This window comes from Platalea leucorodia, assembly GCF_965183815.1.
Source record: "Platalea leucorodia genome assembly, chromosome: 8".
Taxonomy (NCBI): domain Eukaryota; kingdom Metazoa; phylum Chordata; class Aves; order Pelecaniformes; family Threskiornithidae; genus Platalea; species Platalea leucorodia.
The window spans coordinates 5,305,567-5,550,424 of record NC_138830.1 but is presented as its reverse complement, the minus strand read 5'-3'; the positions used below and the strand labels follow the sequence as shown (position 1 = coordinate 5,550,424).

Here is a 244,858-nt window from a genome sequence, read left to right as displayed (position 1 = left end):
CATCCCCACAGCATCAGGTACACTTGGGAACCTGATTCGGTGTTGTTTCTCTTTGGATATTTTGTGCTTTCTGGAGTCTCACTTACGCTGACCTGCTAGACGGCTGGGACATGAGATTTTGTAAGACTAGTTGTACATTCATGTTATTTCTAGCATGTTGTTTATTATCTGGTCTTCAAAAGGAATCTCCTTTTCAAACAGTCTCACGGAAGTTTCTGTATTTAAAAATAGCAGCCGTAAAGAGCTTGCATTCTCCTTTTGGCTTTTCTTCTTATATATTGCATGATTCAAGAAAAAGCTTGAGCATATAGGGAGGAAGTGACACAGACATATTGCTCATGATGAGAGCACTAAGCAAATGGAAAACAGAAAACAGAAATTTGGCAGAAGTAGTAGGGAAGATTAAAGTACATCTGGAGTAGAGCTGTGTTATTCCAAGGGGTAAAATAACCAAAACAATTGGAAATCAAAATACATTATTGGATATTTTAGCATTCAAATACCCGTAATGAGCAGAATGAATTTGCCGAATTTTGGTAAAACAATATTTTATTATGGTGAACTTTCTACAGGGACTCAGGTAAACTTCCTGGTTGCTTAAAATTAACTTGTTTTATCTATAAAGTGCCTCACAGAATGGAGAAGGCTGCTGCAACAAAGCAACATGGCTTTTGAGTTCACATAGTACCTGTAGAATAAACGTGCTGCTAGGAAGCTGATGTTTTTCTCCAGTTTCAGATAGCAGAAATGTCCAAATCTGAAGGTTACAGTTAGGTAAAATAATTCCTGACCTCCTGCCTTTAAGAGTGGTGGATTAAAAATGCAATTCCTAATCAAATCAAGTATGCATATATATTTACCTAAGGTCTTCACTTCTCAGATGAGGAGCATACTATGTAATGCATATTATGTATATAAAACAAAGACTTGAATTCCTACAGGCAGGTTTCTGGGTGACATACTGGTTCTATTAAAGTCAACATCTGATTATTGAATATCGTATACTCAAGATTTCACTTTTACTTTCTTTTGACTTCACAATTTAAGATGTGATTACTTTGTTTTGACTTGACTTACAACCTAATGCATGACTAATGCTGATACACAGGATGAAACTTCCTGTTAGAGTAAATCCCAAGACACTCTAGTAATTTTATTGTCAATTTGGACTCACACCAATGTTACAGTGGAGAATTTTTTCATCTTTATTTCCACAGTAAAAGTAAGAGGCCCCAGCTGAAATATGACAGCCAGACTGCATTTTGGAGCAGTTTAGGTCCAGAGCCAGACCTGTATTCTGCAGTCTGAATCTTTTTCTAATTAAAATACACTTGATCTGCTGTTACAGTGCTGAAGAGCTTTTGAGGTCAGACTCTCACTTTTTTACTTTTGCGGGGTATTTTGAGTAAAGAAGGTTGTCTCTGTTTTGGGACGCATAAATGAAGTTTGGTTCATAGATTATAGTAACCATAGACTAGATCACATTGTAAGTTTCATACTCCACTTTGATTTGTTCATCCTAAAAACCTGAAATTTTTACTGCATTTATCACAATGGTATTTGGAGACATATCAGGTTTCAAAGTGGGCTTACTGAACTTCTGTCTTTTTTCCCCTCAAGTCAGTGTAAACTGTCTTTTAGGGCTCTGTTCATGTGTTTCAGTGTAAATTTTGAAACTAGTTCAAGAAGCAGGTTTTATATGATTTTCTGAAGACACGAAGTCTCAAGATCAATCAGGATTACCCATCCTCTTTGGACACATCACTTACATCCAAATATTCCAATATTTCTCTATAAATATCAAAGGCATACGGCCTGTTCTGAAACAAAGTAAATTTTTTTAAATGGAAAATAGATTTCCATTCCAGGGAATTATGGTATCTAGGATATTTTGCTTCAAAACAGTTTCCTTATTTGAAAGGAACAGCTAAACCCCTGACTTTAACTAGCTTCACACTGCTAGCAATGTACTTTCTACAACTCACTTCAAAACCATGCAGATCATAGAATCGTAGAATCATTTAGGTTGGAAAAGCCCTTTAAGATCATGAAGTCCAACCACTAACCTAACGCTGCCAAGTCCACCACTAGACCATGTCCCTCAGCACCACATCTCCCCATCTTTTAAATACCTTCAGGGATGGGGACTCAACCACTTCCCTGGGCAGCCTGTGCCAGGGCCTGACCACCCTTTCGGTGAAGAAATTTTTCCTAATATCCAATCTAAACTTCCCCTGGCGCAGCTCGAGGCCGTTTCCTCTCGTCCTATCACTTGTTACTGGGGAGAAGAGACCGACCCCCACCTCGCTACAACCTCCTTTCAGGTAGCTGTAGAGAGCGATAAGGTCTCCCCTCAGCCTCCCCTTCTCCAGACTAAACAACCCCAGCTCCCTCAGCCGCTCCTCATAAGACTTGTGCTCCAGACCCTTCACCACCTTCATTGCCCTTCTCTGGACATGCTCCAGCACCTCGATGGCCTTCTTGTAGTGAGGGGCCCAAAGCTGAACACAGCACTTGAGGTGCAGCCTCACCAGTGCTGAGTACAAGGGGACGATCACTTCCCTAGTCCTGCTGGCCACGCTATTTCTGATAAAAGGATGCTGTTGGCCTTGGCCACCTGGGCACACTGCTGGCTCATATTCAGCTGGCTGTTGACCAGCACCTTTTCCACCAGGTCCTTTTCCACCAGGCAGCTCTCCAGCCACTCTTCCGCAAGCCTGTAGCGTTGCATTGGGGTTGTTATGACCTAAGTGCAGGACCCGGAACTTGGCCTTGTTGAACCTCATACAGTTGGCCTCGGCCCATCGATCCAGCCTGTCCAGGTCCCTCTGCAGGGCCTTCCTGCCCTCCAGCAGATCAACACTTCCACCCAACTTGGTGTCCTCTGCAAACTTACTGAGGGTGCACTCAAACCCCTCATCCACATCATTGATGAAGATACTAAACAGAACTGGCCCCAATACTGAGCCCTGGGGAACACCACTTGTGACTGGCCGCCCACTCAATTTAGCTCCATTCACCACAACTCTTTGGTCCCGGCCATCCAGCCAGTTTTTTACCCAGTGAAGCATACACCCGCCCAAGCTGTGAGCAGCCAGTTTCTCCAGGAGAATGCTGTGGGAAACCGTGTCAAAGGCTTTACTGAAGTCCGGGTGGACAACATCCACAGCCTTTCCCTCATCCACTAAGTGGGTCACCTTGTCATAGAAGGAGGTGACATAGAAGGAGGTATATCGTGTTAGCTCATTTGTGTGGGTGATGCAACACACTCTTGCAAACTTCAAGTTTTGCAGAGGCTGGATGACACTCCATAATGCCACTTGGGGAAACCAGTTGTCCCAGAAGAGCAGGATTTGGTTTAAACTTGATGTTTGGCATATTAACTACCTTCTCAGGCAAGCTAGTACTCCCACAAGATTCCTGCTTGGTGAATATTGGCCTATAAACTTCATGGGATAGTAGAGTGCTCTGGGTGACCTGCATGTGCATGTATGGAAGCTACAGCATCCACCAGGTTGTTATGCTGGGTGCTGGCGGGCGACCAAAACACAACCAGGCACACCTTGTTGCAGAGAGTGAGTAGGCTGCCCTAAACACCCCTTCATCTCTGGCTTCTCAGTTCAGATCCTGAGAGAACACCTAGAATAAGTTGCTTCGAAAGCTAACCTGGAACATTAACATTTCCTGGGTCTAATAGGCAAGTTGCTTTTATGGCTATTACAGGTTTTGTCACTCTGCACCATCTATTAAGTTCTCACTGTCACAAAAGTACCCCTCTTTCTCCTTCTGCTGCCGCAGGGTCAAAGGAGCTTGTCTCTTCCATTTTGTTAGCCTAACCCTATCATCCCTTCTTTTCCCAAAGTGCCAGCACCCTCTTTCTCACAGTAATCGATTAACATAGGTAAACAACTTCCTTGGTGTCGGCAGCTGAAAGGTGTTGGTGCTTCTGGTTTAGCACAGGAAGAAAATGGAAGACATGCAAGAAATGGCACTCAAGTTAAATGAGGAGCAGTAAAGAAGCAAGCGTGTAGATGTCATTTGCCTTCTAAATGGCACATGCAGAGTATCCTCTGATGATAAACCTACAAGTGGCATATGCCCAGTATTTTTAGTTAGTACAGGATTTCTTCTGGCAATAATAAACACTATTCAAGGTGCCAAAGCTGTTACCACTAGGCACAACTTCTCTATGCAAACATGTAAAAAACTGCAGTGTGTTCCAGTTGGTTGGTGCTTACCCAGGTATTATGCCAAGACTGCAAAGCTGCAGGCTAATGATAATAGTTGGGGATTTTTTTCACTTACAAAGGAAATTGTGCAATTAAGCATATGTATAGCAGTTCTATATAATAGGAAACGTCACCCAAGAGATCTGGTTGTAGGTCTTGAAATCACTGGAGATCTTTTTAGTACTGCATAGGCCCCAAATCCTCTATTTATGAAACAGATCCAGAACATGCATCCAAGCTTTCTATCCTGTTTCCGTGCCATAGTGCTTTGTCGGGACACAATTTAAATTCCTTTGAACTCAAATTCTCCTTGACTACAAGAAACATTGACTGGGATCCTGCCTTTAAAAACAGCAAAGTAAATGAGCCTCTACGCTCAATCACAAATAGGCCTTTGTTATCTGAGCTGCTTTTAACATAAAGATCTCCTCCGTGAAAAAAGAACACCCTATTTGTCAAAGCTCTTTTCTGAGATGGAGGGATAAATCTTGTCAGAGTCCTCAGCAAGGCAGCGTACAGATAAAACTTACTTGAGAGATGGCAGATGGAGGTTACAGTCTTCTTTGAATCAGGGAAAGAAAGAATTCAACCATGGCTTCTGCGCACTACGTTAATATCCTAACCACTGGGCTTCTCACTGTTTTGGATACCATCTTGAAAAGTCTTGATGTCATCCCAAGCCAGATGGGGGTTGTACTGTAAATCTCCAGTTTTTGTAGGCTGGGGGAGAGTTTCTCTGTCAAATAATAAGCTGCTTTTACTGAAACAACCAGTTAGGACGGTGCTCCTGCCAATTTAAGTTACTTGCACTTGAAGACTGAGTCTGGAAAAAATTTTTTGTTGTACTTTGGTTATACTGCTTCTCTGCCCAATATCTTATAAATACCTTCTGCCTTGAAGTTTATGCGGACTTTACTTTGAGGCCATATTGACCGCTGAGATCAGGACCCTGATGTTGAACCAAAGTTGGAAAAGGGATTACAAAATACAGGGTATGACCACTTCATTTTGGACATGATAAACTTGCATTAAAGAGCTTTTAACTAGTGTATCATCTCCGGCACTAGAGCCCACTTAGTCAAGGCCAATAATGCTGATACAACTGAAAAGAAAAGGATGATGGGGGAGACAAAAAGAAGAGGCAAACAGGCTAATTGATGATACCCAGCTCATTAGTAAGCTTTTTAAAAGGAGGAAACACACTAAAAGAATCCTTACGCCAAGTTCCCTGGTGTGTCTTATTTTCCGTGTCCTAGAACGCAGCTGCCTTCTGGACAAAGACCATGTTATGCCATATTATATGTTTCTGATGCATATTCATCAGCAAGAAGCTTATCCAAGCTTTTTTAGGAAGCTCCATTTGGATTGAGAGGTGCATGACCTGTAACTTCATCTTTTCAAGACAATAAGCACCACACAAGTAAATGACTCAAGTATATTTGTGGCAGTATTTGCAGAAACGAATCCAACAAATCCTTCCTGGGTTCTTAGTAACCTCTCAGATGCTGAATAATAACTGCCTTGAAGTGAGTACATAATCCTTTTGGGGGGTTTTCAATGAAATATCACTTCATGTTTCAAGATGTGGCAGTGATATGGAAGCCTCTGTATGCAAACCAACTGCACCAATTATTTTGTGCTGATGAGAAATTGTTTTACTTTTTAATGAGACAAGAAACACTGACTACAGTACAATCCTGTTATACATTAAAAAGGAGCAGCCAATTTTAGCACCTTGTAACAAGAATATATAGTGACAGAAATATTTCTTACAAGTACAGCCTGATGGTAAAACGCTGAGATGTTCTGGCTCTCAATTAGCACCGTACAGTTCTACCTTCTGTAGGTATGTGCGCTGTCATGATGGGTTGGTTGCTCTTAAAACTACTCGGGCGTGGTTCCAATGTTCATTTTTTACATTGTGTTTATCCATTACAGTATATGGGTGGCAGTGACATGTGAACTCAGCAAAAGCAGAGCATGCCTAGTCGCTGCCAAAGGAACTACTCTGATCCATCTGGCGCTTCTCTCTGACACGAGGTTTTTGCCAGTAATTCTGTTTGCTGCCATTCAGGCATCCGAGCTGGGAACCAGTTTGAGATTCGTCCTTCCTCTCCTTTCTTCTCTCCTTGTTCAATGATCTTTAACTATGACTTCTTTACATTTCTGTTCTATTTACCCCCTGTGATTCCCCAACAGCAACAGCATGCGTTCTGCTTTAGATTACTGCTGTAAGGAACCTTCACTCGGGCCCAGGGACCTTGTATATTGTTCCTGTGGGCTACAGAAGACACAGGAGTTACCCAGATGTCCTTCTGTCACAAAATCCAGTTCAGAGAGAAAACGGAAAGGTTGGACCAGGTGATCTTCCGAGGTCCCTTCCACCCTGGGCTGTTGGGTGATGCGTTCAGCGCCCGCGGTGCAGGGGATGCTGCGGGCTTCCAGCGTCTGTCCGCAAGATGGCACCAGCTTACTGATGCTGGTGAAAACGTCCCCTGGCTTCCCCGGCTCTCCGTTGCGACAGAGGCTGGCGATAGCCCTGTCTGACTCGGAGAGGGAGTGGCTGAACGGAACTAGGTGTGCTTCGGCTTCATCTTTGTCTCCCTTTTGTCTGACAAAACTAAGTCCTGGGAGAGCAAAAACAGTTTGGTTTAGATTTCAGACCTAATAAATTGAAAAGTTCCCCGGAAGCTAACTATGAGAGTGAACTAAACACCAAATATTCAAACTTCCTGAACGAAAGTCCTGGTCAGAGTTCCCTAAGGCAGCATACTTCTTTCATGGGGATACATGCAAGTGCTGGGTCCTGAAAAAGTCTCCTAGATCTTTGTGAGATCAACCTATCCACCCTTTGTATTCCAGGAGACCTCTGTGGAAAGCCATTTGCTCTCATCAACCCATCCCTGGGTTCCTCGTTCTCTCCTGTGCCACAGGTTTCTTACAGAGCTAGAGCTGAATGGATTCTGCTCACTAGGCGGGTTGTGTCTGCCCTGTAGGACAGCTACTTGGTGTCGTCCGTTTTCTGTTCCTCTCTCCTCACACCTACTGCACTGTGCAGTTCCAGGTGCACGAGGAACATGTTCAGCTCTTGGAAAAGAATCTGCAAGATGCTGTAATATCTTATTGCTTCTATTCTGCACTGCTCTGATCCGTTTCTGACAACCTCAGTAAAATAATCTAGTTTAAAAAGTACATCTGGTTGCTACTGGCTTGAGCTGGCTTGTGGGTTTGGAGATGAATTAATCAGTGTACTGTCACCAAGGCATACTGTCTTCAGAGTGTGACCATTTGGTACACATGTAAATAAAACAGGATTTTTGTTTATTACCATCTTTTACCATCTTACCATCTTTTTTGTTTATTACCATCTTTTCATTATCTGCATTGGGCAGGTTCTGGCATTTTACACGGGCAGTTTGACTGAAGAGGTTAGCTACTTGGAGTAACGGCATTTCATCCTCCACAAAGTAGTAAATGCTATATTGACACACTTCCACTTCACTTGAGAGTAGACTCTGTCCAAGAAAAATAAAAGCTAGTTGGGGCTACCTGTTCACATGTGTCTCAGTGTTACTTCAGAGCCAAAAAAGAGCAGTGAATAGGAAATAGAAAAAAAAATCTTTCCCCAATCGGTGGAGATTTCATCATAGAGTTCAAAGATGCTCACTATGTCACTAAATAAGAAACTGTAACTGTATGTTAGTGTTCATCTAAACTTTCCATCAGCTGATACACTTCCATGTATTAGTTACATGCCCTTTACTATTTAAAAAAAAGAGAGAGCATTATATGGTACTATACTTGTGCCTAGGGCACTGGCATGGGCCTCAAGATAACTATGTCCTACCTCTGCTTCTGCTTGACTTTGGACACATTAGGTATCGCCTTTTCCTTCTCTGTGAATTAGGGATGGTCATTTGCTTCTTCCCATGTGTTGTTTATTTAGACTATAAAAATTTAATCTCTTACTGTATGTTTTTTCACAACTGATTTTGCCTCAGTGAGTATCCCTAGGTATTAATATAATGGAAAAAATATTTGACTGTTATGATTTTTTACTGATTATTTTTTCTTTCTGTCTACAAATTGCTGATAACATTCAGGAAAACTTTTCCAGAACTTTAAGGCAGCCTTTGCCAGAGGTTTGTAAAGGGTTTTGAGATCTGCAGGATGAACATGCTAAAGAAGTGCCAAGTGAGATGATAATAGCCTATGTTTATTACCTTGATAGAATCCACAGAGTTTCAGTGGAAACAAGTCATAAAGTGCTTGTACCCAGCTGATGGAAACTGGGGTCTTACAAAACTTTCTAATTCCCTTCTTCCCCCCACCCCGGCTCTTTGTCCTGCTTTTCATTGACCTACTGTTCTCAGCGTGCTGGTGAGTTGCTTATTTTCAGTGCAAACTTGATTTCACACAGCCCAAAGTCTGCAGTGTAAGTGAAGCACTCTGGTTTATGTTGCCTCATTATTTTTCTTCACGGTACACCATGACACAAGGGTGTTTTTGCAAAGCTTAATTGAAACCAACAGGTAACTGTCTGACCTGCACTAGTTAGAAATGACCTACTAGGTATCAATTTAGTATACTTGGACTGCTTTTTTGGCTTGTACACAAATATTTATGGCAAATTGATTTAAGACCTATTGTAACAGAGTTGCTGTGGCACCATGGGATTATTTATGTCTCAGAATTACACCCCTTAAAATCCACGTTTTATTTCACAAATAAAAATGCATCTGTTCATTTCTGCTGAATGGACATTTTACAATTGCGCGGTCCCTCATTTACTGGGAACTGCTCAAACTGGAGGCCTTGTTCAGGATCCTAAAAGGAGAGGAAAGTGGAAATCTGTGTACACGGGGGCTCACCAGAGCAACTCCAAACAGGAGTTTTGGTCACTCACTTTTCTTAGGAACAGCTTTTATAGGAAATGTTTGTGGAGGAAAAATCCTAGTAATTTTAAAAGCATTGGAAACATATTTTTCATTTCAATGGACATCTGTTGTGCTAAAGAGAAAACAGGGCTTAGAAAATAATGATGACTCTGTAGCTCCATATTATTTTCACTGTTTGTACATACCCAGAACAGACCGTATTTGTCAAAAGTTTTGCTAAGCATTAGTAAGTGTTGATGTAAGTACAATATGCTGAAGTGTGCTTGTAGGAATCACATAATAATTCATAGAAATATAAGCAAAAGACAGAGCATCCACAGCAGGCTGGAGTTCACAGTGCTAGAAGGGAGCTCTTAATTCTTAGAAGAAATTATAAATGCTCCTGGAATGCAAGTTCTGCAACTTCCATTTGTCATCTCTAAACTCATTGACTGTGCTTTATTGGCAACTAAAAGCAAGTCAGTTATGGCATGAGGAATGTGCTGAACAAGGTCAAGAACACTTTAAGGCAGCAATTTCTTTCCTTGGTAACATAAGGCATAGACGTTTCAACAGCTAACTAAAGGTCAGGATGATTCAGGGTCAGCCTTAAAAGTGGTAGCCTTAAAAGAGTCATAAACACACAATGGCCCAGAATTTTCTACTGTTCAACTGTTTTTACAGCTGATTACTCCAGAGTGAGCATAGGTAGTCAGTAATCATAAAAAGTCCTGTTGGGTTTACACCTAAAGGGAGGAGAACATTGTGAAGGTTTTTTTGAATACCCATTTTTTGGTATGTCATAAACATGCCAGAAAAGTTCTTTGCAGCATGAGAATTTCTTCTGCAGTCCAGGAGTTAAGAATTGGCTGGACTAGGTAGTGACAGTCTTTCTTACAGCTTCAACAGAAGTTGGACATAGTCCCTTTTTCTGGAAGATAAGATTACGGGCATTTTGTTTGTTAGAAGAAGTAGTTTCATTGTGTGAGAATAATTCAAGTTTCCTAAGTATGCCACATTTCTTTAGTATGCCATTCTACAGTCGAAATGTGGCTGTGTCCTGTCCATCATCTGTCCTAGAAATGGAAAAATGAGTGACAGAAACTATTTGTTAAAATTGTTAAAATTATTCCACAAATGCTACAGGAAAGATACATTGTTTATGTAGTTGCACTGTGGTATATATACTTAAAGTGAAATATACTGGGGAAAAAAATTGGTCAATCGGTTAAAGGTCTTTTATTTCATGGATGCTTCACTTTGCCAGTTCTGATTTATAAATCTGTGGATTCTGGAACCCTAACTAAATATTACTGGGATGGCATTTGCCCCATATAACCACATACTAGAACTGGAGTTTGCTGAGCAAAACTGTCATCCCCCACCTCCACAGATCAGATACTTTCTTAGCATCCTGATCTGTCTAAGGCTTAATAGTAAGAAATTTGTTTTACATATCTAAGGTTAAGAAAAAAAATCACTGCAGTAGGGAACAGGTGGAAACATTCATGTTCTCTGAAGTTTAGACTGGTATATTACAATAGATCCTGATTTTTAGAGATAGTATATTATTGGTTTATTTCTCATAATTAGCCTGTGTGCTCACATGGACTTCATGAGTCACATCTCAGCTCATTATCTTGGGAAACAGACCTATTATTTTTGAAAGCCATGCAGTCAATAAATTAGCTTGGAAGAAATGATAGTCCAAAACACCTTTTCAATAGATTGCTGTCATGCTTGGTTCCTATCAAAGAGAAGCCTGAATTTTTTGTCGTGACATATGGCTTAACTGAGCCTTCCCTGCTGTGAGGAAACAAAAGACAATTGGTGATGCATGGAGCAAACTGATCTTAAAACAGAGACATCAACAAAGAAACATGACAGCATGAAAAGACAGAGTACAGTCTGCTGTCCACATTTACAAAGTCATTCTCTCTGTAACTCCAACATACATCTATTGTCTATTTTTTTCTCAAAGTAAGTGACAGTGTTCCTTAACTATAGCATCTCAAAAACCCCTGCACCTCAGGCAGACGTAGGGGCATGTTAACTAGAGTTTCTTTTGGTCTTGATCATGCTTTCATGCTTGCTGTTGAGCCACAATAAGCTCACCCAGTGTCAACAAGGAATAATTCTCCAAGCGCAGTTCCTTTCTTCGTGCTGGCTTTCATTTGCTCTGCCACAATACTGAGACCGTATGGAGATTTCAATAGAACAAGCTGATTTGTCATATTTTCCCCTTATTATTTATGCATAAATATGCCTTTTACCTGATACAATTTTTTTTTTTCTCCTGTTATATGTGCTTCTGATGTATTTAAATAGCTCACTACATACCATCTAATGTGACTTTGTAATTGCCAATTACAAATTTATGATGCCTCTAGATACTGTACGGAGGCATAACGCAGGTGGTTCTCATCTGGTGTAAGACGATGGCTCTGGGCTGGATCAGCTCACATCTTTCACCAGACACTGAGGATCAGAGGCTTGTTAGGCTGTGGGTGAGGGAAAGTCCCAGTCTGGCAGCAGAAGTGACACAGCCACGGTGGCTTCCTTCTAGGAATGCAGCTTCACAAATTTTGAACTTCCCGATATGACTTTTAAAATTTCACTTCAAATGAATCATGATCATTATCTAACATTCTTGTTCAGGTGGACTGAATTTGTATGTTGGTTTTTACCCCTCAAGGATCTGAGCATTTTTGTTTCAGTGTCTTTAGTAAAAAATGCTTAGTATTTTCTTGATTTTTAGAGAAACAGGTATTTTATCTCCTATCTCCTTAAAAGTATCTCTCTTCTCTGAAATTCAGGATATTTGTGTGAAAAAAATTATTCATCCGTTGTGCAGTTGCTATCATACTGACTATTGCTTTTAAGTGATTGATTCTTAAAGAACAGCTAATAGAGCTCTTTGCCCACTCTCCTCTTGTCATTGCTGTAGATAGAAAGAAACCTTTCAGCAAGAGAAGCTATTGATTTTATTACACCTTGTACAGACTATCATCAAAATAGAACTAGAGAGCTTGATCCTTCCCTTACCAATTCCTATTCTACATTGGTAATGCCTCTAGCTTGTTTCTACGAGAAGTAAGTGAGAGAGGCTCACACAACCTTCTGCAGATGGAAGGATTGGAACTGTCATCCCTTAAAACATTGTCCCTTAAAATTATTCACAGGAAAAGCAAATGGTCTGTGTGACTTGCACAGAAACCCTGAGAAGCTAGAAGAAGAAAATGGTCACATCTTACTTCACCCACAAAGCCTTTAATTATTGATGAGATCTACTTGCTTATATAACTCCCGTAATGTAAATATACCTGCATATCGCATGCATTAATGGATTTGTCCTTAGGCCACCTTGGCAAGGCAGGGAGAATTTAAAGGGAAATTTGAAATTAAAACACAACCCCCCAGTGCCTTAGGACATTGAGGTGAAATACAAGTACTTAAATCCTGGCAGTACAGTGAGAATTGCAAGCCTAAAGCTCATAATGGCCATGTTTTTGACAGTGATGTTTCCCTAATGCTTAACATTCTGTTTCGGCTTGCGTCCAGAACTGTCTCTGTCTTAGCAGGGCTCAGCAGCTTTGCCTGTCCCATGCTGACATCCCTCTGTGCAGCCTGCTACCTGAGATAACCTCTCCAGAAGAGATGGAGCCAGTATCTATCTTCATTAGAAATTATGCTGGAGGATACAGGTCTCTGTTCTTGCCCCATAGTTCAAAAGAAGAGATTTTTCCTCAGTGTTTCCTGTACTGCTGCCAGTCTTCCTCCATGGAAGCACCTGACAAAGGAGAAATAGGGATGAGAAATTGGGGATTTCTGGAGAAATGCTGGGAGAAAGAGCAAGCCAAGACAGGAATGTAGATGGATGGAGCAGCCTTGAGCAGGCTCTGGCTCCTCAGTGCAGTGCAGTGTGGTGCAGGAGCAGGAGGCATTGAGCTGAAAAAGCGATGACTTGGTCTCGATCCTTCTTCTAAAGATTGCTGATTTATCTTGTGATCGCTGGATGTAAAGATCAGGATAATCCCAGACTGCAGATTTCAAACAGACATAGTTATTTTTTCATAGGTCAGTGTTTAAGCCCAGAGGAAGGTGAGATTTAGGACACGTCTTTGTCTTTCATATATTTCTATAGGATAATTTATATAGCTTCCTTCTTGGTGATGCTCAGGATCCATTTCTTCTCTGCTGCAAGATTAGGTGCTGCAACTCTAGGAGCTAAACAGCTTAAAGTTCATGTGATTACAACTTTATAGCTCTTCTCATGACTTCTTTCAGGTCACCTATGAGCTTTGAGAGCAAGAAAATAAACCCAATGTCCCATGTAATTTTAATGCCTAAGCTATCAAATTCTGGTTCCTGTGCTGCATTTACTGACTTTTAAGTAAGTGAAAACAAGCCTTAAGATGGACAGAATAGTTAATCATCAGTTAATAATGTATATCTGAATGATATCACTGCTGTCCTCAACGCTTAAAGAGAACAAATGTAAAAAACACCATAAATTTGAAGATTCCAGCTCAGTAATGCTGCAACAGCCAAAATACATCGTAGCAGTTCAAGAAGCAAATTCCATTTTCACTGAGAATTATAAGAAAACGTACAGAAAGAGAAACTGCTTTCCAAACTAGATGTTAGTACATTGCTGTAATTCCTAATAACAGGAGCAGATGTCCTGGGGGCTGATACCTAGTTCGACAGACACATAGCTAAGTGACAGGGGAGGAGCGACACAGCTGCAGAGGCATCCCCCTTCATCCGTATCATGTCCGGACCAAGCTCTGAATGTCAATTGCATATTGCCCTGGTCCAAATTATCAGCTATAATACAAGCTAATTGATGTTAAGTGAATGTTGTCTACCGTATCACTTTAATGAAATTAAATGTTTCTGTCATATTTTCCTACCATGAGTTCAGTACAAAAGTGGGAAAAATGCTGTTACAAGGAATGACATAGTAGGAGTGAGATTTTGTTCTCCGCAAAATCAACTTTGCAATTGCTGATCGATCTCCAGTCCTTCTCCTGCATGCATCATTGCTGGGGATAAAGGTCTTGTAAAGAAAATTTAGGAGGCAACTTGCTGATGGTGTACAAAGATATAACAGAACCTGTCTTGTTCTTCTGTTAGGCCTGCAGTGCTAACCTTGGTACATCTGGCTTATCGGTAAAGATATGGTTACAAAAGAAGGTGCTGCTATACTGAGAAGAAAGTTGACACATATTCTTTTTCTAGGTCTAACTAAACCATAAAACCTGATCATTTCCCATGGTCAGTAACATTGCGAATAAACTCAGCTAGCAGGTTTGGACTACCTTGACACCACTGGTGTAACTGCCCATGCTATCACGGTAGATGGGTGCATGCAAATTTGCATTTTGAAATTGTAGCTGGCCTTTGCTTTTATTCAGCCTCTAGATGTTTTTCTGTGATCTGAAAGACAAACATAGTTATCTCCTAAGAGAAAACATCATAGCATGCTGTAATGTCAGGGTTAGTTTGCCATTTTTTGGTTATTTATATTAGCAGAAGGCTAAAGATCCCCAAGGATTCTATTGCACCCAAACACAAACCAAAAAGATTATTCTCACTTCAAGGAGCAAAAGGCTTAGTTGTTGGAAGTCACTGAAAGTTAGTTAAATTGGCAACCTCCAAAGCTCTTTCATATAGTTACTTGAGGCAGAACCCCATTTTTAGCACAGGAGTTACTAGAGAAAGATCAATGTGTTTTTCTTGTACCTGAGGCTGCAACACACTATGCTTATAGTGATAGGATTCGTAACTCAAAGGCTGAAAACCAGCTAGGAATGTAGGATTGAAAGGCACCGCCTGGTGACCAAATCCAGTTCCCTGTTATCACACAAAACCATATTTTAGAATTCTTTTAATGAACTTACCAAGTTCCACCATGTAGCTAGTTTTTTATTTTGTTCCTATTGCTTGCATTAGGAGGCTAGCCCAGACGCTCACTTGTTAAACACTTAAAAGCTCCCTCATAATTTCCTGCTTATATATGTGTGTGTATGGCTAGTTTGGGCTGGCTTGTTCTTATGCCAGCATTGTCTTTTAGCTTTGCCAACATTCTTGCGTGTCCCTGATATTTATCCCATCCCACCCCCCTTTTCATAGTGTGCTTTAAGAGAGCAGTCACATAACAATCCCTCTTTCTGCCCCGACCTTCATTCTGCTAGTTTAAACAAGCCTTATTTTCACTCGTCTAAACAGATCAAATTCTTTCTAGTTTCCTGGCTGCCTGTTCTCCTGTTCATCCTAATAGGCCTTATCCATACCTGCATCATGCTGAATTCTTTTCTTCATACTCCTGAATAATCAAAATTGTATGTGGTATCTCAGAAGGCTTCCTAGTAGGAGCAATATATCTTTATTGCTAATGTAGCACTATATTCTAGGAACACACTAATCTTTTTTTTTTTTTTACTGCCTTATCACATTACTGACTTAGAGAATCGTGTGAGTGACACCATTTCTTCTCTTTGTGTGTCATGGCAAATACAGAAAAGATTGTTGTTATTATTAGTCCCCAAGTGTATCATTTAGCTTCTTGTGGTTTTAGATTTCATCCATGTCTTACTTCAGCCTCAAAGTCATCTTGTTTTTCCAGCATGATATTCTCATTCCCTCCAAGACCGCTCAGCTTTTCACCAGCAAACTTCATGAGGTTATGCCTATCATTTGTGCCATGTGTAGAGATAGTACTATTTTTTCCCCCCCGAGACTCATCCTTGAGAGATTCATTAGTGAGCTTCCCATAACTAAACAATTCCCTTTTGAACACAACTCACCATTATATCCTCCCTAGCTTTTATTGTACAGTAAGCTGCTTGAAGTTAAACTACTGATTTTCCACATGTAAGAAATGCTCCACTGAAGTCAGTATAGATTAGAGTTTGCATCTAAAAAGTCAATTATAAAAAAAGAATATTGAGTTAGTTTGGCATGATTTAGCTTCATAAACTTTTTAGAATTTTATACCATTTCCATTAATCTTTAATTATAGTAACCTTGAGAAATATTTTTTATTTTTAAATTTTGAGATCAGTCTAAAAAGCCTGTAACTGCTTACATTGCATTTTTCTCTGTATATCTAGGTGCTTAATTTATTATTGTCTTGATACTTGAATTAATAAAACATGCTTGATTTGCAGTACTTAGTCCACCCAATGCTGATTTGTTGGAGTAAAGACTGCTTTTTTTTTGACTTAGATATTCTTCTCAAACACTGTAAGTCTTTGTAGCAATGTGGGTTTCTCCGCAAGTTAATAATAGGCACAGAATTATTAGTTGGGGATTCCATTCCGACACCATTTTGTTGTTGTTGGATATGATCACGGTACAACCCGTTAAGCTGTAGATAAACAGAGATGCAGGCATGGGTGAAATATTTAATTGCCACTTTCTTGCTGCAGTCCTGTGCTTGCTGTTTCACGAAGCATGGTCAGCGCAATTCCCATACTCAGAATGATTTTATTTGCATTTAGCAACAAATACTGCTGATGCTAATATCTGTCTCCCTTAAGAATTTAAAAAGAAAGCTTATTAAACCATTTTCAGTTCATCAGCTCCCTGTAGACAAGAGTGTTTAAATCCTGCCTTGTAATATGTAAATACCTATATATATGTGCATGGCAGTATGAGGTTAACTCTATGTATTAAAAGAGCTGTTCAGGATATGTGTGATTCCTTGAGAATAAAGGAAATTAAATACCTTTTCAAGTATCATAGTTATTACAAAGAAGAGAATCCTCTATGCTTCTCAAATATCCATGATTAGGAAAATAGGATCTATTTCTATTTCTATTTCTGAATCTATTGCTAACTTTCTCAATAGCTCATTTATTCTTTTAAAAGAACTTGGTTACTAACATTTGATAGGGAAGTATGGGGGAAAGCTTGCAAATATCCTCACCTGCAGTGTGCAGGCATCATCCTCTAGACCTGACATTTGAAAAGAAAGCCTACTAAAAGTTTAGGAGTTAGGGAAGGATCTGGAGCAAAGCGTTTAGGCACCATAAGGGAAAAATAAGCCTATATGTTTTTTTTTAAATCACGCACCCTGACAAGTACTTTTAGAAAATACATTTCAGCATGAAGCATTCCCTTTCCTCATGTCTTTGGTCTCAGACTAAAGTCAAACTGAGTGGTGGTGTTTAAACAATATGTTCAGGCACCTGAGTTTGACCCATTTTGGTTAAAAACAAATCCGGATAAATTTTTGGGTTTGTGGATCACATGGGTCATTCTTGTCTATGGGGAGGGGACCCAGAAGGAGGGAAGGAGGGAAAAAAACTTCTATCAAAATGCGACAAAGTTATCTGAATTTCTTTATCTCTTTTAGTTCTAAACACATCTGAGAATATGGGTCAGGTCTTGCAGTTTCTACTTATTCAAAATACGTACTGCAGTCCGTAAGTGTTAATAGGGGAAAAATAACTATGAAGTCTTAGACTTTTTTTGCTTAGATTCCAGTTTCATCATTCCCCTCAAATTCTCCTTGTTTCTGTTAATAGCTGGCAAATACATTTATAGGAGGTCCCTCAGAAGAAAAAAATCACAGACAAATGCTCCTTTATGCTACAGATACAGCACCTTTCAAAGGCAATAAAAACATGAAGAATAAGGAAAAAACTCTCCTCTTTCATTTTATCCTTCTCTCCCTCTTTCCCTCCAAGCCACTCCATTAATTAGCTGTCTGACTGATTACTCGGTTAAGGACTTAAGAGATCAATGGTGACAGTAGCCAGGCAGGTAATTTAGAGGAAAAACCAGTGAAGTAATGCTCTAATGTCTTTCTGCGAATGAAGTGTGGTCTAGTTGTGTCAGCAGAACAGACAGAGAGGAAAGTTATACACAGAAACACGCTATTGAGTTTCGGTTCTTCTGTGACAAATTACCTCAAAGTGTATTCCTGGGATTTCATTAGCTCCTAATTGGAAGCAAACAAACAAAGCATTTATTCCTTTGAATTTTAGTATTTTAAGTACCAGTGATGTGCTTAGCACTGTATTAGACAAAAGAGAAAATACAGGCTTTCCAAGCAGCTCACATCTGACATGCACGAGCAATTCCAAAGGGACGGGGAAACCCTGAGGAGAATTCTACATCTGAGCACTTTTTTCTTTGATATATTTTGCAACTGCATTTTCAGTGATGTAGATGAGAGTTACTAGTTTTCACATCTAAAAACCAAGTTTTGAGGGGGCTGCCTACCCCAGAGGATAAATTAGAACGCTTGAAGTATTAGAGCTAGTTACGACTGTAGTTTTACATGCAGCGGTTGCTCGCGTGTTATTATTGCCTGTTTTGTGTGGTTGAGTTCATCCCTTTAGTATAGCCCTGACTCTCACTGAACTATGCTATGAACTGAAAAATTCATTAGGGGACACAGACCTTTTTTATCACATATTTTAATATTTTTTGCATTTATTTGTTTCAGTTTTCTTAGAGAATAACTCCTTGAAATTTCCTACCCTCTGGACAGATCAAGAATATTTGAAAATCAGATTGTGTTGTCTACCTGTGGTTGGTTGGCTAAGTCTCAAAGGGCTCTCTGTATTTCCTGACTTGATGAGCCTTTAAACACTCCTAGCATGAATACCCCAAATTTGATTTCTGTGAACATCTAAGCAGGCGGGTACTCTGCCGAGTTTTTGAATGAGTTGCTTGTTCAGCTGTTTGCAGATTTTCAGGAGGGTAATAGCATGGCCAAAAGAAAATCATTGAGAAAAGAACTGTTAAAAAATTAAAAACTATTTCCTCCTAGAAAATATTTTGTAATATTTGCACTGCTCGACAAAATAGTGGATTGCTGTGAAGTTTCTAATTCTTTTCTTTGTATTGAGATGAGGCTGGAATAGCTCCATTAAGTTTATCTGAGTTACATCTGGCTCTCACCTGCGTAGGTCAGAGAAGATGCAAGTCCCCCCCAAATGTGTGATTTTAATTTGAATGTACATTAGTACACTAGATTAGGCACTCATTGGAGTGTCGTTATCCCAAATCCAGAAATAGATAAAAGTACTCCCAGTTGTTATTGCCTGCCAACATAAAACTTACTTTAGGATTATATTGTCAATAGCGTGTTCTTGCTAGGGTTTTGGTTAACTAATGCTAAAGAGAAAAGCTAAGAAATGAGATCAGCGGCCTTTATATAAGTAATTGTGAATGTGGGTAACATTTTATTTTCTCAATCAGACGTAATAGCTCCCTACAGAAATACACTCCTGACTTGAATACCAATGGATTTCCACTTATTCTGTCGAAAAGAAATACTTTATTTGAACATTTTTTCCCGTTTAGAGAGACTGCTATGGGGTCAAATTGTTCAGACTCTTTTTATTTTCCCTCCTTTCCAACCCTTCCTGCCCTCTCCTCTGAATGAACCCCCAGCATCAATGAACACCTACGTTTCTGTTACACCGGGCAAATGGGAGAGCGTAGTTGGTGACTGTTGGATTGGTAGGGTGGAAGCAACTGGGGAATGAGGAGGATGTTGACAGTAAATTCCCACACAAGGCAAACCCATTGAACCACGCATGCCCTGCCTCGTCATTGCCTGTACCGGCACCTGCGAAGCAATGCCCGCTGCAGGCAGAGCCGCCGCGAGGGTCCCAGTTTCCAGTCCCAGCCAGGTTTGCTCAAACACACAGCGAGTTTGTCACTGCGCTTCGTGCAGGGGTTTGGCCCTTTGTGGTAGCTAATGTCTGTGGATGGCTGTGTTGATACCAAGTAATGGAAGAGGGGTCAGAGGGCAGAAATGCTCAGAAAGATAGAAATGAAGCAGGAATTTCAATTCAGAGCTAATGGATGGGGTTCGAAGGCTTCTATTAGCAGAAATTATCACTGTATTAATGTATTTCAGGCAGCATTTTTTACAGTTGAATATGGTGTTATTTTCCTAGTTATCCGTTCCCTGACAAGTGGTTATAATCAAAGCTGTCTGTGAGCACTATTATCAGAAACTTACTATTATGTGCTGTAGGAAAAAATATCGGGGAGCGATGCAGTGCCAGAAAGCTATTATATGTTTTAAAGATCGAGTGCAACACCAAGTATTTATTTATGTACTACTTTTACTTCCTGTGGAAGAAAATAATTTGAACTTAATTTTCTTGTCTTACCCAACTGCTTTAGAAAATGTACCTCCTGAAGTAAGTCCATAATTACGATTAACAACGTGGGCTAGATCCTCAGTTACTGTAAATTAGCATTCCCCCATTCATTGCAATGGAGCAAGGCCAATTCATTGCAACAGAGGAAGCTTCCAATGGCCTTGGTGTGCTGCTTTGCATCTTCAAGGGTATTAACAAACCTTCTTTAATACAGTATCATGCAGAATTTACTCTGTTCGGCCAGAACAAACTTTAAAAAGGGATAAATCTAGCACTGTGTTCCTAAAAGTCTTCAAAATTATCTTGTAAGCAAAATTAATCCTTTCAATATATTCTGTTGATGAATTAAATCAACAAAACTGCTATTGCTCTGCCATGTGGTCTGGCTTTGTAGATCAACTTTATTCTCTTCTTAAATTTCACGTTAGCCATGTACTTTAAAAATATTACTGTAATTCTAGTGTAGCTCTTACTGCATATTGTGGAGGAAGGAACTCCAGTGAGACAACATAGAAAGGAAGTAATTACCTAAAAATGTTTATATCTGCATAGTTGACTATGAAACGTGAATTAAAAAAAAATCACAAACCATAGGGATTTTGAGGTTAAGGACATGAGTAGGCAATAATAAATTCTGCACTTTTCAATTAATAAATCCTGAAGAAGGCTAAAGATTAATCAGATTAATTTGAGCAACAGAGTAATCAATACATTTTTAAAAACATTCTCTCATTCAGGCTGGTCTGCCATGCTCTCCATCCAGTTGGCGCTGATGAAAATGGTGGTCAGAGACTAAGACTAGTGAAGAAAAATTCAGAATTCTTGAGGATACACTGATAGACAGTTCACATCTGAAACAGGTACCATCCCTGCAACTTTTTTCCCCCCATATCTCCCTTTCTCAGCATCCCCTCTTTTTCATCTTACACCTGGGAATTGAACAAACGAAGTCCAAATAGGTTTTTGGAACAATCCTAAATCAAGGATACTGTGAAGACAAATGGTAAATGTCTGTTACCCCAGCTGCTAAGTTAATTACTGTAATGGGAAACATCTTGAGAGAAGCATTGCATATGGTTATTAGCAATTAACCCACCACTCCAAAAATCACAATTCCTGCTAATAACAGAACACAGCACAGCCTTGCTAATTACAATCTCTGCACGAAAATTTCTTTCTATCAGAAGGGAATGTTAAATCCTGTAACTAGCTACGATTTAAAAAGACTGGAAATTGAGATATTGAGGATTAGACAGAAAAATGAAAATAGAAAAGGGTGGTGTGTTACTGACTTAAAGTTGTGGGCACACTCATTCATGCTTGGGGATACACAACAACTTTCATGACATCTTTGTAGGAGGACAAAATCATAAAAGAAAATTAAAATGTTAATGGGGAGGGAAATACGCTTTAAAATGGAGAGGACAGGATGGGGCTTCATGTGAGATAAATTCTCTGCAGAATTCATGATCTGGACAGTGTTGTAAACAATGTGCTGAATTTGGATGGCACTGGAATCTGTCAGAACAATTTTCTAATCAACAAGAGAGGAGAATAATGAAAATTATGTACTCTCCATCCCATAGAAAGGCCTTCAGTACTACATGGAGGGCATGAGCTGTTTTTTTTTCTGACCATTTGTGTTCTATACAATTGGATTAGATTACAGCTCACCTGCACAAAGCCACCAAGGGGAACTGGTGCTTTAGCTGCTCAGTTCAAAAGCTGGTTTAGCAGAGCAAGATGCAATTTGATTTACTTCTTTCACCAATCAGGTAGGGAACTCTTTTGTCAACGTGTTCAGTGCTTGGTTTGGCGGTGGCCATGATGTGGATTGTTGGTATCAAGATCAAAGACGCACAACTGTATAGCAAATAAGTTTCATGACAGTAGGTATGTGTCTGGTTGGTCATGGCGGGGATGTGGAATACAAAGAAGTTCCTAATGCTGTATCCACTGCCCTTTTTTCCTGACATAGCCCACTGTTACCACTGTAAGAACTAGAATAAATGAGTCTGCTTTTAACGTCTATATTATCTGTGTCAGGTCTGAAGATTTAACCGGGCACAGTCGGATCAATTATCACAGTAGGCTTTTGGAACTGCTTTCACCAATGCTGGTTCCCTGCAACTCTTACTCATGTGAATCGTCCCATTAAAGTCAACAGCTTTGCAGGATATTCTCAATTAAAACACAGCTGAGGATAAAACATCAGATAATATTTGTAAGAAGGGCACATTGCACAGGCTGGGTTTACTTTTCAGTTCAGGAGAATGTCAGTGTCATAGTTGCTAAAGCAAGGCCTGCAAGGCTCTCTGCACAGATTGCAAGGAGATTTTACACTGCTCCATCTTCCGAATTCAGCTGCAGCTGTATTTTGCTGTGTGGCCCCCAGGCAAAGGTCTCATCTATTAAGTGGCATTCACCAAGTAAGATATTCTGCACTTCAGTACCACCCAGTTTGCCTGTTGCTGTTCCATTATTCTTAATAACTGGGTGTAATAAATGTTGTGTATAATTTGTAATGATCGCATACAGGTTTGAAAAATATTGTTGAACAGTTTATTGTTGAGTTCCTTAAGACGGAAAAATTAAAACGTTTTTGAAAGACTAATTTACCTCTCCTGGAAAAAACAGCTGAGCAATAAGATCCTTTGCTATTTTGCCATGATGTGATCCTGAAAATAATCCAGGTTGGGATGACATCTCGGGACATTATTAACACTCAGCCTTGATATAATGAAGGTCTATTATTTTATGAAGAAAGATTTTCTGGGGTTTAAGAAATAAAATCATTAGAAAACTATGGGCTCTGCAGGAGGTAATGAGATTAGCTCCACACAAGGTCCTGCAGAGTTAAAACTACTCCAGATGCAAGAAAGGCTTAGCGATTCAATGGAAATTTCAGGGTACAATTAATCTGCTCTAAGGTCAGATAAGGGCTATATGTTTTCTTTACCATGAAAAAAATCAGTTGATAAAATCTCAAGGGGATCCTGTCAATGCAAGCTTCAAAGGAATGAACAACATAAAAACAGTTTTCTTGTTATGATTCATAAATATTTACCTGCTTTAGCAAAGGCCTTGGAAAGTAAAAACCATCCAGGAAACTGTGCTCGTAAAGTGTGTGTGAAGGAGAAGCCGGTGTATCTTGTTCCAGGACTGAAAGGCAGACAAATTACTGCACGGTAAAACTGAGGCTGACCCCTAACCCGCGAGGATGTTAGCGTACCCGCGCAGTTCGCTGTCGCAAATGCGTATAGGAGCTAATTGGGAGCAGCTCGGGACCAAGCGCTGGCGCGGAAGGCGATGGCAGTTGTCTTCAGCGCCGGTTGGCTGGGGCCCAGCTGCTCATGCACAGCCCAGGGGTTGGTTAGTCACGGGTCTCTGGAGGTAGGAGAATCATGGTGCAATGCACCCCGAGTCCTACATTAGATCATAAAATGCTTAGGGTGTGTTTTTCCCATTTTTTATTTGCTACTATGCGCAGTCCCCTTTCCAGGTCAGTTGGTCTCCCTTCTCTTGCCAGTAAAGGGGAAAGAGTTGCCTTCTGACAGTGGTAAAGGTCTGGAGAGATCATGAAGAGGAGAGGATGGATGGTCTAGAGGATAGTGTGCAACTCTGGGATTTAAGAAACCACTCCTTGGTTCCCAGCTTTACATTCTTGCTATCACTACCTCTCAGCAGTAGCGGTGTTACGCCTCCCTCATGATGTTAAATGCATTTATTTTCACAGTTACCTCTTTGAAGTGCTCAGATGTGATTGCAGTGGACATCAGGCACAGAACAAAGAAGGACCAGAGGAAAAAGAGAGAAGCCAAGATACATCTCTCTCAGTAGAGCAGAAACAGCTTGGCATCCTGGAGAGGAAGGGAGGGCGAGCAGGGGGCGGCCAGCCCTGCTCCGGAACGGGTAACCGTCAGCAACATGAGGTTGCATGTCGCTTCACGTATTATTCAGCGCAAACAAATCCCTCCTTACCCCCACCTCTCTGCGTTGTACCCAACGGGAATTTGGACCAGCAGGAAAGTCCCTTCAAAGGCGGGGAACCGAGGGGACACTGCGGAGGCGAGGCGGGGCGGTCAGCACGCCGCCGGGGCCGGGCGGGAGGCGGGCGGCAGCGCTGCGGTGCCGGGCGGGGGCGGCCCGGGGGCGGGCCGGGGCCGGGCCGGGGCCGCCCAGCCAGTGGCGCGCCTCGCCGCCGCTTTAAATGATTTGGAGGGCTGCTGGTGGCCGGGGCTGCTGCTGCTGAGCCGTGGCCGCTCGCCGCATCCCTTCCCTCGGCGGGGCGATGGCGGCGGGAGCGGGGCCGGCGTGCCTCTACCTCTACCTGTGCTGGGCGCTGGCCGCCCGGGCGAGCGGAGCGACGGAGCCGCGGCTGCAGCGGGGCATGTGAGTGGGGCGGCGGGGCGGGGGCTGCAGCACCGCCCGGGCGCGCCGCCTTTGTCTCCGGCGGGGACAGGGTCCCGGGGTGCCGTGGCGCCGTGGCGGAGTTCCCCCGCTCGCTGGTGAGCGCGGTTCAACTCTGCGACGGAGAAAGTTTAGCTAGGTGCGCCTTCAACTTCGCCGGGTTCCCCCCCGCAGCGTAGGTTTCCGATCCGTGGAGTTGGTTTTGAATGGTTACCCGTGAGACTTGCAGCCCCGGAGGGAAGGCGGGCGGGCTTGCTCGGCTTTGATTCGAGATCTGAAGGGAGCTTCAGAGAGTGCATCGGTATCACTGAGTCTGTTTCTTCCTTCTCACTTGGAAACAAGCGAACGGGCGGCAGAGCTGAGCCTTGTACGGCTGCACCAGCCCGTGCTTTCTGAGGGGTTACGGTGAGCTTCACCTGGTGGAGAACAGTAATAGAAAAAATCGGAGTAATAAAATGCAAATCCAGTCAGGAGGAGTAGGGACCACGAGCAGACAGGGGTGGGAGCGATGGGAAGCATCCATCCGCAGCTGTAAGCACAGCTCCTTTGCAGACACAAAGGAGTTAGGGCCACATGTAGCCGTGCTGCTGCTCTTGCAGGAGGAAGTTTCTATGAGGTGTTCTGCCTGGCATGAGCAACAAATGTCCTTTGTTGTAAATGCAGTGTAACGTTTTTGTCAAGAGGTAGTTTTCTGGGCAAATTCTGAAGTAGAATAGGTGAGAGCACGCACAAAATCTTACGGTTAAAGTTTTTGCTCATTGAAATAGAAAATAAAATTGCTGGAAACTGCTCCCTTCTTTGTGTTGGGCACCTTTTCCTCTGCAAAGCTCCTCTTGTGTTTTTAAGGAATGCCTGTTCCCCCTTCCCCACCCCCCAAAGCAACCTGGCAACAGCCTTTTCAGATGTCCGTGTATACCCTGATTTCTAACCTCTTTGCTCTTCCTATTTTTTTGACTTAATCAACTTCATCCCACCCTTTTATAATTAATTTGTCTTGTATTTGGTTTCAATTTAGTTATTTCTTCTGTCACAACATTGAAATTTCTAAGCCTATTGCTCATTGGTTTATCTGTGCAATACCATGTAAATATATGTATTTACTAGTAGTGCTTTTAAGGTGGTTTATATGACTCGATTTTGCTGGAGCACTAAGTATCCATCACAATGTTTAGAGAAGTCAAGTTCATTTTCTGGTAAAGCATTTTTTTGTTTTTAAAAGTGCTCTGTGTTTCTCTCAGGCATGCTTCTTGCTCTCTTTATAAGCAGTTGCTCTACTATGAGGAAGAATACTGTTAGCCTGCATTAATCTATTTGCATTTGGCATATCCATAATAACTATGATTCTGCACTTTTGAAGCTGGAGGTGGTATTAGCTGCGAATTGCCTCCAAACAATTTTTCTTTGCTTTTACCTTTTTAAAGATTGCCTTTACCTTTTTAAAGGTAGTGTCACTGGAAGAATATAGGAAACATTCCTGTCTGGAAATGGAACTATATGAGAATATTACTGTTGGGCTCGAGTCAGTGGGTGCAGCAGTGCACTGTTAGCCAGCGGCAACCAAAAAAACCCACCCAAACCCTCGTACCTGTGGCAGAGCCTTGGGTGCTTTTCCCAAGAGGCATATTCCTGCAATTACTGTAATTCTTATTGCTTTTCTTGAGCTAGGACAAGTATAAGTATTACTCCAAACTTACTTTACACTATTTGGGGACTTTACCTTTGATGTAAACAGAAATACCAAAAGTCATTACTCCTTAGGAGTAAGCCTGCCAGCCTTCACCAAGAAACAGTGACATGTCCAAAAGGACACTTTTCATCAATGGCCTTTTTTTAGTAATTCTGTTTTGTTCTTTTGACATTGGTCATCTCCAGTCAATGGGATAAGAACAACAAATGTATCCCTTGGAACACACCGTGCCGGGTGCTTCCTTTAGCATTTGCTGTTGTTGTTTTGATTGAGATCTTATGTGGCTGATATTCTTCCTAATTGTTTTCATTCTGCTGCTAACATGAGTATTTGCTGCTAGCTAAAAATGCAAGGGATCTGTGTGGATGTTGGTATTCTGCTTCCAAGCCCCCTGAGGAGATTTAATGTAGAACAGATTATAGGATGACTAGCTATTTCCATCAACTACGTTTCCAGACAATTAGCCCTTGATGATCTTGTATTAGAACTTTAGAGAACACTGGAACGACCAGAGAACAAATAGGCACTTTTCATTGAAAAGCATGCTATTTAGGCCTTGAAATGAGGAATTAACCATCTCTCATCACAGAAAGTATGTTTTTTAGCAGCTCACTTTGCAGTGAGCTCTGTAGTTCAAAATTAGGGCATATAATGACATTCTAAGTGTGGTTATCTCATGTTGAGTTTATTTTCAGGATCGTGCTTCATGGAAGGCTGGAGGTAGTTGTGGGACAGGGCAGAAATAAGACCTAAGAGTAGAGGGCTTGAGTTGCTGTCAGACATGGTAAATCCTCTCCTAGAGAAACATTCCACTGCAAGTTTTAGAAGTACAGATGTTTGCTCATAGCTATATAGGACAGAGCAAAAGGCAGGAGCGGTTATGAGGTATGTGCTAGGAACCCCATTTGTGCAATAAATATTACTTTTCATAGTTAGGACTGAGACATGGCTCGAGAATGGATTCTTCTCTTCCCAAGTGATGCATGAGTGAGGACTTCTCTGAAAAAGTCACGAGATAAACTTTGTCCCTGCCAACATTAAGCCCGTTGAGTTGCTCTGTGGTTTTCCAGGTCCAGCATGACATGTAAAGGGTCTGACTGCGTTTTAGAGGATGCAGTCGCAATCTTGCAATAAAACTATTTTCTTTAGGTTTTTTGACTGCTCAAATGTTGCAGCTGCATATTTTTACTCTATCCATAAGCAAGTAAATTTGGTCACATTCCAAGGAACACCTGGATTTAGAGCTGGATTCCTGGCTGAGTAACTGTTTTCCAGCTTCTTCAATTCTGTGGGGCACTGTAGGCTTACTTGTGCTCCTCCAGATAAAGCATATTCCCAAAAGCAAAATCTAGCATTCAGATGGTATCTGCATTTACAACACTCAAGCAAACGTGGTCCTTTAACTGAGCCAGTGATTGGGCTACAGAGATAGAGGACCAGTGTTGCACTGTGTCTCACTGCAAACAGGTGTGGTTGTGGACAATATTTCAAAGTAATATAAATAACTTTTTTTTTAGGCAAGTAGGTGTCATTAAAAAGGTGAAGTCCACTTTTTTGAGGACTGGAATGTATTTCAAAATAAACTACTGGTGTACAAAGCATTTCCATACGAAGAGAGGCATCTGAATTTTGATTGCTACAGTGGAACAAATTGCATGTCACTTTGAATATGTTGGAATGCAGTGCAGAAAACAAATTAATGCAAAAAAAAAAAGCTTCTATAAAGTATATGGCAATACAGCTTGAACTTGGAGCCTGGAGTTTTGTCATAATACTGTCCAAATGATGTGAAAAGTAGGTTGTATAATCATTTCTTGGTGAGAAATTGTCTCAGTATATTGGCTGTTTAGCCAGTACACTGTATTTTCACCTCCAGTGATGCCAATTTGCAGGTGTGAGCAAAGTTTGTATTCTTAGTGTTAAACAAGGGCTTGCGGTGTGTTTAGTTTTTGGAGCAGAACTGAGTACTGTTGTAGAATCGCCTTCCGTTTCTTCGAATGGGATATCATATCTTCACAGATTTGGTAGTTAACAAAATATTGCCGGTTTTCTAGTGAAAATAGGACCTGATTTGCCACTGTGGTGTATTTAAATTTGTATCATACATTAAGATCAAGTTTAGTCTTTGTTATCAACTCTTTTTAAACCTTGGTTGAAGTGGTGCCGGCAACCCAGAGTCACTGCCAAATTCTGATTTAGACTACTGAATTTTACCTAAATTTTTTTTTTCAGCTGAAACCTCAAGTACTTCTTCCTAGTCCTGTCTGCCTAGGATCTGGTTGCAGTAAACCCTGAGTATTCTTGAATGGTAGCTACCTCCAGCCTTTGAGGCTTGGATAGTGTGATTTTTAGTAAGCATGGTTTAAATACTTTGCCATAAAAGTTATGGCAGTCTTGTCCTGTCTTGTGTCCTGTTCTGTGTGCCCCCCCCACCCCCCCCTTTTAATATCCAGTAGTTGTTGCTAGGAAAGAAAAATAAATGTTGAAAACTGAGGTGTTTCTCATCTTTGTGAATGTGAACATCATGCTGAACAAAAAAGTCATTCTAGCCTGTGCATTACAGTATCTTGCCACCAGATAGAGCTCATGCTGGTCAGCATGATAACACAGAATCACATTTTTCAAGAGTTTGCAGTTAAAGCCTGTTTCAGAGTTTCTAGAGGAAAATTAAATTTGAATTTAGTCTTTAAACAGATGGTAAAGGGCTCTTTTCTCCCCCAGTATATTCATTGGCAGGAGACTTAAAGATAATGAATGAGTGTCATCATGCTGTAGTTTTTTTTCTTGACTTGTGACGTTTTCCTGCTCTTCAGGAGAAAAATGAGATCAAGACTTCCTCCTAAACTCTGAAATAGCCATAAGACTGAAAATACATGGTCATAAAATGTGATAGCCTGAAGTTGCTGTATTTATCAAAGATGAGCTTGATCTTATGATTGACTGTAAAATATTTTCCAGTTTTATAAATACCTCTTTTCATATCAGAGACATCACATAATGTACCTGCAAGAGGTTTAGAAATTTGCCACCCATAATCACAATAGCTTATAAATACTGTATGAGTCTTAAATCTGCAAGTTTAAGGTAGGTAAGCCCCTGCTCCCGTTCACTTTTAATGGATTTGGCTTCTTAAGTTACTCTTCAAAAATGCGCCCTAAGAGGGGGGAACTTGTCAGTGTTTCTTTAGGCTTTGTTGTGCTGCATTACAAAATGTTGATACAGTTTAGTTATTTATGCACACATTTATTAAGTGCATGTACCGAGTGCTTGCAGTATTTCTGATTTCTAGGAAAACAGCTTGCTTTTTGCATTGTCTTCTTTCTTCTGCTTTGTTTGTATCTAGCACTACTGATTTATCATAGTTCTAGGCATGCCATGATCTAGATAGGACAAAGAACATGGAACATTTTTAATAAATTTGAAGAAACCTCCTGGTGCGGAAGGGTAAGATTATCTGGTAATGTAAAACCTAGTCTTTGGATGACTTGTCAGCAGAACCTCCTTTGATGGAAGCGACGCTTTGGCTCTCAGAGGGTTAACAGACCATATTGCAGGCTCATGTTATTCACCAATTAAATACCTTCTCTCTTTGAACACAGTTAATAGATTTCCTCCTTCTGAAATTCAAGCCTGTTATTGCTTACGTTCCCTCTAAAATCTATTGCTTTTAGTTTATTTCTGAGGAGAAAGAAATTTCCTTTCATTACTGCTAAATCAAAGCATTTTAAAATTGCAGACTGAACATATGTAGTCTTGGTTTTACACTTTGGATTCCATGCTGGTTTTGGTTTAAAACTAGTCATTAATTGTTCCAGAGGTAAACTTGAGATTTTTGCCTTTTGCGCAAGCAGGTGTGTGCTTTCAGATATAATGCATACACAAGCTGAGCTGTACATTTAGTTGCATTTCTCTCGGTGCCTTTGACCTGTGGATGAATATTTGATCTCATGTGTGAAAAGATAAGTGTTATTGAAGTCGGAGTGCTGACGCTCTTTTTTGTATTCTTTTGTAGAAACACCATCCTGCCTTTCTTTTGTAAGTCAGAGCAGAACTTGGCTCAAATTGTTGCTTAGGAGAGAACACCATGTCCAGACTGTGTTTTTATGTACACAAATTAATTCAAATTGAAAATATATCATAATATCTTGGGCTATGCCTGCGGAGGAGGCTTTATAAGGTGCATTGTATTGGTTTATAACAAAAAAAAAAAAGCCCTCAAATTACAAAACACTTATGTAGTTTGGGCCTAGTCTTTTCAGGTGAGAATATTCCCATATAGGAAATGAGTTTCCATACACCTCAACCCTTACAATACTCTTCAGCAGTTATCCTTCTATTTGTAATTGCTAGCGCTCTCCCTGCCTGACAGATGCATCATCAATGGTGAAAAACACGGTTGCATGAACTTACATCTTATAATTGTGTTCTTCATGAGGCAAGGCCTGTCCAGCTTTATTTTTTTGTTTGTAAAGTAACACCAGGAATCTGTGGGTTATTTAGAACCTCAGCATAAGTTTCTAATTTGAAAGATACAAATGTTTGGTGAGGTTTTTTTTCCCCGTTTACCACTGTTGAACACTAATCCACTAATGCGTGCTTGTTAGTTGCCATGTTGTTTCTGTGGCTAGAATTCATAAAATATTTAGCTCTACCAAAATTGCTTAATGTTTTTAAAAAAAAAAAAAATCAAATGGGCATTTGCATCAGTGGTATCCAGCTAAGGATTTATAGGGGAGTAAAAGACTTGGAATAGTTTAACACTTAAAACGTTGGCGTGTAGGGACTTTTCTTGCATATGTTACATGTTACTTCAAAAGTAAGCTTTCAAGAAAAGAGGTTTTGGCTCTAAACTGTTAAAATCTGACATCCACCACAAAAGCAGTGAACAATTCGTAGATACTGGTTGCCAAACTGAAACTGAGGATTTCACTACCGTCTAACTAGTTTCACTGTCAAGCAATGTGGCACTTGCTGTAAACCAAAATGAGCTTTTCCTCCTTATGACACAAGTGGTATGACATTTTTCAGTGATTTTTATTTTAATATTTTAGCATCAGGTCCTCTTGTGCCTTCTTGCCAGCAGAAGCTCAGGTGTGTGTACCTGGCAGATTTACTGGGGTGGCTTTTATTAGTCACTCTTCTGCAGTGGTGTGATAATTAAGATGGGTGTAGTTAATGCAAAATGTTATCTAGAGATGACTGCTGCTACTTGAGGCTTTCTTCTTATAATTTCACATCTTTATAACACTCAGTTTTGTCTGAATTCTGGACAATTATTTGCTTTGTCTTAACAATGAGTATGTGCAAACTATCTCTTAGCCTCCTTATATGTGACCTCCCGTATGGTTTTCTAATTACATTAGAGTTGGATCCTTGGGACAAAGGTCCTTAAATGGTCTGTAGAGCCGTCTGCATGCTAGAAGGGTTTGTTGGTGCTGTGTGAGTCTCGGCAGGCCTGGTCGCTGGCAGTGATGCTGGCACTCTCCGGGATGCTGTTCTTGAAGTCACTTGTTTAAAAATAACCCCAGCGTAGAAATCTGTGGAGGTGCGCAGAAGGCACCTAACAATAACAGACATAATGGACTTAAGAAGATGCTACTATCAGGTAGTCTCTGCAGTTGTTGTACTATTATTTTGGTAGTGAATTTTCTTTGTTTACAATAAGATTCATGCCAAAGATCCATATTCTGGGATAATCAACTATTTTGGATACAGTAAATAAAAGTAATGCACATGCTTCCCTGAACATGAATGAAGACAGGTATTTGGAGGTTATCAGAGTTGTATGCCAAAGTGGTGATACTATATTTGCCATCCTGTGGGTCTGTACTTTGATTGATGCCTTGCCTGATCCTGCAGAAGCCACTTAGCGCCTGCAGAGGTCAGCCAGTAGAAGAAACTATAAAACTGGATGTTGCTGGCAACTGAGGCGATGTGACGCTACTTTAAAAAAAAAAAAAAAAAATCAATCCTTGATTTAAAATGGAAAAAAAGGTGACTTGGCAAATCATAGTTAAATGATCTGGATGTGCATGTTTATCTTCTGCTTTTCTTGCTAACCAAAATAGATTATTCTGTCTTGGGGGAGGGAGGAGGATAGTTAAATAGAAGCTAAACGACAGATGCTGAACTTTGATAGCAGTAGGAACTAAAAATCTTATTGTTGTTATAATAGCTGAGTGTGTAATTAATCATCTCATATTGATTTGCTCTTAATTTAGATGCAGTGCACAAAGGCTGAAAGAACTCTCATGTTATTTAGCTGCTCCATCTAATCAGAGAGCGGATGTGAATAAGACACAGCAGTGCATTAGTAACCTGTGGGGTTAGGAGAGTCTTCTGTGGTGGACCTTCGTCCGCAGATCCAGAGAATAGTAGTGATAATGAGACCTAATCTAAATGAGCTTGGTGCTTACAATCCATATCCCAAAGGGCATATAAACATCACAAATATTGATACAGGATCAGCAGAGAGCTGGGATTGATTAGTGGTCAAGGGAGCAGGATGTCCTAATTGTCTCTGGTAGTGCTGATTAATTTTATTTGGGAAATGTGGGGAAATGAGCCTTAAAATAATAATTAAGGGTAGAAAGGAGAGCTTGGCACTTTAAAAAGGAAGAAAAGCCTCTTCTGTCATTCCAGCCTTTTGTGAATTATTGTTGCTGTTAAGCAATATATATCTAGAGACAAAATTTATCTTTGTTTCTACATAAATAAATATATATAACTTGTTTGTTGGACCTTTTGTTTCTGTGGACTATTTCCTAATACGACTTTTTTTTTTTCTGTGTTCAGATGAAATTTGCTTTTCTCTCCTTTCCACTTGATATGATATTTATAGCAAACTTTTTTAATCAACATCCCGTTTGCATACAACATCATGTTGCTGACCTTTTCTCCTCTACAAGGCAGCATGTTTCTGCATGGTGCCAACCTGCCTTTCTAGAGGTCTCTTTTCTAAGAAGTTGGGGATATTTTGCTTGGGTGGTTGGAGGTGTGAGAAGATTCAGACAATCTTCTCGCCTGAGAAGTTTCTAGCCAAAGCCGTTGTAGCAATGTACAACTATGTTCTGATCAACATCAGTATATCTCTAGAGCAAAACCACTGGTTGTCATCACAGCCATGGAGAATTTAGCCCTGATTATTATCTTGGTTTCCTTAAGGAAAGTTCTTATTTGATCTTTTCAAAGTAAATCTGGAAAAGCATATAGACTATGCTTTTCTAAACTTTTAATAACGGCATAAAAGGAGGGAGCACAGACCAATTAGTGGTTTGAAAATACAGAATACCACCAAGTCACTTCTTACGGCAGGCTTCATCTATTGACTATGAAGATCAATAGTGTTCAGGCTGCAAATTCTTCAGCTGAGGCAACGCAGGCTACAACATCTCATTTTTAGGAAGATGTTAACAGCCTTCTGGCTTACTGTAGAAGGTGGTGTCATTCACTTAGTCTCTGTGGAAAGACCTAAAATCAGACAGCCAAATCATTCTTTGCTTCATAGTCATTAATGTTTTGATTTAAAGTTTGTGCTGCTGAAAGAAACCTTTAGGGATATCTTGATGTATGTTTGCTCTCTCGCTACCATTAAATCTACCTACCTTTAGCTTCTTGATTTGAGCTGGAAAAAAATGGATTGATAGAATGAGTGATTTAATTTTAATTGTCATTCAAAGAGCCAGGTGTTAGGATTGTGCTAGGCAGAGTAAGAAAATATCCTTGTCACAGAGATATGATGTACCTTTTGAAATGGTGGAGCTGTTCCCTTTCTAGCTCTTGTGTGTTCAGTTGTCTTCCCTTCTCCTCACCTCTGTCTGCCCCTTTTGGACCACATGTGCCAGGAGTGTGTGCAGAAAGCTGCCTCTCTGTGCCGGCAAGCAGATGGCCCGTACCTGTAACTCTCTTTTCCTTTGCTATGTGAAAGCCATGTCCATCATAAGAGTCCCATCTATTGCTATATAAAATGATTTATGTTTGGGTGAGTGTGTGTAAAAGAGGTAGCTGCACTGAGATCCTTCTCAGACTTGCAGAATCATGGGCAAGGATAAAACTGCAGAGATGCTCAGTTGGGAGACTGTAGATGTGCTGTTTCTATCGTCTGTTCTCTGCCATGAGTTGTGGGAAGGCTGCAATCCCTTCTCAGGGCAGATCAGTTGAGGTGATACTGGTGGTGACGACAGCTTGAGGTGAAAGATGTAGAATTGCAGCTCAGGATGAACGACCACAATTGCCTGTAACTCACCGAAGACTTCAAGGATGCTGTCTGTATGTCCAAATGCTGTGAAATGCTGGGTGAGTGAGACCAGAGTTCATCGAGCTTGTGAGCGGCTTCCAGGAGTGGGCAGCAAATGGCTCGTGAGGAGAGTAAGAAAAGGGTGAGCGTGCAGTGAGACTTGGCCTGAATAACTGCCTTGGCCTCAGTAACTTGAGGCTCAGGGACTTCCTGAGCCAGGTTTGCCATCTTGGTATTTAATAGACCTCCGTGGGTACTTTTTTGACTGTATCTTTGTATGAAGATACGTACTCCTTTTTAAATTCTAAACACGGGAATGAATTATATCCTGCTGGGAGATGCTTTTAATTTTCTCTAAACTTTTCCTGTTGTGCAGTGGTTCACAGGCATCACAGCCGTATGATTAGCCAAGGCTGCTCTTGCTTCACGTTGGTCTAATTATCTGTTCATTAGAATCTTAAGTCTGGAGCTGGAAGTGTGTAGGATGTCTTTGTTTAAAGGGCAGTCTCCTAATGCAAATATTAAAAGAGCGCTTTCCGTCTCGCCCGAGTCAGACTGACAAGCTAATAATAGCCTTCGTGTTAGTCTTGGCTAACAGAGAGCATCGGTATAAAAAGGTTTTAAAGGACTGGTGTATCAATCAAATCATAGAACATAATATACATTTGTGCGTTTTGCTTGTTTTAACACTTAAACTCCCATTAAGAAATATTTTCTGAATGCAAAGGTCATGGGAGTGAAAATGGAGCTCTCCTCCTCTAAATATACCATTACATCCACTTGAGGTTTCAGGTTAGTCTTAGACGGCCTCTAATTAAAGAATGCCATGATACAAGACTGTACTTTCAATAGTTGTAGTCTTGTTCCAGAAACTGTTCTTAAATTTGTAGGTAACCTATCAAAGAGCAGTGAGTCAGATGGCTTAAAAACTGGTGTGTTGACTGTGTGTGGGGGGAGTTGCGAAGATGGCTAATTGTTGGAGAGGGCATGGTTTTTTTTCCCAGCTTTGCCAGCAGAGGATTACATGTTATGCAATTGCTGCAATTTAATTATAGTGTAGGAGAAGTTTTGATATCTGCCTTTAAATTATCCCCAGGGCATCTAGGAGGAATGGCTTACTTTGAATAAATCTTAATAAACCTATGACTTTATGCTGCTGGCTTGTTTTGTTCTGTGAGCGCCATTTGTTCCTATTAACTATATCACAGAAGTCAATACAGCTATTCCTGGTAACAGGGCAATATCACATGAGTAAGAATTTATAGGATGGGCTCGGTATGTCATTACAACAATTGTCAGCTTCTCTCTTTTATTTATGGAAGAGCGATGCATATGAATGTACCTTTATCTGGAAAGTTTTAGGCAATTCTAATAAAAGGAGATATGCATGAATTATCAGTACACGATGTTCTATTCACTAGAGGGAGAGTCATTTTAAAAAGCCTGCTAAGTGAGGCATGGTTGCTAAGTAAGGCGAGGGTTTTATTAGACCAACTGACGTAATGGAAAAAAAGCAGGCAAGATTTTGGGCATACAAAGACCTCCTTTGGATGTGAAACAAACGGCAGACTTTGCGCTAAGAATGGCTTGGGAACAATTGCTCTGAATTTAAGCTAAATATGTTAAATGGTGAGGTAATTTGAGAGGAAGGGGTAGCTGGGACATGTGGGAAGGATTGCTAAGTAATGGAGACGACATGGGGACGTGGAGGAAGGGTGGCTTCTGGAGGAGTTTAAGGCAATCTGAAATGATGCTGCTGCTGTCTTCTGGCTTGCTTCATGGTGTTGGTAGCTGTAGCTGGGGCGAACTCAAGCAATGGGAAATAAGGAGCAATATAGAAAATGGACTCGGCAGTGGAGGAGAAAGAACATGTAGCAGCGTGGGAGGGATGTCCACTCCAAGTGTGGTTTAGGACCATGCAGATGAGCAGTTCCTCCAAGGCCTGGGAGAAGCAGGCATTCTAGTTCAGGAAACTCGTTTCTGTCAAGATAAGGTTTTCTAGTGCAAATGTGAGAGGATGTCCCCAGTTTCCCCTCAGCTGGCGAGCTGCAGTACCTGTGGGAGACCTGGCTGGATTTCCCATTCTGGGTGTGCTTTGCATGACCACTGGCCTCTGTGGAGTACTGAGGGTCTTGTGCACAGTACTGGGAATCTTGTGGGGTGGATTTGATCTAGGCAGGCAGGGTTTCTTCCAAGTATTTAGCTCAGCAGTAAAAATGATCAGGCTTACAGTATTTTTTTTTTTTGTGCTGCACAGGCTTAATTTAATGATGTTTGTAAACTACCTGAAGAGCTGCAGATGAAAGATGTACTTTTTATTAGAAAGGCTACCTTGCATGGTGTTCAGCCATAATAGGGAGCTGTAAAGTACTTTGGGCCTCTGAGATAAAAAGCACTGTAAATCTTGAATGAGATATTAACAATATCCAGTGTAACTAATGATAACTTTAACTGGCAGGCAGCTGTTGGGCTAGAACAGTTATCTATCTTATTAATGTGAACACCCCCGTTTTCTAGCACAGGCTCACATTCATACCTCCGTCGATTGACAGAGGAAACGAGTGTGTGAGTACGTCTCCCTCTTTGTTACTCTAGCCTGAAGAGGGGTCTCAAACTGAAACCTGGGGCCGGACTTGTCTGCTTAGCCTGTAAGACACAACTGCCGAATGTTGGTTACCATTTACTAGGGCGGGTGTACAGGGTCCCCGTTTGCCTCCTGTGTTTTAGTCATTTGAGGCTGAAGTTTGAAAAGTCTCATCAGCTACAGCAGGCTGTCTTGGGGAACTGATGATTTAATTATTATGTTAACAATCTGTAAACTACTCAAAAATTTCATTTTTGTTACAGTAGGCTCCTGCCTTAAAAGACAACAAACCCCTCCATGTTCTGTGGCTTTAGTTAGACCTTGCATGTTTTATGTAGTTGTTTTCTGGCATGCAGCATTTCTGAATTTACACCAGGGCAAAGAAATCGGAATAAGGCTGGCAGAATCTCTGCAAAACCATCAACATGTAGCCTTTTTTTTTTTTTTTTTTTGACGCTCCATACCTCCTGAAATCCTGCTATTTTTGTAACTAGGGCTAGGTAGCAGGATGAAGATTACATGTCATCCTACAAAGCAACACTTTTATTTTGGTCTTGTTATTTTAGGAATAATCAGCAGAGAACAAAGATACTTCCTCTTATGAATTTCATGTGCTTCCCTGAGGGGACTGATAGCAAAGGGGGACTCTTACAGAATATATGTTTTCCACAGCAATAGTTTAGATAAATCTTATCTGCCCTTGAATCAACACTACACTTTCCATTGACTTGCATGGAGCCTGAATTTCATTGTGTATTTGGTTCAGTTTACGTACTGTTTTCGAAGGCAGGTGCTGTGTTTTCATTCTGTGTGTATAGAGGCTGGCTATTCAGTAGCTTTGAGCTGTGGAGATCAGTACCTAGAGCTGCTAAGTCTGTAATTCCCACCCTGGCACGTCAGCTGGAATCGGGGCTGTTGCATGTACAAGACCTAGCGGGGAGGCTTCTAGCGGTCTTGGTGTAGGAACAGCCTCTCGTCTTGGTGTAGGAACAGCCTCTCGGGCTCCCTCATCTTGGTCATCTGCTCCTCAGCTTGTGAGTCGCCATCCTTTGTCAGGCAGTGCCTCACCTGAAGGGGTTACTGTAGGCTGGTGCTATCGAGAGACGGCAAAGAGCGTCTGCCAAGTCGTCAGGCAAATCCTGTTCCAGCCCTTTAGCTCTCATTTTCTGGGAACAAAGTACAATCGCGTTTTGCTGGCTGGGCCATTCATGTAAAAATTGCCATCAGGGATGTGTTCATGCTCGTGACTTGTGCAACCAATACATTAATGAAATCTTGGCTCCATTAATGCCTGTGGACCGTTTGCCACTCTGAAATCATGAGATCATGATTTGTCAGGTGTTTAGGGATACTGTATTTTTAGCCGTTTGATCAGTTCAAGGTGAAAAAAAAGTCATAGAACTGCAGTATTTTTAAATAGTAATATGAAATCTGTTTCAAACTTATTAACTGTTACACATAGCATAATCGTATGTATATTTCTCTAGACTTATAAATTTTGTGCTAGAAATAATAAAGTATATCTTTTTCTTTTCCTCAAGGCCAAATGTCTGTCCAGTGTTTGAGTTGGCACTGGTAGGACACCAACAGCCATGTGTTCAAGCCTTTAGTCGTATGGTCAAGATGTGGAAACAAGGTTGCACGGGGAGGAGGTGGTGCATGGGCTACGAGAGAAGGTAATATATCATCTATCGTTATAAATGAATTCTGTTACTGAACTTAGTGCAAATTCTTTATAACTCTTTTTTTTTTTTTTTTGAGAGAGAGAGAGAAAAGTTGTAAACTACTTCATCTGAAATATGTGTGACTTAGTTAGGAATATATTATGTCCTGGTGAGACTTCAAGTCTGTTATTACTGAGCGGGAAATGTGTCTGTCTTCTTTTCTGTGTTTTGGGTGTGTCATGAACGTCTTGGCTGGCTTTAGATCACAATTTTGTATTATCAGAAAATGCTCCTATCTCATCCTGTTTCAGGTGAAGTCCAGCTGTCATGTCATCTCCTTTGAAAAACTGAACTTCATTCTGTTTCTGTCATGTGCTTAGAACTGATGGGAGGAGATCCAACTCCCCCAACAGCTAAAACCAAAATTGATTGCAAAACAATATTGCTCACCTTTGACTAGCCTGAATACAAATTCGTCAGAAAATATGTGAACATAGTATATTAGAGCTATTGGATGTTATCAGGATGCATTTTGATATATTTGCTTCATTTTTAACAGGAACTACTGATAAAGGCTGAAAATAATGTATAGCAAATATGACGTATGAGTAGTTTGTTACTGATGAGAGGTGAATAAGTGGAGTAGAAGTTGTGATTGTTCTCTTAAACTTATTCTCTTCGAAGGTCTGGGTACTACACAGTTTACAAGCAGGTGTACAGAATGGAGCGTCAGACTGTCTACAAGTGCTGCCCTGGATGGGTCCAACATGACAATGAACCTGGCTGTTTGCACTGTAAGTTGGTGGCCAAACTGTGACAAACCAAGAGAGATGATATCCTTAGGCCTTACTTTCCTACTGATGCTTACTTCCAGAAAGAAAGGTTTTGTTTCTTGCTATTTATAACTGGGATTTCCAGTTATAAAGAGGTAATCTATTGATGGGGAAAGAAACTTCTTTTAAAAATACAAAAGCTGTCATAAAAGTACCAAGTATGGCTAATTTTTAATCTAAACAGTGGAAATTGAATTTCTTTTTGTGTCGTTGCAGCAGTTTTGTGCCAGCCTGGCTTTGACAGGCCAACCAAACTTATTGCTGTTACCCAAATTATGCAAAGAAATCTGCTGCAAGGCATTTGTTTCTTGGACGTAGCACTCATTACGGAGTCTGACTGGTTTTGGCTTTTTCACTGCTGCTGTTGCCATTGAAGCAATTGTGTTTCTACCCTATGGTTCTCCACCTGTTGAGAACCTATTCCTATCAGGAATTTCTTATCGTGATTGGATGTTTTCCTAAAAGATGGAATTTAATTTAAACAGTAAGGAAGCACTTCAGCCACTGTTAACAAGACATGAGTAGAAGATAGCAATTTACTGTTTAGGTTTCTTACTGTTTTGTCAGTAATTGTATTTTCTGTATGAAAGTTAGCATCTGTTCCTATGCATTTTTTTAATCTTCATACCATCTTGAGGGCCGCATTCAGAGAGCTTGCCTTATGATTGTCTCTTTGTATTTAAAAAACAAAAACAAGCCTGAGAGGTATTCCTGTTAGTTTCAGCTTGAATCTACATATTTAGTGTGCACCTGTTTTGTTGTAAGAAGTCAAAGATATATTTACAATCTGTATTTTAATCTCTGGTGTAAAGGGATTTAATGCCTTTGAGCACCAGTGGCAATATAAAATTATTTTCTTTCTGAAAGAGCAGTACAGACTTGCTTTGAATTCTTTAAGGTACGGAAGTAGTTGAGTTATTCTTTTATATTTGAAACTCTTTGCAAGTTTGGCTCAAGTATGTGAAATTTAACTTATTGTAAATAAATAATGTCCTGCCTTGGAGGAAGGGAAGTATTGTAATTCCCTTGGACATATATAACATCGTTTAGTATACCAGTGTTACTTAACCATTGCTGAACTATTCTCTAGCAGTTCGTCTCTTCTTTCATTCTGGATTCAGGTAGTGCTTTGAGTCCTGAGAAACTGTCTTCTGCCTCTGAAACATCTTCAGGTTAAGCTGCATTATCTTAGTCTTATTCAAGTTAAATTTCTTTGTATCAACATGGTAGTTATACCCATGATAACAAGTTCTATTGCAGTCTAACCTTTCCACTTAAATGAAAACTGGATTTCTTGTTTGGAAGTTGCTGTTAGAGCAGGACTATGACAGGAAGAGACAATTCTGGAGGATCCTTGGCACAAAACCAGCAAAAAACCGCCCTGTTCCATTCTGTTTCTGTGTACTAGTGCTGTGCACTGTTGGCACTTGCTTCAATGGAGGGAAATGTTCTGAAGCAGGATCCCAGATGTGCCAGTGTCCTGCAGGATTTCAGGGTCCTCGCTGCCAGTATGGTGAGTCAAATATAAATTGTCTCAAATATATCTGGTGTTTGGGTAAAATGCACATTTAACACTATTTGTTAAAACATGAATATTTTATTAACGTTGACTTAAAATTAAAGTTGCCTCTGCTGCGCTCCAACTGGTTATTTGGTCATTGTCTTATTTTCCAGAATTTGCCTTTTTTGCTATTAAATTTTAACAAATCAAGATGAAAAATTAATTTGGTTGATATCAGATGAGTTTCTGTAATGGATAATACCACTGAATATCAGCAGAGGTGTCCAGTGGAATATCTTTCTATTGCTTCTGAACTTGCACGTTCTTGTAGCACTCTTGCTAAATGTCTCAGCATTGCTTTTACCCTCATGAGAGTAAATTCTGATCAAACCAGGTTGGACAGTAGGTAAAGAATGTAGCAAATGAACCAAATATATTTATTCATGGGATTTCTTTTGGTGCATCTGAAAGTAGGAAAGCTGGTTTTGCAGATCGCTACCAAATATTTCCTAGTATTCTTGAAATGATTTATGCATCAATCTTTTATTTCAATAACTGTGTTCCAGCATATTATAGACTAAATTCTATGTGGCTTAGACTATCACCCACTCTCAATGGCAATCTTTCTCTCATACGCTGTTTCACAATCTGATAAATTACAAGACAACCCATTGTGGCTTTATGTGAAATAAGACTATCACATACTGTGTAAAGCTCTCCAAAATTATAGAACTGCATCCATTTGGCTTCTTAATGGGGGGGAGAAAGTCATTCCTTCAGAGTAGGCTGTGATTGGGATGAAGGATTTCTTTTGTATTAGACAAATGATAATTTCTTTTTCAACTGAAGCACATTGTGTTTTGTTCAAAGAAAGGCAGACTTTTGAATAGTTAGGTTTTTCACTTTTAAATTCTAATATGTTCCCATCCTCACCTGGCTTGTCTAACATGAGGTGTAAGTGAGAAGGAATGTAACAACTGTTTACAGCAATCCCTTTAAGAGCTGGAAAGCTAAGCTCTCTACTCAACACATAGCTTGTCTCACGCTTGCTTCATGACCTCTGTCATATTCTGATCTCTGGGCTCCACCAAGGCTTATGCGATGGACTGGGTCTTGTGTGGGCTCACTGCACCGGAGCAACTGTGTCCGTAGGGGTAGCAGCCTCCCTCGGTGAAGATGATAACACAGCTGGAGTTGCAGCAGGCATGGTAAGTGGGAAATGCAGAAAGTCAGCAAATGTTGCAACAGGGTTGTTTTCATTGAAGCCTGGTCATTGATAGTATTTTTCATTTATAAGCAAGCATTTAAATAAAATGCAAAGCTCTTTACAATGAAACTTCTGCTGACATCAGACCGCAGTGTGCCAACATCTGCTTTCAGACAATATTAGTTCAGTTAAGCAGAATCCAAGGGTGATGCTGTAATGGCGTATTTCTTCACTGCCCATAGAAACAACAAGTTTATATATGTAACTTGGTATGAACCAGAGTGACGCCAATGCAGTTTGCTTTGTTACTGACTTACAGTAGATCTGCTGCTTCAAGGTAAACAGGATCAGGATCTCGAAGGAGCCCATATAATAAGCTTTTACCAAATGCAGTGTAAGTCTCAGCAAATTCGAAACTGTCTTTGCTAGTCTTCTGAGTCTCCTTCTATTGCCTGGAAATACCTACGGCACGAAGGCATTTCCAACAGGCAGATTATGTGGGTGCAGCATGTGGATAGCACAGGTCAGATTTTCAAACTGAAATGAGATTGTGCGGTCTCTATTTCACAGGTTGGTGCAGCCACTGTAAAAACAATGTGAGGTATCCTGCAGTTCTTGCTCTTTGCAGTTGGGTGGAACTTTATCTTGGTGGTTTGTCTGCTTTCTATTGATTCCTAAGGTTTGAATGGAATTTCAGTCGTCATCATTTTCAGGTTTATACAGTAGCTGCTATCGCAGCCTGGCAGGAGTGAGTTTATAAATTAAATTCTGAAGCGAAAAGCCTCCTTTCAGAAAGAATGTTATGGACAATTCACCTGCCTAACAAAAGCAAGGTAATTTAGAGTGTAAGGCCTCTTAACCATTGCAGGCGTCTCCAGTCAGATGCTTGCGAGTGTTGTATCATATTTGTTGCAAGCAAAACTAAAGAAAATGTACTGTGGAACTAGCAGCTGTAGCCTCTGTTTTTCTGTCTGATGGTGGAATATTGCTCTTTTAAAGTGGCTTGAATTTAATGTGACTGCATTACTTAATGGTAATATACTGTGGTTTTAAATGATCGTTAAGTCTAGTCTGTCCCCTCCTCCCTACTTGCTGGTGCAACCTTACTGTAAAATAAACTGTTTTCCTTCCAACACTTAACCCACAGGAAAACAATCTCTCCTACCAGCATCTTTTGCTTTGAGGATTTGGTGGAACAGATGAGTGCCAGGAAAACCATGGTTTGTTTTCGGAACATGTGATATAAAATGTTAGTGGAAAAGATTATACTATGATATGTGAGGCTGTCAAAGGGGACTGTCTTTGGTCCAGAGGCGCAGTTCCTTGTACCTCTGGACCGCATCCCTCAATCGTCTCTTTGGCAGGAGTGTTCAGGTAGCCCTCTCAGGGGCTTTGTGGGGGAAGGCAGGCTCTAACTGGATGCGAGACCGCAAACTACTGGCAGAAAGGTGCCCGTTGGGCATCCTCGATTGCCATCTTGGTTTCTGTCACTTTTGGTGTTGTGGCCTCCTGTCAGTCTCTGGACAGAGGAGGAGCCATGGGTGTCACAAGTGTACTTGCACTTGTTTGAGCAAAATTGTTGCATGTATATCTCATTTTATATCCTCCCCTCTCTGACCTCTTTGCTTATCTTTTCTATTTCTGTCATTCAGTATTGACAGAGAATATCTTAAGTTTCACTTGTGCAGTGGCTCTCATGATCTCCCTGCCGGGCACGACCATGCGCAGACAATAGACAAGAAATTATTATAAAAATATTATTAAAATCAGTTACTCTAAAAAAATAAATAGGAACATGTATCTCGAGAATCTTCCAATCTGGCTGTTCCTGTTTGTTGCGTTTATATTTGCCATTAAGTTAGCAAGTGGTCAGCCTCCTGGAAGCCAAGTTGCTACACGCTTTGCACTGGTCTGTCCTGCAGAAGTTTGTGACAGATCGTCGAGAATGACTTATGACAGCCCAGTGCATCATAGCAATCTATAGCAGAGATGATTATTCACAATTGGCATGATCACATCTAACGACTTTTTAAAGATATCATGTGGAGTTTTAGCAGCCTGTAACACGACATTCTTTCTGATTAGATGCTGAAAGGGTTATGATTCCCGTAACAAACTTTATGTAATTGTGACTAGAAATGCATTACTGCATCTCTTGTATACTTCACTCCATATTTTTATTATTTTACCCACACAAGCAGCAATACAAACTTAGAAGAAAGATTTATGAGTGAAATGGTCGAGCTCTTCATATAGCCATTACAAGGATTCAGTAACAGATTGAGCTGTCTCTTTCATTGTCTGCTGCAATTTGTCTTGTAATAATAGACTTCTATCAATTACAATGTAAACTTCCAAGCTGTATTTCTTTCTCTATTTTTTTTTTTAACTTGTTTGGAAGTTGAGATTCCCATTTCTCTTGAGCCCAATGGAAGGGAGGGAAGACTTCTAACAAAAAAGAGAAATGGTAAAACCCAGCGCCAAGAACAAGCTCTGCTGCAGTGCTGGTTTCATTGTTATTCACTAGTTGTCCTGGTAATCTTGTTCGAGGCCTGCTAGCCACCTGAGCTGGGCATGGAAGTAAATTAATTTCATTTAGTTTGTGTAATTCAGCCCTGAGACTTGTGCTTGGACATGCAGCTAGTGAAAGCATTACAAATTCTACAAGCAAGGGTAACTTTATTTACTCCTCGTGTACGTAAAATTGCTCAATGCAAAATGAGGGGTTAGTTTTGACTCTTAAACATTTTGTCATCAAGCATCAAGTTATTGCTGGTTTTACCAAGTGCCTCCTGCTGTTTTTAATACTTAAAATAAAAGCAAGAACGAGAACTGAACAGGGTTTATAATTTCATGACTGAAACAAAATCCTAGCATTGCAAAGGTCTTGCAAGAGGCTGCCATAATTAGGAAAGAGTAACTACAATTGCGCATCTCTGAGAAGATGAGTATTCTCAGAAGAGGTTTAAAAGTACGCAAGGAATGACCGGGGCAGACTTGTCAGGAAAGTCATCTTATGATGACATGGTGTTTGTCATCTTAGCTTAATCAATCATGTGAAGAAAGCTGAACACAATATTCCAGTGTTTAACAGGTTAAGTGTCAATATATTTAAATTTTACACTGTAATGCTTGCTGTAATGCAGGTGGAATTTTAAGTTCTTTTACATGGGCTGATGTAGATTACTAAAGATTGCATGCCTGGGAAGCATTTACCACATCTTGAGAGGCAGTGTGGTCTGCTGAATATAGTACTTGCCTGATACTTGAGATAAGAGCTTTGTTTTTCACCTGCCACTGACCTTGGATAGGAGTTCAATAACTTTTACCAAATTAGACCACTATGCCTCAATTTCTTGGTATATGAAATGTTGATAATGATAGCTCATTCCTTTGTAAAGTGCTTTGAGACCTAAGTAATTAAGTGTAAGATAATAGCATTGGAATGTGTGTGTATATAAAGGCAAAAAGCACACTACATGGGTAGCTAAAATGAAATGCTTATTAGATATTCATCAGTTTGTTGACTAGCTGTCAATCCCTTCCTTAACTCTGGTCACACACTATTAAAATATTGAACTATATAAAGATTCTAGTAAATGAAAATGTCAGCGCTTCCTACTCCAGGTAGATCACAGTTTACACTACAGAACTACTTAAAACAAAGGTGGGTGTATTTTTTGGTTTTTTTTGTTCGTTAGGTTTTTTAAACCATTGATTAAAATGGCATGAAGTCTGGTGGATCTTCTTGCAGTGAAAAATATTCTCTCATTCACTGTGAAAAAGAATTTCCTTCCATTTTCCTCTAGGAAATATGTCTTCCTGCAAAGAGTTATTTGATAAAACTCCGGATTAATGTCCTGTCTGCCATTATGGTCTCTTGGAGAGATGCATATTTTCTTCTTTGAGACTGAAGACCTGGACAAGCCTTACAGGGCAGTATATATCTATGAAACGGTGCTACAAATTTTCGTTCTTTATAGGTCCCTTAAAATAGCAAATGCCAAGCTTAAAACTCCTATGGATCTCTTACCCATAGAGTTGTCTTTAGTTTTCATGGATCTTTGTTTCCTCGTGGAACTAGATAACGTTTGAGTATTTGTGAGGATAGATTTAATTCTTAATGTGCTTATGCAGTGCTGCTGATAGCAAGGCCCTCACCGTTGTCAGGGGTTCTGGTGTTTTGTTTTCATATTTTGCCTATGTCCCTCCCATGCAGTTTTACCAAACATGGAATTTTTAACATGAAAATGTGTGAACTAGAAGGAAATACGTGATAATTCTGCATTAGCCCATAGGGAGAGTGGAAGAGCATGGCACAAAGCTAATTTATGTTCAAATTTCTCTGGTTTAGTGCACATGATCTCTTTATCAGGTTTTTTCCTGTCCTAGCACAGTCACTCTCCTGCACCAAGTGACTCTGTCTCACTAGTGACGTGCTGGTGAGCCAGTCCTGGCAAGGCAAGCAGAGATGGCTGAGTAGGCTGCTCAGGATAGAAAGGTACCTCTCCTCTGGCAGAAGGAAACCTTGTGATCATCCTCTGTTCCTAGTGGGACCTGGCCTCCTGTTCTTCCTCTGCTCCTTTTCAACTCCCAGGTAAAATGATCCCTCAGTCCTATACCTTTTTCTTTGGCTACCATACTCTTCCGTTCTTGTGGTTAAGAAGCACGGGCTGACAGCAAATATGAAGGTGTAGATGCTTTTGGTCCTTTTTATGGCAGTAAAGGAGCACTGGTGTTGTGTGAGCTCTTGACAGCTTGAGACAATCCTGTTGGCTTGGGATGTGCTGAAACCCTTCAAAGTTGTGCAACCGCTTGTGCCTGCATTCGGGGCTGTGGTAATGAGCGTCTTTTCTAGTACTTGTCAAAGTAATAACAGTGCTGTTGTACTACAGTGTCCAAAACTCTTCCAAGTAGTGAAATATTGAAAATGCGAGTGTGTTTTAAACAGCAAACACAGCTGCCAAGGTGTGTTGACATGGTTCATCTTGTCAGAAGTTGAGCAGACTGTGGCACTTCCTTCCTGTTTGTCCTGTGTTGAACCATACAGGAGAGACGAGCGGCATGAAGGGCTTTACTGTCTTTACTCCTTATGTGGCAGGTTGCTCATGACCAGCAACTAATGCTTGATGTTGTGTTAGGGAAGCAGTTGCTGCTGACATTGAACTTGAGATAATTCTGTGATTCTAAGGGATCCATAAGGATCATCAAGTTCAACTCCCTGCTCCTCATAGGGCTACTTAAAACTAAACCATATGACTAAGTGTGTTGTCCAGATGCTCCTTGAACTCTGACAGGCTTGGTGCCATGACCGCTTCCCTGGGGAGCCTGTTCCAGTGACTGACCACCCTCTCAGTGAAGAACCTTTTCCTAATGTCAAATCTGAACTTCCTCTGACGCAGCTTCGTTGCGTTTCCTCGTGTCCTATCACTGGTCACCTCCCCCCCTGCTGCCCACCTGGAGGAAGCTGTAGACTGCAATGAGGTCAGCCCTCAGCAATGAGGTCAGCCCTCAGCCTTCTCTTCTCTAGGCTGAACAAGCCAAGTGACCCAGGACATCTCAGCCAGTTCTAAATCAAATTGTTTTAATTCAATGAAATAGCAGGCAGTCTAGGTTTTAAGCAAGCTCAATATAAATTGATTATATTACAAATGCAGAAGCCCTTGGTTTAGATTAAGTGATCTGAGAATCCAGTAAGTATTTCTCTTTGCTGTAATTCTTTCCAACACTGAAGATTTCACAGTTCCTTTAAAACTGTTTTCAAAGGCTGCTTCAAGTGATTTTTTTGTTCAGCGTTAAGAGTGTTCTACTGCCCAACATGCATTTGAAAAACCCCCTTTATTTAACTTATTTTAGATGGTTTTGGATTTAAAGTCCTACTTCACTTAGCTGGACAGCTCTGCCCTTGCTAAAAGTGCCAGATGCATCTTTGTAGGGCATAGCAAGTTGTGTGCTTAACTTGTGTAGAGTGGTCCTGTAGGCAAGAAAGCCAACCCAAAAGGAGATCTAGAAATCTGCTCAATCTAAAATAAGGATGACCTTTTCAAATTTCCCCTCTCACTAGCTAAAAATCAGTACCTTATTTCATACGAAGACACTGCTGCTGTTACTGTGTTAGTCCTGTTAGTCTGCATCTCTTCACCTTCTTTGATGTTGCCTGTAGCAGGCTGGCATCAGGTGAGTTCATACCAAATGCAGCCTTTGTATTTCTCAGTGTAATCCTCAGTGTATCATCAGCCTCTGTCAGCTCGGAGTTGTCAGGCCTAAATTGGTGTCCCGCTGTCACTGCTGCGTTCGCTCTGATGCTTCTTGTGCAATCTGCTTCTTGGTGACCTTGGAAGCTGCTGTCACGGCACTGCCTGTTTCTGCCTCGGGTGGGGCCTGTGAAGCATCACGCTCTACAAATCCAGTTTTGGCCCTTCCGGAAGAAATACAAAAGCTTGACAGCACTTAAAGCTTCCTTGATGGCACAGAAGTCCAGGGAGTCTGTAAGCACAGAGGCAACTAAGATAATGCTGTTCAGGTCAAAAAGTAGAGAGGAAAATATGAACGATGCTGTCCTTGCACTTCAAAATCCATTTCACATCTCGTATCCATTCAAAAACGTGGCTTGTGTAGTTCTTCAAAAGACAGACAATACTTGTATGGTTTGGAAGAATATTAGAGTAGGAATCAACTGAAATAGTGGGATGGGGGTATTCAATTCTGCCAAAGTAGCTTGAGAGCTTACAGGAGCAAGAAAGAAGTATAGGCAGAAAGCCAGCTCTTCCCTTGGGCTGTCGTAAGAGCCTGACACTTCACTTGGTCATTTTTGGTAACCGGGAAGTAGCCCTAGATATGTACAATTTATTTAAGTAAGTACTTCAGTATGCCTTCCTATTTCTTATGCTTGGAAATGGTAGGTGATTTTTGTTTGGCTTTTTTTTACTGAACAATTTTAATTCATGCTTTGTGAGGAGCAAATTTGGATAAAAATTGAGTTTATAAAGAATGTTATATAAACCAAATGCTTTAGGCAATTTTATGTGGTTAATCAAAAGTATTTGCAAGGGAAAATATGCCAACAGACCTTTGGTGTTTAAAATTAGTATATTAATCAGAGCAGTTATTTATAGTTAGTGAACTGAATTGATTGGTTTTTTTTTTTCTGTGATGTCCTACACTACTTAAAACCAATTGATTTCATCCTGTCTTACTTGTAGGAAAAAGGGGAGAACACTGGTGTCTTGCTCTTTCAGTCTATAATTAGTTTATCAACTTTAATGACATTTTAGCCATGGTGAAGTCTTCTGATGTAACCTTTTAGCAGATTCTGGTGTCACTGGATAGCTGGAGACCTTCAGCACTTCAGTGATCTAATTGCCTTGATAATCTGAGAAACAAATATGTGCTGGTTGATTCTCCTGCCCTCCCCAAGCCTTAATGTAGCGTATAAATTTCACATTAGATTTCTAAATGTTTTAAAAGTAAAAAAACCAAAACAGAAACTATTTTAGGTATTTAAAAAAAATCTGTTTCTAATGTACAGTGTCAGCCCCTACATATGTAGGTCTATCAAAACTGTCATTGAATACTGCCTTCTGGGTTTGGTCTCGTGGTAATGTACCTTTCTAATCTGTCTCCTGTATTCTGCACTTTGATGGTAACTGATAGGTATCCTGACACTTAAAACAGATTCTGGTTTGAATAATAAATTATAGACATATATAGTCACAAATTAATACAGATGTAACATTGGACCTAAATACAAAATGTCACAGACCTGGAGCTGATTAGAAACCCATGAGAAAGATGAGTTGAATGTTCGTGTGTGCAGAGACTTACAAAAGACAAATGTAGTGGACAAAACACTGCAGAAGGTCCAAGCTATCTGTAATCTCTCAAGAAAAAAAGTTATGGTTAAGATAAAATGACATTATCTGTCCTAATGATGGATAACAGTTAGAGATTAATTTCAGTTGCAAGCAAGATCCTATGAAGGATTCAAAAAACTTGAAAGCATGGCTTCCTCCAACATTTCTGTTCTTTCTTCTTTGCCCTTCCCTCTGCATTCACTTCTCTCTCCACACACACCTAGCCTTTGCCTGTGTCCTCTGTAGGAACACCTTTCAGCATCGGTAAGATACAAACCTCTACAGATAAAAAGCCCTTTAAAGTAGCCACTGAAAGGCTAGGAGGAATAAAAGCTTTGTCATTTTAAGGTGGGAATGGTAAAACACTGATTGAAAAATCATGACTGGCTCTCACCTAGATATGACAGGATATAATAATCAGCCCATCTTGCTGATATGCTCCTGAGTGCCTGGGCTTCACAGCCATTAGTACAAAGCGACAGGTAGACAGACGGCAGTAGTGAAAGAGCAAACAAATATGTCAAAAGTAGATGAACCTAAGAATAACCACTTGAGAGCAAATTCACTCTCATTGTCTTTGGTACAAAAAGGCTGTTTACTTTGTACTTGCTGCAAAAAGTAGAAAATAACGGAAGAAAACTTGCTTTCTGGCTGCTAGCATTTATTTGATGTTGCTTCAGGAAATGTGGTAGCAAACCATAGCAAAGATGAACATTGTGCAGAGATGCTTGCAGGTACATTTATTCCTCCCCCCCATCAAAAGGGGACTTGAGCAGACCTCGAGTTTCTAGAAACACCTGGATGCTCTTTCATGACTCCCGCTGGTCTCTGTATGACTGTGGGCAAGTTTGTTTGGGTATCCAGCCTGCCTGCTTCAGTGCAGTGCAGAGGTGTCTGAGCTAATCAATTAGGCCAGGTAATACAGATGAGTTTAAATAGCCCACGGTACTATGGCTAGACTTTGGCCAACACCCAGGTCGTGCAGTTTTTATGTAGCCCTGTCTGCAACCCCTACATTAAAAAAACATCTAAATCACCTAGGGTTTTAACTGCGATTTGGCAGAATATCCAGCAGATCTTTTTAATCTTTGTTGTTGTATTTTGGGAGGTTTGCAGAGGGAACTTGAGGTGGTTGCTATGCATCTTATTCCTCTCTCAACAGGTAGCTCTCCCCTCTCTTTAACCTTCTTGCGCTTGGAGTCAGAGGTCAGGCACTTCTGTTCTCTGTTGTGCTTTCTCACCCATCCTCAGAAGAGATTGGACTGTCCTGTGTCTCCAAAGAGGTACAAATACTAAGAGAACTCTTCACAAACAAAGCTCCGTTGACTGTTGGTTTGTGCTTCAGTGGCATTAGTCTAACGTGTCGTTGCTGATTGCTTTTACTCTCATGAAATGTTTTTGAGGTGTTGACACTGCAGTGTTTCTTACGAAAGTGAGGGAATGGAACCTTCCTGAGCAGCACTTCAAGGATTATGACTGAGAAAGTCAAATTTAGGTAGCTAATTATTTTTGCTGACCTAAACACCTTTTTGTCACATGGACATGAACAATTTTTGACTGTAAAAGAAAAAAGTATACCTCTAGAAGTGTGCGTGTGCAGCTGTTCAGTCGGGACTGTATCTCGAAGTGTGATTTAAGACGTGGACAACGGCCTTTAAGAAATGATCTTGGCATCAAAGGAAGGCCTGTGGTTCCTTTCCTGGTTCCTTTCCAGCCCTTGCCTGCAATTCTCTCAAGCTGGATCTTGATATTTGCTTTATTCTGGAGCCTGTGTTTTAAGGCTTAAGAGTAGATCTGTTAACGTGTATCCTGTCATACCTCCTTTCTACAGGGAACCCCTTCCATCGTGTGCTGTGTGTCGCCTTGGGTGTCCTCTCAGCGCTTTTAAGGAAACAGCTATTTGTTGTTTGCCATAATCCACCTAGAAATTTGTTTTCTCAGGTGTAATGGCTGCAACAGAATTCTTCTATATAAATACTATTTTACAGTCATTTAACAGCATTCTTCAGTGCTGATGTTTATTTCATCTAAAAGGGGCAAAAGAGTTAATTACATTGTCTAGAAATGGAGACAGAATCTTGCCAGCAACCACGAGGCATTATTGCTCACTTCGATATAACTGAACTCACAGTAGTGGCAGCTGGATTTAATTACAAGTTTGCAACCCTGTGGTTTCAGCAGCAGCTGCTGAAGAATGGATAATGCAAGTAGCCTTCGAAGCCATTCACATTAGAGATAAAACCTTGTCATTCACGGAGACAGCTGACTGAACAAGTATTAAAATGAACAAAGATTTCCCCAGGGAGGTTGCAGTATGAGGTTTGTTTTTTGTCTCTCTGGCTCTTGCTCAGATATGTCAGGCATGCAGTATTTTATTCTATGTTTCCACCCAAAAATATGAGACTATTCACAAATAAAAGTCCTAGAGTATCTGATTGCTGAACATTTTGAACAGCAATGCGTGTGCGTGTTTTGTATTATGAGTGACTTCTGTAATGCTGAGCAGCCGAGGCTAAGCATCGGTTGTGTGATTAACATGTGGCTAAACAAGTTAGAAAGGAAATAATACTTATTGGATTTTGTTGTATTTTTGTAGCAGTCTTAGGAAGTAAGCATTATCCCTGCCTGAAACATGAGGAGGGAGAGGGATGGGAGAAGGCTGAACATTTGTTAAAGGCACCTTAAAGTTTCACTTTATTTGTTATTTTATTCAATGATATGTCAGTAATAGACTACCATGACTGACATGATGTGGAATAATATGTGGCTATTGAAATTATATTTTCACTTTTTTGGTTGATATTTTTCAGTTTTAGTGGAATAGAAAATCTCAAATTCTGAAGTGAATTTGAGTCTTGAAAAACTAAAACCGGAACCTACAACCTTCACGGACAATTCCAAATATTTTCCGAGTCAGACTGGAACAAGAGCTAGGTCTAAATGGTGCAGAAATTCTAAGTTTGATACAAATTTTATACGCCTAGTTTCAAACTTGGCTGTTTTAGTGCCATTCAGTACGACATGCCTTTTACACCTGAAAAACTGTTTGCTGCTATGATTTCCTTCTCCAGGAAGGCAAATCTGCCTCTTCTGTGTCACTAGATTACTTACATGCCAGTGTATCTTCAGGAGAAGACATTATAAAGCAAATCCACGCTATTTTGCGTACGTGTACAGACCCCGTGGTGTCATCTGTAACACAAGGATTTGCCCTAGCAGCTGTTTGAAAAATTTCCTTTCTAATGCTGTTGTATCCCTGGTAAGTTGCTACCTTACTCCCAGCAGTTTTGGTAGTATTTCAATGGTAATATGGGCATTTTAACCTATAACATTCTTTATGAATCTCTGAAAGTTGTGGTATAAGAAGTTAGTATTACTTGTGGGTAATTATCACTCCAGAATTTAAGTGTAGAAGAAAAAATGCCAGGACTTTATTTTAGACAAAAGTCAACACATTAATTGGGCGAAGCAAGTTTAACTACTCTTGCTTAAATTTCTCCTTCTCAGAAAGGCTTTCTAGCATCTCTAAAATAATTGTAACTGTACAGTACAAAGCCCAACAATTACAATCTTGAACTGTGGAGCAGGTTTTCAACTCTACTCAGTTCAGCCATTCCCTGCTGTCATTTTCCAGCATCATTGGTCACAGTCGCTTCCTAAAATGACTCCCAAATTCTCATGACTTCCCAAATTTTGAGGTGAGTAATGATTTGGAATACTGGAAATCCTTTTCTGTTTTCTCTACCATGAGACTTGCTGTTCTCTGAAAATAGGCCCCGTTTAAGGTATGTGTTGTTGGGCACATAAAAACCTATAACAGTTGGTCAAATTCCGGACTTGAGTGTTTCAAAGTCTCGCCTCGCATGGCATTTCTTAGGCCTGTTCTTAGGTGACGCCATTTTTTTTTATTTCCCCCCCCAATAATAATGAAGCACTGAATTACACTGCTTAAAGAAAGTGCAGCTTTTATTTGTCTAGGCAGATATCTGCCACTTCTGCTTTGTCACCTCTCCTGTGGAGGAAGAGGCAGCTACGGATGAGATGGTCTCTGGAGGTGCTAGCCCTGTGATTCTTTGAAATCCTTTCATTTCTGTTGTGTGTCCTGATCATTCTTCCTCCTTCTTTTCCTTATTCGTTTTCTTCCTGTCCTCGCTACTTTCCAAGCCTGAGGTTGTGACTTAAACTTTAGATCCAGTTATTTCAAAATTGTTTTCTGCTTCTTCAGGTACTTTCTAATAACGTCTTCTAAGTACAACCAAAGTTGAAAAGGCCAAATTTATTTCGTGACCACCTGGAATAAAAGTAGCTACTCTTGTTTTTAAGATGTTTGAGAGATTCAGATGGTGTGCATCACTTGTAAGGTGCTGAAGTGAGGGAAATGGTGTCTGTGCTATCCTTTTAAAAAAAAAAAACTTATTTCTAACCGTTTCCTTTTTTGTAAAATCTAATTGCTTTTGGTTCACCAAGAATTCATGGGCAATTGCTTTTCTCGCTATTACCCACACTGCAAGTATAGCTTTTGTGTTCAGGGTTGCTGACCTGAATCTGTTTTCTCTCACCATTCTCTCATACTGTTTTGGAGCTCAGAAAAGCTGACAGGAGTTAGGGGAGGCAATACTGATCTGTTAGATGGTAGATGTGTCTTACATCGTTTACTTCACATGTGCACCATTGAAATGCTGTTAGTATATGACATAAAGGCTAGCTGAGCGGGGTGGGAAATAGCCCATTTCAGTGGAGATATTTTGGGCTCGTCTTTCACTTGTCCCTCCGTATCTTCTTCCTACACCCCTGCCCCAACTAAAATGTACCTGCAGGTACAAGTGCGACTTTCTTTTTCCCCCCTGCCCCCAACTATGGCCTCTAGATCCCAGTGTTGCATGTATGCTGTAAATAATGTAGAAACTGTAAATGTAAGTTATTTGGGATGAGGGGAAAAAAGTCAAACTCAATATGATGTTAAGCCTCCTGAATATTTTTCTCATTTTGGATCTTTGTACCCTATGGAACATAGTCTTGAAAGTATGTGTAATGCTTGCTTAAGTGAATAGCCTTGTCTGCTCGTTGTGGTACTGGTATAAATAGGGACTGTTTATGTAAGTGGTGGTTTGCAACCTGGGGTCTGCAGTGTATCACTTCTTTGACCGTGCAGAGACCAGAAGTTGAGAGTTCAACTAAATACTCTTTTCCCGATTTCTCTCCTTTGTGGTTAAATATGAACTGGAGATGTGCCGTTGGAGCTCTGATTTAAAATCTGCTTTCATCAGCTTGAAGGTGATACTATATGCATGTATTTGGGGACTGAATGTGCAATTACTTTTGACCTTAGCATAGTAAAGCAACAGTATCCACTTGTAATAATCTTCCTTGAGTTTTATATGGTGCGTGAGGCAACAGGAAAGAGAATGTGCTATCACAATAGATAATGGATAGATGTTCATCAGAGGGCAAATTTAATAACTGTGAAATAAGTGAATATATTAACAATGCTTGCTAAATTCTTTGCATGGAGGGCAAATTCATCTGTGGCATGACTGTACAATTATCCATTGATTGAAGTGGAGTTGTACTTCACTTCTCTAGAGAATTTAGCCACAATTTGTTTCATGTTCCACCTCTGTTGCAGCCAAGTAAATTTGAGACGGAAGAAAATTGCACAACACATGGGGAAAAATGGAAAAAGAGAAACTGTAGGTGTAGCTCTAAGTGTTGCTCTCGTCATCATCTTTGTATTTCAGATAGCTTTGTGTGACGATCCATTTATCATGGCAGTTGTTCATTATTCTGTCAGCCACTTGGCATTATCATTTATTCTGACAAGTGCATAATAAAGCTGAGAGTTTTAGAGCTGATGAACTACTGTATATGTGAATAAATACTTTAGGATTTTTGGGTTGTGCAACTAATTCAATTTCCCTGAAAACACTTTTTTTTTTTTTGTTTCATCTAATTTTGTAAGAAAATGGGATGGCAAATAAAACAATTCACCAACAACTGAAATGCCATCAATCCTATCATAGACTATGGACAGCTTTTTGGACGTGATGGATAAAGCTAACCAGCAATTTAGAAAAGTGTGTGAAGGGTAACGTAACTCACTAAAATTTCGAAGAAAACTTTAGTTATCCATCAAGAACAGTTCAAACCGAGGTTTGGTCAGTACCTGACTCTTCTTCTCCCACTTTCTCAAAATACCTGTGTATTCTTAAATAAGCATTTGTAACATAAGCATGCTGTCTTTATTAAAAAAAAAAAAAAGTTATGTCTGACTTAGGGTATGCTACATGCATGCTTTTGTTGTAGAAGTCTAGCTGGGCAGTTAGTGAACTCCAGCACTTCGCAGAGTTCAGTTACTGCGTCCCAGGAATGATTCTTTCCACGTGCTTTAACCTTAAAAATAAATAAGGCTGTCTAAAGAAAAAAGCTTGATCTACCCCAAAATATCCAGTCCCCCATGTTTGTGAAGTTTCAGATGTACCTAAACATTTAAAAAAGTGAGATGTCCAGGTTGTAGTGAGGGAGAACTCACAGGAGAGGAACTGTGTGAGGTTAAATGTGCTCTGACATGGCCTCGGTTAACCAGAAGTTCTTGAAACAGGGCTCCTTTGCCAGTTTTTGTTATTAATTGATGTATTGCTCTCATGCCCTCTTTATGAATGGTCATTTACATAAGCTTTCAAAAATGCAAATTCAGTGCCAGTATCTTTTTCTTTTTTTTAATAGACATATCAAAGTATCAAGTGGAAAGTCTGTATAGGAACAGCACATTCAAATTTATAACCAGATGAAAATATACTATCAGGGTAGCATTGTGCTCTGGGATTCAGAAGTTGAATATGCTTGGTGTGTGGTTCATCATAGTGCAGGTTATAGTCCAGTTACCTCGCACAAACATTTCTGGCTGACCTGCAATGCAGTCCCTTCTGTCTGTACAGTTCACTGGATATAATACCATGACTTTCATTTGCCCTTTATCCTGACACAGGTACTTAGTAACTATCACCTGATTTATTTTATTGGGCTTGTTCCCTTCCAATATCAAATTTCTTGACTTAGTAGTTTTAAACAGGTCATATTTTTTGGCTCTGTTGGGAGGCCCATATTTCTGTCACCATTTCGAAGGTTTTCTATGCAGTCATTATTAACTTTATTCAGTGCTAACAGGAAACCTGTTAAATTTTTAACTAGTAATGGTGAAGAGCTCTTGCCAACAAAGCATGCTATCTTGACAAATGTGCCAGTCTCTTCCTAATGACAGTCTAATGTCTGTAGGCTAAATTAGTTGATGACTTACACAGGTTTGATGCACTGAGGCTTGAGGACAAAGGATGGGTTGTTATACTTGGCCAGAAACCACATCAGTGTGGCTCACGTGTCTTCCATTGTACGCCTTCCTGGGGGAAAGACAATACATATAGCCTCATTGCATGAGAGCAGAGCGACTGGACGTTGCTCCAGTGCTGTTGTGTTGGCATCCCAGTTGAGGGACAGAGTGGCCTTCCTTTCTCCAGCACTGTCTAGAAAGAATCCAGCACCTTTCTGGAGTCCTTTTGCTGCCAATACAATGCAGGATCATCTTTCATCCACTTGCAATGTCTTTCCTCGCTTTCCTTCTGTGTTAGTCTTGCCAGATGTTAGCATAATCCATGAGGCTCGGTGGTAGGTGGCTTTATTTGATAGTCCCTAGGACATGGGCCAGGGTGTGTTGCAATCTCCTGTGGAACATACGTCTTCTGCACTGCGTTTTATTGCACTGGAGTATGATTAAAGTGGGTACAGAAATTCTGGAGAGCATGTGTGAAACACCTCATCTCCTTGCCAAGCCAGGAAGGGCTTGTTGCTGCACCAGCAACTCAAATCTGCAAAGGCAAATGCTAAATGGCATAGTGTCCTCTGGCCTGTTCCTCCCCGAGTCTTTCATTCCACTATAGAAGATTGTCCTATTCTTGTATTCCTGTCACTCAGCTCTTTGGGATTAATACATAAGTGCTTCCTCAGAGGAGCTGAGAGCTATATAGGCCTTACTATAGGTCTCCAGGCCTTAAAGAATCCACAGCCCTTTTTAAGGAAGCGATGGCTTTTGAGTGTACCCACCAACAGAACTGCAGGAACACTTTTTCTTTATGAGCGCTTGCCCCATCTCTGCTTTTGCACAGTCTAGCAGAAGATATTTTCATTGCATTTGGCCTCTCATACCCTCTGTTTGAAGGTTTTGTGTGGCAGGTATTTAGCCATGTTTAATCTCTACATCAAGTTTATTTTATTTTTCTAGAGAAAACGAGCACTTAACCTTCCAACAAATTATATGTAAGAAAATCAGATCAAAACCAGTATGTTTTTCTGATTGTTGCAATCTGCAGCCAGCTTTTAGGTTGCAAAAATAGGTCTCAGTGTTCAAAAGTACCATATGCACATATTGACACGAAGGAAAAATCTGACTCAGTTGCACATCAGGCCCATGTCAAATGGAGGCAGTGGAGAGGCAGTCCAAATGCAATGTGGGAAGGATAAATTGACAGCACTTTTCTGCGAGGGAGCACGCTTTATGCTGAGAACCTACAACTAAAGGGTAAGAAGGATCACTAGGATGGTGGTGTGTTTTTGGTTGAGCTCCTGTGTTGTTTTCCACAGGATGATGGTGGATCATCCTAATAGTATCGTGATTCATTCTTCTAGCTCCTCTGAAAATGAGATACTTAAGTGTAAAGTGAATGCTTTGATATTCATCTAGAGACCCCGCAAGCAATTTATGGGAAGTCTACATCTGCAGAAAAAAGCGTCGTCATGTGTCCGGATAGATGCAGAGCCAGTAGTGCCTAATAGGCGAAGATTTTTCCTAAAAAGTTACTTCTTCCTCCCATTTCTCCTACCTCTGCACGTGTGGTTATAGAAAGGCTCGTGGTTGTGTGTAAGTAACTGAACCGGTAACAGTCAGCCTCTCTTGGGTTAGTTACTAGGGGTGAGCCTGAGGCACAAGGGCTCTTTACTGTTTTTTCCTGGCTCCGTTTCTTTCTGATTTCAAGGTTTTAATGGCTGGGACTAGTGTGTGGTGTTTGCATTCCTTCGTTAGGAGTATTCTAGGGCAATGTTGTTTTTTTAAGATAAAAAGCAAATTTGAAACTAGTGATGAAAATCAAACATCCCCCACAATGAACCCACTGATGAAAATCAACCAAAAAATATTCTGACCTCATAAATGTGGAGAAGGTAGATGAGTATTTCTTCCTTTTCCTGTCTCGTTACTGTCTGATGTTGCTAGATGAGCACAATAAACCTTTTTGTTAGTTCTAGTAGTGTGTGTCTTTCTCCCTCTTCCTTCACTATCCTGAATCAGAGTATTCCTCTCTTCTTAGCTTTTTATAACACTGCTTTTAAAAGTCAAAATATAAACTGGTCTTCCTCAAAGTTTCTTATGACCGTTTCTGCTGAACAGTCTATTCTTGTTTTGGATAAACATGAAGATTTTGACATGCAAAACATGCCATATTTTTCAGATTACTTTCTTTTCTCAAATGGCGTAGTTGCGCTTCTGGCCACCTCCTGGGCATAACAGCAATGTCTAGACCAGCAGATGCTCCAGAGGGGCTCAGACACCTGTCCTACCTCTTACCACTGCTAGAAATAGCAGCAGGTAAAATTTATATTCCTTTTACAAGTGTGGAGTAATAGGGGTTTTCTTGGAGGTTGAAAAGGAACAGAGCGAGCAATTGCATTGAGCTCCAGCTGAGCTCTCAAAACGCTGTTTGAGGATACTGGCTGTTCTAGCCAGAGACTCCCAACTGTCCGATCCGGGCATCAGGGCACCCTCTCCGCACCCTGCCTAGCCTCGTTGTCCTCCTGGGCTCTCTGCTGAAGGCGGTGTTAGCCGTTCTGTAGGGTGCTTGCAGCATTTCATGAAGAGGTAACATAAAGGTTGCTGCATCTGGGCTTACAGGGAGGAACAAATATTACTGAAAAGTAGATGACTGATCCTACAAACTGTACTGCTGACCACAGAGGGGCTGAAACGATTCCCTAAAACTTCTGAGGTTTTTTTCACATCTCTGTCCTTGGCTTGTTTGGCTTGTTTTATGTCTGTGGGCAAGCAGCCCCCAGGTTTTTCCTCATCTTACCTATCTATGAACTAAATGTTATAAACGTGTTTTTTGTTTTTTGTTTTTTTTTTTTTTTTTTAAATAATTACAAAGCCTTTCTGAGCCTTGCATATTTTCTTTTTATAAAGAATTTTACTTGTATGGAGAAACACTCATTAAAAGCCTATTATGTTCACAATGAAGGAAGTAAGATTCTGTGGTTTAAAAAAACACTGCTTTCAAAATTCTCTTTAAAGTATTGCAACAACTACATTAAAACTGAGGAGGTCTATTGATTTAATGCACACAACAATATGATATTGTGCTATGTTTAGGTTTCTCTTTTAGTAGGAATGTATTATTGATTGTTTTCATTTTGACCAGATGGTAATGACTAGCAAAGTAAATCTACGCAAGTTGCCAATAACAAAAAAAGTTTGAAAGCTTTCTTGCCATTTTGCTTGTAGCGTACTCGTAATGATCTCATTCTTTCTCGTACTTAAGTAAAACATTGTCTTCATCTTATTGAGAAGAGATTTAAGCTTAAAATGCAAGTTTATATAAATGGCAATACTTTTTAACTTGCTGTTATAATCCGTAAGTAGGAAAAAAGTGAATGTTGCAAATGCTTGAAGAAACTTTGGCTGAAATTACCGTGACTTACACTCTTTTCAGCCCTGCTGACTTCTAGGGAGGGATGTGAGGCAGCAGAGGACTTGATGCACGGTTAACCTCAATAAAATAGAGTATCGTCTTGATTCTTAGATACTTGCAGGCCCTACTGAAGTCACCGGGAACTCTTCATGAGGAACAATGCAACTTCAGGTTAGGATGTGTGAACCTGAAACAAACTCTCCCAGCAGAATTTGGGAGAGCAGGAGTAAAGTGGTAAAACACCATCTTGTATACGATGGATCTGTCTGGCAGGGTCCCCCCTGACTGCTTGCACCCTAAGCCTGTTTTGAAGCTTCATTATAATTTTGGCAAGTGATGTGCTGTCACCGTGGAGTAAATGAGAAATTATCACCTTCTAGTAGAAGTGATGCTAGACTTCACAGACAACTTCTGTTCTCATTGGTTTTGTTTCTGGGGAGAAAGCATGACTGAACCTTTCTGTCCATTGACTCCAAGCTGGTGCCCAGTCACCATGGCAGAATAAAAGTACATGCTAGCTCAGGTGGAGAGAATAAAAAGTAGTTGGATAGAAGGGGAAAGAGGAGTTTTGTCTTAAGTGGATAGCAGTGTAAAGTGATGTGGAATGGCAGCTCTGCAATTACGTGGATCTGGGACTATGTAGACAGAGGGAATAGTCCTGGAGCCAAAGGAGAAAACTAGGAATAGGAGCCAGGAGAATGGATGACTGTTTCATTTTTATTCTTATTATTTATAACATTAATTTTTTTTTATAATTCTCCCCCCCCAACTGAAGCCAGAAAGTTAGTGGTTTCTCATACAAACTAAGGTTCTGCTCTTGGCAGTGAAATGCAGCTACAGTCATCTATCTAGGATTTTGGCCGAATGGCTTGCTTAACTCTGCCTGTCTGTCATCAGCATCCTTTAGTCTGTGGCAGAGTGAAACTGGGAGTTTGACTTCAGAGATGCTTGTTATGCCTGGCATGTCACTGTTCATGACAGATCTGATGTACTCATGTAGCAATTAATGGTGGTGCAGATTTTCTTTTGGCACCATCATGTTTCATGAGTTTTCATCATCCTGTACTTCGAAGTGAACAAAATACTGAATATTAGAGACAGTGAGGACTAAGATTGCAGATGCCTTTGCAAATAGCATGAGAGAAGATGCGTAGGGCTGGCCAGGCAACAATATTTGTGTTCTGTGATTATTTTTAAGATCAGAGTGTTCTTTTGTGCTCTAATTCACAACAGAGCACCAAAATTCAAGTGTTTATGGACCTGAAGATCTCTGTTATTCTGCTTTGGGTAGAGTACACGTCTAACTTTAGAAGACACCTGCTCTGGCAGGTGCTGAATAAACCTGAAATGATCTTTGGCACTTCCACGACACTCATCAATAAAAGGAAGAGCTGTTCAGTCGCACAGCACGACGTGTCCTTGCCTCTGCACAAGCCTTGCAGCTTGGCTGTTTCAGGGCCCTGGCCAGCATGGCTTCTAGACATGGGGGACATCTGTCTCCCAAGAATGTCCCTGTTCTGTGACTGGAGGAAAACCCTGTGGTTTCTGGGTCCATAACCCCTCCAGATGGGCTATTATGGGCTGTCGCAGACCAGGGATCTCTAGCAGCCATCCGCATGAGCTGCTGAGCAGCTATGCTCTTCACTAGCATATGCCTCCTCCGTGTTTCATCAGAATTTGATTTCAACTCATGTGTTTTCTGTAAGATCCTTATTTCAGTGAATGATCTAAAAACAAACAAGCTTGCTTTTCTTGGAAAATTCTCAATAGCCTTTATTGTATTTTTAATTCTGCTGAAGTTTCTGGAAGATCTGAGTGTCATGGTCTGCTATAGTGGGCCTCTTATCGCCAACAGGATGGACTTAGTACAGCATTAAAATCTCTTCTGCTGAGAATATAACTACATTTTTTTAATGTAAAACTAGTAAAATAAAACACAAAGTAAACCACTTTACCTCTGAATGAAATAAAGTATATGTATTTAGGCTAAAATATGAAATGTTTTTAAGCAAGATACAGTATTCAGCATCTGTTCACATAAAAGAAGGCAGTAAAACAAAGATAACTTTTATCTTCACCAAATAACAAAATCCACAGTGCTGATCTCACTTAAGCCTATATAAATAATTACTCTGAATTAGTTTTGGGTTTCTGTTTATTCTGCAATGCGATTATCAGACAGCTGTTTATACGTAATTGTAGCTTTATAGCCTAATTCTGCTGCTGTTGATGTGAATGTCAAACTTAGCTTCCTTCAGTGGAAGGAGAATTGGACCCGTAGCTTACATCTTGAGTGATACATAAATACACAAGTTTTTACTTTATAAGAATAAATTGTTGCAGAAAACCTTCCTGTCTAGGTTTTCAGTGACTAGAATGTGTTTTCCATATTCAAACTGTAATGAGTAACAAGTTGAAACTTGTATTACCTTTGCTGGTTTTACTGAGTATTACAGCATATTTCCAAACTGTTTTATAGGCAGTTACTTACTGTAGTCTTTAAACTGAAAAATGGCCTTCTAGGGTTGAGCTGTCCCAAGTCCAGTTTGGCAGCTGTTCCACTGTAGATTTGTACGCTTCTCATTTTAAATCTTGTTGATTGAGTTATTCCATATTCCATTACAGATTTCTTATATAAATAACTTTAAATCTCAAAGGGGCTGAAACAACAGTTGTGGCGGCCAATTCTGGACTGTGATTCCCCCCCCCCCGATCTTTTTATGCCTTTGCTGGCAGTAAATGTGTGTCTCTGTCCTGACTCAGCTACTGCACTCATTTGGCTGCTTTTTTGTTTGTTTGTTTTCAATTACTAACAATGTCAAAGGATAACTTAGTCTCCTCAATTTAGGTCTGAATACCCTATTTGCTGGTCATTTTTGGTCTTTCAGCCTGGGAGGCCTGGATCATCTAGGCTTTAGAAAAGACTTAAAGTAGGCCTTTAATGTAAGAAGGGATTCCTTGAAGCTTGGACTTCATTTTATTCCCTTTGCCAGTATTGTGTGACAACCGAAATACCTAACAATAATAATAATACTTTCAAATCATTATATAGATAGCTTTTTCCAAATACTACTTAGTTCCTTCTGTTTTTGTGCTATTGATAGGGATGGCAAGGTCAGATGTTAGATATGGTCTAGTCCCTTTACCAACTGCATAATAACCAAAGGCATCTACTAAAAATCACTTTGTCATACAATAATTTAATATGCAAAAAAATGAGCGAGTATCATTAAAATATCTGTACCTTTTAATTGGTGATGCTCCATGCCAATATTCTTGCAATGAACATCCTGTGTGGAAGAAAGATATTTTTTTTTTTTTTTTAAATTTTATTTTGTATGCCTGCTTTTGGGTGGTGGGTGGAGTGGGTCTCAACAAGATACACTTTTTAGCAAAAACCTTTTCTGAGAGTGTGTATATATATATATATATATATCTATCTGTAGAAAGGTGGTGATGTATGTCATTGAACTGAGTGATTGATTGGTGGCTATGTGGCTTTCAAAATACGTTAAAGAATATTCCTTTTTATTTTTTTAAATAAGTCTTTCTCCTTTCAGTAAAGGAGGAAGGAACTAGCTGCTTCCCCCCAGCCACCTGTGTTACAAGGTGGTAATTCTGTAAGTTTTATTCCAATTTTTAGGATCACCTAAGATACTTAGTGAAGTCAATATTGTTTGTTAATGGTTCTGACATGTACAGAAATTGTCTCTTAGTGAATATGTAATTTTGATTGGGGGGGGTGATGTGTGTGCATGTATTTGTACACATACAATGGGTAGGAAAGAAGATTGTTTTTGTAAATCTGTGGAATTTTTTAGTGAAAGATCTTAAAGCTAAGTAACAGTGTTTCTCTGCTTAGCTTAGGGAGCTTTGTTTACATATGTGCACAAATAAACTGCAAGTCCGAGTTCACTATTACTAAATAGTCCCTGTGCATCCTGTATACATACAAAGAAATTCTTTAAAGCTAGCCTCTTCCCAGCTAACCTTCTGACAAATGCTTACAAAAAGAGAAGAACTTTTATAAGACAATCTTTTTTTATAGAGGACCTGTTCCTCAACTGAGAGTCCTTTAGGACTAAGGCTTCTGCGCTAGCCTGGATATTGAAATCTAGGCACCGTTAGCTGGAGTGTCCCAATTACTTTAATTGACATGGACATATCAGAGGAGAGAGGCTGTTTCCAAGGTTACCGGGATTTGAATTACAGCATCACTTCTAAAAAAGAGAAAAAAAAAAAAAAAAAGGAAAAAAGGAGAAAAAAAAAAAGCCACCCTTCCCTCTAAACTCTGGTCCTATTAGAAGTCAAAGAAATCGTAGTAAGAGTGGAGCAGGCTCTTCGCAGCACTAGTAAATATGGTCCTAAGAAAAAATTATTCAATGTCTTATCTAATGCAGTGGCCACTTTTGATTTGCTTTTGATTTATTTGCAAAGTACCAGTGTTATGACTAAATGCTCTTAAAAGATTGGATTCTGGATTATGCCTGCAGCCACTGGGGAATACTGTGAAACACTTTCTTCGGTGTCAGATCCATGTGCATGTCTGGCACTGAAGGAAAACACATCTTCTCTCATCACCCATTTTCTGGAGAAACGTGTGTTACAGTCAATAGGAATGAGAGTTGAGCCTTCAGCTCTGTTCTATATTAATGTTTAAATGTTCGTCTTATAAGTTGGCATAATTCTAGAAATATTGTGTCTTCCAAACACTTTTTAATAATTCCTCAAAATAATTTCTGTGCTGTGATGCAACTCTCAGTTCCATTGCTGCATTCCAACATCTGTTTCACTTTAGTGGGAATTTCAAACGCTTATCCTCAGTGTGGCGTGTGAAGTTGTTATATTCTAACTTTATCCAGCTTTCCAGGGACTAGTACTGGAAGTGGCAGCAGAGGGGGTGCGGGTTTTGGGGCTGTCCTGGATTACAAGAGGAGATAGAAGACAGGTTAGTGCTTAAGACTCTTCTGTCTCAATTGTCCTTCTGCCCCACTGCTGCCAACTTTATTGTGCATACTGCACTGTAATACAAAGAACAGGAGTTTGTTGTGACATCTGGAGCTCCTGTCTGTCAGGTTGGTGGCTTTCTTTCGTCCATAACGTAGTTACCCATTTGAGTCATCCACCCCTTTGCCCTGCAGGCCCTCTTCTGTTCCTCAGGCTCCCTAGCAGTCATGGAAACCTTAAGGACCTGGCAACGATGACTGCAAAGGAAAAGAAAATGTTGGAAGGATGGAGCGAGAATGCAGCAGGGGCAGGGGAGCATCTATACAAAATGTATGTTAATCTCTGTCCTCTGGCAGTCGGTTTTGCATTTAGTTTTGGGGATGATCATTGTGGGAATTGATTCAGTCAACGCTGGAGCTGAACACTTGCTGTTGTCTCCCCTTCTGTTGTCTTGTAGACTAAGTTGTGCTCAAAAGTTCAGAGGATCATTTTGTTCTTCATTCCATCTTTTTTTGTAACAGGCTAATGGAGAAGGGCTATCTGCCTGTAAGTTCAGCCAATTAACTTTCTGTGAACTCTCCTGCTAAATTTTCCTGTTTTTTCACTGTAAATCAGGAGCAACTTTACTGGCCCCAGTCTGAAGTCACTTTATGTATTTGAAGGGAGAACTGGAGAGTTTGAAAACTGGTCTGCAAAAGGTTCTGTGGCAGAAACTGTTTTAAGAGAAGGAGCTTTTTCTCTGGCTGTGGAGATACTATGTCAAGTACCTAGCCTACATGTTGTGGAACAAGGAAAGGAACCCAGTTGATTTATACCTCAGTATCTCCTGTAGATGTGATACCTCCCACTAATTCAGTTTGCTGGTTGAACAGGTCCAGTACCGTTTTGCCTAGTGCTCTGGCAGACCTGCATTCCCAAGTCCCTGACCATTTCAGCATAAAGCGGCTAAAGGCATTGAAAGCCTTGTTACTGGTTCAAACCTATTGATAAGTGTCTGGAAGTAAAATGAGAGAAATTCCATGAGATCTCCAGAGCAATTATATAGCTGCGATGAGTTTAAGTAAAGTTCAGTAAGACACACCGGGCTCGCAGCCTTTTATGATCATCAGTCATCTGTGTGGATGAGAGTGTAATATTCGTTATGGGCATGCTGTCAAGACTCTGTAAGACTCTAGTGAGGAATAGTTTGCAAGACTGGTTCATCATAAATTTTGTCATGTAAGAGTGAAAACAATTTTTTTCTTATGGGACAAAACTGAAATATACATGGATCTTATCCAGTGGATATCTTTTAAAGCCTTTCTGGATTATATCTGCTTTATTAAACTATAACCATTAAAGAAAATAAAAGGCTGTTCTCGGAGCCTGAGATCTTTTCATTAGAGAATTGGAGAATGCCACAATAGGTGGGAAGAGCTTGTGATGAATTTCCTTTCTAGTCCATGGTTCAGGTGTTTACAAAAGGAAATGATTTATGAGATTAATCTAGATTTCAGACTGTGCTTGGCAAGGAGAAGAGGTAAGAACACCCTCTGAATAGCATAATGAAACCAAGGCATTTAATTTTTTAATATCTTCCTTCAGTAAGTGAAGCATGCCAGTTCTAGACATATGTGCCATTTCTGATTTAATCATATAAATGATACATACACAGAAACGATACACAACTCATGTATTTGGAATTACTGAGTCTTCTTTATACCACTTCTGTGAAAAATAGCTTTTTTTTTTTAATAATCTTTTAGAGCTCTGACTAGAGAATTGCATTCCTTAGTGTTGAACTGGAGTTCTTAGGCACTGTGACATGTACCAGGAGGCTCGTGTTAACAACTGGACAAATGCTGAGCAAAAAGATAGTCCATATAGAGAAGGCTTACAAAAAGACAAGACTCATTTTCTTTCTGAAACCAAACATACTCAGAACATCTTCTCTTGAGTATATTTGCTTTTCCATTTAAAAATTTAGTCACTTCTTTCTTTCTGTACAGAATTGAACACTTTGGATAAATGAGTTGTAAATAATACCAATGCCTTTAATTGCATAGGTACACAGTGTTCTTCCAGTACTTTTATACTGGGACCAGTACTACTATCTATCTATCTATCTATCTATATATAGGGCTGGGACCCAGTGCAAGCTATGCCAGCGAGGAAGTGTTTCTGAATGTGTCTGAAAGGGTCCTGGAGGTAAAATGACTATGGCAGCGTAGCCCTACTGTCCATACTCGCCTAGTATAAAGGCCAAGAAGGTGCAGAAACACTTGCAGTGGTCTCGTTAAAGGCTGGCAGAAATCCCATCTGTGAAACTATCACAAGCCTAACACATGTAATCATAACTTAAATTGTTAAGAGGCCAAAGTAAAAAAACATGGGGTATAGTTGCAGCTCATTTTTTAAAAGAATACTAGTAGAGACCTTATTGCAAAAAAACTTAAAAAAAAATAATAAATTCTGAACGAAGTGCTTTGTTTGTTTTGACAGTTTATCTAAATATTGTCTCTTTCTAGCAAATGTCGTTATGTGTAACACACACAAACACATGTGTATGCTTCACAGACATACTGTAGGAGTTGCTTATGAAATCCATTGAGACTGTTTAGTCATCCAGTGAGACACCTACCCATGACTTTCTAATTCCAGTTTCACAAAAATAATATTGGGGATGTGGAGTGAGACTACGAACTTTTGTTTTGTTCCAGCCTATTGAAAAATGGCTTTAACACACTTTTCATCATTTATCTCCTCATTTATATTCAACTGCTGTTCTGGGATTTGCCAGATTCAAAGATTTTTCATTTTGCTATTCCTCTGCTTGTTTGAAGTAAAAAAAAAAAAAAAACCACCAGTAAAAAAAGATGTAGTAGCTGGTTGCATTCCATAACTGTCTGGGGGTGAAGTCATTGCTCCCTTAAAATTGATGGAAAAACACTCATTGACTGTAGTGAAACTGAGTTTTCCTTCTGAAATCTGTTTTTAATTATGAAAACAAACCTTTCCCTTTTTTTTTTCCTTTGCCTTCTCCTTTCTCCTTGCTTGACTATTCATCCCTGCTCACTTGCATTGTGTTCAAACTCTTACTTGCATGTTGTAACAACAACAACAACAAACTGTCTTTTGGATGATCGACTTTCCTCACTAATTCTTGTGCCTTTTGAAGAGAAGAAATAGCCCAATAGTTTTTGATGCCGACAGCAAGTAGAACATGCTAGGCAAGTCTGAAAAAATATACTTAGGTTATCTGTTCATCTCTGGCTTTCAGTAACAGCTCCAAAGGAGCTATATTCCTGACCAAAGGTATTGGAGTGTATGTAAGTCTTTAAGATCTCACCCTAGATGTCTCACTGAGCACTCAATTGTCCTACTGAAGTTAAAAATGAATTCAGCATATGCTATAAGTTCTTAAGTAGTTGCTAGAGTTGAAGCCTGTTTTATAACTATAGCGTTCTGCTTCCCCAGCTAAAGCTTTTTTTTATGTCTTCTTTGAAGAACTGATTTCTACTTACAATGGCCAACAGGTATTTGAAGAAACCAGACAGCAATGTTTTCTAAATGCATACATGGTAAATAAAGCACGGTAGTTGCTTTAGTGAGCATTGTTCTGTTGTAAAGCCCTGGTTTTGTAATGCCTTTGTAAAGAGGGAATCGGATGTGCGACTTACTCCTTTGTTAGGTAACCTCAGCAACCAGTTCCTATGAAAGGGTACATGAAAGAGACTCGTGTCTCTAGATGTTGCCTTGCTGCAATTGCGTTTCTATAACAACTTGACGAATCATTAATAAATTTGAAACAGAGCTTCTCCCCCTAAGCATTTCTTGAAGCAGAATGGGGGCTCGTACCGGATTTCAAAGAGAGCATCATGTTTACAATTTATTTCCTGAGTAAAATAAATTACTCTTTCAAGCAGAATTGAGCAGATACATTGTATTAAAAAAGCCACCCTTGGCTCTAAAAGTTGTACAGTGGGTGGCTTGCTTAAACAAGTAATTACTTCTAACATTCTGTAAATTATTAACTCCTTTGAAACATGAAAGCATTTATCTGTTGAACTGTTCTTCTAATGTTTTCTCTTCCTATGTTATTTTTCTCTTCTCTTGTATCTGGAGATTGAAAATAGCTGAAGATATTTCAGGTTTTATACCCACTTATTTTTATTTTTAGTTTTTATATTGCTCACCTCTTAGAATGAAGTTTCAAAGGCTGCTTCTGAGAAAATTCATTAATGATGCTTTTTGACATGTTTTTCATGGGATTATAAAAAGCAGCTTCTGATCCCATTTCTTACTACCAGTTTGTTCTTGGGCCTGTGGGTTAATTTGGCTGTTCTTCGGTTTCTGAAATAAAACTGAGCTTATCTTGTAATGAGATGTTTGACAACTGTTACGTAGAATGAGAAAGGGTAGTCATGGGAAGATTTTTAGAAGCTAGTAACCTTATGCTTAATATACTTATGTTCTTATGGTTTTTCAAAGGTTGTACTTTTATGGTTGGCATCCTTTAAAGAAAAAATACTTAATAAATAGTTTTTTGCATGTTAGCATTTGTTGCATTGCATCTGCAAGTTCCCCAGAATTTTAGGACAAAGAAATATCAAGCTAAATGCTCAAAGACTATGCACGTTGCAGCATCTTCCTCTTTGTGCTTTGACTTGATAGCGCTACATCTGTTCACTGGTTATCACTTACAAAAGAACATGATATAGAACTGCAATAAATATTGGCCAGTACTCATACTAACGTGACTTTGAGTTGAACTTACTCTTCCAATTTAATCTTCAGAGGTAGCAGATTTTATTGCAGATAGTCTTTCCCAATAATGGCAAAATTTCCTTGGTGAAAATGTAATGTTCTGAAGAGTCTGTAATTATGACAGAGGTTTGATCAATATGTACTTACTTAAAGATATACTATACCCTTCTTGTTAGAGAGCTAGTGAAATGATTTACCTTCTGTAGGTCTGCTGTGTTGAAATGCACCAAGCACAGCATCACAAAACCAGATAAGGCAGTTAATCTAAGCGTCCACTGCAGTGTAACAAATGTTATTATTATGGCCTATGTAGAATGGTCCAGTGTGTTCCTAGAGAGCGGCTTAGATGATTCACGTAGTCCTTATTTCCATTACCTCTCTCTGTGGTGAGTAACGTTGTGCTGTCCAGAACACAGGATTTCTACTCCTCTTTGTGAAAATCTGTTGCTCAGCACCAGCTATGTCTGCTGTTATTTAAATGGCTCAAATATATACTTTCAGAGTACAAAAATATGCAGGCGTTGCTGAGTGAAGTTGAGAGAAACTCTGTTAATTCTTCTCGTACTTTTTTGCTCAGGCTCATTACTGAAACCATCTCGGGATGCAGAGCCCAAGTCAATCCGCTTGCATCTCTGTTGCTGTTGAATATAAAATGCCGACTCGGAGCTGTCTCTTGTTTGCCGTATAATTTTCAACCATTGACTCTGTTCTATGATGCCCTCAGGAGGCTATTAAGAAAGTAACTCATTGTGGGAATCCAAAGTGTAGTGATAATAGTTTGCCATAAACTGCATAATGAGAGAATTTTATGGATTGTTAAAGCTCATTTTAACATTCTTTCGTCTTCTGCTTTGGATTAGTGCAAAGACCATTGCAGACAAAGGATGGATGATTGCTGCTGGATTCATGAACTTTGGATCAGGGTGTATAGGAGTCAATGAATAGAAGCAGATGGTTCCTATTGGGCAAACAGGTTCTGGGAAAACAAATTAGTGTGTATTTTTACTCATATTTTTTCAAATATTAAGAGCATCAGTCATGATTTCCAGGCCTCTAGAGTGCTTTTACCAGATGCTTTCAAGGAGAAATTCTTGCTCTTTCTGGCATGAGATTGACACACGCTGCCTGTCCAGCACACTCTGCGTACTCCATAGTAACATTAGAAGACTAGAAAATATTGGTAAGTGTAACAAAACCCCTTTAGCCTAAGCAAGGACACTGTCCCTCAGAGCATGACATGGGAGAGGGCTGAGATCGTTTGCTGGAAAATACAATACCTGATATATCAACATGCATTAGTGCCAAAACAGAAAGGTTGGGTGGAGGACAGGAGGAGGAGGAGGAAGAGCATGTTCTTGGTGATTTGAGGAAAAGAGTGAGAAAAATGAAGGAGTCATCTACCTATATTGAAATTATAGATGCAATGTGGTAGATCTGTTTCTTGTTTAACTTGTAGGAATAAGAAGTATTTTACTTGTTTTGACAATATTTCATTTTAACATGACTGTGGAGTTTAGTTATGGATGAGGTCCTCAGGGTTGCTTATCCCTGCCCAAGAATTACACCTTAAATCTAAAAGAGAACAGACACGAACAGACAGGGAGGTAGAAAACCAATAAGAATTTAAACTTTATTGTTTTAGGTTGTAGTTTTGTCATATCCACGGCCTAATTGTTGACCTTTGTAGTACCATAGTAAGTTGTTAGAGGGATTTTTGAAGGTAGGCAATGATTTAGTTTTGTCCGGGGAGAGTTGTGTCCCTGCCTGGTCCCGCAAGGTGAGGGACAACGTGAGAGAATATGCAAGGAGAGATGTTTGCTTTTATTTTTATCATATGGGTAATGAAGTCTGACATCTTGATTGATGGGACAGACCTGTTGGGGACCTTGGAAGTAAGGTAAGGCAAGAAAATATATGCTTGATGTCGCAGAGAAGAAGGAGCCAGTAGAAGAAACAGCACTGAGATTTGTCTGTAAATACCACTTATCTGGACTCGTGGTTTCACAAGTCTGTACGGATATGAGCAAGGGAAATTGCAACACTTTGGCTCAAAAAAAAAAAAGTGTGATAAAATCTTTTTACAGTAGTCAACATGTAAAAATGATGAGAGCCTCAAAAAGAAGTTAAGCTATCCAGATGAATACTCTGTTATTGAAGCTGGTAGGCAGACCAGATCCGGCAGTCGGGATCTGCAGGCAGACCCAGATGAGGCACAGATTAGCGGGTTGCCTGGCAGGGTGGTGATGTGGTACCCGACAGACGAGAGAGGATGTAGCACTAACTTTTTTTCACTCCAGATAACACCCAAACAGAAGACATAGCAACCTTGTTCTCCCCACTGCAATTAATCCCTAAAGGAGCTGGAGATTACCTCATTAAAACATCAAAACAATTTATTAATTAGCTTGTCCATTCCAAAGTACGTACCTAGGAGTCCAATGAAATAATTGGACTGGAATAACTGGAATTCCAGTTCCTGTGGAAAAGCAGATTTAGAATTTTAAATCTAAGTAAGAGCAAGCAGTAAGCTAGCTCCTGTTTTGAGCAAAACCATTTGAGAATTAGAAAAATACAGATGAAGCTACTGATAAACCAAATCTCAAGCAATTAATTTAACTGGAAAAGCTACCCCAGGGACTTGGATGGGTCTTAATCTACTGTTTTCTTCACTGTCAGATGTTTGCTCCCTTTTGTTATCTGCAGCAGGGTCTGTCCTTGCATTTCATTTCTCCTTTAAAGCTTTTGGTTTTTAGTTGCTAACAAATTTTTTGATCTTTATTTTTCCCACCTTGTCAGTTTGAGAAAATTAATCAAATGCCTGACAATGATCAGAACTATTAATTTTTTTGTGCTTCATCATTTAACTTTTTGTATCTCCTTTTCTAAAGCTAAAATATATTTAGCTTCAGACCTATGCAGCGGACACATTCCCCCTCCATAAGGTTTCTCTATTTTGGAAGTCCACTGAGACTTTCAAATAAATTGAATTGACCTGTGCAGCTCTCGACGTGTTTGTCTCTTGCCTGACCCTCCTCTCATGGCAAGCATACAGATTTGAATGAATATGACTATATAGGAAAGCAAATTCTCTGTTTATAATTGCTTTTAATTGCCATTACTTGGCAATGGAAAGTGCCAATGCTCTGTTTTTTCAGAGCTGTTTTTTCTACAGTGACTTTTGTTTGAAATGATGATAATCTCAGTTGTTCAGTCCAATGACTGTGCCATGACTAGTTACTAGATATTATAATTGGTAGCTAATTGCAAGCTTTGGTTGTGTGTCTAACACTTTATTTATTCAGAAACAAATGTACCTTTTCTCAGCTGAGTATTATTCTGGCTTGGGTGAAATTAGTAGCTCAATGTTTTGTTATTCTGCCCTGTGATCACCAGCCCCGCAGAAGCAGCTTTCCCTTTCATGTGCTATCTGTAGGAGATTCGTCTTTGTCAGCAGTGTTCCCGTATTCTGCATACCTGCCCGTCTCTGTTTTATCAGGTGCTTCAGAATTATTCTGTGTTGCGTGGGGAGTCTCAGAGGACGAATTTGTCCAGTCATTTGGGTCAGGGATCTCTTCCCTGTGCGGTATTTTCAAGCCAGCTATTGCAGTATTATGCAAACACTTGCAAACTGGAAGGTGTAACAGGCTGTAAACAAAGCGGGTGTTTATTAATACACTTTGCCTGTGCAAGCTGTAAATAACACACAACAGTAACGATGCAGTGTCTGATCCACATCTGCCAGTAAACCGTTTGGGTTTTTTGGTTTTGCTGGTTTTTTTTGGTTTGGTTTTTTTTGTTTGTTTTGTCTTTGTTTTTGTTTTTTTTTTTAAGATAAGCTAGATGACAGCTCACTAAAAAAGCAAGGGTTTTCATTTGAAAATTTATATATGTCCTGTCTTCCTGGAGTTTGAATCACTAGTCAAATCCCTATAATTTTTTGTCTCTGTCACTCCTGATAGTGGTACTTTCAGGACAGATTTTGTATATGAAACTTAGGAGGCAGCCATTTTAATGAAAAAAGTTTATTTGCTATAAAAAGATAGTTTTGTTCTCTTTCTGCATAGATAACACTGAATTATTTTTCCCTTTCAAGCAGCCTACTACAGAGTGAAACAAAATGTGAAGTACCTCAGATAGCTATAGCAAAGCTAAAGGTGGACTAGAAATCTCTGCCTTGCTGCTGCCGCTAGCACTGACAGTGGTGCTGATATTTTTGTGGCAGTTTGTTTACTAGATGGAAATATTTTATTCATTGCTATATTTTTTTTGTTTGTCACAAAGAACAGAATTGGACTTCGTCTCTTTTAATCATGCTTAGTAGAACTAATACAAGGAGAGTCAAGCAGTGGTGCTGAGAAGGCTGGTAAATTTAACACTTATTTTTTAAAGAAAAATGAACTTACATATGTGAAAATGAAACTTTTTTCTCACCTCATCGTAATGTTTAATCATAGACCTTGCAACTCCCATTTTCCCTGTCTGGCGCTTACAGTTTTGATATGATTACTCATACTGTTCTCCATACTCAAAAGCTCAAGGGAATGCCTGTAAGCACATACTAATGATACAGTTTTTCTGGATTAAATTCACTTATATCATTCCTTAAAAGAGGAGATAAGTTTAAATCGCTAAATCTGCCCAACTTCTGTGTAGTGCAGTGTCATCTTCATGCCTCAGATAGAGGGGAAAATGGAAGATGTAGATTTATTTAAAATAAAATGAATATTTAGCAAAACAGAGGTGCAGCTAGTTTTCATATGTCCCCTAGGAGAGGAGCATACTATTTTACTGAAATAACTTGACTGTTACAAGGTGCAAAGTTTGGAGATTTATCTAGTCTGATGCTGAATGTACAACGTTAATTTTGACTGTGTACATTTTTGTTCTCATTTGAGCCAGGAAAGTACTCGCAAGTATCTTACTACCATCGTTAAGAGTGCATCCGTTTAATTGCCAATGAAGGTGGTCTATAAGGAATATGCAGAATGGTCACAATACAAATCGTAAATGTATTTAAAGCCCTGACTCCCCTCAGTCCACATGCTATTTTATATTCCTTGTAAGCATGATTCTTGTGAAAAGACAAATGAAACCATGTGAAACATCAGCTCTGGATCCTTCCGTTTGTCCCAGAACGGGAGTAGGGAAGCCGCTTTCCAAGTTACTGGACCACCAACGTGCCTCAGTCATGGTGTCCCTGGCGGAAACCCTCCAAGCAGAGAGTTGTTTGTCTTTGGTCCCCCTTCAGGCTTTTAATAAGGCAATTTGTGTAAATCGAGGTTGTTTTCAATGTGGTGGGCTACTAGCTGTAATCTGGGTTGAAGCCATTTATGTGTGGAACTAGTATTGGGAGTACAGGACTTACTTGACTAGAAACTGTATTTATTTTCAGTGTGTGTAGAATAAAGTAAACCTAACAAATGCTGGTTATCTTTAAGTCATTCTTACCGCTATGTTACAAACAGCGGTGCTCTCGGCACTGTACTTATTTGAAAGCTCAAAGGCTGTTTCACATTAGACAGCTTTATTCTCTGAAAATATATTCTTCCACCAAAAGAATTACTGAAATCTCAGACCTCCCTGCTTGGTCATAAGTCCTCTAAGCTTCCATCACCTCTTTGCAACGATGCTTTTAATGAGACTCTGCAGTTCACATCTGGCTTTTACTACTGTGAACGTATGACAGAATACAAAGGGTTCATTGTTTAAAAATGAAGACCTGAGGCTTGTAAGAAAGCAGTAGGAGTTGAAAGTGACTCTAAACAAAATCGATTTAAATGAATTCAAATCTTCAAGAGTGTTTCTTGTATATCTTACATATCAAAGGCCTTCACTTCTTATTTATGATAGGTAAAAACTGTATAGGCCAATGCTTGGTATTGTTTTGTACTTATTTCACTATATTAATGCTTGGTTACTTTAGGGTAGCATCTAAAGGAAATCTATTTATCTTTTCTATCTCTAAAGAGCCAGTGAGTCTACATCCTCTGTTCAGGAAAGTATCTTTATGTTTACACAGTACCAAATATTGTTGGCCTCTGGTGACAAGTAATGAATAATATTTGCAGTGGCGACAGAATAGCCTTCTGTCTTGTGGGCAGACCCTGCGGAAAGGGTTGTGTCCGCTGGAAAGCTCCCAAGCGCTGCCGAGGAGGAGGTAGGTAGGGGCAGGTCCGGGAGGGCTTTACTGCCTGATGGATCCAAGCCGTTGTGAGAAGGATTGCTAATCCTGCAAGCCAAAGCTTCTTCCCTCTTGGAAAGGGAAAGAGAGCGGGCATTTGAGAAAGCACTTTTTCATCTGAAAGCAACATCTGTGGAATGACTTTAATAGCTATCTGTGGCTGTGAAGAGTGTTACGATCTTTTTTGCTGTCCAAGAGAATATACTTGCATAAAGCCCCTTTTGCAAAGTGCAGAAATGCATTAATTTCAAGAATCATAATGTTTATAACTCATTAGTATTCTTGCAGAATTTCACCATATGTTATGGGAGTGATGTACAGGGCAAGCAGGGGGAGGCAGGAGACCTGGCTCTGTGTTGGCGTTGCTGTAGGATTGTTTTGTGTGGTCTGTGTTGGCGGTGTTTTTTGCTTTGCTGTGTTGTTGCTTCCCACCTCCTACCACTTCTTTCTAGTTCATTTGAACTAATTCAGAATGGGGACAGTTTCACCCTGCTATGTGCTCTCAGCTGTGTCAGCTTGGATTTCCCCCCAGACTACCTGTTGCTATTTTTCTAGCTAATTTAGCCACGCTGCCATCTGGTAGCTGAGATAACTTATTTGGAGCTCATAAGAGGTGCTGGAAATGGCAATTCGCTGTGCTGTGTAGGCACCTTGCTTGCCTTTGTACAGGTTGTTACAGCTGAGACCTCTAGATGATACCATAATATTTGTGCCGTTTTTAGACAGGCTGATTAAGAGAAAGTCAGGTTGTGCCTTTTTGTACTTCCCTTTGGTCTCTAATGTTACTTACTTCTCAGCATTACTTATTTCAGGCAAAGACATAAAACGTGGTTGAAATTAATGGCACATATTCACTTCTGTAAAGCCATGAGATATGTTATTAAACAAATTATACTTCTGGAGAAATGGAAAATTTGTTATTTTTGAAGTTACATACACTCCTACTTAGAGTATACAGAAAAGTGTAAATGATAAGGCTAACCCCATATATTGCAGGCAATGTTTCTGATTTCCCATGTAGCCATTCAGATGGCAATTGAATTGAAATTGGGTTAGAACTGAATGTGGATTGGAAGAGAACAGAGACTTCTTCCATACCTGGGTCTAAATACTATTTTTTTTCTTCTTTCAGTGTTTTTTGTTTTGTTTTGTTTTGTTTTTCCCTATGGTTCCACAGTAGTATCTTGTATCTCCATATGCTATCAAGGCAAGCACCTTTCAGCTCATCAGCCAGAGTTACTCACTTAATGTGACCTAAACAGTCCAGCTCTTGAGAATATCAGTTAGGTTTAGACTTTGCATTAGGGTTATGTGAATCATCTTTTCATGTAGACCATCAGAAGCAGGCAGAAAGCCTTCCCTTTCCTCCTTTGCCCCAGAAAACACATTTTTGGGGGATATATTTTACCAAGAGATAGGCAACAGAGTAGGACTGTGTAAGGTTGTTTAAAAGTAGGTGAATACTTTTTTTTTTTTGTGAAGGACTATGGTCATACACACACACACACACACACATATATATATTTCTTTTTATTTAAAAAAATTGACTGACATTCTAAGTACTGCAAATTAATTCCAAAGCAGAGTTACAACATAGCAGATGACCAGGGCTCTTCCCTCACCACTCTGCCTGCAAAAAGCAAGACTCCAAGTTCTCTGGATTTATCCTCATCTCCTCTAGTACATCTAAGAGAACTTGACACCAAGTATGATAGCTTGACTTGCTCATAAACCATTTTGTACTAATGAAAGACTGTTTACTATTTGTGAGGCTTTTCTTTGTTTTTAAGAATACTAGAAATAAGTGGAAGCTGGATTAGAGGGCTGAAGAGCAGCCATTTATGTAAAGTCTCATGTGGTCCATGTGTGTACTAGATGATGGAGTGCAGACCTGTAATCACCTTGGAGCTAAGGGTCCCTCAACAGGCAACTGGAGGGTAATGATGTTTTAAACAGCAATATGTGCTGTTTTGAGGTATTATACCTTTTCTTTAGAAATGTATCACTACAAAATTTGGGCAATGCTGTGAACAGTTACAACATTATGATGAACTTTTAATCTGATGGTGTGTATTTAAATAAAATAACTGTCTTTTTTCAAATGAATTTAAGGAAGACTGATGTTCATCTCCTTGATTAAGGATTTAATAAAAAGTTTGTCTCTGGAGCTGATATGCACATGTGATGCTGTCTCCCATGAGATTCAGTAATGTGGGAAAAAGATCTCTTGGGTTGCTTACATGCATTAATTTTACTTAAGATAACTTTTGAAGTCTGAAACCAAGAAACAGTGTGTGTGTGAAATATTATGACAAAGTTTATACCTTGGTAGATGGTTTTATTTACTTAAAAGGTACCCTACAGAGCTTCTGTGCCGTTGTTGTGGATTGCTTGGAATCCTGGGTCAGTTTTAGCTCGCTCTGGCTAGCTGCAGCCTGTGCTTTGCTTGCGGTCTGGGGTTGGTAAGTGCCTTAGTTGCTGTTGGCATTCAGAGGAGCATCTGTGAGGGACTTGGTGGGGTTTAAGGGACAGGTAAGGTGCACTGCAGCTGCAGAGTCTTCAGAAATTAGTCGTAAGCGTAATAAGCTACTGTAGCCTTTTCAACAAAGAGTGAAGAAACAATTTGTAGACAGACTTGAATAAAATATGAACAAGTTAAGACTCACTGACATTTCACGATGAATTTTTTCACCCGCAAACAACTGATGGGCATTATTTGTAGGTCAGAGTGTGAGTTTTGTTTGGCAGCTTGTTCTGAGTAGACTTGGCTGGACTGTAGTCCAGTCATGGCAGGGACTGCTGCCAGCCTGACCTTGTTGAGGCTGGCAATTTCCAAGTCAGCCCCATCTGTGAGACAGAAAGACTTGTGTGTCTCTGTGTGCACATGGGTGCTTACTCTGCTCGTTTGCAGTTGTCTGATATATGACAGATGAGATCCTACAATTTTGTTTTCTTGGAAGTGACGTTGTATTTCCGTTGCCTTCTATAAAGGTTGAATTACTTTTTGAAATTCTTGCCAGTAAAGGGCAATTTAGAAAACTTAGTTCTCTAGAGTCAAAGCAACCCCTGTGGTTTGGCAAGCTGAATCTATTCTAAAGCAAGAAAGATCTAGCCTCCCGTTTGGGTTTGGTCAAAATATTACAAGAGCTTTCAATCCAGGCAGAGAAAAATATTGTAAGAATAGTTAAAACAAACAGATTTCTACAAATGCAGCTTGCCCTATCGTTCTGATGCAGGTATGGATTTTCTTAGGTAATAAATGGCAGAGACTTCCAGTATCAATAAAATTTTGTGTTGTGTTAGGGTATTTAACAGCCAGCATGAAGTGCCAATAAACATGTTGATCATTTGTGGTATCTCTGCTCCTGTTGTGCCATACTCTGTAGCATTGGTGTTCTCAAGGATTTTGGTGGTGCATAGGCTTTGTATAAAATACCGTTCACTCTGATTGAGGTTAGTGTAATCTGTCCTTAAAATTCAAGATAAGGAGTTTCAGCACCTCCAAGTCCTGAATAGTTGCTTTTGTAACACACAAAATGATGAGAAATAGAGCCAAGCAATTGAATACAGGAAAGATCACCAAGGTCTAATGGAAGCAAATACAGGAAAAAGTACTATGCTGAACAAGCACAAGCCTTTGCATTGAACAGACACCAGAAACTCTACCTTCTGGGGGCAAATTGTGTTATCTTTGACTGTTTGCTGCTTCTGGAGCAGATAACTACTTTGGCCAGGAAGGTTTCTTTTCCCTTCATTCAGTCTCTCATTATGTGGCCTGATTTTTGCCTGTTAACCTTTCATGCTTACACAAGGTTAGAGCTTTGAGGATGTTTTCCTTTTCCCACTAAAAGCGCCGGTATGAGGAAAGTACAGAATGTAGTTTCATCTGTTGCAGCTCCTCAGTTAATACAAACTGCTGCAGAGCCACTGAAATTGCAGGGCCAACTGCCAAACTGCTTTCGTCTGCCTCTTCTTCCTCGGGGGTGAGTTGTAGGCATCAATACAGTAACGGGTTTTTTAAATGGCACCCCCCTACCACCTAATCTCTAAGCACGTGGCAGTTTGAGTCTATAAACTTTGTGGCACATGAGAGAAACTGAGGCATGTCGTTGTTCAGTGTTTGTGGATATACAGTGACTTAGTGAAAATGGCAATAATTAAGCTAAATTTCCCAATCTTAAGCTACTTTGTAACTCCTATGTGCCAGTGTATGCAGGGTTTAACCCTTGCCATCAAAGGGTATCTATTTTGATGGTCATTTGCTCACCTTCCTGAAGAACAGGTAACTGCTGTAGCTTGATTTTTCAGAAATGCTGGCTCCCCAAATCACCTGGGAAGTCATTTGGAGCGTGTGAGCTTGAGAACTTTGAAAATAAGACTTCTGGGTTGTAAAATGTTGCCCACATTCTTCCAAAGTTCAGTCAGTTCCAGAAAAATAGTTTTGCTTTTACTGGTGCTACAGCACTGGTAAATATGCAAGTGTTTAGTTGAAGTGCTTTGGATTGAGTGAAATGCAGTGTGGCACAAATGAGATCTTAAAGACAAAAGCTGTCTGAAGCTAAAATACAGTTCCTCCCCCTCCAAATTAATGACACCATAAATTGAAACAAATCTGAAATGTGTATCCAGGTCAGGCCGCCTTTACTCCTCCTGTCTTAGCTTGATCCAAATACTCTTAAGTCTTTCCACTGTCTACTTTGGGAATAGACCAGCCTCTAATTGTCCCTTTAGTGAGAAAGTTGACCTCTTGACTGATTATTTTTCTCTTGCTGAATTAATTTCTTTTTGTGTTTGAAAAGAGACCTTGGATGCCACTTAAATGAGTCTGTTATGCAAAGGGAACTGAGATTTCTAAATAATAATAATAATAATAATAATAACGCTTCTCTTGCACTTCCTTTTGATGTGCCCTATGGGAACATCCTGGTACAGTCAGGAGTGGAAGTCAGTAGAGTCTTCACCTTAACCTAACCAAGGCCATGCAAAACCCAGACTTTTTCTTGAAGCTTAATAAGGATGAGCTATATCTTCAGATACTTTTCTTTAATCTGTTCTATAGAAGATTGATAAAGCAACTGGCTGTAAAGAGACTGAAATATTTTTGTCTATTCCAGCCAACTTTTTTCAAAACTGATGCATCCTAGGTTTTTTTTTTTGTTGAATCTTGACAGCATGAAAGGTCTTGAAACTTGAAAGGTCTTCGAGAATTTGTGTGTGTTAATGAATGTATAGCTTTTATAAATGAATAACATTTTGAGTAATTATAAATTAGCATTAGAAAAACACTCTTAAGAAAAAATGTTTTATGAATAACACACGTCTGTTGTGTCTGTGTGACATCTTAATACTTTAGGTAATATTGTTTTAATTGGGAGTCCCAAGAAACTGAGACCCGTATATTTTTTTTTTTTTTTTTTTTTTTTCTGAATCTCTATATCCAAGAAGGATATAGAGGTCAGCCACTTCCTTGAAATGTCTTCTCTTTAGCTAAATCACAAGCATTGTTCTTGTAAAAGAGCAAGTGTAGTAATGAGATGCCGCCTTCTTCTCGAAGAAATTCGGAGCCAGGAAAGAAACTCTGTGGGGAAACCAAATATAACCATCTAATATTTTATGAAGAATGATTTCTCCTCCAGGGTTACTATTTCATGTTTTTATTCTAATAGATCTTGTTAAACAATGAGGCAGGTAACTCTGTCCTTACTTTTAATGACTGGTTTCAAAAAAGTGCTGCCGCTCATCAAGTTGAGTGCTTAATTATTGTTCCCTAGGCCATTTACAAATATGCCCTGAAACAGTCTATCAGTGTAAAGATTAATTGAAGTCATTTTGTTGTCTGGGGAGAATTTGAAGTAATTTTGTTGTCTAGAGAGAATTTCAGAAACTCTTCTCAATGTTCCCTGGTTTTATGAGTAGGCTCACAGGTAAGGTGTCGTGGACTTGTGTTGGGGTTGTCATCCGTGACGTAACTTTTTCTGCTTTGGACAGTCTGTCACCGTTCCTAAAGCTATATACCTTTGTTCAGGAGCTGATCCAAAGCCCATATCTCAGACTTTTGGTCAAGCTTGTGTGTTGGGTTCCTGCTGTGACTGAGAGGACCAAAAGAGCATCCACTTCAGTGATCAACAGGCTAGGATAATAAGAGAGAATGAAGAGACAGTGATTTTTCTTTTAACAACAAGCACAGGTTGCTTCATTAAACCAACATCAGTACAAAAAACGTCTGTTCAAATAGGCAGTGCCTACCTGCTAAGCGGTTAGCATCCTGAATAACCTCTTATGTTTGATGTATATTCTGCTTTTCATCAGTGTCTGTGAGCTTTATGAAGTGTTTGTGAACTTCTTTGCTTCTCTCATTATGAAAATGCATTAACCTCCAGGCTGGAGCTCCTCAGTCATTACATCCCATGCCAGCAGCAATAGAGAAAACTGAGAGAGAACTTTAAAAAATTTATTCTCTTCTTTTGGTAGTGTATAAAGGTCCTGGTCATGCTTGGGCCCCTGTTTTGCTGAGCAATGTACAACTGCATAACAGGAAGATAGTTTATTTCCCAGATATTATAATAAGATAAATATAAACTTAACGATAACAGGTGGAGGCAACAAATTGAGGGAGCACAAGTTAATGATGATATTGCTATAATTAAAGTATTAGCAGTGGTTATTTTACAGCAGCTGCTTAGTTGTCTAGAACAACCTAGTAACAATGATATAGGTGAGAATGTACCGTCTAATAATAAAAAACCCTCAAGAAGGCATTAGTTACCATTTTGTCATTAATGCAAACTCCTCTTACCATTTCATTGCACTCGTTAGAGATTTTGAACAATTACTGCACCTCTTCAAAATCTGATCTAAAAGATGGTACTTGTGATGATCTCAGAGCATCTAATGTTGTAGTGAAATATGGGTTTGCTGCTAACCCATGTTACTTGTGACATGTATTTTTAAAATTCCTGCTGATATCTGTGCTTTTTGGGGAGATTTTATTAAGGCCTGAATAATGAATTTTTAAAGAATTGTCCATTCTTGGCCACACTCTTGGAGTTTATAATTTTAAAAAATGATGGAGGGGGAAAAAAAGGAAATTCACATATCTCTGGAACCATGCTGAGTGAAACCCTCACAAACAACAAGTGGATGGTGAGGCTGAAAGGCATCCATTTCATTTTTTTAAAAGCTTGAAGAGATATGGTGGCTGATGGGGAGGAAACCCAAGCCCAATAATACAGTGACAAATGTCCCTACAAGTATATTCAAGTGCCTCAAATTTGGCCAGACTTCTTTACATCTTACTTATGAGGGGCTGTTTTACACTGAGATAGTATCAGCCAGAGAAAGAAATATAGGGATGCTGTGGCCATACAAAAGGAGCAGCTTCAAGTACCTCCTTTTCAAAGGAGATTAGCACTAACTGGGTTTTCTTTCTGACCATGAAAAAGCCACATGAATGTTGTTTTACAGTTTAGATTTGAAAAGATAAGTCAGAGGTGGGCAGCTCAGGCTGAGGAGCATGTAGGCTAAGGTAGGTGAGGTCCATAGTGCTCATTCACTGCTCTGCTTCTTTCTGCAGAAGTCTGGCAATAAAGTTCTGAAATATCGAATGTTTTTTATTTTAGTCTTTGTCCTCGTTCAGATATGCCGGTTAAGCAAATGTCTTGCCATTAAGAAGACAAGGAAGTTCTTGGTGTGTGCTGCGTGTGGAAAACCCAGAATCTACTAAAATCTGGGAGTCTGTCCCCACCAGGACATAATTGCTTTACTCCTCAACCAGCTGATTTGCATGTAATGAATGATGGGAGCAAGCATATCATTAGTAACTGAAGTATTTATCATAGCTCTTACTAAAATAGCGCTAACTCCTGGAATAGCGTAGGGGAGCTAGTGTTGCAAAGTGCACGCTCCTTAGTTTTTGCTTCTTTGCTTCAAAGAAGTGCTGCCAAGGTGAGCTGGAGAGGCTCTTGGCAGCAGTCCATGCCCGCAGAGTCAGCAAGCGTCCATTAATCATCATGGCCTGTTCAATCCTTGCAACTCTTCTGTGGTTTCCAGTGCTGTAAGCTGTACCTTGCCCCTCCGCAAGTGGAATACAGAAGCAGCTGTTCACTAAGAACAATTTCCTGGGAAAAGAAATGTCTTCAGTTTTGAAATAATTTTTCAGAGAAGAGTAGAAAAATAGCATATTCAGATAAACAATTTATTAGAAGTTTCTTGAAAAGGCAATCTGCTTGGTTTTAAGTGATGTAGCTTTGCAACATACCATTTTGCAATATCAGCTTGCAGGACCTAAAGCATGTTGTCTTTGCTCAGCACATCACATATATTAATAATGAAAGTTGGATTTCAAGGGACAACTGGGCTTTGATATGCAACTCCTCTGCCTCCTCCCTTTTTTGTTCATTAGGGACCTTTGGAGTGAGAGAGAAAAAGGGAGAGATTTTCATTGCACTTTTGCTTTGCACAGTGAAAGGGCAGTTTTTGAACTGCATTTACAAATTTATTTTTTCATTGGACTTGCTGATTGGATTAGCAATGCTGCTGGCTTTATTACCCCTGATTAAAGTCAGAGCACTGGGGATCTGACAAATGAATTCTGTCTGTAGTTCACCCAACACACACTGTTTAATCCTGTTGATTGCAAGGCTTACCAAAATTGTTTAGTCACAAAGCTAGTTCTGTAAGTCAGCGAGGAGAAAAAAGGTAAATAAAAGATGACTCAGGAGGAAATGAGTTTGCAATTTATGTATACTCATATAGCCTCTACTGAAAGTCCAGAAAATCAGTGTTAAAAGTTAGAGCTCTGGATGACCTTTCAGTCATCTGGTCTGTCCCTGTACTAATGCAGGATTATTTGCTATGGTATATCTCTTTTAAGTCCTTGCAGAAAGAAGATTAGGTCCAAGTACTCTGCCCATGCAAATGTACTCGGTGGTGAAACAAAAAGAAATGCAGTATGTATTTCACAGTTATTCAGTCTTATGTGTTCCTTAGACCTCACATCTCCTAAATGTGGAGAAATGATTAAGTTGTTTTGCTTCCATTAAAGTTTTTTTTTTTTTTTTCCCTCCATAAAACTGAACACAGTAATGGCTCTTCACTAGGAGTATTAGTGGCAGACAAATTAGTAAGCAACTATTTTCAGTTATAATTATCTTTGAGGATTGGGGTTGTCATTGTTCTCCAAACGCCTTATGTCTGCAGTCCTCAATTTCTGCCACGTTTTTCAGGCAGCAGCCCTGCTTGTCTCCCACCATGTGCTGTCAAGTAATTAGGCAGACTGTTGCCAGATTTAGTGGTGATCCTTCTACTTTGCCAAGCTTTTTGCAGTGCACTGTTCAATCTGGCCTGCTAGCCGCTGCTCCTGGCTTCTCCGGCTCTTTCACTGCAAGTGCCACTGGTTTGGTGGAGTTTTTGGGAATTCTGGTTTGCCAGCCCTTGGGAGTCATGAGAACAAAAGATAGGTCCTGGTGGGGATGGAGGCGAAAACCTGCACTGGGTAGTTGGTTGCTGAGAGTGCAAGTTAGATACCAGAGATGATGTATTTCATGACCGCTAGAGAAAAAGCCTAGTCTTAAAATATCTTGCAAAAGACTAGCAGGACATGATGAGGTTCACCTTTTAAGGTGAGCGTCTGGAGCCCCCACAATCCTGCAAGCGAAGGCCATGACTGGTCCCTCCTGCAGAGGATTGTTTGCGCTCCTCGAGTGAAAACTGGGAGGCACAAGCAAGCATTTAGGCTCATTTGTTGTGCCCTGCTCGACAACGCTGCTTGAGGAGTTGAGAGTTGGCCTTGACATTTCAGGTTTATTGCTTAATTCAGTACAGTAACATTGGAAATCTTCTGTTAGAAAACACTAAATTAGCTTTAGACTGTAGAAGGAGGTTATATAAATGAGACGTGATAAATCAAAGCTTTTTTTAAGGGTGTAATTTTGTACTGAATACTCTTGGAATGAGTTTTGCGGATTTGGAAGCTGAATATTACCATTTCAGTGTGGCAGAAATATGTTTTGGTGAGAATTAATTCCTGAGTAACAGAATTATGTTTATGTCTACTGAGCCTCTATCCTCTCCAAGGCAGCATCTGGCTTATTCTCCTTCCCAATTTTGCATTTGGACAAAGTCCGAATAAGAAAACTCTGGGCTGTACTGCAGTTCACCAAGTAACTCAGGGACCCAGTCCTGCTTAAATCCCTTTCTAGCTCTGGGCTCATTGCTGTTACGGGTCCTGGAAAGTCTCTAAGTAACCACAGAGAGGGCTGATGCTTTTGTCTCAAATTTTTGGACTTTCTGTGAGAATTCACCGCATAGCTTGACCAGATTTGCAGATGACAGGCTCAGTATGGACCAAGGATCAAGGAGAGCTTTCACTGCAGCAGCTTCTGCTGGTGCTTGGATTTGTGCCATGCTGTGGGGAATGGACTCTTCTGCCCATCGTTTTTGCCTCACCAGATGAGAGTTGTGGGGAAGCTGGTAGGAATGAGCTGCCTTGGCTTCCCTTTGTGCCTCTGCTTCATCATCAGCTACTGCATGTTTAATAAACCTGCAGTAATGAAGCAGGAGAGCTGGGAGCATCTCTGCTCCCATTTAAGGTGGGGAGTGGTATTGGCCCAACAACGTTGTTGTCACCACTAGCTTGTTAAATGCTTTTTTTGGTTGCTTCTCCCTGTCATGTTTGGGGGCTTGGCTGCTGTATTTTTGTTAATAAATTGAAAATACACAGTGGTGCTCAAATCTTGTTAAATGATGTTTGGGTTGCCTCGTAAAACAAGATAATTGTGCAATCACAGAATGGTTTAAACATCTGATTTGGATTTGAAACAAAAATGCTGTGTAATTACTCTCTAAAACTTGTAACTCGTACATGAAATGGATGTTATCAGGCCGATGTTCTTTTATTCACCAGCACACTCAGAATCTCTGGCTCTTAAGTAACAGGATTAGTGAAACATGCTCGATTAGCTCAATTGTCTGTGGCTAACCATTATGCCCAGCTTCTGGTTTCAAGGTACAGCTGTGCAATAACTCCTGACAATTTTCCTCATGCACTTGACGATGTTTTACCAGTCAACTGAGCCAGTGCTACAGGACATAAAAAACCATAAAAGTTGTGGGAGCACTGGCACTTACAACTGCCCCCTGGAAATGGAGGATTTGATGCTAAATAAGCTTAACACTGCATCAATATCTAAAACAACTCCCACCTTGCCACAGAGTTGCTTAGGTGGAAACCTTGTCTCTCATCAAGACAGAAAAGACTTTCAAAATCTTCATTCTTTCAGGAGTAAAACTTTAAAAATTAACGTAATTTTTTGCTGAAAAATGGAATACTGTCACTTTTGTGTGCACTTTTTCTCCTTGGTTTCACACCCGTTTGCGTTTTCTGAAATCATTTCAGTAACGTTTCCTGGGGGAGGGCCACAAACCTCCCAAGCAAATGCCACCTCTTCCACCAATCTGTGAGCAAATTCCAAAGAAAACTTAATCTTTAAGTAGCATGCGAGGGAGCTGTTGACAGGTCTGAAAGTGTTATCCTGATAGAGTACAATTCCAGTTGTCCTTTTGCAATTTCTCCTCCGCGAGACTCCGCCAGCGCTTGGAAGTTCTCGGGACTGCAGAGGAGGTAGTTAAAGAGGAAAAAAGCAGGAAAAAATCCCTGCTAACCAGAATTTCTTTTGGTACTTCTAGCTCACATTAGTGGCTTTCCCCTTGTCCCGTTCCGTGATTGTTGCCAGACCTTCCTGCACATTGCTCGCTAAATTTTTTCCTCTGCTGAAATCCATTGCGCCGTCACCAGGTTCGCAGCACATCCTGATCTCCAGTCAAGCACACGCTTGCCCTGCCTTCAGCAGGGTCTTGCCTGTGGGCCGCTGCTTCTCGTTATTTCTTCACTGGCCACTGTGCTCTCTGAGGTATGTCCGTCATCCCGTTAAGTGCATTTGAAAGGCATTGACTCTGGTGTTCCCCTAACAGAAAACCAGTAATAAATCTCTTCTCTCAAAAGCAATGCACAATATGTAACTTAAATCTTTCTTCCTTTTCTCCTACAACTCAAATTTATATATATATTTTTTTTAAACTTACCATGTTACAAAACATTCCAAGTCTAGAAAAAGGGGGGGGGGGGGGGGGGGGAACAAAACAACAAAAACCAACCAACCAAAACCCAAAAACCCCACAGAAGGAAGTTTACCATATAAGCTTGGAAGACTTGGTGCAGACAAATTACCCAACAGTGGCCTTAGTTTTTAAAGGTTAATTAAGTCAGATCTGGTTAGCAGTTAGATGGGAAAGCACAGGATGAGGCAGAAATTGCTTTTAAAGGTATTGTGGTGAGCAGAGATTATGTCTGGTTCTGTATTGAACAAAAGCCAATAAGTAAAAAGGCATAGGATAGTAGTAGATGATGGGCTTTGGGCACCTTTAAGCCCAAAACTTTATTCTTCTTGCCCTTTTATACTGTGTTAACCAGCTAAAATCTAAATTAGGATGTTTAATTTGTCTAGCTAAATTTCCCTTGAGGATTCAGATCAGACTCTTCCCCCCCAGCTCTCTGTTGCTGATTGCTGGCAGATTTTTCTTTCTATCCCTTTGCCACTAACGTAAGAGGAAATGAATATCCTCGAACATAAACTCTTTTATTGCATAGATGGGACCATCTTCTTTCAAGTTCATTTTCTTTGTTGTACGTCAGCTCCTAAAGGCATCTTACATGATTCTAAAAAATAGAAAGGCAGATATGGTGACTGAGGTTCACATTACTCATAGTTCTAAATAAAACACTCTCCTGAGCTGTAGATAAGAGTAGCTGTAGATGCAGTGAAGCAGCATAAAGCGTGCACATAGGCATCTCTGTCTTCTGCAGGACAGAGAGCTACCAGGAGTCCTCCTTCCTCCAGGAGAACTAAAAAATCCTGTTGCTGAATTAATTAATTACTAGGAGAGGGCAGTCTAAGTCTTAAAAGAAAAATAAAACAATAACCAGCATACAACAAAGCACCTTCTGATTTTATCAGAAGTACTGATCATAATTAGAAGCATTTATGTGATAAGTAAAATTAGGACAAACAGAAAAAATAATCATGTGCAAGCAAGGTTTCCAAACCAATTTCAGGAGACTAAAACAAGGAGCAGATCCCAAGGTACAGCGTAAGACTGTAAAGGGAATGTAACTTGTATAGTTGACGCTCTGAGAATCCATGTGCAGTCATCCTGAAATATTGTTACATTAACTTAAAGTTGCCTCATGATAAAAATTGGTATTTTTTTTTTTTCCTCCCTATCAGACTCCTTTTTTCCTTCAGGAGAAAGAAAGCCAACATCATATTTGTTGCATTTAAAGCGTGCCTAGGCATCTTGAAATCTAGTCTGTGGATTAAAATGAATTAGAGATAAACACAGGTTTATTTCTGATCAAAACAGAACTTGCTAGCTGAAATTTCGGTGGCGTTTTGGGGGTCTGCTCTGGCTGCGCTGCACAAAGCAAGCTGTGGCTGTCAGGAGTGTCAAATTCATGGTTCTCATTAACCTGGAACGGATCTCGGACATGGGCAGTAAGGAGATGATGGAAATACAGCGCTTCCTCGGAGGACTTTAAGAAGCCTGTGCACTTCTACTAACCTAAATGGGGGATTTAACCTTTCTAGCAAATTCATGTCTACCCAGCAGTGAAAATTGGCCAGCTTTTAAAAATCTCCATCTCTTTATGCGCTGCCTTAAGAGCATTGGTCCGGGGGAGTTGAAGGTGAGTGCTGCAGGAGGCCTTTCCCGGGGTGTGCGGGCTGCCCTTGGGTGCGAGGAGTCGCGGCTGGTTTGCTTTAACATTCCTTAGCGGTGGAAGATGAATTAATTTCTCTGATTTGAAGCTCACAGCTTGAATCAGGCTGCAAAACAGAGGAAGGCAGTTATGAATCCTTAGCAGCTGGAGGACTAGATAATTTTGCAGCTAATTTTTCTGCTGTTTTTAATGCCTGATTGATTACCTTATAAAGAGCTTAGAATTAAAGTTTAGTTTAAGCCACTCCGCTATTTCCTATAATGAAATTGGCTTCCTTTGGGGTGGGAAAGAAGCAAGTGGTTTTGAGCACAAAACCTGGCGTACATAAGTTCCTATGGATTGGCCTAGGCTTTGGGGATTTGCACGGCACTGAAGATTTGAGGTTTGAGCTTGGAAATTGAATACCTGCTGCATTTAGCATTATTCTCATTCCACTTATTGGCCCCCCTATGAGTATAGCTTTGGAGAAGGCAAAGAGATGAGAACAGAGAGAAACCTGAGAGAGGACAGCAGTATTGGAACAACATGAAATGAAATCAAACCCTTACAGTATGTTGACATTTAGTATTTTAAGATGAAGGCTGTTCAGTAACGCTGTGGTATATCCTTAACCCAGCTGGTGGTGGTTGTGTCTTTAAATTGCAAGTAATTAAGACTTGTCTGTAGATTAACCCAAGATCTAGATATTAATTTAAAAAGATGACCTCTTTTGAAAGCTGGGTATTTCCAGGTGGTCCTTGCTGTTTTTCTTTTATTTCTGTTGTTTGGTTTTTTTGACAATACCTGCTCGTTGATCAGTACCCTGCATGCACCAGAATCAGAGCAGCCCACCCTTTACAGACTTAAAAACAATTTATACCATATGTTTTATATACATCTATATTCTTGGATAGGTAGAGAAAAAATTTGATTTGGCAAAACTAAGCTGTACGTTACATAGCAGCATCTAAACACCTTCCATCCAGAAGCTTCTGCTGACTTGTTAATAAGAGTATGAAGGATTCAGGAAATAATTTTGATAGAGTCATATTGTGTGCTATGATAAGAGAGTTACACTAATGAGGGCTGACTGAGATTCATTGATCTTGGAAAAGGTAGGAGAATAGCTAATTATTTCATTGCAGAGAAGATTAAACCACATAGGGAAAATAGGTGGTGGGATGAGATCAGTGTTTGTGGGATCACGTTGTTACAGAAGAGCACAGCATCCCTGTTGGAGGTTGGAAGAGGGTTGAAAATGTGCTAACTCAGGGAAGGGAAAAACAAGCAGCTGGTATTTGCTAAAGCAAATGAATGTGAAATAGTAATAGAAATGAGGTCGTAAGGCCTGGGAGAACTTGAAAGCACGATTCTAATAAAAGGGTTTCTAACACTTAGGAAGACGATGGATAATTCTGAACGCATGCGGTATGCAGATGTCTGGCAGCAGTGAGTGAAGGTGTGGAATTTGGGACTTCGCTGTAGATAAAAGAGTAAAACAAGTGAAGTGTTTCAACAAGGATACATTCAGCAATATGTGAAACATTGAAATTAAGCCATGGGAGATTGCGGTGTGGTCCGTGTACTCACTGGGGCAGCAGGTCTCCTTCCTCCGTGAGCCCAGACAGGGCCCTCAATCTCCCCCTTTCCTTCATAAAATGGAAAGATCAGTGTTTGCCTGTCTCGCAGGAGAGCACTGAAGCAGTGAAGGCTAAGAGATTCCCATCACATAGCACAGACCTAGGACTGGAAAAAAGCTCTTGAGCCACTGACAGGATTTCCAGCTAGCACGAGCAGATGTGTCTTATTAATCCTTCTATAAACTTGTTAAGCAATTGCTTTAAAAACCTTATGTTCTAGTATTTGTATCTTTGTTTCAGATTTTGCTGTCATTAAATATTTTTTCAGTGCCGTTGCTGTTAAACCATCTGGCAGTGGACACAGATATCTAGTTTTTCCAAGGTTTTCCTCATCTCTTCCTGTTGGGTTTTGGTTTCCTGGTTTAGTACCAGACATAAGTCCAAAGAAATGAAAAGCTGAGGGGCTAAAACACGATTAATTCTCATTTTATGACCCCTGTGCAGGCAGCTCTCATTTAAAACATAGACTGAACCTTCGCTGTTGTGATGGAAATTTTGCTTTTTCATTGTGTTCAGTTAAACATTTCAGAGTACAAAATATTATAGATCTTGGACTTTTTGTGTAAAGTCTGTGCTTTCTTCAGGAACTCAGCAGAAAAAAAAAAAATGAAAAGAAAGAGAGGAAGAAATCCTGTTCCTTTCCCTGCCCAGTTTGTCTGCCTTCATGCCAATAGGAACATTTTTCTCTGTGTAGAGTTGGCCATGAAGGAACGTGTTCTTGCAAAGAGGGCAAAGGAGCCCTCTGATACCAGGACAAAAAGATGAGCATCTCTCTTAAACATACTGCACTCCACAAACAAATTTTGTATCTCCATTTCAATTAAAAATTTTAAATGCCACTTCATGCTAATGCAAGTCATGGCAGAGCACCTACAGGTGATGGATCGGTCTGTCTGTGGTACTAGGGGGTGACCGGGGAATACGGTTGTAGTAAATCTGTGAAGGGGAGCAATGGGAGAGGTGAATCCTGTGATGTTATTTTAGAACAGAAGCAGATGATTGTTAACAGGAATATCAAATGTAAGCACTATAACATTAAATAGGAGAGAAGAAAAAGGGATAGAGGACAAACGTAAAATTGTGTTTGAAGGTGGTATTTTTGGTTACTCTGACATCTCATTTAAGAATTTTAAACATGCTGCTGTAGATTAAGTGCAAAATATTAAAAAAAGGACAGGCAAAAGTCTTGATTGCTTTGTACAACATTTGTGGACACAAGGTACAACTTTTCATGTTGTGTTTTGCTATTTTGCTCACTCCCCCCCCCCCCCAAAGTAACTAAACCACAATACATTATTTCTGTTTTTTCAGAAAGCAGATTTGTGGCATTAATTAAACACTCCTTCGTACTTTATCAAATGTGCAGTGGCCAAAATGCAAAAGACAAGGCTTCTTTGTTGTTGCATGTTGAAGCCAACTGTATTTGCCCAGGGGAAGATTAGCTACAGCAGAAGACGTTAGCTAACATTTTTTTCCTCCATTCGGGGTTGAGTGCAGTTCTTTCCCCTCCTTTTTAACTTCTGGTTCAAGACGAAGTAGAAATGGCTGGTAGTCTCTTCCCATTTCTCACCTCATCTTTTAATTGGCTATTTTATTTAGGTTTGCTTTTGCTTGGGTTAGTGAAGGTCACGTTCCTCTCTTGTCATTAGCTGTGTGACACTTTTTTTTTTTTAAACCTTCATTTCTGTAATAAATCTTAGAAATGTCAACTTGAATGCAGGATAAAGTCCTTTTGTTGTCCTTCTGTATTTGCATGTTGGTCTTTTGTGGACTGAAATTACAATCTCTCTTTTCTTTACTTACAAGGTCAATGCATGACCCCTGTTTCCACCTTGCCATCCTGGTTGGAATTGCAGCTCCAGCAGTTAATGCCGACATTAGATATATCTGCTTCCCCTTGAACAGCTGTAAGAACAGAGAAGTCAACTGAACAGTAATATCAAGTTCTGTTGATGCCACTCTCTTTCTTCAGGCCAATTTGAATCACTCTTTAGATAAACATTTCCGTCCAAGCACTTGTACGTGGTTTCTATCAGCGTATCAAACTTTTACTTATATTTGTATTCCGTTTTGAAATATTTATTTGAGGCAGAATTGGCTCTAAGTGAAACTCCACAAAAAAAAAAAAAAAAGGATTTTTGTGCTGAAGGTTGCATCTGTTGGTTAAGCATCCTGTCTACCACTCTGATTTTGGATCCTCTTCTCACAAGTAACCCACAGACTGATACCAGACTTCCAAGAAAGTCTTGGTACGAGCCACGCAGCTTCCACCCTGGAGCTGTGATGTGTACAGCTGCACTGATCCTCAGTATTTAGCAAAATGATCAATGTGAAAGAAGAGACATCCCTGTGGCAGCTGCTGCTGTTCTGGGTTCTTGGCCAGGATAGCAGCAGAAGTGCACATCAGCATCCTTGGTGCCATACGGCTTGAGACTGTTGTGTCGCACACCATGTGGAAGATGAGAGAGAATAATTTCAGCTGAGTATTTAGGGAAGGCTGCTGGGTATTTTAGGTGCCTCTGTGTCCTCATATTGACCCTTTCTCTGCAGTGTATCGGCTTAGTTAAATCTTGTCAGCATGAGGGTATGCGACACACACTTTTCCTTATATCGGATAGATTAGTCTGGTGAGAATATTACTCCAATAATAAATTTTAGCCTATGTCTCCCTCTTCTCATCCCTCCTTCCTGTTGTGAGCAGGCTTTACATCCTGACATCCCCTTTAAGTGTCTTTACAAACGACTGAATGAATTTTCTTTTGTGACTCTTATTCTGCGCGTTGGATGAGATTGGTGGTGTCGGTGGAGCTGATTTTTTAGCTAATGACTTGTATTTGATATCAAACTCCTCATTTTAAATGCAAACAAAACATACCCTGCCAAAATGAAAACAAAACGTGTTAAGCAAAGACCAGGCACGCAGGGCTTGACTGGTGTTCAGAAGTTATTTTTTTTCTCTGTGAACTCTTGTCAAAGTCTAGAATTCATGAAAGCAAAAAAGAGCCTTGATTCACTTCGCGTGCCCTCAGGGAATATATATGGCAAAAAGATTTAAAATTCTGATCCAGCAGCTTCAAAAACACGGCATCCGAAATAAATTATTTTCACTATATAGCAGCAAGTGAACTTTTACACTAAAATTATTCCTTTTGAACTTCTGTATGGTGTGCAACACAACTGTCCTGAGCCATACGGCACCGAGAAAACACCGTCTTTCATGCTGTAGCCTTTCTGGCTCGCATTCATACCAACAGCTGTCAGACTGCTGTCTCTGTATTGATCATTTGACTGGAAAATGAAAAGATAATTAACAGTCTGATATTTAAGAGGGAATTGTTTTAAAAACAAGGCGAAACCTAGATAGAGGGAGTCCTGGTGGAAATCACCTGGAGATTGCGTATTTCGCTTAACTGCAAATTTGCCTTATAAATCTTAACAGTTCTGTTCCATATTAAATGAATGTAGTGTCAGCAAATTTTAAAACTATGTCTGAAGTGTCTAATGAGTTTATAAGCCACTAGAGAAGATAGGATGCTTTGCTTGCAGCGTGGAGCTTAATTTGATATTCAAGGTCAGCACATCAAACTTCTTAATCAAGACCATAATGAGGGAAACATTTCTACTCAAGCAAAGGAGCAGAAAATAGGAACAGTACAAGGCGGAGCATTTACGCAGCTGATTAACATGTTCTTGTTTTAGTCTCCTGTCAAAGTTGAACCAAAACTCTTAGACACTTTTCCATTAAACTAGTGCATTAAAAATGTAAAAAAATTACCTTAGTTTCCAAGGGATTGGTAAATGGATGTGAAACCACATCATTCCATTTTATTTGCAAGGTGACAATGTTCTGGTGCCCTACATTTCAAATGGAAAATCTGAAGCCTTCAAGATGTAATGCGTTAAATGTTCTCTTAAATTGTGCCACAATAGAAGCGGAGCACGGGGAAAGAACTTCAGGAAGAGTTTGCAAAGGAGCTGGGAGCTGCTTTGGGGAATTAGTGAAGGTATTCTGTTTATATTACCAAATGAAGATAAGAACTGCTCAGTTCTTCAGCAGCAGAGTTAAAATCTCAGTCCTTGGGGCACTCTTTTCGATGGGAAAAACAGTCTGATGCTTTAATAATTTTATTTGTACAGTTGATAACAGGAATTGCTTCTGTCTTGACTAACTGATGACCAAGGGTTGAAGCAATAGTGTTGTAGCATAGCTGCTTTTTTGTGAGTGCTTTAGGCATTTGACCTTCACTTTGCCCTTCAACTGGGTGTTTTTGGCTCTGTATCCGCAGACTGCATAAGTGGAGTGTCCAAAATTATTTCAGTCTGAGATACTGTCAATATGTCATCAACTACAGCCCTACTGGGGAGTTTTAAAATTCTTTCCAACACATAATGGATATATCTGTTTAAACAGTTCTTAAAATTCTGAGGAGATAGACAAATCTGGCAGAAAATCAATAGTGTGTTGCTAGTGGCTCTATTATTTATTAATTTCAACACACCCCAGTGTACTGCTAGGTGAATATCAAAGGCCAGGTTTTTTAGTACATTATAAAGATAATATCTTAAGGGGGAGGGGGCTAATTTGAAAGTCTTGGGTCAGATAAATATCTCCAGAAGGTCCATCAACTAGACTCCGTTCCTTTTGAAGTCTGAGCTGCATTTGTGTGTTTCAGAGCTGAATGTGGGCATATAGACTGATATTTGTGTGGATTTCTGTAGCGATACCTTTCTTCATAGTGTTTTATTTTCTCTGAAATTATTGTTTAGAATATCTAGCCTTTGGTGTGATCCTTGTGTCAATGATGTTCTGTAATCTTTCTAGGAAATGAAGTGAGATGTCTGATACATAGAAAAATTTCCTTTCATTTATTGGGCTATCTGATGTGTCTCATAAATAAAGATTTAAGAAAAGCTGTTTCAGTAAGTATATTTATATTGAGAATAAATCTATTTTATCACAGTACAAGCCATTATTGCTCAGCATGGGTGTCTGCTATAAATTGGCAATAGCTTGGGGCAGCTTTTAAATGGTAAATTGTTATTATGAAGATACTAAAGCTTGGCACTATCCTGAAAATAAGTATGTAATGATGACGCCTTCTTACTTGCAGATCTACTTCCTGCATGTATTTACAGTCCAACCTGCTGATGGAAGAAATTAAAATAGATTCTGTTTGCTGGAGCTCTGTAGTCAGCACACTCCTAGAAATGGGAGTTGGGCTTTTCTCAGGGCTAAGCAAATCCACCCATAGTCATTAAGAAAGCTCTGATAGCAGGATCTGCATGGCCAGTAATACGTTCAGCAAGGGAAAAAAAAAAAATCATCAGGGTTTTTAGATTCAAAATGAAATTGCTAGGCTGATGGAAATCAATGGGAGGAAGCCAATAAACTGATCAAGATAAATCTAAAGGTCTCCTGGGAATGGGGCAATCTCCTGGGCATCTCTGAGAGTACCGTATTTATAAAGAGAAACAACATTTCAATGTTCAAAAAATTACTGCTAGCAGGGAAGTATACTTCTTTGCTGCAAAAATGTGTGATTGTAGGGAAAAATGTTTTTTTGTGTTAATTTTTTTTTCTTTCGCAAATGCAAATCTGATTTGCAGGGAATTTTGTGTGGAGCCTAGTCAGGAGTATGTAGGGCTAGAAAGGAAATATAAGCCTTGAACTAAAAACTGGCTCTTTTGATGTATTCCTAGGAACCATGCAAGTGTGCTGAGGTAGGGCAGAATGGGACCTTTTGGGGCCATGGTGGCTGACCAGAAGTGCCTGCTTTGTGGGAATTTAGGGCAGCTGGATCAGTCTGGGTAATCAGGTCTAATTTTCTGCTGCCGTAAGCCAGCTGTGTCATATAAATCTTTACATGTTTTTGTTTTCAGACTACTGTTGTGTTTTCAGTTTCCTTCTCTTCCCTCTCGTGTTTTGTAAACCAGTGACCAGAGATACAGGCCACACTTTCAGTCCTTTTGCCTGGCCACCACGCAGTTCTCTTCTCTAGTCTTCAGGAGCTTACCGAGAAGCCTCCCAAGTATGAGAGTGTTTCTCATTTCCAGTACAACTGATCGAAGCAGGCACATGAAGCTGATGTCCTAGGCAATGCAAAACTTCCATCTCCCTGTTTAAATTAATAAAGTAAGGTAGCCCAGGCAGCTGAAATCTGTTCCAGGTGCATGGACATCACTCATGGCTGTTGTTAACCTCCTGAGCAGCGTGCTTCCCTTGGCCTCTGGTTTGTATTTAACCAAAGGTGCTGGTAGGTGCCTATTGGTGTTTATAAACTGGTGACTGGTTATTTACATTGAATTTTTAAAATGTTTCTTTGTGGCTCTCTGAGGACTTTGCAGAGAGGCATGTGCAAAGTATCACTTTCAGAGCAAGTTTCACATCCCCGCGCTGGTTTTGATTCAAGCCTTATGGTTAATTCTCACCTTATGTTACTTGTCACAGGTACAGAAGTCATAACTTGCTCTTTAGCAGTAATAAGATTAACTTACTGTTTTCAAGAGAATTAAATTCTGGAATTATCCTACTGTAGCCATCTTCTAACCTTTGTCTTACGCTGTCATCTTCCTTCCACGTATTGAAAGTAAAAAACAAATTTCTAGAAAGTTTTTCTGTCAGTATAATAGACCAAAGCTTTTTATAATAAAACCATAGCACAACTTTTTAAGACTTTGTAATTTAGAAGAAACTGCCCATGAGGTTTCTGTATTATTTCAATATTATTTCATTCCTGTTGCTGGGAAAGTGCTGTTCTCATTTTGGCTTCTATGCCTGATGTGTTATTTGTGTAATGTGGGTATAAATTCTGTTTGGACAGTTTTATGGACATTGTAGGTACTGCAACATAAGATACAAAAGTAGTTTGAACTATCTAAAAACGGCTTAGTTTGATCCTAAACTGTCTAGTCAAAGTCAACTGCCAGTACAGTGAAAATGGATTTATTGTCATTTGAAATAAAAACCTAAAAAGCACGATAGCAGTTTTTAGAATCATATTTGGAGTTTGAACCTCAAGAATTATTTTCTAGTATAACAGATCGAAGTAGTATAGCTTCGTGACCTATTTATGTGTTTGCATGCATAAAAATATCTTAAAATAATGTATGAATTAGGCCAAGCTTGGTGAAGGAAGAGTCTTGGCCAAAGCACAGTAAGGCAGGAAGCCACGCATGAAAAATAAGCTTTAATCCACTTAGTACCTTCTCTGTACGAAAGCTGTGTCCACTTTATGAACTGAGTGATGGGGTGTGGATGTAGGACTCCTATGGGAAAATTATGAAGTGGATATTTGAGAGAAGGTATATGCTACAAAGGCAGGAAACCTCATTCTAGTATTTCCTCTTGTTCTTTTAACAATAATATGCTTGTGATTGTTTTGTTGTTTTGTTTTGTTTTTTTTTTTAATTAAATCTTTAAGTGGATTCTCTTTGCCAACTGGACTGTGTAGCTATGAGTCTGTAGTGCAGTTTATTGTTTTATTTGGAATTCCAATTTACAATAATAAGTAATTTCTTAATGTAGGATTTGAATTAGCGTCTTCTTCTGTAATATATTTGAACATGCAAATATTGTATTCTAGTTTATGGTATCAGAATACCTGTTAAATACACTTTTATCTTCCCCTTCACTAGAAAAGTCATTGTTATCTGAAATATACTACTTCTGTTGAAGAAAGAACCTATTTAAGACCTTTTTCATTTTCAATAATTTATTACTTATAAATCTTTGCTTATAACTTCATGAAGCCTTCAGGCTGGAGGCATTGTTAGAAGAAGAGTTATAGAAGGCAATCACTTTTTATATGCTCCTAATAAATGGAACTAGGCCAGGTAAGGGTATAAAAAAGTCAATACATAAAAAGTAAAGACGTGAAGCCAGTGGATTGCATTTGTGTTCTAATCTGAATAAGAAACAGCACACATGCAACAGAGATCAAGTAAGGTTTGCCATGCATCTGGGTACACAGTAAATTCAGTGAAAGGAAAATTCGTATTCTGGTGAGTTCTTATTTCTTCTGAGTAGCCCAAGTAGCACATGTCTGTCAAGTGGTTACGTTCCAATGCAATTGGTTATCTTGAGTTTCACATATATAAATACCTCTTTGATCTAAGTTTGCAGGAAACTCAGTTCCACACGCGGCTGAATTGTGGATGTGATTTTTCACCAAATATGCTTGAAATTATATTGACTGTATGAAGGTTATTTTCCTCAGACAAATCAGTGCATGGGTGCACAGAATGAGGTATAGAAAGGGCGGGGGGAAGGTTTTACCAGAAGAAAAGCTGGGGCCACAGCTTCATGTTCAGTCTTGCTGCGTCGGGGCATGTGATGCCAGCTCCAGTGTTTACAATTCAATCCCGTTTCTGCTGAGTGGCAGGTGACAGAGAGGTGATTGAAGGAAGGTTAGCCTAAGAGCAGCTAGGATTGTAGAGCTGTGAGGCTATAAAATATGGGTCAGATTCCATGTCCATATATCTGTATATTAAAAAGCACAGAGAACAACAAAAAAAACCTCCCCTGCAAAAGTGCTCCCCCTGAAGCACGGCCATCTTCCTGGCTGGTTCTCCCCCTACTTACCATCCTAAAAAAGTTATTGATCACGTACTCTGACACCAGCTTGGTAGTCTAAGAGCAGCAATTAAGAGACTTCAGTGCCCGTGCTGCTGTGTCAGATGCAAAATTAGAGTCCTAGGGAGCACACAAATTCACTTGAACTGCGGTGCTGGCGTAAATGTCCTGTGGGAGAGCTGAAGCCAGCGCCGTGCCCTTGTTCGTCACGTTGCTGCATAAGGTTGGGAAAATCCTCAGCTTGTGTCAGTCCTTCTGCCTGCATTTGTTGAGGTTCGCTTATTGTTCAGACCACTCGAGGATGTGTCCTTGTTGTACCCACTGCTGACACTGTGCCAGTACGACTGTCCCATTTCACGTAGCCTGTGCTTCAACGGCAGCTTCTGCTCAACACCGGTCACGACAACAGAAATCTGGCTTTGTTTTTAATGGGAATGAAGAGAGTTGAAAAATTCACAATTTTCAGAATTCTTGCTAGTGGAAATGATGGTTTTCAGGATATTATATATCCTGTGAAAAATGTGTTTGTGCATGTTTGTATATGCAAAAGAGAGAGAGCATCAGGGACAGCCTCAGCGCATATGCAGTTAGTAGCTGTGGGAGGGTTCAAGGCTCGTGGTGTTCAGGTATGGAAACAGCACAGAAAAAAACGAAAATAAACTTTTGTTTGAATCCTTCTGTTGTGCAAAGTGGTAGGGGGAAAAAAAAAAAAACCAAATAGTTGTACCAAATCTAACAACTGTGAGACTGAAACAATGTGAGTGGTTGTTTCTTTGACCTTCCCCAGTGTCAGACTGACGACAGTGTGGGATGCCACACCGCTCTGTCTCTCTCCACGCCAGGGCTTTGCTCTTAGGAGGGACGCTCAGTCTCAGACACTACCTGAAGGGAAAGATTAATGTGTCAGTGCTGGCTTAAATTGTCAAGCAGGTAATATTTCTTTTTTCTAAAAAAAGTAATTACTAGTGAAGTAAGGGATGGGTTTAGGCATCCAGAGGTTTAAAATGACATGAAGTATTTGGTGCTACTATTATAAGAGGTGATTTATCCCAGTGGATCCAGAAGGCTGGTGCAATGAAAATATTTCTGGTTACTGTTACTGCTTACCATGTGTAAAATCCCTGAAAGAGAAATATCTGAACCGTCCCGAAGAGTAACACTGGAAAGAAACCCAGTATGTGTGGTTCCTTGCAGTTTGTAGTCTTCACTTCCTTCTTGTTCAGGTTTTTTCCTTGAAAATTCCAGTAAACTACAAATAATATTTACTGCTGGGGGAAAAAAAAAAACAACCAACACTTTCACTCAGTTGTTAGAACTGTAAACTGCAGACCTGTAATTGAAGTGAATGCAAGATTATTTGGCTGATTACCCATTTTCACAATGATAGGTTTCCTTGTTGTGTGTGAAAACTAAATGATAATGTTTAAGTCACGACTACACCTTGGCAGCCTTTGAATTTGGATGTACAGAGCTTTCCTTAAGGTAATATCAGAGCCTCATAGCGTAAAGCAGTAATTGATGTGACTGATCCGCGAGTGAACTCTGCAAGGTGTAAGATGAATAGCAATGAAATTGCAAAAGCTACAGTAATGAGGCAGGCTGTATTTTAGTCTGTTTTACTAGATGTACGCAGCTGCAGCTTACCCTGACTTATGCTATGCTACGTAGTAAAGGGCATCCTAATGTAAACTTGGAATTTTAGTTTTCATTTATTTCAAATAGATCTCCAAACATTGTAGTGGTTTTGGGCAGAGATTTTGTTGGAAGCACAAATTCTCTTGTGCGTACATTGTGCTAAAAAGGGATTTTTTTTTTTTTCTTTTCATAAAGCTTCCTTCTAAGCAGAAACCCTGGGGTATTTGGACCATTGCTTTTGTGTTGTTTCTTACCAAGTTGCAGGATGGTTTCTTGTACGTAACAAAACAGGTTTCTTAACTTATTCAGGTTCTTAAAAGAAAGAACACAGCTTCCTTCTGTGAAGTAGTCCTTAAACCAATAAAGGTATAACCTGTTCTGCTATTGTTTAGTAGTAATACACGCCTTTCTGAATTTGGCCATAATATTTCTTCTACTAGAAGAAACCTTTGCAAAATAGCTCGCTTTAAACAAGGGCTGCAAAAAATCAGACTGAGAATTTCACATTCAATTATTCTGTTCCCTAGCCAATATATTTCAGATTTGAAGTTACAATTTTGCTTACTTCTTGACATAAAATACTTCACTTGAAAAGCACCTTTCCTTGGCGGTAACTGCTGAACTGCTTCCTAGGTCCCTTCCGCGACAGGAGGTGCCTTCCAGCTGGTTCCACCTTGGCAGCGCTGGCATTTAGCAGATAGTTCATCGTTTCCCTCTCGTAATGCGGCACCACGGTGGAATTTCAGAAAACCACCGAGTCACATAGGCCATGTCGATCAGGACTTTCTCTTCTGGCTTTATCAATTCTTATCAGTGAAATTCCACATGAAACCACGGTGTGAAAGCCGAAAATTGAGAAGGAATAACAGAACTGGTAGCACTTAAACTGACTGAACAAGCCCGCCGCTGTATGCACGTTGTGTATCACGCAATGGTTTGGGCAGAGCTTTGGCAATGTATGCGAAGTGGATATTTAATCCTTAATTCCCTTTGTTTCTCCACGTGCTCTGCATGCAGCTTCAGCCCCGGCAGCACCGCTGAGTTTGAATGTCTTTTGTAAAAATTAAGGCGAGGGGAAGGATAGTTTCTGTCGCTGGAGATCAATAACAGCACTCTCATTGACTTCCGTGGGGGTGAGAAAACAGCGCGCAGCAATCACGGATGGGGGAAGGAGTGATGGGCTATTACAGTTTGGATCTGAGGGGCGGTAGGAGTTAAAAGGGTCATGAAGTTTATGCATTATTGACAGAATACCCATAATGACTCCTTAGGAGCTATTATACGGTGATATGTGAAGGCCTTAGTTGGGGATGATTTAATTTATGAATCATTTCTGTGATGGATTGCCTGCTATGTCAGACTGGCTGCTGCACTAACTCGGTGTTCTTAATTCATTATGAAAGATTTTATGCAAAGTAATTGCTGTACAACAGCCACTCTTCAGAATGAAATAATGTGGATGTTTCCCCCCCCCCAGTGAAAGCTTTTGTTCACATTATGAGCAATGTTCAGTTTGTGAAGTATCATCTGGAAAAGCTTTGCTAGGAAGCAGCAACGCTAAAGAACAGAGCTTCTGAAATGGCAAATGTTTTTGCACTTTGAGGTCTAATCTTTCAGGTTTCGGGTTTACTTCTGTTTAATGAAGTCTCATGTTAATTCAGGCATAGGCAATATATTGAAATTCTTCATTCACAAATCCTCCAGAGGGATTCAGGAATTGGTTCTAAAATATCAGAGGTGAAATTTAAAAAGGTCTTTTTATTATTTTGGTGGTTTTCTCATACAGTCTTGAGTGAGGCTTGTAATTTTTCTCTGCCTCTCTCTTCTTACTGCAAAACAAAGCTGCCCATGCTTCCTTTTTAGAGAAAATGAAAAACTACTTTTTCCAAGCAACACAAGAACTCAGTTCTGCAGTATGTGGAGGCTAAAAGAAGTACAAAGGAATTCAGAAGGACTAGACAAACTCTGTGCCCATCAGCAACGGTTCTATCCTGTGACCCAGATGCAATTTTTGTCTCGGGAAATCCCAACAGAATACGTAGAGAGGAGAGGACTTCTTCCTTTCCCTCCCGATGTGCCGATTTCCCAGACGCTGGCCAGCCAGGATGCTGAACCAGGTCAGGCCCTGACGGTCAGGGACACTTGGGGTACCCGCTTTCCTCGTCGGGTTTCAGCTGTAAGCTCTTCCCGGCAGAGACCGCCTTTCTCGCAGGGCTTGCTGGCAGCATGTGGTTACAGCCCTGTTCTTCAAGGCATCGAGGAGATCATCTTCTCCATGCGGTGCAGGGGCATGCAGGAATATTGAAGTCAGGCCCAGAATAAGAAGCTGTGTTAATGTGGTATAAGCTTAATTTATTCTGCTCCTCAGGGGGTGAGTTGCTAGTCATTATTGAGAGAGAGCACAAACACAGAAATCCAAGGCATGGTTTTGATAGTTATTTTAAAAATCGTAATTCCTTCATTCTGCTTTCTTAATTCAAAGCAGGGATGAAATTGTAATATATTCTTCTGGGAAACACAAAAATGGATTCCTCTGGGTTAAAAAATTCAAGTGTGAGTTTAAAAATAACTCAAGTGATCCTTTTTCTTTCCATTAATATGTCCTATTTTTGAAGTATAGAGATGAAATCTTTAAGATTTTTTTTTTTTCAAATAAATAGATGAATAACTTAAGTGCAATCCCAGAAATATTGCAAGAGGGTACAAGCTCCTCTGCCTCAGACAAGATTGATGAGGTTAGCCTGACTGGCAAGCGTGCAGTTTACATGCTAATAGCAAGTAGGCTGTCTTGCAGGGAGAAAATACATTGCAGAGTAAGTGTGGAATGTTTATTAGTCCCAGTAAAGTGCAGTGGAGACAGTACAAATGATGTAAGAGGAATGTTGTGCAGGAAATATAAGTCATTAGATCAGGCATATGTGTTTCTTGGCCAAAACCTCTTTGTTTTATAACCAATCCATAAGGACTGGGTGCAGACAGATGTCGCACTCATCATCTTCGCCCCGCGCGGGGTTCCGCAGAGATGCAGCAGCTCGCCCAGCGCCGCCCCCATGGCTCCAGAAATCAAGGGTGGGTAAGACCTCGTAAGCAAACTTTAAGGCGACCCATACTTGGTTTCAGGGGCTGTGTGGCTATCGTCACCGCTGGGTACCGATGGCACGTCTGTGCGTACGTGCTTTGTTTTCTTACACAAAATACTATATGCGTGGCAAGTAGAGAGCAATTTTGCTTTTCCCCTGCTTACACAAAGTTTACGACAATGAAAAGTTGAATGAATCGCGGTAAGAGCCCTTTTGCATTAGCAAATATCAAGCTTACTTTTTGTTGGTGAAGAGGGAAAGCCGGGAGGTTTTAAACTCTTGCCCTCCTTTTTATCATACTAGTCATAAATCTGAGGGAGATTTTAAGGCACAGTGATTGGAAACAAAATGAAATTTATCCCTGCTGCTTTGGAGATGGTATATATCTTGTTGTAGAAAGCACCTTGCCTTCAATGCCTGTAGCTTCTTTGTAAAAATATGAAAAACTTTGTTTCCTTTGCAATTTTACGTAACCTACTACTTATAAATTCATCATGTTTTGATGTTAGTATTACTGTAATTTTAGGAGGTGGAAGGGAGTCACATTTTTTTATGCTGTGCCTACTTTTCGCTAAATTTTCTTCTTGAAGAGTAGAAAATTCAAATCAGTTTTCCTTTTGAGAATGCTGGTTTTAGACAAGACTTCTATCAAGAAATGTCCTACAGTAACGACTGTACCTTTTTTTTACCTACCAGTACCACAACTTCATTGTTGACGTTTGTACGAGTTTTTATTCAGCACAGCCTGAGACTTAGTCAAATTTCCATTTACCAAATCAGAATGGAAATTTCCAACAAACTGTTGTGGTGTTATCAACTGCAAATAAACCAAAGGTAAAACTGGCAGGAAGCAATATGAGTCTGTGTTATTGAAAAGGGGTTGGTTTGTTTGTTTGTTTTTTCCCAGTGAATGTGATTTTTCTGGTTTCCTGTGGAACAGACTAAATCCACGTTACCGTTTCTCCTGGTTGTGGATCTGATCATATTTGCCTGTGCAGGTGTAGCTCGCTGAATTAATTGTTCCAGTATATCTTGGATTTGGTACCCCTTGAAGCAGCTGGCAAACGTGGTGGAAAAAGTAATCAGCACTTTGCTACAGAAAATCTACTCCATGTCTTTGGGTTTTGGTTTGCCTCTGGGTACAGATAGAAACATATAAATAAAGGAAGTATGGAAAAACAGAAGCACCTGTTATATGAGCAATTGTTGACAATAATCTTAAACAAAACAAGCCACCTGCTCTAAGTATACTCCAAAATTCACTGTCACTGGCTTCCTAAACTCAAATGCTTGGAAAGTAAAGAAAGAAATAAGAAAAGCCTTAAAATGATACTTTACGATATAAACAACAAGTTCATGTATTGGAAGGCTCTGGCAAGAGTGTTCAAAAATAAATAAAATCACATCCCTGCATGCCATTTATCTATATCCTTCTTCATTTGCATACTGGCAATCAAAATAACCTACTCCCCCATTCTTTGAATAGGCTTTTCAAGCCTGTTTATTTTTTTTTTTTTAATTGCTCTGTTTCCTTCTGGCATATAAGATAGGGTCCTTGTTTTTTTTCTTACTTCATATTTGCAGTGTAATAATTTTCAGATACATGCTCTTCTAGGAATATAGAGTTTTGGATAGCATATTTTTAAAGCTGATTTACTGTTTTTCTTTTATTAGCTTAAGGGTTAGAAGCTTTGGGAAGATTTTAAAGTCTGTGTTTGATCTTTTTTTTTTTTTTCTTTTTTCTTTTTCCTATGAAGATGACAGTTCATGGGAATCAGTAAGCTTTATCTCTCTGGGTTTTCTGAAAAATAAGTACCTCTTTATGTGAAAATGTATTTTTACATTTTAAACAGGAGCCATTTCAGGAAAGGCCATCCTTTTTAAATTTTTAAAACAATGATGTGTAATAGTAAGAAATAATCCTAAAAAAAAAAAAAAAAAAAAAATCTGAACTTCATTCTCTAAATTTTCTCAAGCTAGGTTTTGCAATTCATAAGGAGGAAGCCAGCATAATACCTGGGATTTGTAAATCCAAACTTTGAGTGCAGGCATGCTCAGCAATGCATATGGATGCCGGTCATGAAGCACAGGCCTGCCCTGGCTCTGACTGAGTGCTCTCATTTAGTCCAGGGAGCTACTTACTGTACTACAGTGGGTGATTTTCTTGAATTGGGCCCATAAAAAGGAAAATGTTCATACTTACTGAGAGAATACATGTCCTAGGCATCCTTTGTTCTTTCATACATTGACAAGCCTTTCATCTTCTATTTAGTGAATATATCTGCTGTACAGTTCATACAGGTTATAGCCTTTCATTTTGGATGTGCAGTAATGCCCTACTCTGTGTACGGCTCTAGTGACTCCAGAGCTGTCCCTGCTCCTGGCACTGCCCCCTAAAAGCCAAAGGGCAGGACCTGCGGATGGAGGCTTGGACAGTCCCAAGCAGAACATCTGGAAGTGTACTGCTTCAAATTCTGCAAGAAAAAACAGCTCTCCTCTTATTTAAAAACTAATTTTCATCCAGTTCCCTGCTTTGCTTCAGTACCGTGTCTGCCGAGCCAATATCTAACGTTGCTTGCCCTTGCTCTTCTCTTGGTCTTGGTCTTTCCTGTTGTCTTCTGTTGTAGCTGGAACATCGCTGCTGCTTATTTACTGACCCCCTTTCTTTCCCTCTTTTATGCTTCTCCTTTAGAGAAACATCCTTTATTGTTTTCTGTATGCTCAGTCTTCCCTGAATGCGTGTTGTTCTTGTTACCCATTACCCAGGATAGAAATACTGTAGTAGCTGTTGATTGTAACAGAGAACTGCAAGGCAACACATCTCGTCTTTTGGGTATGGATAAATTACAGTACATCGATAGCTGTTGGTATCTATGAAACTTAAGCAACATGGGTAAACTGCAACAAATCTAAAGGTGCTGGAGGTATTATTCTGTTTCAAAAGATTTTGATTGTGGTGAAGAATTATTTGTAAGAGTTAATCCCATTCTCTTTTCCCAGTGAAAAGAGGGAGAATCTCTATCTTGCCTCAGTGGAAGCCATTTAACCATTCAATTAGCAAGTTCATCTGGAAGCATGTGAAGAAAGACACAAGAATCCTCCTGGGCATGCTGTATGGATACCAATGTATTAATTAAAATCTATCTAAATATGTCGGTATTCTGCAGTTAGGGCCATATCTAAGATATCATGGGTCCTTCTTTTTTTTTATAAACTTACAGTGTACACATACAGCATTAGGTGTTTATCTTTTACAAAGAACACTTTCTTTCTGGGACACAAAAAAGTCTGGAAGGCTCCTGGGTTTATAGAAATGTCTCGTAACTGTAAAGAACCATATTGTCCTTACCGCAGCGAGATCTGCTGAGATGCCGGTGTGTTGGGCCCTGTAAAAGCAAGCTCTGTTTGAGTTGTCCATCTGGTCCCCTTTCTCTGTTGAAACTATGAAATGCACAATGTAAACACCCAGCATAAATAGCCCAAACCAAATGTAATCTATAAACTTTGTTGCTTTGGGCTTAGGTTTTTTAAATGCTCTGAAGTGCAAGTTCCCAGGCTCCTTAAACTTTGTGCTGAATCAGCAAATATGTCCGTTTCATCTCATTACGATGATCCGTCCCACCAGGCTCAGGTCTTGTTGTCATCTTAGCTGCTTTCTGTCCACTTTCTCTCTTTACTTTCTCCCTTACTTTCTCCTGCTCTTTTCAGTTATTCTCCTCTTTTCTCCAGGACTTCCAACCCAACTTCTCAAAATTAGTATTTTTGGGACCCCTGAGTCATGTGAACTTACAGCAAGGACAGCTGCTAGGTGCCTTGGTGTCCATATTTCATCTGACCACTGTTACAAAAAGGACTAGAAACTGGGATTTGGCTGTTGGGTAGTGGCATGTAGCCAGGAGATGGGTTTTTGAGGGAAAATTGGCACTATTGCCAGGCTCAAGAGTGAGAGACCTCACGTTAGCGCACTCAGTTGTAGGAGGGTGTCATTCAGGGTGAAATTGGGTGCTGTACTGGAAAATCTAGTGAATGCGGCAGGCAGGAGCATCAATGTTGCTGTGAAAGTACCAGGAAGGTGGGAGCCTGGCAGGACCCGCGTCTTTTTGCACTAAGGAGGCACATTCACCCAACCGTACCTGTAACCCGCGCCGTGTCCTGCTGCCGGGCTTAGCCATGTGCCCGCAACTGAGAAAGAGCAGGGCCGCAGACACGGATTTTCACCTGTTGATAGCCTGTGCTTGCCTTGGCAGTGTCCCTTTAAGCAAGCCCTTCGTGTTTCTTATGTTGCTTTAAAAAGTTCATAAAGTTTTCCCATTCGATTTGCTGTTGCTAGGTGCTGGGTGGGTTTTTTTTCATTGTGCTTGTTACGAAGAAGCCTTCAGCAGGCTAAGAATATTTTATAAGGTTAGAAAATGGTGTTAAATGTTAATTAGCAGTTGCATAATCCCAGGTGGCATCCTCTCACATGCACTCGTCAATTTTTAATGAGTGTCACTCGTGCACATCAAACTCAAAATTAGCTTTCTTTCCCAAGCACTCTGTTTGATTTTCACGCTCACTTCCCCTCCCTTTCTCCTTTGATGTTACTGACACAATATATCATGCTGACATTTGCTTTGGTTTCATCTCCAATGCATATTGTCATGTAGCTAGTTAGTTATCTGCAACATATACACATACTCATATGCATAGAAGCACATCTTCATAGAATCACAGAATGAATCTTGACTTGCCTTTTTTTTTTCTTCTTAGGCATAGTCTCTAGTAACTTGAATAAGGAAAACTTGATGCAAAGGCATTTTAGGTTTTGATCTGAGAATTCAGCGTACCAGAGCTACTCTCTGAGCTTAGCTGGAGGTGACCCTCACCGACACTGCATTGCAACTGTTGGAGCCTTGGTGTAGTTCCTCCAAATTAAAATTTGGAGTAAAAGTCTCTGTATCTCCTTGAAATTTATCACAAGTTGAAAACTAACAAGGAGTGTTGTACATACACGTATCTGCTCACTGGTGGGATACTTCACCACCTTGTCATCTGTGCAGGGTACTCGTATAAAAGCATGACTAATCAGAGTTGGGAACGATATTTATGATCCACAAAAGCATGCTTAATCCTGTACGGGAATGCCTTCCGTGCGCTGGTTTGGGTTTTGAAAGGTTTCATAAATGAAAGACCAGCGATGTTTTGCAGCCCTGCACGTGCAGGTGGAGCAACCTGATTATTGCAACCCTCGCATTGAATGTTGGGCTGCTCTGAGATGAGGTAGCTGTAATAGTGTTACCCAAACAGCTGGTATCGGAGAAAGTGCACGTGTATAAAATGGATGCAAATAAAGGGACAGTCAGGCTGAGTAAGATCATCTCAACTCCTACGGAGTCTTTCTCTTGACTTTCTCAGTCTGAGCAGATCTGGAGACTCAAATCAAGCAACTTCTCGGTAAATCACGCAACAGCTGAACAGAAGCTCAGATAACTGAATTTTCACTGTTGATCATTTCCATTAGTCTTTTTGCTTGTTAAAAGTAAAACTCCCCCCTACATTCCCCTCCCTCAACACACACAGTTTGGTCCTTAGCTCCTGATTTGATCATGGAAGTAATTTTACTTTGGTCTGCATTTTGCTTTGATTTTTATTTGTTAAGGAAAGAGTTCTTCTAAGCATCAGGATGATTTTGTTTTGTTAAATGGAGTTGTTAGCTCTCTTGGCAGGAGTCTCTGTACAGACTTTGCTTTGATTTCCCCTAAGAATACCATGTGTTTGAAAAATATTGGCTTCTTGACACCATAGGGCCAATGACCTCTCTTTCCAATAGAACAAACTCAGCTTTAAATTATTTTTATTAATCAAGATTTTATCTCTTACCAGAGATTGACAGTTTTCCAAAATCTTTTTGACAGCTACTGTTACATGCAAGAGGTGAAGCAGAATTAACAATCAAGGGTTACAGGCCTGATTCCTGCTGTTACTTAGCAAAATGTAAATGGGGGGGAAAGCTCACTGATCCTCCTGCAGTTACACCAGCGCAAATGAGATTAGAATCCGGTCGTGTATCCAGGAAAATGAAAATGTCATGGCAATGACTTGTGTCCAACTTCTGAAATAAACAGATCAAGCAGGAGTAATTACACTTCTCTTTTCCCCGCTCTGCACGCAGACAATTTTCACCACCCTTTGATGATCTGTACGGAAAATATATACGATAATAAATACTTCCACACCCATTGCTAGTTTGCAAGAGTAATGTAGCCACTTAATAAGAAGAAAATAGCAAGACAATACACAAAGTGTTGAAATGCCAAAAGGCCAGTCTACTTTCTGAAAACTTCCTACTTAAAATGTGGTTTGTTTTGTGTTTGTTGTTTTGGGCTTTTTGGGTTTGTTTTTTTTTTTTAATTACAGTAGCAAAAGGAAAAAAAAACAACAAAACAAACCAAAAACAGAAACAAAAAAAACCCAAACCCCAATCCATAGTGGGTTTTTTTTGTCTCCCAGCAGTACATAGAAGCCCCAGTCATGGACAGACACCAGTGCAGGCACTGTCCAAGGAGGCAGCAGGCATAAAATCAAATGGTACAACAGCTGCCAACTCCCTCGCCGTTGTTTTCCAATGCAAGCAAAGATACAAAATATTCAGATGTGCTAATTGAAACATATTGTGCTTTCATTTCAAAGTTCTTACTGCATGGGAGAACTTAAAAGATTGTTCTAATATTAATTAACCTGTTTTTGATCTTTCCTAAGAAAAAGCAAGCTGTTCTAATAGGAATCCAGCCCTTGCTGCCCCTAAACTTGCATCTGCTCTAGACCCATCTGGAAACTCAAATGTGGTAGATGACTTGAAGAGATAAATGATTACTGAGTTTTTTCCAGTCTGGATCAGAAGTTGAATGTTAAAAATTTAATGAGATAGCTTGCTATTGTGGGATTTGGCACCCCACTGGAGTTTCTTAAAAGCTCTGAGCAGTACGCAGTGTTTATTAGGGCTGAGTTTGGGCTTATTTTGACTCTCACTGTCAACCTTCAGCTCTTCATACTTTGTCTTTCAAGAGACTGGGACTGCTGTCCATTGAAGCTTTGAAGAGATAGGTACCATTAAAGAGGATGTGTTTTTCAGACTATTTTTGTTGGTAGGTTATTAAACAAAATATCAGCTTCCTCTGGAAGATCTCCAGTCATTTCATGTGCATTTGTGACCAAGCATGTACTGTCAGGCATTTGCCTCCTAAAAGCAGGCTTATTCTTCTGTGTCTGCTAAGCCATGTGCATCAGCCTTAAAATGCTGTCTGAACGCTGACTCAACCTGGGAGAAAAGAGCAGAAAGGTGTTTTCAGTGCTTTTCTTCATGTTCTGTTTCCTGACATATAATTATGTATTTTCAAACACACATGCTGTAATAAGTGAAACCTATTCATTTGGAGGGCAGGAGTCGTCCCGTCCCGTCCCGTCCCGCCCCCCCCCCCCCCCGCTTTTGAATTATGATTTACTTAATGTAAGATATTCTGCCTTCCAAGAAGACAGAAAATTGGTTGCTTCTGCCAATATTTGGAGTTATAAACCATTGCTTGAACTTTATGATAGCATTAATCCCAGTGTATAGATTGTAACTATGGTTAAGGACTGTCTTATCAGCTCTAACAGCCCTTGGTATTGCTTCAGGCCATTAAGCAACAAATTGTCTGTATGGAATAATTTGCTGCATTTCTCCCACCTTGTTTTATAATGAAAGCTATATTTAATGTTATGCTCTCTTGGGTTCAGTTGTCACCCCCAGACAATGCCACCAGCTCTTCAGCCTATGTAAGTGCCCAGTTATTCCCTGTTTTAGGAATATACCTCAGAGAAGATGAGATCAATTTAAAAGTATTTTGGAGTAACAGCAGAGTTGTACTTGTTGAAGTTGTGGAGTTCAGCAGTCCCGTGCAATCTGTGTTCTAATGGTTGTGGGGTGGTTGTTTTTGTTTTTGTTTTTTGTTTTTTTTTTTGTTTTGTTTTGTTTTTTTAGTTCATGACAGTTTGTAGGACAGACAAATACAGACTTCAGATCATCTATTTGCATGTCAGTATTGAGTATATGAATACATATGCTGGCTCACAGAAAGTTGTGACAGAAGAAGAATGTCAAAAGACAGAATTACTGAGGAAATGTAATTATTGAATAAAATTATTAAATAAAATTGGAGATGTGACAAAATTAGAATATGACCCCATTTTGAATGGAGACTATGGAGATGTTTCATGTCATCTTCTCACTTGCATTGTGTTTAAGTCTGATTTATTCAACCTCTGATTGATTCTGAGCTGTGTAATGGAAAGCAGAATCAGCTCATTGTTCTTGATGGATTCGTTCTCTGTTTACAGCTTGTTTTGCCAAAGAGAAGAATAAAGGCTTTTTCAGCCTCTGTAACTTTTATTGTAGGTTAAAGGAAAAAGAAGTAAAGATACAAGTTCTTATGACACAATGGGATGGTCAGGACTTGCTTCTTAGCCGCAGCAATATGGAATTGACTCACTACGTGTACTACTGACAGGCTAAGTCCCACCTGCACGTAACCAACATCCCTGTCTCCGTGCCTCTGCACAGGTGGTGGTGGACCAAACACACTTGTCTTGAGCTGGTGGCCCTTGCTCACTGTTCGCTCGTTTCTTTCTCTTCCTCCATTAGAACTAATTTTGTTTTTCTGGAAACCGGCTGAGAACTGGCCCAAATGCCTCTCCGACAATAGGCTGAGGAGCTGGGAGTAATGAGCAATTACATTGTGTATATCAAGAAACCATCTGGAATTCGGAGTTCACAGGTGTGGAGAACGTTGTAAGAAATGTGTTTGATGGTTCTTTCCTTCTTCCCGGACCATCTTCTTTGTCCAGTTCACTTGGAAACAAATGCTGGATTCCAGCCATGCCTAGTGATCTGCTCCAGACAGGTATTAGCCTTTCACAGTTACTGACTTGGGCAGGGTGATTTAAAAACCTGTTATATGCCTTTTCTCCTTCTGCTGTTAGACTTGAAGAGCCAACAAAGCCAAGAGACAGCGCTGTAGAAAAAGGTGTACATTAGCGAACTCCATTGATTCTGATGGAGCTGTACTGACACCACCCAAGGAATTTGCCTGAAGGGAGAGGAGGATTGTATTTTGTTTTCCTTGTTATTGAGAGAATTGGGTTTTTTACATTCCAGTTAGCTTAGAAACCTGTAAATTTGTTGAAAGCTTTTGGTGACACAGGGAACAAGAAGGACATAATCTTGCTCTGCAGAAGATTAAGCAGGAAGGTGAGAAACAGGGGGGTCTGATTTTCCTTTTAGGGTAATGTAAATCAGAAATAACTGCTGAAATCAGTGAGCTACACAAATGTATAAATTGGAGAAAGCAAAAAGCAAATCTGTCCCATTACCATTTTACTTGTAAACTCAATATATCTGATAAAGAAATCATTTAGAAATAATAAACATGCCATTTTTACAGTCACATTTCAGAGCAGAACCACACTTCAAGGGCTATAATTGTGACCTACATTTTGAATTATTTGATAAGGCTGACCCCCCATGATGATCTCAAATTAAAATCTTATAAATTACCACTTTCTGGCAAATAGGCTTGCTGTTATCATTTCACTCTGACATTTATTCTTTGCTATGGGTCACTGCTTTATTACTGTAAGAGCTTTTGGCCAAGTGCTGTTCCCAAAGCATAGGAAAGACGTTAAAGGTTAATTTCTTGCAAACTGTGAGAAAATGTTACTTCTCATTCATTTAGACTTGCATTACTGAATTTGCATTCTTTTTATAGTATGTGTATTAGTATGTAGCTAAAATACCTCACAGCAAATCAACCAATAAATTGCACTGAATTACAGCGCAATAATGAATTGCTTGTCGTTTGGTTTCCAACAACAATAACAAGAACATTTTTTTTATGCTCTTGGCCAGACAATTAACATATTCTCTCTTGGTGTAACTCTGAAGCCTTTGGAGCTCTGCCTGCAGAGTACTTGGCCCAAAAGTTGCAAGTGCCATAAAAGTTGATTGTCGTGTCTTCATCCGAACGTGTCTTGGGCTGTAGCCTTTCTATAAAAAATTATGATGATGAGAGCTAATGTTTGGATCTACTGTGTGCCGGGCCTTCAAATGGACAGGCAGTTCCCCTGGCAATTTGCAGCTGTACCTCAAAGGTGAAACAATTCTTGATGGACCAGCACAAGACCAGATGGGCTGACTCCCCCCAGGAAGAGCCCTGTGAAGTGTTTGTTCTGCACGTAAGCAAGATTTATTTGGGATTTGACAAAGGGACTGTCTATGGAGGACTTACCAGGATTATCAGACCCACCCTTCAGGTGGTGACAAGGCCAGAAGGCAGCAGGAATGATGTGAATGCATAATTGCCCTCTGAATATATTGTGTTTTATGTGATTTTTAAGGTATTAATGTCTACCTTCCCAGTGGGAAATTCTGTAGAGGGAACTGTTAATTATCTCCATACTCAGTTGAGATTGAGAAAGAGCAGCACAAACATTCAATACCTGCATGTTGCTTGTGCAAGTACTTCTTCCCTGGGGGATCGCGGTTGCCCTTAAGAAGTGGGGTACAGCATGGGGTTGATAATAGTAAAGGCACCCCCTCGTGCCCCCCAGGATCCATTTGGTATTACTGAGAGGAATTCGGCTATGTAGAGGAGGAGGGGGCGAAACATTGACACAGCTCTTTACCAGACAGAAATGATTAAAAAATGAATCATGGTCTACGTTGTGTGAGCTATCACCAGTAGTTCCCTGAAGAAATAGGTTAATAAAGTTGTGGCCTAATTAAATCACGGATCTTGTTTGTCTTCTTGCCCATTTGAGACTGACGTCTTCCAGACTTTGCCATGACACCAGCCCAGAGGCTTACGTGCCTTGTGCAGGACAGTGCAAGCAGGTGAGATGCTTTACACATCAAGTTGCTAAAGTATTCCCCTTTTGCACTGGGTGGGGACTTGTATCAATTAGTTTATTGTTTAGTAGTTGGGGTTGCAGATAGTTTATGCTTAGCATCAGGAAACATCTGTGTGATCTCTCCTGAGGCTTTTGTCATTACTATACTGTCTAGTCTTAATTCTCTCCAATTATTTTGGCGATCATGCAGTCTCCCTCTACTGCCAAGTTTGGAGCCTTCAGTAAGTAGGAAATTAAATGTGTAACCTGGGTGTATGAAAAACCTATATATCATAAAGGCATCGCTTCACTTTGCACTGCGTGACTCATTCTTACAGTAAGAGGAAGATTAGCTGTGTTAGCGAGGATTATGCAAGGTTTACTTTGGTGCCAGCTGCTAGCTATTTGTAATTGTGGGTTCCCAGGGAAAGCAGGCAGGTTGCACACCCTGTGCCTGGTACTGGTGGATTGTTGTTGCCCGTCCCAGGTTTGACACTGGCAGAGGCTGGAGTTGGCTCCCAATAATGTTGTGTACCGGTTTGGTACCAGAAACCAAGGGAGTTCCTCGTTCCTGCCACCGAATGAGGTTCGTTTGCAAAATAAGAGTGGTGAAATATTCTCTATCATGCTGTATTGTGCAGTGTCTATATACAATAGGAATAGATATATAATATTTGAGCTTCACATCTTACCCTTTTATGGCTTCACTAGGGTTAAGATACAAATCAGAGCGTTTTGTGTGTCCTTATTGAGTATATATTCACTATACAGTAAATCTGACCTTTTGAGATTTTATTTCCTTCTTCAGTTTGTAAGCATCTTGTGTGTATGCTTTCACCCTGGTTTAGGCTTTTATTTTGAGTTAAGATCACTGATAGTTGTCAGTGAAGGATGTATAGCTATGGCTATGAAATTCAAGAAGCCACTGATGCCATTATAATAGTCTGAACAAATAGCTGTGACATTCATTCCTCACAGAACGGGATTTTTGATTCTCATTCATACCTAAAGAAGTGCTAATGAGATCATTTTGGAGTAACTTCTATAACTTTTCACTGCTTTCTTGTATAAGAGTTGGAGGTTTTGTTTGGATTTGCAAGCCAGCTTTTTTTTTTTTTTTAAATAACTCCAAGTGGATGAGATTTTTTTTCTGGAGGTAAACATCAGGGGCTGCAAGGAGAAGAAGGACAAAAACATGTTGGAGATGAAAATAGATCAGTATTTGGCACTTCATGCTGTTTAATTAGGAAAACATTTAGTTCTTTTTAATTTAATTATTTGGTTGATGTAAAGAACTTTAAGGATTTTGCCATTAAAGATCTCATTTTACATCAATATACACATTGATTTTTGGACTAGTTTGACATCAGGCATGTTTTCTCCGATGTATTCCTAGTGCAGACCCACAAGTCATAATATCCATGGCAGTCTGTTTGACAAAGGGGTCAACTGGTGGGACCTTCTGACTCAAGGAAATCTAACCTCTCCTTGCCAGGCTATTTCCTTAAACTGTCTGAGGACTTAGCAGCTGAGTAAGGAAATACATTTGGTAATCGGTCATCTGGCCTTAGTGCCATAATACAAACTGCGTTAAAGAATATACAAAGAAAGTGTTTTGATCTTAGAATTTCATCGCTTGGAAGACAAACTCATCAGTGCATTCTGAGTTGCCTGTAGATGCTATGTCTTAACTCTAAATTTGGAACTCATCATGTTTAAGTGTCAATACCAAGTAATCCCTTTTTAACCTTAGTGGTAATTAAATCTCTGTGATTTAATTCTGACGGTTTTAAAATTTTATCATCTAAGTATTAATGCAAATTAACCAATTCCATTTTTTCATTGCTAAGACGATACACAGTTGTCCTACATCTTGAAGGGGCAGGGTTTCCTTATCTTCCTGGAATCCTCAGCCCAAACTTGCCGTAAAGGAAATGCTGTTTAGATTTCATAGAACCATAGAATCATTAAGGTTGGAAAAGACCCTTAAGATCATCGAGTCCAACCGTTAACCTAACGCTGCCAAGTCCACCACTAAACCATGTCCCCAAGCACCATGTCTATCTGTCCTTTAAATACCTCCAGGGATGGGGACTCAACCACTTCCCTGGGCAGCCTGTGCCAGGGCCTGACCACCCTTTCAGCGAAGAATCTTTTTCTGCTATCCAACCTAAACTTCCCCTGGCGCAGCTTGAGGTCATTTCCTCTCATCCTAAATTTAATTTTAATTTTATTTTAAATTTAATTTTAAAAACAAATTTTAAAAGTAAATTAAATTTTAAAAACAAATAATGGAAAAACCCATTCGGTTGCTTTAATAAGTCAAAATAATTCATAAGGGATACAGATTGCAAACTACTGACTCAATTTTTGAGACGTTTTCAAAATTTATATTACAAAACAGCTGTACCTTCCTCTCCCTTATACTGTCCCTTGCATCACAACTCAAATTAGATCTCTTATCAGCCTGCAGCAAGGACTACGGCCGTATCTCCAATATCCTGCGGAGAGAGGATACCACACAAATACGGGGGAAGCGGCAGTACTTCTATTTATTATTAAGTGGATGAGGAGAAGAAATAAAATTGTTTCAGAAATGAAATATGATCCTTTCAAAATCTTATGCCAGGAGAGAAAGTCAGTATTTCTCTGTGCCGTAAAAGTAGGACTGGTAACAATCGTCAATTGAGTGGATTAAGGAGAATAATGAGTGTCTCTCTTCTCGTATTGTTCTGCTGCCCTGCTCTCCAGCTTCTTTCAGACCCTCGCTCTGGATGTCTATTATATATTTCATTGATAGAAGACTATGAATTTGTCGTCTAGGTAAACACATTTCTGCTTTAAAGGGTGGTGAAATTGCTCCAAGATACAAGTAAGTGATCAAAATGTGCTATCAGCTCCAGGTGTAATTTTTGGCTTATTGATTTTGTCTGTGGTTAGCTACAGTACATTTAAAACCAGACAAGTGAGGCAATGGAAAATAGGGGAATATCCTACAGTGGCATGGGCTGACCAGGTGATGCATCTGGTTTTTCTGCTGTAAATCCTGGTCTTGTATGAGTTTAAATTAAAAGGGAGATTTCATTCAATGTAAGCAGCAAGGATGCAATGTACAACTTCAAAACAAAAAGGCAGAAATACAGTATTAGCTATAGGTATTCAGTGGTAGGGCTCCTGGGATGCTGGTTGACTAGGTTATTATTCTTCTAAATTTTAATACATAGTAGTACTTTTTGAAAATCACTTGTACGGACATGCTATTTCTCTTTGAGTAATAATGATTTATCACCTTTTGTTTTATCTTTTGAGGGTCCAGGGTAGGAGCATTACCACGCTGAAACTAAATCATATTTCTTATATCCTATTTCATTCTCTTTAGCAGCATTTGACAGGAGAAAGAAGAATATTATGTTTCCAAACTACGGAATACTCATACTTCCTTATGAGAATATTATCAAACTTAAGTTACGAGGCACATTTTAATATCTTCAGTCACATGCACTCAAAGCAGGCATAAGCAAAATATTAACTAATGTAATATATTAAGGGAAGTGTTGGTATTTACTGTGTAGCAAGGACTTATGACCATTTTATGGAGATTTCTAGACCCTGAGATTTAATAATCTTTTTGATTTGTCACTCTGATGGAATGAAAGTGCTCGTGAATTTATTCTAAATAGAATTTTCTAATCATCCTTAGGAAAATTAGAAATATATGGCAGATTAACAAACCAGCCGTTCATCTGTTGGGTTAAACGTACTAACGTGATCTTAACAAACCGTGTCGTCTTTTAACACATGCAAAGGACCAAATTATCTGCTGAAAGACTGACATAATGTAAATGTAACATTTGCTGGACCTCTAAACCCTGTGATTAAATTACCGTCTAAATTATTCTGTAATATGAATGTCGCCTACAAAAAGAAAAGCTGTAAAAGAAATGACTGTGACATCTTCTGGGTTTGCAGTATTTCCGTAATGAGTATTTGAAATGAACAGTTTGTATATATAACTCAAAATCTTAATGAAATAAGAAGAAAGACAGTGGAGGATATGACGTGAGGAAAAAGTTACTCTACAAAGAAGCAAATTTATGCCAGGGTTTCGGCAAGACTTTGTTAGCAGAAGCAGCATGGCTCAGTTACGAGGGGGAATTTAATCCACAAGGCAAAACTCGTCACTGGCGAGATGCTTCCCCTACCTTCCCTCTGTGGATGTGTTGGGTAATCGGTGGCAGGTAATCTGCTTTCACTTAGGAGTTTGAGAGAGACACATCTGTAAAATAGCAAAAAATAAAAAGGGAAGAGTGTGCTGAAACGCTGGTATTGCAAGTAATTATGTCCCTGAAAGGCTGCCTGTAAATTGTTCTCTGCAAATAGATATCTCTTCATGCAGAATAACTGATCGGTTAACTTGTACTGTATCATTAACTCATGTAAATTATCTTACTCATATTTCACTCATTCAAAAAATTAAAATCTAGCAGAACAAATGTGTTTCAGCAAAAGGAGGAATTGAATGTTTTATTAATTGGCTACTTAGTAAGCTGTAACAACAACAGCGGAGAGAGGCAGCACTTCACGGAGAGTCGTTAATTGAGCCTTACGGTACACCTGTGCGGTGGAATGACTGACTCGCATCTCTTTTCCGATTACACAGCACTAGGGTCCACAGTGATGGAGAGTTAATGTTGCCCTGAAAATCCGTAAAGGCCAGGTTTTTTGTTCCTTTAGTGTCTACTTGAAGCCTCAGGTGGAAATTCAGCACAGATGGAGAGCAGCGGAACTGAGTTGCTCAGAGTAACAACTTGATACCCACCTTCATGGGAAAGTTAAAGATTTCTCTAAAGCTCAATTTTACTTCTTTGTCGGAGCTTTTACTCTTTGGTGGAGACCTTTTTCTCTCTCTTCTCTGTGCCTCTTCCTTGGGGAAGGATTTAGGGAGGAGGAGGGAGGCTGCAGGAGGGAAGGGCAGCTCGGGCCTTGGAGAGGGAGCGCTCCTGCTCCCCTTCCTATTGACTGATCGGTAAAGGTGTAATCATAAAAGGAGAAAAAATACTTACTCATTTAACTAAGGCAAGATGTTACATTATTGGTTTTAGAATGATTAGTTTGAGCTCATGATAAGGTAGACTGACAGAAATAAAGATTTAAAAAGGGTAGTGGGGGGAGAAAGGGCAGGTATATAAGTAAACCAGCATCAAGCAGACAGTATTTTTGTGTGTTTTCAGGCCTTCCCATCTAACTGAGAGATCCAACTCAGACTTTCTCCCCAAGAATGTCTTGTAGTTTGTAAGACACCTTATTTCATTTGTGCTGCTAGCTTTTCTTTCTTTCTTCCAGAAAATAGGCACTGTGAATTTTGTTTTACCCAGTAATACTAAACCCTTTCTAGGGAGGACTTTTGCAGTATTTATTCACAAGTCTTTATTTGAAAAGACAGCCGGTATGGCCAGTGCTGGTTCTCAGCAGATGCATTCGCGGGGTCCTTTTTTGCATGAATCTTGCATTCTTCAAGGTTTGTTGTTACCCTAAGGGAAGCTGGTCCAGATCTCCACCATCCCCAGTGATGTTTTGCAATCGAGAAGACTGGTTCCAACTCGTGGGAATCCTTCCTTGTTTTCTCAGCAGCTTGATGAGGCTTCTTGACTCTTTTTCTAAATTTTTGTGGTTGTAAGTTGTAATGACTAGAAAATTTAGCGTGAACTTTTTACCTGCAATGCATACGTGTTATGTTTTCGCAGACAGCAGCAAAGTTTCCTCTCAGACAGCGATGTTTTTCTGAGACCCTTATTCACTTGCTTGCTTCATGTGTCAAATCCTTTAATAGGGGAATCAGGTGTATGTTTTAGATATAACCAGCTTATTCAAATTCTGGGGAAATCCAGATGTAATTTCCAGATTAGTTCGTGTTTCCACAAGCTGAGCGATTGTGGTACTATTTTCAGACATGAAGCAAATCTCTCTCAATCCTACAAGACTGTTCATAAAAATTCGCCTCTTCTCCCTGTCTCCCCACCATGTGATTTCGTTCAGTGAGAGCGAGGATGAAAAGGGGTTTAATTCAGGTGGTTTTGTAGTGATGCTACCTGTTTCGGTGTGCTGCTATCTGCTACTTAAATGGGATGTGATGGTTTATTTCTTTTGGCTAGAAAAAGCTTTTTTTTTTTTTTTTTTTGATAAAAAAGCCTGCGGGTGTCCTACTGGTTTCCCTTCATCCAAACCCTTCCTGTTGTGCAGGAAGAAAAGCAGAAAAATACTAGTGGGGGGAATAATAATAATAATAAAAAAGCAACCCTCTAAACTGCCCCCCCCCTCGCCAAACTATTCATGGATTCAACCAAAATGGCATCTTAATATTTGAAACTTCCTTTTTATTCATGCCTTGTCCTCACTGTCACTTACTAATGTACCATAGCCCCCACAGAACTGGGAGAAGACTCTGCAGAGTGACTTACTGGTTTATTGTATTTCCTCTTTTGAAGTAGAAACACGATTTTCTGTGCAGCTGTACCGAAGTTACCTCCAAGATCCGTCTCACTTCTTTGCTTAAAAAGGAAATATTTCTGGTTTTCCTTTCTCCTCTCCCTGTTCCTGTTTGGTCGGTGCCCCATAAATACATCTGAAATTAGCCCCTGCTTTAAGCAGTGCAGTTCGTAATTGAAAATACGAGGAAAATAGGTAAGCAGGAGAATCAGTGGTATGTATACTCCCTGTTTTTCCAGTTTATTCAAATTTTGGAGGAAATGAGATGCACAGGAAAACAGATGAGTTTAAATGCTTTGAGGTTGAGGGCTGGTCCTGTATTTAATTATCTCTGAAATATATATTGCTCTTAGTTACACCACATTCCCTGGTAATTGAGAAATCTGGTCATTTCTGGCACAAACATAAGTAGTTTTTCAATATCCTGCTGTTGAGCTTAAATTACCCCAGGTTTACATTAGTGCAACTATAAGCTGAACTTTATCATTAATTTTTCAGCATTAAAAAGAAAAAGTAGGCTAAACTTCACTATAGATGAAGTATTTAAAAGAATTTCCCAAAGCCCTTCATAAATATGACATTGATTCATTGATATACAGACCATTAGCAGTTAGTCTCCTCTGTTCATCTATCATTTCAATTATCTCTAGACTTCCCCAGGGTCTTTGACAAATGGGAGACAATTTGCATTTTATACATTAATGACCTTGGTTGAATTTGTAATTTTATTCCCCCCATCTTATAATTATACTTCAGCATTTGAGGGGGAAACCCCACAAAACTATAGTCAGCCAGTTTGTAATCTCATCTGAAGTGTACGGATGCCGAGATGGGGGAAAAGGAAGGAATAAGGACAAAATGACATGAAAGTATTTTGTACTTTGCGAAGAACTTTTACCTGAGTCTGCAGAAGATTATTGTACGTTAAGTGTGAGGAATGTTACCTCTCCGGGTCGCAGGCTTAGGAGACCAGTTAAAACCACAGCCTACATCTTGACCTCACAAGAATTGTTGATCTTCTCCCAAACCAACTGATTTCTTCCTAGAAATGCTGTCTCTTGGTCCCGCTCTGACAGTGATGCACAAGAGGGATTTCAGAAAATGATCTGTTAAAGGCAAAAAAGAAAAAAAAAGAAAAGAAAAAAAGTAGAGGAAAAAGAGCCATGTCCCACTGCGTTGTCTCCTCCGTGCCACATCTACCCCTGGTTTGCTGTTTTAAGCTCCTGTTCTCAGTGCAGTTCTTGTATACAGATTTGAGCTTTTCTTTTTCATTTCATTTTTTTTCATCATTTGAAGTATGAAGTTATTTTCAACAATACCAAAGCTTTCATTAAAGGTATCTTCTGATAAGCATGTTTATTAAGATTTATTTTTGCGAGTTTTCCTACTGGGTCTTTTTGGACCATGCATGTCAGAAGAGGCAGGGCTGTCTCTGAGCGTTAATGTTTTCATATTAGATCAGGCGCAGGTATCTTTTGTTTTAAGTACAGCTTTTCATCCAGAAGTGTTGCAAAGCTCTTCTTCAGTAGTACATAGACTTACTGAGGTTTCTGGAATACCACTGATCCAGCTGGAGGGAGGCTACACAGCAGTATTTAGCGCGGAGGACAGAAGTGACAGAAAATGAGCCAAATTCCCTTTGAGCTCACCCCTGCTTGGCTGTCTGTCCTGCTGTCTCTCCTCTCTGGCCTGCGGCTGTCCTCTCGTCCTCCTGTTTCTGCTGACCGTTCATCCACGCTGGCGCAAAGACCGAGAGTGTCACCTGGACCTGGTGACTGCAACGCAACGGGGGTGTATGGCCCGATCCTGCGTGGAGCCAGCATGCGCTGGGTCTGGGCTGCGCCTCACCAGCCTTTGGGAGCTGTCATCAGAGAATATTTCACTAAAACCCCGGTAATATCCAGTGGGAAGGCGAACTGTGGGCTATACTGGTACCATGGCTGGCTACTAGGTAAAAAGGCCAGTTGCTCAAACAATTTCCATTAATAATTCTGGGTTGTCTAAAACTCCCAAACAATCCTTCTTAACTTAATAGGCAATCTTCTGTATAAAATAAAGCTAAACTATTAATTTCCTCCTCTCCGATCTTTGAACCTGTGGTCTTTTGCTCTAGTGGTGTAGTAACCAGGTTTTAGTGTTATATGTGTTGGTCACTGTTCATACCTTTCCCACATTTAAAAAAAATAAATGTGTAGAAGTATGCACATGTTATCAGTTCTTTTCACTGCTTTTTAATGCTCATAACGTGGGATACCCTGGAGAACAGGTATAATAGGTATTTAGTAGCATTAAGCCTTTTAAGCTTCTAGGTGGGCCAAGGAATTGGTACAGTTAACATAGAAAAAGTAAAATTCACAACTTGATTATCCCGTAATTGAAGATCAGCTTGATGGCCTCGCTGTATCAGTGCCTTCACCAGAAAGCTTCATGGCCAACTTTCAGGATTTTGGGGCGGTGTGGTGTTTTTTACCACAGGGACACCTGTGCGGTGAATGCACCCCACGTGAGGAAGATGATCGCTGCCTTCTCTAGGAACGTTCTCCAGTTGTTAAAAATTCACCGTTGCCATCAGTAACGGCAGTGTGGTATCTGAGATACCGGAGTCTTTGCCTTTTCCTTTGAACATGGAATCACTGCAGTCTCTCAGACAACATTAGGTGGTAACTGTTGGCAACAGCTACGATGTTAGGAGCGACGTATGTTTCTGGCTAGATTTTCAGAACCATCCATAACATTATACTACACGTACTTTGCTCATATATCACACTTTCCTTTTGTGCGTCAGAATGAATTTGGCTGTCTCTTCCATGCAAAAAAGTAATTAGACTGGGTTGAATGTGAGGAATTTATTTTTTGATTGGAACCGAAGGGTGAAATTCCAAATGTGGAAACCTGAGCTGTGAACTGGCGTCGGCCTACGGCCCGGCACCGCCATCTCCCGCGTAGATGCTCACGCTTAGGAGGGATGTATGCATATAGCAAGAAAGGTCTTGGTTTTAAATAGTGCTCAATCCAGTCTGGGGTATGATCAGGCCAGGCTGTTCAGCCTTGGATTCTTCTGATGTACATTGTACAACTGTTTTTCCACATGCTGAAGAGCCGGCAGCATTTGGTTTGAAGAGGTTTGGTTAAATTAGACGCTCTGAGTGGTCTGTAAGAGTGAGCTAAAGATCAAGGTAAACATATTTATTGATTTATTTCCTCACTCTTCTGAAAACAGGACTCGGACTCCAAACAATAGACGTGTCTGTGGAATATACTTGTCTTTGCCTGGAGTTACATGCGCTGCACGCAAGCACCGGGTGGTTACGTCTTTAGTTCCTCACAGCCTGTATGGCCATGTTTGGAGTTTTCTGCTCCTCATAGTGTTTGTTCTTTGATGTCTGTTTTTAATTTATTGAACATCTACAATAGATCTTAAGAACTTTAAATTTATTTCTAATACATGTCCTGTTTAAGAGTATTAAATTTAATACTTTGACCTTACTGCTGCTCAGAAAGATCTAGTTCGTTATCCTAAGCCCAACAATTTTATAGGAGTGTGTTGTTATTTAAGATTTTACAGTGGTATACCCTTTGTTAATAGTGAGGAACATAAAAAAATATGTCTGCTGTTTGCAGGGAGAGAGGAGGTAGAGGAACGCATGTTTTAAAGTGTAAAATGATCATGTTTGAAAAGACCAACTGATGTAGTAACTTTGAAGTTTTAAATTATTTACGCCATCTCACTGATGCCTTGCTGAAAACACAAATGCAAATTTCTTTTTGGTTATAGCCCCTGAAAAAATTGGGTATGGCTCTCCATCAAAACCAGATGCCTGACATCCAGATAGATTTAAAAGGCAAATTTAGTTTGTATTGGGAACCAGAATGTAAAGTTTGGGTTACATAAAACTGGCTCTGGTATGAATCAGTTTTAGCAATGCGGGATTAACAATTTCAGCCCTCTAATTTCTCCCTGTGATCACCTTTGACATTTGATGGTTTAAAAACCTTGAGATCGCATATTTTTACAACCAGAACTCCCAGGCTGTAAAACGAAGTCTGCTACCTCTGCTAACGACAGCCGCTACACGTGGTGAACACATGTGCTTGCAGAAGCGGTGAAGGTCCCAGGTTCAAATGCCGGTGTCAGGCTGAGGTAACTTTCTGCCAAATTGTTCTTTCTGCAGAGTGTCTGACTTACACCGTCATGCTGAGCCTGATTTATTTGTTTTAAAAGAGACCTCTGTGCTGTTCTGCTAGGAAAGGCCCTGAGAAATCACAGCTGTTCTCTGCTACTCATTGTTAATTTAACTGAAAAAGGAAAATCTTATTTCTTCCATCCTTTGCTTCCAGCTTGTCACTGGTAAAAACGGTATTCAAGTTAATGGTTTGTACATCTCTCTTTTATCAAGCTTGATATAACTCCCTATCTAAATGTAAGTGTCCTACTTGAATTCCTTAGTGGGAATTCCCTTCCAGTTAAAGGATGCTCACCTCGCTGCCATTTCTGGTGAGAAGGATCCAAACCTCTCTGAAATATTTAGCTCCCGTGTAGCACTAAATGAAATAGCCGCCTTTCCGAAGCACCCAGCGGCTCCCTTTCCTCGCGGTGCTCGGCACCGAACAATGCTGCTCTGCGTGTGCGTAGGCTATCGCGTGCTGCAATCCTTAGCAAACCTGCCCTGCGGTCACAATAAGCAATAGTTAACAGGCACCCATTGGTGTCAGATAAGTTAGAAGAATTCAGAAGACAAATTAGGCAATGAAGTCTCTGGGAATAATGACTTCCCTTGGGTTTCTTTACAAATTAAACTGATGAAGATTTAATCATTTTTTTTTTTCCATGGGTTTCTTTGCCCTTGACACACAAGATCAGTTACTAGAAGACACAGTGACTGAGTGCAGCTAAGTGGTAATGGCATATGTCTGTGTAAACCAAATAACGAGTTCTCATTTATGTCTCTTGTAAACGAGTGACCTGGTTGTATGGTTGTGTTTCAGCCATGCGGGGAATGATTACAGAAAAGTTCTCTGTAGTAGAGTGTGAGATGACTGTACAACTATAGTTAGCACAGGATTTTTGTCAGGGCAGTGACTAATTCTGCCCACATAACTGTTAGGAAGATCTTTTAGAAATGAAAAACAAAAGATGGGAGAGAATATTCAGGAGTACATAGGAAGAAAGAAGTATTTAACCCATTTAAGTCAGTAGCGGAGGTGTGCCCTTCACTGCTGTTCGATCTAATCCCAGGCTATATCTGATGATGAGTAGAGTCTGTTCCACTGGTGATTGACATTGGCAAGGACAGCTATTAAGAAAAGTAAGAAAAGAAAATAGGAGCTTCAACTTAAATCTCAATAATGAATTCCACTTCTAAACCAGAAGCTGGGCACACGTCGTCCTGTCTCTGCTGAGAAATCTTTCACATTCATTTCAGTTCGTAATGGTTTTGAAAAAAAAAAAAAAAAAAAAAAAAAAGAAAAAAGTTTCCATTATTCATGTGAAAAATGAACTAATTTGCTCACATGCTTAGTCCTGGGGTTAATTATATTATGAAAAAGAATAGTTTGTAAGGAACTGGCTTATTACAATAGGAGCGCCCTGAAATTTAAGCTCTCTAATGTGTTAGCTTGCTCCACCGTACTGTTGTAATAATCAGCCTGTTCGTATGTTAAGCAGCAACTTCTGGGCTCGCGGCGTCGGTGCTGTAGCGGGGGCCGTAGGCGGGCGGTGTGGTTTGGCGTGCTCTCTGCTGGGGGGTTCCTCCTGCAGCAGCACCCATCGCTTTGCTCCTACGCTTCTGGCCACGCTGCTGGCACGGCGTCAAATTGTGTTTTGTACTAGGTACGAACCTGCCCTGCCCTTCCCTGACGGGAACTGAAGTACCAAAATTTGCTGTGGAGTGCTTCAAGTGTCCCTTTCCCATAGCGTTGCAATGGAAGTGAGGACACTTCTGGGTTTGGGACATTTATTTTAAAGGCTTGGAGAAAAGGAGCCCTACGCTTGGTTAGATTGATCAGGTTTTTTTCTGAGTACAGAGTAAAGACAGAGAAAGTGACAAAGCTAGAATAAAAACTTACTTTATTCTGTGCTTCTAATAGTACTCTTTGTTGTCATCTTTTCTGTAACTAGAAGCTAAAACTGCGATTTGGGTTTCCTTTACATGAATGTTTGGAAGCCAATTTCCAAATAAGCTGTTCTTGCAGCGCCCAGTTCCCTGTTCTGCATCCTGCTGGCTGGAGCTCGCCCTGCTCAGGCTCCTGCTGTCACAAACTCAAATTGCTGCTATACGTAGATTTTCAAGTAATAGTACAGCAGAGCTTTTAAACATCCCACGTTGCACATGGGTACCAACGTATGCCACCACTGAATTGGTAGAATCTGACCCATGATTACAGGTTTTACCTGGAGCAAGTATATTTATTTCTGTTTGAAATTGTTCGTTCACCTTTTATCCTGGTGAGTCTGAAAGGCACCGACAACCTACAGCTCTATCTTTATCTCTGCTTTTGTTATTTATGTGTTGGACTATTGCAGTGCTCTTCATAGGAGGTGACATCTTAAATCTCTTAAAAATACAGCTTGAGCCGAGTGTGCGAGCTGCCGCCTTCGTTTCCTTGCTGTGCTCTTTTGATGCCAGTGCTGTACGTCTCTCAGCTTGTGTTTGGTCCTGAAGATGCTGGCACTAGCTAACCCGTGGGTACCTTCGGGTTATTTACAGGTATATACGGGCTGTCACTCCCCAGCTGTCTTGGCCTGGGAACCTCCATAATTTTGCATAGCCTTGATTATTTTTTTTTAAATATGGAAGCAACTAGTTCTTATAGAGATTTATAAAACTTCATGACTGTAAATGCTAAGCTTTTAGAAATGACCTAGCATACCTGTTTTTTCTGTATCCTTTTTCAGTTCAGTTCTGATGACCTGATTTATAGGAGATCATGGGAAGCTGGAGGAAGGGCAGAAGTTCTGCATGTAAATCTTCTTGAGATACAGGAGCAGGAGAGGAAAGTTGGACATCTGGTTAGGAATAATAGAAAATACTGGGAAAGAGCCAGCCTTAGTTTGTGACCAAATGGCTGATATCTCCTACTGGTTTTCTTACCCAGGAAAGCAGAAGGCAGCAAGCTGCAAGCCTGTCTCGGGTTCAAGGTGCACTTTGTGAACTCCTCTTTCGGCACCAGGACTTGGCTCGGCTGGAGTCAACCGCCTGGCTTGTGCTTGCAATTCTTGCTTGGGATCTAGCACTCAAAGCATAAAAGAAATGCAGCTGCTAAGAGTCCTGAACTTGCTAATAATCACTGCTTTGGAAATGATGTTAAAAGAATGTTTACCTGCCTGCAAAATATGTAAGGGCTTATATTGTGAAATCAAACTTTCAAAGTTCAAAGTCTTTTCTTCTGTTTGTGTGTGCATAACCAGCACTTGTTGGTACTAGAAGTTGGATATACGCCAAAGAGAATGCGTTTTTAGGGCAAAAGCACTTTTAGACAAAAGCAAGGGCTTTTAAGGATGTCACTGCAGGGTCCTGAATTCGTTCTAAAAAGGCTCCATTTTGTGCCATACAAAGTCGAAGCAGAAAGAAATCCATCTCGGCAGAGCTCTGATGTAAGGAAAGTTGCAGTACAGCAAACGATGCTTGCTTTTATGTTTTGCTCATAACCATCGTAGCAGGCAAAGGCAAACACTTGTCTAATTTGATAAAATATCTTTAATTGCAGCAACGGTACTTGAGGTTTGGGCTGGATGCATAAGCTCTGTTTGTAATCATAGTTCCAGCCGTACTCTACAATCATCTCCAATCATTGCCAATTAGCATCCGTTAGTCTGTTGTTGCTTAATTCAGATGTTCTGGGATGTTCAGTTGCATTATTCATACCTTGTCTGGGAAAATGTATTTTAAAAATGAGTACTATTACAGGATTTCATTGTACTGTGATAGATTCCCCCCCCCCCCCCCCCCCGCCTCATTCTAGTTACTTTAGTTGGTGTAGAAAGGAAAACTTTGTGCATGATTTAGGTCCTGCATTTCACTCTTAGGAAATAGTTGTTCCTGCTTGACAGAGAATTTGAAAGAGGGATAAAAAAAAAGAAAATCAAAGCTGGTATTTTTTCATGTAACGGTTTGGGCTTGGAAGTTATTGTTGCAAAATGGCATTGATGCTCAGGATGTAAGGAACGAAAAGAAGCAGGGGGGGAAGGCAAGCAGCCATGTATATGGTTACGCAGGACTGTCATAACCAGTGATGGAGATTTTAAAAGGACTTTTAAATGCCAGCTTTCAGAACTGAGTCTAGTCTTCAGTTAGCAGAGAGCAGGAGGAGGAGAGCTTGGGGTGGAACAGGCCATCTCTGTACCTGCAGCGGGGCACTGCACACAGCGGTGCTTGCCAGCATTTGGGTTTTAAGAGCTTGTTGTTTCACTTATTTAAACTTTGAGCCTGTTTTTTCCCCTCTACAGAGTTTAACAGTCTTCAAAGGAGTTATTCTTAATGGGAGCACGTGCAAATGATTGATGAATCTGTTTGGTTTTTTCTTCAGATGATTATTTTAATAAGGAAAAATTAATACTAGCGAAGTATGTTTAACAAGGGGCTTTGTTTGATTTTGCTTTTGCATTTAAGTTCCATGAAATGGAATTTTTTAGTGCCCCAGTAACAAAAGAAAGCAAACCATGGCAGAGACCCACATGCCTGGGGAACACGGGCCGTGCACGCGTTCGTTATCCGATTGATGTTCTCTGCGTATATGAACGTGACGTGGGGACAAAGAGGAATGAGGGCAGCAGTAATTCCTTAAAAAAAAAAAAAAAAAAAAGTTAGAAAGAGGAGGTGATAACTCGTGAAAGCACAAGTACTACGGCTGCCAGGGGAGACAGCGGCAATGATGGGTGTTTCTGGGAGCTCACGCACAAAGACTCTGTGCCAAACTCTCGGATAAGTTTGCTCCACTAATCAGACGCTTGTTAATAACAGCTCAGATTTACGATACTTCATAACAGCACAAGAAGAAATATTCATCCTGTTATTGACTTTGTGGAGGAAGAAAACCTAATAAAGCATTAAGAGTGCTTAATCAATACACGTGTAGGACTGCGCTTGACTATCAGAATGAGCAGCTTTGTTTTCTATTCAGGCAGATAATTTATGGTTAGCGCTGGAAGTGATGGATGTAATTTATGTTTTAGAGATAATTACTGTTCAAAGACGGCTGTTACAAAGCTCTTGCACAAAACGAAGAAAAAGACAACTGCAGTCTCAGGGGTGTGAGCATCATGCTCGCCAGCCTGTCCAGTATATTTGCTCATTACATTATATTTACGTATAACGTTGCTATGATGTATGTGCGTACGCATTCGTATGAACTACGTTGCATCACAGCAGCGAGTGGCCTTTAAAGTTCAAATTGACTTTCTCAGGTTTCAGGATTTTTTCAGACATATGGTTTTAGTTGCAGACCATCTGGGCCATAATTTTAAGAAACAGTGTCTAAACCCGCAAGTAAGTTAAGGAGCTACCTATTTACTGGATCTTTAGCACTTTTTAGAAATTGAATCAAATTATTTAGATCTATAAATGAGAAGTTGTGCATTATGATTTGCAGGCACTTACCTGTAACACCTCCTTATAAAAGCAAATTGTGATACAGTTGCATATACACTCTTTTGTTTGTGTACCAGGCACTCGGATATATTAGGGTACACATATACGTGCATTTAAGTTGCGCATTATAAACTATATTTAGGCTTTGATTCTAACTATTATGAGGGTTTTGTACCTGAAAGTATTCAAGTTATGTTTTCTGAGTTAGGAATGTACATCTCTAAATTGCTATTAAAGTCAATATGAGCTGCCAGTGCCCGTTAGAGAGAGTAATCGAACCTCTTTCTTAAAGATATTTAACATTTAGATTCCTGAAATCTGACCATCTTCATCGTAGTCTTCAGGAGAAAATCCCAACTGGGAAGAAGCATTATTAATGAAATGCTGTCTTCCTCCTAAATAAATACGTTCTCATTACTTTGACCCCTACTTGAAGCACGGTGTGTTAGCCTAACACTTTTAAACTAATCAGAATAACCTCTCCTCTCCATGATGGTGGGCTTTGTTCATGTGGTATTGCAATAACAATGTGAATGATTTTACAGATTTTATTCCATTTCAGTGATTTATTACAAGCCCAGCGAGAGCTGTGACACGCACTGAAGTCAGCGGCTCACGGGTCAGAGCACAGGTTAGCCCCAAAGGCTGGTCACTGAAATGGCAAGTTTGCCTGTGGCTGCATTAAATAAATAAAGTTGTTGCTCATATTCAGCTGATAAATATAGAAACCTTGGAAAATAGGTTTTAAATAGTGGGCTGCAGTTATAAGATTCTCTTTGGTATTTTAAAAATGAATTTTTATATTAATACCTATTTGCATAAACTTGTTATACAGGTAAAATATACTTAAAAATACTTTACCCTGTAGGCAATGGGTTAGCTGGTGTGTCCCGTGGATCTAAACATACAAATTGTTGCTGAAACTACATGGTGATTCAGTCCGTTGTTTTCCTGCTGCAGAACAGCGGCCTCTCCTTGCAGGGTCGTTCCTGCTCGGTGCGGGTGCTTGCTCCTTCAGCCAGTCTGTCCAGTCGTGCAGTCAGGCCAGCCTTCATCCCTTGCTGGTTTTTAAAGACACTGAATTCAGCTCCGTGCGGAGGACCTCGCCAATAGCTCAGTGTAGAGGACACTTCTGCCGTCATGTATTTCTGCTGTTCAGCAGAAGACTGATTTTTTTTTTTTCTCTTCATCTGCTTACTACATTTGAGAGCTAGTAATAGCGCAGGTCACTTCTGTTAGATTTAAAATCGGAATTACCAATGAAAAGCACTTTGCCCAGTGTCTGCTTTTATATAAAGTTTTAATTTATTTGTAGGAAATCTGAAATCACCTAGACTTGCATAAAAACTTGGCGAAGGGCTGTTTTCCCTGGAGCCAGGGATGTCTCTGACTTGCTCTGCGGTGTGATATTTTCCGACAGGGAGTGAGTAGTGTTAAACAAGAATACAGAAGTAAAGGCATTGGAATCAGTCCTTCTACATTTAGCATATAGCTCCTAGGCATATTTGATTGGGCAAATGTGGTCCATTTAATGAAAAAAAAAAAGGCATGCTTCCCTGCATATCAAATATTTGACGAGATTTTTAGATAAAAGAACACCTTTTTCTGTAGTAGTGCAGTACTATAATAACACGTGCAGGGAGTGCGGGACATAGGCACGTGTCTACAATCCACATTTTTGAATACTAGTGGATTTAAAATACGCTGTGGATTTTTTTTTCCACACGTATGGATCATATATAAAGCTAAAATCAAGTTAATCTAGATAAGGGTTTCTTCTATTCTTTTTTTTTTTTCCTTAAGACTTCAGATGGCAGGATTGAAAGCTCTCATAGACTATGTCCCATGGATAATGTTTTTGTTGCGACATTGGCTCTATAAATAAATGTGAAGCATTGCAGTAGCAAACATCACATTTGTTTTTTTGAAGCGCCTACAGCATGTCATTACAGATGGATTGATAGTCTTGATAACATTGAACTTTTGTCAGACCTAACCTGGCAGACTTGTTACATGTCAGAAATTTTCTGTCATTTTTCTTGCTAGTCAAAAGGCAAATATATTTGCAACCTTGAACGACATTGAATATGGAAAGCAGACAGAAATTTATCATTTGACAGAATTGTTTTTGTTCTGGTTTTTCCCCCTTCTTTCTTACAGCGGCAAATCTGTAATCGGATTTTAAGATTCTGACTACTCTGTGTTTTAGGAATATAGAACAGCTGATTGCAGCTTACAAGAGCCACATGAACCGTCTTTTTACAAATGTAAGCCACATTCTTTATTACTTCACATACAGACCATTTATTTTTGTGCTTCTTGGACGGAGGCAACTTCTGCCCTTTCGTACTGGGTTGTACGAAACAACTTGGCAGAGCGCAGGCAATGGCGAAGGTCTCGCGCAGGAGACAGTACAGCAAAGGATGCAGATGCTTAGAGAGCAAATTGTCATAACACTAAGGTTAAAACTAGTGCATTTTATACCTAGTGAGGGTATGCCTCCAAATGCAAGTGCTGCGTAATAGGGATAAAGCTGTATCAAAAACCTTGTTTTGGTGTCTTAAAATAAACTATAATTTAATTCTGAGTTATGCTGATTAGCTTTAAGTGAGGTATTTGTTTTAGAGAGACATGTGGAGGAAAAAGTCGGTTTTCTGCATGTAATAGAAAAAGCAGTGGATTTCTGGTGTAAGAAGCAGCAAAGAAATGGATAAAAACATTTCATGAAAGGATTGAAACAAGTATTAAGGCAGGGACAAGGAAATCCTGGACAGAGCATTAAGATGACAGAGTGGGAAGAAGATAAGGTTATCAGTCATATAGCACCAATACTTTGGGGGGGGCAAAATTCATAGGTGGACCACAGCATTTTATGCTGAACAGGCAAGGAGGGTTTCTGATTGCTAATAGGAACACGCTGCAGTCAAAAGGAAAAACATTCTATACATTAATATGCAATAGCACTATACACTTCCGAATGTATTATACCCTAGTGAAATCAAGAGGGTAATGATTAGTTCCTCAGCTAGAAAGGTTTTCTTCCAATGTTTTGGTTCAAAATACAGATACTGCTGTTAATAAATTGGGCTGTATCTCGTAGACCACATCACTCAGTCAATATTTTATGCTAGGAGGTCATGTAGCATTGTAGGTACCAAACACGGTGTAGAAGAATAAAGTAGTTCTTCCCATTATTTTGTTTAAAAAAAATAAAAAGAGCAAGAGATTTTATTAGTTTTCAATACTGTTAGTATAAATAGAAGTCGAAGCTGTGGAGCAGGGTTATTATGTGGCTCATTACTGTTTATTACCACAAGGCACATCAAGAGGTCTGCTAGTTAGAGGGAGTAAATCATTTGGAGCATGCCTGTTTTGTCGATCTTCTGCACGATGCTCAGCGCTAGCGTGCCTTCTTCCAGCGCTTTGAGGAATATGTCTAAAATCTGTCGCTTGTCATATGTTCTCTCCGTCTCTTGCTGAAGAGAAGCGAACAGACGAATGTCTTATTTTGGTATGATTTGTTTTTGCATTTTGGAGCAGGGGGGAGTGTTTTTCTTCGGAACAGTTTCTGTCTAAATTGTGTTCCCATGAAATCAGGAAAAGAGCCTTGACTTCACGCGAGTTAGGATTTGGTTTGTTGTGTAGTTCTTAGATAACTGATTTTTTTTTTTTTTTTTTTTTTTTTAATATAGCTTGCCAGTGTTTTCCAGTATCACTGAGGACAAAGAAAGTTTTGTTATGTTGGTCATTACACCGAATTTAGAGCCATAGAGAAATGGGATGGTTTTAGTAAGTTTGTGCCTCTTCAGCTGCACTTCAGTAAATGTCGGCATTTCATGATATGCTTTTCTTTTAGCTTTTTAATAGTCTGAAACCTCCCCAAAAATTTATTTTAACCTCTGGTTTTTAGCCAGGATCAGAAATGAGCTATAAAGTTAAGCTCAAGCTCATTGAAGAACTAACAAACCTTGGTAAATCTTAGACTTTAACAGCTAAGGGTTGCAGTTGAAAGGCTCTCATCTCTTGCATGAATGTGAAATTCTTTCTTTTTTTGATTTGTCTTTACAGCACTTTGTATTTCTTTTGACCAGAGTCCTAATTAGAAGCTTTTAAAAAGCCTCCTTTCCCCATTGGAGCTGCGGAGTGCCGCTAACGTGAAGTAACTGCCTGCAATTTTTACTCATGATGATGCTTATCTTCTGTTGCTTAATCTTCCTCCTCCTGCTTTTCTTGCTCTCTAGCCTGGATGTAATGTGCGATCTCTACCCGTGCCAAAGGCCTTGCGGATGTGAGATCTGTCACCTGCGTCCTCATGCCAGGCTTTGAGAACATGGTGTGTCCCCTTAGGCCTGGCTTTCCCCCCACCAACGTGCCGAGGAGGTCTGCTCTGCCACCAAGCTGGTTCAAGACATTTGTCAAAAAACTGAGGAAAAAGACACGCACAGCCTGTTACTCTTACGCAGGTTCGTTGCTGTCCCTGCTTGCCCCCGCGCTGATGAATTACCTGTCTGTGTGACGTTAACACTTCGGAGAGAGCAAAGCAAGCAAGAAAGCATTGTACAAGTATGCGTTCCAGAACGCGTGAAATCAGTGGAGCAAATACCTGCTGGTTTTGTTATATTTACTATCCTATTTGACAAATTTTCTAGCTTGGAAATACTTCCATACCATCTGTTGTCTCTGATCCTGTTCAGCAGAGCAGCGTTACTGGCCTGATGATTTCTGTCACATTTCTTCAGAAATTCTTATGCAGGATATATAAGTACACGGGTTAAAAAGAAAATGTCTTCACTATTGATTTTTCTCTGCCATTGGCTGGTCTATTTACTTATTTATGTGGTTCTTTAATGTTCTTCATTTATGTGTAAAGATCTAATTTTTCCTATTCAAAATCACGCAGGCAAGCACAGACTTGGTCAGGTGAATACGTAAGGTGTGTAGATATTAGTGCACACATATTCAAAGGAAAGGAGGACCTTGGTTGATTTACATCTTCCAGGGGTTTTTCATCTCTGCCATGGCTTCTAGAAGCAACCTAACGCACAAATGAGCTGGTGGAAATGACGATATAAAGATTGTTCCTGATTTTGTTGGACAGATGTGGGAAGCTGGCGAGTTGGATGGACTCTGCAGCTTACCTTGCACAGAAGCGGGGGAGAAAAAATCCCAGCGTTGCACCTCTTGGTGGAGTTGGAGGGCCCAGCAACGTAGCTGAGAGTCACTGCTCCTGTGGTTGCCTTCAGGGCCCTTAGCTGTACATCTCAGTAACTTTCTCACTTTGTCCCATCAGAATCATAAACAATTGTCCTGACATAACTGGGTAATGTGGTCAATGCCCACTCTTTACTGACTGCCGTATACTTTCTTCCAACAGACGTAAACGAGTGCACCACTGAGAACGGTGGCTGTCATGACCAGTGCTGTAATACCATCGGCAGCTACCACTGCAAATGTCCAGCTGGGCAGAAACTGGAGGAAGATGGAAAATCATGTGGAGGTAATGTTTTGTACTGTGTCTCACTGCTATTAAGAAATCAGAGAAGACACTGGAAAGGAAAAGGAAATGTTAGCTTTTATCTGGAGCCAGCTGAAGAGCATATACTCAGAAATGTCAAGAGTGGAGATCCTCTCATGTCTGGATTATGAAGATGTAACTGTAAGAACACTTCAAAGGGTTGGGTTTTTGTTTTCTTTTTCTGAAAAAATGTTATCACTTAACCTGGATTGGCTGTGCCATGTTCTGATTATGGAATTTCCGTCACCAATTTAAAAACCTGAAGGAAGTGTGTATGTTTGATAACATTTCGTCTGTCTCTAAAACAAAATGGTTCTTATCAGAAAATACACATACATTTTTGCATTTCAATCACAATTCCACAGCTAGAGATTAACTGAACAAAAAAGGATTTAAAACCACATGCTACGTAAACCTATTTCTCTCCTTCCTAAGGAAAATGTATGTCTAGTTAATGCATTATGGGGTAAAATTTGTTCTTATGCAAAAGCTTGACTTTGTGTAGAAGCAAAACATCACATAAGCTTATGTTAGAACACATAATGAATTATGGTTAGACTTCTTAAAGATGCACTGGTAAACCCAGAGTGGGTGTAAACAAGCCCATCTGATCTGTTGACCTGCAGTCGCCACATTTTTTTTTTTTGCATCCTCGGATGCAAAAGGTAGAGGAGATAGGTGTAAAGTAGCCAAGGTGTGCAGTGTTGCAGGCCAGAGCAGTTCCTTCTTCTTGAACTCTCCTCTAGCACAAATAATGAATGTTTGCTGCCATATGATCTTGTGCGCACTGGCTGTGTGCCTGGATCGCACCCTCGATTGCATTTCATTGCTGTGGTAAGTATATCGTTGACGTTTTTTGATTATCTCAAGATGAAAGGTGCTAGGTAGGTTTTCATGAACTGTATTATCATGTTTTCACAAGAAACCATCTTCTCTGGCTTTTCCTGTGGCATAGTATCTCACAAATTACTTTCTTCCAGGATTTCATTTTACCATTGTCCTTCAACTCCTTTCTTAAGGTTTGTACAAAGCAATGTATTTCTTAGCTGTGGTCATATTCTTTATCCTAACTTTATAATTTATTTGGCTGCACTCCTTTTTTCACTAGAAGATTGTAGAATTATTTTCCACAGCAAGCTATCATTTGATATCCAACTTGACAGTGTAAATAAGCTGTAGATGGTTATTTTGTTTTGATTGAAGTTTTTCATTATGGTCCTCCATGCTTTCGTTTTGGCCTTTTGAGAGCTCAAGGCAGAAACACTATGCATGATTCACAGATTCCCGCTACTTCACCTCAGTCTTCTCTTTCCTCTTTTGGGGACTAGTTGGTATATGTCCATGAACCATGTATAGGTCTGTATGTTGATGACTACTTACTGCCTTCAGATCTGAGTAAAAGTTTTTCAAAAGCTTAAGTTTTTGAAAGCAGGGGTCCTACGGATTGTAGTCCTAAATTGCTTAGCATACAAGAGTCCTGTTTCCATTAAAATAGTTTTGTGTTAATAACTTCGTTAAATTTGTGTTCCTTCTGCACAATTCTGCTATTCTTAAAATATACTTTAAATACTAGTATTTTGACAGTCTTTAAAAACTCAAATAGAGCTTAAGATATTTGATTCTTGTACTATATATTATCTAACCAGGAATTATAGGTGAATATATTATTAGCAGTTTTGAAGCCACTCTTTTGAAATCTTCAGACAAAAATGGAAACGTGCAATAAACTGGAAACGCTCAAGTCTTAGAACAAAGTGAACGTACTGGTGACGCTAATTACACCTGAACTTTTTGTAGAGATGATGATGACGATGAGCATACAGCTATAATGACTTGCAAGGTGGCTTCTTCAGCCAAATTCTAGCGATCAGATGTTACAATATAAGTACCTTACTGGTTGATCACTACACATGGGAAAAGAGAGCTTCCAAACAAAACTGTGTGCGCTGCTGGAAGGTGCTGGTCTTTCAGGACGTGGCACTGAATCAGTGTTTTATTGATGCCTCTGCATTGCTCAAAGGGGTCATTTTGCAGATGAGAGTAAAACAGCTTCTCATTCAGGTTAGCCAGCGTTTTTGGAGAAATAAGGCTTACAGTTGTTCTGGGTAGTTACATTCTTTCTTTCTTTATAGCATCATTGTGCTTTATGTTACCCCTTAGTCTAAACTCGAGCGTTAAATAGACATGTACTATTGTTCTGCTCCCATTATCCGTCTCATGGTTGGTTTTATTTCACTGGTGACTGAAATGATCAATTGGTGTACAGGTTTTTTTATAAGCCAAGGTACAAATAAGTTGTATTGTTAGAAAAGCGCCATGGAAGTAATACAGATTTTATTCAGTAAGTCATTATTCGTGCAAAGATTGATCTTGTTTTTCAGAAACAAAATAGAGCATCCCTCTGACAAAAAGGAAAGATGTCAGGAAATAACTAAAATAACTATATATTTAAAAAAAAAAAGTTTTAGGCATTTGTAGCTGTTTAATGCTAAGGAAGGAAAAGTGGATAAAAATTCACTAATCCAACAACATAATGAAGTGTACTGCTGATTTGATCAATAATACCTGGGGGTTTTGTGAGCAATTTTAGGAGACCCAAAGGCCTAATTTCACAGCTAGAATGAGCTGAGGATGCTCAGCATCTCTGTCTTCAAGGGCATCAAAGATGTCTGCAAGACACAAGGCTCCATGAATATGAACAAGACAACAGCATAAAATAGGTGAGATAATCTTAAAATAAGCTGATGCTATCAGCATTGACTAAACCGTCACTTTCTTGGGTGGTTCTGCGGCTGGTTAGAGCCGTGTGGGGAAGGGGACGGAGCGGCCCAGCCTGGGACACCCCATGCTGTGGGCTCTGTGCTCCTTCCAAGGCCTGTAAGGGTCTTTCCTAACTAATTGGGGCTCTTATGGCAGGATGTATCATTCAGAGTTACGTGGTATGTGAAGTCTTACTTTTCTTCGTTAAGGGATACTTACAGCAAGAGGCAAGTTGTAGTAAGATGAAGGCATGTGCATCTATATAGAAATGCCAGCCAGAGCGGTAAACTGATCAGCCTTTCTAAATGAATTATCTACACGTTGTACTGCAGATTTCGCTCTCCAGTGTTCATGGACAGAACTTCAGTTTTCTTATCTGACAGAGAAATATTTTCTGGCAGATAGTCGCATAGGCATTACAGGTTTCACATAAAGCTCATGCTTACCTCTCGCTCTTCATGCGTCTGATAGAAATGAATGATGAGCAGGGATTTGGATTTAAATCACTGCACAAATAATACAACAAGTTAATATTTGACATTTATTAGGATATGACTGTCGGCCTGATTCTGTGCCCTATGCATCTGTACGAGCATTCAGTGTTCCTGGGGCAGTCTGGTTAGTGTCTGTGGGTGGATTTGCTCAGGAGGCTGTATCTTGGTCTGAGTAAGGGAGAGGAAACGCGTGTGTGTCTGCGTGTACGTGCAAATCAGCTTTACCTTTGTGCAATGCCTCCTCACTTGTTAAGCAGCAGTACCACTGGCTTCTTTGTGATACTCTGCGAGACGTACAGATATTCTCATTTTATATTTCATACTACTGCAAAACAATTCTGCTCAAACGTCACAGAAAGCAAAAATGATATTTTCCAAACATAAATACCATTTTAAAACTCAATTATTGGCACAAGCCCAGATCTGTAAGGATGCTGAGGCTTACAGCTACAAAAGTGCGTTTTCACACATGAATAAGCTTCAGAAGTCAAATAAAAAAAGGTTGTGACCTTATGTTAACCTTCTTTGGTAAACTGTCATTTCTTGTTTATATTATTGTGCTCTCATCTGTCAAGGCAACTGAAGGAAGTTAGAGACAAATGAAGTCCTATGATTAGCTGTTGATGAAAAGAAGCTTCTATTTTACTGATGAGAGTAATACTGCAATCGCTGCAACCCCGTCCCCGGGGGTTTCAGTCAAACCTCGGAGCCCTGGCAGGTCTCCTGACCTTTGCCAGAGGGACTTTGGGAGCAGCTGCCTCCAGAGCCAGCGTGTGACTTTGCAAGGCCACCGCTGTTTACCCCGGTAATGTAACAGTCACCGGGGGCACTGATTTAGCCTGATCCCAGCTCGGGTGGGAACTCTCCAAAGGCTGTTGCCACAGAAGGGTTAATAGCTGGGCTAAAAGGAATACTGAAGGATTTATCTAAGAGAAAGAAAGTGGTTATTAAAATGTCCTCAGCATTCATTTAGTCTGCAAGGTTTGAGGGGTCAGTCCTAACTTATTCTTGTCAAATTCTGTGGTTTTTGCCAGAGGCGCGCTAATTCTGCATTTGGACTGTTTTCCTTGCCCAACAAATCAATGCACCAGGCTTCTGCTATGTCCTGTGAAAACACTGAAGGCCTTAATACCATGCACCTCTAGGGAAATGCCAAGGAAGCTTGGGGGTTGGGTTTTTTGTTTGTTTGTTTTGGTTTGTTTTGTTTCTGGTTTTTTTAAGTATTTATTTTTTTAGTAGAAGAAGAGAAATTAGTCCATTGGAGGAATTTGGGATGCTTTTGCGTTGTGTTATCTCAGCAAGTTGCATTTGACTCATAACACTATGGCATGCCATGACACAGAGTTAGTTATTTTCAGGAACACTTGACTAGAAGGAGAATAAGGAAAATATATTTTTCTTTTTAAAAAATATAACTTATCGCAGTTCTGATCACACATGTAACAAGTACCACTCCACATGAACTCAAATCTTAGAGCAATCGAGTGAAGGCACTCCTAGATGAGGTGAAGCCACCCAGCCTTATTCATCTTTCTCTATTACAAGACGTTGTCTTGAGATACAGAAATAAAACCCGTTGCAGGAATTGTATCACAATTCTCTAATTATTTGTAACTGAATTACTGTGCCCACTTAATGTCTACCTCAGAGAATTAGGGAAACAGACAACTCCATCTTGTGACCGTAACAGACCCTGAATGAACAATCTCGATAACGAAGATATTTTAATGTCTTGGTTTTATACAGTAATTCAAAAAGGAAGAGAAAAAGAATAGGTAAAAGAAAAAGAATTTTGAGAGAAAAGAGGACAAAACCTGATTTCTGGTATTTCCCACCCTGTCCTGTGCTCTCAGGTGCCCTGGGACTCCAACATGCGTTCTTATAGCTAAGTCAGAAAACTCCAAGTATTTAAGTTTCAAAATATAAAAAAGCTGTGAAGCACTCTGTCAGAGGCTGAAGAATAAGCATTTTCTTCTCCATTAATTTGTAGATCCAGAGTACTGGTAGATGTCTGATCATTTGAAGTGAATTTAACAAGAAACAATAGCTGTTTTTACGTTTAAATATTGTTTATTTATGGTTGCTCCTAACTGTCAAATCAGTATCTTTAGTCACAAATAAAAAGCATAATTACTGCTTTTGATTTCAGAATCCCAGTTGATAAAAATCAAGGGTTCCCTTACTCGTCTTATAAAAGGAAATATATTAACTAAGATTAAGGATTAATTGTGCATTTTAAACATTATTCAGCATTATGCAGTCAGACTTCCATGGTTTTCTGGAGACTATTGAATCTAGGCAGGAGAGCTGCCTGGTGTTCGTGCATGGCTGCGGAGAAGATCTGGGCAGAAACTACCGTAAGACATTCATAGCTGTATTTGCAAACCTTATTGGGAATTTAATTTTATTTCTAGTCCTGAGTAATTCTTTTGGAAAGTCCCGATTCTCGTTTTTAAGCATTTGTCTCTGGCTCCTGAGAAGAAACGAAGGCTGGAGGTCGTTTTTCTGACCTTTCTTATGCACTCCCGTGCTGCATTCGGAGCCAGCTGGGATCAATAGCTGCTGGTAGCTGTTGCACTCTCCTCAGCAAATGGTGTCATCTTTCTGCATTTGTCTCTTTGTGGTAGTACTACAGCAAAAAACGTGCTCAAAATAAGTAGTAAAAATTACAACAGATTCATAGTAAAGGTAACATTAACTGTAGGTTATTGGACTTTTTAAATGAATTACCTGAATCCTGATTCATGGCAAGCCCCAGGCAGGCAGGAACCTGAGCTGAATTTCGGCGGGCTCATTTCAGGCTCGCAGCGGCTGTCAGTACACAGTGAATGCCGTGGGTTGGTTTGGTCAGTCCCCTCTCACTTCATGTGCCCTCCCAAGCCTAATCCACTCGATCACACGCTGGGGACATGCGAACCCTTTCAATCTTATTAAAATGTATCCTATACTAAACTCAGCAAAATCAGAGTCATTTTGGGTCTGACCTGTTTCTCTTCAGTCAGGGAGGGGCAGACACATTACTCGGACCAGAACAGACACTTCCAACGTATTCTTTGAGTGCTTATGTGGCAGTCTTAGCTGAGAAAAGCATCTGAGGCTCAGATAATCGATTTATTTTTTAATTTTAATTGCACTTGTTTATATTGTTCCTGATTCATGCTTGACTATTGCTAAAGTCTCCCCCCTCCTCTCTTACACTCTGAACAAAGACGGCTGTGAGCAAAACCACATAATTTCTCACATCTGAGATCCCTCAGGCTAGATGAACTAACAGTTGTGACAGCTTCCTCCAAATTGAATATTGCCATTGAAGAGTGAGCTCGTCTATCCTGGATGCGTGTTTTTATTGACTGGAGCTGAGGACAAGCACAGTCAGTTTTCAGTCGCTTCTTAGGCAGAAGTTTTATGCAGACCAGTTGGGTAGAAATGGCTGGTGTCAAGAGCCATATCCTTATCTGAGGCTCCAAAGCAATAGCTGGAGGAGTCCTACCTACATTTGCAGCCTTGGCTCTCTGGACAGACCAGGACCACTTATATTTCAAGAATTCAATGATTGTTTCAAGATAATCTTAGTAAATCTTTTTTTTTTTTTTTTTTTTTTCTTTTTTTTTTCCATGGAGGAAAAATATCTTTTTCTCATGGAGGCTTTTTTTTCGGTGTATAGATTTTTCTCTTTGAATATTTAATTCAACTGCAGCATTTTAATGGAAGCCTTTTGCATAAACAAACCGTGCAACTGGCAGTTTAATTTTCAGGTTACGCAGGGATTACACAGGGTTGGGTGTAGCACGACGTATCGGCATGTCATACGTTTCCTGCAGCACATCTTCTGCTCTGTTCCAAAGCAGCGTGTTTTTTAAAAAGCACGCCGTTATTCATAAACCACGGAAAACTGGCACCCCGTTCTGCATTTCAGTTATCAGATGAATTATTGATCACTGATCTGACATGGACTGAAAGGGAAAAATTGTTTCTAGATGTTACAGGCCTCCCAGGTAACAACAAACGAAGAGTCCCATCTCTACGGCATCTGCCGGTCTCGTCCATATGGCGCTTGAAAGCTCACCGTGCGTCACGGCTGATTATAAACTCGGCACATGGGCTGCTTCCCCAAGGCTTCCAGCTCCCGTGTCCTCCTCCGGGATCAGAAAAGCCTCACATGGGCTCTACCAGCTGGAAGGAAATACTAAGTGGGAACCGTAACTTGCTATTATCTTTGGAAAGGGGCGGTTGCGTAAAGGGAAGGGAGAATGACAGCCATCCCCTTCGTGGTTTCTCTGTGTGTGTCTCCAGCTCTTGTAATTGTGAATTTGTGCAGAAAGTTGGGCAGGAGCAAACGTACTGGATTGAAAAGTTTTCGTTGTCCAAACTACTCGATGCATAAAGCTTTATTGATCAGCTTTTGAGAATGAAAACATTTAAGGTTTGGAAATATTATAGTATTTGCTACACCAGTCAGGGATTTAATGTGGTTTAATTAATGCAAGAGCTTTGAATAGTTAGATGAAAAGCGCTATACAACTATACGAAAGGACTATTATTGTCCAGACAAAATATAATATTTAGAAATAATATGACAAAAATGATAGACTGCAGTACAAATATGTTTTGAGATATTTCTAGGGCTCTGATTAGTTTATATTAACTAGTTTCTAGCATTTATGACTACCTCTGAAAGGCAGGTTATGGAGAATGTTAACATTACACTGGGCTGATTGACAGTAATTCGTTTATTTTAAAGGAAACGAAAGAAGCATGGTATTGTTGCAGCTGGCTAATGTGAATTAAAAGCTAGGTAATCTTTTCCGCAATTACAGAGATACAATGATTGCCATTGTCAGAGAAGAAAATACACTCGTACTTTTAAGAATCATTGTGTAGGAAGAGCTTTGCAAGCCTGAAATTGAAGCTCTGGTCATGGTCTCCAAAATTACGGTTAGTAGTAATTTTATGCAGAAGCAAGACTTTTGAATACTTAAATTATAGCTTGTTTGTAGCAAGGTATTTACCAGCAAATATAAGCATCTTATAAACAGCACATGAGTCATCTTGGTGTTCATTTTGAGCACATCGAAAATGTAAATTGCAACTGAATTACTCTTGTGTAGAGAGGCAAGGCTTAGAAACCCTCAATTCATACTTTAAATGGAAATTATGAGAGGAAAAATGTGCACATTTGCCTTTCAGTGGAGAGTATTGTGCGGGGTAACTACTGCTTTTTCTATAGCTTTGCCTACAGGCTACGTAAACAAGGACTAACGGCAGATACAGAGATAGGAAGAAGTACAACTCCTGAGTGGTGTTTATATTCCTCTTTAGAAGCATTTAATACTAGTCTTTACTGAGACAACTAATAGAAATCCCATTTTTTTATTGTAATGCCTGTGGATTTTACGAGCCATCTGATATATCCTTAAAAAGCTCTAAAACAATTTGTGATAAAATCTAAACCAAACAGAAATCTGTCAGCTTCTCTGTTCAAAGCATTGGCCCAAAGGAAGCGATCCAGACACGACTGTCAGCAAGATAGCGACTGCTGGGAGGGCTACAGTTCGTTATTAAAAGATCAGTAGTTTGATCAACATCATATTGGATTACTCGAACTTCAATTACATGAGTACCTGAGGGCTTTAACTGGGATTTATTAGAAGACCAACTTGAAATAAACCTGCTGTTCTTGCATACCAGATCTTTGAAAGACCCACCTGAGTACCTTGTTAACAGTTACTAGCCCAAAAGAGATTTGATGTCAGCCTAGGAGTTCAGAAACAACTAATAAAAATGGAGCAATCAAGTGATTAATTTGGTGTCATTTTTAATCTTAGTAAGAGGGGAAAAAAAAGGGACGGGGGGGGAAGGAATCTTCTGTGCTTGGTGACATTGTTCGTTAGGATCCAGCTCTGGAAGTCGGTATGGACAGGTTTCGAATGTGTGAATGCCACTTCTCTCTTCTTGTGGATGAATCTCTGCAGAGTCACGACTAATATGTGTCATAAAGAAGCAGAGCAAGGAAATCTGTGTAACATGCTGTCTTTTGCTCGCCAGCAATTTATGTTGCAGATCAGCCTGGAGTTGTGATAGCTCCAGTGGGGGATCGACGCTTGTGGTGGCTTCTTGAGGAGGCACCGTGTGAACTAATGGCTGTAGAGCAGTGTCAGTGAGCCAGGTTTTACAGGAGTGGAGTGGATTGTGCTGTGGTCTCGTCTAGGCGAGACTGGCAGAGGTATAAAGCTTGGTGGCTGAATGGGGTGTTTTCCCTCCCTGTTTTCCTGCACAGTCTTGTCACTGCAGGCGCAGTGCCAGCGTTGCACGCGTTTCACGTGTTGAACAGTACCGTTCTGACTGGCGATTGCTCCTCCCAAACCAATTATTACCAAGATGGGCTTATGTTCCGGTTAGTTTGCGTGACAAGTCTATCCATGTGATGTCTTAAAGCTTTTTACCAACCTAAGTAGGACATTTGTCACAAATAGCATTCATGTTTCCAACCAGCAGAGTATATGTACTGTAAACTAGAAACATCAGATTATGAAGGTATTTGCATGATTATCATTTTCTTTTGCATATTTTACCTACTGTGTGTGGCAAAGACATTTCTCTATGCATCCTACTGTAGTAAAGACGCTTACTGAGCTCAGCAAGTGGGCATTAATATTGCTGCTAACAAAACCCAGATGCTCTCATCAGATCAGTCATTTCTCTCTTTTTTACTCCAGAACTGTTTTTTCAAACTGTCACATCCTGCTGAGAGAAGATGCTGATGGCCCAACGTATAAACCTCCTTAGTACGTCTCCGACTTGAATCTGCACGAGGAGTTTGGGCTGTATCATGCTGTCACTTATTAAGTGCATCTCCTCGTAGAGATCCTTTCCTCCTTTGCCACCCTCCCGCCTCCCAGCATGGCCTAACTGAATTGTGCTGAGGAACTGTATTTAAAAATTGATGGTCCCATAACAAATTTTCCTTCTGCTATTCTGCCCCACATCAGAAAAACTTGCAGGGGCCTTGCGGTGAAGCTGCTGATGCTAGTGATCTCAAAAGTCTTTCTCCTAAGCCGAAATTACATAAAACTTTAATTATTGTGTTTCAGCCCACACGGCTGCGGTGCACAGGCAAAATGTCCTCTTCCAACTTCACTGTGTACAGCCGGTACATTCGTGTCTTTTCTACAGGAAACAGTAAAATTAATGAGGCTTTTTTCTTCAGTATATCAACATTTTTAAAGATCACAAGTTACGCGTTTGTCTGGATTGTCGTTCTTCAGATTGTGCTCCCTTGTTATTTCATGTGGTCATTCACTTATCCTGGCACCAGTTTTCCACAAGAGTTTTTATGTCCATCTGTGTGGGTTTCATATTGACGTGAATTGGAATAGTCAAGGGTGTACAGTTGCCAAAATATCTATTAGTATAACCCCACTGTGGAGGCTGGTAACCCTATCAGTCTTCCTTTTTGGCTTTGCTTTGCTGAGATGCTGTGTACTACTCCGAGATCCAGAAATGGATCATTCTTTTTTCTTTTAAAGACTAAGCGTGGAGAAAAATGTACAGATCTGCTGTGTGAAAAGATGGAGAAAAGTATTTCTTCATGGCTGCGTGAAAATGTCATGGTGTTGGCTGAGGTTGGTCCACGAAATTGTCATGTTCTTTAATTCTATACCCTGATTTTCTTGCAAATTATCTGGCCTCAATAATTGCTTAAAACTCATATATATATATATATATATATATATATATATACACACACACACACACACATGCGCGCGCGTGCATGCATATATATGTATGGCTCTGTGTGTATATTTAATGAAGAATGCCTTGAAACTCTAATTAGGGCTGCTTGACTCCAAAGCAGTTTACATATCACAGGCTTACACAGCTATCAAACAGATGCTTCTCCTTTTTTTCATTCAACTGACATTTTCATTTTCTCTGCATATTTTGAGGACTGAGCAGTGATGTGTTTTGACTCCTGAGGCTACAGACGATATCAAAATGAGGATTAGAAATGAGCCTTTACCTGTCAATTAAGTTGTTAAGGTTGTCCTCCACAGTGTCTATGCTTTCAAATGGCCTGTTTATTGAATTTGAAATAGTTTTCATTCTTGACCTTGTTTAAATTGAATGGACAGTTCTAATTATAATCTTCAGAGTTTTCAACTGCAACATATGGTTTGCATATAGAGTTGTGGTAGAGGGGCTCTTGGCTGTTTATTGAGCTAAACCACTGTTAAATATCTCGGGAGAGATTGGCATGTCAGGCAAGTAAGCAGAAATTGGCAGTGCAGATATTGGCCATTTTTGTCTTTTCACATCGCTCTGTCCAGGAGATCTGCTCTTGAGGGATATCTGAGAAATGAACTGTGATTGCAGGGTCCAGTCATTGGTGAGGAACATGTCACCACTTTCCATGTCTGCATTGTGCCAGTCTTCACATGAAAGCAATAAAAAAAAAAAAAAAAAGTAAAAAAGTCTTAGAACATCTCTTTTTCCCTGAAATATTCCTCCCCCATCCCAACAATGGATTCAAATTACCAGGATCTTTGCCGAATCGATGTCGTTCTTTCAAATCATCTGTGGCCCGCACTAACAGGGTTGCGTGACATCTCACAGCAATTTATTCATGTGTTTATTCTCCAGTAAGGCCGGTGACAGATCAGGAAATTAAATCCAGGTCTTTAACACCTGATCAGGTGGATTGTCTCTTTCAGTGCTTCTAGATGTCTTCTCCCCAAAAGCGATTGCTGCTGCCGAGCCGGTCCCCTGGGGCTGTAGGGCTGCTTGCACTGGGCACGTACGCTGGAAGCAGCTCTCCGCCTTTCCTCCACACTTCTGCCCCAAAAAGCCATACCTCAGAGATTCCTCTGTCCTATTCCCTCCCTGAAAATAGTCATAAGGAAATGCATCTCCCTTCAGACCTGAACATAAAAATTTATTACCTAACACAGACATAGTCCCATAGATGACTGCTGTTCAGCATTTCACAGTGCCATGGTCCCTGTCCTTTGGTGTTCTCAGTATAAAGACAGAAAAACCAGGGGTGAGAGAAAGGAAGGCTGACCTAGACACAGCTAGAAGTCATTGTAGCTACCTGGGAAACATCTGAAATCTAGGGCAAGGTACCAATTACAGGGTAGAAAATTCCTTTCCACAGTGTGACCAAATCACCAGGGAGGTCTAAAGGAAAGTGACAGCCTGAAAGACAGTGAATCCAGTACAAAAAGCTGTGGTTTTTTAATGCTATCGATTTTCAGGAGAAGGTAAATAATCAGATAACTTGGAAATGCTGTTCTGTGCATGGCTAATTGGATAGCCTTGCCAAAATAGGTGTCGGTTAAAGCTGTTTTGTCCTTAATCCCAGGCAAAGAAGAAATGTCGTGGAAAACTCACTGCTCTAACGAGGGTCCTCCTTTCATTGTGGAGTCAGTTTGCAGGGACTAAATTGGATAAGGAATCTCTTAACCATGCCTTTTAACCAATCTCTTATCAGATGTGACATGCTCCTTTCAGTATGGTTTGCTGAAGCTATTCCATTAATTAATTTTGTTGTAGCAGGCTTGCCTCAGACACCTGTGACTTACTGAAATTTAAGTAAGCTTCAGCAGCGATTGGAGCTAACCTGGCTGACTTTGAACCGGAGCAGACAATGGATGCTCACATAATCCATCGGAGGGGCCAGCAAAAGGCAGAAACAAATAGCTGAGGAGCAAAAATAAAAGCCTAGGAGCACTAACAGTTCAAAATGACCCAGCTGGCTCCGCAGGAGCACATTTATCTATGCTGAAAGCTATCTCACGGAGGTGTTTTAACATCAGGTTCTAGTAGACCACTCAAAAGAGCTTGTAGCATATTTATGTTTTTTTGTGAAGCATTAAAAAAAACCCCTAGACTAGGGGTTTTGCAATTTAAAATCTCACCGCTATCAAAAACTGCTCTTTTCCCTCTTTGCTGCTCGGTTTGGTTCAATGAAACAGAAATGCGTTTTCTACTAAAATGAACAGAAATTCTGCTTTTTCTTGTTGAATTTTAGGCTTTGGTTTTGACCAGACTTTAAACTTGTGTTTTTCTTCCTAGAGTCAATACTAATGTCAAACTTCCTTTATTGTGGAAAAATTGAACAAATATATTTCTAGCAACAGCAGTTTCAAAACTCTTCCAATCAAACTTTCAAACCTTGAAGACTGCTTTAGTGTGAGTAAAACAGGAGAGATCATTTTAAAAACTTCTGCTTCAAGAGCAAATTGTCATGCTTAATAGTGAGTACGTTTGTGAGTGGATTCATACTGGTTGTCAAATTACAGACATTTTCAAACTGGAGACTTGGGGAGACTGTGATTTAAAGGAAGCTGTGAGTTGAATATGTCATAAATTTATCTACTTATAGCAATAGCTGTTCTTATTTTATGTTTCACTTTTATAGAAATAATTTCTGACTTTTGTGATCAGCTTATGAATGACTGGGAACCAAGCCTGTTTCCCTTCCTTCCTTTAAGTGTATAAATTATTTAATTTAGAAACACGCTGAATTAATGTGTAAAATCCGCCATGTAAATTAGTGGGGAAAGACCATATGATATTTTCACTTCATAACTTGTGTGAGGTTTAAACATCCTTTGGAATATATATAAGAGACTAATCACAGCGCCGTTACAAATAACAGAAGGGAAAGCACTGTCATACATCTTTGTTGATTTTTAAATATCGTGTTAAATTGCAAACAATAAGAGAGTTTTCATGTCAGATGTACTAAATGATCGGCAGCTGAAGAGACTAAGCGAGCTAGTCAGGGCAAGGGAGTGGTAAGTCAGATTTTTGGTATTTTATTTCCAAATAAATGTTTGAGTTCAGCAGTTTATCCACTTGCGATAACTTTAAATATAGCCACTTAAGGTTTCTCGTTGTGGTTCTTTACGTAAGATCCGATCTTCCCTTCTCTGTTTCTCTATCACCACCGTTACTGACTGCTTAATCCTCACAATATTGTGTGGGGACCAACGACCCACAGAGCTCCCTGGGTAAAGAAGAGACAAACCCCTGAATTAAGATAGAGCTGCAACGAGTAGACCGTGCTTCCTCTTCTGATCATGATTTTTTTTATAAATAATTACTATAATTATTTTTAATTATGATCTGACTTTAAAACTATCAGCAGAAAGCATCCGCTAAGTAAATGCAAGTAGGGTTTTGTGTTTCCCCGCTTCTGCTGGTTGCATCCTTTCTGCAGCGAGCTGGGGGGATTGTGGTGACTGGAAAATGGAAATGTGCGTGTCATTCATTCCAATTTTATGTAGTATTTTTCAGGCGTCTGGTAAAAAGGGTGTAGTTACGCTTCTGTGCAAGTCATTTGGGCCAGATCTGCAGATGGTCTTGTGGTGGTTTGGGTCCCCGCGTGCGGGCGATGGTTCTAGCACGTACCCAGAACCTGTTTCTTGCATCAGCTCCCAGCCGGACAGAAATCTTTTCATCCGTATCAAGTCTCTGGTGTTTCTGGGGTGGGTGATGCTCACAGTTATTGGGTCTCTGCCTCTCTTCATGTTGCTGTTTATTTGCTGAAGTAAAGACTTTTTGCCAAAACCAAAAAACCAAAAAAAAAAAAAAAAAAAAAATCCTTAAATGCTGAGGTCCATAAAGTCCAGTTCTGGTTTCTTTCTCCAGCAGTGCCTGGGCACGGTGTAGAGGACATTTGTTCTCTGCTTAACTATCAGAAAGTGCTGGCTTCAAACAGTTATCAGTCTGTGCATGTTTTTACAGTCAAGGGAGGGAAAGCCTGCTGGTTTTGTCACCCAGGAGAAATGCCGCTGGCTCTGTGAAGCTAGGTGAGAGGTAAGCCTTGCTCTGCCCCCCCGTGCCTGCTTAGACCTCACATTGTGCTCTTGACAAAGTGCCCTCGATGTGAATGCCATCCCTGGGCTACCCTTGGCACATCATCTCTCCTTCCATTCGGGATTCTCAGAAAGTTTGTACCATCGTTTGCTTGGCCAGCCCAAAGACGGGAACTCAGGTCTGCAGTAGAGGGTGTAAATAACCTTATACCTTTCGTTTTACTAAAAATGTGCAAGGAGGAAAAGCGTGCAATAAACGTACAGGACCGTTTCATCTTCTACTTTCAGAGCAGCTGCACAAACGTGCACAGAAGGAAGGCATGTGAAAAAGCGATAAAAGTTGCAAATAATGACCTTGTAAGGAATGCAGTGCTTTAAAAAATAAATTGAATTAGAAAGAAAAGCAGGCCTGCCTTTCAGTATTTCTGCAGGCACTTTGAGCTCTGAAGTGGCAGTTGTCCTGGACCAGAGCCCAAATATATGCATATGCCTAGAGAGGGTCACTGCAGACCTGTGGGAGAGTGGGCGATGCGTTAATTGTGGGAGTAGTGACTGCAGAAATTGCTGGGCAGGTTCTTTGGGGGGAAAAAAAGTATTTAAAAGCGAAGAGGACTTGGGATTGCATGAAGTGCCTGTCCAGTGGTTAGAACAGGGACAAACATTTCCGAGTCCTTCGGAGGCTCATGACCTGTCAGGTGTTTGTTACGTGCAGGTTTAAGGAGGTACCTGGTTTGCAGTGTAAGCACCTGGGCCCTTGGCAGCACCAGCTCCCCTCCGTTCGGAGACGTGGGAGCTGTAGCTGCAGCCTGCTCTTGACCTGCAAGTGATGCTGGGGTGTGGAGAACTTAAAAACGGGGAGCTGAAAAATTGCCCACCTGCTCATGGCTCTGTCTTGCACAATATAGCCAGAAAAGAGGGGAAAGATCATAAAAAAAAAAAATCATTAAAAAAAGATCATAAAAAAAAAAGATCATAAAAATTGCATGTTGTTTACCTTTCTTAATGGTTTAAAAAGCTAAGTTGTTTGTTAGTAAGGAATTGATCTGGCAACATTTTTTTTTTTTCCTTTATAAAAATGTGATTGCAGGTTCACTAATTATCTGTGTTTAACACTGCTGTCAATTTATTTTTAAGGAACTGATTGATCATAGCTTTTCCTAAATGTTTTAGTAGCAGTATAAGAAAAGCCACTGATTTGATGACCCTGAATTCCAAACAAGCAATCACCCAGCTCTGTATTTAAACAGGTTTTGGGCAGGGAAATCATGCTGTTGCCAACGTGGCCCATCAAATCAATTGGGGACAAACTTTCTTGAAGATTAGCAGAGCCCGCATTCAGGGCTGTAACTTCAAAAATTCAAAATCTGTCCCTTCATCAGTAGGGTCTGCCCTTGGAAAGGGCATGGCGCTGGCAGCAGCTTGTGCATTTGTATGCTGCATCTTCTTTTCCCATGGTTGGGACTTGAGATGCGCATCCTCGGGGATGGATGAAAGGTCAGTGTGCAGTTGTGATGCACAGAGCTCAGTCCAAATGCGCAGACCTCAGGAGCGTGAAGAGCTAAAAAAATCTTCACGTCATGTTGGCTAAGATAGTTCACATCCTGGAAACACGTAGGATTGAATTCTGGCTTGTATGACTATGCTTTTGTAAGGCAGTAAAAAGTTCACTTAATGATCTTACTGATACAGCAGTCGGCTCCCTCCTATCCCGAGGGTCTGTGCCCCCCTGCCCAATATGCTGCTTGGGTGTAATAGTGTGGCTCAGTGTTAGGGGCTGGTCCCTCATTCAAGAACACTCCTGGTCCCGAAAAGCCATCCACTTCGCCTTGGTCTAACAAAATACGATCTCTTCCAGTTAAGGAGAGACGCCACAGGTATTCAGTCTCGCTCTCACCAGGCTTCTGCCCATATTTTTCATGCAGATCATCCAGTTGAAGGGGTTCCCATGGACTGGTCTTTATGGTATTTCTCCGGTTGCCCCCCCTGAGGTCTGGCACAAACCTCAGTTTTAATAATAGGGGCTACGTTAAATTCTGATTCATGTAATTTATTCTCATTGCTGAGTTCTTGATTGGGGTTCTCTCGGATATCTCTGTCCCAGTCTTCTGGGGAAAGGATTAGCTTACAAATTTTTACAGGATCTGGGGGGGTTGAGGGCCTGAAATATCATGAGTTCTAGTTTATCCTCTACCTTCCTTATGGTTGGACTCAATTATCTTAAAGGTCTTTTCCAACCTAAATGATGCTATGAGTCTATTCTATGACTGACCATAAGGCCATTCCTGACAGCCTGTTCCCAATGAGAAATGGGTAAATGGGGACACAATCCCTGTACATCCTTGGGTACGTGATGAGGCCCGTGCTGCCTATGGACAGCATGGAAAGCAGAGACGCCTTCAGTGGGGAATCCCACTAAAATGCATCTCCGTTGAAATCTTTCGCAGGTGAGAAGGAGGGTATTCACATACTGCCTCAGCTCTATTCATCCAGCAGTGTAATCCCCTCTGCGAGACAGCCTCGGGACAGCACGCTGCTCTCATTTTGCTTCTCATCGCAGCGGATTGCTCTCCCTCTGTTCTGTGGCAATGCAGTTATCGCAATGACTTGTGATAAGCAAGCCATAAATGGCTTGAAATTCGGGTTATTCAGATAAGTGTCCTAAATTGTAACTATAGAAAGTTGAGTACGTAGGTGTTTCAGTTTCATCTGCAGTGGAAACTAATCCAAATTTAATTATAGTGTATTGTTAAACAGATACAATCTTCTGTAATCCCATAGTATTCTAGAATTACAATGTAATGACTGTTTCTAGAATATTTTTTATATTTTTATAACTTCAGAATTCTAGAATAATTTTATTTCTGTAGTTATTTCCATGTAGAAAAAGAAATGGCTACTTCTGTACCTATGACAGCATAATCTGTTGTTTTCTTGGCATATATGTCCTTTACTAGTATAGCAATTTAAATGCAAAAGTCCAAATAGGTTAGACTTTTAAAACTTTCAAGTGCAGTTCATGCATTTAGATTAGCATCTACTTTGCAGACTGCTCCCCCGACAAAATAATTAAGGCATTTTTCTTCTGTAACTGGGGGCAAAGTGGTTTCCTGGCCTTGAGGTACAGGAGACATTGAAAGGCAACTGTGCGTTGCATTTTTCTTGATTATATCTGTAGTACGTGAAGGAATCTTTCAACGTACAATCCTTCAAATATTGATCTTGCAGAGAAAGCCTGAGACTAGAAGAGATCATCTGTCATCAAACTTGCTGCTCACATGGCGTCCTGGGAAGATGGCCATGGAGTTGCATTGCAGGCTCGTTGATCTCGCCCCTGGTTTTTTCCCCGTTTGCTGCAGGGAGTGTCGGGGTGGGGTTAGGTATAGCATGTAGATAGAAGTATATTAGAGGAGTTTTTTATTTTTCATTTAATTATATTGCCTTTCAGCACTATAATTGCCTTATGGCCTTTCGGGCTGTGCCAGCACGAGGGAAATGCTGTTGAAAGAAGAGCTGCAGCTGGTGTGGGAGTTGCTGGGTGCAGAGCTTCCCCGTAAACCAAGTCGCTTCTTTAAACATTCAGACAGAGACTAACAAATAGAGCTAACTCCAAGTGCTCATTTTTATTAGCTGGACTATTTTTTCTCCTTAGTAAGTGCTGATATTCTAACTTAAAACTGTGTTTGGTATCTTAGAGAAATTATGCAGCTGATCGTAGCCTATAAAATTAATATATTGAAGCTCCCAGTATTTGAGTGTATTGAGGTACAAATACTAGAACGTGGTGTACTATATAGTTCAGCTGCTTCCTTGTTATATTTTTCTGAGCCTTTTTGCTTATTTTACTTCTGTGATACTGAAGACAAATAGTTTCCTGGTTTTGATTTCGTCCTGGCATTTTTCAGCAGGCTATTTCTTAACAGTATAGAATTCCACAAGATGAATAACATTTTCTGTTTACTGTTTACATTAAAAAAAGCAAAACTTCTGTTTAAAACAGAGGATTCCAGATGTCTCCAGGCAATAGGAAATGTACATAGTATACAGTCCAATAAAACAGCAAATGTAGCAGAAGGATTAAAAAGTGGCGAACGTTAGCAAATGGTCTGAATTTAAACACTAGTCAACTCCAGGACTTCATTTTAGGTGAGTGAAATTCACATGTGAAGTATTAAAATTTTTAACTTTATAAATACACTTCCTTAGGACCTGGACGTTGTGCGTTTCCGAGTAATCTTTAAAACTTCCTTTTTCATTTCATTTTGATTAGATTTTCTAAAATGGAATAGACATAAAAGCATAAAAAAAAAAATGTAGACCATGAAAGCTAAATGCAAAGCAGATACATCGACAGCAAAAATATGAAAGCCAGACCCTTTGTTCCTCAAGTGCAATATGGAGGGGTGGGGGGGGAATCCTCTTTGTGTTGCTGTGTTCTGCTCCGCTCCTGGCTCGCTTCCCCACAGCAGCAATTGCAGACTTGCCTTTCCTTGCAGCCACTCTTTTATTTCTTTAAATCCCAGTCTCATCATCCACACCCGCTTGGGTGGGTAAATGCCTTAGATGATTTGAGAATGTGATCTAAAGAGCAATTAAGTCAATGAGAGTCTTTAATGTTGAAAGGAGGGTTCTTTATAGATGCCTATTGCAGGATGGAGGTTTGGCGTCGGCAAAAGGAGAACGTCTTCAGCAGTCAGGATAATTTGGTACCAGCATCGCCCCTGGGTGAGATGGAGGGACCTGGAGTTGCCATCCCTTGGGGGCTGTTCAGGAAAGGACAAATTCCAGGCAAACATCTACCAGATGAAAATTTTGTCAGGGAATGGACTAATTGACCCTTATTTTCAATGACTTCTGTGTCAATTTTTAAGGTAATGGTGTCAACAAGCCAATCAAATGCTATTTACAGTAGCCCAGTGTTGCTGAAAAGGTGCAGAAACTGCTTATGTGGTACTTTTGGAAATTCAGTTTTGCGAGTCTGTTTTAAAGCTTCACCTGTTTATTTAAACTGTTCTTGATCTTTTTTGTCCATCAGTTTCAGATGAAATGTTACAGCAGCATTCTCAAGCTGGTTTAATGCTAGTTTCCCCCTTCATTTTACTGAATGTAATCCCTTAAAATGTGAAATATGGAAAGATAACCTGCTTAGGTTCGGAAAAGGTATCATCAGGAAATCGCATCATTTTTCTGGGAGGTCATCTGAGAAGATGCTATGGAAAGTTCAGGTGAACGCAAGGAAGCCCGAGGGACAAGAGTCACAAAAAATGTGGCGCGAAATCATCATTTTTTTTAAATGTAATGTCTAAGCTCTCTGTGTATTCAGTGGTTGAAAATGTAACGTTGATTGAGAGCATGGGCTCTGCTCTTGCATGGCTTTTTTCCATTTTTGTCAGTTGTACATGCTTGTATCCTCAAGAGCACCTGCTAAGAGGATTAAAGGCCTGGTGCAAAAGGAAATCTTCATACAGCGAATTTTTATGAACGCCACATGTTTGACCAGTGGTACCTACAAGCTTAGATGTGTTACCTTACCCTAATTCTTTCCCTGTATTTTTCTCTTGGCCCCAAGGAAACAGCCGTGTCACAGATCACTCCAATTAACAGGAGCTTCAGAAGTAGAGACTACAGAGGCAGTGCCTGCGGGAACTTTGAAAAACACCATAAAATTTCAATTTTCTTTGCTCTGTTTACAGCACAGAAACAAAGTAAACAAAAACCCAGTCTGAATGTAATGGTTGCATTATGTATGAGCTACGTGCCGTCCAGGAGAACCAGGGTATGTCTTTGCTGAGGCTGTCTCCTAATTCTCATCACCTGCCTTCCTTCTCTAGACGTGGACGAGTGTGCGGTGGTGAACGGCGGCTGCCAGCAAGGCTGCATCAATACGCACGGCTCCTTCCACTGCCAGTGCCGAGCGGGATACAGGCTCCATGCTGATGGGCGCACTTGCATAGGTAAGGAAACATTAACAAGCTCTTCACATACTTCAAGACGTGTTTTTCTCTGCTACACCTTTCTTTGCGTAAGTGCAAAGGTTTGTAGACTTCCCCAGTCTGAGTTTTGCCTAATTCAGAAAGGATGTCAGTATCCCTTCTTTAAGTAGTTTGCAAGAATTCAGGTGTTTCCAAATTTGTTCTTTTTTTGAGGACAAAGCAGTGATGGTGTCACTGTGTTTCTGTGATGCAATCTTGTGAAAATGTCTTTTGTTTTGCAGCAGGCATTAAAGAAATAGAGGGTCTTCATTTCCAGTGAAAATGTTTTTCCAGTTCTGAGCACTTTTTCTTTGTGTCACATCCCCCTCCATGTTCCACACGTGCCCTGGGGTTTTCTGCCTCCGTTACTCTTCCTCTTATTTAGTCTTTTTGCCTGTTTTTTCTGAAGAGGTACAAGCAGTGGATAGGAAAATCCCCTGCCCATGAGTGTCTGGCAGAAACACTGCTTTTCCAGCCAAGCAGTCCCAAAGTGCAGCTTGTGTCTTCAGTGATGAAGACAAAATAAAAGCTTGTGGTTGCCACCCTGACGTTGGATTTGACCTTACAGTAGGTGACCATCGCCGTCAGACTGCCCGGACTGGGACCCCATAGGCTTCCCCAGGAGGCGGCATGAGCAGAGGCAGGAGGATATCATTAACTGGCACGAGGGCTGAGGTGATGAAGTAGAATCTCTGCGACTGTGCTACAGTGAGCAGAGCAGAAAATCCTCTTAGGAGGATCAAGAACAGAGCAGAGGCCAAATTTGTGAATTACTAAAATGTATTTGAGAATATGGTGCTATGGACTGGTAGCTAGAGAGGGAGCTCTAAAAGGCTAATGACACATTTAAGTATGTGCTCACAGGTCTTCTCTGGTTTTCAGAGAGTGCATGAAGAGAAGCCACCCTACCCTCCATCTCTTCAGCCTTTGCTGTGTGTTGCATTTTTTTAGGGAAAACAGTAATGCAGAATTGTCTGCTTGGGTCTGTTTTACGTTTTAGTTACTAGGCACAGTGAGAAGTATGGATGGGCTGAAAACTCTCTTCCAAGACATATTACGTGAATATTTAGTTTGTGCTAACCCTTTTAGCTCATGCAGGAGGTGCCCATGCATGCGAAGCTGAGTTTTGAGCACTTTTCCTGAGATTCTGCTCATGCCGTGGGCTGATAATTAGGGTGCTACACGTTTGCGAAAGCTCCTTGTTCCCACAGCAGTCCTATGCCCTTTGATCCATTCCTTTATCTACATCTGTCTTTAAAAGGTTGCAGTGCTCCTGTACATCAGGGATACATCTTCATCCGCTGCAGTCCTGTTAGTAACATCTCCGTTACAACCGATACCGAATTTCCCTTGCTCAGCCAGCAAAACCTGTGCCGTGCTGCTCCGTGGCACACCCAAGCAAAAGGCAACACATGAAAGCCAGTAACAAAAGAAGTCGCAAATCAGACTGATTGCCTTTTTTTTAAATTAGTTTTAAAGCTCCCATATTGAAGATCTTCAGTTCATGAATGCTTGCTTGTAGATGTGTTCCCCTTTCTGCCAACATTAAATATTGAGCATGGGCTGGCTGCAGGTCTCATCTTGGCAACTGCTCTGCTAATCTGAACGATGCTCGCAGTTGTACTGACAGACATCTGTTGGTCACAGGAATCCCATTCCAAGAAACAGGCATTAGAATACAGTAGGAAGAGGGGGAATATGATCCCAAAGGCTCTACCCTGTTTTTCAGATTCGGGTGAAAAGCCACTGCTTTACAGTATGCAGTTACCCCATGCATATTCACATGAGTGAGAGCACTGTGGAGCTCGGCAGTTCAGCCCGTGACACAATATCCATTTATGTGCTTTTGGAGAGGATTAGCAGCTCTGCCATTAAAAATAAACCCTGTATTTCTTAGGTTAGACTCTGAGCCCTGAAACAAGACATGCAGAGTTAATTCTGCGTGTTGCTAAAAATAAAATAAAATATACTGTCCCTGTGTTGCATTTAAATCAGTACAAAAGTCGACTTGTTGAATTCTGCAAAAAGGATTAAAATGTTCTGTCATTTGGGAAGAAGAAAAGGATGTCATTTGTTGACATTTTTAAGCCTGGTTTTAGGAAATATGAAAAGAACAGTCAAGTATGGTCGGACCACATCTGCAGAATAAGTTTACTCACAGTTTGGTCATTGTCTCGGTTCTTGCACAAAGTCCCTTGGTTGTGCTTAACATCAGCCAAATATGTCATCAGTCATTTCTGGTATTATCACAGCAGTAAATTTACTGATGCAGCTAGAACACAAGATGTATCAGTGCTCAAGCTGCAGGAATAATGTTTTTTATTGAAAGAATTTACCCTTTTGGGTTTGTTGGGTTTACCACATACAGAGACTTTCAGTGTTTTGGTAATTAACTGCAATTAAAAATACAGTGAAGTCTCAATCCTTTCTTGATTATCTTAGTTGGAGAAGGAATGGGTAAGGAAACACTAGTAAGAGACAAAAAAAAAATAATGTAAAAGCAGAGTGGTTCGTATTTAACTAGAAACACTAGTGGTTTTGTGTGAATTAAAAGAAAAGAGAGAAATTCATCTCTCCCTGATCTGATCTGCCCAGGGAAGCCCCAGAAGTGAAAGATGTGATGTCTGAGTTACGTTGCTCTCTCTGGATAGCCGCTTTCTCAGCTGTGGTGGAGAGGGAGTTTTATACAAAAAAGGACTAAAGTGGCTGTGGGGGGAAAGGAGCGAGAGAACTGAATAATAAACGCAAAAAGTAGGTATTGTGGCAGTTTTGCGAATTTACCTGTGTAATATGTAAAACGTTCTGTGGACATAGAATAGTAAAGTTTTCTCATGGCACAAATAATCAAGAAGCTCAGTTTGGAGTATTCCTAGCTCTGAACATTATCAGAAAGCAAGTTTTCATTTCACAAATCTAAGTGTTCGCAAGAAGTTATTAAAAATACTTAATACAATGTTCAGTTCTGTTTGTAGTATCTCAGAAATTATCGAGGAGAAACAGAAATAAATCCTAAGATGAGACAGGATTAAGTTTCATAGAGAACTGCTATCATGATAATGGATATACACAATACTGAGCGGAGGATATTGAGTTCTGTTTCAGCGGTTTAGACAAGACACCAAAATAAATGGCTATAATAAGCTCTCATGCATTGGAGCACAAGACAGTTACTAATTGATGAGGACAGAGAGAAACATTTCATATAAACCAGTAATCCAGGAGTGCCTAGCATCGGGATTTGGGCACTAACTGCTTGCACTGACCGTTGGGGATGAGGAGTTTGCCTCTTCTGCTGCACCAGTTTATACGTTCAGTTTTGAGCACTCATACGATCAAAAAGTAAACCCAATAACGCACCTCTCTCTTCACCTCGTGCAGCTAAGCAGAACATCTAGCATTTCAAATAGAGCTTGCATTAGCAATAATATTTCTTCCGTGGATACTTTAGAGGATGTAACGATCTCTCCCACATACTAAGAATAAAAAGGGACTACGTTCTGGAAATGAGCTGTTTATGGAAGGTGATTATCTCAGCTGCAGAAATGAGAAACAAGCATCCCTTTAGACAGGCTTTTCAAATGAACCCAGCCCAGATTTCTGTTATGTTCATTCTTTCTACGTCTTCTTTTTCTTTTTGGCAACCCTGTGTTTCTGGGAGCAAAAGTGCCAAAATCACTTGAGGGGAAGCAGATTTTGCAGCCTAGATGGCTTGGAAGTCTCCCATACATAAGTGGATCTATCATCTTATAAGATATTCAGCCTGCATCTGAAGAGTCAAAAACCTGGGATAAGCTGTTTTCTCATGTGATTGCATGGAAGATTACTGAACTTTTGTCACAAGCTTTTTCCTGCAAGTCCGGTCCTCCTACCGCATCATCACAGTGTGTTTGGGATCCTGACTGACCGCTGGTGGTCCATCCCTCCACCGCCAGTATGATCCTCAAAATACACGGTTTGAAGAAATCTATTTGTTGTTTGTCATTCCTCCTACTCTCCTTAGAAACTTCTGCTCGTACTCTAACGCAAACAACCTCTAAAATGGGTTGACTTGTTCAATGAAAGTAAAATACTTTCTTTTTGAATCATTTGATGGTCTCTGATACTTTGTGCCATGCCAGAGTCCCATCTTTTTCAATGCTCCTTTTCTTTCTTAGCTTTTTGGTCTCACAAATTTTGTTCAATATTGAATTCATTTTTAGCTATGCTTGCCAGACTGAATGTTCACTACAAATTAAGTAATTAGAATAACCAAAGGTAACACTGTCCAATTTTTTTTTTGTTTTGTTTTTAATGCCTTGATTATGTTAATGTAATGAATTTAACTTCTTTAAAGTTTAACCAACAGGTGTCTGGAAAGCAGAAGCTTGGAGAACATGTTTATTGTAGTATCAGGCTGTGTTTTTGGACTGATGTAAATTCATTGTCTTCACTGGAATTTATTCTTGTTTGAACTCCTGGAAGTGAAAGCAAAGCGCAGTCTTTAGAGCCCGATTCATCTCTGGTGCCAGCTGTTATCTTTGATGTCTGCCTTACATAGAAAAGCTGTTGAGATGCGGGTTTTTATGGAGACTTTTGCACACTAAGGCTCTTAATAGAGGAAGCAACAAAGAAAATATTTCAGAAAATCTATAATCTCTGTTTTTCCACATAAGTAAAAGCACAGTGTGTCTGAAGTTACATTACTTGTCATTGATAAGGTTGGATTTAAGGTGATGGAAAACACAGGCTTGAAGAGACTGCATGTTCTAACCCCATGGTTGCGATGTATATATCAAACTATGGCTTCATACTCACGTTTTTTTTTGTAAAAATGTGAGCATTATTATAAAAAATAATGGGTTGAGAAATATCTATTTCTCAACCATCATCAGATCTTTGTCTTTCCTGTGTGATGCCGCCCACCGCCGTCCCCCTTCCTGGGGTGCTGCCTCCCTCGCTCAGCATTGCCAGGCGTTATCCTCGGCCGCCCCGGCAAAGAGCCAGGGCCGGGCCCGTACCACTGTGCCTGTCAGGACTCGGCAGCGGGGCTGGTTTTCTACCAAAATTCAAGAGTAAATCTTTAAAAGTGGAGGGCATGTCATATTTCTGCCTGAACCCCGTGCACGTGCACGCACCTCCAGCCACAAGCCCATTTACAGGAGGTGGAATTAGACTCATGACGTGCCAAGTCTCTCCCTTTTTCTGGTCAAAGATGCGTTGCCGGCATCTGGCAGCACAAGCACAATTCGTCCTGTTCCTTCCCCGGCGCTCTTCTCATTCAGTCTGGCACCTTCTCCTGCAGCCCGTGCGATGCCTTGGCAGCAGGTATGATAAACCTGGCCGCGGCCGCCCTGGAGTAATCCCTCGCTCCCCAGCCGCCGGCAGAGCCCGTGCAGGGCCAGGCTGCACGGCCCCGCCGGTGCAAGCTCTTGGCACAGGAGTTCGCGCCCGTCCCCTTCTGGCTTTGAAGCCTCCAAAATTCTCGGTATGGCAGGTTGCTTCTTATCTCCCCTTACATCCAAATTGGCTTATGCCCAGAAAAGGAGGGAGAAGATGGCACTTTTAAAAATCGAGATGTGTATTCTGTCGCTTGGAGCCGATTTAAGGCGTTTTTCATCTTCTGAAATATTTTCATCTTATTTGAATATTCTTGCTGAAAAACAGGTCTTTGCATACAAACGTGCAGGAAGCTTTGAGTGTATTGGGTCTGCTGTCTCCCGTGTAGGAATCGAGCTGCTTTCAAGTTACATCGCTAACCGGGCAGGAGGTTTGCAGACACAGGTGGAGATTAGAAGCCAGGGTCAGGTCCGGTGTGCAGCAAGGTGTCTCCTGGCTCCTGCTATGCATGCATCCATTATAATGTAAAAATTTGCTTTTCTTTTTGTCTTTTTAACACAGATTTGACTGCACAAACTAAGTATTTGCTAATTGGTAGCATAGGGTGAAATGCATCCTACAGCAGCTTTTGTGGCTAATGTTTTCTTAATGCCTATTACAGATGAATGAATTCATATTAATATTCCTAAGAGAAATATCAAAGCTCTTTGCTGACTTCATTGGGTCCAGAGTTTCGTGCCTTCCATGAAGGACCAAATAGTTTTCCCAGCTACTCGTCAAGAACATAATACATCCCTGCTTTTAAAATATATATAGATGCAGTCATGCACATGCTCGCACTTACATACATACAGCACAATAACAGGTTCAAATGATCTATCTTATTTTTATATGCAGTGTGCGAATAGGTGTGGGTGTGTGTTAATGTATTTTGGCAGGAGGAGAAATGTTTCTCCAGAGGCCGGGGATATATGTTGAACAAAAAAGAATATTAATTTGTCTCGGTAAAAGAAGAGGCATCTTTAGAGAGGTACTAAAGAGCCTCTTGTTCCTTGTGGTTTACTTTGTGAGTCTGTCCTGCGGAACTTGTAACTCCTGTCATTTGCAGCTTTGTATGCGTGAGGCTGAGGAAATCAGCCTGAAGGACAATTTCTTTTTTTTTCCCCATCAATGATAGCAGGCACAGAAAGAAACCAATAGGAAAGTGCCAGTGGGGCCACTCCTTTTTTTTCCCTACGTACCTCAATGGATTCTCAAGTGCTTTGCTGCTGTCAGATCAAAGGGTGGCTGTACTTCAGTCAGCATTACAGCTCTTAGATCTCACCTACCTCTCGCTGAAATCATGGGCTTTTGCTGACATGGGACACTGTGTCAAGCAAGTACCATGAATGCAAGGGAGAGTAATCACGCAGAGGATGGGGACAGGTGCGTTTATGACAGCTGTTCAGTGAGGTTTGCGTATTTTTACTGTCATTTATGTATTTAAAATAGGAAATAAGTTTCTTGGGTTGTTGACATGCGTTCCTTCAATGTTTCCTTGGCTCCAGCTGTCAGTTCCTGCAGTGTTAACAAGGGGGGCTGCGAGCAGGAGTGCATTCAGCTTGGTGAAGACCAATACAAGTGCCAGTGCCAGCCGGGCTACCAGCTGAAGAGGGATGCCAAATCCTGTGAAGGTAAGTCCTGCACTACCTGCCTGGAGACACACATTAAAGGCAATTTAAAAGACCCCAGGGCAGTGCTTTGGGTCACTGCATTCATTCACATTTCACCCTGTTTGCCAAAAGCAGCTTTAGGAATTGCTTATTAATGGGATTAAAATGACACGTGTTTGAGGTGTGACGTTCATGTTGGTTCACAGCTTTGAACAAGATTTTGGCCTTTTAGACTCCTGGCTGTTTGCACACTGACGATGATGACATAGGCTAGGAACTTAATCGTGTTTTAATTGTAACATTTTATTACTCACCAAGTTATATACAGAGTTGGCCTGTAGAACGTGTTTTATTCTACATAAAGTCTTTTCTTTATCTGCTTTTGGCTTATGTTGCTCCTAATCACAGTCTGATTCATTCATCCTCCTCTTCAGGTTTCTAAGCAAACACACTCACAAGCAGAACAGAAATACTACCTTTGGGTTTGATTATTGTGGTTTTTTTTTTTTTTCCTTCTCATATATCTTAACATATTCATCAGTTTTTAAGGCAAATCCACCCCCCCTTCCCCAACACAAGCGCACACACATGGTACCCTTGAATATGCCAGAGAAAGATAGGGCCAAATTTATGGATTTATTGCGCTAAAATTCCTGTCACAAAACCATTTCCATATGGCTCCTCTTCTGCTTGGAGATTTTTATATGCTGTGTATAAAGTGTAAGTAAATCCTGCTGTTCAGATTGCTTCCAACTCATGCTGTGTGCAACGAGCGCTTGGCCTTCGCTTTTGGCCTCCCCAAGTCCTGCCCTCCGCAGAGACTGCACACGCTGCGCTTCAGCGAGCATCTGCAGCCAGCTTGCCTCTCCGTCTCTCGTGGGGTGGGCACCTTTTGTCCCTGAGATTGTCAGAAAGAGTCGGAAAAGGGGTGCGTTAGTGGGGAGAGGGTGTCAGAGACCTTCCTTCGCTGTTCTCCAGCCCATTTCCAAACCTCTTGCAGCTCCTCCGCTGCCTCTGGCACTCAAGATGTCCTTGGCCGAACCAGCTGGGTATTCGGAACCCTGCATAAAACTTTCTGGTGTTTTTTATAGTGTTGTGGTGGGACAGAGGTTGGATCGGCAGGGTCTGAGCACGGTGATGCCCGGTCGGGTGGGAGCTGTCCCTCGGGTGGTCGTGGAGCAGTTCAAACCTTCGTGTGCCACTTCACGCTCTGGCACAACTCGGCAGCAAAAGGAGCAGGTTCGGTCCCCTAATTGGTGAGGTTTTGCCACTGCCCAGGAGCCATGGCCATTCACACCCTTGCATCATGGGGCTGATGAGGGTCAGCCACCCACCAGAGGCAGGAGTTCATCACCAGCCAGTAATTACTGAATAGTGGAGAAGGGGCAAGGTCAGCTTTGGCTGCGGGTGAGACCTTAATCTAGAGTTCGTGTGTATGCCTGGTTACCTGTGTTCAGGGTGGCGTAAATCAAAATATAACAGCGCAAACCCCCCCGCCTCGGAGGACAGCTGTAGTCAGAGGAAGGAGAATCTGTCTTGCAAGGAGAGCTCAGCTGGAAAAATGAAGACAGAGTAGGATGCTTTTCTCCCATAAATACCGTAGTGAATAAACGCCTGGGAGAGAAAAGTGCTAGTTAAGCCGGTGGACAAGATTTTTACAGGAACAAATGAGCATAAAGTGGTCATGAATACATTTGGGTTGGCAATTAGAGATGTTTTAAGTAGAAAAGGTGGGAGAAGGTGAGCCTGGCTGCTTAATTTCCAACCAGAAAGGATGGCTGCTGTAGCACTAGTTTGGATGGAGAAACTACAGCGTCATGAGGGTGTTTACTACAGCAGGCGTAGCTGTACTGCAGATGTGGAGTCATCCTCGCTCCTTGGAAGCTAATGCTGCACCCCATAGCCCTGAAGGGCTGTGCAGAAACACCGAAGCCTCGCAGGATGGTGCAGCCTTCAGCGTGGAGGTAAACCAATGGGATGGAGTGGTGTGGCATCAGATGAAGTGGAGAGATAGCTGCTCCGGGGGTGAGGCATGTATGGATGTGGTCAGCAGTGGCTGTGGTACTTGTGTGAGAGAATGGGCTGTATAAGATGTCTACTAGAGTGAATTCCTTGTTGAATTATCCACAGATGGTAAGATCAAATATTTTTTTCAAGCCACTTCGAGTTTCCCTTCTGTAAGTCCATGCTATTTCCACCCCTAACCTTCCCTGCCACGAGAAGGAAATTTCACTCCTTACCACTTTATATTTTCTCCAGTGTAAAGTCATGGTTGCTGTGAGCAAGAAAATTAACCTGATAAGGCCCAGTTCTCTCTTTAGGTGCTCTAGAGCTCATGGCAGATAGGACTGGAAACCCTTTTCTTTACAACCTTGTAGTGAAGGTCTGGAAGGTCCACAGCACATGCAGAGCCGATACTTCACCAAGAACATGGATGCCATCCCAGATCAATGCATCAGAATGGCTTTTTCAGATGAGGTTCCTGGATGTCCTGGGACATGTAGGAAATGAAACAGTTCCAGTAAATTTTTTGCCATAGTGTTTAACAGCTTGGAATAGAGCTTTGTAGGATGGAGTCTGTTATCCACTGAAGTTATTAAGTCAAATAATAAGAGTCAAATCTGTAGGAAAAAGAACACTAAAGAATTATTTTTAGCTTCTCCTGAAACCTGCCTGTACCAGGAGGGAACAGATAGGTCAGTGGAAAACAAGTCAATCGGTGGTTGCCTTATGTCCTGAAGATCTTTCCTTTACAACTTTTCTCTTGTCTAAGGACTTCTAAGGCTGCTATCTTTATTCAAATTACTATGTTTTACTAACATTTACCCTATAATTTGTTGTTTGCTTGTTGTCATGTCACAGAGTATTGCAAGTTTTACTCTACACTGTAATCATTCTCAAATTAAAGCTTTAGATCCTCTGAAAACCTTTATAAGGTGCAGGTTTAACAGATGCTGTTTGATAGTGATTTCATTTAATTTATCCAAATAAAAAAAGAATCAGCAAACAACTCAGTATTTCCTATCAGCAAGGAGCGAGTTCTTGCTTGAAGCTAAATCCTTTGTAGAGTGGAAATTGTCGAACTGCAGAGCCAAGTTGTCAGCCTTGAAAGCGTCACGTAGGATGAAGCGCTGCTGTCCCTTGGAAACCTATTTGCAACCTATCATGTTGAAAGTCCAACAGAAAATTTCAGCTCTACGTCCTTAACAGTGATTTTTTTTTTTTTTTTTTTTTTGATACTGTCAGGTCAAACTCTCAGCCTGCAGCCCTGAATGGTTATGTTCTTGAGATGCCAGGAGGTGAAACGAGGGAATTTGAAGGTGTTCTGGGGCAATGTCCTCCTTTGCCGAACGGTGGCAGAAAATGCCACTGGCTACACAGAAAAGTGAAAACTAGAGGAAATGAAAAAAACCCCACCCCATATTTAGACGTATCTTTGTAAAACAGAGATCTTTCTCTCCTATTCCCTTCTCCTGTATGTGGTTAGCCACTGGAAGAGGAAAGCAGCAAGGTCTAGAGGAAAACACCTTCAACTCTTGCCCAGGGTTACTGAAACCCTGACTCCACTGCTGTTGCTGTTGAACTGATGCTGACTTTCTTCCCGGTGCCCCTGTAGAAGCTGGCTTGTACAGAGCTTGAGATGGCCAGTGAAGGAGATGTCAGGCTGGAGACGAGTGACGAATACTGGCCAAATGTCTCGAATCAGACAGTAATTAGTAAAATGCTAAAACTGAATTAGAGCTTGATATGTAAGGAAATAGGCTTACATTTTAAAAAGGTTTATTTGAAACTAAGAAGAACTCTAGAGGACGCAGTTTCAAAGGCATCCTCCAAATTTGCCTATGTAATGTTATTCACCAGCATCTTACTGTGACTAGTACTCCAAACTGAAACCTCAACCTTGGGCAGAATACCAGATTTTGGGATGAAAACTCTGGCTCTTAACTCAAATCCAACCTGTCCAAACAGTCCTGGTAGGTCTATTTTTGTGTGTGCAAAGTTTTTATTTGGGCAAAGACATTGGTACGCTTCCAGCAGGTATGTGTTCCTGAAATAAACCCATAAACCACAGTGAAATCTTTGAGGTGGAGACTTCTGCAGACACTTTATAAATAGTATTTCTAAGTACTTGCCACTTAGAGCAGCTTATCCTTGAAAAATGGTATGCTATTGTTCAAAAAAAGAAAAAAAATTTGACGTACAACATGAATGGCATATGTTTTTAGACTGAAGGAGGTCTTTTGGGCCTCTTCAGCATTTATTTCCTCTAGAGCCTTTTAAATACACATTGTTCTGCGGCAAACTCCACTGTTGTCTGTGTTTATGGGTTCACACATACTGGAGTGCTAATTGCTATTGTTTAGAGCAGCTCTTGAAATCTGCTCAGTTACAGCGAAATAAGAATAAAATGTACTTTTCTTGTCCCACTTCCAAGGTGTAATACGAGCCCAGTTTCCCCGCTGTTTAAAGCATTGCTGGTGCTTTATGAAAAATGCTGTCCAGCAAGAGAGAAAAGAGCATACAGAAAAACAATGGCTTTACTATACACCAAATTCTGTCAGGTTTTTTTCCCCAGTCTAATCTCATACAGCTACAGTAATCTTCATTGCTAGTTGTAACGATGGCAGGTAAGACCATTTTCAGACAAAAACGTGACCTTTAAGTTGACAGTGTGCTCTAATTGGTTTCAGTGATAGACCCCTGCACAAGTGGGAATGGAGGATGCTCACAAATCTGTCAAAATGAGAGAGGAATTGCAAAATGCGAGTGTCATCCAGGGCATTATCTCTCTGCAGACAAAAAGTCCTGTTTAGGTAAGAAACTATGGACTGTTTATTGGGAAGAAAGGTATTAATCAGTGCTCTGGCTTACTGAGCTTTCAGTGGAAGGGAATATGTTATACAAATGTATGTATGCATTTTGAAACAGCAGTTCTCTTTGATATTTATGTCAGATGATAGTCTTGACCATTTTAGTAATCAAAATTACTCTGATCTCTTAAATCATGCTTTCTAGCAACTGGATTTATAGATACTGTAGTGTTATTCTTGTAGGATCCCTTTAAAATAATGACCCAGATACAGCTCCTGGAAAATTGGTTCAAGTAACACTCTGAACCAGGTCACTGAAAACCTATTTAGAATTCAAAGGGCTTTTTAGCTGGAGAACTGTTTCCATATTAATAGAGAAACTACTGTGAAGGAAGAAATCATAAAGTCTAAGATTTCCAAAGAGAGGAGCTTAAAAAGTTGAATTCCAAAGTCCTGTATTTAGTCTGGGATTTACAAAAGGATCTAAAGCATTTCTGACCTGAAATGTGGGGGAATTAGAGACCAAAATACCTGCTTTTCTCTTTCAAGATGATGCTTGGAAGCTAGGTAGTTTGTCAGTTTTACGAAGTGCAAAGCACCTGTGGACTTCATGGGGCACAGATTTTACCAGCCTTGTCAGGATCAGGGTGTGTATTCAGACACTAATTTTAAACTCCTCCTTTTGAAAACTTGGCCAAAACTTTGCCCATACTTAAATTGTTGTCTTATCTATACAGAGTACTGGGTGCTTTGCAAAATACTTACTTCCTACCCTGAGTATTTTACACAGTTGCCTGTAAGCCCCTTCTGCACGTAGCATTGCACACCTCAGTGATTCCCCTCTCTTACCGGGATTACTCATGAGTAAGGTTACTGAAAAAGCGAAGTATTTTTCAAGTAGCGTAGACATTTCACTGATTATTAACACATGGAAACAGCAGTGGGTTTAATACTAGGATCAGCATGTTACTCATTTTATCTTGGATACACGTTGACAATTCTGTTAATTTATGTATACACTAAAGCACTGGGTAACTTGCAATGTTATATATTGGAACAAATTTTCTTCCTGACCTCATGGCAACAGTCTTTTGAATCATTAAGCATCCTGTCTTACTATGGATATACAATTATTGTTTTTTTTTCTCCTAGAAATTATTTAATGTCTTTTGCAAAATTCAAGCTGGTATTTGACTGCTTGGAAACCGAGCTAGAAGGAGACAGAGGACAACTAAAGTGTCATACTTCAGCTATTAGCTGTATTTACAAGATATGGAGAAACATGTGCAGGATGGTGGCTGTGGTTCAGTTTTCCAACTTTTTCTATTTGAAAAAGCAGAAAAAGAGAAAAGAACATTTACAGTATTTGCCAACATACTGTACTTGCAAAGTGACAATTAATTACAGAAAAAGGAGAAATAACCCATTTTATTCTAAACTGCAGCTACTTACATTGCTGCTTCAGAGCAGCTGTCATTTATCCTGAAATTTTCATGAGTCGGTGTGTGGTGTTTGCACTGCCTGGGGCCTCCTTTGGCAAGCAGGCTGATTGCATTCGTAAGGCTACTTGTGTTCAAGTACAAGGGGCCATGAGTACGGCACTGGTTACAGCCCATAGGGAGGAAAAAAACCCTGTTAGAAAGTGGTTTGCTGTGGTAAAAGGTGAGGAGCTGCGCAGCGGACTGTCCTCTCCTGTGTGCGAGAGACTGACCCAGGATCGTTGCGATGAATAATCTGTATTTTGCAAGTGAGATGCCAGAACAAGAGAAGCAGCAGAAGGTCAGTTAGGGGTTTGCCACGTGTGAGATAATGCCAGTCTTTGAAGGAGGCTGGTGTTTTCTGCAGCTGTGCTCCACTGCAGCAGTATTTCATGTAAGCTTTTTGGGTTTTTTTCCCAATTACTATTCCTTAAAAATATTTTCATGCTCTTCCACGAACCTTTTAGGAAGATGGATGCCCTTGGTGACGTTTAACTCCAAATTACAGACTAATGAGTGTAAAGCTGAGGGACAGACTGCTTGACAGAGGACTGGGTGAAGAACAGGCTCCCCACCTACAGCTCTTCACCTTTTTTCTTTTCTTACAGGTGGGATGAAACTCCTGGTTAGAGTAGGTGCCTCCCTGCTGGACTTCTGTAGAAGCAGCTGCAGGAGTCAGGGATGTGACAGAGATCTGTCTCCATCGCACCTGCTGAAACCTAGCCACCACTTAATCCAAATCATTTGACATTCAGAAAATTATCAGCTATTTTCTGCTCTGTTAATTTAAATATAATGACATTGAGGATGTAGTGATAATTTTAGGGTACTGGGAGACAGGACTTTCTTATGAGTTTTTCTTCAAGTTGCTTTGGCTGATACTGTAAATATAATGTTTGATATTATAAATATTCACACAGAGAGGTTCAAGGTCAGTGGGGTTTCAAAAAAAAGATTATTGTGGAGAATAATGTTGTGAGTTCAGTGTTCCTGGATTCATCAGATGCTGTCGTTTGTAGACTAACATCAGGATGCTCTTTTCAGTGGATATTTGGAAATACAGCCATATACATGTAGGGCAATATTATTTTTTATTTTAATACCCAAATGAATGTCTTTGCCTTTCTTTCCGCTTTGTAGACATCGATGAGTGTGCAGAAGGGAGAGCCAGGTGTGCTCATCGTTGTGTGAACACTCTGGGATCCTTCACCTGTGTCTGTAATCCCGGCTTCGAGCTGGGGGCTGATGGAAAGCAGTGCTACCGTAAGTGACACTTTTACAGCTATGCGTTTCAGGCTATCTTATCTGCAAACTGCTATGCTTAATTTTTAATTCAGTTGGATTAGTACTCCCAGCAAAATAAATGTATGCAAAAGCTCAAGCTTAATACTATTTTCTTCATCTTCTGCTACTGCTGGTTTTGCAGGTTGATACGTTCCTAAGCCTGTGTTCGCAGACCTTAATTACTGCATTTCAAAGAGCAAGTAGCCCTGTTGGTTTATCTTCAGAGCCTGGTGAATTCTATTGCAGAGCTACCAAAATATTGCTGTTCTATGAAATGTATTCATTCCTGCCCTCTTTCTCCCAATTTTTTTATATGCTGGATCTGATGCAAAAGAAAACCGAGATGGTGTTCTGCTCTTCTCTTTATCTGTCTAGGTTATTGACACTATTAAGTAGATGCTTTAAAAAAAAAAAAAAGTGTGAGGGGGAAGCAAGATTGGGGATGAAAAAAATACTTGAACAACTAAAATTTCCCAAACTAAACCAATGCTGAGCCCTGTTGTCTTCCCTCCCATACTTACTTCTTGCCAGCGGGGTTTCTTAATCAACGCTACCTTTTGTGAGAAGGGGACTGACTCCCAGCACTGTTAGTTGATGGGTGATCCCTGGGCTGCCCTTGAGGGTAAATTTAGATTAATAAAGGAGGTGATGTGGAAGAGTTGGTGTTGTTATGGACCTAACATAAGCTCACTGGAATGCAGACAAAAGCATGACCTGTTTTAGCAAAGAGGTGGGCAAAGATTGTTCAATCTAATAATACTGTGCAATAACTTTCAGCAGAATTTCCTTAGGAAAATATGCTGCATGCCAGAAAATGAATGCTTTCTTTAAGAATGTGTGTGTAAGAAATACTTCCTAAGGATGAAATTTGGTTTCAAAGCATTAACATACATTAAAAACAAAAACCAGTCATGTGAGAGACATCCCGGAGTATTATTTCATAGGTGATGGGAAACTGTGAGTAGCGCAATGGCGGAGGAAATGCAATTAATATATAGATACAAAATGATCTGTTATGGAGATAAAAAAGTGGTATAGACCACTTAGATTTCATTGTGATTTTCTGATAATATTTTTTCTCAATGTTCAGCAAATCTCAGGGGATGGTGATTCTCTGTGCCTTACGTACAATATTACACAGCAAACAATAAAAATAAAAACATTCTGCATATATTTATGATCGGGATTATCCCAGTGTTTGAGCAATTTGCAATCTTTGTTTACTCTTACATTTCCCCAGTGGCATGGGGAAGAGCTGTTGTTCCAGTTTTACTGATGAAGAACTGAGACAAAGTAAATGATGAAGACAGCGTATAAAGTCAGATTCTGCGTTTGATCACTGGGTTTCCTAAATCCCAGCTTAACACTCTGGGCAGGAGACTAGATTTCTTCTCCCTGGCACAAATAATCATACCATACAGGAGATGTAGCCCTCCATGTATGTTCCCCTAATTTATACCCTCCTCCAGCTAGACTTGCATTTCTTTTTGGCAGGCAGGTTGCTCCCCGGGGGCGTAAAAAGGGATCAAAGCCACCAACACAGATGTGTCCCTGAGCCGCGGCAGTGGGGAAATGCCGTCCTTCTGTACCAGACCTGATGGCCACTGCTCTGAGCTGGGGTGTTTCTGGAAGAACGATAGCTCCTTTAGGGATGGTGTTTCTCAGTTGTCCTACATAGTATGGGAAATTAATTCCTCTCTAAATAGCTCTGTAACAAGAAAATCTGGCTAATTTTTCAAGAGCAGCTTTATAACTGACCTTATATTTTCTTTTCATCCTAAAGAAATCGTTTAATGAATTACCTTGGTGGGAATGAGATGGACAGATGTTCCCTTTCCTCTATGAGGGTTTCCACTGGACCTGGCCAAAATGTTGTGAGGACTGTCCAGTGCAGCCCAGTGCAGGGGGCCAGTGGTCGTCTGTCAGGGCGAAGGGGGCTGCCGGGGGCATCGTACCACCACCCTGTCTTAATTGCAGGGGGACAGAGTCTCGGCAGAGGAGCTGCTGTGTGCCCCCTTGAAGGGACATCCAAGGGTCAAAACCTGCAGATTGTTTTGCTTTGTGGTTATGTGTCAGGCTCGGCAACAGGACTCTGCTATGAAAATTTTAAGGCATTTGTGTTCGGTGGATGTTTCAGAACCCAGCTCTCACATTTGCATACAAAACTAAAAGCTGCTTTGTGGAAAGCATAAGCAGTCTGGGTTGGCATGAACCACCTGGGTTCCTCAGATGGTTCCTTTCCTCCTCTGGGGCAAGGGCAGAACTGTTAGGTTCAAACAAAGCATAAATCTCAGGAAACCCGTGAACACTCCCATAGCAGGCAGACTGCTGAAACAGTGAGCCGGCTTCACGTTACCGAAGTCGAGAGCATCCACTGTTGTGACACAAGGAGACAAATACCTGGAGTTCAGTGACTCCAAAACATGCTCTTCTCAGGTGTGTGTGGGAGCTGAGTTTATATTTCCTGCTACAGCAGTCAGCTTATGGATGCTTTTTTACGGAAGGCTTATTCTCTGGTGACTCTCCCCCTGTGCTTGCTTTTTAACATCCTTTTGATTTATTTCTCCGCAAGGCATCGAAATGGAAATTGTCGATAGCTGCCAGGACAACAACGGTGGCTGCTCTCATCACTGTGAGCACACGACTGCGGGGCCGCGCTGCTCCTGCGACGACGGCTATCGCCTCGATTTTGATGGCAAAACGTGCGCAGGTAATTCACAGCGAACGCTGCATCTCCGCGGGAGGAGGGAGGAGGTGTGGTGGGTCTCTCTGCAAGGGGAGCCTGCAGGAGAGCTGTCACTCAAGAAAATACCTTCCCATCCCCTGCCCTTCTCCTACAAGTTTTAATTAATACCATCCTCTGGTGCTTCCTCAGCCGCTGCTCCAGCTTGTCTTGCTCTGCGTGTTTGCTGGGATTATTAATTAACGAGGGGGACAGAGTTCTGCCTCCCAAATGGAAGACGATACTTTGGTGCATCACCAGTTGCTGTGGCCGTATCTCATTGTGTCCAGCCCAAGCATTGCTTGGCTTGAATTATTTTCCTTCCCTTCCTGAGCCGGCGGCTGGGAAGAGGGTCGGCTCTGGCTGGGAGCAGTAGCACTGCTGTTCTGAAGTGATTCAAGCGCAAACTCCGCTTTGTGTTATGGAAGTTGCTCTATTTCCATCAGATTTGCTCAGTGATGAGATTGCACTTCTGGCTGTGAGAAGTCTCACTTAGGAAGTGAAAGCAATAGAGTTAGATTTGTTTTTATTTCAAGAGAAGAGCTTAAAAATTCCTTCCTGTTTTAAACGATTTTACAATGTGATTTTTTTGTTTATGGCTTTCGCTATGCAAACTGTATCTCATTCTGGTTTAGACTTGCTGTCACTATGCCATTAAAATCTTAAAGAATAGCCAAGAAGAGGGGGGGGAAAAAAAGAGCAGGCATCACAGAGCAGTACAGTAAGACATGAGGAGCGGCAGAGAGCGGGAGCTCTGGTGAATGTGAGAGGCATTACAGACAAGAAGAGTCTTGCAACAAAGAAAGCCAAGTGCAGGAGAGAGGAAGGAGCGGGGGAGGAGGGAAGCGCCGAGGTCTGCAAGGGCGGTTGATGCTGGAGCTTAAAAAGCAAAAGAAAAGAAGGTGAGGGGAGCAGATTTGGACCCAGAGCCTCTCAGGGGTGGGCTGGGTTATGCAGTCCCGTTTGTGTACGGATGAGAGGAGGCAGAGCAGCCTCCTGCCCACGCCCCAGCTCAGTGACCTGCTGATGGAGATGTCGGGGGGGAAGCAGTTACTCTGGCCACAGCGAGGGAAGTGAGAGCTCAGGGGAAGGGTTTGGCAAGGCTGAGGATGTGAAAAGCTGCTCTTAACAGCAAAAATCTCCTTTTTGTTGGATGCACATTTCTCATTCTTACACAGGCAAGGGACTGTTGCTAGACCCCAGAGCAAGGCATCATCTGACATACTGCAGAGGAGCTCGGCTTGTGACATTTCTGGAAAACACTTTGTGTTCAAATAACCTGCATTAATCATTTTCATGCTGACCTCCTCACCTTGATTGATTAATTACATTTTCTTTCTCCTCTTTCTCCTGTCGGTGCTTCCTAATAATGTTGGTACTCCTTCCAAGGTTAATTGAGACCCTGACCTTTCCCATCTGCGGCTGCTCGTCTGGGTAACGTTCAGAAGCGTTTTGCAGACTCAGCATTGACAAGGTGGCCCTTGAATGGCCACCAACCCGCTCAGCAGGCTGCAAGGGCTGAGATCAGCTGAGAGCCTGCAGTGAAAAGATAACAGCTCGATTCTCGTATCTAATCACCAGAACAGCGGTGTCGACGATACCAATTTCCGGATGGACACAGGGCAGGATAAGGCAACAGGCAATTAGTTATCAAAAACTACAATTGCACCCAGCAGGCTGCTGATGTCCAGCAAATGCGTTGTTGGATCAGAGCTTTGTTTCACTGTTAGTTTGCATTGAAAAAGGTTGAACGTACAAAAGTGCAAATGGTTAAATGTAGATTGCTGTTAAATAGATGGCATTTGTGGACCGGTGAGACCTAGTTGTTGCCTATTTTGTAAATCACTTTGTGACACCCAAGACTTGCAGAAAAGATGCCTCTCCCTGTACATGGAGGGTATTGGCTGCTGTGGGAGAAGGTAGAAGACAGCTGGTGTCAGGATTCAGACGGTGTTTTATGTGGGTGAAGGGGGAGGAAGGTGTCAAGGCTGAAAAGCACAGTAGCTACTGAGCAAAACTGTGGCAGCAGCTGAGACCGTGTCCAAGGGCTGAACGAGCTGCCCCTTCCTTGCAGAGCTGGACGAGTGCGAGACCGGCGAGTCCTGCTGCTCCCAATTCTGCATCAACTATGCCGGCGGCTACGAGTGTGCCTGCAAAGCCGGGTTTCAGCTGAACGCCGATGGCTGTGCCTGTGACGGTGAGTCCTTTGATACCGGTGCTCGGTCTAACTAAGCACAACAGTGGGTAGAAGAAATGCTGTTAAAGCTCATCCCAGGGCTTTGTGGGCATTTCCCTGATAAGAGAATCAGTGACCATATGCCAGCTTTGCTGATAAGCTTTGACAAATGTGTAATTTCCACTTTTTGAGACTGGAATCCGGTAATAACCCAGCATGGAGAAGTGCGGCTGTGGGAGACGAGCCAGCAGAGAGGAACTTTTCCTCCTCTCTCCATGGACACTGTATATTGATGTGTGTTAAAAGACTACTTCTACAAAAGGAGAGCCCTTAAAATAACCAAAGGATCAACTGAGCTTAACAGCTTAAAGCAGCTGTTTTCACTCGAGACAAAAACATAGGTGAAATAATCTGTTCCATGTTGCCCTGAAATGCTTTAATATCTCCAATATTAGTGAGAAACAGAGACCCCCAAAATACTAAGAAAATCGGGTTTTCTTATGTGTAGAATAACTTTTTGGATGCAGCCAGGGACAGAGTGCACTCTCCAAGCAGAGGTACTTGCACCTAATCAGCATTTTTATTTGTTTTTTCTAGATGTGGATGAATGTCATCTTGAAAATGGCAACTGCGACCATTTCTGTCTTAATTCTCTGGGGTCGTACGAATGTGCGTGTAAGGAGGGTTACAGGCTTGGTGTTAACAGATGGTCCTGCATTGGTAAGTTATTTCTACATCTTGAAGGCCATTGAAGTATTTCCCTCTGATTTAAAATGTGAATTCAACTGAGATTTTCATAGATCCTGGGATTTTGGGAGCCCAACTTGAGCCATCTCTGAATGTGGCCAGGGTAGAGCTACGTGCAACCCATGAATCGCAAGCTCATCCTCAAGTAATGGGTTTTGCCAAAGATGAATGGGAGATGAACGCTTAAATCCCCTGGACATGTTTGAAAACCTAAACCTCATGTTTTAGAAATAAATACCATTTTGACAGTTTTCTTGCACTATTTGGTGGAGTTTAACATCCTGTGGAAAAAAGGTAGCCAGATTCTGCTTTGATGAACCAAGGCAAGTTTTCCGCTAAAGTCAATGGTGTGTTTCTGGATTTCTGCCAGTGTAACCAGTACAGAGTTTAGCCTAGCAACTTAATTTTACAACCAAGTTTAGCACCTGCTAAACCTTGGGAAGAGTTTGCTATTTTAACCAACTCCAAAAAGAAAGCCAACTGATTTCCCATCATTTTAAGGCTCGAATTCTAGTTTTTTCTGAAAATAAATTGGACAGCGAGCCTCGCTCTATATTTGTCATCTCCAAAATGAGCTAGAGTAATGACCTTCATTAACTAAAAATAATCTCAAACTACAAGTGAGGAAAATTAAACTCCCCGTTTTAATTTTTTTTGGACTCTCCAGGACTAGAGTTTATTTCCAGAAGAAAGGAAATGGAAAGATTTTCCCCCCCCTCCTTTTCTCAATTTTGGATAGCAGAAACTCTGTTTATAAATACAGATGAGAAAATGAATCGGCTGTGACTGCTGTGCAGACTGCACAGGGGTGTAGCTGGAAAATCTACCAGCATAATAAAGAAAAAAAAGATGTAAATGAGAGGAAAGTGTTGCAGAGGAAGACTCGGGGCCAGGTCCTGATGGCACATGTGTGTGTCAGCCCTAGGTGGGGAGGAGGCGGATGCGGAGGAGGCAGCGGGGTTCGCTGGGGCTCCGGGGCTGCAATTCAGAGGTCCCCCCCGGCTCCTTCGCTACGCGCTTGGTTCCCTCCACGACGATGAGGACCTGCGAGGAGAGCTCACCCTGGTGCACAGGGTCGGTGAGTGAACGAGCGTCGCTTTTAGCTATCGCAGCAAATGGGGGGAATAGTCTTGGAAAGAGGATTTGGGGCGAGAGTGATGCTGAGCTGGCCAGGCTTAAGCCATGAGGAGGAGCAGAGGAGGGCTGAGCATTAATCCTGCTTTCTGCCTGTCCTCCATGCCAGTGGGGAGGAGGCACTGCCACATGTCCCATCCCAAATGGGACATGTTTAGGTGACAAGAAGGCTCCCTGGTCGTGGCTGCTGCTGCCTGGGTGCGGTGGGGAGGGTTGCGGAGGGAGGCATGGGAAAAGTGAGCAGCACAGCAAGGCATGGGAGGCTCGTTGGAAAAACAGGGTGCCTGCACAAAGCCCCGGAGGCAACAGACAGAAAGATCCTGCTCATCCCAGGGGCGAGAGGATTGCGTGGGTTACTGCAATGCACAAAATCCACTAAAGCTGGTCTACTGAGAGCAAGCCCTTGGGAAAAGCTCCCTTTCTCCTCGAGCTAGGAAAGGGGGATGTGGGGGCATGTGTGCCTGTTTACAAGCCCTTTTCTAATAATTGGAGGGGGTTTTGCTTAAGATATTTGCATTCTTGTTTGTGGAAAAAACAACCCCTTGGAGATTCAGGTCCCTTTTGATGCTTTGGGCATGTTCTCTGGGAAAAGCACAGACCCATCCACAGACCCAGCTGGTGGCAAACAGAGCACATGAGCACACACAGTCGCAGGAGCTGGGCGCAAAGCAGCTTTGCGTGCCACCCGGACTTTACATGACTTCAGTCTTTCCACCTGAAGGTAGAAGCTTCACCACTTAAAGAGCATTATGAGTTGAAACCCTGTGCTTGCTTTCTGATGAGCGCAGTATGCGCTGGTGGATCACCAGGGGGGAAAGATATTTCTTATTTTTGTTATGTATGTCCTGTGATTTTTATATGAGCTCTAATTACTCATCCGAGGACTGTGCCCTACAGGCAAAAATCAGGAACTGGTCTTGGCTTTAATAAAAAATTAACTTATTTTTATGAACAAAACTGTTAAGACCTCCCAAATCACACAGCATCCAGCCGGACTCAACGACACTGATAACCAATTGGGAAACTGATAAATGAGATAACCACAGGCAAAATTATCAGGCCTAGAAACCACAATAAAATATTTATTGACCAGTTTTTTCATGTTTTATTTATGTTTAGCCACATAAATTTGGGTATTATCAGTCATAGCTGAGCATCTGCACTTTTTCTAAAGCTGAGGCTTTGCAGCACGTGAGAGTTTGTAGGAAAAGGTGACGGAGGAATGAAACTTTTAATGTTTTAGTAAGTTCTTTTACCTCCCAAATTTTGATTTATTCCTTATATTTTCAGACATTTTTTGTGCTGCTATCTATATTATAAAAATACAGCTTTAAACAATAAGCTGCTGTAAGTAATTAACTATTTTCTGTAGATTGACTGACTTTTTAATGGAGAAGCATGATGTTTTTAATGCTAATTTGTATTCTTCTCCTGAAGTATGAATTTGTAACCTGTTCCAAGTGGGAGCACTGGGATTCTGAATGTCTCTGAAAGCTTGGGCATTTGTTCAGCTTCAGAAAAAGGAACAGTTGGGTGCTGAGACCTAGAGGAAAGCTGGCCTTACATAGAAAATTGCTGGTGAAAAGCAACCAGCCTGCTGACTTACTGTTAGCTGAAATAATCTGCCAGCTCACTTTCAGGTGGTGTTCAAAATCCCCTTCCAAAAAGCCTCCAGCCGCAGCCATAAAGCCTCAAAGGCAATAAACTGACTGTGTAGATAAGATCTTAATGTCACCGAGATATTTTAGCAGAGAGTAACATTTACGTTCTATGCCTTTCTCAACAGACCCCACAAAGAGAGAACATGAGGGTGCGTGTGTGTCTGCTTGCATTTGGGTGCAAGGGACAAAAGGAGGGTGGGGAAGGTGAGGGAGGAATGCGTTTTCATAGTTCTTCATTCTTCTGTATAGACAAACCCTTTTTTTCATATCCATGAAGAAAGGAAGCGATAAATATGTATTATGCTTTGTTTTCCTAGAGTAACACTTGAACCATGCTGTTAAAAATATCACTTCACTATGCTTAAATAGCAACGTGTCCACCTACTGCAACAGAAGAACAAGGAGAGCCTAGCAAGGAGAAAAGGAGATTCTCTGTCAAGAAATACTTCTAATTGCATACAATATTACCAAGCATTAGGTGCAAATTCACTTTTTCTATTTGCTCTTAAAAAGTAGTTTTAAGTGCTCTTTGGGGAATTACAGCATTTAAGGGAGTAAATTGCAGCTAAAGTCCCAGCTTTCCTTTTATTTAGACTCCACTATTTGAAGAGAAATTTGGGAATCTCCGTTTGGGACCATCTTTTGGGATGACTCAGTGATATTTGCAGTGCTGCCAACATTAACGCTAACAACGTAAATACTTTTTTTTCAGGCAGTGTTGTGCAGGTTCGTTTTTGCACTTGTGCATCTGGAACGATAGGTAAGGGCTTGTGGTAGTATTTTGTCTGGATGCTCGCTAAGCCTTCTGTATTTTTTTTTTTTTTCATTTCAGTTTGCCTTGATAACACTTTTGGCAATGACTGTAGCTTGAGCTGTGAGGATTGTCTGAATGGAGGCAGATGTAACAGTGAACACAGTGGCTGTGTTTGCTCACCTGGGTGGACCGGCATTGTCTGTAATGAAAGTGAGTACAGTGTGTTTGAAAGGTGGGGACTTTGTCCTAGTGCTGTGGCACTGCAGAGAGGCAGGACATAGGAACAACCGGTTGTACTTTTAATCTGTAAAGCTCTCTAAGGAGCACAGCTGCTTCATAGGGAGATCAAAATTTTATTGTAATGTGGCACATTAAGTAGAAATTGTAAGGGATGCTACAGTATACAGTATGAATCCTCAAACAGCGAGGTCTCTGCCCTCCAGTGCAGTACGGTACAGTACCCCTTCCTGAGTATTTGTGTTGGTGTTCATTCCTATTCACTCTGCTGCTGACAAGTGCCAAGGTTTGCCTGCCATGCTTTGCTGCACAACTTGCCTCGCTGACTTTCAGAAGTCTGTCCTGGCAGGTGGTGTGACAATCTGGGTGGACATAGATGCTAAACATGATTTTTCCTTTATAGCATCCCAAGACATTGCCTTTTTTTTTTTCTTTTTTTTTTTTTTTTCCCTCCTTGTGTTGGTAAACTTGTGCCTGGGGTATTTTTTCTTATCATTCTTTTTATTATTAACATCATTTTCTTGGGATGGTTGATTTTTAGTATTGGAAATTGTATTTTTCAGAATTCTCTTGCCAAGTCAGTGCCCTTTGTAATAGCTTTCTACTTTTCTTACTCCTGCCTCCTGGCAGAATATCTTTCTGGTTCACAAGTATGTGTCAAAACCAACTGGAAAGATAGAGCGGCGATTTCTTCATGTACCACCCGCCATTCCTCATCTGCGGTTCGGCAAAACCTTGTGTTGCTTGTTTGAGACTTTACACAACAGCCTCTCTGCGTGTTTGAGATGGGTCCCTCCATTTCATGGTGCATGGCATGATGGCCCGTTATATTCAGAAAGTCTGTGTTATCACTGATGAGACAAACAGACGACAAAGAATTATTACTTAGCATCGGTAGACAGCAATCTTCAGGTTAATCACCATCGAGATTGTTTAGGAGGCATCATCACATGGACAAAAATATAGAAAAAAAACAGCAAATGATTGAAACCAACAGTCTGCTCATAGTTATTTTGGGATACTGATCGTGGGTTTGGTTTGTAAACACCAGGGACAGCTGAGAGAATAGGAATGAAGAGGATTAAAATGATAATTTCTAGTCTACCTAAGACAGTTCAAGCTATCAAGTTAGGATATTTTTTACTTCCAGTCATGGTGCTCTGGTAGTTCAGGATAAATTATAAAAATTTCAAGACAGGATACAAATTCTTTAGTCCACTTCATAAATAATAATGACATTTTTGCTCTGTATTTACAGTAGATATCCATGCATGTAATCTGGTGGAATTCACATCTGGAATTTAAAGATCTTTAGTGGGACTGTGTTATTGAGCCAAACCTGCAGTCCGATGAAGTAGGCATTGACGATGATAAATACAATGTATAACCTGTATGAATTAGCCGTATGTGATTGCTTTCACTCTTCTCTTGCTTTCTTAATATACAGCATAGTTCGTGGGTTTAGGGTAAGCTAAACAGTTGAGAAGACTGGAACTAAATTTCTGTAATAGTGCACGAAAGAAACCGAATGGAAATTGATGTGAAATGTCAAGTTTCTTAATGTACATTGATAAAATGTTGGTAGGTCAGATGACTCCAGCAGCTGTATTTACTCAGCTAGCTCGGGCTGCAAATAGTGGGGCAAGGCTTTATTTCGCAATTGGCTTTGTGCTGGAGCGATGAGGGCTTTAAGAAGGAATCCCATGCTCATGTGGATCCATTTCTGCCATGATCATCTGGGGAATTACAGAGACTATGTTAGAAAAACACAGCGTTATTTTTATAATAGTATTTGGGAGAAAAAAAGATCTTCAAAATACTTATCTCCGAATATTCAAAATTGTGCTCTGATTTTTAAGCTTTGTACTTAACGGGCAGTGATTTTTGAGCTTCATGCATTGTGTGGAGGGGAGCATGTGCGGGGGAGAATTTGGATACATCCCATAGTACTTCCCATAAGCAAGCTCGGTTAATTCAGGTGTCCTTTTAAAATTATCAAGTAAATATTAGATGGATGTGCATTAACTTCTATAGAAAGAATATGACTTTGTTTAGAGCCCGCTTGACTAAAAGGACTCTCTCCTTGCTCGGTTTCGATGACTGGAGTCTTATTTTGCTTCGTTTCTAGCAGAGGGAAAGGATTGCTTGGCCCATTCATCTTCCCTGCTTTCTCCGCAGCTTGCTCCCCTGGGACGTACGGCAGAGACTGTGCCGGCGTTTGCAAGTGCCAGAACGGAGGCTCCTGCGACCCTGTCACGGGGCAGTGCCGCTGCCCGCCCGGCGTGCACGGCAAGCTCTGTGACGATGGTACGGCTCCCCTTGTCTTGCCAGCTGTAGTGTGTGCCTGAAACCCCGCCACTTCTTTCCCCGTGTTTCTACCTAGATGTAATTGGGCGTGGTAAATCCTAAGGGGCCCGAATGAGAACAGTCTCCACTGTGCGAGACGTACTATAACCCTGCAGCTTGCCTTGCAGTGACTTTTGCTTAAATAACAAGTAAGACAGAGGGTAAGAAAAAGCAAGTGCCTTGTAAGGATGGGCTGTGCAGAGCCCCAGGTCAGCGACAAGTCAGCGTGGTCTTTTCTGTAGTGCCAACTAAAAGAGAGCTGATTCGGTGTTTGTGTTTTAACACTTAACAGCTGATGCCTTGCTGTGTTTGTGCACTCAAAAGGTTGCCCAAAAGGCCTCTTCGGGAAGAATTGTAACAAACGGTGCAACTGTGCCAACAACGGCTATTGCCACAGACTCTATGGAGCCTGCCTGTGTGACCCCGGGCTCTACGGGCGCTTCTGCCATCTTAGTAAGTCCCCATAATTTTTCGGATCTGGTTATTTAACACATGCACAACGTAACGGTCTTAAAAGATTCCACATCACACATAAAATGAAGGAGGCTTTGAGTTCTGCCATGAGCTGGGAGTAGCGGGAGGACGTGACTTTTGACACAAGCTGGGAAGCCCCAGAAACTTCATTAATCTTTTCCTCTAGCAATTAATCTTTGCCATAAGGACTGAGATTTACTGATGCACAAAGGTGAGGACTGTAGGTAGGGTTGGATTGGGATAGGCAGGTTAATGTTAGGGCTGTTGGTGAGGTTAAAGTCTGGTTGGAGCTAGTTAGTGGCTGTCGATACTGTGGGAGTGGGAGCTGAGGGGCAGGGCTGGTTGGGGCAGGATGAGGGCAAAATGTTAAATGGGAATAAAAAGAATCAAAACAAAAATGTTACGAAAGAGATGGTCAAGTTTTGAAAAATCTATACAAGATTGAAAAAAAAAAAGCTGCGATTTATCTTTTTTTTTTTTTATGAAAGCTTTTGTCTTGGAGTGTATCCAAATATTTTTTCATTCAGAAACTTAACTAACTTTGCTTTGAAACATTTCTAGTTCTTGCATTCACCACATATTTCTTGAAATGAAATGAATTACTTAATAAAGGAATCATGTAAACTATAGTTTACACGCCCACACATTAATAGGCACTGTCATAAGAATGTGGATGTATTTGCTGAAAGTAAAATGAACGTTTTGCTTTTTGCAGCAGTTGCATTCTGCAGCAGTATGCAATTTCAAATAACTCATGCATAATTACAGAGCTAATGATTCCTTTTCATCTGGCTGCAGCCTGTCCCAGGTGGGCCTTCGGAGCTGGCTGCTCGGAGGAGTGTCAGTGCGTGAAAGAGCACACGCTGGAATGCAACGCGAGGAATGGGACTTGCACCTGCAAGCCTGGTTATCACGGCAAAAAGTGTCAGAAAGGTATAACAGAAAGCCAGATTCCCTGTGTCTGCTTATTCCTTTGTCCGAGCATTATTTCTCATTCTTCCTCCCATCTGCTTTGTTCGGCTGCTGCTGATAATAATGCATTCATATTCTGCTAATTATTTTGTCTGTGGTTTTTCGTACAGCAAACACCATGAGTGCCTGCTATCACAGGGCTTACAGGGACATCAAGGGGAATACAGCTTAAGAATGCAGGAGTTTTAGCATGATCAAATGACAACAGAAATCTAGAAACCAAATTCTAATACAACCCTAAATAATGAAGATTGTGGGAGTTTTCACTTTTGTTCTTTCCTTTTTCCGCACAGACAGTAAATAAGTGGCAAAAACTGTGTTTGATGGCAGCAGAGTTATTTGTAAACGGTTTCAGTAATGCTATTTTTCCTTCAGATTCGCAGGTCTTTGAATTCAACTTATTCTTTGTAGGTTTTGGGGGTAGTTCAAAGAGAATTGTATTCCACATTCATGTTTGCATGTCTCAGTAGCCCTCTCCAGACAGTAATGGAGTAACGCAATAAAGATTCTCCTTTCAGATTCTTCTCTGGGCAGGCAGGAACGTGTCGGATTTATGACACTAGTTCTGCGGGGTTTGGTGGAGAATAATAGTGGCGGTATTTAATATCTTTAGCGTTCTTGGTGACGTGCTCAGTTCTGGGGGAGAGCATCCCGAGCCCAGCACTGGCTTTGCACCAAGGCAGAGAGCAGCAGAAGGTACAGACAGATAAGAGGAGTAATTCTGTAACGGCTGTAATTGAATATATCCTTAAGTATTCTGCCACTCTGTTTCTGGGTTGTATTTAAGCAGTAACCTCTTTGAAATGTCCATGCAAGTGTTTAATAATTATTTACACTTCGTGATCAGCACCTCTAAAATGTACATTATAATAGATTTTCTGCAAATTTCTGCCAAATAATTTTCTGACTTTTGTTCAGTTTTCTTTAACTCTTCCTTTTTCTTATACGTGTTCTGCGTCTACTTGCATTTTCCAGAGTGCACGCCTGGCTTTTATGGGGCTGCTTGCAAACTGAGGTGCAACTGTCCTACTGATGTTTTGTGTGATCATGAGACGGGAGTCTGCAAGCATCCATGTCCACCTGGGTTTCATGGAGAAAAATGCCATTTATGTAGGTACTCGCTGCATGTTTCCCTGGGAGGTACGCTTTGGATGGGAAAGCTTACTCAGGAGACTTAAGTTCAGATATAGAAGTTGCAAATAAAAGGTACATTTGTTGTTGATACGAGTTGGCAGTTCCTCACTGAAGCTGAACTGATATTTGGAGCCTGGCAACTGCCGTGTCACTCTGCTTGCAAAGGTCAAGGCACAAGGCCGAGGCCAGTTACTAAAACTAACGTTTGTCCAGGTAACTAGTTCCTTTTAAAGCTTCAGGCACAGATTTTCTAGAGCTCTGTTGCAGTTAATTACAGACCGCTGGTTGCTGAGACACTGATGCTAACGTGGATCACTTGGTACCAGCACAGCTCAGTTTAAAATCGCTGGTGGTGGTGATGCCTCCTAATGTCTTCAGAATGCTTCCTTGTACTAACGGTGTCTTTGGGTTTCTTTTGACCAGCTTGTCAGCCTGGGAGCTTTGGGGTGAACTGCCGGCAGAGGTGCAGCTGTGGAGAAGCACCATGCGATACAAAGACAGGGCAGTGTATTTGCCCAGCTGGGAAGACTGGGGCTATGTGTGAGCAAGGTGTGTTTGGTGTTGGGCTAGGGTAGCGACTGTCTTGCTTTGACAGACATGATAAGAAGTGGAATTATTCTGTTTCCCACCAAAACTGCTGCAATGCAATAGGCTTCATTTGCAGGACGGCGAAAGGATAAGTCTTGGTGCAGAACATATAACATCCACCACATGGGATCGCTTGTAAAGGAGGGAGCATGATTCAGTTACCCTGACCTGTCTCTCTGCTCCAATTAATAATAGTGATTTGTGTGCTGGGCTGGGTTTATACAAGTTGGGCAGAGATATCGGGGCATTGCAGCAGCTCTGAGTCCCAGAGCAGAGCTTGGGACCATGCTGCCATATGCACACAACGTGCCTCAGGAGCTGTTGAAGGGCCTTGGCCAAACGCAGCTGTTGTGGAACCAGCAAGTGAAGGCCCTGGAACAGAGGAAGGAATTAGAAAGAGTAATTGTGGGTAATTAAGTAAAGGGATGAAGAAAGTCTCAGGGACACGGAACTACCAAGGGGCCATGGGATGCCCCTCTACCACCTGTAGAGCTCTGGCTGTTGCACACCTGAGGAGCTCCTGCCCTGCGTGGACCTGGGTTGTGGCTCAGCACTTCACAGAGCAGCAACCTGGTGAAGAAGGTGGAGCTGAATGGAGACCTGGGCTCCACCTCGCATCCAGTCCCTCTGGACTTTATGACCAACCTGACCCCCACTCAGCCCAGCAAAAATACAACAGCAGCCCTCCCCTCTGCTCCTGCCTCTGTCTGCAGATCACCGTCCTCTGGAGATTTCCTTTGCTGAGTGCAATAATTAACTTTTCAGATATATCCAAATACTCGTGGCATTACTGTGTCAGAAACCAAACCAAAAAACAGACGCACCCCGACGGAAGTTGGAAGAGACCCTTTGAGTCTCTTTATATGTGCTGCAGTAGAGGTGTGTTGACTCTTCCAGAAGGTTTACTCTGACAGCGCTGTAGGTCTGTAGAGACAATATAGCAATCCTTTATCCATCTTAGGTTTACTATTATTTTTAAATTCTTCAGGGTAACGGCAGAAATCTGTAACTGCCTTGAAACAGAAAATGGCCCTGGGGACATCTCATGTGCTTTGTTCCCTAGATTGCCCGGCTGGCCGGTGGGGGCCAGACTGCCAGTCCTCCTGTGAGCCCTGCGCCAACGGGGGACAGTGCAACAGAGAAACTGGAACCTGCGACTGTGCCCCTGGCTACACCGGGGCATCCTGCTCTGCATGTAAGTCCTCACATCGGCCTTTCCCGTTAAAAGAAAGTCAGTTTGAAAACTCAGGTTATGGTTTGATTTCTGCCTTCTTGCTTGTTAGGTTAGACACACTGATCCAAGATAAAATACCTTTCAGCTTCAGGAATTCCTCAGGTTGGATTTGACATTATTTACCGAAGGGAGATTACAGATAAATGCTGATGACAAGCTAAACTGCATCCCAAATCAATGTTAATATTAGACCTAATTTATGGCAATACAGTACAAGAATTACAGTATTAGAAGTACAATGTGTAATAGCCACAACACTTGCATTGTAATTCTGGTTGCTTGGCAAGAGGTGCCAACCAGTTGGCCCCTATGGCATCACTCTTGAGTTATGTTTGCAGAATACTCCATGATGTAGCTAACTCAGGATTAAATAGTAGTGAGGATGAAAGAGTAGTATCAGCGCTGTCTCTGCAGATCCACCAGAGACCATGAGAATACGCTCAAGCAACTGGTCTGTGCTACTGGGGCATGACTCCTTACCCAGCCTATGGGTAATGAAGGCTGCTTGGGTATGGCTGTTGTGCTGGCATAGACAGGCTCTCAGGGACAGCACTGCATTGTGTAAGACCTCACTGGTGGCATATTTTTTCTCCTTGTTAGTCACAAAATCGCTTTTGATGAAGGTTTACACAGCGCTTTTTTTCTCCACTGATTGATCCTGACGTGCAGGAGAAGTACCTGAAAGTCACTCAAACTGTTCCCACTTTACAGGACTCAGACCCAGACACCTAGTATACAAACTACAGATGTTTCTTTCATTTTACAGTTTTGATTTCTGGATTCAGCTAATGCATGTTTCAGGGGGCAAGTTGTTGCTGTCTTGTTTGAAAAGATCAGTCTGTACCTGAGTTATTATCTAGGTGAAATTGCAGTCTGTTCATCTGTTTTCAGCTTGCCCCAAAGGTTACTATGGACAAAATTGCCTGCTGTTATGCAGCTGTAGCAGCAGTGCCCAGTGTCACCACATCACCGGAGAGTGCACGTGTCCCCCCGGCTGGACTGGCCACGACTGCAAACACCGTAAGTCAAATGCGTATTCGCTCCACAGGGCACACCGTATCTCCCAGGGACTTAACTGCAAGTGTAAGAACCAGCTCTGTTTGTTCTTAGTCTATTACAGTTTTTTAATATACTTTTGCTAATCTTATTGCTTCTGAAATTGTGTGTTTATAGGTTTGCACAGCCTGGGTGGTTATAATCCTTAATTATCTAGGTTCAAAGTATTGAAATAGATGGCTGATGAAGTGCAAAGTATTGATATAAGCTCTTATTTCAACACTATGGATCCCTTTGCCCAATACCATCTGTCCTGTCAGCATTTTGATTGACAGACTGTTTTGTTTTTCATTTTCAGTGCAGATTAGTTTTAAGATTAATTCTCAATTTTTCATTTTGTTTAGGGGAGATTTATTCAACAAGTGAGTGGCATGTACAGTCGTGTGTCTTAAAGTCACTCCTTAACTTGTGAATATAAATGCTAGGAGAAATTCTGTTCTCTGGAAGAGCAGACCATCCTTCTGTTGACTTTAGCATCACTCTCCATATTGATGGCCATGTAAGAGTACAAATTTGCCCTTTTTGGATAGCACCATATAAATGTTAAGCCATCCTGCTTGATTTTCCTGTTTCATGTCTTTTCTGCTTGATTCGTTATGATCCCTCTTGCAAAAAGCCAACAGAATACAAACCTTTTTCTAAACTTGGTCTTAGACACGTAAAATCATATAAATTAATTGCCAGTGTTGACAGCAGCAGGCTTTGGACCTGGCTTCTCAGGCTTGGTACTGAAGAAAACTCTGGGAAAATCTGAAGTTTCCACCAATATGCATATTTTAAAAATCAAACCAGTTGGTAACATGTAGAGCCCTTTAGATAGCTTTCCGTAACTCCCTAGGCTGTCTAAAAAATTAAGAGACCATGGCAATGAAAAGCTTTTCTTTCTACTCAGGAAAAGATATGAGAAAAGTTGTTTTGCGGAGATGGCTCAGTAAGGCAGTTCTTCAACTATTGCAGACCAGGCATGAAACTCAAAAAAACAGGTTTCTGTTGCCCTAATTGGCACTTTTGTCTTTATCCTTACAAGAAGGGAAGGAGATGCTGTGGTACGTTGTTGTAATCATGCCAGCATTATGTGATTTTTAGAATGAAAGCAGTTAAGTTGCTTTAACAAAAACTGTGAGATTTGTCTGTCTTTGTCCACGTTGCATTTCCTAGTATTTTGAGGAAAATATGAAGGATGGTCACAAATCTGTCTTGTTTTACCCGTTATCTATTCTGGTTATGCAGATTTTTGCTAAGTGAGTCAATAGCTGATATTTTATTTCCATGAAATTATGCGTTTGACTGTGGATTGATTGATATGGATTGACTATGAATGATTAGTATTATGTGGATGGCATAATATCTGCCTACTTTCAGTTGAAATAAATCAGCAAAAATTGTATTAATTTCCATTGATTTGTGCCCCATGCTGTAGCTGAGAGTCTAGTCCAGAGCTCCTGTACCTTAAGGGGCCATTTTGCATCTTTTCTGTTCTCTCATTTAGATGTAAAATGATCCGTTAGGCGAGCTCGAAGTTGATTCTCAATGTACATACCATTTTGCATTGCAGCCTGCAATAGTGGCTATTGGGGACAGCGCTGTGAAAACACGTGTGTCTGCAATAACAGCGACGGTAGCTGTGATCCGGTCACCGGCTCTTGCTTCTGTGAGCCAGGATTCACTGGGAAACACTGCGAATGGAGTAAGTTGCCACTTTGTCAACACAGGGAATTTGCAAAACCAGAAATTATTTTTCCTGATAATTCCCTCCAGGAAGACCTCCAGGCTGTACCGCCTCCGGTCTGCCCAGCGCGTCGCAGGGCTCTCAGGTTTCATCAGGGTTAGATAGTTTCCCTAATTTGGATTCCAGAAAAGTTATTTTCAGATTTGTTTTGGACTCAACAGCTATTTTTAATGTTAAGGCCTCATGTGAGTGATAGGATTGATGTGTATTTGGCTTGTGGCATAGAAGTTTCCATATTGGTTTTATTTATCCAGTTTTAGGTCCGCAATTTTTCTTCATAAATCTTTTTTTAAGGCCAGGCATATAGAAATGCTTCACATGTACATAATGGAAGCAAAATCAGGAAGATTTAGGGTCCTCTTATTTATTAACAACAAAAATGCGCAATGGTCTTGCCAGAGGCCCCTGATATCCACTAACCTATTTCTAACAGGTCAATAGGAGATTCCTTAAGAGGATAAAAACAGGCATATAGATAATTCCTAATATGTTTCCCCACGTTTCATCAATTTGTCACTCAGGGGATTCTTGAGACAGAAGCAATATCTCTATATTTAATACAACTCGGGTTTTTTTCCAATTAATGTGCCTATTTCCTTTTTTGATTCCATGCAAACATTTGGTATCCGCGTCATCTGTGGCAATAAGTTGGCTTGTTAAGCTGCTATTATTATTATTATTATTATTGATTATATCGATGTTGTTAAATAAATATTTTATCTATTAGTTTAACAATCTTACAGTAGCACAGATGTAGCTACCAGAGTCTCAGTGTAGGCAGAATTAACTGCTGGTGTCACACAGAAATGTCAAAACAATTAATCTGCAGCTGTGACCTAAGGCAAAAACCCTGGAAAGTTGATCTTAGGGCTGTTGTTGCTGTTGGCACAGAGGGAAGGGAAGGACAGTTAGTGGGAAGACCGGCTCCCAGAGAAAGAGCTGCCAGCTCCACTTCTCTTTCGCTATTGACCTCTCAAAACCACATCTCTGCAGACAGAAAGTAGCCAAATAGCTGGTTGTCATCTTCTCTGGCAAGGTTATCAGTGAAGCCATTGCCACCTACAAAACATCTGGCAACCCCTAACGTTCTGTCTATGGGTTTTCTGTTTTATTCAGTCTGCTTTTTACCCCACTTTAATTGTGTGTGTGTGTGTATATAAATATATGTATAAAAAATGCACATATATATGTGTGTGTGTGCAAGATTATGAAAGCCATAATTTTTCCCTAAACATTTTATGCCGCCTTGGAGGCGAGATCTTTACCATCCCTGGAGAGCTCCTCTGCTCCTGAGGCATCTCTAGCCTCTTACTGCAGGTCCAGCTCTTTCGCTTTGCGGCTTTGCAGGCAGCTCAGGTTCTCCGGTGGGGTGGATGTATCTCGGCATGCATTGCAGCAGCCTGCGCCTGCTCGAGCAGAGGGCAGATTCTTTGTGATGTGGACTGCGAAATCGTTTGTAAAGTGTACTGACCCGTTGCTATCACCTTGAAAGTCTCAGCTCCAGGCTAAACACCGTAGGTTTGAAGAAAGCGAGAGTCCCACACCTATTACTGCACTGGAATAGTATTTTCCTTGCATAGACTCTCTGGGCTCTGACTGAAATTCCAAGAGAAAAGTAAACACTGAGCAGGATCAAGCTTTTAAGGCATAAGTACGCTTCTCTGTATTTACTCATAAAACTAGTGTAGGAAGCATGATGCACGATGATCTGCAGCTTTGGGAACAGGAGGCGATGCAAATGGGATTTTGCACTGATTAAACCCTGGGACTGAATTTTACCTGTAAGCGCAATACATCCATTTAAACAACTCCACTTTAAACAACAGCTCGTTTTCTGACTCAGATGCTTGAAAGCAAAGAAATACTTCATGTACCTTGCTATCCTTCTGTCTCCCATCCCAACCTATAGCCTCTATAAGAGACCCAGGGGTTGGCTCCAGTTAGTAGAGAGTCACTAAGCTGCAGGAACGACCGAATTCACGCCAGCTCCTCTCACCGCCCACCTACGGCACCGAATAGGCAGCACCAAACCCACCGCTTTAGTCCAGACGCGGAGTTGTCTTTGAGGATCCTTGTTGTTTTCTGCTCTTTGTGGTTCCTTCCAGATTGCCTGAAAATCACTTCATTGATGCAAATGCTAAAATCCTACCCTTTTTAAAGAGATCTGGCAATAATCTACCTCACTTATTTTAGAGGGGAGTTCACAAGACCTTCAAACATGAGTGGAGGCCCTGTAATATTCTGTTTAGCCAAGTGTATCTCTATTTCAGCCTGTCCAAAATATCTAATGTGAATTAGGCAGCTGGCCCTCTTCTTAATTGATTTTCCTATAATCCTGGAAGAAATTATTTTCATTCTCAAGCGTTGTTTTCTTTCTTCTGATAGTGAGTACCATGCAAATCTTTTAAAACTCCTTACATTAACTGCTGTGGAAATGTAATTGTTATTCTGTCCCCCAGCTGTAATGTTTTTACTTGAATTTTTCAAAGCAGAGCCTGAAAGTTTAGTATGCAGCGTTCAGTTTGGAGCTTTCTGAAGGAAGCCACTACATTTCATATTTTCTCCAGCTTTCTGGGGAAGGAGGATTTGCAGGAAAACAGAGGACTGGGCCTCAAAAGGAGGCGCAGAAGCCGGGAGCTTTCCCCCTCCCGGCTGATGAAGTCCCAGAGGAGATGTGCATGTCCGCAATTCCAGACCAGTGTGCAAAGTGTCATCAAGCAGAACCTGTGAAGTCACGGGCTTTGCAGCTATCAGATGATACTAGTTTTCTGTGCAGAAATTAGTCTTTCAACACCCTGGCGTTTTTCTAAAATAGACCTCAATAAAAACAGCCCAACTTACCTGGACCCCAAGGAGAATGCTTAATCACATCAGTTTTAGGGCATTACTGTTACACCTTGATTCTTCTTCTGCAAATAGTAAGAATTCCCATGTATCTAAAAATTCCCTGTTGGTCCCGGATCTGCTCCAGAATTAACCCGTCATCTGTCTTTGATTCCTCCACTGCAGGGTGCCCCGAGGGAAGCTTTGGCCCGAGCTGCGAGTCCAGCTGTCAGTGCCAGAACGGAGCTGCCTGCGACCACGTGAGCGGAGCCTGTACTTGCACAGCAGGCTGGACAGGAACATTTTGTGGAAAAGGTACTGCTGCTCCCTCTGGTCCCTTTTGGGTTTATGCAGATAGGGCTTTTTTTTTTCCTTCTAGATCACCAGGGAGCTGGTTTTACAATTTATAGCACCTGATCTAAATAAGCCATTGAACTTAATTGGAAGACGATACTGAAATGTGCATTTCCATCCTAACTCAGCAAAGCATTTTGCCGTGCGCCTGGCATTGGGCACGTGTTTTAATGTGGTTAAAATAAGATGCGTGCTGAAGACCCCTGCTATATCACATCTTTATGAACACTCTTTGTAAGCAGAGTCTTACTATTGTAACACTGAGCAGAAGGATGTTTGTCATGCCTTATGCTTGCTCATTCCTAGTGCATCTCTGAAATGTTTTAGAGGAGAAACATAGATCTGTGCATCTTCCCAAAGGAACTCTTTAGGAGCAGATATACTTTTAACTTTTAATAAATCCAACAGATCATTTTCTATTACGTGATCTATTACTTGGTAAAGTGTTGGAAAGATTGGACCGGATTCCTTAGATAGATCATTGTGAGTCAGTCTGGGGATCGTTTAAGGAGGGTTGCTGTCATGCTGTATCATTGTGCAGATCGTAAAAAATACAGTCTTGAATACAACAGAAACAGCACATAGTCAGTATGACATTATGGAAGTTATTTAAGTGTAAATGATTGAAGATTCTACGAATGATGATCATTAAACCAAAGTAACAATTATTTTGCTTAGAAAGCAGCTTTATCAGCACGTTTCTGCAGGTAGCGTTACAGCTACGATAGAGGGGAGCAGCAGCACTCGCAGGCAGCTGCTGCCCTCTGATGGGAAGGGAGGTGCTCCACAGCCTTACCAGTAATGGAGCAAAGCACCCCGCTGACCGGAGTTCAGACGTTGCTTGTTGTTCCCCTCTCATTCTTACCAGGAATTATTATACAAAATAAATACTCTTTTCAAGGTTCTGCTGCAAAGCGTGCCTCGTAATTTATGGCATCTCCACTGTGTCCCTTTTTAACATGATTTAGTTGAACTCTGGTTTTGTAAGTCTTTCTTTTTATATTATTATTATTATTATTGGAAAGGCAATACAGTTATCTGTGTTGTGGTGTAAATCTGTTCATTCCAGCAGGAATCAAAATGGGGACAGAGAGGCTAAACACCCTTTGCCAAAGTAGGTGTGAGGAATATGGAGAAGCCTGGGTGACGTCTATTGGGGAAAAAAAAAAAAAAAAAAAGTCTCAGCTTTCAAATGAGTCATGTTGGACATTTTTATCTTTTTAGATTCCTGAAAGAAGGCTGTGGAGGGGAGAGTAGAATTTAGCACTTACCATTCTTAAGACCTTGTTTTCTACATGTTTTCTCTCAAGCAGGCAGGGCGTTTGCTCTGAGCTGGCCTGTGTTACATTTTCCCATAGAAAGTTTCAACCAGAACAGTTTGGCAGGTTCCAAAAGATGAAGACGAAGGAAAACGTGTGGGTGGTTTACCCTTGGTAGAACCTTCTTGGCACCTTTTCTCTGAGGAGCTGTAGCACTTCTGTTTTTAGTGACTCGGAGACTGGCAGGGTTTCCTTCTGGCGAGGATGTGCTTTTTGCCGTCCTCTTGGCAATCCACCCACGTCAGCCAAGCTCTGCGCCTTGCAGGCAAGAACGTAGAGATTGAGACCCAGCGCAGCTGAGTTGCCTTGGACTTCTCACATACTGCTGATGCTTCATCCCAGGGCCGGGAAGGACTTTTCCATCATCACAGAAACGTTGAGACTGAAACTTTTGAAGCCTTCTAAGTTCAGAGTCCTAGGAGAAGACAGTACCTTACAAAATCTAATATTGATTAATATTAATATAACTCCTGCACAATGAGCGCATTTGAGCGTGCAGTCGCTGCTTCTGGTATTTTCCATTGTGGCAGCATGGGATCCAAATTCAAGCTGAAATTGCAGAAGTCCCAAAATTTGCCTTTGGGCTTTTTTGGGATTGGTTTTCTTTTTTCAAGTGGGAAGAAAGTACTGCTGTTCCTTTTCATTAATTTGCTGCCTTCAGCGTGAAGTCAGGCTTCAAAGGTTTACATGCCAGTCCCTGTTGCAGAATGTCACTTCAGTGGCCATTTCCAAGTTCTTTTATTGGCCACAAATTTCCATAATCTCTTCTTATTATTTATTAGCGTTGTTAATGTAATTGTAGCCCTGGCTAATTCTCAGCATTGGACTTTTATAGTATATCTTGAGGTGCCGGAGCATGTCCAAAGAAGGGCAATGAAGCTGGTGAAGGGTGTAGAGCACAAGTCTTATGAGGAGCGGCTGAGGGAGCTGGGGTTGTTTAGCCTGGAGAAGAGGAGGCTGAGGGGAGACCTTATCGCTCTCTACAGCTACCTGAAAGGAGGTTGTAGCAAGGTGGGGGTCGGTCTCTTCTCCCCAGTAACAAGCGATAGGACGAGAGGAAACGGCCTCAAGTTGCTCCAGTAGAGGTTTAGGTTGGATATTAGGAAAAATTTTTTCACAGAAAGGGTGGTCAAGCATTGCAACAGGCTGCCCAGGGAAGTGGTGGAGTCCCCATCACTGGAGGTGTTCAGAAGACGTGTGGATGTGGTGCTTAGGGACATGGTTTAGTGGTGGACTTGGCAGTGCTGGGTTAACAATTGGACTCGATGATCTTAAAGGTCTTTTCCAACCTAAATGATTCTGTGATTCTGTCTCTTTACAGTGAAGTTAACCAGGCTTATCCAGCTTACTCTGCCTTTGTGGATGCACACTAGCAACTGTAGAAAGCTCTTGGAGGATTTATGGCACTATGGTCAAGCGACCTTGTATTTGTCATTTCGGGCATTAGTGTTACCAGCTAACATGCTGCAGTGTCTTGACCAGTAACCAGTGTTCATCCCTTGGCAAGGCAGCCAACCTAAGAGAAAAGCACCATCGCATCGTGCTTGAGTGTGCCGTGGTGTTTGAGGCAGGGGCAATGTTTCAGTCATGTTTCAGTGTTAACTGAATCAAGGCAAACCTTTCAATTTGCTGGAATCGAGTGTGTTGGAGGTATGACCCAAGACCTTGTATGTGATCCAGTATTCTCTGAAAAGAGTATAAAGAGTGAGGGCAGCATGTTGGCTCAGAAGATATTTGCAATATTCAGCGCAAATTGGTATGTACCTACTTATATCGCCTGTCAGTAATACAGATAACCGAAGCCACATCATCAGCCACCAGCACAGGACAGTTTCCAGGCTAACCAGTAGCAGGAGATACTGTTGCTCCAGGTTGCCATTTTGTGAGACCTTGCTGTGAATTAGTCAGGAGTTGATTGAACTTCTGTGCTGTCAGCCACAGGATGCTGCCAAGAGACCTCACGCTCGTCAAAGTACTTTTGTCTGTCCATCAGCATCTCAGTTCTGCTCTGCTCTGAGTCAGCTTCAGTTGCTGTTCTTCATCTCTGCCTGGTACCATTCAGTCATCCTGCTGCCTCTCTTGTAGTGGTATGATCATGTGTAATAATAATGGGTAAGAATAAAGCTATCAAACCACTTTCTGAAAGAAAATTAGACATTTCTGAAAGTGGTGCATGCCCGCTCCATCTTTCAGCTCTGCTCAGTCCATTGGAAAAATGAACCTTGTGAATCTTGTAACTCTTCTAAAAGAGCTGCAAAAGGAGCAGAACTGTTTCAGTTGCAAAGTAGCTAACATTTGCAAATAAGCCTGAAAACAAAATAATCTACTAATAAATGTTTGCAGGCCAGCTGAGCAACCTAGGAAAGGCTCCCTTTGCATTTTCTTGAAAGCAGCAGGTGATATAACTAGAACACTTGAAGAAACACTGTACGGTTCTTCACAAGGTCTAGGATTACCAAAGGAAAATGAATCATTTTCGGTGGTTCCTTGAGAGATGCGACTAGCAATGCCTCTAGATAGCTTTCCTATCTGAGAGGAGAATGTTGCATGTCTGGGGAGAAAGTACGTGAGGCACAGGTGAGGTTCTGGCTGTTCCTGAACTGAAGCAGCAATTAATGCCTCTGCATTCCTGGACTGTGCAAAGGCAGTAATCATAGCAAAAGGTGGCTTTGTAAGTCCTTTCTCTATCCTGTTAAAGCACTGATAATATAAGTAGTATTTTCGCCAGAAAAGATGCCTACTGTGATCACCCACTGCTGCAGGGCTTTGGTTTTAATGCACTTACAGCTAAACAGGCAAGTAAAGAAAACCAAAAAACCACCCCGACCCCAAAACCCAAAACCCAAAACCAATCTTTATTGTAATAAATAGCTAAATAGATCAATGCTTTCTTCAAATAAATGTTAACATCTGACATGCAGGAAGCATGTCAGCTGCCCAGCCAGCAAACCCAAAAGGCATCAAGGTGTGCTTGCGTTCGCCATCCGTGCTCACAGCTCTGTTACAAGCGCGACGTGCCAAGCGAGCCGGGTCACCCTGGCCTGCGCTGGGCTTGCTCTGCTCCCGTTTGGGAAGGCAATTGTTAGAATTGATTTAATGCTGTGAAGTGCTGAGCATCTGCTGCTCCTGCTTTGAAGGTTTTGATTGTCTTCACTGCAACATAATTTTGTTTCATTTCATTCACTGCTCTGGTATGTGTTGTATGACCCAAGGCATGTGTCAAGTTACGGGATAGGCCAACAGAAGAATTATCCAGTTCGCTGCTTAATCTGACCAAATATCCCAAAATGCCCCACAATTAGCCCACAAATTGGAGGCAGCAGGAGTCTCGGACAACTACAGTGTGTTTATTAGTGGATGCGTTAATAACAGCAATGTATAGCCCTTGTGAAGTGCAGCATTCAAAGTTTACATTTGAACTGCTGGCTAAATCAGCACTACCACAGGACAGACTGAATGGGCTTCTATCTTGGGATTTTGGCAGTTAATCATTATCATAAGATAGCCCAGCAAGAGTTCTGTTTTAATAGGATAAAAGGGAAAAATAAATATTGTGCATGTCTAGGAAGGACTGACAACGCTGTGTAGTCCTTGCATTAAGCAAAGAAAAACTTTGTCAGCCTTTGAAGTCACCTAGGGTTAAGGAGGAGAAGTCCTTTCTTGTGTGCTGTGCCATACACGCTACTGAAGCATAATAAATAAGGACATAAAGATTGAAACCACATGCTGATGTCTCTTCCTTACAACTTGATAACAGCTCTCTCCCCCGTACGAACTGAACAGAGGCTGACGGATGCGTTGCCGTTTTATATCGGTACGAGGCACTTTTCTGGTTTTCTGAGACAGCACATACTTGGAAAGTGGTGTAAGCCTGAAATCTTTCATATGCCAAAGAAGAAGCTGCAGTCTGGATAGGATGAAGGGAAGAGCAGCCTTTTGATTTTGAGCAGATGAAACAATCATAGGTAGTCACAAGCTGAGCAGGAGCTCTGAGAGTAGAGAAGGCAAAGCAGATGTGGCAGTGTGTTGCACTACCGCTGTCACGGTCTGAAGGTGCAGGTTTGCCTGTATCTACAGATACTGTATTTCCCCCTCCTTGTAGCCAAAACAGACAGCCGTTCTTTCTGTTGGAGGACTGAATTTACATTTGTGGAAGAGGTGGTATGAGTAGACTGGAACAAAGAGCCTGGGCGTAAGGAAGAGCCAGGGCAAGAAAAGGGACAGAAGGGTCCAGTAGTGGAAGATGCGTATGGATAACGGTGTTATTCTGACCTGGTAGAGAGCTGTGAAGGGTCGTTGGGTAGTGTGTATGATGATAATCGTCATAAGACTCTGTTGGGAAGCCAGTCATTCTGATTTCATGGTAGAAGCATGAGGATAGGGTTTTAAATATAAGTTTATATTGAACAAGGAGGACAAAAAGCTAAGTTTTATTGAATAACTGCTCATTTAATGAGCACCATTGCTCCTGGGACTGACCGATTCTGGGGTTCTGTGGAAAGAATGCCATGCAATTGTGTAACTACAGATTTATTATCATTTAGTATAACATAATTATACAGGTACTTGTATAATCTAAACACGCACACGTATATATGCAGACAGAGAGGTTAAATTAAGGCTACATAGACAACATAATTCCTAATTTTTTTGGTTTTAACTCTGCATAGCAGCCTTGACGCTCTCATAATGCAGTATTTTGGGTATGATGTGGCCCACTGACAGGCACCGATGGCTTATTTTCACTGCTGTCAGCACTGATACAGATGTAAATTGAATCCATGGGCCTGCTTTTCCTTACAGGTCCTAGATGTAGGTGCTGAGCACCTTAAGCTCCCTGGAGTTGTCTTGCTACATTTAATTTGTCTTGGTTTTCTATACTCATTCTCTTTGCCGGGTTTTCATTTCAGCACTGAACTACACTACTATGGCTTACGTTCACTGTTAAAAAAATCTTTAGAGAGGTGTCAGGAAAGTAAATGGGAGCATAAGTTTTGCATTTCAAAAGACAGGGAGATAATCTGGGATGGCCCCATAGTCTTGCATCATGTTGAAATATTTCCTTTTTTTCCTCTGGCCATTACAGGAGCACAAGTACTGGCTTGTGTGAATCCAGATCCATTCTCTCGCCTGTTGTACGGCTTTTCAGTATATTCTCAGCTGTGGTTTTCTATGCAGAAATCTGTTGCTTGTGTAAAATGGGTCATGTTTGTCTGAGATGGGCGTAGCAGAATTGTGCAGGCTTAACCCTTGAAGCAACTTTAGCTCTTAAGCGTAGCCACAGAGTGACGTGTGACAAAGCACCCGTGAAAAGATGAGCAGCGCCCCATGTTTTCAGATCTCTGAGCTAGACTTTATACAAAAAAGAAACGAGAGCTTGGCTAAAAAAGGATGTTTTGCATTTTCAGCTTGTCCGGATGGATTCTTTGGGCTTGACTGCCACCAGGTGTGCAAGTGCAAGAATGCTGACGGCTGCGACCACGTCCTGGGAACGTGCCGCTGCCTCCCCGGCTGGCTGGGAGAGACCTGCGAGCAGCGTACGTACAGGCTACGCTCCCCATCCCTCTTCACAGACTCTTTCAGCGTTAACATGGGTTTCTTCTGGGAATGTAGGATGACCTACCAGGGTACAATCTTAGATAGGTCACATTCCTTTCCAAAGATGCCAAAAAAGGGAGCAATTTTTGGTAGGTCTGTAAATAATCAACTTCTTTTTTTTTTAACTGCTGTTGGCACTTGTCAAACATTATAAGCATCAGTTTTTAAATAGCAGAGCTGTCTCCTACCATATGACGAATCTCTGCTTTTTTGTTTTTGTGCAACATTAAGAGATGAAGTGTATCTCTGTTTCTGGTGTATCTCATCTAATTATCAATTATAAAGTGACAGGTTACAAATGCACAAAGTGGAAAAATCAGAGCTGGGACTATTTTGTTATTTGAGCATGACAAAATTTTTTTTAACTAATTCTTAGAAAAGTTATTTGTTTTTTTTTGTTTTGTTTGTTTGTTTTAAAAAATTCAACTTCCTAGATTTTCACAAGTATGGATTATCCCACAATCTTTAAGCTAATAAGGTTTTTCTGTATGTTTATGTGTATGCATATATAAAATCTGCTCTTCTGAGAAATTGTTCACTAAATTTCATGGGAAATTAAATTATTGTCTTTAGCTACATGGCATTACAGATGGAGATAACTGAGCCCATTTGCAAACTTTAGCAAAGGGGGGGGCGAGGAGTGTTAAGATTTTCAGGTTTTAGCCTCTCAGCTTCCTAGGTTCACTTTAGGATGATGTCATGGTCTATACTTCCTTTTGAAAATATGACTGCTGTCTGCAGGACTGTGTTGTAGAGCTGGAGCCCAAAGCAGCTCCACAAGGAGCCAACTTTCATTGTTAGTGAACACTTTCGTAAGATTTCTTTAATCCATAGGTTGCAGATTTCTGCAATAGAAAATTGGTTTCGTTTAGAAAACAGAGAGAAATGATACTTGTATTGAAACAATTCTGTTCTCCAGCCATACACCATGATATAATCAGCCCTGTTTGAGGGCTGCACTTGCTCTTCATAATATTTTGCCCTCATTTTCCCCCCACCATGCAGCACAGCCTGTCTTCTGAAAGGGCTTCTCCTGCAAAATCCTCTGCTCTTTTGATTTACAGGAGAATCTTTCCACTTTTTAGATATTTCTGCAAACATCCCACCATTGCAGTCCTTTTTGCCTCCTCGTGGGTCCCTATAGGAACGCTTGGCTTTCTGTCTCCCACTGCTTGAAGATGGTGGTGGTGGTAATGCTCCCCTGTGGGTGTAGGTTAATGAGCTGACCATGAAATAAATGCAGAGCCAGAGCCATATAGCCATACCGCAGAGCAGAAAAGGTCTTGTTGAACAGGTACAATGTTTGCTTCTTGGTCACAGCTCACTTTAACTGCCCTTCAGCCAAGCCATGGTGTTAGCAATGTGTCACCTTGGCCCTTCCCTACTCCTTAGACTGCATTAGGGATGGGAAGCTTTGTTCCTACATATTTCATTAAATTCAATTAAGAAATGCAGCTCTTTGTCAATGGCCTTCTGTGCCCCCCTCTACTCGCATGAGAAAAAAACCTATTTATTCTCTTGAGCCGCAGCCATTAGAGTTTTATGCCGAGTTGATTTATTCCTCATGCTGGTGAAGATGCCAAAGCCTGCGAGGTCTCCTTTGCCTGTAAGTAAAAGAGCAAGGTCAGTTAACAGTGCAAAGGGTAACCTCCTTTTTTCCTGGCTAAACGATGAATCTTCGTTTTGATTTTAAGACTGAACCTCAGCCACACCGCTCCAAAGATGCTCGGAATAAGGCAACCATGGGTTGGAGACACCGGCTCACGACTCCCCATCCTTGTTGGGCGTTTAATATTCCCCTTGCTGGTTCCTGGGACTCGCCAGCTCTAGCAGCTGGAAGGACAGCACTCGTGTTCAAGTAATCAGATTGCAGGCAATGTGCTGGAGGATATTGAGGAATAATTTCGACATCATGGGATTTGAATTGATCTTAAGCTGGCCATGCAGTGCATTTTATACAGTGCTATCTAATTATGGGCAATACGGGCAGTAATACCTTTTGTTGAAGCTGCCTAACGCTTTCCATTACAAGACTCTGTTTTTCAATTGCTTGTAAATGAATTACATTAATCTGGGATGAAATCTGCCAAGCAAGCTCTGCCTCAGCTTAAGGTTGTGTTTGGTGACTTTTTTTTTTTTTTTTTATTTTGGGATGGTTTTTTTGAGTGTCTGCCTAAGATATTTTAGGTTTCCAAGAAAGAGGCTTAGGAAAGGTGTATTGCCTATGTTTAAAATAAATCAAACTGTTTTGTTGAGTGTCATGATGCCTTGGCAATATAGAAGTGAGGACTTGACATTTGACATCTCTTTGTGCCAGAAATGTAACCTTCCTTTCTCAAGAGGAGATACAAACTCATCCAAATTTTGTAGTTTCCAAAAACAAACAAACAAACAAACAAGACCAAAAAAATGTCATTTTGTGTTATGGACTGTAGAAGCTGAACACGATTCAGTATTTGCATTTTGCCCTGATTCTATTAGTACTAAAAACGCCTCTTTCTGGAGCTGTCGGGGCTCAGCAGGATCTCCACAGAAGCAGTTCCTTGTGGTAAAAAGAGACCGCACTGCTTTGCAAAATAAATAAGTTCGGAATGATCAGCTGTGCCAGAGTCTCTGCTCAGGGGTGCTGATAACCAGGGGTTTGACGTTTCGTAGTGTGTGAGCACTTGACTTTGCAAATTCCCTGTTCTTTTAAAGCTGAAACTTCATTTTGGGGAGAACAGTCCGCAGGAACTGCATGAAATCAAAGCTTCTGGGCACCCTATGGAGTCTTAGTGTCCATCGTTTCCCTGTGCTCCCCGACACTTTTGATGGCTGTTGACTTCCAGTCTGAATGTTTTGCTGTCCAGTTTCATGTGTTCCTTACTCTGCATGCAAAAAGGTATTTTTAAAGACTGCAAATGAATAATCCCTCCTCTTACAGAGGAAAGGCACCGAGAGGAAAATTTTGAAGCAGGAAGAAGTCTAATAATTTAAACGTTTCTATTGCTTCTTTCCTTTGCATTTATCATGAAGAAAGGAAAAAGTCCCACAGCTGTTTGTACATTCAGTTGTGGAGCTTCATAAACTAGCTTCAATATATCACTTGTTATCTTATTCTTCAGAAAAGTACTTTGATAATCAGGATTGTCCTACAGAGAAGCTAAAAAAAGGTTGTATCCACCTAATAGAATAATAAAAATTTTCTTCTCCAGAAATTTCTGCTTTCTTACCAGAATTTTCACTGGAAAACTCTTTTGTCTTCTCAGTAAGCATAGCAAGAGCTTTGCACACATACTCCGAAAACCTCATACAAACCACTAGTAACCAGTCAGGGGACCTGGTTATGAGCTGGTTTTTCCTTTGGCTTGGTTATGATATAGTTCTGGTCTGTATTGTGGAAATATTTAGTTCTGCTCCCAAAACTGAGCCAGAACTCTGTAGGACGGACTGAACCTTTAACTTGGCAACCAAGCCTCATTTGCAGAACAAACTTTTAACTGTGATGGGACTGAGCTCCTGCACTTTCTTGTGTTTTCAATGTGGATGAGGTCCAAGCGATGACAAAAATGAACACTGTTGAAAAGTCCTGGGAGAAATGGTGTCTGTGAGAACCATATCGGGAAGCTGGAAGTCCTCAGTTGGAAGAAAAGGGCTGGGAATGGGTCAGATACTGTCAACCAAGTTCACCCCTGCGGTTGAGACTGTTTCGCTTCTCCCTCCGGTCCCCAGGGTCATGTCCTCCCGCAACACTGCTTCTTGTTCTGCACATTGGCACCCTCAAAGCCATAGAGGTTTTGGTGAAAAGTAATTTTTTGGGTCTGATCCTGGGAGATGTCACATTCGGTGAGTGCAGGACACTCTTCTGGATCAGGGATCAGAGCCTTTTTTGCCTCTCCGATTCGTGCCAGCAGCGCTGCAGGGGTGAGAGGCTCTGGCAGCTTTGTACAAGTGATGGAGAGCCTCTGCAAGACAGGCACAGAAACCGTGCAAGGAGGCTATCCAACTTCATCAGCTCATTTGGTATTTTTTGGGTGATATCTGAAGAAAACAGGGTAGCAGTACTGTCTGTTTTCCACCATTTAAAGCTATCCAAATCTCCAGTGCAATGGAGACTACAGGAATTTTATCACTGCCATTTCTCGCAGGCAGCAGCACTGAAAACAGAGCTGCAGCAAGTGTACGTTTGTGAGATGGCTGCGCTAAGTTTTCACCTGGGAGCCAGCTGCTTAACCGAATGCGTTGAAAATATCACCCCTCTCTGACCAAAGACTGAGACTCTGGGTGAGCAAAGGCATACAGCTGTGAAAAATGAACACTGAAAACAATGAAGTTGTCAGTTCTCTTACCAGGATGCAAATAAATACCCGGGCTGTCAAGCTGGCGGTTCTGCTGGACCATTAGTTTAGCACAAAGACGTTCTGCAGGGCAGGGGATGACAGCTGATCCATCACCCGAGCGATCCTGCCCTTCGATAACAAACCTTTTCAGATCGTGCTATGATACATATTTTTAAGCCACATTATTTAGTGTCAGGCATGGCTAATATATGGACTCAGGCACCCTTATGATGTGAAAAGTGTGTCAGTGGAAGCCACTTTCAAACCGATCTCTTCAGCATTGGGTTGTGTCTCAGGTTTGCTCTGTGCAGTCCCTCCTTTGATGCTTCCTGATGGGGTTTTGTGGACTTTTCTCGTTGCAGCCTGCCAGGGGGACAGCTACGGGCCAGGCTGCAGCCACGCTTGTCACTGTCACAACGGAGCGCTCTGTCACCACGTAACCGGGAGGTGCCTTTGTAGCCCGGGGTGGAAAGGAGCCACCTGCCAAGAAGGTACAGTTGGAAATTCAAACCCCTACCGGAGGATTATAGGAGGGAAAAGTAAAACTTCTGCTCAGGAGGCTTCGTTGGTATTTTAATTATCAGCTCATTGCCTTGTGTTGTCATTGGGTTTGTATCGGCACAATAATGTGGCTCAGTCCATTAAATAAATCTGTGATGCCATGTAGAGGGGCTGGGTGTAAGAGCTCGGTGCAGATGGGGCTGAAACAGAGTCATAAACTGGAAAGAGAGCTGTTTTTGAAGGCTGGCTGATTAAGGGAGAAAAGGTCCATAAAACTCCCATTTATGACACTGAAACAAAGCTGTTTCTTTTCTATGGCCTGCTTTACTGTCCCATGTGCCCAGCTGATCCTCGTCATTACTGTACGCTGTTCCAGACATAGGCTAAATCCAGAACATGTGAAAGGCATTGGGACTTCCAGCCTTGGCAATTAGACCAATACATGTGACTCAAACACAAACCCAACTCCAAGGAGCCTTAAGAAAAGAGGCTGGCAAAGAAAGGCTGCGCTGAGGCTTATGTTTCACCTCCTAATCCCCTGCACCCAAGCAGCTAGAAGAAGTCTGTCCATCCCTGTTGCAGAAGGCTGCTTTTTCTGACCTGTAAGCAGTGCCACGGAGCTGGGGATGCTGCTGCGGATGCTCCTGGCTGAGCTGGGGTTTGGAGTGAGCGCCTCCACGCAAGCAGCGGCTGCCCTTCAGCATACTGAGAGGACGGGTAGGGAAAGGGGATGAAAGCTGGCAGGAGTAGAGGAATATGTAAATTAAATGGATCCCCCTTTAAAACCCGATTTGAAGAGCTCTCTCCATGAAGGAATAAAAAGTTGGGAAGGCACAAAACCATTCTTGATGACATGTACAACACAACCTAAAATTTTCTGTTTTGCCTGAAGGCCTCAAATACAAAACCAAAGTAAAAGTTAAAAAAGCAATTGTCAAATATGAAGACATTGTCAAACGTACCCTTTTTCTTTAATGGTACGTTTGGGGGTTTCGTTTGTCTTTGGAGGTAAGGAGGTAGAATAAGTGTGTGAGGATGGGTGAGCCATCCTCTGGTGACTGTGCTTTTGCAGAGAGAGAACTTGCTCCTGTTAGCATCTTAAAAAGGTGCCGCTCTGACACGAGAGGTGTGTATTTTTTGTGCCAAAAAACCTCGGTTCTATCCATAGGATCTGGTTGTGATGGGAATTAATAAACTTGCTTAATTAAAATAAGGTAAGCTGTGAAATGTCATCAGCCAGCTGTGGGTAGCAAGATCAATTAGAAAAGGAGTTGGGATTTTAAGAGGACTGTACAAAGAAATTCTGAAAACAGGGAAATCAATAACTCCGCTCCTTGGCACTGAGAAAGCTGGTAGGAACCAAGAGATATTTTTGTAGGTGCAAACAGAAAATCACAAGGTCATTTGGTGGGTCGTAGCTAATTCACTTCATCACCTGTTTTGTTCCCAGATGAGTTTTACACTGGGCTGTGCAATTCCCTATCAGTCATGGCCCCGATTTTACTCAGTTATACCTCCCACAGCATCTCCACGATCACCAGGGTGAGAAGAGGCGGTATAAGCTGGGAAAGGTTGTATTTAACCTGTGTCCTCCTCCTGCTCTTCTTAATGGAAGGCTTTTGTCCTACCTTCTCTTTGCAGCCTGTCCTCCTGGATGGTATGGTGCAAACTGTCTACAGCACTGTGTCTGCCGCGGCCAGGCGATGTGTGACCGTGTGACGGGAGAGTGCCGGTGTCCTGAGGGTTGGACGGGGATAGCGTGTGAGCTGGGTGAGTCTCATCATGTCCTCCATCATGCCAGCACCTCGTTTCAGTCACTACGTGAGGAAATTCAGTTCTGGTGAAGTCTGGTTTGGGACAGCCCAGAAAAAAGAGAGAGGAGGAGCAGAGGGCTGGAGAGCACCGTGTGTGGAGAGGCTGAAAAAGTTGGGGTTGTTTAGTCAGAGGTGGGAAGACTGAGGAGAGGTATGGTATTGGCACTTGAACGTACAATGGTGCTAGAACTCGCTGGACAAAGGAGAGGCATAAGCTATTCGTTCTCCCTGGAGCCCATCCAGACTGGCCCCCCCTCAGTCTCCCCCATCTCGTTGCAGAGTGTGGGGACGGGAGGTACGGAGAGGGCTGTGAGCAGAACTGTAGCTGCCACCATGGGGTTTGTGACCAGCACTCGGGGAAATGCGTCTGCCACGCCGGCTGGACTGGGGACCGCTGTGATGTTGGTAAGGGCAGTTCCTTCTGTGGATGCTTTATTTTAACACGCTCTTCTGCAATCAGCCATTTCTTCCTCCACAATACGAAGTCTGTCTCTATTTTGTGTCCTAATTTTCTAGTATTCCGTAGGCCGATAAGAAGTAACGTTAGTGTGAGCACTCACCGTGTGTCTTGGGAGCCCTGTGGGCAGGTCTCTGTGCAACAGCAAATACATGCCCTTGTCCAAATCATGTTATCTCCCCCTACTTTTGTTCCCTGCCTGCTAAGAAAATGAAGGTATTTCTCTACCTTACGGGTACAAGGAAGAACATATGAAAGGGAGTGAGTTGTAAGGAGAGTTTGCCAGATCAGCCATATGCTGCTGCATCTCTGTAGGGCATTGAGGGGGGCTCAGCAAATTGGACTGTAATGGTTCAGATTGTACCTACCTTGCATGCAGTCCAGATTGCCCAGATTTGACATAGTTGTCAAAAACATGTCTGGCATGTTTAGATCCATGTAAATCCCTGAAATAGAAATCTCATAAGCAGTAGGTATCAGATGACTTGAAATGTGCCTTCATCTCAGCCACTGACATGCCGTGACTTTTGCACGCCGCAAGTAACTTTCTGATGTCTCCTGAGGTGCTGAGGACTCTCAAAGCCTCAGCCGCCAGTGTGATCTGTAAAGCCTTCACAGTGCCCATCATCCTTTTCTTCAGGCCTGGCTTTCTCTTTGATTACTTTGCAGAGACCTGTGAGGTGGAAAGCAGTACATGGATGCAGTGTATTTTCACTGTTCAAACAGCTGCCCCTCCGTCTATGCAGAATTGTGTCAAAGCAAATGGCATCACCATCTCTATAGACACCATCTGGATTTGTACTCTAGACTATTACTAAGTCTTTGCAAGCTTTCATGTGCAGACTCATTAATAGCCAATGCTAAATGCTTTTAATATTTTTAATATAATCTCTTTCAATGATATTTTCTGGGTATGCAGTCTTCTAAATGTACATTGCCATGTGCAAGAAGAACAATATTGGCTCATTTGCCAACGACGGATGCTTTTTGTGCAGCAGGAAGAACTATTGCTCTCTCTGCTTCTCCTCGCAGTCTGCGCCCCAGGATTTTTTGGCAAGCAGTGCGAGGAGCAATGTGACTGCGTACACGGCTTGTCCTGCCACCATCAAACTGGAGCGTGTCACTGCGAAAAGGGATGGCGAGGGAGGCACTGTGACAAACGTGAGTGTCTGCTGGGCGTTTACGGAGGAAAGTTCAGGTTGGTTTGTACGTTCCTCCTGGATCCAGAGCTGATGGCAGGGTCCTTTCACTCCCGTGTTGCTCTGTGGGGTCGGTCTGGAAGCGTTCATGGGGATGGTTGCAGCAGATCCATCGGAGGGGGGTAGCTTTGCACCATCCTGCCTGGCCCCTGCCCCTATGCCCTAACAAGAATCGGTTGCACGGTTGCAGCTTGCTTGCCCGGCCGCTACGGCGCAGGCTGTGCCCAGCGGTGCCGGTGTCCTGCGGGTACCCCCTGCCATCACCTGACGGGCGAGTGCGGCTGTCCTCCGGGATTCACCGGCTACGGCTGTGAGAAAAGTAAGTTTGTTATAAGAATGCAAATACTTTCCTTGTAAATTAATTAATACATTAATTTCTTAAATAAAAACCTAATGATATAATCAATGGCTGAAGAGGGAGGAGACAGGAATCTCACAGCAGTGAAGATGGACAAGGGCTGTGTGTCACTCACCCAGATGGTTTGGAAGGTTCTAACCTCGTGCCTGGCACGGTTTGGGCTGGCGAGGTTTGTCCTCTCTAGGTTTGCAGCTCTCAGGCTGGCAGGGAGCAACTGGGGACTGAACTGGATCAAAATAGACTGAGAAGGTGCCAGCGGAGCCCGGCTCCTGCCTACAGCCATTGCTGTGCCATGGGTAAAGCAGCAGCTCTGCTTTCTCTTGGCTTTGTTCCCATGAGAGACCATCTATTCCTGCTGTCAGAGCTCATGGAAATGTCATTATCTGGTTTTCTTTGATGTTGAATTTGTCCATCTGGAGCTGTCTTTGAAAGCAGGCTCATTCTGTGACCCCGGCTGCATAGTTTTGACTTTGTTCTTCCTTACAACGTTTTGCCTGAATGCTGCTTTAGCAAAAAGAAAAACGCCAATAAAAAGAATTAAAAGAATTGGCATTGGTGTCCCATATCCTTCACTAAAGGACTCTAAATCCTGACCCACAACCAGGTCAACTTAATGGAAGTGAGATGCAAGAATTAGATGTGGAAAGTCCAAAACCTACCTGTAGGCAATGTGACTGTCAACAGGCAAAATGAAACCTGTAAAGGTGTTGGTGCTACAGCAGCTTTGCAAGTTTAAACTCCCTGCACAAGGTAGAATGTCTTTATCCACACTGCTGGTCCCTTGTGAATTATACTGTTATTTTAGTCAATTTTACCTGACATTTCCCTATGATTTTCTCTAGTGACAAGAAAATTGTATCTGGCCCTTGACAGTTGGGCACAAATTGACTGAACGAAACAAAATCAAGCAGTGAAGTAACCCCCAAGTAAATGTAATAAATCCAAAGTCCCAGAGGAGAGCGTCGTTCTGTAGGCAGGGATTTTATTTAATAAATTTGAGCTTGCTCTTTGTTTGAGTGCTATATTTACCAAGACAAATTTAATTTATTGGTTTACATTTCCTCTTCCCTAAGCTTGTCCACCAGGCACGTATGGTAAGAACTGTAACCGAGTATGTCAGTGCTCTGCCGAGAATGAGGAATGTCACCCGGTGACTGGCGACTGTGCGTGCCGCCCGGGCTACTACGGGACCCGCTGCAACCTCCGTGAGTATCTTTGTGGGCTGCCCACTTTCTGAGCGAGGACCGAGTTACGCAGAAGCATGTGCTGGCGCTTTGAGTTCATCTGTGTCAGTATCTTCAGCATTGACTGAGATAAAGTAAGCATAGGTTGGGTTAATTTACATAATAAAAATACCTGCAAGTTATTTTTAAGGTATTATTTTTATGCCCTGCAAGGGATTAATTTATTTTTTTTAATTAATTTAAAAAAAAAAAAATATTCATTTACTAGCTAAATTCTTTCCAATTTCATGCCACACTGAAGAATATAATATCATTCTCTACATTTACACCTCTAATCTTCAGCTACACCTGGATATTGTGTAGCTCTTTCATTTTCAAATACCTAGGCCAAAATACTTCCCGAAATCTGTGCGTGTTCAATTAAGGACAAATGGTTGTTAGAAAACAACAACCTGCAATTGGCAATAAATCTGAGTGATTCATAAAGTCACTTAAGTTGTAGGGCCTTCTGAGGAACAATCAAATTAAACAAATTGTTACTCTGGATTGAGAAATAGTGAGTAGTGTAGAGGACAAAATGCCAATTGGCCAAATGGTCCATCATAAAAAATATTCCCAGATCCACATGCCTTATGCTGGTGTTTTAGAACATCTGTAAAGTTGTTTCTGGTGGAATGTGGCAACTGATAAGAAACATATACCAAAGTATCCAAAAAAGGAGACAGTTAATTACCTTTTTATTTATAACTTTAATTTTGTTTTTACTCTGTGGCTTGTAATAGTCTCATCTTAAAGAAAAAAAAAAAAAAAAAAAAAAAGCGCCTTCTCTTTGGCAAACACTGCTTTTCCTTTCTTAGGAACCCAGCACGGCTCTGTTTGGTTTGCTTGCTTTTTTGGGTGACAGTTTGGATACAAAAGCCAGCTGCGATATGTGCAGCTCTAGTAAGCTCTGTGCTTTATTCCTCGAGTAGAAATAGGAAAGAGACTTGTTTGAGAGATGGGCATTTGTGTTACCATCATGTCATCACAAGTTATTCTTTAAAATACAAATGTAAATATAAGGATTGATTCTGTCCTCCTTTGTACATCAGTTCTCACTGTAAGTGAGATGGAAATCCAGCCTTCAACATCTAGGCTAGAGCCATCTGGATCCATTATGCATTAGATTATAATAAATATTATAGTAGAGCAGTAGTGGAAAGCAAGTATTTAACAGTATTGTTTTAAAGGACTTAATCATGGTTAGCCTATTACTTTTATGTAGCAATCTTCCAGTAGTCATTACCTGTCTGTATTGTACTAAATCTCTATAGATTCTAGTAAATGTCCTTGAGCTTGCTTAGATCCTTAAGATTTTACTTCAGAATTTTAAAATTTAAAGCATTAGTTATGACGCTGAAGTTCTGATATAAAAGAAATTACTTACTTACAAAATGAAATTGTGTTTCGTTGCATTCAGAGGGGATTTTGCCATGGGCTCCTGTGTAGCTATGATTAAACCTACAGCGTATGAGACGTGATCTTTCATGGTGCTGTGTTCTCTTAGATTCCAAAAATACACAGTATCTTGCAGAGCAAATTCTCACTTAATAAATACAGTTTTGTTAAACATTTATTGGAGAGAGAATGGAATGGTGGAGGTTCACAGAGAGAGAAAATGTCTTGCATCTATGTGGGGTTTTTTCCCCTGTTCTCCCCTATGCGACTCTGACCATTGCATAGACAGACACAAAAATTGAAGGAAAACAGTTTAAGTGTGAGTTATTTTTAGGTTTAGGTCAGTGGAGTGACAGATTGTGGACCTGATTCTGAAGTGACTATCTGATAACCAAGGGTAGCTAGTGTGACTTTGGTGGGAATACTCCATGTTCCCACCGTCCTTACTACAGGGAGAACTGAGGCTGCTCCAGGATGAAGAAGCTTTCGATATAATATTAAAAACAGCACAGAGAGCCGCTCCCTAAGACGTGAAATGGGCTTCAGTCCAGTCAACATGTGGTTGGATGCTGCTGGAAACGGTTTCTGGCAACTATTGCTATATTTATAGTACTGTGAAAAAAGGTTCAAGAAAGTATCTATAAAAGGTGTAGTTGGCTGGGAAGTCAAATTTCCAGGAGCCAAGAGCAACGAGGCTTTCATGTTCTCAGATTTTGGAGTGAAGAACTGAAACAGTTTCTTGGCAGGATCCAGAGGAAGCAGACTAACTAGCAATAAGGTTCCCATCAATTGTCCATAACTCGGTGGACGGGCAGATCTACTTGAGTGAAGTTATGAATAAAAAGCAGTAAGTGGTGTTGTAATGGATAAAAAAACCCATGCTCCATCTCCGCGACATTTCTGCACTGGGTGAACCCTGAGCCAGAAAGACATCACCAGCTTCACCTTTAAGCTGTAGGTAACAGGATGCTTCAGAAGTGATTTTTTGACAATGCAATTATAGAATCATAGAATCATAGAATCGTTAAGGTTGGAAAAGACCCTTAAGATCATCGAGTCCAACCGTTAACCTATCACTGCCAAGTCCATCACTATACCATGTCCAATTAGTAACATTGGTAAGAAAAGCCCTAGTGTATGCAGTTGGTATGAAAAGATGTAGGAGCTCTTGGTCATGGCACACACACCACACCCCCCCCAAAACCAGAAGGGGAAAGTCAGGAAATGAGTTAGAAATCTGACTGCCGCTCCTGCCATTCTCAGAAGAAAACGTAAGTCAGATGCACAGGAAACTGCGAAATTAGAAAATGTCTTTATGAGATAACTGGTGGTTAGAGGCTAGCCCTATTTATAAAGGCAGAGCCTACTTAAATGGCAGGAGACTCTGTAAATTGCCCTAGCTATCTGCATAGAAGTTCTCCTGCAAAGCAGTAACAGATGAGATGGCCTTGTTAATAATCCCATGAATGTTGCAGCTGACGTGTTTGCCCTGCTTGTGCTGCTGCCTGTTGAACCGAAGTAAATAAAATGCCGCCAGGGTAAATAAACTGGTAAGGGGGGAATTACTGCCTCCCTTTTAGTAATGGAACAGCTCTTGCTAGTCTTGAGCGGAGGAACAACTCTGAAAGCTTTGCCAGGGAGAAGCAGCATGTTTGGGAGTGTGGGAAACAGAATGAAAAAAGAGAAAAGCCAAATGATGACCAAAAGGAAAGGGAGGAGCAAAAGAGAAACTCACTTATAATCCGATTAAATCATTGAATCTGGGTGTGTCCCTAGCTTCATGTCTTGGTGGAAATGAAATAGATGTTGCAGGGCTCACTCCTTGATGCCAGGGTTTGCACATGAAACACATTTTCTGTGCTGACAGATGGAAGCACTGATGACGAAGTATTCGTTGAGAAGAACCCATGGTTGTGAAGGGCTGGGGAGAGTATCTGCATGTTATAAAAGTGTGTATCTGTTTAGTCCTGATGATCTGCTATCCTGATTTGAGCAGAAGCCAATTTTCAGTTTTATTTTGAAAGGCCTCCCTTTAAAGCTTCACTGTAAGCTCTCTCTCTCTCTCTATTGAATAGTTAAAAAAAATCCCGAAGGTTTCTCCAGCCACTGAGACCATGCTTTCATGCCTTCAGAAAAGAGAGAAAATATATAAAGTTATTTATGCACAGATTGCAAGAGATCTGTTGCTTGGAGACGTATGCAAATATATCTTCAACCAGATTTCCAAAGTAGCCATAGGCTCTCCTTTTGCTGGGGAAAGAGAAGGAAGGAAGGAGCAAAGAACTGACCTGTAGAGGCAGTAGCACTGGTGTAACTGTTGAATGATGATCTAAAAGCACCAGCTTCTCCCTCTTCCAGTACACTGGAAAACTGGGAGAATAACCGGCGTCTCCAGAGTTCAGCGGTGGCACGTTGGAGGCAACCCTGACAGACGGAGGCACGTGCCTGGCAGCTCTGTCTGGCTCTTCTCCTCAGTTCCAGCCTCCATCGCTCTAAAGAGTATCCTGAAGACATGAACTAAGCACGTCAGATTCTTTCATGTCTTCCTGATCTTGTATTCAGTGCTCCTTCAATATTAGCTGTCCAAAAAGAAACCAGAAATACTCGCTACCACCTGGGAAACTTCTTCATTGACAGCTCATTGCCATTTAGCACTGGCTTAGCAATCCATGCAGGTCTAATCTTTCTTTTGGTTATTACAAAATACAGCTGCTTTTTGGTTTTTTTCCTCAGAGAATTTTCTGGCTTTGTATTTAAAGCATCTCTCTCCTGTACCTATCTTCGAGAAGGTGTCTCCTGAAATTTCCTGTTATTGTCATGCCTGCCATCCACAGCCCACTAGATTTGTCAGAGCAATGCACACTCCAGTTTGAAGTGAAAGAGTAGGTTATAGAGGAAACAAACTTTCTTCAACTTAAATGTTTTTAAAAGATAAGACCTGCCCCACTATCTGTAACCGGTCAGTTAAAACGACTGCTAAAATGGGCAGAGACAGCTCCTGGCTTCTCACCATCACAGTCAAACCAGGGTGTTGCTGCCCAGAGGAAGAGGGACCAAAGCCCCATCTCTCTATCTCTGCCATGGGAGGGAAAGGGGGGACAGGTTGACTTGGAATAGAAATCCAAGAGGAAAACCTCTGAAGAAATGGGCTTGCTTTTCTTGCTACTGTCACATTTGAGGAATGGGAGGAGCAGGCTCGGCAGCAGCAGTCGGTCCGGCTCTCCAGGGGTTTGACACCGCAACTCAGCACTGCCTTGCTGCCCCAAGGAGCGCATTGCCCGAGGCAACCATCTGCTTCTCAATGCCTACTCCTGGCCCTCTAGAAGTGAATAGAGCTAGAAAATGAGAATCTAATTTTGGTTGAAATCAACAAAGTCCTTACGACATTAAATGCAATAGGCCCACTAGTAACATAGCCTAATTGCTGTTTTGTTCTTTTAAAACAGGGTGTCCAAAAGGTACTTACGGTTCAAACTGCCAAAAACCCTGTAAATGCATGAATGGAGGCCATTGCGACCCTGCGTCGGGAACCTGTGATTGTGCGCCTGGTTTCATTGGAGCCGACTGTAGTAAAAGTAAGCCAACATTCATGTTCTGCTTCTTTCAAAAAACAGCAGAGAGAATAATCTGCATTAAGAGCTTGTCAGTAGAAAAACAGACAGATCCCAGCTACCTCCTCCTTGAATTGTAAATCAGGATTCCAGCTTTGTAAAAAATCTCTTGCAAAATATTTTCCCTCTCTTCTGCATGCATAGAAGCAAGGACACTCATCCCAGGATTACAACCTGCTTGCCCAAATTTATTTCTAGAGCCAGCTCAGCATGAATTGCTCAAGTTCCTTCTTCCTGTCCAAAATTTCTAGGTTGAGGAATTATCTCAATATTTTGCTTCACACTGTGGTGCCATTAGTTTCAATAAATGGGAAAAAGATCAAGTTTTGTCATGGCAAAACGGGTGAAGGCTCCATGGCAACCCTACTCTTACTTCTCTATTTCTGAGCTAAATTGTGTGGCTGAATTCCTGTGCTATTTCCAAAGCTATGATCTCTATGGAGTTCTCTTCAGCTTATTCACAGAAAGGCAATGCTTTAATGTTTAGCAGCCTATAGCTTTGCTCTTCAGCATGGGACAGCATCAATATTACGGAAGGAAAGACATCATTAGCTGGAAGGATGAGCAGCTGATATTTCAGTTGTACACTCACCTTTTTGGTAGGAAACCTACTAAACGTTATATGTGAAACCATGGATTATATTTATAACCTCAAGTAAAGTCTCAGAGGAAGAAGCAGTCATGTCTTTGGATGGGTTTTGGATTCATAGTTGTCACTTTGAAGCACATCAGCTGGAATAAAAACGAAGCCAACTCTACCTATAGGATCCTGCCTATGTTAAAAATTAAAGCTGGCATTGGATGCCCAGGGTGTTTAACAAAAGCCTGTGTTTCCTTCAGCTTGCCCTGAAAACCGATACGGGAAGGACTGCACCCTGTTCTGTGCGTGTGGTAAAGGTCAGTGTGACCCACGGACTGGCAAGTGTTCCTGTCCTCCCGGCCAAATGGGACCCAGCTGCCAGCAAGGTAACAAAGCGGGACCCAAGGTCATCTTGTCACTTGGGCACATACTTAAAAACCCCAGCAAATAAAACTCAGCGACAAACATTGTTTATGGCTGTGTTTCCCAATGCCTTTGCTTGACAACATTGCAGTTTGCTGTACTCAGCCCCTGTCCTTCTCCGCTCCAGCACCCTGCCTTTATCCTACCCCCGTCTCCTGCCCACTGCTTTGCTCCACCACACTTGGTACCACTGCACTGGTTTCTCCATAAAGCTAAAGTCACTCTTTTCAGAGACTGCAGTCCAACCAGAGCATAAAGATGGGAAAAAGGGTAGTTTGGACCACACATGAGCAGTGTGAGGGCACTGTGGATGGATGGGACTAAATTCAGAAGTAAATTACTTGAACAGAAAAAGTGAAGGGAGAGGATTTGCTGAAGAGAAGGAGTTGAGAGATGGGACAAGAAGAGGAGAGCAAGAGGAGCAAATGTGGAGTGAGGCCAAGTGAGGAGATATGGCAAGACAGAGAGTGTTTGGATGAAACTGCTAATAAGAATCATGGAATGGTTTGGGTTGGAAGGGACCTTTAAAGGTCATCTAGTCCAGCCTCCCTGCAATGAGCAGGGACATCTTCAACCAGATCAGGTTGCTCAGAGCCCTGTCCAACCTGACCTTGAATGTTTCCAAGGATGGGGCATCTACCACCTCTCTGGGCAAGCTGTTCTAGCGTTTCATAAGCATGGAGTAGTGTCCCACAGCCCTCGGGAGATACCAGGCACTTGGGATACTCTGTGGGGAGCATGTGTTTGTATTTATTCCCTGTCACCTTCATCTTTTTTTGGGATGCTAATTTATTTTTTTTCCAAACTTTGTTAATTCTCTGTAGTGTGTCCCCAGGGACAATATGGCCCCAACTGCCACCTGACATGTACCTGTCAGAACGGTGGTATCTGTGACCACGTGGATGGCAACTGCACTTGCGGGCTTGGCTGGACAGGAAGATCGTGTGAGAACGGTAATTTTCTGCTTTGATGATAGTGAACATGTATATTGAAGCTGGGGTTTGCAGTGTCCACAGACCCACAAAAGGGGACAGGTTTTGCTTAAGCAGACTCTCCCAGCTGCATTCATCTCAAGCTTCTCTCACGCTGAACTGCCCCTAGTTAGAGCTTTAGGTCTTTTTTCAGAGACAGTTTCCTCGTGAGTCCTGCTCTGTAATTCTCATAAACTCCTTTGCATGGGCTCCTAGTTCTTCTCCAGTCCAACTTCTGCGTTCTTTTGTTCATGAGAACATGGTTTTGTATCTTCTTTCATGTTGTCCTCTGAGGTCAGCAGAAGCCCACATCTCCTTCCTCTCTTGTTACATTCTCTCTTGTTATTCTCTGACATTGGACTGCAGTTGAACTTCCCATGTATTGACTTCCCTGCTAGTACAGTTCTGACAACATCTGTCCAAAGCAATTGAGATTGTCTTGCTATTTCTTCCTTACTCTTCTCCATGACAGCTCTCCCTTACGCAGGACAAAGCGCACCAAGCTCAGTTTTCACTCCAGAAACCCTCCTGCCAGCCCAAAGTAGAGTTTTTCCATTTCTTTCTGTCCATCTCCCAAAAGTCATTCTGCATTTCTGTGTTCCCATTTCTCTCTCCAGGTAAAAGATATCTGTATAGTTATGGACTTCAGTGTTCAGGAAACCATAAGTTTACTGCTATGATGTCGAATAAATAGTTCTGAGTTCACATTCAAGACAAATGTCATCATTACATCGTAACTGCCACGGTGCAATCTTCCCAACGCACTCCTGGGCCCTCATTTACAGCTTTTCTGTCTCTGGCATCTGTAGAATATTCACCCCAAACTCGATATGTATCTCTACCAAGAAGTAGTCGTTATAAGGAAGTGTCCCTATATAAAACTGTGGTATAGAAATGACACTTTTTAGCAGAATTCTTCAGTGCAATTGTTTCACTTTGCACCTGAGAAGACTCAGAGACCTGCTTCATGCATGCATGTGTGTGCAGAGAAGGAGCAGGGAGAAAAGGAAAGACGCCAACTACATGGAGCCACGCACAATGCGAATACCACTGTGGGCAGGTGCTAAAATACCCTTTTCCCCCAAAAAGCGCAGTTTACCAATAACAGGCTAACTTCCCATTGCGTAGGCCACCTGTGTGCATCTCTATTTGTCTGTTCCTTGAAATCTCCGTGACCACCCCTAGGCTGCTTTTGGGTTGCAAAGGCTCAGTAGGCTCACGCAGGTGTCACCACGTGGAGTGGTGGATCGTGGGTGTATCTTATAGATGGGCTTAGATAAAACATCCCTGGTGTCAAGCACGGGGTAGACATGCACACAGCGCATAAGGAACTGTATTATAGCACTAGAAAGAGCTTCACTGTTTATCTTTTGACAGAGACAGCCAAGTTATTGGAACCTTGAGTCTTGATTTCCACAGCATTGTAGTCCTGAGTATGTTTTGACTGGAAATCAAAGACAGCTAATCAGGCACCCTTTGTCTAGTGATTAGATATGATGTTCTCAAAAGATCTTGTCTGACATTTGCAGAGTTATGAATCTGATTATTTGGACGGCCACGCTCATTTAAGTTGGTCTGTCCAGATTCAAATTATCACAGTGCTGGGAAGTTAACTTAGGCAGAAATGATGCCTAGGTTAATGATGTTGGCACAGTCACTTTTGCATGTCTTGACTTTCAGTAATTTGAGATGTGTTTAGTTCTGTAAAAGCAGAGATCTCATTATATGTGGAAAGTCTGTTGCTATGTGTGAAAGAGAGATCCTCCCGGTTTTATTAGGAATTGGAATAGTGCGAACTCCAATGATGACACAGAGGAGGAAAAGCTATGTGTTTGCTTTCACACTTTCTAAGTGCCTAAAAGAAAATATTGCTGTAGATACGGAAAAAAAAAACCCAGAAGATACCATTTATACCATTTACTATGTGCCTTTACAACACATGGTGTGGGTTCAATGTTCACTACATAAAGAGACAAATTAAAAAAGGTAGACTATAAAAAGTACAAGGAAATTGCTGTTCAAGCATCTATATAATATAGAAGATTTCTCAATAAAATATGTGAATGCATCACAGTGGTGCAGAAATGCTGGGTCTTCGTAATGGTCTCCTCGGGTCTGCAAGTTATTGTATGGGCATCATATCTCAGCTATACCAGCTATCACATAAGAGCTTTTCTGGGTGAGCTCAGTGATTATTTTTTTTCCTTTGTCTGTTTTTCTGTCTGTGTCCTGCCAGCAGAATGTCTCCCAGGGAAGTACGGCTCTGGCTGCGGCTTGGACTGCTCGTGCCAGCACAACGGCACCTGCGACAGGTTCACGGGCTGCTGCCGGTGCCCTGAGGGTTACTACGGCCACTCCTGTGAGCACAGTAAGTGGAGGCACCCTGCGCAGTCCAGGTGCTGTTTTCCAACAGTAACGGGATATGGGTTTTCAAGAGTAGTCATGTAAACACCTTGACGGTTCAGTTAAAATTTTTGGGGTGTCCCAGATCACCCAGCTGCTTCCAGATCTGAGTAACTTGCATACGTCTGGTGCTGGAGTGGTACAAGTTTAAAATCCTGTGGCATTATTAGAGTTAATGGTAAACATCATTTTTGTTGACTCCCAGGGAATGTAGCTGAGAATACAGAGGATTTTAAAAGGATCTACGTTTTGCTTCATAAACCTGCATCATTTGATACTTTCATTTTTCAGGGTGTCCCCTTGGGTTTTACGGGCTAAGCTGTCTTCATGCATGTGCCTGTAAAAATGGAGCGAGCTGCGATGCAGTGACAGGACAGTGCATTTGTCCTTTGGGTTATCAAGGTGTCTACTGTGAGAAAGGTACTTGTACCCCTCTGATGTAAAAGGAAAAAAAAAAAAAACCCACAACAAAAAAAAAAACAAAAAAACCCCCCAAAAAACCCAAAAACCAAACAAAAAAAACCACACAAAAAAAAAAAAAAAAAAAAAACAAAAAAAAAAACCTCAAAAACCCCATGTCGTTACTCAAATGTTTGTTTGTTGAGACCAGCTTCTTCCATATTTTGAGCTTTATGAATATCCTGAAACACTAGATTTGGGATTATCTGTTATATAGCTGAGTGTTCTTATTTCCTTATAAATTAACTAATCTGGTTCCAATTAATACGGTGAAAGTCCTGGTCTCTGTGACGTCTTGCAGCAATGAGTTTCACATGTGGTTTATTAAATATAAGTTCTTTTTACTGATTTTAAATTTGCTTCTAAAACTCTAAATAAGATTATTAAATAGGTGCATGTCAGACCTGTTGAGTGTTATGGAATGGTCTTCTAGAGAGTTCTAATTAAAAATGAAAATAAGTGCCAGTTACATTTCTGGGACAGATTTTACAGATACCTTTGATAGGTTAGATTAGACAAGCCCAACATAAAGAGAGTTCTTTATAAACACAATGCCTATTCTGCTATGTTCAATTCTTCATTAAACTTGGCATTTACACCAGCTTCGGTGGAGAGTTTATGAGCTTTCCTCTGAGACATCCTGGAAAAAACTCTGGCCTAATGTACGTCTTGCCATTCAAATGTGCATCTAAAAAAGTGCTCTTGCTGTCAGGCTGCGACAGGGGCTGGTTTGGAGAGAGGTGCCAGCGCCGGTGCGACTGCGGAGGAGCTCCTTGTGATCCAGAGACTGGGAAGTGCCTTTGCCCACCTGGGAAGACTGGAGACAAATGTGATGTTGGTAAGGGTAGTATGCTTCTAAGGGCTGGACTATGTATAGTTAAACCAATATGACCTGTTGGTCTAAGCGTAACTGTGAAAGGACGTTTGTCGGTATTCAAGAGCACATTGTTTGTAGCAAATTACTCTTACGGGTTATCAACGGCTTTATCAACAGGCTGTACCTCTTGATTTAATCAATATTTAAATTCATACAGCGATAGGAACACTGTTTATGGGTCAGCTGTAAAATGTCATTTGCTTTGCGTTTTGGAGAACGTGCGCTGGTGAAGAATATATCAAGAAGCCCACGGTTTTACAGATGTGGTTGGGAAGACTCCAGAGGGTGCAAATGGGTATGAACGGATCCGATTGCTGTGTGTTTTGGCACACGGACATTTGTGACCCTTTTCAGATGAATGCAAAAGTATGTCCAGCTTTCTCAGGAAGCAGGGCGGAATCCCTGCGGATAAGGGTAGCGGAGCTGCAGCAGCTATGCCTGCCTGTGGGGTTCAGCAGTAGTCCAGGAACATTTAAACCAAATAAAATTCCCTCATTTGCAGCGCAGGCACTTGAGCTGTGTGCATGGGAAATGATTGGCCCACGAGAGCAGAATTATTTTTGTAACAAGGGTGTAAAAATAGGTGAGAAAATTCTCCTTTAGGGAAAATCAATCCCACCACTGTACCCTGATGAGCTGGTTGCAAGGTTGAGAGGCAGCAATGGCAGGCCAGGTTCTTGGGCCAGACTTTGATCGCAGTTATGCCAGAATAAATTTAGGGTAATCACTGAAGTAAAAGGAATTGCATGGGTTTAAACAAGTGTAAGAAGAGATTTGTGATCCCAGCGTTGTGGCAAACAAGATAAAAGGAGTGAACGTCCATGTGCTGATACTGGAGGTTCACACCAGGAACCATAATCCTGCTGAGCCCCAAATCGCAGTAGGGGAACATTATTTCTCTTTTTGTTCTAGGATAGGGCAGGAAACGGCTTTAAACAGCCTGTTATTAATGCAAAGTAATTGCTGGGAGCTTAAGTGCTAGTGCAACCTGCAGAACAAAAACGGAGAATGATTTGCTTCCCTCTCCTCACCGTCCTGTGGTCAGAAATCAAAGCCACCCAGTCTGCAGGCACTGGTCCGACGGGGGACAGCAGCCGCCCCCGCAGCCAGCACGGCGCTGGGCATCCAGAGGCCTTTTCAGCAAAGTTTTAGGCAGAAGTGGAACGCAAGGGGGAAGCTCAGCACCAAAAATGTGAACGGAGGTTTTGCTTCTTGCAAACTCTAGGAGTCATTTTTATTTTTCTTAAATCAGCTAGGGTAGCCCCCGCCCATGAAAAGCTGTTATGGGGTAGGTTTTATTTGCATTTTTATTTTCAATTAGGCTCAGTTCATCTGTGATATAACTGTGAGCAGCTGTGACTGTGCAATGGCCATAAAGATAAAAGGCCTGATTTTAATTTGAACTCTGGTAAAGCACCCATTAAACAGGCAAAATGTTAATTAAAAAAAAAAAAAAGAGAGAGAATATAACAGACTTTTATGGGCGCTCTTTTTCTGTAGTAAATTAACATTGCAGACTTTCAAACAGATGTCTTAAGTACACATTGTTATTAACATGAAAATGTGGTATTACATAAATTAAAATCAGGTCCAGAGGTGTTCGAGGAGACCTTTTCTCATAACATTTCCTAATTGAAAAGGCCAAGCTCTGAGCGCACGGGGAGAGTTCTCCCACATGTTGGGGCTGCAGCTGATGCAGGGCTCAGCAGCACTTTTATTTACCTAATGCTGCCTGTGTGAGAAAGCAAGCGCCTTGGTTATTTACAGTATTTTCTAGCGAGGTGAGGGAGAGAGGGCTATTGTTTACAGTGTATTTAGCACCCTGCCTTGTGACTTGCTGCTAACTTTTCCTTCATGCCTTTACTCTGACTGCGTAAAAAAATTGCAATGAGAATTTATCAGCCTAGGTATGAAATGTATTTGTATTTGGGCGTGAGACGTTTTGTGAGATTAATTTGCCAGGAGGCAGCAGAATTGTGCAATCAGAGTAAGACATAAGAGCGTATATAAAATGGATAAATTTTCCATTTCGCATTCTTTGAGTGAAGGCTCTTTGCTGGTGCACGCTGACAGCCAAGCCGTGCAGTGGAGAGCTGCAGGAGATAGTGTGGATCCAGGATGCTGACAGTAACTTTCCTGAGCAAATCCCAAGATCTTTTCTGTTGTGCTGTCAATGCCTGGTTTTACACCAGTAATGATTTCCATTCTGGGAACTTCTTTAGGACAGCTGGGCTACAGTTTGGGCGGACCATGTGGTAGACGAAACTTGAGGACCTCAAGGCTTTCCAAAATGTCATGTTTTAATGTTAACAGATGTAGGTGTCTAAGCAGCTTCCTGATCCCAGAGAACAGGGAGACTACTTGGGAGCATTCAGCCTCTTCCAAACACTTCTGTCCTTCCAGATTGCAGGTCAGACCAGTATGGCCCCGACTGCTCCCTGCGATGCCAGTGTGCCAGCAAATCCCAGTGCAATCCATACAACGGGAACTGCGTGTGCCCGGCCACGTGGATGGGGCCAACCTGCAAAGAAGGTAACACAAGCAGGAGATGTGCGGACTTTCTTAGTAGAAGAAATCACGCATTGACCGTGGTGGTGGTCAGTGGGCCATTTGGACAGGAGTGTCAACCCACCACGCAAACATGGTGCTCAGCAGCAGCCACCACAGTTTGTGTCAGGTTGTGTGAGGCAGAAGCCTTTCTGCATTTCCACCTCTGGTGGAAAAACTCGGAACCCGTGATAGCAGCAGCTTTGCTTGGAAGGGTTGTATTGGTGTGTGCTGCTCTCCTAAGGGTCCAGGAGCCTGATGTTGCAAATGCCAGGAGGTTGTGAGGTTTTGGCCAAGCTGAACTGACTCAGTGCAGTGGTTTCCCGTCAGAGCAGGCTGTGGAGATCTTGCACAGCCTGCTCAAGGATTCCCGGGGCTGCCTCCAGCACAGCTGTGTCAGAGAGCAGTGCACCCTTCTACGCGTGCCAGTATGAAACCTTGCCCTGAAACAGTTGATATCCACAGCCTCTGTGAGATGAATACGGAGGTTTACTTGCTGTGCGTGCCATCACGTTTGCTTACATTTTGTAGAGGTGTCAGGTTTTGAAGAGCATGGTGAGATGTGATAAGCCAGATTAAGTAGATAAAATATTGGAAAATAGATTTAAATTGATTTGTGAGCATCCTAAAGCACTCATCGCACTATCACAAAAGGGTTTGGTTTTTTTTATTTAGATAATTTCTTAATGCGATATAGTACTGAGTGGAAGTTTCCTCCCACTTGTAGTCTAATCACAACTGGCTTGATGGTGATACCATACAATTCTGCGTTTAGTTTAGGAATCACTTTGGGAACCTTCCATTTGAGCGATGGTTTATTGTTTTGCCTGCTCTCTGCCTCTGTGAGGAGGCCAGTATAACTCAGTCCTCTACCTTCTTTTGAAGAGTACCATTTATTGAATTATTTAAGTGTAAATTGTATAATCTGTATAATATTTCAGTATTCTGTTATATAGACCTGAAACCGTGTTTCTGCTTAATTCTCTAGGTGGCCCTCCAAAGCTTCCTTTTTATGAAGAACAAACTCAAGAAAGAGGGAATATTTTTCCAAGAGCTCTACAACAGTAACATTTGGACTAATAAATGAACTGTTTTATATGCACAGACGGTATTTGAATTTGGATATGAAAACAGCTATTCAATTCAGCTTGAATTGTACTGAAGTATTCACACTTCTTATGGAAGACTACAGAGGCCATTTAGTAGCTGGATCGTTTTAAAAAGTTGAATCTGTCTCATGTATTTATTCCTAGCCTCTTACCCCTCCATTAATCTGCTCTGGACATTCTTTCTGATATATAATATAATTCATTGTTTGAAAGCTTGGACATGTTTTTAATAAGACCAGCTCCAAAGAGTATCAGGATAAGCAGTATGTAACATATCAACGTGCAGTGAGCCACACCACGTGTAAGTGACTTTCTAAACCCGCTTGACAACTAGCGTGAAGTTTAATGAGCGTTTCGTGGATTATGAAGCCAATATGGATTCACTGCAAAATCACATTGCAGAGAAATTAGTGGGATTCTCTAAATTAATTCCTCTGTGAATAACATTGTGTGTTCTAGAAAAGCATTCAGTCTAATTTTAAACTTGCAACTGAAGAAGAATCCACCACAGTCCTTGATAAGTTGTTAATTAATTGAAGAATATGTACCACATTTCTAGTGTGGATTGACTGATTGGAAGGCCTCCATCTATATCTTGCTTATGCCTGAATCCATCTTCCAAAGAGCATGGTGTCGTCTGTCAGGCTCTTCTGGCTTTCTGCGTTCTCTTATCTTGTCAGTTGAGTTTCTTGGTGGTTTGTCAAGCCAAACTGTGCAGCAGTTCTCATCAAACAGTGCCTTCTAATGCGCAAGAGTTTTATCTTGGATGGAGAACGCAGATAGTAAGCAAGGCTAGATGTTTAAAGATACCGTCTGTGTTCTTTATATAAAGGATTATAAAGTGCTTTTACTGCACAATAGTTTGATTAAGTTAGCTTTAAAAAGTCCTGATACCATTCAACAGCTGCTCTTGGTCACTTAAGAGAACAAAGACATTTTGGTGCTATTTTGTCTGTTTAGACAGGTTGTTCTTTAATATAAGACTATGTCATTATAAAGAAATAATGTTCTCTATTTTACTATTCTGAGTTAACCAGACTAAAAAAATTCAGAGTGCCTCTTTATACCTCTCTTTAGGTTAGGAGTTAGAAAATCTATGTAGTAACCTCTTGAGTCTGACTGTATCAAAAGTGCACTTATTAAAGAGTGTCAGGACCATGGGCTCACCAGACATGGTAGTACAGGCAGTTCCAGGTCTTGTGTTCACACTACCATTCACATACCATAACAAATTGCAACTCTGCATGAGCAGGCTTTTGTCTTAGAAGAGACAAAGTGACAATAATTGATGCTAACTTGTGATTTTTAAAGATGATGTTTGTTGTTGAGGTTGGATAATGAGTAGGTGAAGTAACAGTTTTACCCCATGGTTCACCTCAGGTCTTAAACACATCTGCAGTCATTAACTGTCCAGTACAAAGCAAGCGATGCTTGCTCACCTGGGACTTCAATTCAACCTGTGATCTGTTCAAAGCAATACAGGTTTAGTAGGTATTTTTCAAGCTTCATGGAAGTCTTATTGTTATTCATCACTTCATACATTTTGAAAGTCATCCTAAACAAGCAAATATATTTGTGAATGTGTCAGAATTAATTAACCAACTGTGCTTTCAGTCAGAAAATCACAGGGGCTGATGTTGATCCCTTGTCATTTCTTTAGAGCTCTGTGAGTGTCGCTGGAAAGTTTACTCGATGTAAATGTGACAAAATCGTTGTCCCAAAACTAGTCAGAAGTGTGTGAGTCTCAGCAGGGCTTTACTGCCAGCTGTGACATTTTAAATGTCCTTTTGGAGCTGTGCTGGCCTGGGTCTGATCCTACAATTATGTGAATTTGGGGCAATTTCACTGAACTGGAACTGATAAGGTAAATCTCGTGTGAGACAATTAGATATAATCTTAGCAACTGCTGGAGAAGAATGACCCAAGTTAAGCAATTGACGTATTTTGATCTTAACTATGTATTTACTGCAGAGCCGAACTACAATAGTAATGCAAGCATCACATTATAATCAAGATTTTTCGTAGAATCATGGAGTAAGTGAAGTTGCAAGAGACCTCTGGAGGTTCAGGCTTCGCTTCAAAGTTAAATGAGGTTGCTCGGAGATTCATCCAGTTGAGTTCTGAATAGCTCTAAGGCTGGAGATCCCACAACCTCTCTGAGCCCCTGTCCCAGTGAAAATTTCATGATCACAATTTTTTTTTTTCCCCCTAGTTTCTAATCAGAATTTCCCAAGTTTCAGCTTTGGTCTGCTGCTTCTCATCCTTTCAGTGTGCATCTCTGAGAAGTGTTTGGCTTCATCTTGTCTACAGCCTCCATGGGGTAGTTGAAGACAGCAGTGATACCTCCCCTTGGTCTTCTCCTCTGAAGACTGAGCAAGCCTTGCTCCCTCAGGCCCAACTGTACCAGCCCCGATTACCTCGGTGCCCCTCCGCCAGCTCCATTCCAGTAAGTCGGACATTTCAGGTTAGGGAAAGGTGCCCAATGCCTGGTATTGTTACTCAGCAGCTAATGCATAAAACCCAAGAAGTTACCTTTTGCTGTTTGACAGCAGTTTATCAAACGTACTGTTTTTTTCTTATCTGTGTATACTGATACATGCTTAGAGCAGCTAATCAAAGGAGAAACCTTTCTCAAGCCATATTATTTACACCTGTGTATACTTGTTTACATTTTCCACAGTATCTTGATAATAGAATTGTAAATATGTAGTATAAAGGAACTAAAAGATTTTTGTATTAAGTATTTTTAAAGAATGTCACAATTTTAGGTACATGATGAAACAGATACTTTAAGTGACTGATACTGAGCCTGTGCCAATGAATTAGAGGCCCAAGTAGATCTGCCTGGGAACTATTTCAGCAAACTTTTTTTTTAAATCAGAAAATGCCAATTCATACAAAACCATTCACATGGAATAGTCTTTTTTTTCTTTTTTTTTAATTCAGTCCTCCTTCAAAATACTTCTTAGCTTCTTTATGTTATTGCCTGGGGGAAAGAAGTTCACTTCAGTGCCATTAAACAGATCATTCTGATTTGGGGCTTAATACGACTTTGTTCCAAAACGAAGTACCATCATATAAAGGTAAAAAAATCAAATATTTCAAAAATATTAAAAGATTACTTTTGGTGGGGTAGTTTTAAATGTCTCTTCTTGATTCTCTATTTGTGAAGGTTTTTACTTTTTTCACAAGGCAGGGAAAGCGTTTACAGGATGTAATTTTCTAGCAGAGCCAAAACTTTACATCACTAGCTATTAATTAAAAGAAGTTTACTTGCTTGTGATGTCTTTAATACGTTTTGATGCTGCTCCTTACCGCAGATTCACAAATTTACCTAATTGTGTGCCTAGAAAATAGTCTTTATTAGACAGCATGTACTTCTTAATGGGAAAGCTACTAAATTAGCTTTTCCATAGATTCATTTTGTGGCAAGTGATTTTAATTACTACTAAAATATATAACTGCTTATTTGCTTCATCCAATTCCAGTAAAAACTGTCAGGCTGATACTGTCCTGAACATAGCACTGGAGCTTGTTGAAAATGGAAGTGAGAACTTCAGTGAAAATGTTTTTTATATGTAAATTCACGTCCATCTTCCACTTGGTAAATGCCTGCCTCGGCTCTCCATTTCCCAGAAGGCTGAAGTTAATTATGCTTTCTTGAAAAGAGCGCTCTGTGTATTCCACTGTAACACACTTGCATGCACAGATAACTCCTTTCAGAAAGACATTTAAATTATTTCGACCATGCCGTTTCTGTGCCAAATCCCACTCTCCTACCTTGTTGTGTATTCCAGATAACTTCAGTTTGAGAAGAGTGGGAATGAGTTGAGTGTAACTCGGTGGGTCCAGCAGAGTCTTACTCAATGTGGATTCATGAAACCAGAACAACATGTTTTAAGTTAGAGTTCAGTATTTATAACGCTATCCTCATAGGAAAACAATCAGAATTTTAAAAATTCCCCGCTTCCCCTGCCAAAAATTATTATTCTACTTTTATCCTTTTTATGTTGAAGAACCGTAGCTATTAAAGTTTACCCAGATTTCGTGCCAACCATATTATTTTGATTGGCTGCAGATTTCTGTTTGTGTAAGTAATAACCATCATAGTATCAGGAGTTGCCAATGGGACAAACATGGAAATCGTACCTTTATGTCCTTCCCAGAAGAGCCAAAGACACATTTTGGAGCCATCGTGGCTTCATACTGTTGATTTAACAGTGACAAGTAATGTTTCTGTTAAGAGTTTAGCTTCTTATCAGAGCAAAGAAAAGCTTAGGAAGAGTCCTTGAGAGAACTGGTGGACCAGGAAGCCTCCATCTTCCCATCCCCCTGGTCATTTTTTTAATAGTTAGGCCAGAAACCTCCTCAGTCCCCAGTTCTTGAAGGACTTCTCCTGCGCGTTGACCTGTGGCTGACTGCAGCAGCTCCGTGCGTGAGCTGCAACTGTGCCCAGTAATTTTTTTGCGGGGTCAAAGCTTTAAATTGTAACACTGTGTATAGCAATTTCCAGTGGTAAACACCAAATCTCAGACTTGTAGAGCATAAATTGTTTATTCTGTTCATTTTATTGCTTTTAATAAGCACTTGCATAGCAATGTTATGTCTTTGTGAATTTGTAACCCCTCTTCAAAGAATACGTGGGGTGTATCTCAGAACTGTACTGTACTTTCTGTTGTACATGTATCATAGTGAAAGAATGCTGATTTTTTTAATATACATGTCATTAAAACTTGTTCTTGTTTTCTTTTCTCCTTATTGATAGTCTTGAAGCAATAGGTTTATGTTGTGGATGAAACTTTACTCTGTTAAACTCATTCACATTCAGAGCAAACACACTGAAATCACACCTGCTTTTAGTAGTTGGTATAGAATAAATAATGGCCTATACATATATGGGTTTATATACGATCCCTGACCAGAGCAACTTGTCCAGTGACCGAGCCTGATAAATAGGGGTTTCTGGCACTCAGACTCCAGAGTATTAGAAATATTCAAAACACAGCATAAATCTTGCTGGAAGAGGATGGTTATGAAGTGTAACATTTCTGGAAGACTGGGGCATGAAGCACTTTGAAGGCATTTGAAACCGCACACCTGCGGGCTTCCATCAGCCTTCTTGGACACTTCCCAGAGCCTAATATGCACCGAACAAATAGCTCGGTTCACCTTAGGGGTATTGTCTTCTCACATTGGCAGGAGCTAAAGGAACACATGTGCCTGTTTAATGCCAAATAATGCAATAAGTGTGTGCTGGTTAATTGGAAGTAGCATGCTAAATTGAATTCAAAGTGTGTAACAAAGGGGGGACAGTATATCAAGCTGTCAGAGAAAAAGTGGACAGATATGGCTAGCTGACTTCTGGGAGAGCAGCTCTACAGGCTTGGAGTTATTTTTAAATTTTAGAGCAAACATTTTAAATTGAGCTCTGTAGCACCGCAGGACTTTGTCATATGTGATTTACGTCATTTTTCATACAGTTTTCAACAAGGAGTAGAATAATTCAGATCATTTGGTTTGTCATCTTTTTAACATATGTTACAAAGATAGCTCTATAATCATTGCAACTTACTCAATAATTTCTTTATTAGAAGCAATATTTAAACTATTCAAATAAATTGTTGACGTTATTGCGCTAACCTTCCAGTCCCGATGATTGCCATTCAGAGCTGATCGCAAAGTAGACATGGTGGGTTAATATTCTCCACCTGTGCAGAGCTGGCATTGGTCTATGTCTTAAACCTTTAGAAAAGCCATTTGCAGCACCTGACAAGTTCGCGTATGCCAGCAGTAGATATCTGGCATGGGAATAACAGGATCTTGTGACCGTGATCCAGGAAGCATTGCTCCGTGGTATGGTCCCCTCAGCATCTTCAGACACTGGTAAACCAGCCTGCGGCCAGCGCTGCTTCTTGCTTATTTTAGTCTGCACTAAAAGTTCACAGAGTGTTAATATAGGCACACAGTAAAAAAACTTGTCCAAAGTCCATAAATGATTTAAAAATGACTTAAAAGTTTTTCATGATAAGGCACTGCTTTGTTGATTTCTTCAAGCATGGTAGTTAAAAAAAAAAAAAAAATACAACTCAGTTGTGTTGTTTTATATATGAATAAAGATGTCAGCAACTAGTCATCTAACTGTCCATGCCATTTGGCAGTATCTAGCTTCCTTTTCAGTAATAGCCCAATAAATCTTTATCTTTTAGTAAGCTGATGACAGCAAAACATCTTGAGAAGCTGCATGTGGTGTAGATATTACAGTTAATGTTTAAAATGCTTCATGCCATCATCTACTGGGTGTTTTTTCCAGGCCAGATGTAACATCTTGGCTTAAGGCATGTGCTCATGTCTCCCTCTAGTGAGAGAGGAGGGCCTAATGGTAATTAAAGGGCCTAATGATAATTAAACTAATTAATTATTTAAAGTCTGCGATTTCTTGGTGTAAGAGATCAACCAGTTAGGCTTGCGGCTCCTCAGAGGTCAAATCTTGGCTAATTCATTTAGTAAAGTATGACCTAGTAGCATCAGTTGTAGCCCATGGCCCATCTGAGCAAGGGCGGCACCAACGTAGCGAGGTGCTGCTCCTGCCCCGAGACCACCGCCTTTGTCCACAGCAGCTGAGCTCCATCTCTGCTCACGTGGCCTTAGTGCGTGCGCAGGCCTCTTGCCAAAAGTCATACAAAATTTGCAGATTTCCAGTTTGCAGAGGTTTCTGTACTTCACGTCGGTGTTTTCTTTCTACCTACAAGTCTGTCTTAGTTCATCCAGAAACATGAAGGAACCCTACTGTGAAATTCAAGGGTTGTCTCGTCTCTGTCCCCTGCTCTGAAGATGGCGTGGAGGCTTTCCAGCGCAGGAGCACCGGAGTTAACCGAGCACACGTCGCCTGGTTAAGTGGAGCCATATTTGGGGTGGAAATGCTCCATGTTCCCACTGATGCGGCTTTGTTGTTCCAGTTCTCATTAACAAGAAGGTGGCCTGTCATTTCTTTGTTATTTTGTAAGTCTTAGCGTGCTATAAATTACTTACAAAGTGACTTAACGAAAATTCTCTGGTTTTCACAGCTGCAGGTTTTTTTTTCAACCAGAAATCCAGTTTTAAATGATTTATATGTCCTGTAAGATACGCAGTAGGATTCCTTTCTGTATGCCACCAGCAAAGAATAAGATTGGTGCAAGCAGAGGCTGTGGGGGTAATTCCTGCCTGTCGGTTTGCTTTTTTTCCTTTTTCTATTTGACGTTTATGTTGTGGTAGCTGTTGTGGATCTTGGCCTTGCACTACTAGGCACACGAGAAGGCTGCTCTTAATTATTACTTTAACCTTAAGGGTATATATGAAGTACAGAATAGCAAGCATAATAGCGTCACATTAAATACAGGCCGTATTCCTGGGTAACGAGGGATGGGAGTGCTGCAGGAGCAGGCTCACAACGAGCGGCTCTGGCCAGGGCAGCGCTCTGCTCAAGCCCTTTGCAGAGCCCTTCTCCAGCCTCTCAAAAGCAAGAGGTTTGAACAGACAGCCTGAAGGACTGCTAGAACTCTTCACAGTCACATTTAGCATGTTAAAATTGTCACAAGAACTAGTGAATTTGATCAGAAAATAGTTATTTTTGGCTGCCAGTGTGGCAAAACCACTTAAAATACAAACTCAAAAACACGTTGAAAGGAGATGGTTTGCCAGCGCAGCTATTGTTGTAGCAAAGTCTCCCCTCTGCTCCAAGGGGAATCTTCTCTCCACGATATGTTACTTAAAAAGCTACGGTGGAAGTCAAACACCTGGAAAATCTTTACGTCTTTGAAAAGAGAGTTGGTGAGGGTTGGGTTGGTTTCTTGTTGCAAACCCTTCCTCTGTGGAGTGGAACCTGGAGCTTTCCTTCCCTTGGAAAGCTTTGCAGATTGACTTGGCAGTACAACGTCACTGGTTCGATCACGTGCCGTCTACAAGGGGTAACGGAGACGCGGGACTCGGGGGCAGTGCATCCAGCCCTTTAAATCCAGGGTTTTTTACCCTAAAAAACTAAATATAGAGTCATGATGACTTTGCAGTGAATTTTCTCTTACTTCTGACTTCTAGCTCCAAAAAAAAGCCTTAACTTTGGGTTTATAAAAGAAAACCAACAACAAAACAGTGCTACTCCCAGGGGTGCAGCCCCCCCACTACCACAGAGGGTCCTCTAGAGAGCCAGGCCCGCCTCCCCTGGGAGAAATGAAAACAGGTCTGCAAGGGTTTGGGACTGAGTGATTTCTCCTAAACATCGCAGCGGTAAAAGTCCACTTCAATGCCTATCTCAGTGAGTGCTTGTGCAAGCAGAAAGCAGCCCCCGAACACTTCAGGAACGGAAAAAGGGATGAAACCCCAGTGCGGGTTTTCTTGAGTACATAAATAGTGCTTCAGTGCCCTGCGCTAAAGCTCTCACGTGCTAAGCACGTGGCAAGTCACGGGAGATGTGAAAAACATTACAGCCGATAAATTAATGTTTTATTTCGAGTAGGCATGAAGGAGGATGTTGAAAACTGGGTTTCTTCCTGACTCTGCTGCCAGGAATACAAGGCACCACACAAGAGACTTTGAAGGTCCCTCTGGGAAAAAATGCCATTACCAACTCAGCTGTGGTGCGTTGTCCAAGTTGCCCTGAAGGAATCTCTGCCAGAAACACCTGTTAACAATAAGGACTTGTTAATGTTTCAGAATTATTTTCCCAAGTATGTTATTGCTACACCAGTCCCGGACAGAAGAAATTTTGGCAAACATTAAATAGACGATACCTGTGAAAACCTCTGATCTGTCTGCATCTGCAGAGACCGAGATAAAGCTGCATCTGCAGGGCTGGTGAGGGCTCAGTGGAGCTAAGCCTGCACTCAGCAGGGAGGGATTAATGGGGTGTGCTGGGCACACATTTGGGATCCTTTGGGAACCAGCGTTAGGGAAGAGAAAGTGGTCCGTGAGTGAAAAATAACCTACTCCAGTGCCTCCTTGCCATAGTATTAAAAGTCTTATTGGTCGTTATTTGTTTGCCCAGCCTTGTGATTCTTCATGTTTAATCTATCCTTTTTTGGTCCCAAAGCTGAGCCTCTTCTTTAGAGATGAGAAAATCTCTTGCTTTTGCTTTTCATGCCATTCCGCTGGCATGGGCCACACCTGACATCAGGTAGCATCGCCCCTGCTCTGAATGCAGTCAGGAAGAGTACAAAGCTGTGGCTCTATCAGTCACGACTACAACTTTTTCAAAGAAAATCAGCATAGGTACCTTTTGTGGAAAAAAGTTAAGCAACAAAGCATTCGTGACCAATCCTAACTTTTCAGTACAGAGGCTGCAAAAAGGACTGGAGGAGAGCTGCACTGGTGGCCAGTCAGGAGAGATTTCTTGTATTTGCCCCATCCCTCCGAAGGTGTTGCTTCGTCACCGGCTTCAGTTCAGACCAGAGACAAACTCATGATATATCAGAGATGTGAGCCTTCTGCTTCGAGGTGTATTTACAGGGTGTATTGATAGGCATGGTAGACTTGCCCTTGCGAAAGTCAAGGCTGACCAGGCTGCGTACCTTTGCAACTAAAGAAAAACCATTAATGGTTTCTTCTCTGCCTGATATCAAGGCAACACTGAAGTTTATTTTGATAGTTTACCCTCCCCAAGTGAGGGGACTGCAGCACTAGCACAACACTTTCAATAGACCTGCCTCACACTGCTGGATCTTAAAGACAGGGCTGCACCTTGATGGATGGCAAAAAGGGACGTTGGATTTTGAAGTTGTACTGAGAGCCTGTCTTCATTCTTGAGCCTTGATACACCTTTTCAGTGGGTTTGTAAATTTAGATGTTATCTGCTTAAATCTCATCTGCTTGATACAGTTTACGTGCGAGCTATTTGACAGCATACGTTTCCAGTTAGTGACAGCCTGCTAAGTGACGTGGGTCCCCAGGAGCGGTTCACGTTGATGGTGCAACACTTCTTGATTCTCATGTGTTGAGTGTCACATCCATGGCTTGCAAAAAACGCTCACAGACTGCAATGACAGAGACTGATGATTGATTTTGCTTGGGTTTTCCAGAGGAATAGGTGGATTCAAACCTGCTGAGATACTAAGAGGGAGCTGGAGCTGGGATCTCCTACACCCTGGTAAGTGCTTTAGTCACTGAGTGAGTTGATAAGGAAAACACTATCCATGGCTATCTTCCCAAAGGCTTATAAATATAGCTTTAATGTTTGTTTATTTTTAACTGGAATGAGCATATTGGTAATTTGCACAATTTTTCACCCTCCAAAAATGTCTGGGTGACTCAGTAGGTGGCACCCTTTCTATTCCTTTATTTTCCACCAAATGTCAAAAATAAGTCGGAGCTGGAGCTTGTGTGTGTGTGAAACAAGTTCAGTAAAAATGTAAATGCATATTTGTCTCCTTAATTGAATATAGTATATTGTGAAATCATTACTGTCAGGGCACACTTGGGTTTATACAAACGCTTAAGTAAAGAAAATATATAAACCTAGATTGACTTGAACAATTTGAATGTGATAGCGGACATCTGTGTTCAATAACGTTACTTTGGTAAGCGGTGTTTAATATTTCATGTCAAAGCAAGGAGAGTAATAGAACGGGGTATTTTCTGAATTCTTAGATTGCTGAAGTTTATGGCACGGCGTAATATATAATCTGTCCTTTGTCAAGCTCACCAGAAAGAGCCCTACTGAAGATGTAAAGTGCTCTAATATATATGTTTCTAGACCTCTCCCTGCTTGAGGAATTAATCTTTGAAGGTGCTGAGTGCCCTGAAGTGCCAGTGAAGTCAGTGGGATTTGAAGTTTCTCGCAGCTCGGTGGACGGGGATCCTTACAGGGGCTAATTACCCTCCTCCGGTCCCCGGCCAGGAAAGCCCTTAAGCGCTGCTTAACTTTTAGTATGTGAGGAGTCCTCTTGAAACTGGTGTTAGTAACGCTGCCGAGACAGTGTCCAGAGGTCCAGCTCGTGCCTCCATCATCTTAAAAAATAAGAGCTGCTCCCTCACCTCGGGAATTTAAAATCTGGCTGTGAAGAGGTGAAAAGGAGGGAGAAAGCTCCTCGCCCGGGGCAGATCTGCCACCAAGGGCTGAGCCCAGAGTGGCCCCAAATGGGCCAGAGCCTTCGTCTGCTGGGCTTCGGGTGGTGGAGGAGGCAAAGGGCACCCCTTCGCTCCCAGGGAAGTCTATGCGCAAGTCCATCGCCAGCTCGAGGACCCTGTTTGCCTTCAGAAAGTTCAAAGGAAGAAAATGTTTCTAAGTATCTTCCAAGTCTATTATTAATGAACAATTACATTGATGTTTTTGGATGGATTTGCACAGGGTAATTCGTCTACAAACAAATCTTTCTTTTGTATTTTCTCCCCCCTCAACCCCAATCTTTTGTATTTCATTTTTAGGTGAAATTCTGTAGTGGAAGTGGCCAAAAGAAACATGCTTTCCCAAGCCTCATGCTGAATGTCTGTCTGGATATTTTCATTTTAACTGCAGCTTGGGAAAAAAAATGTAGACATGGTGCTAGTATCATTTTTAAGTTGAAGCTGTTCTTCCCCCGTGTTCAAATAGCATTATAAATGTTTGCTCAAAAGAGGCATATTTATTCATCTAGCCTCTGAGAGAACACTGTGTGCATAGGTAGTAATAAAAATGTAGTAAGGAGTGAGAGAGATTCCCCTGGTAAATGGCTTTTCTCTTGACCTCCTCTTAAGCATCTTAGCGGGGCTCTGCTGCTGCCTCTCTGAGGAAGTACGTTTGCACTGGGGAGGAAGAATTTTTGAAGTTGCAGAGTGTTACAAACAGTGAGCAAGTACGTGTGGGTTTGTGTTTGGGGCTTTTTTATAATGCTGGAAAAAAAGTCTGATGAAAAAGACGTGGCATGCAAAGCAGTCACCTGCAATGACTGTTGTTCCCAACATGCTATATGATTTCTTACAAGGTAGATGGTCTATGTAATTGTTATTCCATAACATCACGTTTTTTCTCACTAATTTCTCAACAAATCGTTTTTTGGTGCGACTGTTCGCTACTCCTGCATTTGATACTCAGATGTCAGTCAGATACCCAACATCTGACCATGCGGCTTGTCTGGCACATGACGTTATTGGTCCCTGGTTACCAGCACAAGGATTTGTATGTGCAAAAAATGATTTCCAGTAACTCTTTTGCATGAGACCATGGAATTGCTTTTCCATTAATTTGGTTCACTCAAATGTTTGTGGAAAGGAAACGCAAAACAGGAGGGATTGTAGCAGAAAGAAATTCATCTGGCTATTTGTATGACTGAGGGCAGGACTCGCCTGCTTTGCTCACCCAACTATCTCTCCTATCCAATTAAATGTGCACTTGGCAGTCATCAAACTGAATGACTCGATTCACCATGGAAGCTGGAGATGGAAAACACCTGCTCGGATCATCTTCTGTCCAGTGCAGAGCCATTTCCCTGCAGGACGTAGGTCACCCCTAAATTCTGCAGCTGACGTGCTACATACAGCCTCAACTGGCAACATCCTATCCAGCGCTGCACTTCATAAATCAGCGTTAGGCCCAGTAAATCGGCAAGGAAGAGCAGTTACCAGCAGCATATCTCTCTTCCCAATGGCTTTCTTATGTTTCAAGGAATCAGTGGCATGTCAGAAATGATACTCAAACACTAAATAGTATCTTGATAGTGCCGTATCTTGCCAAACAAGAACATAAGCAAACACTCAGGTCTTCACCGGGGACTTGAGCAATCGCCCTCCGCGGCCAACATTCCTCCCAGCTGTTTACGCGTCCATTATAGGGTCAGCGCTGTTGTTATCAATAGCTGATGTTATTACTACTATATTACTATGTCATTTTATCATTCCTGGGTGGGAGGATGAGTTAAATGATGGATCTGTGCATATTTGTCACAATGGGAGCCTCCGGATCTCTATGTTTCTGTGGAAACCTGGCCCTGGTTTAGCTGAACTGGCTTTAAAATCTGGCCCCATCGTGGGTGCTGAGCACTCAGAAATGGAAAAAAAGCTGGCGCTGAGTTCCACTTGGAAATCTGCTCCCAGATGTATGGATGTTTGGGGTTTTTTTACATTTAAGAGATCTAGAAAACTGCACCAAGATGCAAAATAGCACGACAAAAAATAGTCTTTGCAAATACTAATCTTCACCGATTGGCATAAAGCGGATATGTATTCTTTCCATAAATTTTTGAGTAAGCTTAAGTTACAAGAGGCCAAAAAGGAAAGACCAAAAAAAAGCCTATCTCAGCCAAGATCATTAGTTTAGAATATATGTAGTGCCAAAACAATACAAGTTGCACAATTTCACCACACATACCCATTTCTTAACCCATTCCGGCTTGAGCAAAACTCAACAGAAGTCGATGACTCCAGTAGACTGTGGTGGACTTTATACTGGGCTGTGGCAGCTGATGTCCTACTCCTGGTTATGGTCCGTTGGCCTGTTGAGCTCAATGCAGGGAATATTGGACGATGGAGGGTTATTTCTGCCTTACCTGGTGAAGCAGTGAGCATTTTGAGCAGAAGTCCCTTGGGTACTAATCAGAAATGGTGCACCCTCACCTCCGTTAGACATGGGTTGGTAGCAAGCTCTGATGAAGGCTGCTGCTTCACTTTCTGAAAAAGACCATGGTGCTATATTATTGTGTGTGTCCTGGGCCTTGAGATGAAGTTTTTGAACGTGCTCTTGAGATACCTGTAACATATGGTGACATTTTCAAATATTCGCCGTGCTGGCGAGTCCGTGCTCTAATGTAGGCAACTGCCACGCTGCAGTGACACTGGGGAAATAGCAGAAGTCTGGCTTACAGAGCAAGATTAAATAATATTGTCCAAATTTTAACAAGGTTATCACAGTGGGCCTGGGAAAACTCCAGCCATGTGGCTCTCGAAAGGAAAGACTTTGAGGTATTGTTAATTAAATGACTGCTGTGTTTTTACCTCCCATAAAAAACTCTACCGCCCATAAAAGCTTTTTAGCTTGACAATGCATTAGGCAGAAATCCTGCCCAGTGTCTGCCTGCTCTTGAGCAAATGCCTTATGTTGCTCTTGGGGCTACGCAAGCAGATGCAGCTCCGGTGCCAGCGCCCCAGCCCAACCTGCGTCTGGCTGGAAGGGCCCCGAAATGCCCCCACCACCCCTGCTCGGCACCGCGCGTTGGGTCACGAAGGAGACAATGGCACTAACCTCCCGGCAGATGAACGCAGCCGGGCAAGATGGGAAGAGCATGAAAATGTTCAGATTGCCATGAGTGAGAAGCAGCACAACATCCGCATTGCCTCTCTTGTTCTTGGCATTGCAACAATGCATAGTTTTCTGTTGTCTCTGGAACCACTCAGGCCTGTAATGAATGGAGTACCAGTGATTGGAAACGTTCCTTTTAAGCGGATGTTTCCATTACTTTGTTTTCCTCCTTAAGCCTTGTAATGGTTTTTTCAAGTGTCAGCAGAAGGGCTGAAGCATCTCTTGATCTTGCAGATTGCATGTCCATGTGGACCAGTCCAGGCACTATGTGGAATTTTCAACACAGTATTCACTTGTTCTCCAAACTCTCAATGTTTTGATTATTTCATTTCACTGGTACTAAGAAGGGAAGACTTCCAAGGTCTACATTTTTAGAAGTGATCACAGACAGTAATTCTGTTCGCAAACACGATACATAAAGCTGATTTTCAGAAAAGCTGAAGTCCCCTCTTTCTCCATGACTCCAGGCAAAGTTATGGGAGTTTGATATCCCTGAAAAACTGAAAAAAATACTGGCTGCCCTTTAAAATATCGGTTGAATATTTAGAGTTGATTAGGAAGCTTCAATTAAAGTAAAATTTTAGAAAAATCTTAATTTGTCAACACCAAAGCTCTGTGGAGGATCAGATGAACTTAGACCATACCTTCCGCTGTCTGTACTTCTCAGTCTGTGATTTACCCAAATCACAAGAATGCTGCTGCTTTAAATAGCCCAGCGGTCCGGATAGCTCACATGTGCAAGAACTGGGATTACAGCCCTCAGCTGAATGCATCTGAGCAGAGATTTGGTCTTGAATTTCCCACACCCAAAGACCTAAATTCCAGGATATTAGCAAGATAGAAACAGTTGTCAGGCATCTATCTTGTTCTGTTGGGGGGGGGGCAGAGAAGGAGAGAGAAAGGGAGAGGAAAAAAACTTGGCTTCATCCCAGCGTGGAAACCTTTTCCCATCTCAATTTAGCTGAAAAAAGAGCCAAGACTAGCAGCCAATGCCTTAGTAACGTAAGGACCCTATTCAGCAGACTGTTTAATCCCATACTTAAGTGTACCTATGGATACGGTTTATGTTCAAACTTGGATGTTTTACTGGATTAGGATGGATTTAGATGGAAACTTGAAGATCTGGAGAAGCAAGTCTGTATTTCTGATCCTTCGGTCTTTATTCAGGCAGGTTGCTTACTGGTCAACAAAAACTCAGGTAAGTACTGGAAGTGGAGACCAGTTTCCCCCCAGCAATGATAACTAGTAGAGGTTTGGGCTCAGTATCTGCCTACCCATTTTTTCTTATGTCTGTAAGATGCGATACAGATTGGATCACAGTCCTTCAGTCTCTGAACACCTCACGTCAACCCCAAACAGAGCAGCCATGCTCAGAAGGTGACTCTGAAGAAGCCCCTAATCTCACACCTACTGTCAGCAGCAAACACGGGTCCGTAGTGGGAGGACATACATGTCACCGCACCTTGGTCCTGTTCCACGTCAACAGAAACGTGTGGACCACAGTAAATCAGGAAGCCCAGAAAAGGGACCATGAGAGTTTGCTTGTTGGTTAGGTTGGTAGCCTGGAGAAGAAGGATATAAAAGAGGGATATCCTGAATCTGCATCAATGTAGTGGAGAAGTCCCACGCTCCTGTGCTTCCAGACATGCTAGATGCGTTTTCATGAGCTCACGGAAATGCGGGGTTGGCTGGGACCTTGGGAGGTCACATAGTCAAGCTGCTGCACTGATGCCAAGACCATCCTGACGTGTTTGCCTGCGTGGTTATTGAAAACCTCTTCTCAAGGGACTCGCTAACTTCATTCTTTTCATTAAGCGCTTCACGACCTTTACAGTTGGGAAGCTTTGCCTAACGCCCGAGTACACCACCTCTGCTGAAACACAGGCAATTTCTTTCCCCGCGGGATATAGAGTTGTTCATTGCCCTTTGCGTAACCACACCGTGCATTGGGAGATGGCTAGCACGTCTCTCATGTGAAAACAAGCACCTTTCCAATGCTCCTCAAGCTTACATGTATGTGCGCGCGTGTGTGTATATATATATATATATATATATGATGGTACTTCAGTCCCATTGCTGTCCCAAGTGCAGCTGTTTCTGAGGCTGCAGCACACTCGTTTCTCCCCAGTGATGCCCTCCCTGGAGCTGTGCCCTGCTTCCAGACCTCTGTCCCATCCACTGCTCGGCTCCTGTTGATCGCCCTCATGGCTATGCATCCAATGGTCCTGAGCTCCTGCCCTCAGATCATTTTTCTAGGCTTTGTCAGACCGAGTTGAACAGGGGCTCTCAAAGTCCTCCCCAAATCCCCCGGGTCCCACGTCGGGACGGGCTGGAGGACCAGCAAGTCCCGGTGGCCACGCGGGGTGACCCGTTGTCTGGCGGCCCCCGCGCTGATATAACGGCATCATTGTTCGTAAAAGAAATATTTTGGCATTCAGGCGTGACTCTGCCCCACAGGATCATAGAAGTGATTTAATATTTTAAACTATGAAACATGGCTTTTAACAGTTTCTGCAGGGTGCAAGGGCACTTACAAGATAGCACTGTATTAGTCACTACCATGGGCCACCTTCTGAATATTATAAACCTTAATTTACTTTTTTTATAATCTGAATGGACTTTTTAAGTATATCTAAGGGAATTGGAGTGAGGAGAAACATTGCTTAATTCAGCCATTGCATCCTTAAAGCCAGATTGGAAACATGGAAACCATATGTGAGCTTTGAGCTAATAAAATAAAATGCCAAAATGTGGCGGCTGAAGCTATTGCACCCAAAATATAATTGCACATATGCTCATTTACTCACTTATAATCAAAACATTAAAAATAAAAAAAAAAAAACTTTGATACTCAGACTAGGTGTAACTGTTGGACTAAGTTATTTTACAAAATTATTTTACATGGAAAGAATGTGCACGGGTTTTTCTAATGGTAATATGAAAAGAAAACAGTACAAATACAGCCACACACAGCACCAATTGATAATGTTTCACCTGAACACAAAAAAGTCCTTAAAAACCTTTAGCAGGCCAAATTTATATCCATTTTACTATAAAGTAATCTTACTTTTAGATGTCTCTAGACTATGTATTAACAGTAAATACTTTTTTATGCTGAGCATTGGTTTTCTTAGTGGTAGATTCATTTTTTCATTACGAGTCCTAAAGAGATATTTAACCCTGCCAAAGATGCCAGAACTGAAATAATCTCTTTACTTAAACACTTCATCTCTCATGTCCTGACTGTCTCTAAAACGTTAGTTTTAGCTGGGTTTAGTCTCTCTTCAATCCAAGTCTTGCTGTCCCAGAACTGATTGGAAGCTTCACGGAGATGCTGAAAGCATGCTGCTTCAGAATCAGTCAGAGCAGACCCTGCTCCTCATGCAGAGGTTAAGGACCATACAGTCCTTTCTCGCCTCCTCTTTTTCCCTGTGATACCAGTTACATGAATTCAAGGAATTTTTCAGCTTGGGCAGCTGAAAAGGGTTTTGCAGTGCGCGGTCCCTCGGGAGATGTTTGCTGAAAGCCACACAGGGATGGAGCAAAGAACATTTATCACATCAATCTTGAATGCTGAGGTCTAGTGCAAGGCTGGACCGCTGATGGGGCCACAATAAATTCACTTTTCCTGTGGATTAGCTGTCAAGAGTGGGAAGCAAGAGGGGCAGCATTGCTCTCTCTGACCGATAGGCTACACTAAAACTCGTCTGAGCGTAAACCTCAACCTAATGTGCAA

The 244,858-nt window shown here is 41.1% G+C and overlaps 1 protein-coding gene across 1 annotated transcript; it reads left to right on the top strand.

Moving 5' to 3' along the window:
• Positions 1–24,535: 24,535 nt before the first annotated feature.
• LOC309593852 (uncharacterized protein) lies at positions 24,536–226,842 on the top strand (the record flags this gene model as incomplete). The annotated part of the gene is made up of 38 exons (XM_082318985.1): positions 24,536–24,636; positions 38,703–38,837; positions 39,510–39,619; positions 41,067–41,171; positions 137,850–137,972; positions 158,895–159,017; positions 165,899–166,024; positions 170,695–170,817; positions 173,433–173,555; positions 176,149–176,286; positions 178,373–178,495; positions 179,072–179,194; positions 180,141–180,299; positions 182,849–182,980; positions 185,186–185,314; positions 185,678–185,806; positions 186,626–186,760; positions 187,775–187,909; positions 188,357–188,482; positions 189,585–189,716; positions 190,647–190,775; positions 192,367–192,498; positions 195,550–195,678; positions 202,445–202,573; positions 207,316–207,444; positions 209,096–209,224; positions 209,548–209,673; positions 210,758–210,886; positions 211,115–211,243; positions 212,356–212,487; positions 217,350–217,478; positions 218,355–218,480; positions 219,342–219,470; positions 221,728–221,856; positions 222,183–222,311; positions 223,063–223,188; positions 225,631–225,759; positions 226,763–226,842. The coding sequence occupies 38 exons, from the start codon at positions 24,536–24,538 to the stop codon at positions 226,840–226,842; spliced, it is 4,800 nt and encodes a 1,599-aa protein (XP_082175111.1).
• Between the last annotated feature and the right edge of the window lie 18,016 nt (positions 226,843–244,858).